Source organism: Malaclemys terrapin, chromosome 15 (genome assembly GCF_027887155.1).
Source record: "Malaclemys terrapin pileata isolate rMalTer1 chromosome 15, rMalTer1.hap1, whole genome shotgun sequence".
Taxonomy (NCBI): Eukaryota; Metazoa; Chordata; order Testudines; family Emydidae; genus Malaclemys; species Malaclemys terrapin.
In genome coordinates this window covers 6,577,949-6,852,165 of record NC_071519.1, presented here as the reverse complement: position 1 = coordinate 6,852,165, position 274,217 = coordinate 6,577,949, and the positions used below count along the sequence as shown (strand labels likewise).

At 47.4% G+C, this 274,217-nt stretch overlaps 5 protein-coding genes and 8 non-coding genes across 20 annotated transcripts; 9 read left to right on the top strand and 4 right to left on the bottom strand.

Annotated features, from left to right (window-relative positions):
* The first annotated feature begins 23,610 nt into the window (after nt 1–23,610).
* LOC128823016 (zinc finger protein 3-like) lies at nt 23,611–45,806 on the top strand. Its single transcript, XM_054005019.1, has 10 exons — nt 23,611–23,688; nt 24,530–24,616; nt 26,185–26,406; nt 27,045–27,067; nt 28,636–28,751; nt 29,039–29,071; nt 30,166–30,237; nt 32,874–32,962; nt 33,693–33,819; nt 40,300–45,806. Exons 1-10 carry the CDS (start codon nt 23,626–23,628, stop codon nt 41,175–41,177), a joined length of 1,710 nt encoding a protein of 569 aa, XP_053860994.1. The 5' UTR covers nt 23,611–23,625; the 3' UTR covers nt 41,178–45,806.
* A 12,176-nt stretch (nt 45,807–57,982) lies between these two features.
* On the top strand, nt 57,983–60,452 carry LOC128823055 (uncharacterized). The gene is made up of 2 exons (XM_054005108.1): nt 57,983–58,926; nt 59,920–60,452. The coding sequence occupies exons 1-2, from the start codon at nt 58,140–58,142 to the stop codon at nt 60,387–60,389; spliced, it is 1,257 nt and encodes a 418-aa protein (XP_053861083.1). The 5' UTR covers nt 57,983–58,139; the 3' UTR covers nt 60,390–60,452.
* Nucleotides 60,453–84,053: 23,601 nt separating this feature from the next.
* On the top strand, nt 84,054–84,125 carry TRNAE-UUC (transfer RNA glutamic acid (anticodon UUC)). The gene has a single exon. It is a non-coding gene; the product is annotated as a tRNA-Glu (tRNA).
* Nucleotides 84,126–85,970: 1,845 nt separating this feature from the next.
* Nucleotides 85,971–86,042, top strand: TRNAC-GCA (transfer RNA cysteine (anticodon GCA)). The gene has a single exon. It is a non-coding gene; the product is annotated as a tRNA-Cys (tRNA).
* Nucleotides 86,043–137,743: 51,701 nt separating this feature from the next.
* Nucleotides 137,744–168,009, top strand: LOC128822988 (zinc finger protein 436-like). The gene is made up of 8 exons (XM_054004950.1): nt 137,744–138,084; nt 148,215–148,303; nt 148,989–149,115; nt 156,294–156,374; nt 157,012–157,100; nt 157,794–157,917; nt 163,425–163,538; nt 163,898–168,009. The coding sequence occupies exons 2-8, from the start codon at nt 148,223–148,225 to the stop codon at nt 165,277–165,279; spliced, it is 1,998 nt and encodes a 665-aa protein (XP_053860925.1). The 5' UTR covers nt 137,744–138,084; nt 148,215–148,222; the 3' UTR covers nt 165,280–168,009.
* A 7,766-nt stretch (nt 168,010–175,775) lies between these two features.
* TRNAG-UCC (transfer RNA glycine (anticodon UCC)) lies at nt 175,776–175,847 on the top strand. The gene has a single exon. It is a non-coding gene; the product is annotated as a tRNA-Gly (tRNA).
* Nucleotides 175,848–177,520: 1,673 nt separating this feature from the next.
* LOC128823104 (zinc finger protein 891-like) lies at nt 177,521–214,769 on the bottom strand. 8 transcript variants are annotated; one of them, XR_008441661.1, is made up of 5 exons: nt 214,264–214,437; nt 205,317–205,405; nt 204,552–204,678; nt 200,547–200,660; nt 197,859–200,186 (listed from the first exon to the last, which is right to left on the bottom strand). XR_008441661.1 is itself a non-coding variant. In XM_054005208.1 (3 exons), exons 1-3 carry the CDS (start codon nt 214,767–214,769, stop codon nt 178,293–178,295), a joined length of 447 nt encoding a protein of 148 aa, XP_053861183.1. In that variant the 3' UTR covers nt 177,521–178,292. The 8 variants fall into 8 exon arrangements, 3 of the variants coding, with proteins under 3 accessions (XP_053861183.1, XP_053861182.1, XP_053861184.1); XR_008441663.1 differs by having other exon boundaries at nt 197,859–200,183; XR_008441665.1 differs by lacking the exons at nt 197,859–200,186; nt 200,547–200,660 and adding an exon at nt 187,615–187,875.
* Nucleotides 186,043–186,115, bottom strand: TRNAF-GAA (transfer RNA phenylalanine (anticodon GAA)). The gene has a single exon. It is a non-coding gene; the product is annotated as a tRNA-Phe (tRNA).
* LOC128823049 (zinc finger protein 135-like) lies at nt 214,715–233,292 on the top strand. Its single transcript, XM_054005092.1, has 5 exons — nt 214,715–214,797; nt 222,854–222,936; nt 225,573–225,699; nt 229,520–229,633; nt 230,043–233,292. Exons 2-5 carry the CDS (start codon nt 222,913–222,915, stop codon nt 231,122–231,124), a joined length of 1,347 nt encoding a protein of 448 aa, XP_053861067.1. The 5' UTR covers nt 214,715–214,797; nt 222,854–222,912; the 3' UTR covers nt 231,125–233,292.
* Nucleotides 233,293–233,935: 643 nt separating this feature from the next.
* Nucleotides 233,936–234,007, bottom strand: TRNAC-ACA (transfer RNA cysteine (anticodon ACA)). The gene has a single exon. It is a non-coding gene; the product is annotated as a tRNA-Cys (tRNA).
* Nucleotides 234,008–246,376: 12,369 nt separating this feature from the next.
* Nucleotides 246,377–246,449, bottom strand: TRNAK-UUU (transfer RNA lysine (anticodon UUU)). Its single transcript has one exon. It is a non-coding gene; the product is annotated as a tRNA-Lys (tRNA).
* Nucleotides 246,450–257,550: 11,101 nt separating this feature from the next.
* On the top strand, nt 257,551–257,623 carry TRNAV-AAC (transfer RNA valine (anticodon AAC)). Its single transcript has one exon. It is a non-coding gene; the product is annotated as a tRNA-Val (tRNA).
* An 8,836-nt stretch (nt 257,624–266,459) lies between these two features.
* TRNAK-UUU (transfer RNA lysine (anticodon UUU)) lies at nt 266,460–266,532 on the top strand. The gene has a single exon. It is a non-coding gene; the product is annotated as a tRNA-Lys (tRNA).
* Nucleotides 266,533–274,217: the final 7,685 nt, after the last annotated feature.

Sequence of the window (274,217 nt, the reverse complement as noted above, 5' to 3'; positions counted from 1 at the left end):
GGGAGAGGGGGTAAGTGGCATGCTAAGGGGCCGGGGCCGGGCACCCCCCCAACCCCGTCCCAACCATCACCATCACCTAGCAACAGCCCATTATGTAATTGCAAATGTATACATACCATTAAAGCATTTAATGTTTTTAAATAAGATATTTTGTGTATTTTCAAATTATTACAAATTAATTTTTGAATATATTTCACTAGTTATTTTTTACATTTCCAAATACATGTTACTATAGTATTGCAACTTTTTTTATGGAAGGGGACCCCGAAATTGCTTTGCCCCAGGCCCACTGAATCCTCTGGGCGGCCCTGTGCAGGGCTACATTACTGCTCCAGCCAGGAGACTGAATGCGGTGAAATATTGTACAGACACTCCCTCCCTCAAACTCTGCCTCTCACATTTTGAATATGTAGAAGTGTCTTCTATCAGTTTTTATGTCTATATGAAATCACTCAGTGCAGCTCATTTCTCTTCTATAACGTGCTGAGTTGCTAACTCCCTCCCAGAGCCCACATGTCTGCACCCCCTCCTGTACCCCAATCCCATGCCCCAGGTCAGAGCCTGCACCCCTCACTCAAACTACCCATAGCCTGCAACCCTCCTGCACCCGGACTCCATCCCAGAGCCTGCACCCCAAAAAGGGCTGGATTAACCTTTTGTGGGCCTGGTGCTAAACATATTTGTGGGCCCCCGTGGTGGAAATGGGGACATGGGGCAGGGGGGCAGAGTCCTCAGAGCGACGGGCTGGCCAGGGGCAATGGGAGGTGGGTCATGGCACAGCAGGGACAACCCCACTCCACCCAGCGCAGTACAAGGGCACTGTTTACAAACTGGGAGCTGCCAGACGCACACTGGCCAGCCCGGCCCTGCACTCCCATTGTGCTTCTTCCCCTTCGGGGCAGGCCCATGCTGCACCATGCTACCCCCGTGCCCAGCACCCCTCTGACTCCCTACGCCCAGTGCCACACCACCAGAGACCCCCCACAAACCCCCATGCCCAGTGCCCTCCCACAGACCACTCCCCCACCCATTCAGAACCCCCCCACAGATCCTCTCACTGCCCAGTGCCCCCTAGTTGGAGACCCCCCACAGCCCTCCCACAACTGCACAGTGCCCTGCACCTCCCTGCCCAGAGCCCCCCCACAGATTCCCTCACTGCCCAGTGCCCCCACCACCCAACTGCCACAACTGCACAGTGCCCCGCACAGACCCCTCCACACTTCCCAGCGCCCCGATACACACAGATCTCCCCACCCCTCAATGCACAGCCCCCCCGACGCACTAGAGACCTACTCTCCCACACCCTAAGCCCCAGCCACAATAGCCAGCCCTGATGGGAGGTGACTGTGTCTGCCAGGCTGAGCAGGGAATGCAGCCAGAGCTGGTCCTGGGGCAGGACAACTCCGGCCCCTTGGGGGTGCAATCAGCCAGGCTGGAGCAGGAGCAGAGCCTACCTGGGCCAGGCTCCCTCAGGACCCACATGCCTGGCAGGACCCAGCTGAGCCTTCTCCCCCGCCATCCCCTGTGACTGGCCCAGCCTCTGCACCAGTCCCAGGTGGCTCTTTCCCTTGGGAGGCAGGTGGGGCCCCACAGGTCCCAGGCAGTGGAGACAGCTCAGAGCTGGAGCAGTGCTGGGGAGTGGGGTAGATTCCCTGGGACGTGACTCCCGAGATCCCACCCACACCCATTGGCCCCGTGGCCAGCAACCCTGCCGAGCCCACATGGTGGCCCCCAGCTGCTGGGTGATGAGCCCCCTACAACAGCGGCATAGCCACGTTCTCACATCAGGGATTTCTTGTATTTTGTATAGTAAGTGTTTAATATAAAAATCAGGTAGTAGGGTTTACAATGTTATAACAAGAGATTATGCTATTACCATTATCCAGTCAACTTGCACAGCACTATTTTGAATTAGTGATAATTCACAGAGAGAGAAAGAAGAAAGCTGAATTTAGAGAACAATTATTAACCAGATTCTTGGTTATTCTCCAGCCACTTTGCTCCAGTCCATACCATAAACCCAGTAGAATCTGGCCAAGAGAATATTCACCTCAAATTGGCATCTGCTACACTCCCCCCCCCCCCCCAATTCCCAGTCACCACTATTCAGCAGGGCCGCCCGGGGGGGCAAGGGGAGAAATTTTCCCCAGGCCCTGGGGGCCCCACAGGCCCTGAGTATGTTGGAGGCTCCCCCCGCCTCTGTCTTCCCCCATCCCATCCCCCGGCGTCCTGGATGCGGCGTGGTGAGGCTCCGGGAGAGGGGGTAAGCGGCATGATAAGGGAGGGGCTGGGGACTCCCCCCGACCCCATCCCCCACTGCCCTGACCCCCAGCTCTGAGCCCAGCCTCTCTGAGCCGAGCACCCCCCCGACCCCGTTCCCCCCACAGCCCATCCCCCCAGCTCATCCCCTCTGAACAGGACACCTCCCTACCCATCCCCCCCACAGCCCTGACCCCCAGCTCTGAGCTCAGCCCCTCTGAGCCGGGCACCCCCCAACCCAGAGCCCAGCTCCCCCCGCAGCCCTGGGCAACAGCAGCACCACCCTCAGGCAGCAACAACCCATTGGCACCAACCATCACCATCACCCAGCAACAGCCCATTATGTAATTGCATATGTATACATACCATTAAAACATTTAATGTTTTTAAATAATGTATTTTGCGTATTTTCAAATTATTACAAATTAATTTTTGAATGTATTTCACTTTTTTTTTTTACATTTCCAAATACGTTACTATAGTATTGCAACTTTTTTTTATGGAAGGGGCCCCCGAAATTGCTTTGCTTTGTAATAATTTGAAAATACACTAAATACATTATTTTAAAACGTTAAATGCTTTAATGGTATGTATACCAGCTGTTTAGCTGCAGTGCGCCAGGGCCGCTCCCAGACGCGGCGCGCTGAGACGCCAGGGGATGGGGGAAGACGGAGGCAGGGGGAGCCTCCGACATACTCATGGGGGCCTGGGGCAAATTGCCCCACTTGCCTCCCCCCGGGCGGCCCTGAGACATTCTCTCGCCTAGACCTAGACCAGTTTCATAATTCTCTATAGATTTGTCACCAAGATCAAGGGCTGCAGTGAAAAGACAGCAAGGCCTGTGTGCTGGACTGCCCCAGGTGAGGGGCCAGACCCAGCTATGTGGATGAGTTAAAGGGGTCTGTAATGGGCCCCTTCCCAGGGTGGGCCTGGTGCCATTAGCACCATTGTAAACCCGGTATTGACCCCCAAACCCCCTCCCACAGCAAAACTGCCTTGGACCTTTTCTGGATGCCACCCAAAAATATAAAAACCTGCTGCCCCGGTGCTACTTTACTGCTACAGGAGACTTGATGTAGTGAAATAATTTCCCTAAAGTCCATCAAACTCTGCATCACACATTTTGAGTATTTAAGAGTCTCTCATAACTATTGGTCTATGTGAAGTCTCATAACAGTTCACAAATTTTAGGATTGCCTTTTGCTGCATTTATCTTGCCTGTGATTCCAGCCCTTAAGAGTCCCATGTTCACATGTCATTGCTTGTGTGTAGAAGCTGATTCACAAATATTCAGTAAGTGTATTATATGGTGTCATCTTACATCCTTCTCAAGGGCAAAAATCTTCCGCAACAATGAAGGCTTGGGCTCATGACCAGTGGCTGCAGAACTTTTGGATGCACAAGTCCACATTTCTGCATCTGTGTGCAAAACTCACCAAAATAAAAGCTGCACTGACAATGGAGAAGAAAAAATAATTGCACTAATGGGACCTGCAACACCAGATTCTTGTTGGTCAATCAGTGGTCTCTCTCCTAAACCAAGGTGGAATGTATTTCTTTAATGTAAGTAGTCACAACATATTGTTAAAGCTCATTTTATGCTCAGTTATCAGGGGGTAGCCGTGTTAGTCTGTATCTACAAAAACAACAAGGAGTCTGGTGGCACCTTAAAGACTAACAGATTTATTTGGGCATAAGCTTTCATGAGTAAAAACCTCACTTCTTCGGATGCATAGAGTGAAAGTTACTGATGCAGGCATTATATACTGACACATGGAGAGCAGGGAGTTACTTCGCAAGTGGAGAATCAGTGTTGACAGGGCCAATTCAATCAGGGTGGATGTAGTCCACTCCCAATAATAGATGAGGAGGTGTCAATTCCAGGACAGGAAAAGCTGCTTCTGTAATGAGCCAGCCACTCCCAGTTCCTATTCAAGCCCAGATTAATGGTGTTGAATTTGCAAATGAATTTCATCTACTCCAAGACTCTGAGCTACGATCATCAGCTGGGAAGCCTCACGAGTTCAAGCTTCCTGGAGTGATGAGATCCCTCATTTTCCCTCTCTGTTTCCTTTTCTACCTCAGGTATTAACCTTTAATAATGTAACTTATTTTGTTTAGGCTCTCCTTTGAGTAGTTATCACTATTAGTCCATAAATAACTTTACTCTTGTGTTTGTATCTTCCACATTTATTCTGCAGCAACGCTTCTTTTTCCTAAGCTACAGACCCCTGTAGCGCCCAAAAATACTCTGGGGTTTGCTCATCAAGTGGGTTACTACCAGTACAATTGTGATATAAGAGTGGGGATAGGGACATGCTAAATCTGGGAAAAATAAGGGTGTCAGCTTGAAAGTGCTGTTTGACTCATTCCATTGGGAACAATAGCAGTACATTGATAGAATTACATAACCACCCTCCCTCCAGGAGAGTAACCCTAATAAATGAGTGTACTCCAAAGTATTGTGCAAAGTTGGTCACAAATTGTTGAACAAACGCAGGCAACATGTGACCCTAATCACATGTTAATTGTTGAGTAGTTGCTGTGGCGTAGGGAAACTGAGGCACAGACCTGAGCAAGCTCTCTTTTTCAGACCAAGCTCCTTTAGCAAGGTCTCTCTCTCTCTCTGTCTCTCATAGAATATTTGTTAACTTTCTGCTAAGAATCTTGCTTAGAATACCTGTAGAACGGTGCAATAAGGAGTTAAGAGTTGTGCCTTAAAAATAAAGGTTTTACAGCAATACTGTTAGTAGTGAAAGAGGGGTGCTTTACAACAGCTTTATACACAAGCAGTACATTAGTAGAATTATCGGGGGGGGGGGGGGAACCCAAACTAGTAACCCCAATAACTGAGCATACCCCAAGTAATGGTCAAATCTGGTAAAAGTACACAAATAGTAATGGTCTTCCTGGCTAACTGCATGTTTAATCAAGAATCTTTAAAATAACTGTATAGTCATTTCTTAAATGGTTTGCATGCCTTTAATCATGGTGATTTCTTTATTTATTGCTCCCCATTTCTCTATTGTTTATCTGTGTGGTCTGTGTCTGTTTTTTTTTATTTTCTTTGGTGAATGTATAAGTAATTTTGCCAGGTGTAAAACAATTAAGGCGGTGGGATCTAATTTGTTAGATAATGGATTAACATTATGTTAGGATTGATTAGTTAAATTACAGTAAAATGATTGATTAAAGGCATAGCTGAGAATGAGGTGATACTGATATGTGTATGTTATAGGTGTTTCTCTATTTCAGATTCTTCAGAGTTTCAGAAAAGTATTTTCTCCCAAAAAGTTGCACCAACCAAAAAATTACCTCTACAACACACATAATGGCAAGTAAATAGAATGTTTCCATGTGTTCCCATGGGGGAGGGATAGCTCAGTGGTTTGAGCATTGGTCTGCTAAACTCAGGGTTGTGAGCACAATCCTTAAGGGGGCCATTTAGGGATCAGAGCAAAAAAAAAAAGCAAGGGGGGAAAAAAAAACTGTCAGGGACAGTACTTGGTCCTGCTAGTGAAGGCAGGGGACAGTACTCAATGACCTCTCAAGGTCCCTTCCAGTTTTATGAGATAGGTATGTCCCCATATATTATTAATTATTCATTTGTTTTCAGAACCCATTATTTTCAAGCAACTGTGCTTGTGTTTTCTTTTTTGATTGACATTTTTGTGCTGTTACATTTACTGTCCTGAGTCACTATGTCTATACATGGTTACAATCTTGTAGGTGATATCCTTATCTCTAATAACATTCAATCTGCATTGAGCGAATACAGCCGTAATTTGCAAGCCACAAATACTTCAAAATTATGCACATTCCTGCAATTTATTTATGTCTGTCTTGTGACTGGCCTATGAATGATGCATTGTTGATTTAGGTTTACCCTGCTTATAGGTCTGCAATGTACATCTCATAGCTTCTAACTCAACTTTGAGTCTTATATGGATTGATATGCCATGTTTGCACTTAAGTAACTGTTTTCTCTTGTAAACAATTCTCAGGGAAATCTTTTGACGAAAAAATTGCAAATGTTTTGGCATACCTAAGGAGTGGCACATATCCTGAAGGAATGAATAAAGCAGGCAGACAGAACCTGCATCGATATGCTGTCAACTTTTCTTTGGAAGGCAAGGAATACTTTTCTTAAGATAATACTGACACATTACACAGGAAACTTCAGCCTGTAAATGATGGTCCTGATGTCCCAACACTGGGATTATTTGGAGTGTTAACCTTACCTTCAATGGGACCGGGATTGGGATCTCTAGTTTTATTAAAATTTTCCAGAAAATCTCCTTTGCTATCTATGCCAGTGGTGCAACAAACGCAGTGTGCTTTGCAGTTATATGAGAAATGAGTATAAATTTTACAAAAAAAACCCATGACTTTGCTTCATTTCTTAAGTATGTTATCGTCTGCTGCAAGCACCACCAACAATCACTATATGTTCAATAAGCAAAAATTTCTAACTATACACTGAAATGTCCCCCATGTACTCAAGGCATTATGAACCATACTGTATATAGATGTCTTTGATAGGCATATGCCTTATAATTAATGAATGGCTTTGCAAATAACCAGCTATAGCTTAAGTGCAACACGTTGCCCCCACCCCAGCCCTGGCAAAAGCCATGGGGCAGCAGGGGAAGCCCCTATGCCCGAACCCTGTAGAGATGCATAGCTCCCGAATCGCCAGTCCACAGGCGCGGCAAACTGCTCCCATGGCTACGAGGCAGGAGTGACCTTCAATCCAGCGTTTGTGTTTGGGAAACTTATTTGGCTGATTTGATTGTACCCTCGCAGCTGGTGTTCACGCGCTCAAGAGATGGGTTCGTTATCTTATGTGCATGTATACTGCCTAGCTCTTCTATGCGCAAGAATGTAACCACTAAGAAGAGTTGTAAACAAAGTAAGGAGAGAAATAAAAACCCCAGGAAAAGTTTTCCTGGGAGGCTTTTTGCAAGAGGCTTGTAAAGCTCTCTAGCTACCACAGACCTGGCGTTCTGTTTCCTTTCCTGCGTCGTCACCACAGCTGGTGACCCCGACGTGATACCCCTCTACTCACCGGCTGGATACGCCGAGCGCGCCCGCGGCTGTTTGCCGCCCCTTATTCGTGAGTATGGGGGGGAAACTTTCCAGTGCCCAGAAGGAGCACGCAAGAGAGTTACAAGAGATTATACGACAGCGATCATGTGTCGCTGTCCCGGTCGCTCATATTGAGGACCTCCTAAGGGAAATAGATCGCCAGTGCCCCTGGTATCCAGACTGCGGGTCATTGCAGCTTTTTGATTGGATACAGATTGGGATCACCTTGTATAGTAAACCCCGTGCCCCAGTTCAGTGCCTGCTGCTCTGGCAGCGTTGTAAGGAGGCACTGGAGGGGATCGGCCCCAACAGCCCCAAGCCGGTCCCCCTTTTGCCCCCAGGTGATGGGCCACCCCCCTCCTGCCCACAGCTGACCCTCCCTGCGCCGCCGCCCGTGGCGGCGCCCCCCTGCCTACCGGTCGGGCAGGGGGGCGCTGTCGCCGCGGCGGTGCGGCAAGCGCGTGAGGCCGGTCTCTTGACCGATGAGGAATCCAAATGTGGGTTCGAGGCGTTTCCCGTCTCTTGGCGGGATAATGGAAATGGGGGGCAGATAGTGGACTGGGAGGCTCTCCCCTACTCAGTTCTGCGCGAGCTCCGCAAGGCAGTTCGTGAGACCGGGGTGCGGTCCACTTTCACCCTGGGGATCTTGGAAGGTGTGTCAAACGGTTACTTCTTGCTCCCCCAAGATTGGAAAGACATGTGTCGCATGGTGCTGTCTCCCGCGCAATACGTTGTGTGGGATAGCGAGTACCAGCGAGAGGCGCTTGCAGCAGCAGCGCAAGGTGGGGGGGCTTATCTTGCTGAGCAGTTATATGGCACAGGGCAGTTTTCGAGCATCCCCGAGCAGGCGGCGGGCACGCCCCGGGTAGCTTTTCCCATCATTGGCCAGTGTGTCCGTCGCGCGTTCCGCAGGGTCCCCGCTGCAGGCGAGTCCTCTAAGTCCTTTGCGGTTACTCGGCAGGGTGCCACCGAACCATTCCACCAGTTTATTGACCGCCTCCAAGAGGCAGTCCAGAGGCAGATTGATAACCCGCAAGCCCAGACTGAACTAATGATAAAATTGGCTTACGAAAATGCCAATGCAGACTGCCGCCGTGCCATGCAGGCAGTGGTCGGGCGCCCCGGGTATACCCTGGCAGAATTGCTGCAGGCGTGTGCTGACGTAGGCACTCAGACCCATCAGATGGCCCTGCTGGCAGCTGCCCTGCACAAGGGGCAGAAGCCTCAGGGGAACTGCTTTAACTGCCAGAAGCCCGGACATTTTTGGCGGGAGTGTCGGGCCCCTGCGGGGGGCATGTGTAAAAACAAACCCAAGCCCCGGACAGACCAGAGGCCCCGCACGCTGTGTCCGAAATGCAAAAAGGGCTACCATTGGGCTGCGCAGTGTCGCTTGGCCGGGGGTGACAGCCGGGTCTTGGCTGCTAACCGAGACAACCCCCCGGGAAACTAGTAGGCGGGCCTGCGACCAGCCCGAGACCCAAGGCCGCGCCCCTCTCCGTGCACGACGCCCCCGCCGCCACAAGGGGCAGTGCGGGGATTGACCTTGTTAATCAGGAAAATATGGATATCACTCTCCCCGGGGAGGTCCTCCTCATGCCGTCCCAGATTCAGGGCCCACTGCCGGAGGGCATGGTGGGCCTTGTCCTACCCCGCTCGTCCGCCAGCAAGCAGGGCCTGTTTGTGGTGCCTGGGGTGGTGGATTCGGACTATGGTGGAATTATCCATGTTCAACTGTGGAGTCATCTCCCGAAACGGCTGTTTCAGGGAGATGCCTGGGCGCAACTCATACTTGTGCCCTACTCCCTTCCGGCAGGGGGAAGAAACGTTCCCCGAACCGGAGGCTTCGGGTCCACCGACCAGCGCACTATTCACCCACAAGTGGCAGCAGTTGTTAAAGACATTGGAGCACCCCAACCCAAACGCATTTACTGCCTCAACGATCAGCCGTTAGAGGGTGTTATCGACTCTGGGGCAGACATTACCGTCATTGCCGCTGCGCAGTGGCCCGCCCATTGGCCCACAGAGCAGGCTCCGGCAGTTTGGGGTGTGGGCGGGGCACAGGACTCACAACGAAGTGCCCGATGGTTGGAGGTTAGGGCGCCCCAAGGCATCCGCCGCGCCCGTATCCGGCCTATCATTCTCCCCGTCCACCTCAACCTGTGGGGCCGTGATTTATTGACACAGTTCACTGCCACCATCCATATCAATGATTAGGCATACGGCCCTCCCCCTCCGTTGGCTCACTGACGAACCCGTATGGGTTGCGCAGTGGCCGCTTCCTTTAGAAAAGCTGGAGGCCCTCCAGCACTTGGTTAATGACCAGCTGAAGGCAGGACGTTTGGAGGAGTCCACTAGCCCCTTTAATACCCCCGTGTTTGTGATTAAAAAGAAATCTGGCAAGTGGCGCCTCCTGCAGGACCTTCGCGCCATTAACAAAATTATACAGCCTATGGGTCCCCTGCAGTGTGGTACCCCTAATCCCAACCTTATTCCCTGTGATTACCGGTTATTTGTAATAGATTTAAAGGATTGTTTTTTTACCATCCCCTTGCACCCTGAGGACCGGGTGCACTTTGCCTTCACTGTTCCGGTTTTGAATCACTCCCAGCCCACTCCACGCTATCAGTGGAATGTGCTCCCTCAAGGCATGTTGAATAGCCCCACCTTGTGTCAGCATTTTGTTGCGCAGGCCCTACGGCCCTTCCGCGCAGCACACCCAGATGCCTTAATTTACCACTACATGGATGACATCCTGGTGGCTCACCCCGTCCTCCCTGATGACTGGCTGGACGAACTGCGCCACCAGCTTGCGGCGTGTGGCCTGGTTGTGGCACCGGACAAGATCCAGCGTCAGCCACCCTTTTTGTATCTTGGTCACCGCATGCTCCAGTCATATGCCCGTCCAGTTTGTCCCGAGTTGGTATTGCCCAACCCTCTTACGTTTGTACAGCTTCAACAGTTATTGGGGTCCCTTAATTGGATTCGTCCTTTTTGCCCTCTGACTACCTCCATGCTGTCCCCTCTTTTTTCTGGCCTTCGGCAGGGCCGTCTCCCCGGAGATATCATTCCCGTTTCCCAGGAACAGCGCCAAGCGGTCACCCTCATTAACCAGACCCTGGCCCAGGTGTGGGTCGACCGCCGAGAAAGGGAACAGCCCCTTTTTGCCATTTTGCTTCCCACACTCTCACAACCGACAGCTGTCCTCGCCCAGGAGGGGGCGGCAGCGCGTCTTCGTTTAATTGAATGGATTTATTTGACCCACTCCCCTCCGCATACTATTCAGACACTCCCTCAACAGGCCGCAGAGCTGATTTTTAAAGTGCGAGAACGGTCCCGTACCCTCTTGGGTTGGGACCCTGTTGCCATTATTGTCCCCATCCCGGCTAAAGACTGGGAACGCACTGTCTCTTGCAGTGCCACCCTCCAATTGTCTCTTGCTGACTATGTTGGGGAAGTTAAATATCACATTCCCCCTGACCCCCGTCTTTCATTCCTACAACAACGTTGCCTTCACCTCCGGCCGTCTTTGTCAACCATCCCCATTAAGGATGCACTTACCCTTTTTACGGACGGCGGCCCAACACGAGGTGCGGTCAGCTGGCAGGTGCAAGGCACTTGGCAAGTCCGCTTTACCCTGCCTCAGCGCTCCCCACAGCGCGCAGAGTTGGCTGCTGTCATCCTGGCCTGCCGATGCTTCCAGGATGACCCTTTTAATTTGATTACTGACAGTCTTTATGTTACTAATGTTCTTAAGTCTCTTCCAGGTTCCTAGGTGTCGCCCTCCTGTGATGACAATTTGTTGGCCCTTTTTCTTACCCTGCAACAGCTCCTTTCCTCCCGCTCTAGCCCACTGTTTGTGGCACACATTCGCAGTCACACCACACTACCGGGCCTATTAACAGAAGGCAACACGGTGGCCGACCAGGCGGTCAAATCGGTGGCCTCAATTTTTTCCTCCCCAATCGAAAGCCACGCCTTTTTTCATCAATCCGCCAAGGCCCTTGCCAAGCAGTTCACTCTCCCATTGTATCAGGCGCAGGCCATTGTTCGCCAGTGTGACCTTTGCGCTTCTCTCTCCAATAGCCCGGAGGTAGGGGTTAACCCTCGTGGAACCTCGGCCAACCAGCTCTGGCAAATGGATGTTACACATTTCCCTCCCTTTGCCCCCTGGCAGTATCTTCACGTGTGTGTAGATACCTTTTCCCATTATGTGTGGGTCACCCCCCAGAAGGGTGAGGCCTCTCGTCATGTTATTAATCACATGATTCGCGCTATGGCAATCATGGGTCACCCATCCCATCTTAAGACCGACAACGGCCCCGCCTACTGTAGCTCGGCCTTTGCCTCCTTCTGTACCACGTGGGACATTGTCCACACGTTTGGTATCCCGTATAACCCCACAGGCCAGGCCATTGTGGAACGAGCCAATCGTGCGCTCAAACAAGCCCTGGTCCGCCAAAAACAGAAAGGGGGGATTCCCGTAGGCCTTCCTCCCCGCCAGGAATGGCTGGCTGCAGTGCTTTTTACCCTGAATCATTTGAATTTGACTGACAACTACTCTGCAGCAGAATGTCATTTTCGCAGCTACCAGGCCTTGCCCCGCCCCTTTGTTAAATATCGCAAGGCCCCAGACCCTCAGTGGCATGGCCCAGTGCCCCTTATAACGTGGGGACGAGGGCATGCTGCCGTTTCTCTTCCTACAGGTCCGTTGTGGGTCCCGGCGCGTAACGTCCGCCCGTGGCACGGCGATGGCCTGGCACCAGGGACTATCGAACCCCATTCCACAGTTCAACCTACATCTGCAGGATCCCGAGCGTCCTCGCCAGCGCCCCCCGCGGGGGCCCCCGCAGCGCATAACCTGGGGACAGGTTAAAGCCCTTTCATTGCAGGCCGAGCAGCTGCGAGTGCAGCAGCAGCTAGAACCTACCGCAGAAAATTACCTTGTGACATTGTTAGCTTGCCTTAATGCTAATTCACTCCTTATTTTGTGTGTATTGGGGAGTTTCCTGTTGGCCCCTAGCTGCCAAGGCGAACCCCAGATGGAGCAGCGGCTGCAGTTTAACACCTGGGTCCACCTGGCAGAAGTATTAAATCAATCTGATTTCTGCCTGGCCGTTGCCCCGGAAATGCAAGGTCTGTTAAGTACCTGCCTTGTTCCTGTCTGTAAACCACCCAGCAACATCTGGGGTGTGAGACAGTGAAAGAAATGTGCTGTTTTAAGCTTGCTGATAATAGTTTTGTATGCAATAGCAAATTGATATGCTGAAATGCTATGCTTAAGTCATCCGCCAAGACGTTTTTCTTCCTTGGTAGGATTATATTTAGTTATAGCCACCCTTAGAGTGGATGAAGACCCTTTTATAGTATGGGGTCCTAGTTTTGATGTTTGACGTTTTACTTTGCTGCTTTGTTTAATGTATACCCAATCTAGTGGCATTGTGTATGCTACCCTGCGAGAGTGTTTTGTTTAAACACCGCATTTATAAAATAAAACAGGGGGAGATGTAGAGATGCATAGCTCCCGAATCGCCAGTCCACAGGCGCGGCAAACTGCTCCCATGGCTACGAGGCAGGAGTGACCTTCAATCCAGCGTTTGTGTTTGGGAAACTTATTTGGCTGATTTGATTGTACCCTCGCAGCTGGTGTTCACGCGCTCAAGAGATGGGTTCGTTATCTTATGTGCATGTATACTGCCTAGCTCTTCTATGCGCAAGAATGTAACCACTAAGAAGAGTTGTAAACAAAGTAAGGAGAGAAATAAAAACCCCAGGAAAAGTTTTCCTGGGAGGCTTTTTGCAAGAGGCTTGTAAAGCTCTCTAGCTACCACAGACCTGGCGTTCTGTTTCCTTTCCTGCGTCGTCACCACAGAACCCGTCTCCAGCAGAAGTGCCTGGTGGGGCAGGAGAATCCACAGCACCCCGCTCCTGGTCCCCTAAAGAACCGCAGCATCCAAACAGCCGCTGCAGCCCTGGGACTGGAGGAGCTGTCACTCCCTGGTACAGCCCTGGGGCTGTGACACAGGGACAGAGCTTCTCCAGTCCTGGTGCTGTGTGGAAGAGCAGGGTGGGTGGGAAATGAGCAAAGGAGTTGTGGGGCAGACAAAATAGTGGGGAGCCTAGGTGGAACATGGCTGAGATCCTGGGGAAGAGGAAGAAAGGGATAGGACCATATGTGGTGCAGCCGGCGGACAGGGTAAGTCGGGGCCCAACAATTGCTCTGGCCCAGGGCCCCGATAAACCTTAATCATCCTCCATGCATTTTCTACGATCATCAGAGGGGACATTGTTCCATTCAGCAAAAGGAAGAAAGGTTGTCGTTGTGCATACCATGAAAGAAGCCCTGCAACTCTTTGAAAGGGATCATGACAGTCTATTGGGTGGACACCTAGGAATATTCAAAACTAGGAATATGCTGACATCAAAATGCTATTGGCCAGGGATGACAAAAGACATTGCCAATTGGGTATGTAAAGTAATGAAACTAAATCCTGAAGAATGCTATTTACAATTGAAATAGAAGTTCAAAATGTATAAAAGAAATATAAAAGTATATTTGGTTTGCAAATGTGAACTCTGTTCCCTTGCAATACTATTTCCATAACTAAATGTTCATGTCATCATATTGTTCCATCAAAAACAGGTTGCATGATGTCTGACTTGCCAAAAAGAGGGAAAGGAATTAAATATGGATACCACCTTGAGAAGCATAGAGGTGAATTTTGGCATCAGACACATTATTGTTTATCATTATCCACTGTTATTTCTGCAATACAATGAGGCTTTGATTTTTAAACGAGTCCAATGCATACAAGTGGCACAGCATAGTGCAGCAATGACCTCTAATGTGCCTTTGCACTGGCTGGGGATATGTCTTCAGCTTTACTCTTGTATTGTTTTCCATAATCCATTCCTGTACTTCTTTTTGTTTGTTTTTTCTTTCTTTCTTTCTCTTCTGTATTTAAGAGTGGGCTTTCATTCTGATTCTATGGCTGTTGTAACCATATTACATTGTGTACTCTGTTTATGACATATGGGTTTATTGAGAACATTTAGTAATAAACATATGTAATATGACTGTAACTGGTACCCTTGTATGTAGGTCACTCGGATCTGGGAATTGTTGGGAATGGATTTAATAGGACCATTACCAGTAAAAAAGGATGGATACCAGTATATACTGACAGTCATAGATTATCCTTCAAGATGGGTGGAAGCCTTTCCACTTAGAAGTAAGTCAGCATCTGAGGTGGTAGAGAACATGTGCACAATGATTGTTAGACATGGATGCCCAGAGCGGATACTGACAGATCTTGGTCCGGAATTCAATAATAAGGTAATGACTGTGGTTTTTTTTGGTTATTTGTACTATGTAGTCAAACTCACTATCAGGTCACTCATTGATCTAAACAATCACCATCCTTTTTTTTATATAAACTGCTGTTGGTCAACGTCAGTGTTGCTATAAAATTATTTTTTGGTGTCTTCATATCTAACAAAGAAACGCACAACTACTTGTTTCCAAAACAAATATGAAAAGATGAGCTATTCCTGTTGCTAATTACACATAAAAGTAGTGGCAAATACAAAAGGAACATTCCTTAACACAAGTCTATATGTAAGTTTATGGTGTAATTTATTTTCTTTCAGTTTAACCTGTATGTTTGTGAAAGATTGAGAATAGAACATAGCTTCACCAGCCCATACCACCCACAAACTAATGGCTTGGCTGAAAATGCTAATAAATCCATAAAAAGGTAAGTGAATGGGTGGGAATATTACAGTACTAATGGCAAGTAGCGTGTGCAATGCTAGAAGATGCAATTCACAAAAAAATCTTCAAAAGCAATGTGTTACATGGAAAGTCTTTTTCATTATATATTACACCTTTTGGATTATGTATGATCTGTTTCACTTGTTACTTTATTTTTTTAAAAAATCAGATCAATTTGCATTTGTTACAGAGCATTGCAGAAGGTGGTTGATGACAACGGGAGTAATTGGGATGAATTACTTGACCCCATTTTGTTTTCTTTGTGGACTAAAGTACACGCAACAACAAAAATTTCACCCTTTCGACTAATGTTTTGTGCTGACCCACTGTTTCCAGAAGAGGTCTCAGAGAATTACATGGTAAGTGTATGTTATTACCAGCACCTTTCATGTACACATGCCATTCAATGTGTCTTCATTTTACAAATATAATCCCTTCTCCATTTGTTTACAAAGATCCCAGATCTGAATACATTCAGGGAAGATTTCTGCAAAGAGTACAGCATCAATATGAAATCGAGACATGACGCTGACATTGCACTGACCCTAAGTAACATTTCTAAAGCACAAGAAAAACAACAAAAACATTATGCTAAAAGAAAGAATTCTAAATATGGGGAAATAACATTTGATGTTGGGGACTCTGTTCTGTTACTGAATGCTAGAAAGAGAACAAGAAAAGGAGGAGTACTGGAACCATACAGTACTGGACCATACAAAATTACAACCGTTGAGGGTAAGAGAGTGAAATTAGAAACCATCTCAGGGAAACAGTTAGGAACCATGTACAGTATCGCACACTTAAAACCATTCAAAGAGCCACCAACATTAGCTGCTGAAAGCACATCAGAGGGAAAAATCGGAACTGAAATTGCAGTTGGTGACACTGAACCAGAAACACCCACAGAAGAGATTAGAAAAGTGGATGGTACTGTATCTCACGACAGCACATTAAAAAACATAGAGGTCACAGCAATGGAAGAAGAGGAGGATATAGGGCAAGATGTTTCGAAGAATGATACAAGTGATGCTGATGACTTTTTTGATGACATGCTTATGGAGGAGGTGGAAAACAAGCAATGGATTCTGAAAGGTAATTGGTTACCACACCTTTCTTAAACAGATTAACATAGTTCCATTTATGAAGTATGTTAAAGGTTTTCATGTACAAAGTGGCGGCATTCACAGTAGTAAAACCGAGAAAAAGGAAACTGTATTACCATGCATGTAATATGTGTTAATATTTTTTTCCTAGTCAAATTTGTAATGCCTGACAAACACACAGAGAGACTGGAGGCCAAAGTGAGAAACATAAAATTGTATGGCTCCTCATTTCATTGCCTGAAACCGAGAAGCTGGATAAGTGATGATACATGTTTAGTGTTACTTAAACGTACATTTGTTAATGGGATTGATTCATCAAATATTATTGAAATTGTGCCTTTTCTTTCATCATGTGTTGTAGGTTATTGATGTATATTTGAGCTGTGTGAGTCGAGAAAGCAGATGGAAAAGTAGACTACTTACTGTGATGGTACATGAAAGTATACATTGATTCAATAAGTAAACAATCATGTGAATATGTGGCACAACATATTGAAGTCCAAATATCCTTGAAATATCAACATAAACCTGAAATTGCAACATTTCTGTATATTTACTGCTGCCAAACATTTACTGAAATTTATTTGGAGGTGCATATCGGACATACAATACAGGGCCACATTAGTTTTGCTGTACAGTTCAGTGGGTCCATTAATTGAACACAAGTATGCGAACAGCTTAGTCGGTTTTTACATTAAGTAAGACAGAGTAAATTGATTACAAATCATTTTGTTTTTATAGAACTCTCTTACACATACATATCTGATTTGTAACACTAAGGATCCCTTGCATGTCTGTCTATATTAAATTCATTATGTTCTTGACATGCCAGAATTATTAATGCATTAATAACTTTGTTGATTGTCAACAGGTACAAGCCATCTCATCAGTAGTTTCTACTGTCATTCTGTCAGGCAGAGCTCCACAAATGAAAGTGAAGGTAAATGCTAACACACTTTCATACATAGCATGAGCAAAGCACAATTTCATTCTGTGAGTTAAACACAGTGTGAAACAGCAAATACAATGGTGTGTTTGATGTGGAGGAGTAGTCTAATAGTAATACATGTAATGAAACTGGGAAATACAGTATAATGTACATTTCATTGTTTGCTTCACTGGAAACTATAATTGCATTTCTAATTTTTTTTTTAAATAAATAAAGAATGAATTACTTCAAAATGATATATTATTGCTTCCTTACCACACACCAGGTCATTGGGTTCTTGCAGTAAGATGTTTTGTATTGTACTTCTGGATTATGGGCAATAAATGTGATAATAAATAAGAGATTTGTAACACAACTATGGTAGCAGTGATATAATTTCCCGTGTTGCGGGTTTTCAGTGAGTTCAGTGCATGCAAAGGAAAGTGGAATGTGAATGTTAAAAAATAAAATGCTACTGTCAAGTTATGTTGTGAGTGTAACTTGGAAGAATACATTCTGTAATGAATTAATGATTTCACAATATGCTTTTCTCTTGTGTGTTACTGAGACATTACAAATGAGAATATGTTAATTGCATAATGATTTTTGATAAATCATTATAAAATGTTTGAAATAATCACATTACCAATATAATTTGTGAATATATTTAAACTTACAGATAGCCTCGATGGGGAAAAAAAAAGAATTGTTAATAATTGACCCCTTGTGTGATGAGATGAGATATGAAAGAACATGCCTGAGGAATTGGAGGTGATTTATTAGATACTTACTTTTACAGTGGACATTAACTGTTCCATTGAAATTTTTTTTAAAGGGAATGTAACAATAGTGAGACTAATATCTTCCTGTTAGCTACAAATAAAAATTGAAACAGCATGTACTTGTACTGAATATGCCTAGTAATGGACTTCGCGTGAACTTGTGTGATTTGATTCTGAGGAACGACTTCACAGAATGTGGACATGAAACAGTAGCATGTTATATGATTGAGAATGTGTTATTATCAACATGGGGCACAGCAAATCAGGTGATACATTGTGTACGAGTGAGACAATAATATGAAAGCAAGTGTGTATATATGTGAGCAATAAGTCATTTCGATCATTAATTAAAAAGAGAGAGAATGGATTTTTATCTATGTCCAGAAACTGGAGGGAGAAAAAACGGAAAACAAAGCTCATTTATGCAGTCTGCTAATGTACTCTCTAAAAATTTCAGAAACTTCATCGAACGATTAACTAGCAAATCCTCATCTGATTGGAAGAGTAAAATTGTTCAGCATCTCAGACAAAGTGATGGCCACAATTGCAGACCACTCATGTTAAAGGTATTGAATACCAAATTGCCATTATTATTTGTTATATATGAGTAATTATCCAGGGTGAAAATAAATGCCAGAGATTACCAGTGGGCACTGCACTGGCATCCTTACCAAGGTGTGTGGGGTGGGCTCTGGGCCTTCAGAAGGGATGGGGTCTCCAGCGGAAGGTGCGGTGCTGGGGGGCCAGATTCCACCAGCCAGCCCTTCCTCACAGCTGCTGCTGCAGTGACCAGGAGAACCAGGCCCTTGTAAATCGCTGGAACCCAGGGCCCCTTTTGCTCCCCCACTGTCGGCAGCCCTGCCAGGAGCATCTAACAGCATTGCCGGACCCTATGGCAGGGCCGCTGACGGGGGGGAGGGAGAGGAGGGTGCTAAAGGGGGCAGCAACGTTAAAGCATAAAGCACTGCCACAGCGGAAGTGTAACGTCAGCCATGTACGGGCCGGTACCAGTAGACGGTTCTTACCAGTATGCTGAACCGGCCCACTTTCACCTCTGGTAATTATGATGTTTATTCTAAATAACAGTGTTGTTAGTTTGCAGAAATGTATTTGCAGCACAAAGACATCAGTATGGTAGAAACAACACAAGAGGCTAATACTGCGTTTAGAAGACATATAGCAATTCTTCTAATGAAGGAGTCAGGTAATTACTTTCTACCATGTACTGTTATCTCATTAGGCACATGTGAACGTAACATGAAGAGTGGAATTATGTCACATAGCAGACAGTTATCTTAATACCCCTAAAATGGGATATCTCACAGATTTGGTTCTGTAATGGTGACTATAAATCAATAATATCTTTAAGTACACAAACATTTGAATCGGGTGAATGATTGCTATTGATCGACCAGTTAAATGAAATTGGCATTTTTAGATACAGGTGCAGTAAAGTAAAAATTTGAGAAAATAGGACTCACAAAAAAGAAAAAGATATGTTCAAACCATTGACTGGATTAAAATACTGACATTAATTAATAAATCAAGATTTGCATTTTCAGCGTTGGTCGTAACGTATTTATCATTTCATAACGCTTTATATTTATTTTTAAGAAAACGTGGAGGACTACTTAATATACTGCAACCTTGTCAACTGTGAAAAGGAAAGTGAGGATTGCACGATGGTAAGAAACATAGAATTATATGAGAAATAAATGCCATAAACTGCCTAAGGATCATGATTCTTGTAAAAATTCCACATCAGTAAACATTTTCTTCATGCTGATAGGCATACATATGTTAGGTAATGCTGACATGTGGAAGGAATAGCATGAGTGAATGCAAAGTATCTGTAACATTATAACCTCTGTGATTTCATTTCTTAATTGTTACTTAACAAAGGTCCAGTGTGATACTTGCAAGAGGTGGGCACATATGCCATACATTACAGAAGGAACCAATCAAGACTACCTAACTGATGAGAAGAAAGAGTACAACTGCAAAAAATGTGCATAGTTCACTTCATTACCAAAAAAAAAAAAATGTTTAAATGCCTCTTGTTCAAAACATAATGCAACCAAAAGACATTTTAATGTATATACCAGATTATAATAATAAATGTTTTTTATTTTAAAAAATTATTCTCTGTATTTGTGTCCATGTGTATAATGCAAATTATAAAAGTAAATTAAAAAAATGAAAGTGTTATCACCTTGGGCTCAGGGCTATGCTCCGTACCCCCAAACCTTACTTCCCTTTTCACGGATTCACACACAAAAAAGTGAAACAGCGCGCCTCAATCGTCCAATAGATCAATTTGGCACATTAGCCAGGAGGAAGCAGATCGTGAGTGTTTTTGACCACAAACCCCATACCTCCTGATTCACAACCCCATGGACCAGGCGGTAGCAAGTAGCCCAGATGATCGAGTTGTATTGACACAAACTGCCCCTGCTCCCAATTCCCTACTTTGGGTGCACTGAGCATGCTCATCCGAACTGAGCATGCCCGGTAACCTTCGCTGTTGCCACTGCCCTCTCTCTGCCCTCACTTCTACTTACAATTTGCTGCCCAGATGGTCACGTTGCGTGGCAGAAACTGCACCCAGTTGCAAAATGGGAGGGTTACTATCCTGGGCGATTTCTAGCCGGAGAAGCCCCCCCCCTCCCAGCCGGGCACGGAGGGGTTAATGCCGGACTCCACCCAGCAAACACCCCGCTGGGGAAGCAGCAGCTGCTCAGCTCCCAGGTCACAATAGAGGCGGCAGAGTCTGGTCTCTCAGGAGCTGCCCGGGGTCTGCTGCTCTCGGTTCTTTGTTCTCCCAGCTCCTGCCTCCTTCCTCCCGGCACCCACCGCTCCCAGCTGCTCCAGCCCCTTCCTGTGCCCTGCAAACCCCACCCGGGCTGCAGCGCTCGCCGGGGCTGTCTGCGGTGGCTGGGGCTCGCCCCCCAGGACAGCCCCGGGCTCTGCTGAGCCGGGCCCCCAGGGGAGGGAGAGAAAGCGGGATGGGAGCGCTGGGGGCGGGCAGCGAAGTGACTCTGCACAAGCGGCTCCTCCTCAGCCCATCTCTGCTCCCCTGCATCTGTGGCTTCCAGCGCTGCTGGCCTCACTGACACCCCCCCCACCGCTCTGGCTTCCCTCAGGAGGGGCCGATCCAGCTCCAGGAGAGCACGTGCCCCCCCGAAACGGGACAGGGATCAAGTGTCCCAGCCAGAGGGGGAAGGGGGCAGACCAGGAGTTCTCAGACTGGGGGTTACAGCCCCTGGGGGGGGAGGTTATTATGTGGGGGTCACAAACCGCCCAGCTCTGCAGATAGCAGCAGTGCTAGGGTTACCATACGTCCTTTTTTTCCCCAGACATGTCCGGCTTTTCGGCAGTCAAACCCCCGTCCGGGGGGAATTGCCAAAAAGCCGAACACGTCTGGGAAAATGGCAGCTCTGCTCCTCCCTGACTCTTCGGCTCTGTTTAAGAGCCGGGCTGCCCGAGCGCTACCGGCTTCGGGCAGCCCCCGTGCCTCCAGACCCTGCGCCCCCAGCCGGGCACTTCCTCTCCGGTGGCGCAGGGTCCGGAGGCACGGGGGCTGCCCAAAGCCGGTAGCTCTTGGGCAGCCCAGCTCTTAAACAGAGCCGAAAAGTCGGGGAGGAGCAGAGCCGCCGTGGCTGGAGGCTCTGCTCCTCTTTGGCTCTGTTTAAGAGCCGGGCTGCCCGAGAGCTACCGGCTTCGGGCAGCCCCTGTGCCTCCGGACCCTGCGCCGCCAGAGCCCGGGAGGGGAAGTGCCCGGCTGGGGGCGCAGGGTCCGAAGGCATAGGGGCTGCCCAAAGCCCAAGCGCTACCGGCTTCACGGTTTGCCGGGCAGCCTCCAGACCCTGCGCCCCCGGCTGGGCGCTTCCCCTCCCGGGCTCCAGCTGCGCTGGGGAAGCGCCGGCTGGGGGCGCAGGGTCTGGGGGCTGCCTGGCAAACCCTGAAGCCGGTAGCGCTGGGGCAGCCCTTTCCCCCTGGCTGGGAGTGGGAGGGAGGAGGGGGCGGAGTTAGGGTGGGGAAGGGGCGGAGTTGGAGTGGGGCTAGGGGTGGGAAAATGGGCGGGGCCAGGGCCCGTGGAGGGTCCTCTTTTTTTATTTATGAGATATGGTAATCCTAAGCGGTGCAGAAGTGAGGGTGGCAATGGAGCACAAAGTCTGCTGTGAAAAGTGATATTGACAAAAGTGATGTCTTCCATCCCCACTATTAAACAGTAACTAGTTTAAAAACCCTTTTCTGCTTATAACAATAATTCAATCAAAGTGTGTTTTCGGCTTAATTTAAAAGTGGTGAGAAATGGTAAATTCACTTTAAAGAATCAGGTTATAAATTAAGCATTTAAAATAATGTTAAATATTAAAAAAATTGTTTTGAATTGACAATGGGGGTCACACTCGGATGTTTGCTTTGTACAAGGGGTCACCAATTCAAAAGATTGAGAACCACTGGGTTAGACAGGGAAAGAGGAGAGAGAGACACTGAAAAAGATCTGCAGGGGAAATACCTGGGGAGAGGGGTTCCCAACTCCTAAATTTGCCCCGCTCCATTTACTGCCCCATTCCTGGCCTGTATCTCCAGTGCAGAGGTGATCACAGATCCCCCTCTTTGCCAAGGGGGCTTGCACAGGTATTTCCTTCCTGCCAGGCCCCTGCCTCACTGAATAGTTGCATACATTCACTGGTGCTCCTCCCCTTTCCCTACTTCTCTCTGGTTTCAGAGTAGCAGCCATGTTAGTCTGTATCTGCAAAAAGAACAGGAGTACTTGTGGCACCTTAGAGACTAACAAATTTATTAGAGCATAAGCTTTCGTGGACTACAGTTGCATCCGAAGACGTGGGCTGTAGTCCACGAAAGCTTATGCTCTCCCTCCGAGAGCCTGCCACTGCCCCTCCACACCCCAACCCCCTGCCCAGCCCAGAGCCTGCACCTCATGTACCCAAACTCCCTCCCAGAGCCTTAGGCAGAGAGATGCGGTAGAGGGGCAGGACTTGGACCCGTTCTGGACCTCACCAAAAGTTATATAAACCTGGCGACCCTGAGATGGAGCCCTAGTCATTGCACATCTCTCTCCTTACAGGAGGGGACTCTGTGGGATAGGCTGCTGCCGTGGCTCTATTCCTTCCTTTAATTGCTGTGGAAGGGTAAACAGGGAAAGAATTTGCTCCTGTTTTCTATGTGGAAGAAATAAAGGCAGGCTGAATTATTTCAGGGCTGTAAGTAATAAAACCCAACCTAGCAAAGGATGGTTTTGACCCAGCGACTTCTGGGTTATGGGCCCAGCAGGCGTCCGCTGCGTGGATGTTTTTTTGCAGGAGCTATTCACAGTGCAGCTCACAAGCTGTGCACTGGAGAGTTGTGCCCATGGGATTTAGACGCTTTAGAGGAAGGTGATTGTACATGTGTTGTGTCACATCTCCAACACTGAACTGAAATGTGGTCGCTGCATTCTCAGCCGGGGTCTCCTTAGTCTAATGATTCAGCAAAACCAGCCCCTCCCCCTGCTTTTCTCCTGGTAAGATCCAGCCAGTCTCCTGCCCCCCTCCAGGCTGAGGAGGATTCCCCGAGTGTCACAAACCCCCTACGAGGTGGCCCGGCGGGGCAGGGCCAGGCCCGGGTAAGAGCCGCCCCCTCCTGCCCCCGCTCAGCCCGGGAAACCTTTGTTTTTGCAGCGGGGCCATGGCCGGGGCCGGGAGCGCAGCGCTGAGGCTGCTCCAGTCCTGCAGCCCGCAGGGCAGCGCGGTAGGTCCGGGGGCAGCGCGGAGCGGGCAGGGCCCGGGGCGGGGGCGGAGACACGCGGGGGGCGGACACGCTCCTGCCGGGAGGGTCCGGGCCCGGCTGCCTGGTTCGCCCCCTGCCCGGGTGGGTCCCCGAGCTCCCCGCGACCGGAGTGGGGCTGCCCGGGGCTGCGGGGGGCAAGTGTCCCCGCCGGGAGCAGCAGGAGGAGCCCAGCTCGGCTGCAGAGCTCGGAGCCCAGGAGCGAGGGAATGGGGGAGGACGGGGGAGATCGGGGGTTGTCAGAGCCGGGCTGTGGGGTGGGAAGAGCGGCTGGTGCTGGGGATGGTGGAGTTGCTTGGAGGTGGGAGTTTAGGGCGAGTCGATTTAGGGGGGTCTCAGAGCTGGGGATTGGGGGGATATTTGGGGGGCTCTATGTTCAGATCTGGCCCTGCGGAAACTTTGGGGGTTGGAGCTGGGGAAAGTGGGGGACTGTCTGAAGTTGGCTGCTTGGGATGTGGGTGAGGTCCCTGGGAGCTGGGGATTGGGCTGCACCCTGTCACTGCAGCCTGGGGTCCTGCGTTTTCTCTGGAAAAGCTACTCCCTGTTTCACCATCTTCTCTCAGTCTGAGTCCCAGCGACTCTGCACTGTAGGGTGACCAGAGAGCAAATGTGAAAAATCGGGACAAGGGTGGGGGGTAATAGGAGCCTATATAAGAAAAAGACCCAAAAATCGGGACTGTCCCTATAAAATCGGGACATCTGGTCACCCTACTGCACTGGAGTCTGCAGGGCAGGATGGGCCCTGAAATTTGACAGCTGGGAGGCCATTTGTAGCAGTTTCTAATCCTCTCTCCCCATCTTCCAGAAGGTACCACAAAAGCATCTGGCCCCTCTGGGAAAAGAGAGAGAAGCAGCCAAAGCCGAGGAGGAGTGGCAAAGTGAGAAGCTGCTGGTAGGTGCCCAGAGCCCCCTGCCCTGCCCCTCAGGTTTGCCTGACATAAGAATGACATGGTGAATGCAGAGCCCACCCTGCCAGCCTCAGCCAGGGAGCCATCCGCACTGGAGCCCAGGGAGAGGCAGGGTCAGACACATGGGTGACATGATTCCCTTAGGATGCAGGAAGCTCCTGGGCAGGAGAGGGTCAGTGTGTGTTAGCCCAGAGACCCTGCCCACAAGCTGTTTGGATCTCACAGTGACCAGGGATCTTTTCTAGCTCCTAGGGGGGATGGGGAGGGAAGGAGATGAAATGTGGGCTGCAGATATGGAGGATTTCGCTCAGTGCAAGTTGATGAGGTTTTGGGGAGAGAGTCTCTCCTGTTGGTGATGTACAGCTCACCCCTGCCCTGATCCCTCTTCCCTTCCTGGGATAAATGAACTTTCCATCACTCACCGCAAGAGATCTTGTGTTCTGGTAAATAACTCTGCCACCCGCCCCAAGGCACATTTATCATTTTCCCCAGTTAACAAGCAGATGAATTTCAATGTTGATAAATGCAAAGTAATGCACATTGGAAAAGATAGTATCAAATACACATAAAATGATGGGGTCTAAATTAGCAGTTAACACTCAAGAAAGAGATCTTGGAGTCATTGTGGATAGGTCTCTGGAAACATCCACTCAATCTGCAACAGCGGTCAAAAAGCGAACAGAATATCGGGAATCATTAGGAAAGGGATAGAAAATAAAACAGAAAATATCATATTCCCTCTATATAAATCCCTGGTACGTCCACATCTTGAATACTGCATGCAGATCTGCTCGCCCCATCTCAAAAAAATACATTGGAATTGGAAAAGGTACAGAGAAGGCCAACAAAAATGATGAAGGGTACTGAACAGCTTCCGTATGAGGAGAGATTAATAAGACTGAGGCTATGGCTACACTCCGCAGCTTTTAGCGACACGGCTGTGCCACTACAGCCGTGCTGCTAACAGGCACACAGTGTAGCTGCTGTTTGTCGGCAGGAGAGAAGTGCCAGTGTAGACAAAGCCTGAGACTGTTCAGCTTGGAAAAGAGACGACTAAGGGGGAATATGGTAGAAGTCTATAAAATCATGATTTGTGTGTCGAAAGTAATTAAGGAAGTGTTATTTACTCCTTCTCATAACACAAGAACTAGGTGTCACCCAGTGAAATGAATAGGCAGCAGGATTAAAACAAATAAAAGGAAGTAGTTCTTCACACAACACACAGTCAACCTGTGGAACCCCTTGCCAGAGGATGTTGTGAAGGCCAAGACATTAAGTCAAAAAAGAACTAGAGAAGTGCATGGAGGACAGGTACATCAGTAGCTCTTAGCCAGGATGGGCAGGGATGGTATCCCTAGCCTCTGTTTGCCAGAAGCTGGGAATGGGTGACAGGGGATGAATTACCTGTTCTGTTCATTCCCTCTGGGTCACCTGGCATTGGCCACTGTCAGAAGACAGGATACTGGGCTAGATGGACCTTTGGTCTGACCCAGTATGGCTGTCCTTATGTTCTATGCTCCCTAATTACTGAGCCACCCTCTCCCTGTTGCAGAAACAGACGGAAGCCGAGAGGCAGAAGATCGTCTGGGAGTGGAAGGAGCTGCGAGGGTTTCTGGAGGAGCAGGAGCAGCGGCTGCTGTCCTGGCTGGAAGAGCTAGAGAGAGCCATTGTCCAGAGAAGGGATGAGGGCATCTGCAGCCTGTCCTGGGATATTTCCCTGCTCAGTGAGAGGGGAGGAGAGAAGGGGCAGCAGCCGCTGAGCCAACCCCTGCAGGTCAGGCTGTCATTGCAATGATCATACGCAGTGTTTCTATAGGCGCTTCTGAGCCCTAGATCCCAAAGCACTTTACAAAGTGGGGTTAGGGGCATTATCTCTATGGGACAAATGGGGAAAGTGAGGCAGAGGGAGGGGCACAGCCCTGGCCAAGGTCACACAGTGAGTCTGGCAACGGCGCCAGGGATGGGTCCTGGGAGTTCTGAATGCTGAAGCCCCAAGACCTTCTCTCCTGGAAATGTCTGTCTGCATTTGCACTTGGAGGGTGAAATCTCCTCCCCCACCATGCTGGTCCCGAGCCAGGCCTAAGGCCCCTCTCACTGCAGGTTAATGGGTTTAGTGGAGCCAGGGGCCTTCTGGGTCTCTCAGCACTGGGGGGAATTTGATTCTCAATGCAGAGAAATATCTTCTGCCTGTAAAGTGCCTGGGGAAAGATTTCTACAGTGGCAACCTGCCAGCAGGGATTGCTGGGGCTGGTTAGGGGAAAGTCCCGGGTAGGAGGTGGTAGCTGCTCTGGGAATGCAAACCTGAAATTCCCCTATTACCTGAGGCATTAATGGTGACTCCCCTGCAGAGCATGAGGCCTCCCCACCCAGGGACACTCCCACTGATGGCCTCCTCTTTCTCTCCCTCTTTAGGGTGCTGGGAGCACTGGGGGCAGGTAAGTCCTGGGCTCCATTTCCCTCCCCCTCATGCAGGGCCGGCTCCAGGCACCAACCTGGCAAGCAGGTGCTTGGGGCAGCCACTCCGGAGGGGGGCGGCACGTCCAGCTATTCGGTGGCAATTCGGCGGATGGTCCCTCACTCCCACTCGGAGGGAAGGACCTCCCACCGAATTGCCGCTGCAGATCGCGATCGTGGCTTTTTTTTTTTTTGGCTGATTGGGGCGGCCAAAACCCTGGAGCCGGCCCTGCCCTCATGGGCCGTTAGGTTTGATAACTGCACTGAATAGGAAGCTGCCCCCTGCCCTTGAAGCATGTGATTCTGTCTCCCCTAGTGGCTGACTCGGGTAGGAGAAGAGCCGTTTACTGTCTGATCGCTAATGAGGTCACAGCAGGGCTGCTAGACACAGGGCTGATGGGACAGACCAGGCCTGTCTCTTGGACTGATGTGGCCGCGTCATGTATTCAGAGGCTGCAGAATCTCAGCTTTCACGTTTTTTAAAGTGAGTTGCTGGCCCTCAGCCCCTTCCAAGTGTCAATAGAGACAGTGTTGCCTTGCTGGGGCTGGTAGCAGCCTGAAGCCGTAACTCTGAGAGCGTGAACTCTCCTGTCCCCTGTTAATGTCATCAGAGTGTCAACTGAAATGATGACACTTCGATGTCAACATTCAACGTTCTGTGGCTGATCACTTGAGCAGGTGGATTAGGGAGAGGGTGGGAGTGAAAGCTTTGCAGGGTGGGAATAGAGGGTTGCTGTAGGGAGGGAAGAAGAGGAGAGACACAAGGACAAGGAAGCAAGAGAGAAATGGAGAAAGCAGGGTGTGAAAGGAAGGGAAACATAGGGAAGAACTAGCAGGGACCCTACAGGGGTGTCCGGAAGGGGGCTGTTTTCCTCTTGAGTGACACTGAGTGTGACAGACAAAGACTTGGCAAAATAATAAGAATTAAATTTTATTTCTGATATGAAGGGCAGATTCTCCCCTTGTTTTTTGTATGTGGGTGTCCCATCGAGAACAGTGGGTGTTTGCTGTGAATGGAGCAGGGCACAAAGTCCTAAACTGATGTCCTGGCCCACTGACCATAACGGACGGTGCAATATGGCCCTCTCTGCCAAATGAGCTGGATGCCCCAGGGTTACTGCTTCAGCTGAAGGGCTCAAGGGTTTTGGCGTTTAAGGGCCCACGTTCATTCCCTGCCTGAAGACCTGGGCTCTGTCTGTGGCCACTGTCAGCATGTAGGACCTGCCCACTCTTTGGTCTGTGTCTCCTCCCTTTCCACATAATCCCAGTGCTGGTGCCCCTTGTTACTGCAATAAACCAGTGTGGGAGGTGGCTCAGCACCCCACAGAACCAGAGCGTCCTTGAGAAAGCTCCTGAACAATATCTCCATTCCTTGCTCTAGTGTCTCCCCACTTCCCATCTTTCTGGGTAGCACAGGGCTAAGATGACTCACCATGACATTGACCATCTCAGGCCACAAAGCTCAGTTCCAGGTTTCCTGAAGTTTGGGGGTTGCTGGGCTCACAAATTGGGGATCAGGCCTATTTCTCACCCCTCCTCCTTTCCCCAGCAGGGAGGACAGGATGTTTCAGAAGCCGGAGCTGGAGTTTGCAGAGCTGGAGAAGAGACTCAGCGATTTCTCTCTGAAAAGTGCCATGCTGCAGGAGGTGCTGCTGGGATTCAAAGGTGAATTGGAGTCTGGGGATGGCATCTCCTCTGGTTAGAGTGACCCTTGCCCTAGAGAGGAGTCGGGGACTCTAGTGACCTCACAGGTCCTTGGCTCCATCTGACAGCCCAGCTCAGCAAGTCGTCCTTCCCCATGGAGTAGCCCTGGGGGGCTAGCTCTGTCTACAGCGGCCTCTGATCTCTGTCACCATCTCATAGTTAACAGCAGTTACATTCATAACCAATGGGAACCTCCCCTGAATGCAAGGGCCTGAATTCTCACCTCTCCCATCCTCTATTTCCCCTAGAGACGCTGCGACTGGAGCTGTGGAGCAACACAGGTATGTGTCTGTCTCTGAGGGGTCATGGGGAGATTTCAGAACAATAACCCTGTTAAGGGCAGGGGATTATTTTTTTTATTATTATTATAAATGGAGATATCCCATCTCCTAGAACTGGAAGGGACCTTGAAAGGTCATCGAGTCCAGCCCCCTGCCTTCACTAGCAGGACCAAGTACTGATTTTGCCCCAGATCCCTAAGTGGCCCCCTCAAGGATTGAACTCACAACCCTTAGCAGGCCAATGCTCAAACCACTGAGCTATCCCTCCCCCCTGCAGCCTTCAGCACTTGGAAGCTGTGGAACAATGTGAAGCGATGTTACTTTGTTCTTGCACCATTATATTTTCAACTGACTTGTCTCTTAAATGTTTTAGCTCATCAATGTCACTTAAGCATTTAAAGTTTTTTGCAGGTTTTTTTTGTAGTCCATTTTTTTTGCTTTAACTTTTTTTATTGCATTTTTTACTGACTAAATTAATGTTAGTAATTTTATTTTGGCATTTTTAATTGCAGTAATATTAATAGTGTTTAGTAATTAAGCTTACATAGTCTGATTTTAAAGCTTTTTTTTTTAACTGATAAGATTTTGACAACTTTTCCTGTTTTTGAATGTCTGCTTGATACTTTAAAAAAAATACAAAGGCTGAGCTTTCTTTAAACATGTATTTGAAAGTTGTTAGTATAGTTCGAGTTTTTTAGCTTTTTTGTGCTTTAAAAAAATATAGACTTTTTGTATTTGTTGTGCCTTTTTAAAATTGGTACTGTATTTACATTTGTAACTTATTATTTTAGTGCACTTTTCACTCTTGTGATGGGTTGTAGCTAATTTTTACACTTTACTTTAATAAAACAGCTATTAGAAGATAATTTTGTTAAAACAGCAATTCAATCTCCTTTTTGCATAACTTGTTCTTCAAGTATGAATAAGTTTTTCTAATAAATGTTTGCTCTAAGCTTTTTTTATGCTTAAATTTATGCCTTAAAATAATGTATATTTCTTGGAATGATTTTATACATTTAAGATAGAATCTTAATTTTTCCCCAATACATTCCTGTTCATCCCTGGGATAATTAATTTCTGGGGAACATCTTCAGCAGAGCTAGAATTATTGAAAGGCGTTGCACCGGAGAGTAAAGGCACAGAGGCAGTGGCTTGTGGGGAACAGGGTAAGTTTCATTACTAATCCTGCTCTTTTGAGTGGTCCTTTTAGAAAATAATTTAACTTACAAGCACTTAGAGACTTTAAGAAAGTCACTGGAGCAGATGCAGCGGGTCTCTTTGGAACATATTTTAACTGACAAGCCCTTAAAGCCTTTAAGAGAAAAGAACAGGATATAACTATGCTCAAAATTTAAAAAGTGCAAATTAAGGATCATGGATCATCAGAGGAAAAAGAGGACATACAAGTTAAAACATAATCAAAACAAAGCTTCTCAGTTTAGTTCACTTCTTCTGACTTGGGTTGAGGAACATTTAAAAAAAATCCAAAAAGAAGTAAACTTGGATGACACAATTTATTTTTAATATTTTGTTTACTAATTATATCCATGTCCATAAGACCAAATTTGGCATAGGTAACTTTGTTCCCACGTTTTCTTGTTCACCAGGTATAGATCTTAGTACTGGCCCTCAACGACATTAGCCCCCTTTTGTTTGGACTAATTTAATTTTCTATAGTTGGTCTTGCACCTGTGCATGGCATTCATGGCTGAAATTAATTTAACCTACTTTTCATCAACTTGTTGCTATAGATCAGGGGTAGGCAACCTAAGGCAACACACGAGTTGATTTTCACTGGCACTCACACTGCCCGGGTCCTGGCCACCAGTCTGGGGGGCTCTGCATTTTAATTTAATTTAATTTTAAATGAAGCTTCTTAAACATAAAAACCTTATTTACTTTACATACAACAATAGTTTAGTTATATATTATAGACTTATAGAAAGGGACCTTCTAAAAACATTAAAATGTATTACTGGCACCCGAAACCTTAAATTAGAGTGAATTAGAGTCTTAAATGAAGACTCGGCACACCACTTCTGAAAGGTTGCTGACCCCTGCTATAGATTATTATAAGATCTTATGAACTTTCATCTTCTTTTTACAGTGAAGTAAGGCAGAGAGTTCAAAATGTGGGTGTTATTGGAATTAACAGTTCCCAGGGTTGGTCCATACATGCCATTGCACTTGGCTCATTCATGCTTTGTCCGGATACAATGTAGCACTCTCTTCCCATGTGTAGTCAATGATGATACAAAATAATCATCTAGGCTGGTGTTTCTCAGCTGGTGGTTTGCGACCCCCAGGGGCTCAGGAACGGCAGTCAGGAGCTTGTGAAATGTTGAGTGTTTTATTATGATCTAAAGCAAAGAAAATCTCACTCTCCCACTCCTGCACTCCCCTGTTCATTGTGGTCAAGTATTCTCCGTCAGCCTCTTGAAATATACAAGTTATATATAGACTCAGCACGGATACATGTTTTATTCTTACTTTTTTAGTGAATGTTCCAATAAGTGGTACTTGCTTACTTGTTTCAGCTGTGAAATTAGGCAGTTTGCAGCTGTGCACAGTAACCCTTTCATTGCCTGTATCACAGCCAGCGAGACTGAAACCCCTGCAGTGGTTAGTAGAGATGGGGACGAGGCAGAAAGTTTGGATCCAAACCGGCATTCAGTGCTGTCAGCAATCGCAGGAGAGCAAAGGAACCTAGGGATTGTTGGTTACTAAGTCTCCCAGGCAGAGGGAGGGGAGAGGGTAAAAGAGAAGACAGAAAATGAAGGAGAAATAAGTGTGTGCATGGGTCGGGGGAAGGTCACAAGCTCCCAAACCTGCCCATATCCAGTCATAGAGTCACAAAGTCTAAGGCCAGAAGGGACCACTGGATCATCTGGTCTGACTTCTGTCTAGCACTGGCTGCCAACACCACCCAGAACCCACCCACTAAACCCAACAGCTGGAGTGAGACCAAAGTCTTGCAGCCCCCAGGAGACTAGACTTTTACATGCCCTAGGCAGAGAATAGGAGGGAATGGGGTGCACCACTGCTCCAGGCCCCTGCAGTGGCAGGGAAATCATTAAGTGAGATATTTCCCGGTAATCCTAGTGAGTGCCCTGCACGCCACGCTGCAGAGGAAGATGAACCCCCCCCAGGTCACTGACAGCCTGACTCGCGTGGGGAATATTCCTTCCCCATCCCACCTAGTTAGACCCTGAGCATGGCAGCAAGAACCAGCCAGCCAAGCCCTGAGAGAGAGAGTGATTGATGTCACCTCACAGCCCTAGTCCACCCCGCCCGATATCTTGTCTTCTTCTCCAGCCATTCCTGAAGCTTCAGAGGAAGGAGATTAAAAAACCCTCTCAAAATACATTGGAGGGAAAAAATCCCTTCCTGACCCCTGTGAGTTGTGGGCCTGAAGTATGAGGCTGGGGAACATAATACATAAAATGAAAGTAAGCCCCACTTAATATTCCACTATTTGTCTCTATTGACAATGGCTTCCATCTTACTATCACCAGCAAACTTCATTTTAATTTACCACACCAGCACTAGGGAGTCTTTGTCCTGTCCCTGCCTCTGCCTGGCCCCACAGTTGGGGGTGTTGCCCCCAGGGTTTTAAAACTAGCACAGTGGGTTTAGTGCTGGTGGGAGGGGTTGGGTCTGCGCTGTGATAAAGCGATGGAATGTTTTCCCAGCATGCGAGTCAGAAACATCTTGTGAAGGGAAAGGGCCGGGGAAGATCATGATGTGACAGGAACTAAAGGCCCTTCTGAAATCTTCCCTGTCACCTTTCTCACCCTGACAGGTGGCAGAGTAACACCCACCTTTGGCTCCAGATTGTCCCAGCCTCCCACAGGACAGGGAAGGGAACTGGCTGTAGTGGAGCCAGTCCAGGTAGGGATTATTGTGAGGTTGCTAGTGGGTTCCTGCTGGAGGGAGAGGGGCAGGAAATACTGAGGGCCTGGGATCCTTGGGGGAGTTTAGTCTGGAGGTGGGAGGGGGGCAGGAAATATCCAGGGTGGAGAAAGGGAGGGGGGGACAAGGCATGTGACAAACTTGCTGGGAATTGTTTAATTGAAGTCCTGGATTCCGGGAACAGACCCATGGGGTTTGGGGGAGGAAATTACCCTATTTGTGGACTGGGGGTTGGGGAACCCTGGACAGCGTGGGGAAAACCTATCAGCTTCCCAGTGCAAGAACATAAACCTACTCACCAGAGGCTGCTATGAGATATGAAGCGGTGGAAGGGTTACTCACCAGTGGGGCGTAGAGTAGATAACCCCTCCCCTACCTACCTGCTGGCAATGGGAAGCGTGTTGGGATTCCTACTGGGGAGCCAATCTTGGCACCTGCTGAGGGCCCCAACCCCCCATATCAGCCTCTGGCTTGTAGGTGTGTGATGAATGAGAAGACCCTTCCCACTCTGTCTGCTGGAGGCGGCGGGGGGGGGGGACTAGGGGATCTCTATCTCCCCTCCTGTTTTGCTTGCTGGCTGCTCTGAGGGTGGGACTGTGCTGACTGTGGGCCTGCCAGAGCTTCCATTTGATTGACTCCTCTCCCTCCATTAATAGTGGGGCTGTGAGTGGGGCAGCAGGTAATGAGCGTTGGGCACTTCCTCTTTCAGGGGCCGGTGACCTTCGAGGAGGTGGCTGTGTATTTCACCAGGGATGAGTGGGCTCTGCTGGACCCCCGTCAAAGAGCCCTCTGCAGAGATGTCATACAGGAGAACTATGAGAATGTGACCTCGCTGGGTAAGGATTCCTGTCCCCTCCGTTCTTAGAAGGGGGAATGAAGAGTTAAGGTTCACCCCACCCCCACAATGCCACCTCTGCTCTGCCCTGTCTCAGCAACAGTCCACTGAGTGCATTGAAATGGGGCAGACTAGGTCCCTCAGGGTTCACATATATCTCCCTTCATATCATAGTCACAGCTCTGCCAAGCTGCTCCAACTACTCCCTTCACCATCCAGTTACAGCTACAGCTGACCCAGTGCAAACAGCTGGAGGGCATGTGGATAAATGCTGGTATTCCCACCTGTGAACAGAACACAAACAATGGCACGTTCTTAGTCCTTCATATCTATTGTGGAATCATAGATTTTATGGCTAGAAAGAGTTATTGGGTCATCTAGTCTGACCTCCTGTATAACTCAGGTCATAGAATTTCATCCAGTTACTGCTGTACTGAGCTGAATACCTTGTTTTCGACTAAATCCTCCCCCAGAAAGGCATCCACTCTGACTTGAAGACTTCAAGAAATGGAGAAACCTCCACTTCCTTTGTTAGTTTGTTAACCTTTGCACCAGCCTTACTGAGCCATTCCCAGTGGCTAGTGCCAGCTGCAGGCTACGGACAGAGTTAAGGTTGCATTTTAGGGATAGTGTGTATATTAACTCTTCCTTTTCTGGTTTTCAGAGGTTTAAGTTTAGCCACCACCCACCTAGTGGAAAGGCATGCAGCAGAACTGGGCAACCTGTACTCAGTATTTATGTAGATTATGGGCATTTGATTTTCTCATTTTTTTAATAGACTTTTTCATCACGCTTTCTGCGTGAGAGATTTTGCCAGCATAATTCTGTCAATTAAGGATGTGGTTTTTCGCATCCCTAACAAACAGAGCTCTGCTGACAAAACTTTGCAGCTCAGAAGAGGCCAGAGTCTGCAAGTGGATTTTAAAACATTTTAAAATATTGCTCTCAGCCCTGAAATTTTGGAATCGGGGGAAACATCTAAGAAGAACTCCTTCAGAATACAACCAAAACACACAATACACATAGTCTGAAAGTTAACAGTGGTACGGCTCCGACTCCGATGAATGAGTGTAGCTCAGAGGCAGTGGCCGCAGCATGTCCTCTTGACCCTACCAACCAATGACTGTGAGAGCAGTGTGATGTTCCTATTCAGGAGTTCTTTGGGGGGTAGAGGGAAGGAGAGCAGGGAGCATGGGAGGGGAGAAGATGATGGGGGAGCTAGTGCTTGTGGGGTGCCACAAGATAGGGAAGGCTGAGTGTAGTGGGAGGAAAGGGATAGGTATGTGGAAGACTAGAGGGAATCAGGGAGGGATGGGTACCATGGAAGTAGTGGGAGGAAAGGGATAGGTATGTGGAAGACTAGAGGGAATCAGGGAGGGATGGGTACCATGGAAGTAAGAGGAGTTGAGGAATCAGAGACAGAATCTCCTGGGAACAGGGAGTGTGGTGGTTTGGGGGAGTGGGAGCCTGGGAATGGAGAAAAGGGGGTGGAGGTTCCAGCAGTGGTGCTGTTGGAGAGGGAGGATTGGGTAGGAGATCTGGGATACTTGGAAGTGGAAAAGACTGAAGATAGTGGGAATGGGATGGGGAGTGGTTGTTCTAAGGAGCAGGAAGGATCTGGTGGCAGTGGGAATGGAAGGTTTCAGGGAGGCAGATATTTGTGGCCCTCCACTGAGAATGCTTTTGCCATAGTCTCTAATGACCTCTCCCTAAGCAAAGCTCAGAACCAGTACTCCATCCTTATTCTTCTTGATCCGTCAGCCACCTTTAATACCACTGAACATGGTTGTCGACTTGACATCTTGTCTTCTTCCTAGCTCTCCTACCTCTGTAACCACTTCTTCAGCATGTCCTTAGGAAGATCGTCCTCATCCCCACTCTGGTTTTCTGTGGGCTCAGTCCTTGGTCACTTCCTCTTCCTTTGCACTTTATCTCTGGGAAATCTTACCCCCAAACACAAATTCAGCTACTGTCCCTATGCTGCTGAATCACAGATCTACCGCTCTACTCCAGTCCTGTTTCCTTCTGTCCAAACTGAAATCTCAGCCTCCCTCTGATGCCTCCTTGTGGATGGCTAGCCATCAACTCAAGCTCAACAGCTGAAAAGTTGATAACAGAGCTCTTAATCCCCCAAATGAGCTCCCCACCTCCTTTCTTGCTGTTCACTCCAGAATTAGCTGATGGAATCTCAGAGACTCTGGCAATATTTGCAAACTCAAATGATAGGAGAGGTCCCAGAAGATTGCAGAAGGGTTAACATAGTGCCCATCTTTACAAAGGGGAAAAAGGAGGCGCTGGGGAACTATAGAGTAGTCAGCCTGACCTCAATACCAGGTAAGCTACTAGAGCAATGTATAAAACATTCAATATGTGAATATCCGGAGGGTGAAGGGGTAATCAAGAGCAGCCAGCATGGATTTACTAAGAAATAGCATGACAAACCAGCTTGATATTGTTCTTTGATAGGGTAACTGGTTTGGTGGATAAAATAGACCTGGACATCAAAAAGGCTTTTGACACAGTCCCATGAGTAAGCTGGAGAAATGTGGGTTCAATGGAACTCTCATTAAGTGGATATATAATTGGTTACACATCCTCAAGCAAAGAGTAACTATTAATGGAATGTTGTCAGATTGGAGAGATTTCTCAAATGGGGTTTCACAGGGAACTCTTATGGGTCCGGTGTTACAGTGGAGTCGCATCTTATGCTGGGGTTAGGTTCTAAAGTCCACGCCAAAGGCAAAAATCGCATATAGTCAAAATTACCATTGAGTGTAATGGTGGGTGGAATTGCCCGCACTACAGGTACAGTATTTAAATTGTTGTTTTTCTCTTTTTTTTATTTTTTTGCCAAGTGCGTATAGTTAAAATCGTGTAAGTTGAATCCGCATAGGATGCGACTCCCCTGTATTTAACATCTTCATTAATGACCCGGATATAAGAATAGAGAGCATACTGATCACATTTGCAGATGACACAAAGCTGGGGGGGGTGTCAACACTTTGGAGGATAGAGCAAAACTTCAAAGGGATCACGATAAATTGGTGAACTGGGCTATAGACAACAATGAAATTGAACAAAGACAAGGGTAAGGTGCTACACTTCGGGAAGAAAAACCCAATGCACAAATATGGAATGGGGGATAACTGGCATGGCAGCAGCACTGCTGAGAAGGATCTGGGAGTTGTGGTGGATCACAACCTCAACATGAAGTCAACAGTGTGATGGTAATGCAAAAAGAAACAAATGCATTAAGAGAAGCATAGCATGGAAATCACAGGTGGTGATAGCACTGCTCTACTCAGCACTGGTTAGGCCTCAGGGTGACTCCTGGGTCCAGCTTTGGTCACCTGTGACTAGACAGGATGTAGAGAAATTGGAAAGAATCCAGAGGCAAGTGGCAAAGATGATCAAAGGGATGGAACGCAAACCAGTGAGCAAAGGCTGATGGAACTGGGTGTGTTTAGTTTGGAAAAAAGAGTTAATGGGGGGGATATGACAGCGATCTTCAAATACCCAAAAGGCTGTGTAAGCGTGTGTGGCCATCCTTCCTGGTCTGTCTCTGAGGGAGGCCATGCCTCCTCGCTTTCGTGCTCTTAGTACTGCAATCAATTAAAGGGGAATTAGGAGTCTTCAAAGCTCAGGCCACTTGATCCAGGCTGAGCAATAGTTAGTCTATGGTGCCCAGCCCTCAGGCAGGACTGGGCACCGACAGTCAGCGCTCTGGCCTGCAATCAGGGCAGAGCTGTAAAGTCTCCAAGCCTAGGTCCTCAGGCAGGGTGGGGCAGCAAACAATTAGGGGCTTTGGTCAGGGTGAGCACCAAACAGTCTAGGGCTCAGGCAGGGGCAAGCACCAAACAGTCTAGTGTCCTAGCTCGGCGGACGGTTGACCAACACCTCCTGGCCGAAGGTGGGGTGGCAGGAGGTAGGGGGACCCTGGCCCAACTGACTCCACTGGGTCCCAGCCCCGGGCCCAAACAGTGGCAGTGTAATCCGCCACTGGATCAGTGGGTATCTGCCCACAACACCCTTACTTAGTGTCAGGCCAACACTCAGCCAGACGATGGTCTAGTTTCCCTGGATTTGGTACCTCTGGCGTCTGTTTCCCCAGGGTCGGTGGTCTGTGGCAGCCCCATCAGCTGGTTGGCACCTCGACTGGCTGGTGACCCTGGGAGCTTTGGCCAGTCCTCTGGCGGGCACCCCAGCAGGTCTTCGGTGTCCCACTCTGGCAGCGGCTGATAAGCGTCTGTCACCCTCGGCAGCTCCAGCCCAACTGAGCTGCAGAGCCCTCCTTTTGTACTTCTGTTTCCTGTCCCGCCCCTCAGCTTCCAGAGGGGTGGAGGTGGCTTTCCTGGCTCTGTTGCCCAAAGGGCGGGTTGTGGTCCCTGCTGGTCTTCCTCACTACTGGCTGCCATAAAAAGGATGGAGAACAGTTCTTCTCTCTTGCCACAGAGGGCAGGACAAGAAGGAGTGGGTTCAAACTACAGCACAGCAGATTTAGATTAAATCTCAGGAAAAACTTCCTAACTGGAAGAAAAGTAGGAGAATGGAACAGACGCCTAGGGCAATGATGGAAGGTTATTCAAAGGAGGTTTTCAAAGGAAGCTGGAGCCATCTGTCTTGGGTGGTTTAGTTGCAGCAAATCCTGCACCTTGGCAGGGGGTTAGACTAGATGACCTTTGTGGTCCCTTTTAACTCTATGATTCTAAGGGGAACTGGGGGTCACCCTTGGAAAAAGCTAAAGCTAGCTTGTTGCCCATTACGGGTATGTCTGCACTGCATCTGGAAGCTGCCTCCCAGCCAGAGTCCAGGCTGACTCACTATAAATAATGGTGTTGGTGCTGTAGATTGGGCTGTAGCTTGGGTTCTAAAGCCAGGAGTTGAGTGTGTGTGGGGGGGAGTGGCTGGATGGTCTGAGCTCCAATGTCTCCACAGCCATTTTTAATGCACTAGCGTGAGACTTAGCCTGAAAGGTGGCCAACTCCCTGATGCACTGTAGACATACCCTAAAAAGGGCGGTCCCAAGGGAGAATGTATGACGGTTGGTCACCTAACTCCCTGTAAATCCATGACCCAACCCCCTCCCTCTTGCACCCTGTCACCATGCCTTAGTGAGTCACAACTGAGGATGCCAAATTCAGGACAAACTGCTGAGAAATAGGGCAAACACAACCCAAAACCGGTGGTTATTCTTTTATAAGATAGACCAAACTACCCACAAAAGTAAACTCCTGTTTCACCACATTAGCTAACAAGAAAACATAAAGGCAATTTTCTCTGGCATTCCGATTCTTATAACACCACCAAAAACACTGGATTCAGAGATGAGTGGTTCTTTACAACCAGTGTCATTAAATAATAGTTTCTTCTGATCCCAAAGGGTCAGCCACTCCCAGGTCAATATACAACTTAGATCTTACCCAAAAATCACACTGGTGCCAATCCTTTAGTATCTAAAATCTAAAGGTTTATTAGCATATGCATTCAATCACACACCACACACACACACTGTCCCACCAGTCAATATTATAGTTACAAGTCCAGAGTCCGGATCAACCTAGAGGCCAGCTAGGTTGATCATGGGTAGGAGGAGCTGGGTTCCATTGGTCATGACACAATGCTCTGCGGAAGTCTTGGCAGGGTGAACTCAAAGTTTCATGGCAAGGCACCCTGTTTATGTAGTGATTTTCCTTCATTGGGACCAATGAGTTTTGCACCATCATGCTTTAATCAATTGTTTGACGAGTGCTTGTTTTCTTAAATTGCCCTTCTCATCCTTTTTCTTGATCTTTCATCAAGTTCCTCAGGGAGTTATCCCATGTTGGTTTTGATCACAGCTATCTTGTCCGCACTGATAGGTGCCTGTCTCATCTTTAGAGTCGTCAGTCTGCCCTCCTCTCATATTTCACTAGGGGTGTTGCAGCCTCCTGGCACCCTTATGTCTTTCTCCAGTTCCTCCCTTGTACATCTGGTTCAGCGATGGCCTGCACACTTACCTCTTAACATGTACATTCCTTATTCACACACAAACCAGAATTAATTTACACAGAACATTTTGAACTGGAACATCAAATTGCAATGCAAAAGAAAACAATCATGTCATTCTTTTACTTATTTTAAAATGCTAAACCTACAACAAATTGGTTATCCTCGAAGGTCTGTTACTGCCTTGAAATCAGTCCAGACACAGCTTCTGGCTGATGTATCTCTACTCATTCGCCCATTAGGACATTCCTTTCTGTTATTCAGAAAGGGTGGCTGGCAGGATATGATCAGATCATACACTAATACATTTAATTCATGCTACATTATTATCCTTCATTCTAAATTATATAAAATACAAACATAAAATCCTACTACTACATGTGGGGAAGAGTTTGGGGGAGTTCAGTTCCTGATTTTTCTTTGACCTCCATCCAGCACTTGTTTTGTTTGGCCTTCCCCTTTCCATTCCTGTTTGAGGTTTCTGTCTCTATCACAGCAGGTGATGCAATGGTATGTGACAAAGAGGAGCAGAATTCTCAGAAGGAAAACGTTGAGCAAGTGGATAAACACAGAGCATCATCGCATAGATCAAAAAGGAATGTGTCCAGGAATCATGAGCAGGAAAACTCCTGTGAGATTCAGCACAGTCCAGAAAGAGAGCTGGGAAACCATCCAGGGGAGAAAGTGGGTAAATGTATTTCCTGTCGGGGAACTCAGAAGGACCTCAAGGAAACCACAACACAGCAGGAAATCCTCATGGGAAAGAGAAAAAATACATGCACTGAGGGTGGAAAAAATTTATGTGACTCCTCAGTCCTTATAAAGCATCAGAGAATCCCCACAGGTGAGAGGCCCTTTGAATGCAGTGAGTGTGGGAAAAGCTTCAGTTGCAGCTCGCACCTTATTAGGCATCAGAGAATCCACACAGGAGAGCGGCCCTATGCATGCAGTGAGTGTGGGAAATGCTTTGCTAAGAACTCAGCCCTTTCTGAACATCAGAGAATCCACACAGGGGAGAGACCCTATGAATGCAGTGAGTGTGGGAAAAACTTCACTCACAGTTCAGGCTTTTTTCACCATCAGAGAATCCACACAGGGGAGAGGCCCTATGAATGCAGTAATTGTGGGAAAAGCTTCAATCGCAGTTCGAACCTTATCAGGCATCAGAGAATACACACAGGAGAGAGGCCCTACAAATGCAATGAGTGTAGGAAAAGCTTCACTAGCAGCTCAGCCCTTTCTGAACATCAGAGAATCCACACAGGGGAGAGGCCCTATGAATGCAGTAAGTGTGGGAAAACCTTCTCTTGGCACTCAACCCATCTTAGCCATCAGAGAATCTGCAAGGGAGATCAACTCCATAAAAACCTCTAGGGCAGTAGTCCCCAACCTTTTTCATCTGGCAGGTGCCAGACAATGAGCCACAGAGGGCTGTGATGGCGGACGAGCATCCGCCGAAATTCTGCCGACAAGCGGCAATGTCAATAGGTGTCACCCCTGACAAGCAGCGTCATCCAGAGGTGCCGCCGCCGAAATACCGTCGAAAATTGGTGGCATTTCGGCAGCGATGCCTCTGTATGACATGGCTTGTTGGCGGCATTTCGGCAGATGCTTGTCTGCCGGCCAGTACGCGGGCACTATGGCTCCCGTAGGCACCGTGTGGGGACCCCTGCTCTATGGCTATCAATACTTTTTCTCTTTAATAATTTTCCTGATTCCCACATAGTAACTTTTAAAGCTTTTTGAACTGTTTGCTGCACCATTATTCCTCAGTTTGTCCAGATGAGTGGCCCATTTTTGTCTTTTTGCAGTTTGCCCTGTTTTGAGGTGGACCCATTTGTCCTGTCTATCAATTCAATTGTCTCGTGAGTAATTCTAGTGTGCCCTTCCTATCAGGAAACAGGGAGCATCACATTTATACCATTCCTCCTATTGCCAAGTTATTGTTAGAATCACCAATGATTCAGATTGTATCATTGCCAGTTCTCACGTTGCTCTGGGTTGTGCCAAAGAGCAGTTATATTGGGAACTTTTCAAATTATATGTAAATGAAGAGGAGCAGAGGGAGGAAAAAAGTGTTATTTCAGCCTCTGTGATACTGGAAGAGTACGGGGTGACTCAGAGATTCCCTCCTTCCCCATCACTGCAGAATTGTTACCTTTTGTCTGACCCATGTAGAGTTTATCTTCATCACATTCTATCCATCCACTTCTCAAAGTGTCATGTGATGAAGCTTTCTCCATTGTCTGCACTTGGAGATGATGCTTTGACTTCTTTAATCCTACATCAGAGTCGCTATGACTGGAGATGAAACTGTCAAAGACCTGGAAGGGGAATTCAAATCGATCCCAAACACAGTGTGATCATTTGGAGTTTAAATCCCAGGTTCCATCTATTGATAAAGCCACTTCAGGCAAGGTGGCTGTTTTGTCCTCCATTAGGATACTAAACATGTTGTAAATAACATAACTGACTATTGAGACAGTGCTGAATGAAGCAGGTTTGAATGGATCAGAGGATAATGTGATGGGAGAATCTCTTATCCTGATTCTGAATAATCAGATGTAACCTGCTCTGGAATTTCACTTGACACTTCCATTGTCATGTATTCTGTCTCTCTGTGATGTGGGTTTCTATCTTTTCTGAAGGCTGTTTGGTCACCCAGTTGGATATTAGTTCAGTTTGATAGGATGTAGCTCAGATTTATTGGAGACTTAAGACAAATGGCCATTTGCTAAAGTCGTCATTTCTCACTTCAGTTTTGCTTTTCCCCCCATCCCTCTATTATGACATAGAGAAAGTTCAAGTGCAGTTCTGTCAACAGGAGAGAACTCTCCAATTTACTTGACATGCTAACAAAGAAACAGCAGTGATTTAAAATCTCCATTCAGAAATGGTTAACAACAGCAGAACCCCAACTAACTGAAGGAAGTGCATATGATCACAGTATCAGAGGGGTAGCCGTGTTAGTCTGAATCTGTAAAAAGCAACAGAGGGTCCTGTGGCACCTTTGAGACTAACAGAAGTACTGGGAGCATAAGCTTTCGTGGGTAAGAACCTCACTTCTTCAGATGATCACAGTGTAGTTCAATTGTTGAAGTCAATGTTGTCTCAGATGATCTGGGGACAGAATTCCATATTAGGTGATTTTGAACTAGGCAAAATGCCCATGTATTTGGTTCGCAAATGATGTGTAGCCCAGGCCCTACAAAAGATCTCTCCTAGCTAATCCTATGTTATGGGGAATGCTGCCCTTCATGACACAGATGTTTAGGAAATAGAAGTGGGATTTTTGTTAAATTTATCCTTTGTAGGTGTTAAAAATTTGTATAAAATCAGTGTTAGAAATTTAATAGCTGCAGAAAAATAATTATTTTTGAATAGAATCTCCAGCTCTGGTAACAAACGAAGATTCTGATCCAGCCCTGTATCCTGTCCCTTGCCTGGAACTGTGCCACCCAGTTAAAGACAAGCTGGGTATGTTTTGGGAAGCCATTCTTCACTAATACTGCTGAGATTTTGAGTGGTTTTTTAAAGGTTTCTATTTCATAGAATTGTAAATTTACCCTAACCAAAGCCAAGGATTTTGAAAGAACTGGGGTGGAAAGAGTACACACCCAGTTCTTGGTTTCTACCCCAGTAAAGGAAGCTCTGGTGACCAATGGCCCGAGGAAAATTGTTGTACAACTCCACTTCTTAGTTCAGTGTCACTGATTACAGTTCCAAAGAATACCAAAGTTAGACTGAGAACAGTAACTCTGAGTCTGGACTCAAAAATCCAGAGGGCAGCTTAGAAAAAAGATGTTTAAAAATGCTACTTTTGGGGGGTAATGTTATTACTTTCTTGGTTTTTCTGAGACTCTTGGGACATGTTTTCTGCCTGAACTTGAAGGCTAAAAATGGACTTTTTAAAATAAATAAATGGGGAGATTTTTGTATCCTCATTGGGCTTCGAGATTGGGGCCCCGTTGTGTTGGGCACTGCAGAGACCCTGTACAACTCATAGTGAGAGAGAGAGTCCTTGCTGCCAACAGCTCACAGGTGAAATAGACAAAGTGTTGGAGAGCCGTTCCCATTTTACAGATGGGGAAACTGAGTTCCAAAGATGTGATGTAATTTGTCCATGTTTGCACAGAGAATAATGGGGCCAGATTGGGAACCGAGTCCAAATTTTCTGAGTCACAGCCTGGCCCTTAATCACAAGCCAAGTGTTGTTGATTGCATGGTAGAGGCCCCAGTGGGAAGTTGCAGAATTGCCTTCATTGGAGGATTTTAAGAAGGGGTTATACAAACACCTGTCAGGGATGGTCTAGGGATACTTTTCCTGACTCTCAGGGTCCCTCCCTGACCCACCTTTCTATATGATTAAATGGATCATCCTATTTATAATGACCAAACTTTTATCTCTGGAATTATCTGTTAAATGGTTATTATCCCCCTCTTGCCTGGGGTAGAATGGAAGAAGAGAAAATCCTCTCTCAACAGAGGATGCAAATGTTGGTTTGTTCTCTCTTCATGTTTTACTGAAGCTCAGAGAGACAGGAAGAACCATTACCTACCTAAGATGGTAGAGAGGACAGGGAGTTTATTTCATTTTGGGCTGTGAATATAAGCAGAAGAGTGGCTGTCACTACCATCCAATGTGGGGTTTTAATGCAAGACCATGGGATTTGAAGTGTTATGTGCTACCAACTGAGCTAGCCAGGTTTGAGTCTGTTCAGCTGCCCAGTCTCCATGTAGAAGGAGCCCTGAGAGCATTTATTTGCAAGCTGAGGTTCCTTTTCTGACATTTGCCTTCTTTCCTGGTTTGTTATGTGTCCAGCGAGCAAACCGGAGCTGTTACAAGCCTAGTTAGATGCTGCTTTCTAGACCAGAGATCTGGGGTTGATTTAGCATGCTGTCACCATCAGCTGGTCAGAGTAACCAGTGTGGGAGGGTGGAATTTGGATTCTCCCACCGGTGGAGGTGTTGTTAGACTCATCTAGTGGGGGAGAATCTGAAAAAGCTTCTCAGCTCCCAGAAATGGGGTAGAGAAGATGGTTCCCTGCACACCACGCACACATTTTCACAGGAACTCAGGACCCCTGGTTAAAAACTCAAAAGAAGCCCGGGTCCAGGAATGTCAGAGAAGGGAATCACTGTTTGCCTTAAGAGGTGGGTGAGGGAAACCTGCAGGTACTTAGATCCCTCCAACATCTGATATAACCATTTGTGGGGAAGGTCTGGAGAAGCTGAGGAAGACAAGGAGAGGGGAAAAGAGCTTGTAGCTGTTATGCAATCACCATGCTCCCAGCAGAGGGGTCCTGGGGGTTCAGCACTTTGGCTGCTTGTTGAGGACACAGAACTCACAAGATGGCAAAGCTCAGAGCCCCATTACATGGAGTAAGAATGCAATCAGCTCACACCAAGGGTGAGCAACACCCCTCCTTTGGTCTCTATGCCAGAGCTCCTATCAACTCAGCTTCCTTCCTGGAAAAGCATCCAGGTAGGCTGCCGAGAGGGTTATGATGGGGTAAATTAAGACAGAGGAGGATTGTTCCTCATGGCTTTCCTTTGTGTTGCTCTGTGATCCTGCTGGAGTTTGTTTTAGTACCTTGGGTTGGGCTCACATTGTAACCCCGAGCACAGCAGTTCCTGCACTCTCTGCTCTTAGACCCTCAGGGAATGGACAAAAGAGCAGCTTCAGAAATTGGACAGAAAGTAGCCTAAGAAAGTGTAGTATAAGTGAGAAGAAAATAAACATTATCAACTCCCTGGTGGTCTAATGGTTAGGCTTTGGCACTTTTATTGCCACAGCCTAGGTTCAATTCCCCATCAGGGAAAAGTGACTTTATATCAAAGTTAATTGACAGTTATTCTTCAGAGTAGCAGCCATGTTAGTCTGTATCCGCAAAAAGAACAGGAGTACTTGTGGCACCTTAGAGACTAACAAACTTATTTGAGCATAAGCTTTCATGGGCTACAGTCAACTTCTTCCGATGCATAGAATGGAACATATATTGAGGAGATATATATACACATAGAGCATGAACAGGTGGGAGCACGAACAGGTGGGAGTTGTCTTACCAACTCTGAGAGGCCAATTAAGTAAGAGAAAAAAACTTTTGAAGTGATAATCAAGATAGCCCCGTACAGACAGTGTGATAAGAAATGTGAGAATACTTACAGGGGGAGATAGATTCAATGTTTGTATGGCTCAGCTATTCCCAGTCTCTATTCAAGCCTAAGTTGATTGTATCTAGTTTGCATATCAATTCAAGCTCAGCAGTTTCTCGTTGGAGTCTGTTTTTGAAGCTTTTCTGTTGCAAAATTGCCACCCATAGGTCTGTCATTGAGTGACCAGACAGGTTAAAGTGTTCGCCTACTGGTTTTTGAATGTTATGATTCCTGATGTCAGATTTGTGTCCATTAATTCTTTTGCATAGACTGTCTGGTTTGGCCAATGTACATGGCAGAGGGCCATTGCTTCACTTACAATTTAAACAAATCCATGTTTTTTCCTGATTCTTTCATTTTCTACATGATGTTGGGAAGGGCTTTGGAGACCATATAAAAACCAAAGCTTCCCACTGACTAATAGCAGAATGTGGACATGTTTCCACTGTGCACCCCAAAGTCCACGCTGCATGCTCTTTTACATGAATAGACATGTGCAAATTAGCCTAACCAAGATTATAATAATAGACATTCAGGTTGACCGAAGATGAATATTTTTTCCAATTTTCTTGTTGAAACAAAATCAAAAATCATTTTGGGTCAACTAAAATATTTCAGCAAATAAAATATTCATCCAAAAAACTTTCATCCCACTCTATATACCAGTCTTTGGAAATAACCATCCTGGAGAAAGTGATCATTAGCCTCTTCCATTCCTGAGGTCTAGCTGCTGAAGTGTTCTAAGCATAGATGATGGGCCTTTCACCTGTTGGCCACTGGTTACTACCTGAGGCTACGTCTTCACTACGCGGGGGGGGGGTCGATTTAAGATACGCAAATTCAGCTACGTGAATAGCGTAGCTGAATTCGACGTATCCGATCCGACTTACCCCGCTGTGAGGACGGCGGCAAATCGACCTCCACGGCTCCCCCATCGACGGCGCTTACTCCTACCTGCACTGGTGGAGTACAAGCTTCGATTCGGGGATCGATTGTCGCATCCTGACAAGACACGATAATTTGATCCCCGAGAGATCGATTTCTACCTGCCGATTCAGGCAGGTAGTGAAGACGTAGCCTTACTCAGGTAGCTACTGATGAAAGGCAATGTGCTTTTGTGGCAGACCTACTTCTATCCCTCTGCCCAACTAGGGGTGTTTGTTTCACATTGCATGTAAAAATACAATAAATGCATTTTGTTGGTACCTAAACCTGGGATCAAGATGAAACATTGTGATTGCAAGTGAATGAGAAAATCTCTGCTGAGTTTACAGAAGGAAGGTTTTCTCATCAGGTTCTAGCACAGGATAAAAGTTCTGAAGGTTCTTAGAGCTTCCGGACACATAGGCCAGAACTTTCAGAAGGTCTCACACCCACGCTAGAGCCAGATTTTCAGAAGAACTCCGCTCCCGTTTAGGCCACAAAAATTTTGGCCAGGTTTTCAGAAAGGCTGAACACACTGAGGGCTGAGCTATTTTGAAAACAAAAGGTGGTAGAAGTTGTGGGTGCTGGTTGCTTGGCCGTCTGGCCCACGATGCAGGAGTTTGAGGTTCAACATTGCTTTCTCAGAATGGTAGCAACCATCTCTTATTCTCTTAAAAAGTGAGCAGGGAGACTACATATAAAAATCAGCTGTGCTGCAGAAGGTCTCTAGAAGTTGAAAGAGATGTGTCATCTCTGCCTCCCTGAAGAGTTCATAACAAGTTAAAGAAAACTAAGATTGGTAAATCACTGAACTAACCACGTCAGGCTGGCTGCGTGATCTAACGCGTTAGATGCAAGGTTGTGTCTTTCTGTCATTTGTTGTTCTGGGCTCCATATGGAGGCATGCATTCAAATTCCCCTCCTGACACAATGATTGTCTTCTACCTTTAGAAATAGCCTAATTTCAACCTCTCTTGTAACATTACAACACCAACTACTTAGCATTTGTATGAGAGAAGTTGGAGGGAATTCAAACATCTTCAAAAGCAGTGCATTTAGAGCACCTAGTTGGGTAAATTCCAAGCTCCTTATCCAGAAGAGTCTTGGCATGGCTTGAGGGGAGGCAGGCTTGGCTGTTCAATATGCAAGTGGAGGGAGAAGGGTGCAGTACATTGACAATGTAGAATGTGAGAGTCATAAGCTGTGGTTATGTGCTCTGAAAGTTATCTCCTTGCTTTCCATTTAAGGTCAGGGAGGGATATTATAACCAAGTGTTCTGGCAAAACTTTCCTCCTGGCCTGGTGAGTGAATCCTATGGTGAGAAACTTTCCATGTATTTCACTGCATTTTGGTTTCTTGTATTGTTGGATAGGGCCTGAGGCACTGGAACGATAATGTCCATGGAAAACTTGGACATTGCTGTTCTCCGAAAAAAGGCAGGTACTATTTAGACACTATTGCTTCTAGTATTTCTGTGGAATCAGAGTCTAGCTGAAGCATTCCTGTCTATCCTAGAGAGAATCATTCCATTGTAAATACAAATGAAATGACATCTGCCGGTCAACTCAGCGCCTTTTTAAAATATTTAGAGAAAAAAGCCATTCTTTGCCTTGTTGATAAGGACAAGCCGACAAAGTGCTGAACCCTGCTTCTCTCGGGCCACCGGGAGCATGGGGATTGCACACCAGCTGCAAGCCCTTCTGTCCTCTCCTTGTCCTCCTCGGCTACCCTGGATCCTTTCCCACAAATGGTTTAATCAGATGCTAGAGGGAACTAAGGACCAGCAGGTTTCCCTCACCCACCTCTTAAAGCAAACAGTGTTTCCCTTCTCTGACACTCCTGGGGCCACATTTCCTTTGAGGAGCTTCTACCCAGGGGGTCTGATATGCTGCAAAAATGTGTGTGTGGCTTGGGGGGGGACTGGCTTATCTGTCCCATCTCTAAAAACTGAGAAGCTTTTTTTGACTCTTCCCCACTATGTGAGTCAAACAGCATCTCCCCCTGGTGGGAGAACACTAAATTCCACCCTCCCATGCTAGTTTCCTCTAACAAACTGGTAAATCAACCCCAGCTCTCAGGTCTAGAAATCAGCTTCTAACGAGCCTTGTAATAGCCCCTGTTTGCTAGCTGGAGAGCAAAGGAACAAAGACAGAAGGCAAATGTCAGAAAAGGAATCTCAACTTGCAGAGAAGTAGCCTTAGGGCACTGTCTACACTGTGACTGTGCCTTTGAAAAGACATTATATACAGCCTGGTTAGCTCAGTTGGTGAAGTATGAGACTCTTAATCTCAGGGTCATAGGTTCGAGCCCCGTGGGGGGTGCTTGATCTTGCTGCCTTAAGTGTGCTTTTTTGTGTATATGACGAGCCCAAAATGAAATGCACTCTCTTGCCCCTCAACAATCTTACGCAGAAAAAGTCTCTTCCTGTTAGCTTAGATTGAACAGGAAGAGAGAACAAACTAACATTTCCCTCTATTCAAGGGACACCATCATAGGACCTAACCACATCAGCCACACCATCAGAGGCTCGTTCATCTGCACATCTAACAATGTGATATATGCCATCATGTGCCAGCAATGCCCCTCTGCCATATACATTGGACAAACCAGTCTCTATGCAAAAGAATAAATGGACACAAATCAGACATGGAGAATTGTAACATTCAAAAACCAGTAGGAGAGCACTTCAATCTCCATGGACACTCAATAACAGACTTAAAAGTGGCCATTCTTCAACAAAAAAAACTTCAAAAACAGACTTCAACAAGAAGCTGCAGAACTGGAATTAATTTGCAAACTGGACACCATCAATTTAGGCCTGAATAAAGACTGGGAGTGGCAGGTTCACTACAAAAAATAATTTTCTCTTTGTCAACTGTTGGGAATGGGTCACATCCACCATGACTGAACTGGCCTCGTTAGCACTATAAAAAGTAATTTCCCCTCTTTTGCTATTTATCCCTTCTTGTCAACTTTTGGAAATGGGCCACATCCACTCTAATTGAATTGGCCTCATTAGCACTGACCCCCCACTCTGTAAGGCAACTTCCATCTTTTCATGTGCTGTGTATTTTTACCTGCCTACTGTATTTTCCACTCCATGCATCTGATAAAGTGGGTTTTAGTCCACAAAAGCTTATGCCCAAATAAATTTGATAGTCTCTAAGGTGCCACACATAGTCCTCATTTTTTAAAGGATATAATGTTATTTCAAAAAGGAAAAGTGGTGCTGTGTGTTGAAAGGCTGGCTTAGACATTTCTTATTGTTATTTTCTGATTCCTCATTATTGTGATTTTCTGATTCCTCATACTCAGACCCTGCCTAGACAGGAAAGGAGGGGAAATGTGATCATCAGTCCATACTAGATTTATCTGACATGAAAATTGGACCTGGGCCTGTTTGTAGTTAGATCAAAAAAAGGGGGGGGGGGAGGAAAACTGCTGGCTAGGAGCTAAATATGCAGGAGAATAGGTTGGGATTCTTCTATGCTCAGATTTGTTAAGTAGCTGGTAATCTCCCAAATGATGGTCTGTTCCTTCCATCAAAATGCAGGCTAACCCCCTCCTTCAGACTTTAAAGTTTCATGAAAGGAAAAATAATGAGGAAGAAATCATAAAATTTAAGGATGTATTTGAGAAAGGAAAGCAGATGGACTGAAAGAAGACAAAAGGACTCAGAAGGGAGTGAAAGCTTATTGGTCCTGCCTGGTTTCAAAAACCAGTGTCCTCTTACAGGTGAGGCAAACATGAGAACCACCACACTACAGAAATCTAATACCGTTGGTCCTATTTAATAGAGCTTTCTTAGTAGCCAGTGCATCAGCTCAATCAGTTTTCCTTTGAAAAACAGGAAAACAAAGTACACCACAAACTTCTTTTTTAACTCAATAATCAGAAATGCTGCAAGAGCTCCTCCAATTTCCCCATCTCACAAGGAGACAAAACTCAGCCAAATTTCCCAACCAACAAAGCTCACATCTGCTCCCCTTTTCCATGGACATTTCCCTGACAGCTCCCAGGGACCCATTCAACAAGACAGGAAATCCAAATGCAGTAAAGTCAAGGGAAAGTTTTTCACTGACTGGGAAGGTCATTTCAGACAGAAAAGTTTGGTCATTTAATGCCAGAATACTAGGTTATAATATCCTTCCCTCACCTTATGTGGAAAGCAAAGAGATAGGTGTGAGAACAACCACTCCTAACTAAAGAAACAGTGAACCCAACACAGAGTTTTTGAACCCAAAAGCAGGGGGAAAGGCTTTTCAAAGGCAACCTACCCCAGGAGTGTCAGAGAAGGGAATGACTGTTTGCCTTAGGAAGTGTCTGTGGGGGCGGGGGGAACCTGCAGGTACTTAGGTCACTCCAGTCCAGCTTCTGACAAAAGCTTTTGTGGGAAAGGGCCTGGGATAGCCGAGGAGAACAAGGAGAGGAAATAAGGTGGCCTGTGAGAAGGGGGATACAGCAGTTTAGCTGCTTCCTAAGCACACAGAGTTGATAAACGAGGAGCAGCACTAGGGGGCAGGCAAGGCTAAAGGGCCTGTCATTGTGAAACATACCAGCTCAAATGAAGTGGTGTCAAAACCCCTGGCTTGGGTTCTAGGACAGAATTGCTCTCTGCTCAGTGGACTCTCCTGTAGGAGACACTAGATAGGCAGAAGAAGCAGAGATAGTTGTGCTGCGGTAAATGAAGGCATAGGAGGATTGTTCCTCTTGGAATTTGTGTTGCTCTTGTGATCCCGTTGGAGGAAGCTCAAGTGTCATTTGAATTTGTGTCATTGCATGGGCCTGGGCTCTGGTTGTGACAGTGAGCCTCTTTCAGCCTCTGTTTGCAAGCTGTAATAATTAGTGATTTCTGTGGTGTAGCAGTTATTCTGTTGTCTGACATGCAAAAAGTATTGGGTTCAAAACCACCCAGGAGCATTAGTGCTTCTGGTTCTTTTTGTCCAAGTCCTTTCTTAAATACATCCATAACTTCTATGCTTTCTTCTTCATAGGTTTTCCTTCCATGAAACCTTTAAGGTCAAAAGGAGGGGATTAGCCTGCATGTTGAGGGAAGGAATAGATCATTATTTGGGAGATTACCAGCTACTTAAAACATCTGAGCATAGAAACAATAGGATCTTAATTCAATTTAATTTAATAAATCTAAATACATTTAAATGTAATCAATAAAAATGAATGAATAAATTTATTTACTAAATACATTAATAAATAAACTAATTAATAATGTAATACATTTGTACTGTACTGCTCCCTTCTTCCTCCACCTGTATGTTTAACACCCAATCCTGCACACCCTCAAGCAATGCTAACTTTCTCCTGGGAATAAACTGGAATTTACCCAACTAGGTGCCCTCGATATGCAGCTTCTGAAGGTATTTGAATTCCTTCCACCTTCTCTTGCCACTACTCCAACAGAAATCCAAAGCAAGCACTCTTCTCATGTTAAAAGAGAGATTGTAATGAGGACATTTCTCCAGGTAGAATAAAATGATTGTTTCAGGAGTGGGCTATTACCCCAGGCTTCCAAGGGAGACCAGAACACCCCTTTGAGAGAAAAATAGCACCTTGAAGCTGGAATTTTAGAGCACTCAACCATCCTGACACCATAGAAGCAGCTGATTTATCAACCCTAGTTTTCTTAAATGTTTTATGAGTTGCTCTGGGAGGCCCAGGGGCACATCTCTTTCAACACCTACAGGCCCTCTACAGCACAGCTGGATTTTAGACACAATCACCCTCACCCAAAGCTGCAGGTTTCTTAGAGCCATGTGACTTCTGAGGTGTGGTAGTCTCCCTGCTCACTTAATAGGGGAATAAAAGACATGCACTAGCAGAAACCTCCTCTGCTTTCTCCAGATTTCATGATCTCATAGGTGGGATCAGCAGCCTGGATTCAATTCTTGCTCAGAGAAAGTAACTTTACAACAAAAAACCTTAGTTCATTCCTCACTTGCAATTCAAACAAAAGTGTGATTTTCTTTCTGACTCCCCCTTCTAAACGATGTTGGTAAGGACTTTGAAGACCATATGAAAATCAAAGCTTCCTACCACCTAATAGCAGAATGTGGGTATGTTTCCACTGTGCACCTCAAAGTCCAGGCTGCATGCCCTTTTACACAAATAGACGTGCAAATTATTTCCCCCCTTGCTAGCTAGCCTAACCAACATTATAATAACAATAATAGACATTCAGGCTGACCCAAGATGAAAAACTGGGTAAAAATTAAGGGGCCTAACTGGGAGCTGAGTACTTCTGAAAATCTGGCTCTAGTGGTGGATACGAGATCTTCTGAAAATTCTGGCTGATTATGTGTCTGGAACCTCTAAGAACCATCTCAACTTTTAGCATTTGAAAGGACCTGATTAAAAAGCTTTCCTTCTGTTCAACTCAGTAGAGATTTTGTTCTTGATTTAAAATTGCCATGTTTCACCTTGATCCCAGGTTTAGGTTTCAACACAATTTATTTTATTTTTATATACAATGCGAAATAAATACTACTCTGTAGACATTTGAACAGAGGGCTATACATAGATCTGCCACTAAACCACGTTGCCTTTCACCTTGAGCAAGATGGCAACCGGTGGTATAAAGATGGAAGGCTATGAAATATGGTTCATTCTCAGAACCCTTCAGCAGCTAGACTTCAGGAATGGAAGAGGCTAATGATCCTTCTCTCCAGATGGTTAATTCCGAAGACTAGTCTATAGAACTGGGTGAACATTTTTAGGATGAATATTTTATTTACTGAAATATTTTGGTGGGCCAAAAATGATTATTTTTTTTAATTTTGTTTCAACAAGAAAACTGAAAAAAAATCATCTTGGAGCAACCTGAACTATTAATTATTATTATTATATAAGTTAGGCTAGCTAGCAAGCAAGGAAATAAATGATTTGACCAGCTCTACTTGTATGAAAGGTCCATAATGGGAACATATCTATGCTCTGTTCTGAGGCTGTTTGATTTTCACATGGTCTCCAAAACCCATCTGAGCATGATGAAGCATCAATTGAGGAGACAACAAGTGAAGACAGGTGTTGAAAATCTTCATTCCCTGACTGGAAATCAAATCCGGGTCACGGTGGTGAAAGCACTGAAACGTAATGAATAGACTAGACCACCAGAGAGGTAACAGTGGGTGTTTTTTAGTCACCTGTACTAGGCTTTCTCTGGCTCCTCTATCTAATTTTAGAACCTGGTCCTTTCTCCATTGCCCTGAGGGGACAAGAATGGAGGGTGAAGGATCCCCTGTGCTCATGATCACAAACTGAGCCCAACCGAAGGCTTTGACACAAACTCAAATGATGCCTCAGCTTCCTCCACAAGGATCACAAGAGTAACACAAACAAACCCCAAGAAGAACAATCCTCTTCTGCTTTCATTTAGGCCCATCACAACCCTCTCTTCTTCTTCTTCCCCTACCTAGGGGCTCTTCCAGGAAAACATATGGAGCCAATACTAACTCTTTCCTAGAAGCCCAGGGAGGGGGTTTGATACTACCTCAGATGAGGTGACATTAGCTTTGCCTGCTCCCTAACCTTGCTCTCTTGAGGCTCTTAGGCAGAAAATGTCTCTTCCTGTCTGAGCTTTAGTAGAAGAGGAAGAGAGGTCAAATTGACATTTCCATTATCCTCTGAGAGTGAGAGAGAATTTTCTCCTCTTCTATTCTAGCCTAGCTAAGAGAGGGGAAAATAACCCTTCAGGAGCTGACTGTCCCTCTTCAGCGATCTGTAGCTTCTCTACTTCTTCTTACATTGGCTCCAGCTCTGCATTGGGCATATAGGTACTTCTGTGTCATATCCTTTCCAGACCTCTTTATTGTGATGGAGATTGTTTCAGGCTGCGGACGGAGTCAGCTCTCTGCCTATCGACTGGATCACATGATATTCATTTCTTATATATTTCTCTAACTCCTCGTTACTGCATTTGTGATGATTTATAAAAACCAGCCTGAGAGTAAAACGAGATGGCAATAAAAATCAATATACTGTGCTAAAAATACCAATGGAACAGTAAGGAAATTTGTAGCTCAGAGCTTGTGTTAACATTGTTTGAAGACATGCAAGATGATGAGAGTTCAAAAATATTATGGGAAAAATGTTATTTAAAAAGGGGAATGTGATGTTGTATGTTAAAAGGAGGGTTTAGAGAGTTCCAATTATTATGTTCTGATTCCTCACACCCCCAACTGTGCCTAGCCAGGAAAGTAGTAGAAATGTGATCATCAGTCAATAGATTTCTCGGACATGAAAAGGATAAACGAGGCTGTTTGTAGTTAGCTCAGCGTAAAGAAAAGGGAGGGGGAAACTGCTGGCTGGTAGCTAAATACGCAGAACAAAGGGTTGGGATTCTTTTACACTCAGATTTGTAGCGGGCAGTCTCCCAAATGATGGTCTGTTCCTTCCCTCAAAATGCAAGCTAACCCTCTCCTTTTGAATTTAAAGTTCCATGAAAGGAAAAAAATAACAAAGAAGAAAGCATAGAAGCTATGGATGTAGTTGAGAAAGGACTTGGAGTGATAAAAGACCAAAGGAGAGAAAGCAGCAAAAAACCTTTTGTGTGTTAGGCAAATTTGATAAGCACTACACTACAGAAGCCAGCTACTATCACTTTTGGGGCCCTTTTCTACGACTCTCTCAGGAGCCACTACACTAGCTGATTCCCTTTGAAGAACAGGGAAACAAAGGGCATCAAGAACTTATGGTTTTTCGGGTGAGTCAAGAAAAGGGAGTAGCATTTTCCCCCTGAGGTAGCCCCTGTTCAATTCCAGGTCAGAAAGCAAAACTCTTCTGCAAAAATAGCAAAAAAAAATGTTGTATTTCACTTTACTTCATAAGTACAGTTGTGTGGCAATTAAATGATGACCCTAAAGTTTCATAAAAGCAAAGAAACTAAACAAAAAAGGGTGGGAAATATGGATGTATTTGAGAAAATGGCTTGGAATGCAGGAAGACAAAAATTTATCGGTAGAGAGAAAAGGCAGTGTTTTCCCCTGGTTTGGAACTTCTCCTACAACTACTGTAATAGAAAAGCTAAGCAAATGGAGTTCTATTGTTCCAAAGGAGATTGAAGTAAGGCCATTTTCTCCAGATAGAAGAAAATGGTCATGTCAGGAGTGGGATTTGAAACCACATCTCTAAGCAAAGATCAGAACAGAACACCCAAGAGATAAGAAAAAAGAGTTTTAAAACTCGTGCTTTAGACCAGTCCACCATCCTAATAATGCAGAGAAGATGATCTAACAACCCTAGTTTTCAATTAATATTTGATTAACTCTTTAGGGAGGTCGAGATGGTGCATCTCTTTCAACTCCTAAAGACCTTCTACAACACAGCTGATTTTCAGACACACTCACCCAGACCTAAAGTTACAGGTTTCCTGGAGCGCCATGAGTTCTGAGATGTTGTAATCTCCCTGCTCACGTTTTAAGTGAACAAAGGATGGTTGCTAGCATTCTGAGAAAGTAATGGTGAACCTCAAAATCCTGCCCTGTGGGCCAGACAGTTAAGCAACCAGCACCCACAACCTCTACTATTATAGCATCCTGTCTGGCAACAACTCACTTATTAATAGCTGGGGTGTGAAATCCTCATTTCTTTGTTGTTCTATCACTGTAGTCCCTACTTTCCTATTGCTTGTCTGTATAATCTCTGTCTGGTTTTGTGATTGTTTCAGTCTGCTGTATAATTAATTTGTTGGGTGTAAACCAATTAAGGTGGTGGGATATAATTGGTTAGATAAGCATGTTACAATATGTTAGGATTGGTTAGTTAAATTTTAGTAAAATGATTGGTTAAGGTATAGCTAAGCAGAACTCAAGTTTTATTAGTGGGAGGAATAGCTCAGTGGTTTGAGCATTGGCCTACTAAACCCAGGCTTGTAAGATCAATCCTTGAAGGGACCACTTAGGGATCTGGGGCAAAAAATCAGTACTTGGTCCTGCTAATGAAGGCAGGGGACTGGACTCAATGACCTTTTGGGGTCCCTTCCAGTTCTGTGAGATAGGTATATCTCCATATATTTTATATAGCCTGCAGTCAATCAGGAAGTGGGAGGGGGGACTTGGAATGATGTTTTGCTAAGTGGGGGGGAATGGGAAGAGGGACACAGGCAAGGCTCTGTGGTGTCAGAGCTGGGAAGGGGGATACTGAAGAAGCAAATTGGAATCATTGCTTGCTGGAAGTTTACCCCAATAAACATCGAATTGTTTGCACCTTTGAACTTCGGGTATTGCTGCTTTCTGTTCATGCGAGAAGGACCAGGGAATGGGAGGCTGAAGGGATAAACCCTCTAACAAATACGTCTTTCAGGGTGTGAAAAATCCACACATCCCAAACCAGTATAGTTAAGCTGACCTAAACCCCTTGTTAGATATTGCTAAATGAAAAGAAAGATTGTTCTGTCAATGTAGCTATTACAGGGATGGAAAACCCCTCCACTCACTGTAGCAACTGTCTAGTCTAAAGTCCTATAGGAGTATCACAACAGTATTTAAAGTGTAGCCAGCTCTTGCTCCAATTTGGCACTGTTGATCCCCAGCACTAAGACAACACACTAATATTTCTGTAGTTAGGAGGATTCAAACCTGTATGGGGAGACCCCAATGGATTTCTAGTCTAGTGCCTTAACCACTCAGCCACAACTACTTGATGTAGAGTTACTTCACACCACATGATTCTGTTCTCACTGAATTGTCACTTCAAATTGTTTGCTCAGACCAGCTCCCCCAGCACACTCACAGCTGTGCATTAGTGTATGTGTGTACATGGCCGAACAGCAAGAATTCCTGCCCATTTCCCTTCCAGCTGGAGCATGATTACAGTGTGTTTGTGGGTAACGACATTGCTATAGATTATTATTCACTCCCCACTTTGATAATGCAGACAGTCCCTTTCTAATTCAAATCTCTAGCATATCATTCCAATAGCAGGGGTCAGGATTTCTCTGGGGCACTGAAATTTTTCAGGGGGTTGGTGCGAGAATTCAGCCCTGCATTCAATCCTTGATGTTTCATGGACTATAACAGCAGCATAAAGAAAGAGCTGAGCCAATATCTCACTGTCAGGCCTGGTCTACACTAGCAGGTTATGTCGAATTTAGCAGCGCTAAATTGAATTAACTCTGCACCCGTCCACACAACAAAGCTATTTAGTTCGACATAGAGGTCTCCTAAATTCGACTTCTGTACTCCTCCCCAACGAGGGGAGTAGCGCTAAATTCGACATGGCCATGTCGAATTAGGGTAGGTGTGGATGAAAATCGATGCTTATAGCTCCTGGAGCTATCCCACAGTGCACCACTCTGTTGACGCTCTGGACAGCAGTTCGAGCTCGGATGCTCTGACCAGACTCACAGGAAAAGCCCCGGGAAAATTTGAAAATTTGAATTCCTTTTCCTGTCTGGACAGTTTGAATCTCATTTCCTGTTTGGACATCGTGGCGAGCTCCGCAGCACTGGCAACGATGCAGAGCTCTCCAGCAGAGATGGCCATGCAATCTCAGAATAGAAAGAGGGCCCCGGCATGGACTGATCGGGAAGTCTTGGATCTGATCGCTGTGTGGGGCGATGAGTCCGTGCTTTCGGAGCTGCGATCGAAAAGACGGAATGCAAAGATCTACGAGAAGATCTCCAAAGCCATGACAGAGAGAGGATACAGCCAGGATGCAACGCAGTGCCGCGTGAAAATCAAGGAGCTGAGACAAGGCTACCAGAAGACCAAAGAGGCAAACGGGCGCTCCGGATCCCAGCCGCAGACATGCCGTTTCTACGAGGCACTGCATTCCATCCTAGGTGCGGCCGCCACCACTACCCCACCACTGACCGTGGACTCTGAGGATGGGATATTGTCCACGCCCGCTTCCTCTGAGATGGTAGTGGACGGGGAAGAAGAGGAAGGAGATGAGGAGGACGAGGCAGTCGACAGCGCTTACAACGCTGATTTCCCAGACAGCCAGGATCTCTTCATCACCCTCACAGGGATCCCGTACCAACCATCCCCAGGCGTTAACCCGGACCCAGAATCAGGGGAAGGATCAGCCGGTAAGTGGATTAAACATGTAAACATTTATTTTGAAAAGAATATTAATATTAACTGTGGCTTTTTCATGATTAGATTGTCCTAGGCACTTAAAGTTCTAGTCTTTGGTAGTGCAACTGCTGCAAAAAAATCTAACAATGTCCGGTATATCTTGATTGGTTTGCCCTAGGCGCTCTACTGTTTAGCCCTTGCCAGTGCAGCTACAGTAAAATTTGGTCAATATGTCCGGGGATAGAGCAGAAATCCTCAGGGGACATCTCCATGAAGCTCTCCTGGAGGTAATTGGAAAGCCTTTGCATGAGGTTCCTTGGCAGAGCGGCCATGTTGTGTCCTCCGTAGTATGAAACGTTTCCGCGCCAGGCTACCATCAAGTACTCCGGTATCATTGCCTTGCAAAGCATGGCGGCATACGGCCCTGGTCTTTGCAGGCTTTCCCGAAGCATGCGTTCTTTGTCGCTGTCTGAAATACGCATCAGAGTGATGTCGCTCATGGTGACCTGCTTTGAATTAGGGGAATGTTAGTATTGGGACTGCTTCCCTGTTCCTTTACAGAACTGTAACCGCCGGTTTACAGCCATGCGGTGGAGGCGGGAGAGGGGCAGCATAGAGGGATCTTTCCCGGGGACAGCCGCGAGGGGGTGGGACAGGGGCAGAGTTCATGCTTGCCGGATTGCTGGCAGCAGGAACTGGCCAACGCTAGGAGCATTGCTTTGAACGTGAAAGTAGGGCAGTGCTATTATTAAAGTTTTAAGCTGCCACAAGTCTACGGCTTACCATGTCAGCCCGCTACCCAAATTCCGCTGTGCTGTTCCGATTCTGTGATCTGCACTGCAAGACCCCAGGGACTGAATGTGAAGGCCGAAAATTCGACCTTGTCCTGAGTGCGCATGTGATAGGTGCTGTGAATGGTCTTTTTCACAGAGAAAGACTATTTTCTTTGTTCACCCAAAAATTTATCTTTCTGAGGAATTCACTCCCTTTTTCCCATCCCACAGCTGTGGCTGTCTCCCGACCTACCCTGTCATCCCCCTCCCAGAGGCTGTCGCAGATTAGGCGTAGAAAGAAAAGGACACGGGATGACATGTTCTCAGAACTTATGGGCTGCTCCCGAGCCGAGGCAACCCTGCAGAGTCAGTGGAGGGAGAACATGTCCCAATACCAGAGAGCACACAGTGAACGGGAGGAGAGGTGGCGGCAGGAAGACCAGCAGGCGACTCAAACACTGCTTGGACTAATGAGGGAGCAAACGGACACGCTCCGGCGCCTTGTGGATGTTCTGCAGGACCGGAGGCAGGAGGACAGAGCCCCGCTGCAGTCTATCTGTAACCACCGTCCCCCGCCACAAAGTCCCATACCCCCCTCACCGAAAGTACCAAGAAGGAGGGGCTGCAGAGCCCGTGAAAACTGTCATTCAACCCCTGCAGACTGCTCAAGTGGCAGAAGGCTGTCATTCCCCAAAATTTGATAAGTCCTTTCCTTCCCGCCTCACCCAAGCCCCCATCCCAGTTTCATCCCCTAACTGTCCATTTGCTAATAAAAAAATACATTTCTGTTAATTGCTGTTTCCATCATGTTTTTTTAGAGGACAGTCTGTTTTAAGGGGGGGAAAGGTGGTTGGTACAGACACGGGGGCAGGTTCAGCAGCAGGTCACACACACAGTGCAGTCACTAGGCACCCTGGTCAGTCTGGGAGGTGGTTTTCATTGTCTGTGGGGGGGGGGGCGGCTATGTGACTTTGTGGAGGGGGAGGGCGGTTAGAGATCTTATGCAGCGGTCCTTATCCTGGATCACAGAGCCACGCAGCAGGGAATCTGTAACCATCCTCCCCCTGCCACAAAGTCACATAGCCCCCACACACAGAGTCCCGAACAGGAGGGGTGGCAGGCTCCATTCAAACAATCAGTCCGCCAGTGCGGACCACTGTAGAAGCAGGAGCCTGGCATTCCTCGAGTTTAGAAGCGTCCTTTGCATCAGTACACTACACCCGCTCCCCACCACAGTCTGCGTCCCAGTTTCAACACTTTGCCGCGAAAACAGTAATAAAGAAAACGTTGTTCATTAACAAATTTTCAGTGATTTTATTTTTAAACATGGGCTGGAAGGGGGTGAACGGGGTGAACAGGGTATGAAACTGGAGAGGATAGTGAACAGTCACTGGGTAAAGAAACGGGGGCAGGTTCAGCTTCTCTGTAAACCAACAAAATTGTCACAGGTTACCCTGCTCACTCAGGAACCTAGCTTTCAAAGCCTCCCGGATGCACAGCGCGTCCCGCTGGGCTCTTCTAATCACATGGCTGTCTGGCTGGGCATAATCAGCAGCCAGGCTATTTGCCTTAACCTCCCACCCCGCCATAAAGGTCTCCCCCTTGCTCTCACACAGATTGTGGAGCACACAGCAAGCTGCAATAACAATGGGGATATTGGTTTCGCTGAGATCAGAGCGAGTCAATAAGCTTCTCCATCTCCCCTTGAGACGTCCAAAAGCACACTCCAGCACTTGCTCAGACGGTAGTTGAAGAGTTCCTTTTCACTGTCCAGGGTGCCTGTATAGGGCTTCATGAGCCATGGCATTAGCGGGTAGGCTGGGTCCCCGAGGATCACTATAGGCATCTCCACATCCCCAAAAGTTATTTTGTGGTCGGGGAAGTAAGTACCTTCCTGCAGCCGTCTAAACAGACCAGAGTTCCTGAAAACATGAGCGTCATGAACCTTGCCCGGCCATCCGATGTAGATGTTGGTAAAACGTCCCCTGTGGTCCACCAGTGCTTGCAGCACCATGGAAAAGTAGCCCTTTTGATTAATGTACTGGCTGGCCTGGTGGTCCAGTACAAGATAGGGATGTGAGTTCCATCTATAGCCCCACCGCAGTTTGGGAATCCCATCGCTGCGAAGCCATCTATGATCACCTCCACGTTTCCCAGGGTCACTACCTTTGACAGCAGTACATCAACGATTGCCTTGGCTACTTGCATCACAACAACCCCCACGGTAGATTTGCCCACGCCAAAGTGGTTCGTGACTGACTGGTAGCTGTCTGGCGTGGCAAGTTTTCAGAGGGCTATGGCCACTCGCTTCTGGACAGTCAGGGCTGCTCGCATCCGGGTGTCCTTGCACTTCAGGGCAGAGGACAGCAACTCACAAAGTTCAAGGAAAGTTCCCTTCCGCATGCGAAAGTTTCTCAGCCACTGGGATTCATCCCAGACCTGCAGCACTATGCGGTCCCACCAGTCAGTGCTTGTTTTACGTGCCCAGAATCACCGTTCCACGGCATCAACATGACCCATTGCCACCATGATGTCCACGGCGCGGGGTCCCGTGCTTTGTGACAGGTCTGTGCCACTCTCAGACTTCATGTCCTCATCGCGCTGCCGTAGCCTCCTCGCCCGATTTCTCACCATCTGCCTCTGGAAAAGGTGGCTGATAAGGTGCGAGGTGTTGACAACGGCCATAACTGCAGCGATGGTCGCAGCGGGCTCCATGCTCGCAGTGCTATGGCGTCCGCACTGTCAATCACCAGAAAAGTGCGCAAACTGATTGCCCGCCGGCGCTTTCAGGGAGGGAGGGCGGGAGTGACAGTTGGATGACAACAGTTACCCAAAACCACCCTCAACACATTTTTTCCCCCAGCAGGCATTAGGGGCTCGACCCAGAATTCCAATGGGCAGCGGGGACTGCGGAAACTGTGGGATAGCTGCCCACAGTACACCGCTTCCAATGTCGATGCTTGCCCCGTTAGTGTGGACTCACACAGTCGAATTACTGTCCTTAGTGTGGAAACACACGTTTGACTTTGTAATATCGATTCCACGTATTCGATTTAAGTTACATCGAAGTACTCTCGTAGTGCAGACATACCCTCAGAGGTGAAGGAGGCCATGCCCCCTCTGTCTGACTATTGCCATTGCAGGAGAGAAGGTTTCAATAGAATTGAATGCCCTGGCTCAGACAAGAGACACAGGGAGGTTTTGCAGTTTATGGATCTGTGCAAATGAAATTGTGTCTGTCTGTGAAATTGAGGAGGGAAATGAAACGTCCACATGGTGGCCCAGTGCCTTAACGAATGTGGGTGAAGGACTCGGGCTGGGAAATGATTTTACAGGAGTTCATATCCATTTATTGCCCTGATTAAAAGCTATGGCTAAAAGGCAGCCACTGTTGTTAGTACTTGAACCTGCATGGGGACACCCAAGTGGGTGTCAAGTCCATTGCCTTAACCAGGGGTAGTCAATTATATTTTCAAGATCCAAATTTCTTGTTCAAGGTATAGTCAATGTCTAGACTCCAGAGAAAATAATACACTGATGATAATAAGAATATAGAAAGATTTTGCAGTCACTATGGGCATAACTATGATGATTGTTTCGTGTTTCTCTCTTTATATCTGGCACCACCATCTTGCCCTTTAGTCTTGTAGTTTACCAAGGGTAAAACTAAACATCTCTTCAGCTACAAGGGAGTGTTTGTGTTCATTCCTGCTAGCTACACAGGGGTTTGATGTAGCTGCTTTCAATCCTCCGGCTCTGCTGGGATAAGGAACATTTCAGGCTGTCACTGAACTGAAGAAGGGAGATCATTTTTTGACAGGTTACACCTCCTCTTAAAGGTGTTTGTCTGGCTGGCAGCCCTGGTTCCCAAGTGTCTCCTGAGGGAAGAAAGTTTCTGTGCAAAACTTTTAACAGAGAGGAGGGAAAGGCGATGGCCACATAATGGGGTCAGTATGTACCAGAACATGGTTCTTTTATGTGGGATGGTTCTGAACACTAACTGATCTCCATTCCCTTGTATTTGAAGAGATGTTTAGTTTTGCACTTGGGAACCTATAAGGCTGAAGCAATTTTATGGATGGTGACACTACGATCGAAGGGTTATTTAATGTGGTAAAAATATGTTAAAAACACTTAGCTTAAACTTGAACTGCCTTTTATTAAAGACTTGTTTCCCCAGATCAGTTCCATAAGCTCTTCTAGAAATACCCTGGTTCTCTCATGCCTCGGTGAGAACTAAAGGGAATCGTCCCTTGCTGCCCTTGGCTCCAGGCTGATTTTTCTGGGGAGGGGATGAGGAATTGATTTGTTTGCTGTTGAGAAAGGAGCCAGACCTGTTCTCATGGAATAAGAATTCCCAGCATCTTCCCAGCACAACCCAGGCTGCTGCCCTGTCACAGCCTCTGTTCCCCTGGGGGCCCTGCATGTTGGACTCTAGAGCATGCAGGAGAGCAGCAGCTGAGGCAGAGGACAGCCTGGGCTGGGCAGATGCTAGAAGCACAGCACCAGAGGCCTCTACTGGCTCCCTCCTCAGCAGAAATCAATCAGTCCCCACCAGCAGCCTGGAACTAAGGGAAGTGCCAAGGCAGGGTTTCTTTTTTCTCTTACTGGGGTGAGCAGGGACCTGGGGGTATTTCTAGCAGAGCAGTTGGAACTGAATTGGGGAACCAGCTTTTAATAACAGGCAGCTCAAATTCAGACTGATTTTGTTACAATTTTCTTTATAATATAAAAGAATTCAAAAGTAAATGGGCAGGAATTATTGGAACTCTTTTCTCCTAATGTTCCCGGCCGTAGAAAGAAATGGCTTTTTGGCTTTTCATGATATGGGAGTGTAGTGGGGTGGCTGCCCCACACCCTGAGAGTATGGACTGCAGCAGGCCAGTGGGCCTGCGCAGACACACAGCCAATGGGAGAAGGGCATAGTGGGAGCCAATCAGAGCCCAGATTGGAGGCAGCAATCAGGGCCCAGTTCAGCCCTATAAGAAGGCTGCTCAGGGAGTGGAGAGTCAGTCTGTCCCAGGCCTTTGACAGGAGAAGGTCTATCTCCAGGGTGGGAGACTAGCACCTGGGACAGCACAGTGTTGGCCAGGCCTGGGGGAGCAGAAGGTAACTCTAGCCTGGTGTCTGCCAGGCTGCAGGCCCTGAGGGGAAGGGCCTAGCCGGTGCGAGGGGCCGAAGGGGAAGCAGCCCAAGGACCTGATTCATAACAGAATCCAGAGAATTTTCTACAGTGACTCCTACATCTACCCAAGATCTTCTGGTTGATTGACGATGTTTCATTCAGAAAGTCATCATGTTTGGCTGTAAAGGTGTGAAATGATGGGAAAATCAGCCCTTCATTCAAGTTCAAATTCTGTAACTTCTACATCTAGACAATAATACTCAGCTCTTCACTGGCTATGAATGAAAACCAGGTTTGTCATATGAAAGACAATAATTCTACCAGAGAATCACAGATGTTCAAATTACAAAAAAGTGACCTCTGCATTATAGGCTACGTTCACTGCTGGGAAGCTGCACCGGGATAGGGCTGACGCTCAGAGGAGCTCTGCGTTTGTGGTCTAAATGGAATTATTTGGGCACTAATTCTATCGGGATTAAGGGGTTCTAGTTACCTGTGCCCAGTCCCTTTAAGGGATTGGAGCAGTGCTGGAGAGATTGAAGGGCACGAAGCTGAGGAGCAGCGTGTGCTCAAAGGAAAGTTGGTGTGCTCTGGTGACATAGAGCAGGTGTGGGGATTTTGTAAGCTGTGGTATCAATACTGGATTTACAATGGTGCTACTAGTGCCACTGGTGCTGGGCCCATGGTCGAAAGGGGCCCCGGCCCGCTCTTCTCCACCAACACCCCGCTCTCTCCCATGGGGTCAGAGAAGCTTGATGCTGCTGGCTGCTGTGGCTCTGTGGCAGCCTCTGCTGGCAGCAGCCTGGCTGCTCCCCCTCCTCTTTCCCCAGTGTGCTACGTTCCGTCCCCCCCCCCCGATCAGCTGGATCAGCTGCTCCCCGGCAGGAGGCGGGGGAGGAGGAGGAAGCCTCAGCACACTGCTCCGGGGAGAGGGAGGAGAAGAGGCAGGATGAGGCCTTGGGGCAGGGGCTGGAATTGGGGCATACTCCCTCCAGCCCCCTGTGTGAGCACCCCTATGACTCCAGCCCGCTGCCCACCCTAACCGCTGCACCCCTCACACACCCACAGCCCCCTGTACCCCCACACACATCCAGCCCCCGTCCTGACCCCTGCACTCCCCTCACACCTCCCCAGCCCCTGCCCTGAAACCTGCACCCACTCACACATGCCCTGACTCCTGGACCCCCCCCCACATCCCCACCCTCAGCCTGAGAACCAAACAGGAGCTGCCCTAGGTAAGCGCTCCACACCCCAACCTCCTGCCCCAACCCTGCGCCCCCTCCCTCACCCTAGCTCCTGGCCAGACCCTGCACCTGAACAATTTTTTACAATATTTGGAAAGATCATTAAGTGGTCTGTTGAGACCCTACGTGATTTTCAAGTGGTCTGTGGAAAAATAAGTTAGACTACAAGAACACTCAAGTACCTCACTTTATTTTCATTTACTTGCTATTACGTATAGGAGGAGGATGAAGCAAAAAAGGATGAAAAACGGGAGGAGGGGGGATAAGAGAGAATGGTATTTTTCTTGACTGGGTCCCAAGGAGGAGCCCCGAAAATGAAGCTAAGCACAGGGCTCGAGGGGGGGGGGCACTAACTCTAAATTCACCACTGGCTGTCACGTCACCTGGGCTGGGGATACTGTCAGGGCTGGTGTAACCACTAGGCAAACTAGGCAACCACCTAAGGTGCCAAGATTTGGGGGTGCCAAAAAGCAGTGCCCCCCAATCTTTTTACACTACAGTGGAGTCACATCTTACATGGGGGTTAGGTTCTAAAGTCAGCGCATAAGAGGAAAATTGCATATAGTGAAAATTACCATAAAGCACAGTATACACTAGAACAGGGGTCCTCAACCTACGGCACGTGTGCCAAAGGTGGCACGCGAGCTGTTTTTTTTTTTTTTTTTTTTTAATGGCAGGCTGCAGGTCCCGGCTGCCGCTGAGCTTGCTGCTGAGCTGGGGTTCTGTTCACACAGCCGGCAGCGGGCTGAACAGGGCCGTCAGTAGGCCGGCTCCTGCCAGCCGGGGTCCCGGCCGCCGGCCTTGCTCAGCCCACTGATGATCTGGGGTTCCGGCTGCCAGCCCCTTGCCAGCCAGGGTCTCGGCCACCGGCCCCACTCAGCCTCCTGCCAGCCTGGGTGAATGGCAGGAGGCTGAGCAGAGTCACCAGCTGGGACCCCGGCTGGCAGTTGAGTGAACAGAACCCCAGGCTGGCAGCAGGCTCAGCGGTGGCCAGGACCCTCAGCCTGCCATTAAAAAAAAAAAAAATCAGCTCGCATGCCACCTTTGACACATGTGCCGTAGGTTGAGGACCCCTGTTTTAGTGTATACTATGTATGCTGTAGTTTATGGTAATTTTCACTATACGTGATTTTCCTCTTATGCGCTGACCTTAGAACCTAACCCCTGCGTAAGATCTGACGCCACTATATTCATTTTTGAAAATTTATAATAAGCAATGCTCCCGGGTGGGGTGCAAGGTGGAAGTTTCACCTAGGGTGCAAAATATCCTTGCACCAGCCCTGGATACTGTGTCAGCTGATCCCCACAGTCTCCAACCTACCTGGGCAGTACAGCAGACAGTGGGCAGGGCCATAGCTCCTCTCCACTCCCTAGCCCACTCACTACTTGCCCCCCCCATTAAGGCTTAGCCCTCTTACTTTTAAAAATGATTGATTGCCTCTTCCTCCCTCCCTCAGGCTTTTCTGGCAGCCCTGTTGCCAGATTACGGTATCCAGTTTTAGACTGGAAACTACAGTAGAAAACAGGACCTGAGTGTCTGGTTAGCAGTGCTGACCGGAAACTAAATGTCCGGTTATAAGAGTAACCACATTAGCCCCCACTCCCAACACCCACCCCAGAGGGCTGGAAGAGAACCTGTCCTGCTGCTGTGGGAGGAGGGGCAGCTCAGTGCAGAGAGAGAGGAGGAAAATGGGCTAGGACCAGGTAGGTACCAGCTCTATGTGGGCAGGGGTTGGGGGGATCCTGTTTACCCCCTCCCCAGCTCTGCTGCACTTGCAGTTTACCCCAACCCCTCCCTTGCTCCAGAGACCAACCCTAGCTCCTGCCCCACTGTGCTTTTACCCCTGACCCCTTTTACAATCATTCCCCAGATAGGCCCAGAAATATGTTTGGTGCCAGGCCCACAAAAAGTTAAGCCGACCTTGGTTTGTCTATATATAAAGTTTACTAAATCTCCAGGTTCAAGCCTATCCCTGGTCTGGGCTATATGAGGTGCTCTTTGTTGAGAGTATACCTCAGTTATAACCCTACTTGGCAATGGGTTCCTACTTCAAATCCCAGTACTTCTGTTTATAAACTTTTATTGAATGAAAATCAATTTCCTTACCTTTCTCCAGTATGATCAGAAATGGGGATGCTTGAAATGAATTTAAACACTGAGTACTTTACTATGCAAATGTATAAAAACCTAGCAAACCTGTCCATCAGCTGAAATCATTTCCAGTCCTCAACATCTCTAAGAGGGACACGCTGTATTTGAGGCATGTGGGACACCTCTGTGAGGATGATAGGTTAAACAATGCTGGATTCAATGAAAGATGAGACCATAGAAGGGGAAGGGGAATGGCAGTGCCACACAGGGTCATAACACTCAGACACAGGGCTTCACTGTCACTACCCATTTATATCCTAGAGAAACACACCATCCCCCAAACACTGTCCCACACAACCTTTTCCTCTTGAGTGAAATCCAACCCCTACCCCTCTCCCACACACACTCCATTGGAAACAGCCTCTCAGGGCAGGTCTTCACTACCCGCTGGATCGGCAGGTAGTGATTGATCTATCGGAGGTCAATTGATCGCATCTAGTGTAGATGTGATAAAATCGATCCCCGATCGCACTCCTCATCGACTCCAGAACTCCAGCTCGTGAGAGGCAGAAGCAGAGTCGACGGGGGAGCGGCAGCAGTTGACTCACTGCCGTCCTCATGGCCAGGTAAGTCGACCTAAGATACACTGACTTCGGCTACGCTATTCGCATAGCTGAAGTTGCGTATCTTAGGTTGCCCCCCCCCACTAGTGTAGACCTGGGCTCAGTGACTCGCCCAGATACAGGCTTGCCTCCTCATCTCCCCAACAGGGGAGCAGAGATCCTAAAGGGCCACAGGAGACAAATGAAGCTAGACAGGAATAGAAAAGACTTCTCTTCTTAAGAGTCTTGTTAATCTCACCCATGAGATGTTCTAGCACCAAGTGGGCTCAAACCACCAACCTTCCCCTGAGGAAAATAGAATAATAGAAAAATAGAAAATGTGGCAAAAGACCACCTTGGCTTAATCATGAGATCTTGCATGATCTAAAAAATAAAAAGGAGTCATATAAAAAATGGAAACTAGGACAGATTACAAATGATGAATATAGGCAAACAACACAGGAATGCAGGGGCAAGATTAGAAAGGCAAAGGCACAAAATGAGCTCAAACTAGCTACAGGAATAAAGGGAAACAAGAAGACTTTTTATCAATACATTAGAAGCAAGAGGAAGACCAAAGACAGGGTAGGCCCACTGCTCAGTGATGAGGGAGAAACAGTAACAGGAAACTTGGAAATGGCAGAGATGCTTAATGACTTCTTTGTTTCGGTCTTCACCGAGAAGTCTGAAGGAATGTCTAACCTAGTGAATGCTAATGGGAAGGGGGTAGGTTTAGAAGAGAGAATAAAAAAAGAACACATTCAAAATCTCTTAGAAAAGTTAGATGCCTGCAAGTCACCAGGGCCTGATGAAATGCATCCTAGAATACTCAAGGAGCTAATAGAGGAGGTATCTGAGCCTCTAACTATTATCTTTGGAAAATCATAGGAGACGGGAGAGATTCCAGAAGACTGGAAAAGGGCAAACATAGTGCCCATCTATAAAAAGGGAAATAAAAATGACCCAGGAAACTACAGACCAGTTAGTTTAACTTCTGTACCAGGGAAGATAATGGAGCAAGTAATTTAAGGAAATCATCTGCAAACACTTGGAAGGTAGTAAGGTGATAGGGAATAGCCAGCATAGATTTGTAAAGAACAAATCATGTCAAACCAATCTGATAGCTTTCTTTGATAGGATAACGAGTCTTGTGGATAAGGGAGAAGCTGTGGATGTGGTATACCTAGACTTTAGTAAGGCATTTGATACGGTCTCGGATGATATTCTGATCGATAAACTAGGCAAATACAACTTAGATGGGGCTACTATAAGGTGGGTGCATAACTGGATAACCATACTCAGAGAGTAGTTATTAATGGTTCCCAATCCTGCTGGAAAGGTATAACAAGAGGGGTTCTGCAGGGGTCTGGTTTGGGACCGGCTCTGTTCAATAACTTCAACAACGACTTAGATATTGGCATAGAAAGCACGCTTATTAAGTTTGCAGATGATAGCAAACTGGGAGGGATTGCAACTGCTTTGGAGGACAGGGACATAATTCAAAATGATCTGGACAAGTTGGAGAAATGGTCTGAGGTAAACAGGATGAAGTTTAATAAAGACAAATGCAAAGTGCTCCACTTAGGAAGGAACAATCAGTTTCACACATAAAGAATGGGAAAAGACTGTCTAGGAAGGAGTACGGCAGAAAGGGATCTAGGGGTTATAGTGGACCACAAGCTAAATGAGTCAACAGTGTGATGCTATTGCAAAAAAAAGCAAACATGATTCTGGGATGCATTAACAGGTGTGTTGTGAGCAAGACATGAGAAGTCATTCTTCCACTCTACTCTGTGCTGGTTAGGCCTCAACTGGAGTATTGTGTCCAGTTCTGGGCACTGCATTTCAAGAAAGATGTGGAGAAATTGGAGAGGGTCCAGAGGAGAGCAACAAGAATGATTAAAGGTCTTGAACATGACCTATGGAGGAAGGCTGAAAGAATTGGGTTTGTTTAGTTTGGAAAAGAGAAGACTGAGAGGGGACATGATAGCAGTTTTCAGGTATCTAAAAGGGTGTCATAAGGAGGAGGGAGAAAACTTGTTCACCTTAAATCTGTTAGTCTTTAAGCTGCCACCAGACTCCTTGTTGTTCTTGTTCATCTTAGCCTCTAAGGATAGAACAAGAAGCAATGGGCTTAAATGCAGCAAGGGAGGTTTAGGTTGGACATTAGGAAAAAGTTCCTAACTGTCAGGGTGGTTAAACACTGGAATAAATTGCCTAGGGAGCTTGTGGAATCTCCATCTCTGGAGATATTTAAGAGTAGGTTAGATAAATGTCTGTCAGGGATGGTCTAGACAGTATTTGGTCCTTCCATGAGGGCAGGGGACTGGACTTGATGACTGCTCAAGGTCCCTTCCAGTCCTAGAATCTATGAATCCAGGAGCTGAAGGTGGGAACCAGCTCTATCACACAGGAGGATGGCTACTGGCCTCTGTTGCTGCCATCCTACAGCCTTTAATGTGGATTTGTTTTAGCTAATGCAACCCACCCCAAATACATTCATGAAACAAGGAGACCAGGTCCTAAATGTGGCTTCCAGTGATGTAATGGGTTAGCACACAGTACTTATAGCAGAGTGATGCTGAGGTTGTGAGTTCAAACCTCACCTGCTGTATCATATTTCTTTAACCAAATGGCTTCTGCCAATCTTTTTGCTCTGCAGAAAATACAATTCTAGTTCAGAAGACACCGAGGTCCCCTTTCTTTACAGAGTGCAGAGCATATTCCGCAGATTTACAAGGTTCCATTCTCCACCAGCACCCTGTGTTAGGAGGGGTCAAGCAAAGCCCAGAGCACTGCCCATCCTGTGATTCTTCACCCCCTGACTCCTCCTCAAACTTTGCTCCCCAAACCACCCTCCTGCACTCCCTCTTGGCTGTGAGACTCAAACCCTGCCTGGCTTTCTGTATGTTGATGTGTTTTTTGTCTGTCGTGTTGATGTTCATGTGGATCCTGTGTGATTTTTGCAGATGTCTTCCATAGTTTTGTTTACGTGTGTGTACAATTTTTGCAGGCATATTGTTTTTTCTTAGTATTCTTTTGGTCTGTGGCTTTTGTGGTTTCTTGTGTGCTTTTGGTGTGGATTTATTCTTTGTATGCTTTGTGTGGCTTTCCCTTATGTGTACATTGCTCTGTGTGAGTTTGGTTTTCGTTTGTCTTTGGGGCCTGTGCAATGTTTGATTTTCTCTTTCTTTCTGTGTGTTTGTCTGTGTATCTTCATGTGTAAATTCACTGTAACATTTCAAAATATCCACAGCTTTGTCAATTTTCACCAGGAATTTTTCTCAGTCAACAAATTTTCATGTGTTCCCTACCTAAGTATTCACTCTTAGAGGACATCAAATTAACCTATGAAATTCTGAGGTTAAACCTCACCTGCTTTTCAGGGATTCTGCACTATATGATCACAGTGGATGGTGGGAGAAGTGCATGTTAGAAGCCCTCTGTCAACTCAGCTATGGTTTTCTGTGCACAGAGAGCCAGACACCTCAAGGTCTGCATGTCTTGGGGGAATTGGGGAACATCTGTTCTTTGGAAAGTGAAGATCTTGTTGTGGATCATCAAGTGGAACACTTGAGAGTAGCATTTTGAGGCAGGTACCATGGCTTAACTGGTTAAAGCACTTGTCTAATGAACAGAAGATCATGGGTTCAACTCCCAGTGGTGCCTTGTTGTATGGCTTCTGTCTCCTCTGCTCACATTTTCCTGTGCCTTTCTAGGAAACAGAAGAGACCTCCCTGGGTAATCCAAGTAACTGCTTGCTAAGGAAAAGGCTTCTTTGGAGAGAAGCATTGGAAAGAATCAAATCACAAGCCTGGAACTGATGAAAAGGCTGCTGTGACTGGCATTGGCAAGGCGGTTGCTTCAACTGCAATTGTTGCAACACAAGAGCCTGTGCCACACTTCTTTGTGATTCCTTGGGGACGTCTCTGCACAGAGACCTTGATAGTGCAATCTCTGCAGATCTTGCAGGAAATGGAGAGTTACTCTCCTCTCACCTTCCTTTTGATTGTCATTGATGAAAAATGGAGCACTTAGGAGAAAAGTCCCAGAAAGTGGCACTGTGGCTAAGCTGACCAAGGCACCTGCCAGTGGTGTCTTACCAAATGTGTCTGCTCTTCCCACCTTTTGGTCAATCTTTTGAGGAAACAGAGAAGACTGCCTTTGCCTAACAATGCAAATGCTTACAAAAGAAACCTGTCTTTTTTTTTTTTTTTTTTTTTGACAAGCGTTGGAAGGAGGCACCTAAGAAATGTGGAGATAAGCAAAAGGTCACTGTAACTCAACTTGCATCCATGGCTCTTGAAGCCACAACACAGAGTACTAAGCACTATACGACTACAGATGCTGACAGAAGGGTCTTTTCTAAAGGCATTTTTCACTAGCAGGGTCCTCTCTGTGCACAGAATTCCTGATAGCTTGATGTCTGCAGGCACTGGATATCAGTATTTTGGCATCTCTCTACCTCTGTCCCAGGGAACATCTGCCGTGGTTGTTGAAAGTCTGTGATGGGATCTCCAGGATGCAACCAGAACAGTGAGACCCCTGTGCCCTGTCCCACTGCCTGGACTCCCTCTCATACTGTGATGAGCTCAGAATCTCTGGCACATATTGCACTTACACAGACATCCACAGGTAGGGACACATCCAACTGAGTTACATGAATGCCTCTCCCAGCCACTCATAAAACTAATGATAGAAAGCCTCCCACCAATTCCCACCGGCCCCTGGATTATACCATCTTGTCCTAGTCAGAACCTGCCCAGTGTGAGTTTATTACACAGAGTCCACCCCTCCTTCATTTTGAATAGTACATGAACCACCCTTGTAATGGAGCTGAGATTTACCAAGAACTTGAAGCAAAGTACACTATTTTAAGTACAGCATAAAAATCCATTTTCTGTAGTTAATAAATCTATTTTAAGGCTTGTAAGTGGTAGGCATAAAAGATCAGAGTAAGTTACCAAAGAAAATAAAAGATAAATGCACAATCTAAACTTTACATCTTATTACACTAGGCAGCAGTTAGGTCAAGCAATTTTCTCACCCCACTGGATGTTATCCTCCTTAATACATAGAAACCTGTACCACTATCCTCAAATGACCTTCATTTTCTCAGGATTCCTACTGCTTCCAGGGTAGGTGGTGGAGGAAAAAGGCAAAAACATAGTCTCCTATTTTATATTCTTAGCTCAAGTGTCCTTCATACACCCTAATGCTGTACATATTTGGACAGAAGGACGGATTTCAGCAGATCATGACTTTTCTATGGAATGCTTTGTATGAAATATCACAACCATATATGAATGATGAATATGTGGGCTACAGGGGTTATTCTGAGGTACATCATGTCACAAAAGCCTCTGGAGACTGGCCTTTGGGAAGAGCTGGCTGAAGAGCCTTCCTAGTAACTGAGATCCTGGCTTGGCCTGCCAGTTTGTCCTTGCAAATGAAACTTGTCTGTGGGGCTCCCTTCTTTGTATTTCTTTCCTGTAAACAGAACCAAAGTTCTTGGCCAATCCTTGTAAGTGCTTGTTGAAGACACAGAGCCTCTGCAGTGGGGCAGGGGGTTGGGGTGTGGGAGGAGGTCAGGGAGGTGGCACTTACCTAGGGCGGCTTGGCTCCCAAAGTGACTGGCACAAGCTCTGCTCCAGCAGTGGCTACTAGGTGGAGGGTTCGGGGGGGCCAGCTACAAAGTTTCAACTTGGGGCAGGGGCAGCGCATGGCGATAGTCTTCCCCCCGCCAGGGGCCACAGGGATATGCCAGTCACTTCCAGGAGCAGAGCAACATGGAGGGAGGGGGACAGAGGGGGCAGGGAGCCCCCTTAGCTTGGCTGGCACATCTCCATGCTTTGTTTGGGGAGGCAGCGGGTCTCCGTGGGCTGCCTGGGGTAGGGGCAGTGCCAGAGAGTGCTCGGGCCACCCCTTTGCCTCCTCTTTCCAGGCTCCCAGCTCATCTTGCTGGCCAACAGGGATTTTAGGGTGCAGCAGCGCAGGGAGCGGGAAGGGTGAAACTCGACAGCCAACTCCCCCACATGCGGGAAAATGGCTTTACCTGCTGGCCCCGCAGACTAAGTCACCAGGCCTCCAGCTTGCCCCATTTGACCCAAAGGGTTGATCTTCTGGCTAGAATTATTTGTGGTGGGATTTCCCCCCCAAAAGTACCCCACAGGAGTTCAGGGTCCTCTCCAGTACAGGCCACACAGGAAGGCTTAATGCTTGAGCTGCAGCACATGCTGGGCAGGCTTAAGGCTGGGCTCCCCAAGGCAGGAAAGAAGAGAAAGACTCAGCCCCTGGAGGGGCAGGCTGGGGCTTCCTACATTCGATTCGCTCACAGTCAGACCCCTGCCCCCACTCCCAAGTCATCAATGGCACCCCCAGGTCAGCCAGAAAGAAGCAGCAGTAATCACTGGAAATGGCTTGCAGGCAACTTCCAAGCCCACCACAGCAGACCATCTCGGCCAGAAAGGAACCCACTCGAACTAACCATTGCTTCTTTTCCTTCCACCCAGAACCCCGCTTCTCCTGGGCTGCAAGGAGCCATCCCTGGGAAACCAAGAGGCAGGCACAGGATTCTACCCCCCAGCAGCCAACCACACCTCCCCAGGCTTTGGCAGAATGAATTGTGGCACTTTACTATCCCCACTTCGCTGCACATCTTCTTCCCTGCCTTCCTCAGCTTGACTTTCCTTTTTTGGCCCATTCCTGTCTTTATTCCTCCTTTTGCAAGTCATGCAAAGGAGGCCAGCAGGCAGTGACAGCCTCTATAGGCCAACCTCCAAGGGCAGAAGAGGCCAATCCACAAGCCTCCAAAAGAAGACATGGCTAACTCCTCTAGGTTCTCCAGACTGATGTCAAGGCGCTTTCTCTGCTGATTTCACCACCTTCTGTCTTGCGGGGGTTGGAGTTATCCCAGGGATGGGCCAATAGCAGGAGGAGGAGCACCTTCCTGAACAGCAAGGGGATCTACGAAAAGGAGGCCAGAATACTTTTCCCTGGTTTTGAACCAGGAGCCTTTTGCGTGTTAGGCAAACATGATAATGACTACACTACAGAAACTCTGTCATAGTTCTCTTCCCCTCCCTTCAAATTCCATCCACTTGCCTGGCACTCACCCTGACACACACTGACGGGCAAACCTAGTGAAAGTGGTGGCAGCCCCTTGATAGGTCAGCTGGTAGAGCAGAGGACTGGAGCTGGTGCTCAGGAAGTCATTCTTATGTCACCCTTGTTACTCCAGCTTGAAGGAGAGCTTCTTTTTCTTCCCCTTGCTGAGAAAGAGAAAGAGAAGAATGAAAGGTCAGGTGGGCCAACTCCATGCAGAAGCCCATGCTGTCTTTTCCTGATGCATAACCTGAAATAAGGGACTAGTGGCAGTTTCAGAAAACAGCCACCTCTGCAGAAAGACAGATGGAAGAGCATGTCAAAGCTTGGGATTGAACCAGGGACCTTTAGATTTTCAGTGTAGCACTCCCCAAGCTGAGCTATTTCAGGAGCTGCTAGGCTACATTTTGGCCTACTGCTTTTCTGGCTGGGATGTTTTTGTCAGCTGTGGCACAGAAAAAGAATGTTATTGCGAGTGGCCCATGACAGCAAGATTAACTTTTGCCTTCCTTGCTCAGATTTACTCACTTCCTCACCCCATTCCTGCCTTAGTTCCTGAGTTACCAGAAAGCGACTGAGGCCCAGCGGTATGAGGAGGAAGTTGGGCAGCTAGACCCTGATGACAAGAGGTCTGCCGCCACTTGCCACCTCACTCTCTTCTCCCAGCTTCACATATTGGCCGCCAGGGACTTGGTGCCCTGTAGCACAACGGAAGGCGGTGGACAGAGCCAACCTCACCTTGAAACTCCGGCTAATTAAACCATATAATCAATCGATGATGGCCAATGAGAGACTGACATTGCTTGCTATTTTAGCACATGAAAATGCCATTGGCCAATCTTTGGAACTCTCTAATGCTGCGCTTCAGTTCATGAGAGCAAAGGCGAGAAAAGTGACCTTTGAACTAAAGGACTAGGGTTAACATTCTAATGCTGTCTCTTACTGTAACACTATTTAATACTGATCTACCCTGTGTTGGTGACAGTTCGATTTCTAGATATTAGTACACTTCAGTTACTGTTAAAATTAAAAAGTTTCTATATGCTTAGAGGAAATGAATTTGTTTTATTTGCTTATATATGGCATGAATAAATACAGGTTTACAGATCCTAGCATGAACATTTATCATCTTATATGACAGACAAAATCATGCATCCAAATTGTGCATCAAAATCATGAAATGAGCTAAAATGCAATAAAAAATAAGATATTCTAAAATTTAACATATGGGGGTGGGCACCTAAGACACTTCTTGCCTGGGGTGCCATTTGGTCTAGGGAAAGCAGGAGTCAGTTTCACCTGCCTATTTTCAGGCTGTAATCTGTGGACACCCTGCTCTGTGGGAGGGATCCTGGTAGCCCAGACTCAGGGTTGGAACAGGCCCCTGATTTAGGGGGTGGCTGCATGGTTTACAGCACTCTGAAGTCTCAGAGTCTCCCAAAGCCTCAAATCTGTGTCCCCAGGAGGCTCAGCTCCTTTCACATTCTATAGAAAGAAATAGCATCAAGGGTTAGGGGTGAACCATAGGGCACTAGGTGGGTGAGCTCTTTGAAATGTCTCCCCTCCGATAACCTAGGAAAGGATTCTCAGGTTCTAGCTTGATTTCAATGAGGATCACTGGACCTTAACCATTCACTGCCCTTTCCTAGAGAAACCTGTGATACACAGAATGGGGCTGAGATAAATGCTTACAGGAGTGAAGAATTGCTCCCCTGGAATAGCAGCAGTATTGGGCAGCTGGAAATCTCACAAAAGGAGCTGAAGCCTTGGTGGTTCAGTAATAGATGTCCTAGGTTCTGCCTGGGAGGTTTAGGTTTGTTTCCTGGACAATAGCAGTGTGAGTTTTATTGTCTCAAAATTTCAGTAGAAAAATTCTTACCCTCTTACCCCTGTCTGAGTCCCTTCACCCATAGCCATGGCCCCATTCCCAGCTGTGGTTTCTGGGGGGCATGGACAAGGGTAAGGGGGAGCATGACCCTCAGAAGTTTTGGGACCACTGATCTAGGTGATGGGACAAGGGTGTTTAATCTTTGCAGAGATCCCTAAAGGATGGTGTGACTGCTGTCTAGCTGCCTGGGCCCAAACAATAGCCAGAAATTCTGTATCCTAATAACTGATGGCTGGGGCATACCTGCTGGAAGAAGCCAGCTGGCTGGGATGAGTTGGAGAACAAAGAAAGAGGTGGACGCCCGGTGACCAGTTTGCCTGGGAAAGAGAATGAAGGACAGAAGAGGGGTAAAAGGGCATGGCTGAGGTTGGGCTGTTGGAAGCAAGGAGTTTGCTGTTTTGGGGACTCGGGGGGGAGCCCAGGCAGCGAGTTCTGGGTATCACCAAGATGGACTTTGCTGAATCTTCCTACATCCTGCGCTAAGAAAGAACTTTCCCACTCTGTATTCCAGACCACTAATAAACCTTCTGTTTTACAATGCTGACTGAGAGTCACTGATGATTGTGGAAGTTGGGGGTGCATGACTCCCCTTCAGGGAGTGTAAGGCTTTCCCAGGTGTCCTACTAAGATGACTCACTACAGGAAGCTCCTGATATGGAACAGGGGTACTGAAAGGTCCAAGGTCAGTCTCAGGAGGTTCTGAAGCCAAGGGAGCTTCCCCCAGTGACAGTGTGCCATGAGGGGTGTCACACTGACAAGGACTCGGCCTGAGTTTGATTCAGAGCTGTTCCAGAGCACAGCCTGTGTGCCCGTGACAGCCCCCCAGCATGTGACCTACAGGCTCCACTCTGGCAAAGCTCCCAGTAAATGAGAGACAAACTCCCCACTTCTCCCAGTTAATCTCCTCCTGCATAGAACCCAGAGCAACTCCTGCCTAGCTGGGTCTCCTGACAGCCACATTAGGAGCTGACCAAGTTCTTCCCCTAGGTCCTTGTGCAGGGGCAGTTGTCAGTTCCAACCTCATGAGTATAGTGGTGACTATCCCGACCTCTCATGTGGGGGACTAGGACTTGATTCCCTCATGAGAAAGCTGCGATTTTGACACCAAGGGTATGTCTACAGTACAATTAAAAACCCACAATTGTCCCAGACCAGCTGACTCAGGCTTGCCAGGCTCAGGATCCAGGGGCTTGCTCAGGCTGGAGCCCGACCATTGGGATCCTCCCCCCTTGCTCGGTTCAGTGGCCTATATACTGAAGATGAGTTTGTAAATGGGGAATGTACAGGGTTCTGCCCCTGGACAGACACTTCCTCGCAGGAGACCCACCCAGTTAATGTGATATACTCTAAAAAATATTTGATGAAAGAAAGTCATCCTGGGGCTCTGTATTTATCATCTTGCAATGACTTGATTCAACTTGCTCAGGTTAGAAAGAAAGATTTTTTCTTTTTCTTGTGAGCCTGGAAATTGCCCACGGTGAGAAAGTCAGAGCTGGATTATTTCTAGCTCATGCACCCTTATCACTAATGAAGGAGTAAAGGAATGTACAAACCAATGAAGCCTTAACATATTATTTGCATTCTCAAGGCTTGTTCCTGTGACAGGATCTCAAGGACAGACAGAAATGTTACCCAGTGTCAGGAGGAGAGAGGAAAGCACTTTCCCTCGTGTATTTCCCCAGTTTGTCGTGCAAGGCAGCAGAGGTGTTTCAGGGCATTTTCTGTCACTGATTTTTTTCATGTTGGTGTAGGAGGAAAGGTCCAACTTGTTGAACCTGCGAATGTAAAGTGACCAAATGATGAGTTAACAATAATGTTGTTGCACAGGATTTGATTTAACTAGAAAACAAAATGCCCTTAAAGTTGAACTCTTGGGTGAATAGAATGATCTGATTTATAGTCAACCTTGGAAGGCAATAGATGGTTACATCAGTCAGAACAGCCTGGTTTGGTTTGTTTGTTTGGTTCATTGGTTGGTTGTTTTCCCTGATAAATTACAGAGGGTTCAGAGAAGAGCCACAGGAATGATTAAAGGCTTGAGCAGGGAGAGAAGTTTAAAACAAACCGACCCTTTCCTGCTCCTGCCAGCTGAGGACATTTTCCTTCAATACTCCCAGGTCTCCCTTCTGCCAGATTCTCAGCAAATCAGTCCGCCCTGCAGACTATGGCAGAGCAATTTGGTAATAGGTTGTAGGACTCACCATATAAGAGTGCAGCAGCTGTAGCATCTTGACTGACTTTGGGCCAAATCCTGCAGCCCTGGCAGCCCAGGATAACCTCCCACTGTTGGCAATGGGAATTGAGCATTTGTAACTAGCTGCTGGTACCTGATGTCTCAGCTATAGAATAAACTGATGGCAAACACAGCTTTATCCAAAGAAGTGAAGGATATAAGTGAAGGAGCAAAGCTGGCCATCTGGGGAGCTGCTGCAGTCCCATAACCACAGCTGGAAGGGAGAAGAGGAAAAACTCCCTAAAGTGCTGGGAGCAGCACCGAGAAAAGGAAGTTTGTCAGTGAGATCAGTAGCAATAAATATGAAATGAAGGAGTGCTTTCTCCTCCGTGATGACATGTTTGAATTGTGTTACTTTACTACAAGATAAAGCTTTAAAATATCCTGGTCTAATTTCAGAATGGGTCTGTAACCATAAGTGGTCTTTATGGGAAGTGGCCTCTAGATAGTGGTCTTTGGGAAGAGCTGGATGAAGAGCCTTCCTACTAACCAGGAGATCCTGGCTTGGCCTTCCAGTTCTTCCCTTGCTGAACCTAGCTTGTCTGTCAGGTTCCTTTTTTGTATCTCTTCTCATGAAAAGAAAAGACCTCACTGCACAATCCTTGTAAGTGCTTGTTCAAGACAGAGAGAGTCTTCTTTGTGGCTAAGTCTTGGAAAGTGTTAAATGGTAAGTTTGGAGCTGATGGAAAGGTTACCATGACTTAGAGTTGAGCTGAAGTTGCTGTGACTGAAACACTAATCAGTATATGATCACAGCAGCTTGTGGGAGAAGCGCATGTTAGAAGCCCTCTGTCAACTCCGCTGTGGCTTTCTGTGCACAGAGCCAGACAGCAAAAAGTCTGCAAGTCTTGAGGGAAATGGGCAATGTCCATACTTTAGAATGTGAAGGTGTTGTCTTGGACTGTCAAGTAGAACCATTGCAAAAAGGCTCTTGAGGAAGGCACCATGGCTTAGTAGGCTAAAGCACCTGTCTTGTAAACAAGACATCCAGGGTTCAACTCCCAGTAGTGGCTCATTCTATGGTTTTTGTCTCCTCTCCTCACATTTTCCTGTGTCTTCCTAGGAAACAGAAGAGACCTCCCTTCACAATTCCAAGTAATTGCTTGTTAAGGAAAAGGCTTCTTTCCAGAGGAGCATTGGAGAGAATCAAATCCTCAATCTGGAGTTGATGAAAAGGCTACAGGCATTGGCATTGGCAAGGAGGTTGCTCCGGCTGCAATTTGCTGTGAGAGAACAGCCTGTGTTGTGCACCCATGCAATTCGCTGGGGATATCTATGAACAGACACCCTTCTAGAGGGTTCTCTGCAGGCCTTGCAGGAAATGGAGAATTACTGTCCTTTCACCTTTCATGTTATTGTTGTTGACAAGAAATGGAGCAGTTAGGGAAGAAGTCCCAGAGAGTGGCACCGTGGCAGAGCTTGCCAAGAGACCTTCTGGATAAAGAGCAGATCCAGCATCCAGTGCTGCCTTGCTGAACATGCATCCTCTTGTCATCTTTTGGTCAATCTTTTTTGTTAATGGAGAAGTCCGACTCTGGATAGCCATACAAATGCTTGCAAAAGAAACGGGTCTTTTTGCTGACAAGTGTCGAAAGGAGGCATTGGATAAACATGGAAAGAAGGTCAAGGTCACTGTAACTCATCTTGCATCTGCAGCTGTTGAAGCTACAAGGCAGAGTACTAAGCACAATATTACCACAGCTGGTCACAGGAGGGTCTCTGTGTGGTGGGATCCGCGGGGTACAATCCCAAACTGTGGGACCGTTCTGTCCTCTTCTCTCTCTAGCCTGGGCTGTGTCTTACAATGCTGCACTAGTGACAAGCAGCAAACCCCCTCCTGGTGCTCTGATCACTCAGCTAACAACATGCAGCAATGCACCTAACTAAGTGGCATGAATGCTGTATAAGCCATTCCTCAATTACCCAGGGTTGTAAGTTCAATTCTTAAGGGGGCCATTAAAGGATCTGGGGCAAAAATCTGCCTGGGGATTAGTCCTGCTTTGAGCAGGGGGTTGGACTAGATGATCTCCTGAGGTCCCTTCCAACCCTGAACCTCAGAAATGTACCATCTGACACTGCTCAAAACCTCTTGAAAAGTGCAAGCTCATTAATTAATTCACCACTTCCTCAAAAAGAAAGTGAATATGCACCAGCCTTTTTAATCTGAGCAGCTTTCCCAAGCACTTTGGACAATTTCACAAGTGTAAAACATTAAAATAAGTTTATTACCTACAGAAAGATAGATTTTCAGTGATTATAAGTGTTAAGCACAGAGGTCAAAGTTAGTTACATAACAAATGAAAATCGAATCTCAGTGTGACAGTCTATACCTTTGGGGGAGCATGCTGAAACCCCATATTCCTCATTTTCATATAATCGTGATCTTACATATAAAGCATGACTTGTAAGGTATCAGGGGAAAGGATATGATCTGCTGAAAGTCATTTCTCTATCCATATATGTATATCATTAATGAATATGAAGTTATGAGAATTGTGTAGTATGGTTGTCACTATGCTGTAAATTGGGGGAATCAGCCAAATATTAGCTCCCCAGTAGCAACAGCAAGGAAAGTAACCAATACCTGGAGTGTCAAACAGCCATTGTCCAGCAAGGGGGCTACAATGTAATGATTCACCTGCATGAGGCCACACAAGGGGAATTGCTCAATCTTGCTTGGAGAGACTCATTAATGCTCACCTGACTCTGAAGGGGAGGAGCAAAGCCCAGAGGGAAGAAAGGACATGATAAAAGGGAGAGACATTTGCCATGCTTTCTCTCTCTCTTCCACCTACATCTACAGACAGCACCACACCAAGCAACGGAAGTGCTAATCAAAGGGGAGAGCCTGTTTGAAAAGCAACCAGCCTAAGTGAGAAGCATCTAAGTGATTGGCTACACTTGTGAGTTAGAGTGCATTATAGCAGCCCTGGGCACCCTAGTTCACACCCCATCCACACTGGCAAGGCATGTAGAGCACTCTGACTCCACAGCTAGAGCACTCCTGGTACTCCACCTCGGCAAGAAGATTAACACGTGTTGTGTAGTGGCTGAAATGCCCAGCGTCAATGTGAATGAGGTGTTGCATTACAGCGATCTGATCAGCCTCTGGAAATGTCCCATAATCCCCTTAAGTCAAGTGGCCGCTATTCTCATTGTTTTGAACTCTCCTAGGAATGCGGATATGCCCTTTGAAAGCTCCATTTCTGACAGTCGGCTCCGAGACAAAGCAAGCCATTACTGTGGAATGCTGTGTGTGAGAGAGAGAGGCGTGGAGGAGGGGGAGGTCTGCTGCTGTCTTAAAAGACAGCTCGCTGACATGCTTTCAGCCCCCCCCAAACGCACTCTCTCTCCCCCCCATACACACAACACACACCCTGTCACACTCCACCCCACCCCACCCCACCCATTTGAAAAGCACGTTGCAGTCAATTGCATGCTGGGATAGCTGCCCATAATGCACCGCTCCCAATGTTGCTGCAGCTGTGGCCATGCCAGTGCGCTTGAAGCTGTCAGTGTGGACAGATTGCAGCACTTTCCCTACTGCACTCTACAAAGATTGGTTTAGCTCAAAGAACTCTACATCTGCACGTGTAGCCATACCCTAAGTTTGTAAGGGCATTGAAAGTGTTAAGATCAGCTTAGAATACACAAAATACACAAAAACAATGAACAGTCTGAAGGCACCTTAAGGACTAATAGATTTATTTGGGCATAAACTTTCATGGGTAAAAAGCCACTTCTTCAGATGCATGGAGTGAAAATTGCAGATACGGACATAAATATGTATTGGAACATGAAGTGAAGGGAGTTACCTTACAAGGGGAGAACCAGTGCTGAAGGTCAATTCAGTCAGGGTGGATGTGGTCCATCCCAATAATTGATGAGGAGGTGTCAATACCAAGAGAGGGAAAATTGCTTTTGTAGTGAGCCAGCCACTCCCAGTCTCTATTCAAGCTCAAATTAATGGTGTTAAGTTTGCAAATAAATTGTAACTCTGCAGTTGCTCTTTGAAGTCTGTTTTTGAAGTTTTTTTGGTGAAGAATGGCTACTTTTAAATAGTATTGAATATACCAGTCCCATATGGTCTAGTGGTTAGGATTCCTGGTTTTCACCCAGGCGGCCTGGGTTCAATTCCCAGTGTGGGAGAAATGCAGAGTTTTTGCTCGGAGGGGAGAAAGGAATGGGAGGGGATCCTGCCACCAGGGGAGTTGTTCAGTGCTGGGAGGGGATCCCAGAAGTGGGTGTGGGGGGCAGAGGTCTGAGGGGAGATCAGGGAAGGATCCCAGCAGTGTGGGAAGTTAACAACCTGGAGAGCACAGGTCTGGCATGGGGAGTGGGAAGAGTGAGTGTGTCCCTCTAAACTCACCAACTGCAGACTAGGCAGGATTGGAAGAATTACGCATTTGTTGGTAAATCTCAATTTCTGTGTAAACACACAACCCAATGGCAAAATATTTCCATCAATAATAATCAAAACTGACAGATGGGCAAAGTAAGAAACATGCTGCTTGAGACCTTATCCTATTCTAATCCTATAGGGTTCTCTTTTGGCTTAGGCACCACCATCTGGATATTTCATTTCCTTCCTCATTTTCACACAGAGAAACAAATTCCTTTGCATGTATCCATGAATAGCAAAATCTCCCTGTGTCTCTTGTCTGAGCCAGGGCATTCAATTCCATTGAAACATTCTCTCCTGCAATGGCAATGGTCAGACAGAGGGGACGTGGCCACCTTCCCCCCTGGCAGTGAGATATTCCCTCTCTATTTCATGCTGCTATTCTTATTCCATGAGTCATCAAGGATGGAATAAAAAGCTGAGTTTACTCCACAGTGAGGAAAGAAAGGAGCCACCAACTTCCCAAAAAATCTCAGTGCCCCAGAGAAAACCTGCCCCTGCTATTGGAATCACTGATGTGCTGATGATATGATGGGAAAAGGGGCTGTCCGAATTGTCAAAGCAGGAAATGAACAATCTACAGCAACATCATTAACCACAAACATACTCTAACCATGCTCCAGCCAGTAGGGAAATGGGCAGGAATTCTTGCTGTTCAGCCATGGCCACGCTTACAGAACTGCACAGCAGTGAGTGTGCTGGGTAAGCCAGTCTGAGCAAACAATTGGAAATGACACTTCAGTGAGAACCGAACCATAAGGTAAAAAAGCTCATGTGTTAAGTGGTTGTGGCTGAGTGCTTAGGGAGCTGGGCTGGGAAACCATGGGGGTCTTTCTCTGGTGGTTTGATTCTTACCAACTAGGGAAGGCTGGTGTGTGGTGCTTTCATGGCTGTAATTTCAATGCCTGAGCACTCATGGTACCATAGGGAAACAAGTCTAGTCTTACTCATAGGCTAAGGACAAGTCTACATTTCAAACTTTGAGTCTACAGTGTTGCAGCTCATTAATGAAGATGCTCTATGCCAGGGTTTCTCAAACTTCATTTCACTGCATGTGAAATGAAGTTCTGCCAAAAAAACTTACTACATGATGCTAGGAAAGGGGGACCAAACACCAAGCCCCCTCCACACCAGGCAGAGGTAGGGGAGCCAAAGCTGAATCCTGAGCCCTGCCCCCCAGGGGGAGGGCAAAACTGAAGCTTGAGGGATTCAGCCCTGGGTGGTGGGGTTCAGACTTTTGGCTTCAGCCCCAGGCCCCAACAAGTCTAATGCTAGCCCTGGTGACCCCATTAAAACAGGGTCACAACCCACTTTGGGGTCCTGATTCACAGTTTCAGAACCACTGCTCTATGCTGATGGGAGGGAGTTTTCCTGTCGGTGTAGTTAATCCACTTCACCAGGAGGTGGCAGCTATGTCAGTGGGAGAAGCTATATCAGTGGGTGTGCAAGCTGTGGTGTTTACCACATTTATGAAGTTTAATCAAACCCCATTTTTAAAACCACCTGTGGTCCGAGAATAGAAAAGGAACTTGCTGAAGCAGGGTCTGTCTTTGAAAGTCCTGGAGATCATAACTCCAACCCACTATTGCCATGGGGGTATAGCTCAGTGGTAGAGTGTTTAATGGCAGATCAAGTGGTCCTTGGTTCAAATCCAAGTGCCCTCTGATAACACCTTTTTTTAAAAAAAGGGAAAACAATTTCATTTATATTCTCCATTATGCTCACGAATTCCACTCTTGAAATGAATGTAAACACTCAATGTTTCACTATGCAAATGCATAAAAACATAGCAAACCTCTCCATCAGTTGAAATGATTCCAGTCTTCTGTATCTAATTTATATTTTCATAAATTAAACAAAGGTATCATATGAATGCACATTTGCAGATCCCTGTTCTCCATGGGATATGTTGTGCAGAAGAACAAGAACCACATGCAGTTGGGGTTCAGGAGTCTGATGAGCAAAGGCAACTTGGTGCAGGCTAAAGTCACCAGCACCTTGGCTCCTTCCCATTCAACCAGCAGCTGGGCCCCCAGGACAAGGCATGAGAAGAAGACAGTGGCTGTGAGCAGGAAAATAGCCACCAAGAAGCTGGCTAAAGCCACCAAGATCCCCAGGAAGGCCACCATGGCCATGTCTAGGAACAATCATCAGAATGTGGTGACTGCAGTGGGAACCAAAAAGGCAGAGAAAAGCCCCCAAAAGTTCTAAGCTGCCAAGCCCCAGAAGGTGATGAAGATTCCACCTACAACTAAGACCAGAAAGCCAACTTTAAATCACCCAAAGCCAGGGCTAAGAAGGTGGCACTGAGAAAGATTTCCATTGGGATAAGCAGCAAAGAGTCCTGTGGCACTTTATCCCAGTTATATGTTTTATTAACATGAACAAATAAAGCCAAGAGCACACATCACTAAGGCTAAATAACTATAAACACCACTCAGCTAAGGGTTAAACAATGCAGCGATAAAGTTCAGGTCAAATCAGTAAATCAATGAGTTAACAAGGATATTGTATTGGAATCAAGTCATCAATTCAGTCAAACCATCAGATTAACACAGCAGAAAATCAACCCTTAAAAATCCTAAAAGAGCAACCGAAGAAGGCAGGTGCATATTTAGTGATGCCGAAACCACAATCAGTTTTTTACCCAGGCAGTGCATCCCAGATTTAGCCAGCTGAATATTTAAATACTGAAACCAAATTATTGCTTACATTTAGCCCACAGCCTCAAAACTAATTACAGTTTTCTCCTTAGATTTCACTATTGTGTAGCTAATACTTCTCCTCACCCTCTTGCCCCAAAACACGTACAGACCTTAGAGAGATATTAGTATGTCTCTCTAAGTATAGTATAGTAGAGGCTGAAGTAAAAGAAGTTCAAAGAGCTCTTACTGAACAAAATATATCTGACAGCTCAATTCCTTGCAATGCTTCAACAGGTGAGGAGCATGCATTCAGTCATTTCATAGGGCAGAGTTTTAAGGCAATTAAGATTTGGGGAACTAGTCTTTCTAGCATCTTTCCTTTGTAGATTTCAGAGGCGTGCACACACACACCCCGCACCACCTCGCCCCCTCCAATCTAATAGAAAGGCTGGGAGATCTCCAGGTTCATAAAAAGAAACAGACAAAAACATAGAAAAAGGAACAAAAGGTTTCTAAGATTATAAGAGGTTGGATCTCTGTACCTCTCGGGCTTTGGACTCACCTGGAGTAGGAACTGTAGCTGCAGTTTAGGAACCAGGTAATGGCATAGATGGTCCAGCACGTTGGGCTAGCAGGGTTTTCAGGTACAGGGAGACTAGTGCAGTCTGCATAGCCTGTCGCCATTGTGCTTCATTCCCCAGAGGAGATTAGTCCTGGGATCCTGCCAGTCTCTCTGAGGCTATTGTCTACACTGGCAGAGTTACTGCACCGGGAGTTACAGTACTACTCAGAGCGCGCTGAAGGGGAACCGCTATTGTGTGTTCACACTGTCAGCTGCCTGCACAATACCGTGTTCACACTTGAGGCACTTACAGCAGTGTTCGGAGCGGTGCACTCTGGACAGCTATCCCACTGAGCATCTTTTCCTCTTCTGCTGCTAAGAGTTGTGGGAAGGTGGATGGAGATGTTTCCTAAGCCCAAAAGCGGCATTCCACAGTGGTCAGCACCTCCGTGAATGCCCTGTTATGCATTACTTCGCATCTCAGCAATCCCTTTGCTTCCATCTGCATTTGGCGCTATCTTTCAATGATTTGTGTACTGCGCGCTCTGCCTATTCGATCTGTAGAAATAGATCCTGCACTTGCTAACACCTCACGAGTGGCAGTGGAGTTATTCCTTAAACTACAAAGGCAAAAGGAGTTCGACATTGATTTTGCCATGTGTAGTAGCTGTGACAAGGGATTGCTTGTGGCATTCACGGAGGTGCTGACCACAGTGAAATGCCACTTTTGGGCTCAGGAAACAAGCACTGAGTGGTGGGATCACATCGTGATGCACGTCTTGGATGACGAGCAGTGGCAGCAGAGCTTTCGGATGAGGAAAGCCACATTCATGGGACTGTGTGATGAGCTCGCCCCAGTCCTGTGGTGCAAGGACATGAGAATGAGAGCTGCGATGGAGAAGCACTTGGCAATTGCACTGTGGAAGCTGGCTACTCCAGACTGCTACCAATCGGTTGCTAACCAGTTCGGAGTGGGAAAGTTGACCGTTGGACATGTGTTGACAAGTGTGCAGGGCCATTAATCGCATCCTGCTCTGAAAGACTGAGACTCTGGGCAATGTGTGTGACATTGTGGATGGCTTTGCACAAATGGGCTTCCCTAACTGTGGAGGGGGATAGAAGGCAAGCATATTCCAATTCTGGCACCTGACTATCTAGCCACCAAGTACATTAATCACAAAGGGTATTTTTCACACGCATCTGGAATAAACTACAGAGGGACAGGTTTTGAGTGCACTGGGTACTGGGTGTCTGCAGGGCTAGACTGTGATGGGGGCAGGAGTGGAATGCAGTGGGTACACATTGGAGCCAGGAGGTTGCTAAGAGTGTGTTGGCACTGTCTGGGGAGGTGAACGGGAAGGAGTTTTGCGACAACAGATGCAGGGGAGGGTGGTCACAGAGCTGCTTGGTTTGCAGTGCTAATAGCACCTGCAGCGTGTCTCTTGGCACTCCATAATATTTAAGAGCCACTCCATGGCTTCATTCTGGCACACCACGTTCTCCTTTTGGTCCCTCTTCTCACTGTCTGGTTACTCCGTCAGTTCTTGTTTTTCAGCTGCAGAGTGCATAATGACCTCATGCAGAAAGTTCTCTTTAGTTCTTCATGGCTGATTTCTAATTCTGCGCAGCTGTTCAGCCGCCAATAACAAAGAGGGAGGCTGGGATCCCAAGGGCATATCTGTGAAGCCAAAATGCAACATTTTACAGAAGCAGTATTGTTTGAGTAGTATATGGGTCCTACCGTCAATCAAACCCTAACCCCGCCCCTTGACCCTTTAAGTCCCGCCTCTTAACCCCCTTGGTCCCTCCCACCTGTCACCGGAAGTCCCACCCCATGGGGGTATTCCTTCCGGGGTTAAGGTGCCACCTGACCGGAAGCAAGGTGTGTCATGTGACCCCTCTAAGAACTCCCCCCCACCGCCCTCTACCAATCAGGAGGGGTTTTGTCCCAATAGGACCTCCCCGAGAGGAGATTTTGACCAATTAGGGTGATTTCCGGGGCGGGGGTGACCCGCCCGGAAGTGGGTCGTGTGACCCCTCTAAGAACTCCCCCACCACCCTCTACCGATCAGGAGGGGTTTCGTGCCAACAGGACTGCCCCAAGAGGAGATGTTGACCAACCAGGGTGACTTCTGGGTTGGGGTGACCCCCCCGGAAGGGAGTCGTGTGACCCCACTAAGAACGCCTCCCAAGGCCCTCTGCCAATCAGAGTGCAGCACCATTACCCCCATAAAGCCAAGCGCCAGACAGAGGAGGTGGCCATCTCTTACCAAGGACACGTGTTTTCGAAAGCGCGGAAAGGCTGCTGAGAGGAAACATGGACTCCTTCACCACCCCCGTGAGAATGTCGGACTTTGTTTTAGCCCCAAGGGTCTTTGACCATCCACGGAGAAAGCGCTACAGCAGCGGCAGTTCCGAGGAGGAGGAGGGAGCGACCGCGGGGAGCCCTTTGGCCCAGCCGTTGCTGGATACGCCGGAACCCGACCCCGAAACCCTCGTGAGACACTCCGATGAGCGTGACGGCCTCTCTTTGTCCAACCCTCAGAGGTGGAAGGCGATCTCGGCTCGGGGGTGTCACCGGCGGACAAGGTGAACAGAAAAGACGGCGCTCAGGTAAATGAATGCTTAAGAAGCGATGGTCGAGGAGGGGTTGGTAACTCTGAGGATGATGGCTATGAAGAGTTTAAGAGGCTTTGCATAGAAAGTGTGGAAAGGCTGCTGAGAGGAAACAGGACAAGGCGAACGGAAGAGACGGCACTCAGGTAAAATGAATGATTAAGAAGCGGCAGTCAAGGAGTGGGGGTTGGTAATGGGGTAGGAACCGGGGGTTGCGTAAATTAAAAAACAAGCAGTGAGGGGTGCTTACACGTTTTCTTTTCTGAAAATTTCTCAACAGCTCGACAATGCCTTTCTAGAGGACCTGGACAGCGATGCATGAAGCAGCGAAGATGAACTGGCCCCACCATGTTTTTGCTCAAAGCCAATACGAGTTGTTGAAGAGGACTCTGAGGATGATGACTATGAGGAGTTTAGGAGGCGTCTTGGCATAGAACTAACTGAGCCAGTGCCACGTCATGAGCGTAAAAAAGTCATGCGGACTATTGTACGCGTTGCTGTTTATGCTATCCTTAAACACTGCCTTAGGGAAAAGCTTTTTGAAGATTGTGAGGGCTGTGTCATAGATGCACCAGGACAAAGGCACCATGATTGTGTGACTTGGACTTCAGTGGATATAAACTGCAAGCTCTGGGGCCTGTGTGCTGAGCTGTGTTTGGAAAGCTTATTAAACACTGTTGTTGCCATAGGTTATGGTACGCAATGTTTGTGCCTAACCCAACAACATTTAGCGCAAGGGGTAACCTTGATAAATGCTGTGCAATTCAGTGCAGACCCTGACCGTGTTCTAAGGAAAATGACCAAACCGGAAGATGCCTGCTTAGAGCATTATCTTGACCATTTAGTCTGCACAAAGAGTTACAGAACCATGCTTAAGAAAAAAACTATTTGTAAGAAATCTAAAAGGATTAAGTTAGAGAATGGTGAGGGGACAAACATGTGATATAAAACTGGGTAGCTGTAAAATTTTTAAAAATGGGGGTTTGTGACTATTGTGTTTTGTTAGAAGGCCTTTGACCTTTAAGTGAGCTAAAAAGTTTTAATGAAGCATCTTGGTTTTGTTTTCAAGAAGCTGTATGTTTTTAAATAAAAAAAATAAATTGTTTGTGAGAATTAGCTTTTGTGTTTGTGTGTGTGTGTTTGTGTGTGGCAAAAAACTGAAATGTACGTTGTGGTGGGGAAGGGGAAAAAATCCTAAAAATGTGCTTACAATAAAACAGCCAAGGCTAGTTCAGACATGTGTCTGAGTACAATAGAGTTAATATGGAGATATACTTATCTCATAGAACTGCCTTTACTAGCAGGGCCAAATATTGATTTTGCCCCAGAGCCCTAAGTGGCCCTCTCAAGGATTGAACTCATAACCCTGGGCTTAACAGGCCAATGCTTAAACCACTGAGCTATCCTTAGGCTGTTGGACTGAGTGGGGTTTTAACCACACACACCCAGACAAAATGGCTTCACTACCCCCAGATCACAAAAGGGAATGCTATGGGAGGGGTGATTAAATTAACCTGTTAGCAACTATGTTTGAAACAATGGGCTAAGAGGGTATAAATACCTTAGGTATTCTGCAGTTTATCCTTTTAACAGAAAACTTTCTTGGATAGCTGCTGGACTGCAAAAAGAGGTAAGACTTACTGTCTTTAACTCTGAAACTATGTATTATATAAGGCCACTCTTTGCCCATGCTGTCTTAGTAAATAATGGTGCCTATGTTTATTGCAGTGTGATCTGTTTAGCATGGAACCAGTAACTTTAAACTGCATTTTACCACCAGGCCAAGGTAAAAACCATTTTAACTATAGTTGTGCTTAATACTGTTGAATTAAAAAAAAAGTATTACACAGGCTGTATAGGGCTTTGGTGGTAATACTAACATTTTTGCTTGTTCTTGAACCTGAAGGCCCAAGCACACATGAGGGGGAACAGAACAAGCATGTGCCTGCAACACTTTATCCCATAGTGAAAGGTAACTTTATTTTTTTTTAAAGTACTTGGCACAGGGTTTTTGGTTTTTTACTCTGCATTATGTGATGGGTTTTTAAAATGGGGTGGATGTTACTAACTAAACCCAAAGGCACATGGCTGTGGGTTTAAACAAGCATGTGGCTTTTAAAATGCATGTAGGGTTTTTGAAAAGTATATGGCAGCAAACTGTGGGTTTTAAACTGGTGGTATGTGTATTTTAAACTAACAAGGGCTTCTCTGCAAAATGGATTTTAAAAGCAGTTTTTGGTTTTACATCTCATTTTTGCAGTATAATTTAAAAACCTGTTTGTTGTACAGCCTGAAATGGATTATTTTGTTGTAAAGCTATGACTTTTTAAATAGAAAAACACCCTAATGAAGTGTGTGAGATGTATGTTTACAAGACGGTTTCATGTGTTTTATAATAATGTTGTTTGCTCCACAGTCAAAACATGAGAGATCCTTAGACCAGAAGGAAAACAAGCTGAAAAGAAAAAGGAAAGAAACCGCTGAAAAGGAAAATACACCAGCATCAGTGACTGATGGATGGATGAAGCCCTGTAAATATATTTTGCTTATTGGTTTGGTTGTTCTATGAGGTTTTGTATTTTAAGTAAATACATAGGTGTGGGTGAGAGAGGGTGGTAAAGTTCAGTTTTTGTAAAATGTTGTTTTTTCCCCTGTCATAGGCCTGGGCAACTCTTCTGACAATGCGGTAGTCAGAGATACAAGGACATCTCCTCCTTAACTGCCAACGAACCAGGAATCTGCTTTGAGACCTTTAACAACGCAAAACAGCACAAGAGTGCAGCTGAAACATCCAGGCAGTCCAAACCTCATATACGTCAAACCCAAGGACAAAACAAAAGACTCTGGTAAAAAACAACCATGCCACCACAACTCCAGTTCCTCAGTGGCCACCACCACACCAAGCCCTGAGGAAACTGTGAGCAAAAACACCCACATTCACAAACCCAGAGCACGCACTCTAGGGGTTCTGAATGTGCACAAACGCGGAGCATGTGCTCTAGGGGCTGCATTTAAAAAAAGTGGCTTAAAAGCTTCTGCGATGCTGAGGTATTGCAATCACACAACCAGCACTCTAGTTCCTCAGCAGCCACCACCACACCAAGCCCTGAGGAAACTGTGAGTGAAAACACCCACATTCACAAACCCGGAGCATGCTCTCTAGGGGTTGTGAATAAAAAACCAAGAACTGACAAACCATTCTCCCCAAACCATAAGCTTGTCCCAGCTCCCCCATATTCTAGTAGTTGGGAAGGGGTTGAGACTTCCCTCAAAGTGGTGGAGGATGTATCCTCGGGTAGTCTAAAAGAACGGGATTCTAGAAAGAAATGGGAAAAATATGATGCTTGGTTCAGAGCCATGATGAAAAACATAAGGGCTGGAAAGGGTGGCTCTGAGCAGGCAAGACTAGTCGTGAAAAGGGGCCTGGGTAAAAGGGGCACCCTCCAAGGTACACATCAGCTCATGTGTAAACAAAAGGGGGGACCGCGCTTGGGGGATAAACAGATGGCTGCCAAAAAGTTCCAGGCCCAGGTTGTTGTAAGAATTTTAAAAAGGGCTAAAGAGGTAATGAGGAAAAAACAAAAACAAAAAGATGCCCCCTACTGGAGGCTCTCAAACTGGCTTGTCTAAAAATGGGGAGGTGGAATCAGACTCTGGTTTAGCAAATTCCCAAGAGGGCTCTCTAGACGGGTCCCGTTCTACTCCCAATGACCCTCATGGAGGCGCCTCAGAGTCTGACTCTCAAATAGCATCTGATGTAGAAGATGCCGCTAATGATCCTGTAGAAGAACCCCCAAGTAACCCCGAAAATGCCGAGGTGTATATGGAGAGAGTGAGAAGTTGGCAACGTGAAGTATCCAGATTTGGGGGGGTCGGTGTATTGTGAGGAATTTTGTTTTGTTAATCTTGAGCAAATAAATTCAGCTCAGCAGGTTGTTGAAGCCATACACTGTGGAATACAGTTAGTGCTCGATGACATTAAAAGTCGGGTAGGCCCTGATGATTATGTTCAGTTACGTTTAGAGAGCCGTAATTTAACTAACTCTTTGTTTTCGGTCAAAAGAACTAGGGATGAGCTGTCTGCTGAGGATTTCTTAAATCTGACCTCAAAACTGCTACAGAGCAATAGAGAGTTGCATCTCGATGGGAAGTTGCGCCTTGTTGTGATGGTTGTAAAAAATAGGGGTGGGGGCGCTCGTAGAGTTTTAAATACTATCCTTAATAGTCAAATTATTCATAAAAAGAGACAGTGTTTAGTAGACCTGACTTACACCGGTACCAATTTGTGTTTTGCGGGTGGGCTCTTGGCCGTCATGTCCGATCGTAAACCTACGGACGTGGAATTGTTACCAGAGGCGAGAAAGTTACATGAGAAACTGGGGTGGTCAGATCAAAAAAAGGTTATGCTCAGCGACGTAGCAAAGTTTGAACAGCATTTAGGAGTTAACATACAGGTGGTGCTGTATACGGCGAAAGGCGGCTGGGGCTTTTTTAAAACGGGGGGTACAGTGTACCCCAAGACTTATTTTATCCTGTTGCACGATGAGCATTACTATGGGGTTTTGGATGTAAAAAAGTTGTTCGGTGCGAAAAATTATTGTGAGTTTTGCCACATGGTGTACAGCCACGACCACTCTTGCAGGTATCGTTGCCGCCTCTGCCTGAACGTAACATGCTCAGACAGCGTGGGCGTGCAGCAGCGGTGTCCTAGCTGTAGACTGTATTGTCAGTCCAAAGAGTGTTTAGACAGACACATTGACTGGGCATCAAAAAACCAAGTTGAATGCCTGTCTAAAACTTTGTGTGAGAAGTATCAGTCTTACGTGAACAAGCGGCATAGGTGTAAAAGGAGACGGTGTAAGCAGTGTCAGGGTTTGATCGTTGGTGATGTAGACGGTCACCTCTGTTTTATGGACAGCCTTAGAAAGCCCGAATCTTCAGAAAAGTAGATTTTTTTATGATTTCGAATGCACGCAGGAGACCGGGGTGCACACTCCCAATTACATTTTTGCTATGTCCCTAAAGCCAGAAAAATCCTGGGAATTTAAGGGTGATGAGTGTCTTTCTGTGTTTGTGAAGACCTTTATTGGCAAAGAGTTTCAGGACTACACGTTCCTAGCACATAATTCTAAAGGTTATGATGCATACTTTATTGTTAGACAGTTAATCAAGGAAAAGATGGGCCTAGAACTGATCACTCAGGATAGTAAACTAATGTGCGTGGAAGTTAAGGCCCTGGGCATTCGTTTTATAGACTCTTTAAACTTCTTGCCCATGAAGCTTAGCAAGCTACCGCAGGCGATGGGGTTTGAAGGGTGCAAAGGGTATTTTCCACACTTTTTTAACACGTTAGAAAATCAAAATTATGTGGGGCCTATGCCTGGTATGGAGCACTATGGTGTAGAAAGCATGATGCCCAGAGAAAAAGCAGAGTTTCTTGACTGGTATCGGGACCACAGCTCTGAGGCATTTGACTTGCAGAAAGAGCTCGCGTATTACTGTCAGCAGGATGTAAAAATTTTGAGACAGGCCTGTATCCTATACAGAAAAGAGATTATGAAAATGACGGAGAAGGGAGATGCAGTAGAGAGAACCTGGTAAATTCACTGAGATAAAACTGTGTATAGATCCATTCCAGTACATAGCATTGGCATCTGTCTGCATGGCTATGTACAGGTTTGTTTTTGGAGCCTAACACGGTAGCTCTTCTCCCTCCAGACAACTATCACAGGCAGACAAAGAGATATTCGACCCCATCTATTCAGTGGCTGTTGTATATCTCTCACAAAGAAAATATACAAATATGGCACACTTTACAGGGTGGGGAACTACAGGTAGGCCCCTACTTTTTAGACGGTTATGCCGATGTTGATGGGGTATGCACAGCCTTTGAGTTTAACGGGTGTTTTTTCCACGGCTGTGTCACCTGTTATTGTGAAAAAGCACAAAATCCTATGACGGGGACATCTTTTGGGTTTCTTTATTACAAGACTCAGCTCAAGACCGACTATCTGAAACGACTTGGTTTTGTAGTGAGGACTCTTTGGGAGCACGAGTGGGAGGTGATGAAAGAAACAGGGAGCTTGCAGACTTTTTAAACCGAGCCCAGTTACCCCAGCCTCTCGTGCCTAGGGATGCTCTTTTTGGGGGGAGGACAAACGCTATCAGCCTATATTACAAGCCTAACCCCGGGGAAGAAATCCACTATTATGATTTTACCAGCCTGTACCCTTTCGTAAACAAAACCAAAGAATACCCTATCGGACACCCCGATATAGTCTATGATAAATTTGGGCCCCTTGCAAATTATTTTGGAATTGCAAAAGTTAAAGTGTACCCCCCACAAGGCCTCTTTTTCCCATTGTTACCTGTCAGTGGGTGGCAAGCTTATGTTCCCGCTATGCCGAACCTGTGCGGAAACCGAGCAGCGGGAGACATGCACCCATACTGACAAGGAGCGGGCCATCCTGGGGACTTGGTGCACGGTGGAATTGAACGCTGCCATAGTGAAGGGGTACGCGGTGGCTAAGATCTATGAAATCTGGCATTTTAATGAAAAATCTGATAAACTCTTTTCAGAGTACATAAAATTACACCTCCGTCAGAAACAAGAGGCTTCAGGGTATCCCAGTTGGTGCACAGACGAGGAAAAACAAAATAAGTATGTTAGCGATTTCTACCAGAAAGAAGGCGTGCATTTATGCCAACACGAGATCAGATCAAACCCTGCTAAACGCCAAATCGCTAAACTGTTTTTAAATTCTCTGTGGGGTAAATTCGGCCAAAGATCCAACCTACCCAACACCAGCATCGTGAGAGACCCTGACGAACTCTTGCAGTACCTGTTCTCCCCCAATTATGAGGTTTCATCCTGCGAGTTTATCGATGATGAAACAGCGTGCGTGTCGTGGAAGCACGCAAAAGAACGGTACTCTGTCTCTGACAATACCAATGTTTTCATAGCCTGTTTCACCACCGCTTATGCCTGCTTAGAATTATACAGCCTCCTAGACGGTTTGCAAGAGCGGTGCCTGTACCACGACACTGACTCAGTGATATTTGTGAAAAGGGAGGGTGACTGGAATCCCCCTCTGGGGGATTACTTAGGGGACCTCACGAGTGAGATCCCGCCAGATCAACACATCACAGAGTTTGTGTTGGCAGGCCTAAAAACCTATGGGTATAAGCTGTCGGGTGGAAAGGCCTGTATGAAAGTCAAAGTAAACGTAGCAAACTGCGAAAAGATGAACTTCGACAGTTTGAAAGATCTAGTCTTGGACTATTGCACGGGTCTGCAAGAAATCACCTCAAAAAAGATAGAGGTGCAGCAGCCCTCTATCGTAAGAAACAAAAACCAGTGGCAAATAGAGACAAAAACCCTTAAAAAGACACACAAAGTGGTTTACAACAAGAGGGTCCTAGGAGAAGGTTTTAAAACCCTGCCCTACAGTTTTTGAAAAATGGATACGAGGTGGAAACATCCCTGCAATTCTTGCGGGGCCTAGCAACTGCGGGAAAAGTTACTTTATAAAAAACGTGTTGGATAATGCCAAACACACACTGTCTGTTATGCCTGAGAATATCGTGATGTTACAGTTGTTGGCAACCTCTGTATAAAGAACTGCTTTGTAAATATCCCTTTATCAAATTTGTGGAGGGTCTGCCTGACGCTTTTGACGATGACAGTTTGTTTCCCACTAATAAAGTAAATATGATTATCATAGATTATCTGAACTCGGCTTGTGAAAGCGATGAAATCGAGAAAGCCTTTACCAAGTACGTGCATCACAGAAACCTGAGCATTATGTATATTGTTCAAAACTTATTTTGTCAGGGAAAAAGGAGTCGCACAATTAACCTAAACACAAAGTACATGGTTCTGTTCAAAAACCCAGGGATAAATTACAAATTGCTACTCTCGCTCGGCAAATGTACCCCGGCAAAGCTCAATTCTTTCTAGAAGCTTTTGAGGATGCTACCAAAAGACCTTATGGCTACCTGGTGGTGGATTTAAATGCTTCCACACCAGAAGCTTATAGACTAAGAACTGGTCTTTTCCCTCCAGACTGGCCGGCGGTTTATACTTTGAAAAGAACAGCCGGGTATAAAAAGAGATGACTTATCGGCAGGCCCCTTTTTAACAGCCGGGGCTGCTGACCGAAAACATGTCGAGCTGCAAAAAGAAGAACAGGAGTACTTGTGGCACCTTATGCTCTAATAAATTTGTTAGTCTCTAAGGTGCCACAAGTACTCCTGTTCTTCTTTTTGCGGATACAGACTAACACAGCTGTTACTCTGAAACATGTCTAGCTGCGTGAAAAGAAACCTGGGCCTTTTAAAATTACTTAGCAAATCATCCCCACAGCAAAGGAGGGCTATACTGTGTTCGGCCTCTGACGATCTAGTAGCGGCCATCTCAGAAACAGCACTCAATACTTTAAAAGGAAACGTATCTTTAACACAGAATCAAGTGCGTGTGCTGAAACAGAAATGCACGCTTATAAAAACTTTGTGTAATAAAAGGGTTTCACCTAAAAGAAAAAAGCATCTGGTGAAGCAGTCTGGGGGGTTTATCGGACCTCTGTTAAGTTTTGCTATCCCTCTGATAATGGGGCTTTTAACTAATCGATAATGGAGTATGCAGAAAAAATGTTCCTGGTGCCCAGCCACCAGTTGGAGCAATTAAGGGCTCCCCCTCTGGCAGAGGAAAATATCAGAACAACCGCAACTCGCTTACTGGATGCTGAAATGAAATCTGTTCTTCAAAGAACTGACTTGGCCGAATACGAAAAGGCTAAACTTTACAGCGCCGTGCTTCAAAGGTACCTAATGTACGTGAAGCAGAGCGATGTGGATAAAGGAAAAATAAGTCTGTTTCTACCGGAACAGGAACAAAGTGTGACTGCCAAACCCCCAGAAACACCAAAGAACTCAGACTCTGTTGCTCAGGAGGTGTTGGATAACGTAAATAAGCGTTGTAAGAAAAATGCAATAGTATTGATAAATAAGCTGGGCCAGGATAAAAATCTCTCTTCATGGAATGATAAAGGGTCTTTTGTGTACAAAGGCTCTGTGGTTAATGGTTCTAACATGCTCGACTTAGTCAGGGCCGTCACCCAGACTCGCTCTGTTCCTAGCAGACATGTACCTAAAGGATGGGATGTGTTTATGAATGCCAGGGCAGAACTGAACGTACCATCTTCCATCATGGGCAATGCGGCCAACAGAGATCTTTTGGAACGCCTCAAGGCCTCGACTGCTGACACCGGGGTAAATCGAGAAACTGTGACCCCTTTTTTGCCGTCTAAAAAACGAAAATTGGCCAAAAGAGCCGAATGGCTCAGTGTGTAACATTTTTCATTCTAAATTAAAAAAAAAAAAAAACACACCAAACATCATTTGTCTTTAAACCCCACACCTGGGGTGCTTTATTGGGTAACACGGCTATGAAAATCATTGCAAGATACACATGTCTGGGCTTGTTGAAACATGGTTTGAGCAAGACTAGGCATGCCCAAGAATTTAAATTTTCTTTTTACAAACATCATCACCATCCGGTCGTTTTGCACTAAGTTGTTAGAATACAAATCTAAAATCCGATCAAAAGATAAACCCTTGCTACGATGATGTAAGAAAAACACGCAATGATAGCCGCAGGCGACGGAGCGGGGCTCTTGTAATTGTCTATTGTGAAACACCATGTCTGTGGCATTTTTGTTTAAAAATTTCATAATGCTTTTAGGAAACAACACACTGTTCGGGGGGTGCCCATATGAGTCAAAAAACTCTCCACGGTTACGCTCCGCCAGATACAAGGCGAGCCAGTGTTCACCGGGTTGGCTGTGTGGATGCGTGTTCACCACCAAGCCTAGGGGCCTCTGAGACTGGCTCCCAGGAGGCAAGCTATCGCAAGGGAACACATCTAAGAAATTCTTTTTCATGTAAGGGTCCGTTGATAAGACACGTGAGAGCTGCACGGTGTCCATGTTCACATGTAGTCAAACAGAATGTTTCTCCTCTGATTTATTTCTATGACATTGTCAAAAACCCCATACACAATCATATTGACGGTAACCGTTAAAGCCTTCCCAAAACCTATTTCTGCTCTCAGGTTTCCGGTTTTAATCAGGGAATAGTGATCAGCGCATTCCTGGTCAGGAGATAGATCAAAGGCAAACAAGGTGTAACCCTGTGCAAACTCCTCACGGTCGATTAACAGAGACGATCTTTCATGTGTTTACCAGCTGTCTGTACCAAATTCATGTATTCTCTCACACAGCGTCCTGCCTCGAAGTCCGGTTGCAGAGGCTTGGTCAGTATCTGTTCACCATCCACATTCAAGGCCACAAAATTAATATTGTAATGTTTAAAATGAAAGGGATTTTTAGCGTAATTTCCGCTAAAGGCGTCGTTATCCACAAACCCTAGGACAAGCATTTTGGGTAACTGTCCCAAGAACAGGTTCTCCTGGTTACTGACCCTGCTGCCCGCGGGGATGCCAAACACTTTCATTCCCACACGGTCCACGGGGTATTTAGCATTAGCGGTAAGCAGGGCCTCCGCGTGCCCCAGACGGACTCCCGGGGCCACCCGTACTTCCTTCACAAAAAGGGACGCTGATACAATGCGCAGTTTAAAGCCTTCAGCCGCACTGCCCATTAAACAGAAAGCGTCTTTACTACGCGTCAGTTTAATTTTCACATCCACTCCATTTAACAAAAGTTTTTCTTGAAAAAACAGGTCGCTGTGTAAATGGCCCAGCAGCTCCACCATTCTGCTCGCGGCCGTCAGCTTTGCATGCCTCACAAACCCTAGATTCCCTCCATCCAACTCTGTTTCTTCATGTTGTCCAGCAGTGTCTTTGTAAAACAGGCCGGCGGAAAATTGCGTGGCGAGGGTGTCATCGCTGTAATTGAGCACCGATTCTATAAAGGCCCTGTAAGGGTAGCAGTTGTTGCTTTGGCTTATGAGGCGGTCTCTCAGCATGACATCCAACTGACTGAAAATAGAGGCCACGGGGTAATTCACCAGACCCACTTCGGCGTCCACGGCGAGTTCAGTTCCGTCTCCTTTTACAATCTTGCAACACAGGTACAGCAGCATGTTGTTTAAACCCATATAATCTATGCCATTCCCTGCTATAAAAAAGTCAATGGGGGCAGACTCCGTAATGGCCGATAGAGGCGGCACCTCGATGTAGATGCTTTTCTCGATGCTGGTCTGCGTAGGGGCTATTTGAAACAAGTCTAGTTTGGATTTGGTGCACTCTTCAGACCCGCAGTGAACAAAAGCCATGTTGATTAAAATATGTCTCTTTTAACAGGCAGAGCGCGTCTCCTCTTTCGCCCAGGCTTCCTCTTGGACTTTCGCTTATGGCTGGCCCTGCGTGTCAAAGCCCTTCTTTTAAAGGGTTTCGGGGGACCTGTGCGTCGCGGGTATGACATATTTCTCTTTCTCTTCCTCCTTTTAATGTACATCAGCCCCGATCCTTCCTGTGAAGCTGTATTCCCCACCTTCTCCAGAACAGCCCGGGAGACGTGACCTACCACATCTTTAGCTATGTTTTGAGCGGCGGTTTTTACATGGGGTTTAATAATCTCTAGCCCCCTCCTCAAAAGCGGTACGGCTTTTTGAAAGAGGCTATGAAATATACCACCCACACCCGCTCCGTACATCACGGGGGCCCCATGATATCCAGGAAGGGCGTATCCAGCCTGGGCTTTGTAATAGTTCCTGTAGATGGTGGGGTCGCCATAATTTTTTGGGATCGCCATAATAGGGTTTTGCTTTTTTTTTTTTTAGGAACCTCGCTCTCTCCGCGGCTGCAGATGCAGCTTGACAATCACCTTGCCGAAGCAAAATGAGACATGTCTGTTCTGATCTGTCTTTATTTCAATGGTGATGGTGTCGATGTGGTGTTTACTGAAAGGGACGTAATAAGGTTTGTCGTAGGGAATGGTAACAAACTCATTGTTCCTTCCTCGGACAGGGACTCAGCGTAACAGGGGAACAGAAAAGTCCCCCACAAACTGGTGTTCTACGATATCCATGTATACATACAAGGAGTTAAAACCTCCTGTGATGTCTGCCGAGAAGGGGAATTTTTGGACGTTGCGTTTGTGGCCCAAACCCAGAATGTTAGCTAGCTCCCCATCAGTAGAAAACACGTACATAAAATTGGTAGATTTAAGTCTCACTTTTCTACCCACAGGGTCGTAGTTCATGACCACCTCAGGCGGTCTGGGATGACGAGCCACGTTGCTGTTGATATGCTCCAGTAATTCGGGTATGGTCGAGTAATAATCTCGTCGTAGGATGAAATTCCACGTTGTAGCTCCAAAGGTGATTTCAAAAGGGGTGTCTTCGTTGATAGTATTCCAGCTGTGCGGGTATTGTATTTCCACTAACCCCACCTCCCAGGCACCCGGGAGATCCAAGGGCTTAATTAGCCGTATTGTAAAGTTCGAGATGGTGTTTTGAGGAAAAACTGCAGAGCTGGCATTGCTGGGCAAAGTAATGTAAAACCCGCCGTCACTCATTTTTCTCTCTCTTTCTCTGTCCTTGCAGAAGGAATCTTTTTTGTTTGTTTGTTCGTGTCTAGATGTCACAGAGTTGAGAAGCTTCCACCCAGCTGTTAAACTTATCAGGCCACCCCAACCATTTCACCAGTAGCTGCTTTTTTCTCCCTTTTCCTTTCTCTGCTAGAACTTTTTCAATCCTGTAAATCCTGTCTCGTTTGGGGTTTACTTTTTGTAATTCTTCAGGGTAAAAAGATCCAGTAACTGCCTCACCCTCGTAATCTTTTAAGCGGTATACAGGTCTCTGGCCCCTGGTTAAGGCTTCATCCACTGTGAATATCTCATCGGTAAACGTCTGTTCATAACCTTTTTCAAAAGCGCCTTTAGTTTTAGATAGTCTCACGTGGTCACCTTTTCTAAAAGGGGCAACAACCGGTTTTATTTTAAAACCATCTCCGTAAACCGTTTTCCATACCTTCAAAGAATTTGAAGGGTTAACATCAACGGGTCTGGTACGTATAGTTCTGTGAAAGTTCTGGTTGTAACTCTTTATAAAGTCAGGTAAGACGTCAATGTAGCGAAAGGTGTTATGGGCTGTAAAATACCTCCACATCCTAGTTTTTAAAGTTCTGTTAAATCGCTCCACAACCCCTGCTTTGACTTCATTATTGGTAACAAAATGGTAAACTCCATGCCGCTTTAACAATCCACTTAAAGGTTTGTTTAAAAATTCTTTCCCCCGATTGGTTTGTAATTTTTGAGGCACGTGACCTTCACTGAAAATAGCTTTAAAGGCCTTGGATACCTCACCACTCGTCTTGTCTTTTAGGCCTAAGGCCCAGGCATATTTGGATAGAATGTCTATCACTGTTAAGATGTACTTAAAACCACTGTTGTGTTTGGAGAACCGGTGCATATCCACCAAATCTGCCTGCCACTGCGCATCCACCTCTGAAACAATGGTCTTGTTTCTTTTAAAACATATTCGAGACGGTTTGTGTAAAGTGTAAGCACCCTGGTCTGAAAGCCATGCTGTTACCTGTCTTCTGTTTAAAGTTTTACTATGCTTTCTGGCCGCTTGAAAAAGAGGGTTGACCCCGCCGAAGCTCCCAACTTCCCCGGGGGCATAATATATTTTCTTTAACAGAGCCGTCTGTGTAGATATGACTGTTACCGGTACCGTCTTTTACTACCACAAGTATGAAAGGGAACACATTCATATTGACACATTTAAATAAGTTTTATTAATAGCCTGGTTTAACACGGCCATTTTTACAGCCACCTGTAAAAAATCGATGCCATGACCCCCTACCATAAGAGAGTCTCAGATGGTTCATTCTTCCATTTTGTCCTCTTCGGTTTGAGATCTGTGTCTCAGACATGAGCAAAAGCAGCTGACGCACGATATGTTTACTCCCACAGGGCTTCCAATGTGTAAGTTCTTAAAGGCCTCTAAAAAGGCATCGTCGACCTGTTGAGAGATTTTCAGAAAAGAAACCGTGTAAGCACCCCCACTGCTTGTTTTTTTTTTTAAATTTACACAACCCCCAGTTCTTAACCCATTACCCACCCCCCCTCCTTGACCGCCGCTTCTTAATCATTCATTTTACCTGAGCGCCGTCTTTTCTGTTCACCTTGTCCGCCGGTGCCTCCCCCGAGCCGCGATCGCCTTCCACCTCTGAGGTGGTGGACAAAGAGAGGCCGTCACGCTCATCAGGGTGTCTCACAAGGGTTTCAGGGTCAGGTTCCGGCGTATCCAGCAACGGCTGGGCCAAAGGGCTCCCCGCGGTCACTCCCTCCTCCTCCTCGAAACTGTCGCTGATGCAACGCCTGCTCCACACAAGGTCAAAGGTGGTTGGGGCTAAAACAATGTCCGACGTTCTCATGGGGGTGGTGAAGGAGTCCATGTTTCCTCTCAGCAGCCTTTCCGCGCTTTCGAAAACACGTGTCCTTGGTAAGAGATGGCTGCCTCCTCTGTCTGGCACTGGGCTTTATGGGGGTAATGGTGCTGCACTCTGATTGGCGGAGGGCCTTGGGAGGCATTCTTAGTGGGGTCACACGACTCCCTTCCGGAGGGGTCACCCCAACCCAGAAGTCACCCTGCTTGGTCAACATCTCCTCTCGGGGCGGTCCTGTCGGCACAAAACCCCTCCTGAGTGGTAGAGGGTGGTGGGGGGAGTTCTTAGAGGGGTCACATGACACACCTTGCTTCCGGTCAGGTGGCACCTTAACCCCGGAAGGAATACCCCCTCCTGGTGACAGGTGGGAGGGACCAAGAGAGTCAAGGGGCGGGGTTAGGATTTGATTGACGGTAGGGCCCTTATACTACTTGTTTGCAAAACACAGACCATTGATGCACTGATTTAGAAAAACTGCCACTATTCACATACCTATCACTAACTGGCTGATGCCAAGCAAGCACAAGACCCCCAAAATGGTAACAGCAGGGGAAGGGGAAATCACTGTTCCAGGACTGCACTGTACACTGGGCATGTGGCTCTTGGGGAGAGACAGCGCTGTGTGTGGGGGGAGCTTATAATCATTTCTGTGCCCACATTTTCCACAGGCTGTGTTCATTCTGGAAGATATCTCGCTGCTGAGGGTGAGCAGGGAATCAAGGGAGGGTCTTCTCCAAGACTCCGGCGTCTGCCCTGGCCCTTATATGGCTCGCTTGTGTACAGCAATGGTCCCCCCCACCCCTCCCGTGATGGCAGAGTAGTGCAGGAAAGTTACCCTTAATGGGGCAAGAAATACAGCAGCTCTGCCAAAGAACCTGCAGCAGCAGATTGCCCTGTGTCTCCATGAGAGTTTTATGGAGATCTCTGGCACAGATTCCCGTGAAGTGAGGGAGTCAATCATCACCCTGTTCTGCCGTTCAGACTAGGCATGTGGTGGTACGCACATGATACAGACACAAGCCTGCTTTCTGCAACCCTCCTGCCCCCAAGAACTCACTTCAGTGATTCCCAAAATCAAAGCCACTTACCAGGGCCTCCTCTCCTGTTTGCGCTTTGTCAAGCTCCGACAGCTGTGACTGGCTAGCCTCCTCTGGGGTAGAGAAGAACTCCTGGCTGCATGCATCTCTGACCTCTGATTCATCCTCTCCCTCTGCCTCCACATCCTCATCCAATATTTCCTCCTCCTGGCTCAGTCCACTCTCGACTGGCACGTAAGCCACTGAAGTATCCACAGTGGCCTTCACAGTGGAGGTGGGGTCACCACTGAGTATCACATCCAGCTCTTTGTATAACCGGGAGCTTGTGGGTGCAGCACCAGAATGGCAGTTTGCCTCCCATGCCATGGAGTAGGCATTCCACAGCTCCTTCACTTTGACCCTGCATTGCAGTGTGTCCCGGTCATGGCCCCTTTCCTTCATGCATTGTGAAATCTGTCCATACGTATCATAATTTCTATGGCTGATGAATAGCTCGGACTGGACAGCCTCCTCTCCCCAAATGCTGATGAGGTCCAGCAGCTCAACATTGCTCCAAGCGGGGGATCGCCTGGTGCATGGAGCAGGCATGATCAGCTGGAAAGATGCACTGAGAACGCTGCATGAATCACTGAGCAAACAGGAAGGGGACTTTCAAAATTCCCAAGGAATTTAAGTGGTGGGGTTCACGGTTGGTCACTTGAGGGCAGGGCAGTAGAGTTCAAACCGGTGACCAGAGAGGTGAGAACAGGGATTGTGGGACACCTCCCGGAGACCAATCGCAGTGCTGTAACTGACCAGGGTGTCTATACTGACACTGCGGCGCTGTAGCCCCAGAACAGAAAGCTGTACATCTGTCATGGGGGGTTTTTTTTTACAGCACTGCAACTGCTCAGTTTCTGCACAGGAAGTGGCTTGGCAGTGTGTACAACTTGGGAGTTACACTGAGAAAGCTGCTTTACTGTGCAGAAACTTGCCAGTGTAGACAAGGCCCTAGATGGCTTACAGACAAACGCAAGACTGGTCATACGGGGTCAGACCAATGGTTCATCTAGCCCAGCGTGCTGCCTGAGAGTGACCAGTGCCAGAGGCATCAGAGGGAATGAACAGAACAGGCTTGTTGACCTGCAAGGTGAAGATCTGTCACCCTTACATTTAATTTTATTATTGTATATTCCTAGGCCTGGTCTACACTACGACTTTAATTCAGATTTAGTAGTGTTAAATCGAATTAACCCTGCACCCGTCCACACAACGAAGCCATTTAATTCGAAATAAAGGGCTCTTTAAATCGATTTCTGTACTCCACCCCGACGAGTGGAGTAGCGCCAAAATCGATTTTATCATTTCGAATTAGGGTTAGTGTGGCTGCAATTCGATGGTATTGGCCTCCGGGAGCTATCCCACAGTGCACCATTGTGACCGCTCTGGACAGCAATCTGAACTCGGATGCACTGGCCAGATAGACAGGAAAAGCCTCGCGAACATTTGAATTTCATTTCCTGTTTGCCCAGCGTGGAGAGCACAGGTGACCACAGATAGCTCATCAACACAGTTAACCATGCAGGCCGATAATCGAAAAAGAGCACCAGCATGGACCGTATGGAAGTACTGGAGCTGATCACTATATGGGGAGAGGATTCAGTGCTAGCAGAACTTCCTTCAAAAAGACAAAATGCAAAAACTTTTGAAAAAATCTACAAGGGCATGATGGAGAGGGGCCACAATAGGGACTCAGATCAGTGCTGCGTGAAAGTCAAGGAGCTCAGACAAGCCTATCAAAAAACAAAGGAGGCAAACGGTCGCTCCGGGTCAGAGCCGCAGACATGCCGATTCTACGCCGAGCTGCATGCAGTTCTAGGGGGGGCCGCCACCACTACCCCACCTCTGACCATGGATTCTGAGGTGGGAATAATCTCATCAGCTACACCTGAGGATTCTGCGGACAGGGAAGAGGAGGAGGAAGAGGAGGAGGAGGAAGATGAGCTTGCAGAAAGCACCCAGCACTCTGTTCTCCCCAACAGCCAGGATCTTTTTCTCAGCCTGACTGAAGTACCCTCCCAACCCAGTATCCAAGACCACGACCCCATGGAAGGGACCTCAGGTGAGTTTACCTTTTAAAATATAAAACTTGTTTTAAAAGCAAGGGCTTTTAATGATTACTTTGCCCTGAGGACTTGGGATGCATTCGCAGCCAGTACAACTACTGGAAAAGTCTGTTAACGTGTCTGGCAATGGAGCGGAAATCCTCCAGGGACATCTCCATGAAGCTCTCCTGGAGATACTCCAAAAGCCTTGCCACAAGGTTTCTGGGCAGTGCATCCTTATTCCGTCCTCCATGGTAGGACACTTGACTGCGCCATGCTTGCAGCAAGTAATCTGGTATCATTGCATGACAAAGCCTGGCAGCGTATGGTCCCGGTGTTTGCTGGCATTCAAGCAACATCCGTTCTTTATCTTGCTGTGTAATCCTCAGGAGAGTGATATCGCTCATGGTAACCTGGTTGAAATACGGGAATTTAATTAAGGGGACAGAGGTGGCAGTTCCTATTGGGCTGTTTGCCTGTAGCTGAAAAGAAATCCTTCCCTGCAGTTAGCCAAGCACAGGAGAGGGGGGGAATTGGCCCAGAGCTTTTCGTGTTTGGCTAGCAGGGATCTTCCCTGATACTAGCCACGCGTTGGGGGGAGGGGTAAAGCGATCATCCAGAGAATTCATGGCAGGGTGGTGGGTGTTAGTTTGGTTCCTGCAGGGATCTTCCCTGATACCAGCCATGCGGTGGAAGGAGGGATAAAGCGATCATCCAGAGAATTGGATGGGGGGGTGGTTAGTTTGTTTTCTGCTGCTGAATGTTAACAGGAAAACCGCAGCACTGAATGGGCTTTGCTTGGTATGTGGGAAAGGAGGGCGCAGAAGCCAAAAGACAATGGCTTACCATGGCCGCATGCAAGCTGAATTCTGTTGCCCAGACCTGCGTCTGTGATCTCTAGCAGCAAAGCCACAGGCACTCAATATTAAGAGGCAAAATGTGACCTTGCACAGAAAACACATGTGCTATGTAATGTGAATAGTGTTGGTCACCGTGAAAGAGTATAAGCATTGTTCTGTAAAATGTATCTTTTTAAAAAATTCTCTCCCTCCAGCAGCTGCAAATTCTTCAAGCCTCCCTCCTCCGTCCCGAAGGCTATCACAGATAAGGCGTCAGAAAAAGAAGACGCGAGATGAGATGTTCGCAGAAATCATGGAATCCACCCGCAGTGACAGAGCTCATCTGAATGAATGGAAGGACATGGTTACAAAGTATAGGAAAGAAGACAGTGAACGTGAGGACAGGAGGGGCCAACGTGAGGAGAGGAGAGACACTCGAGATGAGAGGTGGCGGCAGGAAGATCAGAGGAGACAGGATGCAATGCTGGGGCTGCTGCGTGATCAAACAGACATGCTCCAGTGACTGGTGGAGCTTCAGGAACGGCAGCAGGATGACAGAGTGCCGCTACAGCCCCTGTATAACCCCCCTCCCCCCTCACCATGTTCCATAGCCTCCTCACCCAGACGTGTAAGAATGCGGGGGGGGGGGAGGCTCCGTACACCTTCCCATTCCACCCCAGTGGACAGCCCAAGCAAAAGGCTGTCATGTTTTTAACCTTTTTTTAGTGGCCTTTTCCTTCCCGCCGATCCTCCTCCCAAACCCCACCCGGGTTCCCTCTCTCTTTTTATAATCTATTAATAAAGAATAAATGATTTTTAAATTATAGTGACTTTATTTGGTTTCAAAGCAAGCTGGGGGAAGGGGGAGGGTGGGTTCCTTACAGAGAATGAGTCAATAAAGGGGGCGGGTTTTCATGAAGGAGAAACAAACAGATATTTCACACTGTAGCCTGGCCAGTCATGAAACTGGTTTTCAAAGCTTCTCTGATGCACGGCGCTTCCTGGTGTGCTCTTCTAATCACCCTGGTGTCCGGCTGCGCGTAATCAGCAGCCAGGCGATTTGCCTCAGCCTCCCACCCCGCCATAAAGGTCTCGCCCTTACTTTCACAGAGATTGTGGAGCACACAGCAAGCAGAAATAACAATGGGGAGATTGGTTTGGCTGAGGTCTGAGCGAGTCAGTAACGATCGCCAGCGACCTTTTAAACAGCCAAATGCACATTCTACCACCATTCTGCACTTGCTCAGCCTGTAGTTGAACAGCTCCTGACTCCTGTCCAGGCTGCCTGTGTATGGCTTCATGAGCCATGGCATTAAGGGGTAGGCTGGGTCCCCAAGAATAACTATTGGCATTTCAACATCCCCAACGGTTATTTTCTGGTCCGGAAAGTAAGTCCCTTGCTGCAGCCCTTTAAACAGAGTAGTGTTCCTGAAGACGCGAGCGTCATGAACCCTTCCCGGCCAGCCCACGTTGATGTTGGTGAAACGTCCCTTGTGATCCACAAGTGCTTGCAGCACCATTGAAAAGTACCCCTTGTGGTTTATGTACTGGGTACCCTGGTGCTCCGGTGCCAAGATAGGGATATGGGTTCCATTTATCGCCTCACCACAGTTAGGGAATCCCATTGCAGCAAAGCCATCCACTATGACCTGCACATTTCCCAGAGTCACTACCTTTCGTAGCAGCACCTGAGTGATTGCTTTGACTACTTGCATCACAGCAGCCCCCACCATAGATTTGCCCAGTCCAAATTGATTCCCGACTGACCGGTAGCTGTCTGGCGTTGCAAGCTTCCACAGGGCTATCGCCACTCGCTTCTCAACTGTGAGGGCTGCTCTCATCTTGGTATTCTGGTGCTTCAGGGCAGGGGACAGCAAGTCACAAAGTTCCATGAAAGTGTCCTTACGCATGCGAAAGTTCTGTAGCCACTGGGAATCATCCCACACCTGCAACACTATGCGGTCCCACCAGTCTGTGCTTGTTTCCCTTGCCCAGAATTGGCATTCCATGGATAGAACCTGCCCCATTAACAACATGATCTCCAAAGCACTGGAGCCCGCGGTTTGACAGAATTCTGTTTCCGTGTCCATGTCCTCATCACGCTTGTCGCTGCGCTGCCGCCGCCGCTGCCTCCTCGCCTCGTTTTCTGGTCCTGGCTCAGCATAAACTGCACGAGAACGCGCGAGGTGTTTACAATGTTCATGACTGCTGTCTTGAGCTGAGCGGGCTCCATGCTTGCCGTGGTATGGAGTCTGCAGTGTTCACCCAGGAAAAAAGGCGCGAAATGGTTGTCTGCCATCCATTGCTTTCATGCAGGGAGAGAGGGAGAGGTGAGGCTGTACCCAGAACCACCTGCGACAATGTTTTTTGTCCCATCAGGCACTGGGATCTCAACCCAGAATTCCAATGGGCGGGGGAGACTGTGGGAACTATGGGATAGCTATGGGATAGCTACCCACAGTGCAACGCTCCAGAAATCGATGCTAGCCCTGGAACATGGACGCACACCGCCGAATTAATGTGCTTAGTGTGGCCGCATACATTCGACTTTATACAATCTGTTTCCCAAATTCGAATTATATGAATTCGGATTAATCCCGTAGTGTAGACATACCCCTACTTATCCTATCTTACCACACCTCCCCCAAGGTCTCTGGACAAATCAGGTGTGAACTACTCCTATGATACAGACGTGTCCCAATCCAGGTGAATTGAGCTAGATTTTGGGCCAATGTCAGTTTGGAAAAGGCCTGCTTAATCCAGCAGGTTTCTTAAAGTATCTGTTGCTGTGAACCGCATGCAATCTAGATGTGTACCCCAAAGATATCAAACATGAAAGAAACACAAAGCAAGTTTTGGGGAGGTTTCCAGAGCCAGGCCTGAGAGTTAAACAGCTGTGCTAAAAAGGAAAAGGAGCCTCAGCACCTATCAGAATAACTGGTTGCAAAATTTAAATTAAATTAAAAAAACAAAACAAAACAAAACACAACCCAGAAAAGCTATCATCACACATCCATCACTATTTTAGATTTTGACATCTCCTGCCTTATGTGACATCTTTGCTTTGCAAAAAAGAGACCTGGAGAACTCTGTGGCTGTTACCCTCTAACTGGGTAAAAGGCTATACATCTTGTCTCAAGTAATTTTCCTCTTAAGGGAAGATTTATTTTAAAATTTATCAAAATAAATTCCATTTTAAATAGAAATAATTACAGTCTCTACTGGGTCTCTATTCTCGTACATGCTATTTCTCTCACATATTCCCTCACTCTAATTCCTTCGGAGTGAGGGTGGCTAATCCTGAAATTAAAATATTTCCTATGTAGTAGGAGGGGGCATGGAGAGAACTAAAAGAAAACCTGAATTATATTGTAACATTGAAAGTTATCACATAATCAGCATTTTCCATGACACTAATTAACTTCATGTTTAATTTCATTGTCACTAGTAACAACTTATTCAATGATATATAAACCGATAGGGCAATTGTCAGGGTTCCCTCCCAACTCTGAACTCTAGGGTACAGATGTGAGGACCCGCATGAAAGACCCCCTAAGCTTATTTTTACCAGCTTAGGTTAAAAAACTCCCCAAGGCACACATTCTACCTTGTACCTTAGATTAGGTAATGCTGCCACCACCAAGTGATTAGAGAAAACTCAGGGAAAGGACCACTTGGAGTTCCTGCTCCCCGCTAATATCCCTCCAAACCCTACACCCCCTTTGCTGGGGAGGCTTGAGAATAAACAAGATAACTACAGACCAACCTTGGGTTTTTTTAGGACACTAAAAAAACCAATCAGATTCTTAAAAAAACAGAACTTTATCAGAAAGAAAAAAGGTAAAAGAAGCACCTCTATAAAATTAGAATGCAAGATAATCTCACAGGGCAATCAGATTCAAAACACAGAGGATTTCCCTCTGGGCAAAACTTTTAAATTACAAAAAGAAAACCAGGAATACACCTCCCTCTTAGCACAGAGAAAATCACAACCCAAAATAAAAGTAAGCTAAGGCATTCCCTTGCTATTACTTACTAATTCTAATGGATTTGGATTGCTTGCTTTCTTGTTCTGTCTCCGGCAAACACCCAGAACAGACAGACGAAGAACAGACAAAACAAAGCCTTCCTCCTCCCTGCCCCCACAGATTTGAAAGTATCTTGTCCCCTTATTGGTCCTTTTGGTCAGGTGCCAGCTAGGTTACCTGAGTATCTTAACCCTTTACAGGTAAAAGGATTTTGTGCCTCTGGCCAGGAAGGATTTTATAGTACTGTATACAAGAAGGTTGTTACCCTTCCCTTTATATTTATGACAGAAGTTTTCTCCTAATTCCCATTTCCACCCAGTTAGCTTTATGTGAAGTCACATTCTACAATAACCTAGGAGCCTTCCTTTTCTGTGATTTCATTTCTCCCTGGGTCTTTTCCCAGAAGTCTGGGTGGAAGGGGTCTCACACTATGTGGGAAGGCTGCATCACGAGAAAAACCACCTGTGTCCTATTTTCACACTTCCTAATCCTTCAAAGTAGTAGCAGGAGGAGAAGTGATACAAATGCATTAGACTTAATAGCAAGTCTAAGAGACCAAACCACAGACTCTGGACTTAGCATTCTTGTATCCTGCAGTCTGAACTTGGAATGTGATACATTCCCTCATTGGCTACCATCATTTGCCCAAAATGGAATTGCTTCTTGTCCAACAAGGCATTGGGACCCATAGGCATGGAATGGCTCTGAAGGAATCAGCTGTTTCGCTCTGTGCTTCATGAAACTTTGGATCCAAATGGTAAAAGACAGTTGTGCCCAATTGAATCATAGCATCCTTTAGAAGCATGATCAATGCCACTTAACAAGGGAGCAGGGTTCTAAAAATAGTTTACCTTGGCCACAGGTCACCATAGCTTCCACCTCTGGGGTGAAAATCAACCACTAGTTCCTGCAATTTCTAGCTGAGTTCTTGTCAAATCTTTGACCTTACTTGAAGAAATTTTACACTTCTCTGGCATAGAATTCTTCCCAACCACACAACATATCAGTAGCGATAGTGAGGTATAACTCTCCCAATTATGCCCTTTTATTTCTTTAATCTGGTGGCACAGATTTAAATTAGGGACTAAATTCAGGTGCTGCTTAGAATCCCTGTAAGACACCAAATGTCAGGTATCTATTAAAAATAGGAATCTTTCTGCAGCTATACCACATTCAACACAGATTTCATTTACTACACATTTGCAGCATCTCCCAGGAGTGAGCTGAACAGAAATGTCACTTCCATTTTTCCCATCCCTACCTAGATAGGGATTGCATTTCCCAAATAATAGGTAACATGCAGCTGATTAGGAAGGAAATATCTTCAGGAGCGACCTCCTGCAGGGCCTGGGCCACAACTGCTTTGGGAGCCCAATGCATGGGTATTTTGCTTACCAATTACAAGTCATTTACTAGGGAATACTCTTCCCAGCCCTTTAAAAAAATATTAACCTAAACCAACTGAAGAACAGGGGGATTGGGATGGTGATGGGGAATAAGGGAATCCCTCTGACTTACCCTATCTTCCCCTGCTGTTACAGAGGGTGAAATGACATTTTTCCATATCCCTGCCCTGTTCCTGCTCTTTCTTATAGTTCAATGTATTTTAAGTGAGGAAAATAGTAGTAAAAATATCTGCTCTCCAGCACAAACTGAAGCAACATCAGAGCAACTGGGAATGAAAAAATTTGTTCCCCAAGGGGCCAATTGATGACTAACAATTGCTTTGAAATGGGGGAAACAGTATAACTGTGATGCTCAAGGTTTGTTTAGACAAGGAAAAGTGATGGAGTTTAGGTCAGGTCAAAGGGAAAGTTAATGCCAACCACTGCACCTGGGCTGCATCTGCACTACAACTATAATGGTCTTTTTACACCAAGATCACCAACTTAAGCAGTCAATGCCATGTACAGTCCCAGTGGCTGTAAGGCACAAGTAGTTTTTGCCTCAGTGTAGCTTGTTGGGAATCAAACCTCTCTCTCCCACCTGGAGCAGATGAACATTCCTGGCTGGAGGGACACACGCTCCTATGATTCAAGAGGAAAGGAGTTGATAGAAAAGATCACAGGACTGACCCCAAAGAAGGTGAGCTGCAAAAGGCAGAAGCAGGCAACTCCTCTGGTGGAGCTGAGAGACCATGGTGAAGATGGTGCAAAAATCTTTGGCCAGCCCTAGTAAAGGCATTTATTACAGTTCTCTCTCATGTGGATTTTATGATGTGTAATAAGGCTTGAGCTCTGATTGAAACTTTTCCCACACTCAGAGCACATGTAGGGTGTCTCTCCTGTGTGGATTCTCATATGTCGGATAAGGCGTGAGCTCCGACTGAAGGTTTTCCCACACTCAGAGCATATGTAGGGTTTCTCTCCTCTGTGGATTCTCTTATGTCGGATAAGATGTGAGCTCCAACTGAAAGTTTTCCCACACTCAGAGCATGTGTAGGGCGTCTCTCCTGTGTGGGTTCTCTGATGTCTGATCAGGTTTGAATGCTGACTAAAGCTTTTTCCGCACTCAGAGCACATGTAGGGTTTCTCTCCAGTGTGGGTTCTCCAATGTGTGACAAGGTCTGAGCTCCGATGGAAGCTTTTCCCACACTCCTGCCATTTGTAGCATATTTCTTGCAAGTGGATTCTGTCATGTGTAATAAGGTCTGAGTGGCTACTGAAGTTTTCCTCTGGCCTTTGCTGAGTCTCACAGACTTTTGCTTTTTCGGGGGTGCACAACTCCCTGAAACATTCCCTTTGGATCCTCCTGATAACATTCCATGTGGTTCTACTTGCTCAGCATCTTCCTGCTGGGGTTTCTCCTCCTCATTCTCACTCACCATCCCATCACCTGAATGGGAGACAGAGAGAATCCAGACATAGGTCACTCCCTGAGCCAGAAAAAAAAAGAAATCTCAGAGAGAGGAATGGAAAAAAGGGATGAACAAACCAAAATATGTGTGGGAGAGATCAAACCTATCATAAGCTGCTTTTCCGCAAATCCTTCCCCAGAGGAGAGAGGAAGGGATCAGTTTTGGTCCACATCTCACCAGAACACTCAGGGGAAAGCGAGATCGGGGAGGAAGCTGGTACCAGTTGTCAGTCAGAATAGGAGGGAAGCCATGAGTGACATCTGCCATAATGATTCCACATCTGCAGGGAACAATCCTAACTTGGAGACAACACAGTGTGTTTGTAGGGCATCCTAAATGTTTCCTGCATTCCCAAACAGTTGTTGAGTTGGTTTAATCACTTCCTCACCTGTGCAGGCAGCTCTTTGGAGCACTTCTCTCTCAGAGACCTGGAGGTCTGGGACCCCTGGCTTTTCCCCTCGTTCCAGCTGCGAGATCACATCAGGTTTGGAAATTGGAAACCCTACTCCAGGCAAAGAAAACAAGGAAGATCAGTGGAATTTGTGGGATACTTGTCACAAAGAATATTCCATGGTTTTAATCCCAGCCCCTTTTTAAGCAGTAACATCCCAAAGCCATCTTCCTTGGCTCAAAATGGCAGGAGAGTTATTATTATTATAAAACATATTCATTACCTTAGTGCCTAAGGACCAACTAGCACTGGGTCCCCATTGTGCTAGGCAAAGTACAAACAGAGAATAGTAGATGGCCCATGCCCTGAAGAATTTACAATCTAAATAGACAAGACAGAGACAGAATGGGGGAAGGGGTGGAACCCACTCTTAGAATATAGATATTCAGACCTGCCTGTAAAGCCTATACTTTAAGAACTTAGGTGTATTTTTATCACTTAGCTACTTACAGGGGTATAAAAACAAAGAATCAAAATCACAGTCTGCCTGTGTATGGACCTTCTCTCACTAGGAGAGTCTGACGCCTTGTTCTTAGGCTAAGGCCTTTGGCTAAGCAGCAGGGGCAGCTATAAGCTGGGAAGCGACCGGTCACGTCCTCACATCCCAAACCAGTCACACTGAAATAAGGTGCTATTGGGCTGTTAGGAAGACGATCCTGTCCGGATAGCGCCCATCACCACCAGATAAAGAAACAAATCTTAAGATGGTTAAAGAAAACTTAGGCCTGGTCTACACTACGGGTTTAGGTCGACTTTAGCAGCGTTAAATCGAATTAAGCCTGGACACGTCCACACAACGAAGCCCTTTCTTTTGACTTAAAGGGTCCTTTAAACCGGTTTCTTTACACCACCTCTGACGAGGGGATTAGCGATAAAACCGGCCTTTGCGGGTCGGAATTGGGGTAGTGTGGACGGAATTCGACGTTATTGGCCTCCGGTAGCTATCCCACAGTGCTTCATTGTGACCGCTCTGGACAGCACTCTCAACTCAGATGCACTGACCAGGTAGACAGGAAAAGACCCGCGAATGTTTGAATTTCATTTCCTGTTTGCTCAGCGTGGAGAGCACAGGTGACCACGCAGAGCTCATCAGCACAGGTAACCGTGATGGAGTCCCAGGATCGCAAAAGAGATCCTGAACGGGAGGTACGGGATCTGCTCGCCATATGGGGAGATGAAGCAGTGATAGCTGAACTCCGTACCAGTAAAAGAAATGGCAAAGTATTAGAAAAGATCTCCAAGGCCATGAAGGACCGAGGCCGTAACAGGGACACACAGCAGTGCCACGTGAAAATTAAGGAGCTACGGCAAGCTTACCACAAAGCCAGAGAAGCAAATGGAAGGTCTGGGGCAGAGCCGCAAACTTGCCGCTTCTACGCGGAGCTGTATGCGATCCTAGGGGGTGCAGCCACCACTACCCCAACTGTGTGCTATGACTCTCTCACTGGAGAAACACACAGGGAAGACGGTTCGGGGAACGAGGAAGATGAGGATGGAGGTACTGTAGGTAGCTCACAGCAGCAAGGAAGTGGAGAAACCGGTTTCCCCAACAGCCAGGATATGTTTGTGACCCTGGACCTGGAACCAGTAACCCCCGAACTCACCCAAGCCCCTCAGGGCACACAGGAGACCTCTGGTGAGTGTACCTTTGTAAATATTTGTAAACATTACACATGGTTTAAAAGCAAGCGTGTTTAATTATTAATTTGCCCTGGCAATCGCGGCCAGTACATCTACTGGAAAAGTCTGTTAACGTGTATGGGGATGGAGCGGAAATCCTCCAGGGACATCTCCAGAAAGCTCTCCTTTATGTACTCCCAAAGCGTTTGCAAAAGGTTTCTGGGGAGGGCTGCCTTATCCCGTCCGCCATGGTAGGACACTTTACCACGCCAGGCCAGTAGCACGTAGTCTGGAATCATTGCATAACAAAGCATGGCAGCGTATGGCCCCGGTGTTTGCTGGCATGCAGACAATATCCATTCCTTATCTCTCTTTGTTATCTTCAGGAGAGTGATATCATTCACGGTCACCTGGTTGAAATGGGGTGATTTTATTAAGGGGACATTCAGAGGCCTTCTGAACAGAAATGTTCCCCTGCTCTTCTGAACAGAAATGTTCCCCGCTGTTAACCACGCGGTGGAGGGGAGGGGTGAAGTGATCATCCCAGAGAATCGTGTGTGTGTGTGTGTGGGGGGTGGTTTACTTGTGTTTATGCCGCATGTTAACCGGGAAACCGCAGCCCCTCCTTTTACATTGAAAACCCATTTTAAATGGACAACCCAATTCATCCTTGATATGGGAAATGCGCTGCTGTTTGCAACCTTTCCCGCATGTTAAGAAGGTTAAAAAAGCCAAAACACTGTGGCCTACCATGGCTGCCTGCAAGCCGAAATATGCGACCTTGTAATGAAAGAGTGTACCCATTGTTCTCTAAAATGTGTCTTTTTTAACCACCTCTCCCTTCTCCTCCACCAGCTGCAAATGTTTCTCCTTCGCAGAGGTTAGTGAACATTAGAAAGAGAAAACGTAGGACGAGGGACGATATGTTCACGGAGCTGCAGATGTCCTCCCACGCTGATAGAGCACAGCAGAATGCGTGGAGGCAGTCAATGTCAGACATGAGAAAAGCACAATATGAACGAGAGGAGAGGTGGCAGGCTGAATGGCGGGATGAAAAGAGCAAGTGCCGGGCTGAAGACGATAGGTGGCGTCAGCTTGCAGACAGACGGCAAGAGTCAATGCTCCGTCTGCTGGAGCATCAAACTGATATGCTCGAGCGTATGGTTGAGCTGCAGGAAAGGCAGCAGGAGCAGAGACCGCCGCTACAGCCCCTGTGTAACCAACAGCCCTCCTCCCCAAGTTCCATAGCCTCCTCACCAAGACGCCCAAGAACACGGTGGGGGGGCCTCCGTCCACCCAGTCACTCCACCCCAGATGATCGCCCAAGCATCAGAAGGCTGGCCTTCAATAAGGGTTAAAGTTTTAAAATGCAGTGTGTCCTTTTCCATCCCTCCTCCCCCACCCATCCCAGGCTACCTTGGCAATTATCCCCCTACTTCTGTGAGGAACTAATAAAGAATGCATGAATGTGAAAAAACAATGACTTTATTGCCTCTGCAAGTGGTGCTCGAATTGGGGAGGGGAGGGTGGGGTTCATCAAGGAGAAACAAACAGAAGTTTCACACCGTAGCCTGGCCAGTCACAAAACTCGTTTTCAAAGCTTCTCTGATGCGCACCGCGCCCTGCTGTGCTCCTCTAACCACCCTGGTGTCTGGCTGCGCGTAATCAGTGGCCAGGTGAGTTGCCTCAACCTCCCACCCCGCCATAAAGGTCTCCCCCTTACTCTCACAGATATTGTGGAGCGCACAGCAAGCAGCAATAACAATGGGGATATCCTTTTCGCTGAGGTCTGAGCGAGTCAGTAAGCTGCGCCAGCGCGCTTTTAAACGTCCAAATGCACATTCCACCACCATTCGGCACTTGCTCAGCCTGTAGTTGAACAGGTCCTGACTCCTGTCCAGGCTGCCTGTGTACAGCTTCATGAGCCATGGCATTAAGGGGTAGGCTGGGTCCCCAAGGATCACGATAGGCATTTCAACATCCCCAACGGTTACTTTCTGGTCCGGGAAGAAAGTCCTTTCCTCCAGCTTTCGAAACAGAGCAGAGTTCCTGAAGACGCGAGCATCATGTACCTTTCCCGGCCATCCCACATTGATGTTGGTGAAACGTCCCTTGTGATCCACCAGGGCTTGCAGCAGCATTGAAAAGTACCCCTTGCGGTTTACGTAGTCGGTGGCTTGGTGCTCCGGTGACAAGATAGGGATATGGGTTCCGTCTATGGCCCCGCCACAGTTTGGGAATCCCATTTCAGCAAAACCATCCACTATTGCCTGCACGTTGCCCAGAGTCACTACCCTTGATATCACCAGGTCTTTCATTGCCCTGGCAAATTGGATCACAGCAGCCCCCACAGTAGATTTGCCCACTCCAAATTGATTCCTGACTGACCGGTAGCTGTCTGGCGTTGCAAGCTTCCACAGGGCTATCGCCACTCGCTTCTCAACTGTGAGGGCTGCTCTCATCTTGGTATCCTGGCGTTTCAGGGCAGGGGAAAGCAAGTCACAAAGTTCCATGAAAGTGCCCTTACGCATGCGAAAGTTTCGCAGCCACTGGGAATCGTCCCATACCTGCAGCACGATGCGGTCCCACCAGTCTGTGCTTGTTTCCCGGGCCCAGAATCAGCATTCCACGGCATGAACCTGCCCCAGTGACACCATGATTTCCACATTGCTGGGGCCTGTGCCTTGTGAGAGGTCTATGTCCATGTCAATTTCCTCATCACTCTCTTCGCCGCGCTGCAATCGCCTCCTCGGGTGGTCCGGGTTTCGCCTTGGCATGTCCTGGCTCTGCATATACTCCAGGACAATGCGCATGCTGTTCATAGTGCTCATAATTGCCGCGGTGATCTGAGCGGGCTCCATGATCCCAGTGCTAGCTATGGCACCTGGTCAGAAAAAAGGCGTGAAACTAGTATCTGATGGACCAGGAGAAGGAGGGAGGGCGGGAGGGAGGGAGGGCCGAGTGACGACATGGCGTACAGGTACAGGAACAGGGAATTAAAATCAAGAAAGGTGGCTGTGCATCAGGGAGAAACACGAACAACTGTCACACAGAATGGTCCCCCCAAAGATTAAACTGAAAACCCTGTGCTTAGCAGGCCGTTGATTTCACGGAGGAAGGGGAAGCAAATGAATACAGAACAAATCTATTTTTTACATCTTAAGCTGGCAGCCGACGGTGCAGCATGAGTGATAGCCTCTCCAGTATGATGATGACAGTTACCAATCATAATGTACCATCGTCTGCCAAAAGGCAAGGGGCTGCTGCTGTGTAGCAATGCAGCCCCAAGTCTGCCAGCCCCACGTCCGCCAGCACCCAGCATCGCCCTCGGCCTCTTCTGGGTGCTTAGCAGACAATACTGGGCAATTGGCAGAAAATAGTATACTACGACTGGTAGCCATCATCATCGAAACAGTAGCATGTCTGCCCAGGTGGCCATGATTGACAGCCACTCCAGTACGACGACGATGGGTACCAGTCATAATATACCATCGCCTACCAAAGGGCAAGGGGCTGGTGCAATGCAGCTCTACGGCTGCCAGCCCCACGGCTATCACTCATGCTACACCGTCTACCACCAAAAGGCAGTTAGCAGCTGCTGCTGTGTAGCAATGCAGTCCCACGTCTGCCGGCACCCAGAGGACATATGGTGACGGTGAACTCAGCTGAGCTGAGCGGGCTCCATGCTTGCCGTGGTATGTTGTCTGCACAGGTAACCCAAGTAAAAAGGCGCGAATCTATTGTCTGCCGTTGCTGTGACGGGGGGGAGGGGCCTGACGACATGTACCCAGAACCGCCCGCGACACTGTTTTGCATCATCCGGGCATTGGGATTTCAACCCAGAATTCAAAGAAAAGGCGCGAAAGTAGTATCTGACGGACTAGGGGAAGGAGGGAGGGTGGGCCGAGTGACGACATGGCGTACAGGTGCAGGGAATTAAAATCAAGAACGGTGGCTGTGCATCAGGGAGAAACACAAACAACTGTCACACAGAATGGTCCCCCCAAAGATTAAACTGAAAACCCTGGGTTTAGCAGGCCGTTGATTTGACGGAGGGAGGGGGAAGCAAATGAATACAGAGCAAATCTATTTTTTACATCTTAAGACGATGGTGCAGCGTGACTGATTGCCCTCGGCATCTTTCTGGGTGCTTGGCAACAAATACTGGGCGCTTAGCAGTTAGTGTATGATGATGGTCTTCAGGCCTATTGCACGATCTGCTGCTCGGGGAAGACTCTGCTAATGTGCGATGACCCAACTTGTAATAGGACGGTTAACAGTCGTAATACATCATCTACTGCCAAAAGGCAAGGGGCTGGTGCAATGCAGCCCCACGGCTGCCAGCACCCAGATCGCCGATGAAGGCTACCAGTCTACTGCACCGTCTACCGCCAAAAGGCAGTTAGCAGCTGCTGCTGTGTAGCAATGCAGTCCCACGTCTGCCGGAACCCAGAGGACATATGGTGACGGTGAGCTCAGCTGAGCTGAGCGGGCTCCATGCTTGCCGTGGTATGTTGTCTGCACAGGTAACCCAGGTAAAAAGGCGCGAATCTATTGTCTGCCGCTGCTGTGAGGGGGGGGAGGGGCCTGACGACATGTACCCAGAACCGCCCACGACACTGTTTTGCATCATCCGGGCATTGGGATCTCAACCCAGAATTCCAAGGGGCGGCGGAGACTGCGGGAACTGTGGGATAGCTGTGGGATAGCTACCCATAGTGCAATGCTCCGGAAGTCGACGCTAGCCTCGTACTGTGGACGCGGTCCGCCGACTAGAGCACCTAGAGCATTTTATGTGTGGACACACACAATCGGCTGTATACAACTGATTTCAATAAAACCGGCTTCTATAAATTCGAACTAATTTCGTAGTGTAGACATACCCTTAGTTTGATAGCATCCTATCTGGCAAGAAATCACTTATCAATGGTTGTGGTTGTGAAACCCTCATTTCTGTATTGTTTTATCTTCATGGCCACCACTTTTACATTGTTAATCAGTCTGGTTCTCTAATTGCGTCTGTCTGTTGTATAATTCATTTTGCTAAGTGTAAGTTAATTAGGGTAGCGGGATAAAATTGGTTAGAGAATTATGTTACAATATGTTCAAATTGGTTAAATTTCAGCACAATGATTGGTTAAGGTATAGCTGAGAATATTACTATAGAAATGGAGTCAAACAGGAGAGAGAAGAGATATTGGAATAATAGATTCTATGAATCATAGAATATCAGGGTTGGAAGGAACCTCAGGAGGTATCTAGTCCAATCCCCTGCTCAAAGCAGGACCAAACCCCAACTAAATTATCCCAGCCATGGCTTGGTCAAACCTGACCGTAAAAACCTCTAAGGAAGGAGCTTCCACTATCTCTCTAGGTAACCCATTCCAGTGCTTCACCACCCTCCTAGTGAAAAAATGTTTCCTAATATCCAACCTAAACCTCCCCTACTGCAACTTGAGTCCATTACTCCTTCATCTGTCATCTGCTACCACTAACAATAGTCTAGATCAGGGGTCGGCAACTTTTCAGAAGTGGTGTGCCGAGTCTTCATTTATTCACTCTGATTTAAGGTTTCACATGCCAGAAAAACATTTTAACGTTTTTAGAAGGTCCTGTGGGGGAATAGGCCTGGCTGGCCTCCCTTGCACCGATCAGAACATCAGCGAAGACTCGTCATATAGGCCCACCCTGCAGGTCACAAGCCTGAACTGGGCTAAGTGACACAGCCTCCTGCCAAACTCGGTCAAGGGTCATGACCAGAGGAGGGTGAGGCCAAGGAGGGAAAGAATAAAAAGCCCCAGCAGCAGCACTAATGAAATATGTTCATGGCTGTTGAAATATGATAACCGCTTGTGATGAAATATAATAACTGCTTGTGTGAAGAAATTAGTTCTAGCTAAATATTAACTTCTCCTGTAATTCCAGCTAAATGCAAAACTAGCCAATTAGATACCTTCTTTAGGCGTCCTGTCAACCCCTTCCCGGTACACTGACCATAACGCCCTAGAAGGTACCATGCACTCTTCCGAGAATGTACCCTAGCTGGTGCCAAGTTTTGACCGCATCAGGCTTCTCGAGAAGCCCCCCACCCAATATGCACCCAATTCTCAGAAAAATAATGAGGAAGGTACCGAAAAAAGGGAACAAACCCCAACTCTTTTATTTTCCTATTGACGTATAATTTGTACTATGTTTGCGGTTTGTAAGAATAAAAGCAGCCTACAAGCTGTGATCGTGGGTGTAGTTTCTGACTGCAACCCCCAACACATTGGTATGTATTGCAGTAAACTGGCCTCAGGCTTGAGTCTGTGAACTAAAATCAATGCGTGGGTGACTTTTTCCATGACAGTCTCTTTCTATAAGTCTATAATATATAACTAAACTAGTGTTGTATGTAAAGCAAATACGGTTTTTAAAATGCTTAAGAAGCTTCATTTAAAATTAAATTAAAATGCAGAATCCCCCAGAGCAGTGGCCAGGACCCAGGCAGCATGAGTGCCACCAAAAATCAGCTCGCATGCCACCTTCAGCACGTGTGCCATAGGTTGCCTACCCCTGGTCTAAATCCATCTCTTTGGAACCCCCTTTCAGGTAGTTGAAAGCAGCTATCAAATCCCCCCTCACTCTTCTCTTCTGCAGACTAAATAATCCCAGTTCCCTCAGCCTCTCCTCGTAAGTCATGTGTTCCAGTTCCCTAGTCATTTTTGTTGCCCTCTGCTGGACGCTTTCCAATTTTTCCACATCTTTCTTGTAGTGTGGGGCCCAAAACTGGACACAATACTCCAGATGAGGCCTCACCAATGTTGAATGTTTGTTAAGGGGGGGAACGGGAAAAGGGAACAGGGACACAGACAAGGCTCTGCGGCATCAGAGCTGGGAAGGGGGACACGAGGTAAATGCTTTGTGGTGTCAGAGGTGGGAAAGGAACACAGGGGAACAGACTGTATCGGCGTATAGAGATAAGCCAGACTGCTGTGAAGGGCTTCGGAATACGAAATCTTATAGGAGTAAAAATTGTACAAGCTACACTACCACCCTGTGGGTACGTCTTCACTACCCGCCGGATCGGCGGGTAGCAATCAATCTAGCTGGGATCGATTTATCGCATCTCATCTAGATGCGATAAATCGATCCCTGAATGCTCTCCCCGTCGACTCAGGAACTCCACCAGAGCGAGCGGCGGAAGCGGAGTCAACGGGGGAGCCGCGGCAGTTGATCCCACACCATGAGGACAAGAGGTAAGTTGATCTAAGATACATTGACTTCAGCTATGCTATTGTCGTAGCTGAAGTTTTGTATCTTAGATCGATCTCCCCCCCAGGGTAGACCAGCCCTGTGACATCATCAACAACGTGCCCATTTGTGCCTGGGTAGCAGCCCTGCTATGGGAGGAGGAATGTAGCAAGGACTCAGGATCGGTGGCCAGGGTCGCTGTACATAGAGATGGGGAGGTTATATGGGAAGGGACGTAATGAGTGGGAGAGGGAAGTCAAGAGTTAAAATAACAATATTTGGGGGGGAAATGTATAATTAAGTGAAACTGAACAGAAATAAAACTGGAGTGTAGGCTTTAAAGCAACAAGGCTTGGGTAGGGATTTGGGGTTAAAGGTCTGGGATCCATCACAGCTCTAGATCCCCAAACCTCTTCTTCCTTCCATTAACCCACTCAGCCCACTTTCTGGGTGTCCTTCCTCCACACTCCCCACCCCTTCCTCCCATTACTCTTAGCCAGCACCACCTCCCGGTACCTTGGGGTTTCTTGTGTTCCTTCCTCGTCTCTCACAACCTCCTTACTCCCTGCTGCTTCTTAGCTCTAATCGTGCACACATTTCCCCCATGTCCTGGCACCCCAGAATTAACTCCTCCCCTCCCACGGCTCTGTTCTCCCTTCACCCATAGGGTCCTGAATGACAACATTTTATGCTCTCCTATCAAAAGAAGAGCTCATCTGACTGTCACACAAGCTGTGCATGAGTCATACACCTATTTACTCAATTTAGAATTCTACGGGCAGCATATTTTCCTCTTAAAATGAGGAAAAGGCATGAAAGCTACAGTTATTAATGTAGTTATTAATGTAGCCAATAAGGATACATTCAATGCAATTTTAAAATAACTGACAGCACCAAAAAGGCACTTGTCCAAAAATTATACTAGTGGGTGGGAGATAAGGCTAAAAAAGGGGGGCAAGGAAACTTGTCAAAACTTGTATGATGAATAAAGGTATAAAGTTATTACTACTCAGGTTCTTTAGAGACAGCTTCTAATAATCGAGGGGACAGAACTCCTTACCCAGCAAGACCATCATCTCATAGTTCTCCTGCATGACATCCCTGTAGAGGGCTCTCTGAGTGGGGTCCAGCAGAGCCCCCTCTTCCCTGGTGAAATACACAGCCACCTCCTCAAAGGTCACCGGCTCCTGAAAGAGAAAGAGTCCAAAACTCAGTACCTGCTGCCCCACTCACAACTCCATTATTCATGGAACAGCAGCACCAGGTAAACGGAACTCCGGGAGGCACATGTTAACAGAGTCCCACCCTGTCAAGGCTGGATCCCCACTTTGAACTTTAGGGTACAAATGTAGGGGCCTGCATGAAAACTTCTAAGCTTAACTACCAGCTTAGCTCTGGTTCCGCTGCCACCATTTCAATTTTTCCCTCCCTGGGAAGCCTTGAAAAACCTTCACCAATTCCCTGGTGAATACAGATCCAAACCCCTTGGATTTTAAAACAAGGAGAAATTAACCATTCCCCCTCCTTCCTCCCACCAACTCCTGGTGAATACAGTTCCAACCCCCCTGGGATCTACAACAGGGAGAAATAAACCATCCCCCCTCCTTCCTCCCACCAACTCCTGGTGAATCAAGACCTAAATCCCTTGGATCTTAAAACAAGGAAAAATCAATCAGGTTCTTAAAAAGAAGGCTATTAATTAAAGAAAAAAGTAAAAGTCATCTCTGTAAAATTAGTATGGAAATTAACCTTACAGGGCAATCAAACTTAAAGAGCTCAGAGGACTCCCCTCTAGTCTCAGGTTCAAAGTACAGCAAACAAAGATAGACACTCTAGTAAAAGGTACATTTACAAGTTGAGAAAACAAAGGAAAACTAACATGCCTTGCCTGGCTATTTACTTACAAGTTTGAAATAGGAGAGACTTGTTTAGAAAGATGTGGAGAACCTGGATTGATGTCTGGTCCCTCTCAGTCCCGAGAGCGAACACACTCCCAAACAAAGAACACAAACAAAAACCTCCCCCCCCCCAAGATTTGAAAGTATCTTGTCCCCTTATTGGTCCTTTAGGTCAGATGCCAGCCAGGTTACCTGAGCTTCTTAACCCTTTACAGGGAAAAGGATTTTGAAGTCTCTGGCCAGGAGGGATTTTATAGTACTGTACACAGGACAGCTGTTACCCTTCCCTTTATAGTTATGACACACCCCATCTTGCTTAGAGCAGCCAGGAGACATCAGAGGGTAGAAAGAGAGAACCTTTGTGTCTTCCAGACGGAGGCAGGGTCATCACATACCTACTAGCCAGAGCTTGATATAGAGATGGGGCTGTCTCTGGACCCTGCTGGTGGCTCCCTGGTTGGAATCCCAACACTCTCCAAATAAAATATATGGAAGAAAGGGGAAGTCAATAGTAAAGAAGTTAGAAGGTCAGCATTGTAGAAAATTGGTAAGGAAGCTATCAGAAATCAACCACCAATCAATGAAAATAAGAAGGAAGTTTTTAAAAGTATATTAAGTACAACATTAATCCCTAACAATGGTAGTGGTAAATTACTAGATGGAAATGGCAGAATTATCGAAAATAATGCAGAAGAGGTAAAAGTGTTCAATAAATATTTCTCTTCTGGATTTGGAGAAAAACAGATGATGTAACTCATATCATAAGATGTTGACGCTGACAGTCTTTCCATTCCAACAATAGCTCACGAGGACAGCAGCTGTTAAAGTTAGACATGTTTAAATCAGTGGGTGCAGATAACTAGAGTTTTGAAAGACCAGGTGGAGGAGCGTGGTGGACTGTTAACGTTGATTTAATTATGACTTGGAACACTGGGGAAATTCCACAAGACTGGAATAAAGCTAATGCTGTGCCAATATTTAAAAAGTATAAAAGAGATGAAGCAGCTAATTACAAGAGTGTTAGTCTGAAATTGATACTGGGCAAGAGAATGGAGCAGCCGATACACTATTTCATTAATAAAGAATTAAAGGAGGGTAATATAATTAGTGCCCACTAACAAAGGTTTAGAGAAAATAGATCCTATCAAACTAACTGGATATCCTTATTGGATGAGATCAAAAGTTTGGTTGCAGATAATAGTACTGATATAATATACCTAGACTTCTGTAAGGCATATGAGTTGGTTCAGCACAATATTTTGACTAGAAAGATACAAAATACACACAGCATACATTAAATAGCTTAAAAACTGTGATTGTAAATGGGGAAGCATGGTTGAGTGGATTTCTTTCTAGCGGGTTCCCGCAAGGATTGGTTCTTGGCCCTGTGCTATTTAACATTCTTATCAATGACCTAGAAGAGAATATAAAATAATCACTGATAAAGTTTACAGTTGCCAGAAAGATTGGGGGTGGTAGTAACTAATGAAGTGTCAGTAGATTCAGGCTCCAGCACTGGGAGTCTGGGAAGTTTTCCCAGCCCTGGCTGGAGGGCAATTTCCTGTTCCACAAAGAGGGGAAGTTCCATTCCCAACTCCTGTGCCTTGAAATTAGGCCCTATCCGACACTACAACCCATATTCAGCATAGTGGTATGAGTAGGACATAATTATGATGCATTTTCTGCAAGATGTGTCATGTGCGATGTCATTGGAAAAGTTATGATTTATTGAATATGATTATCCTATTTGTGTGCATGGATCATGTTTTTATCTGAAGTTATGGATATTGACTCTGTATCTATATTTCAAATGTGCTTACTCTGGGTAACACCCACAACTAGCCTTTCAGGTACAACAATGAAGAAGCCAGACAATGCTATGGCTCATCAACAAAGACAAAGGACCATGGAAGAGCTTAGCCCTCCTGTGAAGGTTTCAGGCAGCCTATGAGTCATGGCTACTATGACTTAGCAGAGCATGCTAGGGCATGTGACCAGACCACATACACTGAACTCCATTTTGCTACCTGTATTTTTCCACAAATTGAACTGGGAACTGAGTTTGCAACAAATGGTTCCCATCATATGGAAAAGCTACATAAGGTCGGGTGTGACATCATCTCTTGGCATCATTTCCCAGACAAGAGAACTCCTGGAAGCACCTGAGGAAGAAAGACTGAATTGGGGGATATGCTGGTCCCAGGGTAAAGGGATTTCCAGTTTGTGTATGGAAACTTGGTGGACTGCTTCAATCATCAGTCAGGGTGAGAAATTGCTAATTCAAATTCTATCCATCTAGTACAGGGGCGGGCAAACTTTTTGGCATGAGTGCCGCATCAGGTTTTGGAAATTGTATGGAGGGCCGATTAGGGGAGGGGGGTATGGCCCAGCCCCCACCTGCTATCTGCCTCTCCCGCGTCTCGTCCCCGATGGCCCGTCCCCGGGACTCCTGGCCCATCCAACACCCCCTGTTCCCTGATGGTCCCCCTGGACCCCTGCCCCATCCACCCCCTGCTCCCTGTCCCCTGACTGCCCCCAGAACCCCCACCCCGACTCTCCCCGCTGCCCCATCCAACCCCTCCCACCTTCCTGACTGCCCCCTGGACCTCTACCCCCATTCAACACCCCCTGTTCCCCACCTTCTGACCGCCCTGACCCCATCCACACCCCCAGCCCCTGATCAACACCCCAAACTCCTCTGCCTCTATCCAACCCCCCCCTGCTCCCTGCCCCTTTACCATGTTGTCTGGAGCACTGGTGGGTGGCGGTGATACAGCCACACACCATGCAGCATAGAGCACAAGGTCAGGCCGGGCTCTGCAGCAGCACTGCCCCAGGAGCTCACAGCTCCACCACCCAGAGAATTGCACTGGCAGTGGGGAGAGCTGAGGCTGCGGGGGAGGGGGAACAGGAGGGAAGGGGCCAGGTGCTAACCTCCCGGGCCAGAAGCTCAGGGGCTGGGCAGGAGTGTCCCATGGGCCAAATGTGGCCCACGGACCGTAGTTTGCCCACGTCTGATCTAGTATGTTAGGCTTAGTTTGAGTTTTTGGTTATTTGCTAAGTAATCTGCTTTGATCTATTTGCTATCACTTATCGCTGGGAAATTGGCTGTTGTCTTCTATCTGTCCTTGAGTGGCTTAGGTAAAGCACTCAGGTAGCTTAGTTGAGTGTATGGCACCACCTGCTGTCGTGTTGGGTGATAACAAGGCCTGGAGAGGCTAGCTGAAACTCCAGCAAAACAGTGTGAAAAGGGCCAGCCCTGCTTGAGGGTTAGAGAGCACAGCGCTTCCCAGAAGCCCCCCAGACTGCACTCCAGGGGTGACAACCATTACACCCTAGATTACACAAGTCTCAGCAGATTTGTCACATGCTGTCCCCTCCCTTTCTCCACCCGAGATATTTCCTGCCTCCCACCACCTCTAGCAGCTCCCACCCTCCTATGCCTTTACTGCTCCTCTCCCTCCAAGCAGAACCCACCACCAGCTCCCTGAGAATCCCTTACCTGAGCCAGCTCCATTGTAGCCATTTCCTTCCCCTTGGGAGGATAGGATGATCTGGAGTGAAACGTGGATGTTATTCTGTAGCCTGCCAGTGTGAGAAGGGCAATGTGAGAGCATTCAGATGGGGCTTTTGTCCATTCCACAAGCTGATTCCCCCCGGATTTTTCCCTGCTAATGGACATTCTAGGTTCTGCTACACTGTGAAGCACAGAGTGACCTTATTCCAGTACAGGCCTAGCCCCCTCCCACCAAGGTGAAACCCTCTGAGAAATGGTGAAACCCTCCCAGTAACAGTCTCTCTCTCTTACACTTATCAAGTTTGTGGAGGATATCAAGCTGGGAGGAGCTGCAAGTGCTTTGGAGGATAGGATTAACATTCTAAATGATCTGGACAAACTGGAGAAATGGTCTGAAGTATATAGGATGAAATTCAATAAGGACAAATCCAAAGTACTTCATTTAGGAAGGAACAATCAGTTGCACACATACAAAATGGGAAATGACTGCCGAGAAAGGAGTACTGCGGAAAGGGATCTTGGGGTCATAGTGGATCACAAGCTAAATGAGAGTCAACAGAGTTACACTGTTGCAGAAAAAGCAAGCATCATTTTGGGATGCATTAGCAGGAGTATTGTAAGCAAGACACGAGAAGTAATTATTCAACTCTACTCCGTGCTGATTAGGCCTCAACTGAAGCAGTGTGTCCAGTTATGGGCCCCACATTTCAGGAAAGAGGTGGACAAATTGTAGAAAGTCCAGAGAAGAGCAAGAAAAATGATTAAAGGTCTAGAAAACATGACCTATGAGGGAAGATTGAAAATTTGTTTGTTTAGTCTGGAGAAGAGAAGACTGAGCGGGGACATGAAAACTGTGATCAAGTACATAAAAGGCTGTTAGAAGGAGGAGGGAGAAAAATTGTTCTTCTTAACCTCTGAGGATAGGAGAAGAAGTAATGGGCTTAAATTGCAGCAAGGGCAGTTTAGGTCGGACATTAAGAAAAACTTCCTAACTGTCAGAGTGGTTAACCACTGAAATAAATTGCCTAGGGAGGTTGTGGAATCTCCATCATTGGGTATTTTTAAGAGCAGGCTGGACGAACACCTCTCAAGGGATGGTCTAGAGAACTGGTCCCCAATGCACCCACCAGGGCATCTATGTGCACCCGCATACTGGCCAGTGGATAAGCATCCGCTGAAATGCCGCCGAGAAACAGCGTCATCAAGAGGTGGCTCGTTGTCCGGCGCCCACCAGACGAAAAAGGTTCGGGACCACTGGTCTAGAGAATATTTAGTCCTGCCTTGAGTGCAGGGGATTGGACTAGATGACCTCTCGAGGTCCCTTCCAGTTCTATGATTCTATAAACCAAAGGCCACAGAAGAGGAGAATCAAAGGAGTCACTTTGGGGGATTCTCCCTGTCATTGTCCCCAAGGCAACAGTCTCAGGTTTACTAAGTTGTTTGATGCTCCAGCCTTTAAACAGTCTTTCCTGGGAGTGTCCCCTTTCATGAGCTGGACCTAGTTTTAGCTTTTGGCAAGCATGACCCTGAGGGCTCTGAGACTGGGTCTCCTTGCCTCAGCACACCTTGTTTCTTTCTGTGGCTCCCCAGTGAGTCCAAATGAGTAGATACTCCTCATAGAAACTGTGAACATAAGCACGGCCCACTGCATCAGACCAATGGTCCATCTAGCTCAGTGGCCAATGCCAGGTGCCTCAGAGGGAATGAACAGAACAGGGAATCATCGAGTGATCCATCCCCTGTCACCCATTCCCAGCTTCTGGCAAACAGAGGCTAGAGACAACATCCCTACCCATCCTGCCCGTGACACTGGCAGATGAGGTGTTAGCTCTTGAAAAAGCCCCCATGTCTTAACTGAACATGGACAAATGCATAGCTGGAATCAGTCTGACCCATGTGTGTTAGTATTGTTAAAACAGGTATTAGAATTATAAGAATGTGTTTAAACTTTATTGAATGCTTTATTGAGTTGCTGCCTGGGTTAATATCTAACCAGTTGCATTGTGAGCCTCTGTGGCTATGTAAATCACCAGACAGGGGAAGTGCTGATTGGCAACAGAATGCATTACATCCTGCCTGACAGGAGAGGTTCATCAACACCAGATAGACTATTATGGGATGTTAAAGAAGACAAAAGACTGTTGTTGTGCTCTTGACTTCCCATTAGCGGAGTTTGCAGCTCAGAGCACATGGCAGGAAGGGCATAAAAACCCCATACAGAACGAACTGATTATCTGTATGCTGCTTGGACTGTGGAGGGCAAAGTTTATAGGCATAAGCAAGAGATCCCCAGCTACTTAGCTGGGATTAGTCCTAAAGAATATGCAGGGCTTGCTTATTATAGAAGTTTTTATTACCTTTTGAAATTTAAGACTAACTTGTCTGCATCTATATGATTACCTGCTTTTAACTTTGTAAACAACTCTCGTTTCCTCTTAAATAAATCATAATGCAGGTTATGACAGGACTGGCTACAAGTGTTGTCTTTGTTGTGAGATCTAAGATTCAATTCACCTAAGGAAGTGACTGGTCCTTTGGGACTGGCAGTAACCTGAACATTGCTGAGATTCGTGGTGTAAGGCAGTGGTTCTCAACCAGGAGTCTGGAGCCCCCTGGGGGGCCACGAGAAGTTATCAGGGGGGCTGCCAAGCAAGGCCAGAATTAGCCTCGCTGAGGCCCAGGGCAGAAAACTGAAGTCCCAGCGCATGGGGTGAAGTCCGGGCCCCTGAATCCCATTACCCGGGGCTGAAGCCAAAGTGTAAGCAATGTAGCTTTGTGTGGACCCCTGTGGCATAGGGCCCCAGGCAGTTGCCCTGTTTGCTACCCCCTAATGCCAGCCCTGGCTTTTATATGCAGAAAACCAGTTATTGTGGCCCATGTGGGCCATGGAGTTTTTATAGCATGTTGGGGGGACCACAGAAAGAAAAAGGTTGAGAACCCCTGGTGTAAGGGACTATCTGTCACAAAGGTGAGCTCACCTGTGTGGTGAGATATATGGGATGACCCAAGGGGCCTGTCTGTGATTCCATGTTAATGCTGTTACTGTGCCTGAAGCATTTACACTGGGTACTTGGTTGGTGAAATCTACATAGAGACCTCACAACCAAATTTGGTGTTTGTTCTCTGCTTTTTACCAGTCTGCCTGAGAATGGTGCTCATGCTCTCGAGTCATTGAAGACAGCTGTGACGGGTTAGATCACAGAAACCCCCTTGGAAGCTGCCACTTGACATACCAAGACTACCCCTGCTTCTGTTTTCCCTGCCAGCTCAGGACTGTACTGTCTTACACCTTGTGAAGTCATTTACATCAATGCAAAGTGGGGATAAATTGCTCCTAAACCAGAATGATGGTATTTTAAATCCACTTCGCACAAGTGTAAATGGCTACATGAATCAGATCCTGACAAGTAGTTCAGACCAAGTCAGGAAAGAATTACTGCTTCTGCTGTCTAGATCAGTGGTGGACAACCTGCAGCCCATCAGGGTAATCTGCTGGCAGGTCGCGAGACAGTTTGTTTACATTGACCGTTCGCAGGCACGGCTGCCCACAGCTCCCAGTGGCTGCAGTTCGCCGTTCCCAGCCAATGGGAGCTGCAGGAAGTGGCGCGGGCTGCGGGGGAGAAGGGGCATGGCTGCAGTATGGGCCAGTCCCCATAGGGGGCGGGGAGGGGAGGGAAGGGAGTGTGACCCAGCTCCGCTCCTGGCCCTGGTCCCAGCTGCCGGCCCGGGGTCCCAGCTCCCAGCCCTGCACCCAGGGCTCCACTCCCGCCCCCAGTTGTGGTCCCAGCCTTGGCCTCCTTACCCCTGTCCACGTCCCTCCCCTCCCGGAGCCGTGGCCCCACTCCCTGCCCTGGGTGGGGGAGCATGGACCAGAGTAAGGGGTGGCGTTAGGTAAAAAGTTTGGGGATCACTGTACTATAGTAATGGAAGAACCCCTTTTGTCTCTGCAGCTGTGCCGCCATAGTGTTTCTAGTGTAGACATACCCTAAAACAGAACTCAATAGAGAACCTGGGGTATGGACTTCACAATACCCAGCATTGGAACTTTATTCTTATCAGGCTGTTATACAAGACCTACTCATTGAAACATTACATAGTAAAAATTATTCTTTTCCAGAGTAATTCATAGCCAAAATGTGGGAAAACTCCAGTTCATCTCAGATTTTAGTTGTAGCAGCAAAATAGTAAATTGTCTAATAATAATGAGAAGAAGAAGAAGAAGAATATTCTGTAGTCTGTTTTTTCAGTTGTTCCTCACATTTTCATTTTCATATTCCTTAATGGTTTACTGCAGGAAGTATAGTCTCTTTGGCTGCTGGTCTCTTCTTTGGTTTGATGTCTGGTTATGGAGCGTATTGTGTAACACATGACTCCAAAGATGTGAAGATATCATTTTGTAAGTATTAAAATGTGTACAGTTTAAAATAGACTTTTACATGAATTAAAGACTGTTCAAAATACATATTCTGTTTAATTTTTTGCATCATATGACACCTCAGTCTGCCTGACAATTTAACTAGTTAGACACTTTGCTTCAATTTAGGTTTTTAAAGTTGGAAGCTTTATACATACAAAATACAGGTAATAGGATATGGCAGAGACTAGATGTTTGAGGTAATGCCTTTTATTGGACCAACTGCTGTTGGTGGAAGGTACAAGCTTTCAAGCTTCACAGAGCTCTTCTTCAGGTCTGGGGAAGGTAACCAGAGTGTCTAAGCTAAATACAAGTTGTTCACATATGCTGCAGGAGACCACTTAAAACAGGGGTGGGCAAACTTTTTGGCCTGAGGGCCACATCTGGGTATGGAAATCGTATGGCAGGCCATGAATGCTCACAAAATTGGGGGTTGGGGGGCAGGAGGGCTGTGGCTGGGGGTGCTGGCTCTGGGTTGGGGCTGGGGATGAGGGGTTGGGGGTGCAGGAGGATGCTCCAGGCTGGGACCGAGGGGTTCGGAGGGTGGGAGGGGAATTCAGGGCTGGGGAAGGGGCGCAGGAAGCGGTCAGGTGCAGGCTCTGGGCAGTGCTTACCTCAAGCAGCTCCCAGAGACAGCGGCATGTCCCCCTTCCGGCTCCTGCGTGGAGGTGCAGCCAGGCATGTCCCCCCCTGCGGCTCCTACGCATAGGGGTAGCCCGGGATCTGCCCGCTGCCCTGTCTGCAGGCGCCACCCCTGTAGCTCCCATTGACTGTGGTTCCTGGCCAGTGGGAGCTGGGGGGACAGCGCTTGGGGTGGGGGCAGCGTGCGGAGTCCTCTGGCTGCCCCTACACATGGGAGCCGGGGTGGGGACATGCCGCTGCTTCTGGGAGCCGTGCGGAGTGGCGCAAGAGCCTGATCCCACTCCACAGCTGGAGCGCCAGAGCGGGACAAGCCTCAGACCCCACTTCCCAGCGGTAGCTCAAGGGACGGATTAAAACATCTGGAGGGCTGGATGTGGCCCCCAGTTCATAGTTTGCCCACCTCTGACTTAAAATGAAGTGGGCATTTAAGGGTTAGCTCACCTATCCCGTCTCTCTCATATCCTGGAACTATCAAGGCTACAGCAGTGCTGCAGACCGGTAAATGTTCTCTTTACACAGGGCCGGCTCCAGGCACCAGCTGAGCAAGCTGGTGCTTGGGGCGGCAGATTGTTGGAGGCGGCATTCTGCCCAATCCTAGGGCGGCACGGCCGCTTTTTTGTTGTTGTTGTTGTTCTTGTTCCGCTTTGGCCGCCCTGTAGGGGGCGGCGGCGCAGAGAACCAGAGCGTCCTGCAGGGCAGTCCTCTTCCTTCCCTCCCCGCTGACCGGAGCGGAGCCCTCGCAGCAGGAGGCGGCGCAGCGGGAGGGGCCGCGTGGCAGTGCCCCTGCTGTAGCCCTGGCCGCCCCCTTCTCTCTCTCTCTCTCCTGCCCGCTCTCCTTCCCCCTCTTTTCCCCCCCCAGCCGGTCCCCCTGCACCGACGCTTCGGTCGCGCCGCAGGTTATTTTTTGGGGTTTTTTTTTTTGCTTTGCCGTTCTGGCTGCCCCGTTTTTTTTTTGTTTTTTTTTCTTGGAGTGGCCAAAAAGCCAGAGCCGGCCCTGTCTTTACATATATTTTAAAAACTCTTCTACTATTAGATTGGGGGCAGGGATAGCTCAGTGGTTTGAGCATTGGCCTACTAAACCCAGGTTTGTGAGTTCAATCCTTGAGGGGGCCACTTAAGGATCTGGGGCAAAATTGGTACTTGGTTCTGCTAGTGAAGGCAGGGGGCTAGACTTGATGCCTTTCAAGGTCCCTTCCAGTTCTAGGAGATCTCCATTTTTTTGGTGGGGGGAGGGATAGCTCAGTGGTTTTGAGCATTGGTCTACTAAACCCAGGGTTGTGAGTTCAATCCTTGAGGGGGCCATTTAGGGAACTGGGATAAAAATCTGTCTGGGGATCGGTCCTGCTTTGAGCAGGGGGTTGGACTAGATGATCTCCTAAGGTCCCTTCCAACCCTGATGTTCTATGATTCTATGATCTCCATGGGGGACGCTTGCTCCTTCCTTCCCTTCCTGGGCTTTTCTATGCCCTGTTGCCAGCAGAGAGTGCCCCTCCTCTGCCCCAGTCCAGAGTTATCCGTGTCTCAGGGATCTCCCAACCTCTGGCATTAACCCACTTCCCATTTCAGAAATCACTCAGGGGAACGATTTCCCAACTAAACAAGGACAAATCACTGCAGGTAAAAATGGGGGGGAAACACCCCAAACCTGAGATTTGAACTGGACATTGGTGAAGTGGAGAGAAAATGAGTAACAATCGATGTAGGAGAACAGAGACCTTCTCAGGGATTTGAGGGAAGGGGGTGGGGGAATCACCATGGCTGTTGCTTGTTGCTCTCTAGAGAGAAAGGGGACAGGACGGGAGAGGATGGGGAATCCCCACGGGAAGGGGCAGTGGTAAATCCGAGGGGATTTCAGCCCCCCTTTCTCTCCCCGCTCCTCGGGGTCACCTGCTCTTCTCCTTCCTCTGCCATGTCTGGGCTGCACAGACATTTTCCATCTGCCCCTTTCCCCAGGTCTTCCCCCTCCCCCTCAGCCCAGTCTCACTTCTCCCCCCGCCCGGCAGCCCCGGCACAGCCACACACAGGGACCCCAGTGGGGGCTGGTCCCCTCCCCCTGGGAGCCCTCGTGGTGCCCCAGGGCAGAGCCGGGGTGGGACAGGCGGGCTGTTGGGCTCCTGCTGGGACAGCAGCTCCGAGTCTCCCGCGGGCGCTGCCCCCAGGGAGCAGATCCCGGCGCTGCGAGATACCCGGTCCCCCCGGCACTTGCTCCGGTACCTGGAGGCTGCAGTTCCGCAACAGGGCGGGCAGAGCCCAGGGTGGCTCCAGCGGGAGCCGGGCAGGGCAGAGTAATGAAGGTGTCCCCAGCACAGACCCTCCTGCTCTGCCTGAGCTCCCAGATCACAATGGAGAAGTAGCAGCGGGGCACTCACCCAGCAGCTGATCACACTCCGCCCCCAGCCTAAAGCACGTGCCAGGTGCTCTAGGAAATGCAGCTTCTGTGAGCTCTGCCTCTGCGCATGCGGAGCTCTGGTCCCCCTCCCTCCCGTGCAGTGCCCGGCTAGGCAGATGGTGTCAGTGGAGCAGGGACGAGTCCCAGCCACTGCAGACAGCCCCGGCGAGCGCGGCAGCCCGGGTGGGGTTTGCAGGGCACAGGAAGGGGCTGTAACAGCTGGGAGCGGTGGGTGCCGGGAGGAAGGAGGCAGGAGCCGGGAGAACAAAGAACCGAGAGCATCAGACCCCGCGCAACTCCTGAAAGACCAGACGCTGCTGCCTCCATCGTGACCTGGGAGCTGAGCAGTTGCTGCTTCCCCAGCGGGGTCTGTGCTGGGGAGAGCCCGTCATTAACCCCTCCGTGGCCGGCCGGGGGGGACCTTCTCCGGCTAGAAACCGCCCCGGACTCTGCTGACGGTAACTCCTGAGCTGTGACTCCAGGTGGCTGAGACCTTGGGGCTGGGCAGGTACCTGACTGCACAGTGCCCCCCCCCCCCCAGCTCTGCTTCCCGGGTGTGCGGGGCCCAGAGCTGCTGCCATCGCTAAGATCAGAAGGGATCCTTCTATCAGCGAGTCTGACCTGCTCCCACTGGCTCTCTGTGGTGTCCAGTAACTTGTGTGGATAAAGCAGGTCTTCCTGACTGGTACCGCCTTCCCCGCACGTGCAGAGCGGGGCCAGCCACGGGAGAGAGAAAGCCCTCAAGAATGGGATGGTGACTACGTTTCCCAACCAAGGGGGTAGGGTGTTAGGAAAGAGGAGGATACTTTCAAATCTTGGAGGGGGGGGGAAGGCTTTTGTTTGTGTTCTTTGTTGGTGAGTGTGTTCGTTCTCGGGACTGAGAGGGACCAGACATCAATCCAGGTTCTCCACATCTTTCTAAACAAGTCTCTCCTATTTCAAACTTGTAAGTAAATAGCCAGGCAAGGCGTGTTAGTTTTCCTTTGTTTTCTCAACTTGTAAATGTACCTTTTACTAGAGTGTTTATCTTTGTTTGCTGTACTTTGAACCTAAGACTAGAGGGGAGTCCTCTGAGCTCTTTAAGTTTGATTACCCTGGAAGGTTAATTTCCATACTGATTTTACAGAGATGACTTTTACCTTTTCCTTTAATTAAAAGCCTTCTTTTTAAAAACCTGATTGATTTTTCCTTGTTTTAAGATCCAAGGGGTTTGGATCTTGATTCACCAGGAGTTGGTGAAAGGAAGAGAGTGTCAGGAGAAATTAGAAGGGGTGGGGGCAGGGGCAGATTTCCCCCACCTAGGCACACTCACTGCAGCATCCTTGTACAGAGTCACTTTCCTGTGAACAAGATAAGGAGCAAAGAGAGGAAAAACCAGCCCCTGACTCTCCCTGTTCCCCCTGCTGCAGGAGTGAGCTGCCCTGGGGACAGTGCCAGGGGGAATCCCCCCAAAGGGGCTCCTTTGTTTTTGGTCTTTTCCAGTGTTTGATTCACACCCTGTTGCTTTTGCGAACAGGGGCTGCTAACAGGGAGTTTCACAAGGGAGTTGGGAAGGGAGCAGGGGTTCCTTGCTGGCTCTATCTGTTTCCCTTTATTCCCCTTAAAACCTATAAACCAAACTACATTCAAAACTTCTTGCTTAAATAACCTTTCATTAACTAGGAGACAATGCAGGCAGAAGCCCAGTTGCAGAGTGGGGGCTATCCAGTTTATTGCACTGAGTGCAGCATGTATGATTACCTGCCCCGTGGGTGGGTGGCGTATGTGTGCATTCGGTGCAAGGACCTCAGAGACCATGTACAGACTTCAGAAGCCAGGGTAGTGGAACTGGAGGAGCTAAGAGAGGCAGAGAGGTACATTGATGAGGCTTTCTGGGACACTGTAGAATTGTCCCACCTCCGGTCAGACAGCCCCTGCGCTGTTGAGGAGGATGAAAGGCCCAGGGAAGGAGAGCAGTCAACGGGAGCAGAGGGAAACCTTCCCATAGTTGGGACCCTCCTTCCAGATGGTGCTGGGGTTGCCTCTCGCACTGAGGTTACCTCTCCGGGGGAGGGAACTCCAATCACTAGGAAAAGGTAGGTGTTAGTAATGGGAGATTCGATCATTAGAAACGTAGATAGCTGGGTTTGTGATGACCGGGAGAATCGTATGGTGACTTGTCTGCCTGGTGCGAAGATTGCGGATCTCTTGAGGCATCTCGACAGACTTATGTGTAGTGCTGGGGAGGAGCACATGTAGGTACCAATGACATAGGGAAGGGTAGGAGAGACGTCCTGGAGGCCAAATTTAGGCTGCTAGGGAAGAGACTGAAATCCAGGACCTCTGTGGTGGCATTCTCAGAAATGCTCCCAGTTCCATGCGCAGGGCCAGGTAGGCAAGCAGAGCTTCAGAGTCTCAATGCGTGGATGAGACGATGGTGTAGAGAGGAGGGGTTTTCATTCATTAGGAACTGGGGAAACTTGGGATGTGGGGAGCCTATACTGGAGATATGGGCTCCACCTAAACCAAAGTGGAACCAGACTGCTGTCACTAAACATTAAAAAGGTTGCAGAGCAGTTTTTAAACTAGGAGATGGGAGAAAGCCGACTGCTGCAGAGGAGCATGTGGATTGGATAGAGACTTCTCTTAGGGGAGAGTCTCCAGGTTCTAGTCAGGAGCAGAGGATGGAAGAGGATAATGTAAGGGTCAGATCAGAGGATAAACATTCACATAAAAAAGAATCTGACACATCAGAAAAGGGCAGACAAATAAACAGTGACAAGTTTTTAAAGTGCTTGTACACAAATGCTAGAAGTCTAAATAATGAGATGGGTGAACTAGAGTGCCTTGTGATAAAGGAGGATATTGATACAATCGGCATCACAGAAACCTGCTGGAGTGAGGACAGTCAACGGGACACAGTCATTCCAGGGTACAAAATATATCGGAAGGACAGAATAGGTTGTGCGGGGAAGGGGGGGGAGGGTGAGTGGCACTATATGTGAAAGAAAATGTAGAATCAAATAAGTAAAAATCTTAAGTGAATCCACATGTTCCATAGAATCTCTATGGATAGAAATTTCATGCTCTAAGAATGTAACATTAGGGATCTATTATAGACCACCTGACCAGGACAGTAATACTGATGATGAAATGCTAAGGGAAATTAGAGAGGCTATCAAAATTAAGAACTCCATAATAGTGGGGGATTTCAATTATCCCGATATTGACTGGGAACATTTCACTTCAGGACAAAATGCAGAGATAAAATTTCTCGATACTTTAAATGACTGCTTCATGGAGCAGCTGGTACGGGAACCCGCAAGGGGAGAGGCAACTCTAGATTTAGTCCTGAGTGGAGCACAGGAGCTGGTCCAAGAGGTAACTATAACAGGACCGCTTGGAAATAGTGACCATAATACAATAGCATTCAACATCCCTGTGGTGGGAAGACCATTTAATTTCAAAAGGGGGAACTATGCAAAAATGAGGGGGTTTGTTAAACAGAAGTTAAAAAGTACAGTGACTAAAGTGAAATCCCTGCAAGCTGCATGGGCGCTTTATAAAGACACCATAGTATAGGCCCAACTTAAATGTATACCCCAAATTAAGAAACACAATAAAAGAACTAAAAAAGAGCCACCATTGCTTAACAACCATGTAAAAGAAGCAGTGAGAGATAAAAAGACTTCCTTTAAGAAGTGGAAGTCAAATCCTAGTGAGGCAAATAGAAAGGAGCATAAACGCTGCCAAATTAAGTGCAAGAATGCAATAAGAAAAGCCAAAGAGGAGTTTGAATAATGGCTAGCCAAAAACTCCAAAGGTAATAACAAAATGTTTTTTAAGTACATCAGAAGCAGAAAGCCTGCTAAACAACCAGTGGGACCCCTTGATGATCGAGATACAAAAGGAGCGCTTAAAGACGATAAAGTCATTGCGGAGAAACTAAATGGATTCTTTGCTTCAGTCTTCACGGCTGAGGATGTCAGGGAGATTCCCAAACCTGAGCCGGCTTTTGTAAGTGACAAAACTGATGAACTGTCACAGATTGAAGTGTCACTAGAGGAGGTTTTGGAATTAATTGATAAACTTAACATTAACAAGTCACTGGGATCAGATGGCCTTTACCCAAGGGTTCTGAAAGAACTCAAATGTGAAGTTGCGGAACTATTAACTAAGGTTTGTAACCTGTCCTTTAAATGGACTTCTGTACCCAATGACTGGAAGTTAGCTAATATAACACCAATATTTTAAAAGGGCTCTAGAGGTGATCCTGGCAATTACAGACCGATAAGTCTAACGTCGGTACCAGGCAAATTAGTCGAAACAATAGTTAAGAATAAAATTGTCAGATACATAGAAAAACATAAACTGTTCAGCAATAGTCAACATGGTTTCTGTAAAAGGAAATCGTGTCTTACTAATCTATTAGAGTTCTTTGAAGGGGTCAACAAACATATGGACAAGGGGGATCCAGTGGACATAGTGTACTTAGATTTCCAGAAAGCCTTTGACAAGGTCCCTCACCAATGGCTCTTATGTAAATTAAGTTTTCATGGGATAAGAGGGAAGATCCTTTCATGGATTGAGAAATGGTTAAAAGACAGGGAACAAAGGGTAGGAATTAATGGTAAATTTTCAGAATGGAGAGGGGTAACTAGTGGTGTTCCCCAAGGGTCAGTCCTAGGACCAATCCGATTCAACTTATTCATAAATGATCTGGAGGAAGGGGTAAACAGTGAGGTGGCAAAGTTTGCAGATGATACTAAACTGCTCAAGATAGTTAAGACCAAAGCAGACTGTGAAGAACTTCAAAAAGATCTTACAAAACTAAGTGATTGGGTAACAAAATGGCAAATGAAATTTAATGTGGATAAATGTAAAGTAATGCACATTGGAAAAAATAACCCCAACTATACATAAAATATGACGGGGGCTAATTTAGCTACAACAAGTCAGGAAAAAGATCTTGGAGTCATCATGGATAGTTCTCTAAAGATTCATAGATTCATAGATTCATAGATTCTAGGACTGGAAGGGACCTCGAGAGGTCATCGAGTCCAGTCCCCTGCCCGCATGGCAGGACCAAATACTGCCTAGACCATCCCTAATAGACATTTATCTAACCTACTCTTAAATATCTCCAGAGACGGAGATTCCACAACCTCCCTAGGCAATTTGTTCCAGTGTTTAACCACCCTGACAGTTAGGAACTTTTTCCTAATGTCCAATCTAGACCTCCCTTGCTGCAGTTTAAACCCATTGTTTCTGGTTCTATCCTTAGAGGCTAAGGTGAACAAGTTCTCTCCCTCCTCCTTATGACACCCTTTTATATACCTGAAAACTGCTATCATGTCCCCTCTCAGTCTTCTCTTTTCCAAACTAAACAAACCCAATTCTTTCAGCCTTCCTTCATAGGTCATGTTCTCAAGACCTTTAATCATTCTTGTTGCTCTTCTTTGGACCCTTTCCAGTTTCTCCACATCTTTTTTAAAATGCGGCGCCCAGAACTGGACACAATACTCCAGCTGAGGCCTAACCAGAGCAGAGTAGAGCGGAAGAATGACTTCTCGTGTCTTGCTCACAACACACCTGTTAATGCATCCCAGAATCATGTTTGCTTTTTTTGCAACAGCATCACACTGTTGACTCATATTTAGCTTGTGGTCCACTATAACCCCTAGATCCCTTTCTGCCGTACTCCTTCCTAGACAGTCTTTTCCCATTCTGTATGTGTGAAATTGATTTTTTCTTCCTAAGTGGAGCACTTTGCATTTGTCTTTGTTAAACTTCATCCTGTTTAACTCAGACCATTTCTCCAATTTGTCCAGATCATTTTGAATTATGACCCTGTCCTCCAAAGTAGTTGCAATCCCTCCCAGTTTGGTATCATCCGCAAACTTAATAAGCGTACTTTCTATGCCAATATCTAAGTCGTTGATGAAGATATTGAACAGAGCCGGTCCCAAAAGAGACCCCTGCGGTACCCCACTCGTTACGCCTTTCCAGCAGGATTGGGAACCATTAATAACAACTCTCTGAGTACGATTATCCAGCCAGTTATGCACCCACCTTATAGTAGCCCCATCTAATTTGTATTTGCCTAGTTTATCGATAAGAATATCATGCGAGACCGTATCAAATGCCTTACTAAAGTCTAGGTATACCACATCCACCGCTTCACCCTTATCCACAAGGCTCGTTATCCTATCAAAGAAAGCTATCAGATTGGTTTGACATGATTTGTTCTTCACAAATCCATGCTGGCTATTCCCTATCACCTTACCACCTTCCAAGTGTTGGCAGACGATTTCCTTAATTACTTGCTCCATTATCTTCCCTGGCACAGAAGTTAAACTAACTGGTCTGTAGTTACCTGGGTTGTTTTTATTTCCCTTTTTATAGATGGGCACTATATTTGCCCTTTTCCAGTCTTCTGGAATCTCTCCCGTCTCCCATGACTTTCCAAAGATAATAGCTAGAGGCTCAGATACCTCCTCTATTAGCTCCTTGAGTATTCTAGGATGCATTTCATCAGGCCCGGGTGACTTGCAGGCATCTAACTTTTCTAAGTGATGTTTAACTTGTTCTTTTTTTATTTTATCCGCTAAACCTACCCCCTTCCCATTAGCATTCACTATGTTAGGCATTCCTTCAGACTTCTCGGTGAAGACCGAAACAAAGAAGTCATTAAGCATCTCTGCCATTTCCAAGTTTCCTGTTACTGTTTCTCCCTCTTCACTAAGCAGTGGGCCTACCCTGTCTTTGGTCTTCCTCTTGCTTCTAATGTATTGATAAAAAGTCTTCTTGTTTCCTTTTATTCCCGTAGCTAGTTTGAGCTCATTTTGTGCCTTTGCCTTTCTAATCTTGCCCCTGCATTCCTGTGTTGTTTGCCTATATTCATCCTTTGTAATCTGTCCTAGTTTCCATTTTTTATATGACTCCTTTTTATTTTTTAGATCGTGCAAGATCTCGTGGTTAAGCCAAGGTGGTCTTTTGCCACATTTTCTATCTTTCCTAACCAGCGGAATAGCTTGCTTTTGGGCCCTTAAGAGTGTCCCTTTGAAAAACTGCCAACTCTCCTCAGTTGTTTTTCCCCTCAGTCTTGATTCCCATGGGACCTTACCTATCAGCTCTCTGAGCTTCCCAAAATCTGCCTTCCTGAAATCCATTGTCTCTATTTTGCTGTTCTCCCTTCTACCCTTCCTTAGAATTGCAAAGTCTATGATTTCATGATCACTTTCACCCAGGCTGCCTTCTACTTTCACATTCTCAACGAGTTCCTCCCTATTTGTTAAAATCAAGTCTAGAACAGCTTCCCCCCTAGTAGCTTTTTCAACCTTCTGAAATAAAAAGTTGTCTGCAATGCAGTCCAAGAATTTGTTGGATAGTCTGTTCCCCGCTGTGTTATTTTCCCAACATATATCCGGATAGTTGAAGTCCCCCATCACCACCAAATCTTGGGCTTTGGATGATTTTGTTAGTTGCTTGAAAAAAGCCTCATCCACCTCTTCCATCTGGTTAGGTGGCCTGTAGTAGACGCCTAGCATGACATCTCCCTTGTTTTTTGCCCCTTTAAGCCTAACCCAGAGACTCTCAACACTTCCGTCTCCTATGTCCATCTCTACCTCAGTCCAAGTGTGTACATTTTTAATATATAAGGCAACACCTCCTCCCTTTTTCCCCTGTCTATCCTTCCTGAGCAAGCTGTACCCATCCACACCAACATTCCAATCATGTGTATTATCCCACCAAGTTTCAGTGATGCCAACAATGTCATAGTTGTATTTATTTATTAGCACTTCCAGTTCTTCCTGCTTATTCCCCATACTTCTCGCATTTGTATATAGGCATCTAAGATACTGGTTTGATCTTTCCTCCCAGTTTTTTCCTGACTCTCCTTTCTCTCTGCCAATATAGCCCACACTCCCTCTTGTTTCCGACTCATTTCCCCGGTCTCCATGTTCCCCACTTACCTGTGGGCTTTGCTCACCTGTCCCCGTCGAACCTAGTTTAAAGCCCTCCTCACTAGGTTAGCCAGTCTGTGTCCGAATAGGGTCTTCCCTCTCCTCGAAAGGTGAACGCCATCTCTGCCTAGCAGTCCTTCCTCGAATAGCATCCCGTGGTCTAGGAAGCCAAAGCCCTCCTGGCGACACCATCTTCGCAGCCAGGCATTCACCTCCATGATGCATCTGTCTCTGCCCGGGCCCCTACCTTTAACAGGAAGAATTGAAGAGAATACCACCTGTGCTCCAAACTCCTTCACCCGTGCTCCCAGAGCCCTGTAGTCACTCTTGATCCGCTCAGTGTCACACCGCGCAGTATCATTTGTGCCCACATGGATGAGTAGCATGGGGTAGTAGTCAGAGGGCCGGATAATCCTCGACAATGCCTCCGTAACGTCTCGGATACGGGCCCCCGGCAGGCAGCATACCTCCCGAGATGAAATGTCAGGGCGACAGATGGGCGCCTCCGTCCCCCTCAGCAGAGAGTCTCCGACCACCACTACCCTACGTTTCCTATTCGCAGTGGTGGCAGCAGACTCTCCAGCCTTAGGGGTACGAGGCTTCTCCTCCTTTACTGTAGGGAGTGATTCCTTCTTTCCTGTATCAAGAAGAGCATAACGGTTACCTATAACCACGGCAGGAGGGTTCGGAGCAAGGGTGGAGCACTGCCTGCTGCCAGAAGTAACCAGCTGCCAGCGTCCACCCTGAGCCATCTCCTCCTCCACCAGTGGTGTATCAGCAGTCCTGTGTACTGGGACAGCTACCTCAGCTGTCTCCACATGGACACTGTCGAGGAATTGCTCGTGGATACGGATGCTCCTCAACCTAGCCACCTCCTCCTGTAGCTCTCCCACCTGCTGCCTGAGAGATTCCACCAGCAGGCACCTTTCACATTGGATGGTCCCCCCAGCCTGGATATCAGTAAGTGGAAATTGCAAGTTACAGTCTTTGCAAAACCACACCAGGATCTGGGTAGAGGCATCCATGTTTAGGCACTCTGTCTGGCTACAGGCACAGGTGGAGGAGACAGAAGCAGTGCTGGCACAGGTGTTGCGGGTCTTCCTAACCATCATAAGCCTCCCTCTGTCAAACTCCCGTCTGCAGCCCCCTTCTCAGCTGAAAGGGTTGTTTAAGCAAACAGTTAGAATGTAGTTGCTTTATAGGTATTAAGGGGAATCAAGAGAAAACAGATGGAACTGGCAAGGGACCCTCGCCCCCTTCCTGCTCCCTTCCAAACTCCCTTGCGAAACTCCCTGTTAGCAGCCCCTGTGCGCAAAGCTCCCTGGTCGCTTGTGCGCTGCTTTATAAAGCCCTGGCCTGTATGAATGCCCCGCCCACTGATTAAGGCTCAGCCACTTACCAGAGGCTTCTAGCTTTCAAACCTTCCTTTGAAGCTCACAGCTTCCAACTGCCAGCCACAGCACACGGTCCTTCAAACAACCAAAACAAACAAACAGACTGACAAACACAAGCTCAGCACACAGCAAGTAACCCTCAAACACAAACAAACACACACTACAGACAGTCACTTACCCCAAAAGGTTGCTGTATTGCTCCTCCTTCACCTGGAGAACTCCCTTGCGAAACTCCCTGTTAGCAGCCCCTGTTCGCAAAGCTAGGATGTCCACGCAGTGTGCAGAGGCGGTCGGAAAAGCAAATAGGATGTTAGGAATCGTTAAAAAGGGGATAGAGAATAAGACAGAGAATATATTATTGCCCTTATATAAATCGATGGTACACCCACATCTCGAATACTGCGTACAGATGTGGTCTCCTCATCTCAAAAAAGATATACTGGCACTAGAAAAGTTTCAGAAAAGGGCAACTAAAATGATTAGGGGTTTGGAATGGGGTCCCATATGAGGAGAGATTAAAGAGGCTAGGACTCTTCAACTTGGAAAAGAGGAGACTAAGGGGGCACATGACAGAGGTATATAAAATCATGAGTGATGTGGAGGAAGTGGATAAGGAAAAGTTATTTACGTATTCCGATAATACAAGAACTAGGGTCACCAAATGAAATTAATAGGCAGCAGGTTTAAAACAAATACAAGGAAGTTCTTCTTCATGCAGCGCACAGTCAACTTGTGGAACTCCTTACCTGAGGAGGTTTTGAAGTCTAGGACTATAACAGCATTTAAAAGAGAACTGGATAAATTCATGGTGGTTAAGTCCATTAATGGCTATTAGCCAGGATGGGTAAGGAATGGTGTCCCTAGCCTCTGTTTGTCAGAGGATGGAGATGGATGGCAGGAGAGAGATCACTTGATCATTGCCTGTTAGGTCCACTCCCTCTGGGGCACCTGGCATTGGCCACTGTCGGTAGACAGGATACTGGGCTAGATGGACCTTTAGTCTGACCCAGTACGGCCATTCTTATGTTCTTATGGGAGGGTTTGAAAATGTCTTGATGGGTTTAGAACTGGTTGCGGGGGAGGGTTTGGAGGGGGAGGCTAGAGGACGGGGCAAGGGCTGTGCTGGATTATGGGGACTGAGCATGTTCCCACCATGGCAGAATCTGCAATCTCTGCCTGCAGGGAAAGAGCCTGGGGGAATGAACTAAAGCCAGTTCTTAAACCTCCACAACCTTCTCGCCCTGCCAGGCTGCAGAATGACACCCACATCTCGCTCCAGCTCATCCCAGCCTCCCAAGGAACAGGGGAGAGGAAGGGCTGCAGTGGAGCCAGCTCAGGTAGGGGCTATTGGGGGGTTGCTGGTGGGTTCCTGCTGGAGGGAGAGGGGCAGGAAATACTGAAGAGGTGGCAACTTCTGGGGAATTAGGTTTGGAGGGGGCAGGAAATACTCTGGGTGAGAAAAGGGAGGGGAGCAGAGTATGACAAACCTGCTGGGACTTGTTTAACATGGGCCTAGATCCTCAGAACAAATGCTTGGGTGTTGGGACAGAAAATTCCCTAATTTGTGAAACAGGAAACAGACAAAGCAACCCTCTGGGCAGGGCTGGGAAAACAGACCAGACTTCCAGTGCTGAACCCTCAACCTCCTAGCCAGAGACTGGTGTGACAAGGAAAGATGTAGGAAGGCGTAGGGATGATGTCCCAGCCCCTCACATCCAGCTGCTGGGAGTGGGGAGGGTGTTGGGATTCCTACCATAGGGCTCTGCCTGGACCCTACTGGGGGCTCCATCTCCTGTATCAGCCTCTGCTAGTAGGTGTGAAATGGATCTGCTGGGAGAGACAAGGGTCTCTCTCTTTCTCCCCTCACCCAGATGCCTCCTGGCTGCTCTCAGCAGTATGGGGATAGGACTCTACTGACTGTGTCTATCTCAGAGTATCCATTTGATTGGCTCATTTCCCCCATGAATAGTGGGGTTGTGATTGGAGCAGCAGGTTCTAAGTGGGGGACTCGTGCTCTTTCAGGGGCTGGTGACCTTCGAGGAGGTGGCTGTGTATTTCACCAAGGGGGAATGGGCTCTGCTGGACCCCGCTCAGAGAGTCCTCTACAGAGATGTCATGCAGGAGAACTATGAGAATGTGACCTCGCTGGGTAAGGATTCCCATCTCCTCAGTTCTTAGAAGAGGAAATGCAGAGTTAAGGTTTACGCCACCCCCACAATGCCACCTCTGCTCTGCCCTGTTTCAGCATCATCCTGACATGCCAGTGACACACATACTAGCCCTCTCTCCTCCCCGTTACAGAACGCTCTGGGAACAGAGCAGTACGGTAGAATGTCTAACAATTTCTCTTTGCTAAGATAATATTTGGGTTCATCTCCATCACAGCAAACAGAAGCTTCCTCCCCCCTGCTTGCACTCCAGTACTGAACCTCCTGCACACAGACCATCTGAGACTTGCAGAGTGTTACCACCCCTTTGCCCTCAACCTGAGTTTTCCTTTTCAGTCACTGCCTTCACTTACCCCTCACTAAGCCTCACAGATCACTAGAACATACGCCACCAGAGTGCTGACAATCCCCATGGCAAGAACACACCCTTGGACACCTTTGCTGACAAAGCCTACAACACTCAGCACGGAAATGAGGCAGAATTGCCCCCCCAAGTTTCACATGCACCTCTCTTCATAGCACAGTCACAGCTCTGACCAGCTGCTCCAACCAATCCCTTCATCATCCAGTTACACCTACAACTGACCCAGTGCACACAGCTGGAGGGCATGCGGATACATGCTGGGATTCCCAGCTGTGAACACAACACAGACCGTGGCACGTTCTCTTAATTTTTCCTCATATCGATTATAAGTTCATAGATTTTAAGGCCAGATGTGACTATTAGGTCATCTACTCTGATGTCCTTTATAACACAGACCACAGAATTCATCCCGTTATTACTGCATTGAGCTGAATACCTGAGTTCCTGTGGCAGTTTAACCTTTGCACCGCCCACACAGAACCAATATCAGTGGTTCTTGCCAGCTGGAGGGTTAAGGGTTGCGGGCAAAGTTAAGGCTGCATTGGAAGGGTGGTGTTTACATTAACCTCTTATTTCCTGGTTTGCAGACGTTTAAGTTTAGTCACCGTCCATACGGTGCAAGGCAGGAGACAGCACTGGGCAACCTTAACTCTGCGTTAATGTAGCTTATAAGCATTTAGTTTCCTGTTTTAAAAAATGGATGTTTTTGCCACTATAGCTGTGTTTATAATTGAGTTTTTGCCAGCAGAGCAGTGTTGGATGGTGTGTGTGTGTGTGTGTGTGTGTGTGTGTACTTTTTCACAGCCTTAAACAACAGAGCTGGACTGGCAAAGCTTTTAAGAGCAAACCAGGTCAGAGTCTGCACGTGGATTTTAGAAAATACTCCTCTTAACCCAGAAATGTTGGTATCAGAGGGCAGAACTTCCAAGAGGAACTCCTGCAGGATGCATGAAAAATGCACAAGACACATTGTCTGAAAGGTATCAGTGGTAGGGGTCTCACTCAAACGCATGGGTGGAGCTCAGGTTCAATGGCCGCAGCATGTTCTCTAGAGCCATTGAATTACAGTGAGGTTAGATTGCTGGAAAGCCTCTGGCTGTTAACAAGAGCCTTGGACCTGGTCTACCCTATAGAGTTAGGTCAACATAAGGCAGCTTACGTTGACCGAACTTTGTAAGCGTCTACACTAAAACGTAGTTCCCACCAATGTTACTTGCCCATTGCACCGACTTAATAACTCCACCTCCACTAGACTTAATAACTCCACCTCCACTAGACTTAATAACTCCACCTCCTCTACGTTTATGTAGTTAGTTCGACACAGAGTCAGCATAGACGCTTCATTGCTTACGGTGACTGCTGCTGCCTTTCAGAAACCATCCCACAATGCCCCATGCTTGCAGTTAAATCAGTGCAAGGGCTCCTGGTGAGAATGCGCACCACCAACACGAGGAGCGTAGTGCTCACATGTAAAACCAATTCAATTACTGCGGTGGCTGTTCGTTGACTTAATTCTGTAGGGTAGATTTGCTCTTAGTCTTGCTGCATTTCATGTGCGTTTCAGGCTCTCTGACTCTACCCTTTTCCTTGTGCCAATCGGAAATTCCAACCTCTGCAGTTATTAGTGTTTTCTATACGGCTTCCCCAAGGAGGCACTGGGTGCCATGTACTAGCAGAGATAAATGTCAAGGGACTGAGATCACTTGGTGAATAATTACAACCGTACTTTCAGCCCCAGGTTTGTGCAAGACCGTGTTATAGGAGCCAGTTGATAATGTGAAAAGCTGCTTTGGGGAGGGCTGTATCTCAGGAAACTCTTCATCAAAGCACCCCATATTTGGGCCACTAGCCCTGCTCAGCACCCCCATGATAAGCAACAAATTTCAAGAGATTCTTAGCAAACAAGGGGATGTTAGACCAATTAGAACAGCTGATCTTTATAGAGAACGTAATGTTGAACTTTAGCTATGGTAGAGCTGATGATCTGCTATAATAACTTCCAAAATGCATAAAGGGTGTGACAGTTGGGGGGCTCATTGGATAGGAGACAGTGGGAGGTTCCTTCCTTGGGAGAAGATGATGCGGGGTTGGTGTATGAAAATTACTGGGACAGGAATATGGGTCTGCAGAGTCCCAGATGGATGGCAGTTCTGTGGCAACCTTGGCAGAACTGTTGGCAATGCACATCCTGGGAGACCAGTCACTGCAGGAAGTGCCACCCACAGGAGAGATGACTGGCAGCTCTTCTCTGGACCTCTGATGCAGGCTTCTTGTTTAAACCTGGAAATACTGGGAAGCCCTTTGTGCAGCAAGGCAGATCCCTGACCTATTTCTGAGAGAGACCACGCCTTGTTCCCAGTCCCTGCCTTGTCACCCTGCTCTATGCTTCCTGGTGTTTTGAGCCGGACCCTGGCATCTGATTTTGGCTTGACCACGTAGGCCTGACCACTTATGGTTCTCACCACTGGACCTCATTTTCATGCCCTGGTTCCTGTTAGCAATAGACACGCTCCAACCTCTGAGCTCTCCAAATGTCTCCCTGGACTTTCCAGCCCCCTGGACACTCATAGTGTTGATGGATTCGCTGCTCCCAAAGAAGCAGTGCATCCCAGCTTACCAGTTACCACTCAGATCATGATGCCATTTAACTCACAGCACTCAGATGTGTTTCTAGTGAAAATAAGTTAAAGTTTGTTTAACCAAGGATAGAGATTCAAGTGGTAGCAAGTAGAAGTCTTGGGAACAAATGGTTACACATCAAGTAAAATCATAACATGCTTTCTAGAACCTAGACTTACCTACCTAACTAGATCCTTTCATGTTATAGAGCAAAACCCATGCAAAATCCCTCCGGCATTTTACAGCCAGGCTTGGCAGTGATCTTCCTTTCATGAGACAAGTCACGCTGTCAGCTTGCCTCCACGGGGGAAGATGCAGGGTGTATCTCTGCCCCCCCAAATATCCCCCCACATGCCATTGTCTTCACTTGTAACAGGAACCTGCTCTTTATTTTTTCCCCATAAATTTTCTTCTCTTGAAGATTTCACAAACTCTTCAATTAGCATTCGACTGAGTGTACAAACAGGCTCCTGTTGTGAGATGTGCGATGCCCAGTGCGCACATGACCGGACAGAGAGGGAAAGGTCTGTTACCTCCTGGTTGAAAGGAACCTGTTTCAGTCTTTACAAACATAATTTCCAATATAAATACATAACTTCTTATACATTCTCCTTACACGGAAAGGGGGCAGGACTGGAGAGGATGGGGGTCCCCACGGGAGAGATAAATCCGAAGGGATCTTAGCCCCCCCCCCCCTTTCCCTCCCCACTCCTTGGAGGTCACCTGCTCTTCTCCTCCCCCTGCCATTTGTGGGATGCACAGACATTTTTCCATCTGCCCCTTTTCCCAGGTCTCCCCTCCTCCCTTTTCCCCCCAGCCCGGTCTCACTTCTCCCCCCCGCCTGGCCACACATCACGGACCCCACTAGGGCTGGTCCCCTCCCCCGGGACCCTCCTATGGTGCCCCAGGGCAGAGCCTGGCCAGGCCCGGCAGGGCATTGGGCTCCTGCTGTTACAGCAGTTCCAAGCCCCCCACAAACATGCTACCCAGGGAGCAGATCTGGGCGCTATGAGATGCCGGGTCCCCCCCACGGACACTGGGGCAGAGTCACCGCCCGGCCCCAGCCCCGCCCCCGGGGCTCGCTCCGGTACCTGGAGGCTGCAGCTCCACAGTGGGGCAGGCGGAGCCCGGGGCGGCCCCAGGGCGGCTTCAGCGGGAGCAGGGCCCGGACCGGGCACGGGAGGGTTAATGAAGGTCTCCCCGGCACAGACCCTCCTGCTTAGCCCAGCCCCGCAGCAGCAGGTGAGCGCTGCCTCTGCGCATTCAGGACTCTCCTCCCCCCCCCACCCCCAGTCTGTGCATGCCCAGAGCTGGGAGACGCATAACTCTTCTCCAGCTCCGGGAGAGGCTTCAACGGCCCCACACAATCCAGGCAGAGCCACAGCGCCCTGCACACATTCCCAGCCCAGTTCTTTGTCCTCCCTGCCCAATGTCACTTCCACTCCTGGGAGAGTCAGGAATTACATCTCCCAGCCAGCCCAGGGGCCGCTTCTGCCCTCTTCAGCTAAGGTAAGGGAGGTTTTCAGCAGCTGTTACTGTGCATGCGCTGTGTGAGCCCCAGCAGAGTTTGCCGGGCACAGGCCAGGGCTGGAGCAGCTGGGGGGGCGGGACCAGGAGGCAGGAGCTGGGAGAACAAAGCCCAGAGCCTAGGGCTGGGGCAGGTCCTGGGGGCGGGGTTCTGGCACAGACTGGGGCGGGGCAACTCTTGGGAGTGAGCTCTGGCACAGACTGGGGGTGGGGTAGCTCCTGGGGGCGGGGCTCTGGCACAGGTTGGGGGTGGGGCAGCGACTGGGGATGGGGCGCTGACACAGACCAGACACTGCTGCTGCCTTTGTATTATCTGGGAGCCCAGGCTGAGCAGCTGCTGCTCCCCGGGGTCTGTGCTGGCGGGAGCCCATCATTAACCCCTCTGTGCCTGGCCAGGGTTTTTTCTCCAGCTGGGACCAGTCCCCTGGGCAGCCCCGGGCTCTGCCCACACCTGCCCCCGGGCTGGAGCCCCCTGGTGAGTGAGAGACCCCGAGGAGAAGGGGGGAGTGAACTGTCTCTGTGCAGCCAGGAAATTCCCACGGGAGAAGTGGCAGGCAGGGGGAAGGGACGGATGTGAGTTAATTGGATCCTTTCTCTGTTTGTGCCATTTGTCTCTCACACACTGATACAAATTCTCTCTAGTTCTTCCCCCTTTCTCTCTCATTATCTCACACGTGGCTATAAAATCCGGGGAGATTCCCTCCTTTCCCCTCAAATGATCAGCTCTCTCATCTCTCCTGATTTCCCACTGGTCTCCCCATAATTCTCAAATGTCAATTTAAAATCTCCTCCAAGGTGGGGGATTTTCCCACCCAAAATTGTTGCCCTGGGTCATTCCCCAAAACATGGCTGCCCCTGGAGGGGGGATGGGATGGGATGGGATGCCCGTTCTCTGCCAGGGCGGGGAAGGGAGGGCACGTGTCCCCCATGGGGACTGCCCAGACCCCGGTTTCCCAATCCCAGTTGCTGCCTCCGAACTACCAACACAGTTGCCCCCAGTTACCATCACTTGCCCATCCCCCACTGCTGTCCCCGTCTCTCCTTCAGGGACCTTCCAGCTCCCCCTCCCTTGTCCTCTTAAATCAGCTCCCAAAGGGCTCCCTGCTGCCATGTGAATGGTGATAGTGGAGGGAACCATCACTTTCTGTTTATGTATTGGACAGTCATATAAAATCTAGTCCAACAGTCCCCCTTTTCCACTAGTTATTTAATAGCAATATAAAATCCTCTCAGATCTTAGTATTTTTCTTCCATGTTATCTATTGCATAGTTTGTGACATATTTTCTTTGCAAATCTCAAAGATTGATATAAAATACCCTAAACATTTGCCCCACTTTTTCTCTAGTTGTCTATTTCTAATTGAATATGCCCTGAGATTTTCTTAGTATTTTATAATTAGAGAGACAGGGAAAATCTCAGATTTACATCTTTTCTCAGCTTCTTGAACATGAATATAAAATGTTTGCAAATGTTGCCCATTTCCTCTGTATTCATTTATTGAACATTCATGTGAAACACACTCAGATTTTACCTCATATCAACAACTGATATAAAATCCCTCTGATTTTCCACTTTCCTCTCTATAATTTGCAAAAATGGATCCAAAATCCCTCCAATTTGCACCCTTTCTCTTTCATTTCTGAACATTGGTCTCAAATCTCAGGTTTTGCCTCTTTCTATGATTATCAAATGTCAATTAAAAATCCTCTCGGGTTTGGTGCTGTTCCCCATGTTTCTAAATCCCAGCAACTTCTCCTTCCTTAGGGGGGAACCTGTTGCCATCCATCCTGGAGGTTGCAGGGGGTTAAATTGCCCAGTGATCATCTTTCCCCTCTTCTTTGAGAATCACTTGTTCCCTCCTTTATATCTGCTAAAATGTTTGCCAATGGAAGAGACCAGCCACTTATTTAATACACATCGAAGCTAGGTCTGGTGGGGGTTCTGTGGCCTTTGGAGTTCTGAGAGGTATCTAGGATCCCTGGCTAGGGACAGCTGGGTCCCAGGTAATATTTGACGAGACCGTGACTGGGGGGTCTGGGCACTGGGGTGTGTTTGGGAGCCCCTGGCTGGGGGCTCTGGAGGCTGCTCCTGACCTTGCTCCTTCTCCCTGATCAGCTTGTGCCAGAATCCAGGGGGCATTCCCCGGCCACGCCCAGTCACTGTGATAACTTTCTATCCACTTATCAAACACTGTGAGGTGAAATCACAGATTTTGCTTTTCCCCCTCTTGAAAACTAGATCTGGGGGGTGAGGGAGGTGCAAAGGGGGTTAGCACTGCAACACAATGATCTCTTCAAGAGCATTCTGGACTCATTTTTTTCTGAAATCTGGTTTCTTTGAGACCAATATTAATCCAGAGTCACTGCATGGAAAGACAAGGAGTGACTCCAGATGGACATTGGGGAAAATGAGATTAACAATTCTCCCTGTGAGGAGGGGCTCTCATTAGCTGCTCTCCTCAGAGAGCTAAAGGAGGGAAGCTGCTCAAACGCTCTGTCCCTCTCTGATATTGGGGTTCAGATTCCTGGGTCAGATGCTGCAGCCTCCATTGTGATCCGGGAGACCAGGTTTAGCAGCTGCTGCTCCCCCAGCGCGGGTTCTGTGCTGGGAAGTGACCTTAATTAAAGTTTCTTCTCTGCCTGGCCCAGGTGATGACTTTCTCCAGCTGGTACAGCCCCAAAGGGAGCCCCCGGCCCTGTTAATACTAAATTGTGAGCCACACACTCCAGGTAACTGAAAGACCTCAGGGAAAGTGCTGGGGACTGGCATGAAAGTGACTCTGCACAAACAGCCCCTCCTCATTTCTCTTCCCATTAGCAATTGCCAGGAGAAAATCCAGCCATGGGGGAGCAAAGAACCCAGGAATGGGACTTTCCCAGCCAGAGGGGCAGGGAGAGAGGACAGGGGAAGGAGAGACTGAAAGGGACAGTGGTAGAAATGAGTGGGGAGAGTGCATGTATTGCAGCATCCCTGGGCAGAATCACTTTCCGGTGAACAAGAACAAGAAAAGGATCAGACAGAGGAAAAGTCAGTTCCTGACTCCATGTTCCATATTCCTCCTGCTGGGATGTGGCTGCCCTGGGGTCAGTGTCCATGGGAATCCCCACAGTGAATCCTTTGGTTCTGCTCTTTTCTAGCATTGTGTTCAGAGACTTTGTTATGGGATGGGGGGAGGGAGAAGGGAGGTTAAAAATCTCTCTGTGGCCTTAGCCTGGCAGGAGGGGCCAGGTCTACACTGTAATAAAGAGATCAAGCATTTTTCAGCAGGGATGTCTGTCTGCAGGGAAAGGGCCTGGGAGGATCATGATGTGAAATGAACTGAAGTCTGTTCTGAAACCCTCATAATTACCCTTCTGACCCTCCCAGGCTGCAGAATGACATCCATGTTTTGCTCCAGCTCATCCCATCCTCCCATGGGGTGGGGGAGAAAAATGGCTGCAGTGGAGCCAGCTCAGGTAGGGATTATTTGCACAGGGTGGGGCGGGTTGGTGGGATCCTGCTGGAGGAGAGGGACAGCAAACACACCGGAGATGGAAAGTTTTGCACAGTCCAGTTTGGAGGTTGGAGCAGGGCAGGAAATTCAGAGGGTGGAAAAAGGGAGGAGGACAGGCTGTGGCAAACCTGCTGGGAGTTGTTTAATTTGTGGCCTAGATTCTAGGAAAGACTCATGAGGTTCGGAGGTGGAAATGCCCTAATTTGTGAAACAGAAAATAACCCACCTACATGGGGCTAGGAAAACTGACCAGATGCCCAGTGCTGGAGCCTGATCCGACTAACCAGCGGCTGCTGTGGGATATGAAAGGGGCATCCACCAGTGAGTTTTAGGGGAGCTGCCCCTCCATATCCAGCTCCTCACAATGCGGTGGGTGTTGGGCTTCCTACCAGGCAGCTCTCCCTGGACCCCGCTAGGGGCTCCATCTCCTGTATCACTGTGTGGCTAGTAGGTGTGTAATGGATCTGCTGGGAGAGAGGAGGGGCTCTCTCTTCATCCCCTCAACCTGGTGTTTCCTGGATGCTCTGAGCAGGGTGGAGGTGGGACTCTTTTGACTGCGATCCACCCAGAGCTTCCATTTGGCTCCTCTCCCCTATGAATAGTGGTGCTGTGACTGGGGCAGCAGGTACTGAGTGTTGGACTCTTGCTGTTTCAGGGGCTGACCTTCGAGGAGGTGGCTGTGTATTTCACCAGGGAAGAGGGGGCTCTGCTGGACCCTGCTCAGAGAGCCCTCTACAGAGATGTCATGCAGGAGAACTATAAGAATGTGACCTCGCTGGGTAAGGATCCCCGTCCCCTCGGTTCTTCAAAGCGGAAATGAAGAGAGAAGTTTCATGCCACCCCCACAATGCCATCTCTACTCTGTCCTCTTTCAGCATCACCCCAACATGCCAGTGACACACACCATACCACTCTACCCTCCCCTGCTGCAGAACACTTTGGGAACAGAGCACAGGAGCAGTATTGCACAGTGTCAAATATCTCCGGTTTGCTCAAGTAAAACTGGGGATTAGATCCAGCATAACCAACAGAAGCTTCCTACCCCTGGCCTTCTCTCAAACATTGAACCTACTCCACCCAAACCGGAATGTGGTTGGGGTGTAACAAGTAGGCTGAAGGAGTCAGAGCTTCTGGTCCAGGGTTTCTTACCACACAGACACTCAGTGCATCCTTGAATGCTCGCTGGGAGTACCCAGACAGGGGAGCTCCAGCAGCAGAACATTGAAACTCACCCAGGATTACAGATGACACAACTCCTCACTGATCTGGTTTGCACCCCAGCATGTGAAAATGGCTTAGGTTGGTAGTGACACTTCTTGAGACATAGAGAGTCTTGCTTCCCCATCACCATGTGTAGTAGCTACACTCTCTCTTCTTTGCAGGCCACTTGGATTTTTGAGTCCCTCATTCCCAAAGTCACATGACCTGATTCTTATTTTTCACATTCTGCTTTTCTGGACTAATTAGAGTCTGCTCCTGAATTATAGCTTCTAGTTTCCCAGTGTTCTCCATACCCAGAGATTTTCATACGCCCTCCCATTACACTGGACTCACTAGATTCCCTAGTACATAAGAATGGCCACACTGGGTCAGACCAAAGGTCCATCTAGCCCAGTATCCTGTCTTCTGACAGTGGCCAATGCCAGGTGTCCCAGAAGGAATGAACAGAACAGGGAATCATCAAGTGATAAATCCCCTGTCACCCATTCCCATCTTACAGCAAACAGAGATTAGGAACACCATCCCTGCCCATCCTGGCTGATAGCAATTGATGTACTTATCCTTCATGAGTTTATCATGTTCTTTTTTTGAACCCTGTTATAGTCTTGGCCTTCACAGCATCCTTTGGCAAAGAGTTCCACAGGTTGACTGTGTGTTCTGTGAAGAATTACTTCCTTTTGTCGTTTTAAAGCTGCTGCCTATGAATTTCATTGGGTGATTCCTAGTCCTTGTTGTGGAGATTAATGGAAGGAGGAGGCACACATCAGGGCCCTAGGGGGCGCACATCAGGGCCCTAGTGGGGCTCTGGGTGATCGCTACTTCCCATCACCCAACACAGATGTAATGAGGTTGAGTAGTGTCTGCAAAAGAGAAACTAAACAACTAATTATTCCTCAAGTAAGGTTTTTAATGACTTATGACTACAAAGGAAACACAGACAGAATGTGCCTAGTGACTTCATGTGTACTGTAACCATCCCCAACCAACACAAATTCATATGCAATACTAATACATTGATTAACTATATTTTACTAACCTTAACCTACCTATAACCTTATATAACAACTTATAAACTTTTATTGACTTTATGATAAACTTGATGGTAACTTATACTGAAGACAGGCACAGCGAGTTGTAAAGCTATTATGGTTTATAAACTACTAGCTTCACCAGCGCTGTACCCGCTTCCAGCGAGGCACAAAACATATACAGTTATTATATATTGATTAACTATTGACTACTACTATTTTTAAACAACTTAAACAATTTACTAATATAATTAAACTATAGTATTAATACAGACTTAAGATTAACTAGCTCGAGCACAACCAGACCTCTTCACTCTGAAACCTTACCCTGCGTTCTTCCAAAGATACATTACCTTCAGTCGACCGTTTCCTGCACTGGCCAGGCACAGATATTTGGTGAAGCACAAGTCCCTTTGGTTCAGGGGTGTATGTGAGCCTGACAAAGAGTGATCTCTTTTAGGTCAACACACACACACACAATTGCATCTTTACACCTTATTTATATGGTATTTGCTGGCCTTGTTTCAAAACAGGTCAACCAATGAAGGTGGCCAAATGTTTCAGTGTGGTATTTGCAGTTGTCTTGATCTTATGAACTGTGCACCTGTGCTCAACTCATCTCTTCTCTATGCGGCTAATTGCAGCTAATTTGCTAGACTCAAAAATCCTCGAGTTAGCTTAAAGAGGTATTTGGTTGCAGAGCATAGTAACCACAAGTCTGCATCTATCTTTACAAAGTTTCCTTTTTAGTCTATAAAGCTTCCTAGCTAGATTATGCTTATGCTTGTAGGATTCAACTGTACTCACTTCTTACAACTTCCGGAAGGTTGAGGCCTAATGGCGCTTAGCCTGACACTACTTGACAAGGCTTATGCACATTAATCACACTTTTCTTATAAGAAGGAGTAAATAACACTTCCTTATTTACTTTCTCCACACCAGTCATGATTTTATAGAACTCTCTCATATCCCCCCTTCATCTCTTTTCCAAGCTGAAAAGTCCCAGTCTTTTTTATCTCTCCTCATACAGAAGCTGTTCCATACCCCTAATCACTTCTTTTGCCCTTTCCTGAACCTTTTGCAAGTCCAATATATCTTTTTTGAGATGGGGCAACCACATCTGCACGCAGTATTTGAGATATGGGTATACCGTGATTTATACAGAGGCAATATGATATCTTCTGTCTTATTATCTATTCCTTTCTTAATGATTCTCAACATTCTTTTCGTTTTTTGACTGCTGCTGCACATTGAGTGGATTTTTTCAGAGAACCATCCACAATGACTCCAAGATCTCTCTCTTGAGTGGAAACACCTAATTTAAACCCCATCATTTTATATGTATAGTTGGGATTATGTTTTCCAATGGGCTGCAGTATGTGCTATCCTGACATCCAGCACTGCTGAGATTCTGCATTAAGTGATATCCCTGCCCTTCCTGTTCCCTTTCTCCACTGAACCCCACCAGCCCATGCTTACTGTTCTCAGCTTCCCCAGGACTCTCTTGTTGTCTCTGGACTTCTCTATCCACAAGAAGCAGTGCCTGGGAGACTTGACCTCTCTCTGGAGACTTCGATTTCTGGGACGTGGATTTACTTTCTCTGTGTTTTATGAGACTCTTTGAAATTGAGTATCTGTGACATTAATGACAGTACAGTCTGGACTGTTGAACAGCTGTGTCCCCTCAGTTCCCCAAGCTGGGGTGCCTTTTACACTGCTTTACTGTGAGAACAGCCATTCCTGGGCAGTTAACAAACAGTCTCCAGCTTGTAACTCGCTCCCAGCTACATAGTATTGAGTGCTGCTAGTCAACGACTCATGAATTACATTACACCACAGGAGAACCCTAGAAAATTCTCTGGTCCCAGACTTCCCCCAGAAATGTGCATCTTGCACTGTCCAGCACACTAGTGAACAACGGAAGCTCATTTAAAGTGTCATTTCATCAGTGGAAAATGACATGCGCCCGCTTTGTTATCCCAAATGAAGTTTCCAACACACTTTAATCCAAACACACTGGTTAGATAAAACAATAAAACAAGATAGTCAACTACCAGAAAAAAAAAAAAAAAGATTTTAAGTGACTAAGGGTAATAAGGCATAAAAGTCAGAATTGTTTACAAAAGAAATGCAAGATAAAACACAAACTAACGTCTAACTTAACAAGCTAAAATGGATTCAAAACAAATGTTTCTCTCACCATATGCTGAGAGAGGCCTGCTTTCCTTTCAGCCAGGGACCCCGCTAACCTGCCCCTGCTGCCCAAGTTCAGTTTTTCAGGAGTTGTCATGAGCAGAGGGAAATGGGAGAGAGAGAGAGAGTCTCAAGCATTTTCCTCACCTCTTTTTATATTTCAGTCCTTTGTACTAGAAACAACTTCATTTCTCAGCTGAGTCATGGTGATAAGCTGTCTGTTGTAGATATGAGCTTCAAGTGGTCCAAGTGTAATGGAATATAAATGTCTTCTTCACACATTCCCCCTGCTGGAGAATGGCTATTTGACCAGCTGTTTGCCTTGCTGTCTCTGAGGAACTGGTCTGTGAGTGTTCCCCAGAATTGTAACTTTTTCAGTAATACCATACAGTAAAATCTCATAATTGTACATACAGTGTTGCTACACATATTTTAACAGGGGGATAATATTCAGTAGATTATGTGTTTTCAAATGATACCTCACAAGCCATACTGTGTACAAAATTGATCATAATTTTTTAGAAGAATGAACATAGGGGTACAGACTGACACAGTGTCTGTCTGTGTGTTCCCAGAAGATATGTGCATATTTCAATCCCTCATAAGCAGAGTGTTCAGCATCTTCAGGGACCTGGGGAGCTGGTCCTGGGAATTCACTGGTTTACTAAGTGTGACACTGTTTGGAATTGTGAGACACTTTACATTATTATTTTATTATTAATACCAATATGATACAATTGCAATGAATCATGCTAGATATGCCATGTAAGATGTCAGTGAAAATGTTATGATTTTCCAAGTATGATAATTTTGTTTCTATGTTTGTATCACCTTTGTATTGTAAGTTATAGATACGTAGGGTATATCAGTATTTCCAGACTTGTGCAGTGTTTCTGGGTGACAACCCCAGACATATTAGCATCAGCACTGCCTAGCCTGTTCAATGGCTCATCCAAGGTCATCAGCTGTACAATGAACCCATGGAAAGGACCAAGGGGATACACCTATTGAGTCAGCAAGTCATGCAGGGCTATGCCTGTGTACTGAGAACTCCAAGGCTTTTCCATGCCATGTGCTTTGAAGCTTGTGTTTGGGACACAGGAAGTACAAACCACATGGCAAAAGGAATATAAAGGACAGCTGCATCATCTCCATTTTGTCTTCACTTCCTCTTCCAACCTCTGGAGCAACTTCTCTACAAACTGAAGCCTTGAACAAAGGATTGAATGACGCATCCAAGCTTTGGATGTGTTCCAGATGGACTTTCAAGCCAGCCATTCACCAATACTGCTAAAAACCTGATATATAGATTTCAGAATGTATCTGACTGATTTCCCATTTAACTTCTTTCTGTCTTTCTTTTGCTTAAATGTTTAGTTTAGATGCTAAAGGATTGGCTGGCAGCATGGCACTTTGGGAAAGATCCAAACCTATCGTGACCTGGTACCTTGGTTGACCCTTTGAGGTCAGAAGAACATTTTGTTTGTGAGCAGAGTTTTTAAATAACCTCTCACTATACTGGACCTAGGTGCTGATTGGGAGTCAAAGAACTGGAATGCAATAAAGGGGGCTGTGGGATTTCTTTTTTCAGCTTCTCGATAACTAGTGTGGGAGATCAGAAGCACAGTTTGTGACTGGTCGGTGAGTTTAGCTTCAGTGTTACTCCCAAAACTGGTGGTTGTCTGCTCTCCCTTGTCCAGCCTGCCCTGACCTGGGCAATTTCAGTCAGGACTGCCCCAGGACACCAGGTCACACTAAGCACTGAAGTTAAATTAATAAAATGTTTTTTATGACCAAGTCTTATGAAATCAACTGAACTCCTCTGTTTTCTTTCCTCTGAGCAGGGTTTCAAGTTTCCCAACCTCAAGTGATCTCCCAGCTGGAACAAGGGGAAGAGCCATGGGTCCCAGACCTCCAGGGTTCTGAGAAAGAAGTGCTTCCGAGAGCTGCCTGCACAGGTGAGGAAACATTAAACCAACTCAGAATCTGTAAGTGCCAGAAGGAAACATCTGCTATGCCCTACAAAGCCCTTGGGAGGTCTCTCAGTTCATTATTGTCCCTAGCAGGGGTTATATCCTCAGGGTAAATATCTCATGGCTTCCTGTAGGTCTTAGCAGACAGCAGGTAGTAGCCTCCTCCCTCCCCCCTGCGAATTTGGATGCGATGTGAAGGCTGAATTGATCCTCTCGTCTCTCCTTTTTGGGGGAAGAGTTTGGGGGAGTTCAGTTCCTGATTTGTATTTGACCTCTCTCCAGCACTTGTTTTGGTTTGGTCTTCCCCTTTCCATCCCTGTTTGAGGTTTCTGTCTCTATCACAGCAGGTGATGCAATGGTATGTGAGAAAGAGAAGCAGAATTCTCATCAAGAAAATGTTGAGCAAATGGATAAACACAGAGATTTATCAGAAAGATTGAAAAGGAATGTGTCCAGGAGTCATGATCAGGGAAAATCCTGTGAGATTCAGCACAGACCAGAAAGAGAGCAGGGAAACCAGCTGGGGGAGAAAGTGGGTAAATTTATTTCCTGTCAGGGAACTCACAAGGACCTAAAGGAAACCACAACACAGCAGGAAGTCCTCAGGGGGAAGAGGAAAAATACATGCACTGAGTGTGGGAAAAACTTCACTTTCAGATCAGGCCTTTCTGATCATCAGAGAATCCACACAGGTGAGAGGCCGTATGAATGCAGTGAGTGTGGGAAAAGGTTCACTCAAAGATCAGGCCTTTTTCAACATCAGAGAATCCACACAGGAGAGAGGCCCTTCAAATGCACTGAGTGTGGGAAAAGCTTCACTCAAAGATCAGCCCTTTCTGAACATCAGAGAATCCACAGAGGGGAGAGGCCCTATGAATGCACTGAGTGTGGGAAAAGCTTCACTCAAAGATCAGCCCTTTTTACACATCAGAGAATCCACACAGGTGAGAGGCCCTACGAATGCAGTGAGTGTGGGAAAAGCTTCACTCAAAGATCAGCCCTTTCTGAACATCAGAGAATCCACACAGAGGAGAGGCCCTACGAATGCAGTGAGTGTGGGAAAACCTTCACTCACAGATCAGGCCTTTTTCACCATCAGAGAATCCACACAGGGGAGAGGCCCTACGAATGCAGTGAGTGTGGGAAAAGCTTCACTCAAAGATCAGCCCTTTCTGAACATCAGAGAATCCACACAGAGGAGAGGCCCTACAAATGCAGTGAGTGTGGGAAAAGCTTCACTCAAACATCGTCCCTTTTTCAACATCAGAGAATCCACACAGGGGAGAGGCCCTACAAATGCAGTGAGTGTGGGAAAAGCTTCACTCAAAGATCAGGCCTTTTTGAACATCAGAGAATCCACACAGGGGAGAGGCCCTACGAATGCAGTGAGTGTGGGAAAAGCTTCACTCAAAGATCAGGCCTTTTTGAACATCAGAGAATCCACACAGGGAAGAGACCCTACAAATGCAGTGAGTGTGGGAAAACCTTTACTCACAGATCAGGCCTTTTTCACCATCAGAGGATCCACACAGGGGAGAAGCCCTACGAATGCAGTGAGTGTGGGAAAAGCTTCACTCAAAGATCAACACTTTCTGAACATCAGAGAATCCACACAGGAGAGAGGCCCTACGAATGCAGTGAGTGTGGGAATACCTACTCTTGGCACTCAGCCCATGTTAGGCATCAGAGAATCTGCAAGGGAGATCAACACCATAAAAACCTCTAGGGCTATCGATACTTTTTTCTTTAATAATTTTCCTGATTCCCACATAGTAACTTTTAAAGCTGTTTGAACTGTTTGCAGCACACTTATTCCTCAGCTTGCCAAGATGAGTGGCCCATTTTTGCCTTTTGCAGTTCACCCTCTTTTGAGTTGGACCTATTTGTCTTTTCTCTTGTCCCATGAGTAATTTGTGTGCCCTTCCTAGCAGGAAGCAGGGAGCATCACATTTATACCATTCCTCCTATTGCAAAGTTATTGTTAGTTACCAATGATACAGATTGTATCATTGCCAATTGTTTTCATGTTGCTCTGGGTTTTGCTGAAGAGAAGTTATATTGGGAACTTTTCAAATTATATGTAAATGAAGAGGAGCAGAGGCAGAAAAAAAAGTGTCATTTCAGCATCTGTGACACTGGAAGGAGATGGGGTGACTCAGTTCTGGAGTGATGTGGAAAGAGGGAATCTCTGTTACATTTTGTCTGAACCAGGCAGAGTTTATCTTCATCACATTCCATCCATCCACTTCAGAAAGTGTCATGTGATGAAGCATTCTCCATTGTCTGTGCTTGAAGATGATGCTTTGACTTTTTTAATCCTATATCAGAGTCGCTATGACTGGAGATGAAAGTGTCAAAGACCTGGAAGGGGAATTCAAATGGATCCCAAACACAGTGTGATCATTTGGTGTTTAAATCCCAGGTTCCATTTTTGGTAAAGCCACTTCTGGCAAGGTGGCTGTTTTCCCCCTCATGCAGATGCTAGGATTCTAAACATTTTGTAAATAACATCACTCAGCACTGTCTCAATAGTCAGTGATGAGTGAAGTATGTTTGAATGGATCAGAGGAAAATGTGATGGGAGAATCTCTTGTTCTGATTCTGAATAATCAGATGTAACCTGCTCTTGAATTTCACTTGACACTTTCATTGTCATGTATTCTGTCTCTCTGTGATGTGGGTTTCTATCTTTTCTGAAGGCTGTTTGGTCACCCAATTGGATATTAGTTCAGTGTGACAGGATGTAGCTCGGATTTATTGGAGAATTTAAGAGAAATGACTATTTGCTAAAGTCATCATTTCTCACTTCAGCTTTGCTTTATCCCCATCCCTCCACGATGACATGGAGAAAGTTCAAGTGCACTTCTGTAAACAGGAGAGAAATCTCCAATTTATTGGACATGCTAACAAAGAAACAGCAGTGATTTAAAATCTCCACTTGGAAATGGTGAACAACAACAGAGCCCAACTAACTAAAGGAAGTGCATATGATCACAGTGTTGAAGTCGATATTGTCTCAGATGATCTAGGGAGAGAATTCCACGGTAAGTGGATTTGAACTAGGCAAAATGCCCATGTATTTCATTCCCAATGCATTTGTAACCCAGGCCCCACAGAAGATCTCTCCTAGCTAATCCTATGCTATGGGAGATGCTGCCCTTCATGACGCAGATATTGAGGAAATAGAAGTGGGGTTTTTGTTGAAGTTATCCTTTGTAGGTGCTAAAAATGTGTATAAAATGAAATTAGTGTTGGAAATCTAAAATAGCTGCAAAAAATAGCTATTTTTGAATAGAAACTCCAGCTCTGTTAACTAACAGAGACTCTGATCCATACCTGTATCCAGGCCCTTGCCTGGAACTGTGCCACCAAATTAAATTAAAACTCGGCATGTTTTTGGAAGCCATTCCTTACCAACACTGCTGAGATTTGGAGTGGTTTTGTAAAGGATTCTACTTCAGAGAAGTGTAAATTTACCCTAACCAAGACCAAGGATTTGGAAAGAACTGGGGTTGAAAGAGTCCACACCCAGTTCTTGGTTTCCACCTCAGTAAAGGAAGCTATGGTGACCAATGACCCAAAGAAAATTGTTTGTACAACTCCACTTACTAGTGTCACTGATTACAGTTCCAAAATTTGCCAGGGTTAGACTGAGAACAATCATCCTTCACCGTTTGGATGAAAAGAGAGAGTGCTTCATAGGACATTCCTTCCCCGTGGATCCCAACCTTGCTGCCTGATTGGGTAATAAGGACTTTTAGCCTGTAGAAATGATGGTAATCAATGAGGCAATGGATGTGTCAGGCTTCAATTTCAGACTTCCGGATATATGCATGTTGAATCCTGATTCTATGTTTTTGTGTCTGACGCTCTGGCTACACAATAAAGCTGACGTTGGCGCAGCTGCACCAATGTAGCTGTGCTGCTGTAGCACTGCTATTACAGATGCTCTCAGCCAATGGGAGAGATCTCTTCCATCGGACTTTATTAGTCCAGCCCCCACAAGCGGTGGTGGCTATGTTGGCAGGAGACGCTCTCCTGCTGATGTAACACTATCTACACAGGGAGTTAGGGCTGTGTAACTATTTTGCTAAACTGTGTGGATTTTTCACACCCCCGAGCAATATAGTTATACTGATCAATGTCTTTAGTTTTCTCTTGTGTTTTATGCATTTACATCACTTCTCCTCTACCTCCTCCTACTTTGAAAGATTAAAAAGTGTGAAAAGAGAGGTATTTTTCCTCATGATGCAAACATTCCCACATAGGAGACCCCTTCCACCAACACACATGGCAGAAGAACTAAAAATATATGAACCCACAGAAGTGGTTGGGACCTACGTTGGGACAAACCACAACTTGAGCCAAGGTTCAGTTGTTGGCAAAGGGGATTAAAAGAAAACTAATATATATGACAAGAATTTGAGATCTTTGAATATGTTAGTGTTACTGGTGAAAAGGATCCCCTGGGAGAATAACATGAAGGGCAAAGGGGTCCAGGAGAGCTGGCTGTATTTTAAAGAATCCTTATTGAGGTTGCAGGAACAAACCATCCCGATGTGTAGAAAGAATAGTAAATATGGCAGGCGACCAGCTTGGCTAAACAGTGAAATCCTTGCTGATCTTAAACGCAAAAAAGAGGCTTATAAGGAGTGGAAGATTGGACAAATGACCAGGGAGGAGTATAAAAATATTGCTCAGGCGTGCAGGAGTGAAATCAGGAAGGCCAAATCACACTTGGAGTTGCAGTTAGCAAGAGATGTTAAGAGTAACAAGAAGGGTTTCTTCAGGTATGTTAGCAACAAGAAGAAAATCAAGGAAAGTGTGGGCCCCTTACTGAATGAGGGAGGCAACCTAGTGACCGAGGATGTGGAAAAAGCTAATGTACTCAATGATTTTTTTGCCTCTGTCTTCACGCACAAGGTCAGCTCCCAGATTGCTGCACTGGGCAGTACAGCATGGGGAGAAGGTGGCCAACCCTCTGTGGAGAAAGAAGTGGTTCGGGACTATTTAGAAAAACTGGACGTGCACAAGTCCATGGGGCCGGATGCGCTGCATCCGAGGGTGCTAAAGAAGTTGGCGGGTGAGATTGCAGAGCCATTAGCCATTATTTTTGAAAACTCATGGCGATCGGGGGAGGTCCCAGATGACTGGAAAAAGGCTAATGTAGTGCCCATCTTTAAAAAAGGGAAGAAGGAGGATCCGGGGAACTACAGGCCAGTCAGCCTCACCTCAGTCCCTGGAAAAATCATGGAGCAGGTCCTCAAGGAATCAATTATGAAACATTTAGAGGAGAGGAAAGTGATCAGGAACAGTCAGCATGGATTCACGAAGGGGAAGTCGTGCCTGACTAACCTAATTGCCTTCTATGATGAGATAACTGGCTCTGTGGATGAGGGGAAAGCAGTGGATGTGTTATTTCTTGACTTTAGCAAAGCTTTTGATACTGTCTCCCACAGTATTCTTGCCACCAAGTTAAAGAAGTATGGGCTGGATGAATGGACTGTAAGGTGGATAGAAAGCTGGCTAGATCGTCGGGCTCAACGGGTAGTGATCAATGGCTCCATGTCTAGTTGGCAGCCGGTTTCAAGTGGAGTGCCCCAAGGGTCGGTCCTGGGGCCGGTTTTGTTTAATATCTTTATTAATGATCTGGAGGATGGTGTGGACTGCACTCTCAGCAAGTTTGCAGATGACACTAAACTAGGAGGCGTGGTAGATACACTAGAGGGTAGGGATCGGATACAGAGGGACCTAGACAAATTAGAGGATTGGGCAGAAAAAAACCTGATGAGGTTCAACAAGGACAAGTGCAGAGTCCTGCACTTAGGACGGAAGAATCCCATGCACTGCTACAGACTAGGGACCGAATGGCTAGGTAGCAGTTCTGCTGAAAAGGACCTAGGGGTCACAGTGGACGAGAAGCTGGATATGAGTCAACAGTGTGCTCTTGTTGCCAAGAAGGCTAATGGCATTTTGGGCTGTATAAGTAGGGGCATTGCCAGCAGATCGAGGAACGTGATCGTTCCCCTTTATTCGACATTGGTGAGGCCTCATCTGGAATACTGTGTCCAGTTTTGGTCCCCACACTACAAGAAGGATGTGGAAAAATTGGAAAGAGTCCAGCGGAGGGCAACAAAAATGATTAGGGGTCTGGAGCACATGACTTATGAGGAGAGGCTGAGAGAACTGGGATTGTTTAGTCTCCAGAAGAGAAGAATGAGGGGGGATTTGATAGCAGCCTTCAACTACCTGAAGGGGGGTTCCAAAGAGGATGGAGCTCGGCTGTTCTCAGTGGTGGCAGATGACAGAACAAGGAGCAATGGTCTCAAGTTGCAGTGGGGGAGGTCCAGGTTGGATATCAGGAAAAACTATTTCACTAGGAGGGTGGTGAAACACTGGAATGCGTTACCTAGGGAGGTGGTGGAGTCTCCTTCCTTGGAGGTTTTTAAGGCCCGGCTTGACAAAGCCCTGGCTGGGATGATTTAGCTGGGAATTGGTCCTGCTTTGAGCAGGGGGTTGGACTAGATGACCTCTTGAGGTCCCTTCCAACTCTGATATTCTATGATTCTATGATTCTATGAAATTATAGGTGAAAGTTATTGGTTAAAGAATAAGACACTCATTGTGTGATAACTTTCAGTTTTCCAGAATAATTCAGATTATCTTGTTTTTTGTTTTGTTAGTCATAGAGGACATGATGGCTAATCTTGAAAAGATAATTTGATTTAATTTACCCCCTGTAGTATAAGGTGTTCTGGTAGAAAACCTCACTCCAAAGGTTGGGGTGGGAGAAATATGTGTGAGAAAGTGTATAAGAGAATATTGGCCCAGTGAAAACTACTCAAGGAGACAAGTTGTATAACTTTTTACCCACTTAGACTGTAAGAGTCACTGACTTCCCCACTTCTCTAATTTGCAAAGGAAAGGCATGACATCTGTCATAGCATGTGTCCAGAAAGTATGAAAGCTGCAGTCGTCAACCATCAATATCAAGGAAAAGGCTGAAGTCCATTGCTTTTCACATCAAAAAGCCATCTAAAGGCTGGTCTACGCTGAAAAGCTATGTTGACATAGCTACATTTCTCAGAGGTGTGAAAAATCCATTCCACTGAGAGAAGTAGTTCATGTGACCTGAGCCCCAGTGTAGACAGTGTTAGGTTGTCAGAAGAATACTTCCAGTGTTTGAAGTGTAGACATAGCCTTAGGCGATTGATCCCTTATGGGAAGCAAGTCATGACATCAATTCCAATTTTGACTCATCTCCCTGCATGTGAGAAAGCTACTAGTACAGAGGGCTGAGCCAGCTATCTGATCGCCTGGTTCCTCAACTGTAGCTACAGCTCTTAGTACCCATCAAATCAAAGACTGAGAGAAATGGAGAGTTTGAACCATTGTCATTTTAGTATCTTATTGTTCCTCTCTCTATTTTTGTGCTGCCTTTCTATTATATCAGGGTGTGACTGTATAGCTCAGTGCATGTGTGACAAAAACTCATTGGTGCCAATTGGCAAAGGGGTCACTGTTATTCACAAGCAACTTCTTTATCAGACCTGACAAACTCGCCACACCTAATACACAGATTTTATTATATTTATCCAGGAAGCATAGTAGTGAGATCTCTAATGAAAACTTGTAAATTATTGATACTCCTAATCACTGCGAAAGGTCTGTATGAGTCATACTGAAGGAGTAATGTAAGTACATGGAAAATTATGCCCATATGGTATTGTCATGAAAGTGAGTCGCTCCAATCATGGGTCTTGGTGAGGATGGCCCATTCCAGTGGGAGGGAATTGCCATTCCTCCCTTGCTAGCTAGTTATGTGATGTATTGCTCCATTGTCAACCTTTGCACCAAACCAGAAAAGCCAACAGAAAACTATCAAAGACAAACTATAGATAGAAACCGTGTGATGCGAAAAGGATGATATGACAATGAGGAGATGGTCCTTTCTGTGAATAAAGACAAAAGACTGATTCAGTTTAAAACAGGGTGGAGAAAAACACTCTGGGTCCATTTACCAAAGAGATCTCTAATGACCAGTGGTACTTCATGAAAGGCAGGGCCATGGCTCTTAGGACTAGCAATCACTGCAATAGACTGAAATGTGAGGTGAGAATCTATTTAGATAGGGAAAGGTAACTATTAAATAGTGTAGGTTGCATTTTGTTTATTTTGTTCTGTTGGTAACAGTTGGTTTCCATCACTCACATTTGTTTCTGTTTAAATCTCTCTCCCTTGTGAAATACATTTCCATTTGTTCAATAGCTGTACTCAAGTGCTGTGTGTGATACAGGAGCAGTGGTCTATAGTAAAACTGGTAACCTGGGATATACCATTGCTTCAGGAAGGGAGGATCTGGGATTTCTCTGAGTATCTGGTGATTGGGGCTGGACCCCAGAAGGGGACACATAGGAGGAACTCAGGGGTTAGGGTGTCTCTATTGGCAACTGGCAGGGCTGCTTTAGCTCAGAGGCGGGTGCTTGAGTGCCTGACAGGCTGGTGAGTTTGGTCGCTAACATCCAGCTGCCAAATGCAAAAGTCCCTCTTCCTGGCAGGTGGCAACAAGAAGACTCACAGCCCTCAGCACCCTCAGAAGGGTCACAATGTGCATCTATGTTGATCCACCTGTCAAATCCACACAGGGAAAGCACCCGATAGCATAGTTCCCTGACTCAAAATAGCTGTAAAACTCTCCTATGAAATCGTGGAACATGTGCTCTTCCCTCTGTGAAAGCATGTAAAGAATCCAAGTGCTGGAGCATAGGGATTGGATCCAGAGTGACCTAGACAAATTGGAGGATTGGGCCAAAAGAAATCTGATTAGGTTCAACAAGGACAAGTGCGGAGTCCTGCACTTAGGATGGAAGAATCCCATGCATTGCTACAGGCTGGGAACTGAGTGGCTAGGCAGCAGTTCTGCAGAAAATGACCTGGGGATTACAGTGGATGAGAAGCTGGATATGAGTCAACAGTGTGCCTTTGTTGCCAGGAAGATTAATCCCATATTGGGCTGCATTAGTAGGAGTGTTGCCAGCAGATCAAGGGAAATGATTATTCCCCTCTATTTGGCAGTGGTGAGGCCACATCTGGAGTACTGTGTCCAGTTTTGGACCCCCCACTACAGAAAAGATGTGGACAAATTGGAGAGAGTTCAGCGGAGGGCAATGAAAATTATTAGGGGGCTGGGGCACATGATTTATGAGGAGAGGCTGAGGGAACTGGGGTTATTTAGTCTGCAGAAAAGAAGAATGAGAGGGGATTTGATAGCTGCCTTCAAATACCTGAAGGGGGCTTCCAAAGAGGATGGAGCTAGACTGTTCTCAGTGGTGGCAGATGACAGAACAAGGAGCAATGGTCTCACGTTGCAGTGGGGGAGGTCTAGGTTGGATATTAGGAAAAACTGGTTCCCTAGGAGGGTGGTGAAGCACTGGAATGGGTTCCCTAGGAGGTAATAGAATCTCCATCCTTAGAGGTTTTTAAGGCCCAGCTTGACAGAGCCCTGGCTGGGACGATTTAGTTGGGGTTAGTCCTGCTTTGAGCAGGGGGTTAGACTAGATGACCTCATGAGGTCTCTTCCAACCCTAATCTTCTATGATTCTAAGTAGCTGCAAGTGGTCCCCAAATGTTTCTTTGTGTTCACATATGTAAAGATGCTTGGAATGGGCAATGGGATGGATCACTTGATGATTACCTGTTCTGTTCATTCCCTCTGAAGCACCTGGCTTTGACCACTCTTGGAAGACAGGACAGTGGGCTGGATAGACCATTGGTATGACTCAGTATGGCTGTTCTTATGTTTCATGTACAGGAATGAGGCACTTACAAATTAGAAATGGTGGGAGGGGCTCTAAATTTAAATCAATTTTAGAGAGAAATGTGTTCAAACTCAGTGACACGTGACGTATGGAAGAAATAAGTGATCCCCAGCTCCTTCCCCCGAGCCTTAGGTGGGGATTAGCTGCCAACAGCTGCTCTGAGGGGAGCGGTATAAGCTAGCTGCCTGTGGATGCATCCCACCAGCTGGGGCAGATGGTGAATTGCTGGGCAGGGATGCTGCAGCAGCTGGGGTCTGAAATATGAACAGGGATCTAAGGACTCTACACCGGTCTCCAGTGGGGGTCGAGGATGCTGAGGCAGTGGAATCTCAGCATCACAATTGTCAAGCTTCTGCTTAGGGGTGGAGAGGAGGGGAATGACTGTGCTAGACTTTTAGTGCATCCCTTTAAATACTCGCCCAGGACAACCTGACAGCCCCGAGCTTTCTCACAGCACTGTGGCTGTGTTCTCTGTGGAAAGGGATTTCTAGGAACTGGTATTCCCAGCTGCATTAAAGAATCATAAAGGAGAAGGAAGAGTCAATGTCTTAGAATTCTAAGTCTGTGTGTGTTAGATGGGTGGGAGGGTGTCCAGAAACCAGTTTGCTACAGTTTCTTTTCTCTGGGATTTCCTTTAGAAAAGTTGAAGCAGGGAGGAAAACCTCTCTGAGGCTTCAGATTACGAGACTGACATCCTGCCAACTGCACTAAGAAGGCTTTAAAAGGCTTTTGGCTAAGTGCATGTAGGATCCTCCTACAGCAGTGACTGGGGCAGGGAAGGAGCCAGGGGTGTGCTGGAAGACGCAGAGAGATCTGGTGCCCAGAGACCTGTCCTGGCAGCTTTCTCAGCACCAAACAAATCAACTCCCTCTGCCACTTAACAATCCACCTGGCACTAACAGCAGTACTAGGGGACTTTCTCCTTGCCACTTCTGCTGGCATGGGCATGCATCTTGGAGGCATTTCTGGAAGAGAGTTGGGAAAACCAGTTTCAATACAGGAAGCTCATGTTTAGATTCCTTTATTTATAATATTAAATAATCCTTCCATCCTAGTATCACAATCAATATAAGTGCTTCTGTGTTATGGTTTTCCATACAGAAAACTTAACTTCTACCCAAAGGGGGTTGTGGGAAAACATTTTTCAGGGTCCAAGAGAGAGACAAGGTGGGTGAGGGTCAGAGCTTGTAGAGGACCGGCTTCTGTTGGTGAAGGCAAGCTTTGGAGCTAACCAAGAACACTTCTTCAGCTCCGTGTAGCCCCAAAGTTTGTCTCATCCACAAACAGAAGTTAGAACATAAGAACAGCCATACTAGGTCAAAGTAAGGGTTCATCTAGCCCACTCTTCTGTCTTCTGACAGTGGCCAAGGCCAGGTCCAAAGGGAATGAACAGAACAGGTAATCATCAAGTGATCCATCCCCTGTTGCCCATTCCCAGCTTCTGGCAAAGAGAGGATAGGGACACCATCCCTACCCATGCTGGATAATAGCCTATCCTCCATGAACTTATTTAGTCCAGTTTTGAACCCTGTTCTAGTCTTGGCCTTTACAACGTCCTCTGGCAAAGAGTTCCACAGGTTGACTGTGTGTTGTGTGAAGAAATACTTCATTTTCTTCTTTTCAAATCTGCAGCCTATTTCATTTGGTGATCCCTAGTTCTTGTGTTATGAGGAGTAAGTAACACTCCCAACCTTGGTCCTTTAAAAGATATTACGTGACCCTCCCACTCCTTGTCTCTCATGTCCTACGACCACCATGGATACACCAACACTGGAAACAAGAAGATTCAAAGTCAATGCACGTGGAAGAAGCATCTTGTGTTCCATTCCTTATGTCCTGGTCCCATCCTATGGCCATTTCCTTTTCCTTCTTTCTGTTACAAGCTTTGGTGTTTTGCACAGAAACATTTCCACAGGAGAGACCCTAGGAGAGACCCAGGAGTGAGGGCTACATTCCTGTACCGAACAGTCACTAGAAGGGGCAGACAAACACCTTTAAGATGAGGCGTCCGTCACTGACAAAAAATCATCTCCCTCCTGTAGGTCATTGGCAGCCTGAATTTATTCCTTATCGTCCTGGAGTCTGGGGGCTAGAATCAGCATTATCCAGCAGGAACAAATACAAACTTTGTCTTTAAAACAAGCGGTCCCTTTCCTTCTCAGGGAAGATTTTTCTATGATTGAATTTTACCTTCAGTTCCCCTCTCCTAGGGGCGGGTTGGGTGTGGGGTCATCTCCCAAGGAGATCTGTTTTCACCTTTTCCCCCTTTTAGTCAATCTGGGATCCTAACTCTGCTCGCAGCTGTTGGGCAGCTTCCAGTCCATCCACCCTCCTTACTAGTTCCATGATAATGTGTCACATTTGTTAGCACATATAGCATGCAGGAAAGCTGTTTATACCAGATGCATTGGTGATATAGTGGTGAGCATAGCTGCCTTCCAAGCAGTTGTCCTGGGTTTGATTCCCAGCCAAGACAATAATGGGTTTCCTTGTCTGGAAGTGGTTTAATTTTAGTCACATTGTGTTATAATCACATTATCAATAGAATCAGACAATAAATTTCTCAAAGCCCAGCAGCTCATAGAGGATGGAGGTATTCAAGGGGCTGGAATATATAGGGAGCTTCAGAACTCATCCTTGTGTCATCTGAGAAAGACAGAACGCTTGGAAAACAGCTTCTCCCATCCCCTTGCCTTTACTGTTATGATTCCAGCTGCATGAGATGTTTGTGTGATGTTCCTGCATGATGGGGAAATAAAGTTTTGAGTCAGTTTTTGCTCCTGCAGAATTCTTTGCTGTTCCAATTATAATGATGTGAACAAAAGGGAGGGAAAATAAAAATAAACCCAAAATTGCAATACAGTTAGGGAAAGAGAAGATCACAGTTAAGCCAAACACTTCAAAATAAAAATTAATACTAAAGAGGGGGAGGGGTGAAGAGCTCAGGTATGTGGAGATCCCCTTGATATTTGAACTCACATTGCTAGAATAAAAGTTCAGACTTGACACTGTGGAAAACCTACAACTACCTGTCTCTCTGAATGCCTGTGATGAGCAAGATTGAGTTGGGACACCTGTTCTGCTTCAATCATTTATTCTCTCTGTGTTCTCTGTCTCTTTCTTTCCCCCCATTTCTCTTCTCCAATGTCTCTGCCTTTCTCCACTTGCTCCCTCTCCCTCTCCCCCTGCCCTTTCCCAGGAACTCACACTCTACAGCATTTTGGAAAAGCCAGAGCTTCCATGTTCTGCACATGATCCTGTGTCACCAGTAACCAGAACAATATGACACTTTATGGGAGACTTCTCTGCCTACGCCGCAATTTTACACCCCCACACATACACTAAAGGGTGTGCGGTACAGCTCTGACTGAGATACCCCACAGGAGAAATTTCAGCCCAAAGACCAATTTGTGTGAAATGTTGAGAAGTGAAGAGCCCCCTTCCCACCGCAAATAAGCAGAACTCTAGTGTCACCCCCTTGGCACCAGCACAGGGAGCACAGTGAGATGGGACTACAGAATACAAGGGGGAAGGGAGCAGGAGAGAGAGGTGACAGGGAGTCTCGCTTTTTCCTTCTCTCTTCATTTTCTGTTCCTCTCTTCTATTCCAGGAACTGCAGTCGCAGCAGGGAGGGGTTTGTTTCATTATTAGGGATCCGTTTCTCTCACGGAGGTGGTGGAAGTGATGGATTCTGTGACTTCCTGTGACCTCCGTGACTTCTGCAGTGGCTACTGTGGCTGACTCCAAGGCCAGCCAAGCAGCTGGCTCCGGGGCCCGCCCAAGCAGCAGCCAGTGTGGCTGGCCCTGGGGACCACTTGACCAGCGGTTCCAAGGGTGGCAGGAGCAGCCGCAGCTCAGTAGCCCCTGGCAGCACTCCTGGGGAGGCCGGAGCAGCAGCTGTCCCCCTGGGGCTCCCCCCTCCCCAGCAGCAGTTGGAGTGGCAGCGGGCCCCCAGGGCTTCTCCCCTGGTAGCTGGTGTTGTCAGATGCTACCGGTGTGGTGCTTCTGCTTTCTCCTGTTGATATCACTTGGCTGCGTGCGTGTGTTCTTTCTGTGTACTGCCCCAGCTCTGCGCAGATAGCTGACACAGCAAACCCGACGAGAACCCCCAATAACCACAGAGTCTAGTAAGGTATGAAGGCACCTTGGCACATTTCAGAGTTTAGAATTTACTCTCATCACCCTCGTCCGGCACTTTCCATGTGAATTAGACAAAGTAAGTGTGTGTGTGGGGGAGATAAATGGCTTATGAAAACCAATGCTCTGGGTGAGGCCTGAATTCTCATCCACAGCTGTATTTCCCCCTGCATGAGCCACTGTACGTGCTTCTTAGACGAACTTGGGGTGTAGGCAGTTACCTCTGTCTGTGGTTAACATCTTTGGCTGCTAAGTGAAAGGTGATGGTTCAAACCCAGCAGAAAATGGTGGGGTTTTGGTTTTTTTAGCAATGAGAATTCAGTACATTTTAACAGGCAGAAAATCTCCTCTATTCTGGTCTACTAGCCCCATTTGACTCCTTCTGCCCATCTTCTTCCTTCCCCCTCAGTGTCTTTCCTTCCCCTTTGGGGACATGCAGAGATGAACCCCAGTCAGTCTGTGTCACAGAGAGTCTGTATCTCCTAAGGAATGTGGGTGAAGGATTCCAGCTGAGAACTGATTAACTCCGCTCACCTGGGTTAGAAACATTTGTTTCTTTCGAGCAGATAGTGGGAAATCGAACATTAATTCAGACCCAGGAGGCAAGGCTGAGGCTTCATGACCTTGATCTCCAGGAAGGGAGAGAGGATCCCAAGGAAGGAGGAGAGCTTCCTTTAGTCTCAAGCTGGGGTCTCCTGGAAGTTGGAAAAGACCTTTGGTCACTGAGGATCTCATGGGATAATGCTGCTCCAGAGGCTCCAGAGTCCTGGGTGCGGGGAGGGTGTCACTGCACAATCTGGAATGGAAGGGAGGACCCTGGAAGGGAAGGGAGGAACAGAAAATGGAGAGGAATGAAACAGAGAGCAAACCCCTCTTCTCTCTCCCCTCCCCACCCAGCAAGAAATGTTATCAATGGGGAAACTCCCCACCATGAACAGCAAAGAACACAGAGACATTCGCCTTAAACTGAGCAGTAGGGTGACCAGATAGCAAGTGTGAAAAATCAGGACGGGGGTGGGGGGTAATTGGTGCCTATATAACACAGATCCCCAAATATCAGGACTGTCCCTACAAAATCAGGATATCTGGTCACTCTACTGAGCAGTGATAGACTTGTAGCCTCCTATCCCAGTGAGAGCAAAGAGCTGCCAGAACTGGGCTGTGGGCTGCTGTGCTTTCCTTCCCAGATGCTGGAATAATTTGCAACACGGACACCTGGCTTGGGGCTGATTGGGTGGAAGATCTGCTTGCCCCTGTGGCTGGGAGGGTCCTCAGGGGAAGAGTCTGAGCAGGGGCAGGGCATGGGGGCAGAGCACAGGCGGGGACATGGGCTGAGTACTGGTGGCTCCCCCACTCCTTGGGAGGTTCTGTCAGTGGCACTCTAAAGGCAGAGCCCAGCCCCATTCCAAAGGGAGGTGCGTCACATCCAGCATTTCTTGCCCCATTTGGGGAGGCTCAGCCTCCCGGAGCCTCTTATACCCACCGCCCACGTGCAGTGTCACTGGTAAATACAGTCAGTGGAGACTTTGGGGGCCTGGGGTGTGAAATAACTGGATGAAACTGGCTGCCTGAGCCCAGCCCTCAGTGAGTAAATCCTCAGAAATCTCGCCCCTGGGTTTGTAATGTCAGGCTCCAGCAAACAAGTCCCTCTATGTGTGAAGGGAGGGGGAGGGCTATGGAGTGTCTCTGTGAGATGGGCTGTAAGGGGGAGGGTCCATGGAAGTCTCAGTTTGAGAGGCAGGGGCTGTAAGGGGGAGAGTTTATGGGGGTGTCAGTATGAGGTGGAGGGGCTGTGAGAATATGGTCACCTCCAGGCAGCAGGAGCCCCCTTACATGGGAGTTGAACTGCCCCCTCCCCCAAGGTGCTTTGCGGGGCCCTAGAGCCCAGCATTGAGCTGCTGTCCCTGCAGGGTCCCTGGGAGTCACAAAGGGGTGATGTGAGGTTACTGCCCCGTCTGTCCTGGGGTAGGGGACTGGAGCCCCTGGAACAGCCCTGTGGGGACTCAGCCTTGTGGGGAATTCACTGTCTGTGGAAAAGCACGTCTAGGAATGGGGATTCCCAGCTGCATTAAAGCAGCATGAAGGAGAAGAAAGAGTTAAAGCTTTAGAAAATTCTGGGTGCGCTGGATGTGAAGGAGGGTGCCCAGCTCTGCAGAACGGCCAACCCCGAACATTCAAAAATCTTGAGTCAGGATCACCAAAAATCATGAGATTGGCTTTCAAATCATGAGGTTGTGTAAAAATAATAAATTTGGGAATCTTTTTATTTGCCTTCTGCTTGATGAGCCTTTAGGACGCACTGGGGTCACATTTTGAATTTTTCTCCACAGCCACAAAGGCTAGAAAGGTACTGTTTCCTTAAGAGCAAAGGCTGAAATCATCACATCTCCATTTGACTCCAGGAGCTGGGACTTTAAGGAAAACAATAATTCTCATGAGACTCAAGGCAAAATCATTGGAGTTGGCAGCACTGAGTTGGATTGAGTCTTTATTCTCCGGGATTTCCTGGAGCAGGGGGTTCCCAACCTTTTTCTTTCTGTGACCCCCCCCCCCAACATGATATAAAACCTCCACAGCCCACCTATGTGACAAAAACTGTTTTTCTGCATGTCCAGTAGATTAAAAGCCAGGGCTGTCGTTAGGAAGTAGCCAGCAGAGCAATTGTGCAGGGCCCCACAACACAGGGGCCCCCATGAAGTTAAGTTGCTTTGGCTTCAGTCCCAGGTGGTAGGACTCAGATTTCTGCCCAGTGAGTCTAACACCAGCCCTGCTTTCTGGTATATTTTGGCAGACCCCCACCCCCTGAAACCTGAATGGTGGAGGGTGCAGGAGCTCCCATTTGGTGCTCTGGATTGGGGTCGGGATGTGGGGGTGGCAGGAGTCAGGGCATGGGGTGTGGGGGGATGTGGGAGGGTGCAGCGGTCCGGGCAGAGGGCTGGGGAGGTGTGAGGGGGTGCAGGGGTCAGGGTGGGCACAGGGCTGGGGGTGTGGGCTGGGGTCACGGGGGTTCTCATGGCAGAGGGCTGGAGGGGGTATGCCCTGATTCCAGCCCTTTCCTGAAGGCCCCGCCCCCACATCATCTCCTCCTCCTCCCCAAAGGGGGAGCATGCTGAGGCTCCACTCTTCCCGCTCCCTCCTGCCAGCAAACAGTTGATTGGTGGCAGGGAGTGGGGGAGGGGCATGAATGGAGCACATTGGGGGAAGAGACGGGGAAGGAGCCTCACTGCTGGTGGAGGCCGCCCTGCTGCAACAGGAGCCGGAAGCATCAAGCTTCTGCCCCCACAGGAGAGAGCTGCGGATAGAGAAAAGCGGGCTGGGCCCCCTCTACCATTTGCGCCATGGTAAATCCGGTACTGGTGGGAGGCAGCTCTGTGCACTACCCCTACCCAAGGCAGTGCATGGAGGCCCTCTGTTCCCCTCCCCCAATGGGTGTGCAGAGATGTGCCAGCAGCACTAAGGTGGCTCTCTGCCCACTCTGCCTCTGACCCTCTGTGCCTCTCTCAAAAGTGGCCAGTATGTCCTGGCATCCCCTGGGGCAGGGGGAGTGTCTCCATGCACTGCCCCTGCCCCAAGTACCAATTCCGCAGCACCCATTTGCCAGGAACTGCAGCCAATGGGAGCTCTGGGGGAAGCGCCTGCAGGTAGCTGCAAAAGGAGAGCCCCCTGGCCCTGCCCACCTAGATGCTGCTGCTGTAGTGTTGTGTTTACCGGTCATGTTGGGAGCTGCACTGCCCGGGGTAAGTTCCACCCCTCCTGCACCCCAACCCTCTCCCCCCAGAGCAAAGCCCGCACCCAAATTTCCTCCCATAGCTTTGCTTGTCTTCCTTTCACCCAGAACCGTCCTCCTTCTCCTGGGCTGCAAGTTGCCATCCCTGGGAAGCCAAGAGGCAGGCACAGGATTCTACCTCCCAGCAGCCAACCACACCTCCCCAGGCTTTGCAGAACGAATGGTGGCGCTCTACTAACCCCACTTAGCTGCACTGAGGTGCTAATCTTCTGCTCTGCCTTCCTCAGCATGACTTTCCTCTTTTGCCCCATTCCTGCCTCACTTCCTCCTTTGGCAAGTCACGCAAAGGAGCCCAGCAGGAAGAGCTGGCCTCCATAGGCCAACCTCCAAGGGCAGAGGAGACCAAGCCGCAAGGCTCCAAAAGGTGACTAGCTTAGATCCTCTAGCTTTCCCCTGCTGATGCTAAGGCTTTTTTTCAGCTCATTTCACCACCCTCTACCACGCAGGAGTTGGGGTTATTGCAGCAACAGGCCAGTGGCAGCAGTAGGAGCGCTTTGCTGGACAACCAGGGGAGCTGGGAAAAGTAAGCCATGATGTTTCTGCGTAGCTTTGAACCGGGGACCTTTTGTATGTTAGGCAAATGTGATAACCACTACACTACAGAAACTCTGTCACAGAACTTTGCCCCTCCCTTCCTAAGAACATAAGAATGGCCCTACTGGGTCAGACCAAAGGTCCATCCAGCCCAGTATCCTATCTGCCAACAGTGGCCAATGCCAGGTGCCCCAGAGGGAGTGAACCTAACAGGTAATGATCAAATGATCTCTCTCCTGCCATCCATCTCCACCCTCTGACAAATAGAGGCTAGAGATATCATTCCTTACCCATCCTGGCTAATAGCCATTAATTGACTTAACCTCCATTAATTTATCTGCAAAAAGATGAGGAGTACTTGTGGCACCTTAGAGACTAACAAATTTATTTGAGCATAAGCTTTCTTGAGCTAAAATCCACTTCATCAGATGCATGCAGTGGAAAATACAGTAGGAAGATACATATATACACAGAGAACATGAACAAATGGGTGTTGCCATACACACTATAACAGGGGTTCTTAAAACTGGGGGTCAGGACCCCTCAGAGGGTCATGATGTTATTACATGGGGGGTCGCGAGCTGTCAGCCTCCACCCCAAACCCTGCCTTGCCTCCAGCATTTATAATGGTGTTAAATATATAAACAAGTGTTTTTAATTTATAAGGGGGGGGGGTCACACTCAGAGGCTTGCTATGTGAAAGGGGTCACCAGTAAAAAAGTTTGAGAACCACTGCACTATAACGAGAGTGATCAGTTAAGGTGAGCTATTATCAGCAGGAGAGAAAAAACCTTTTGTAGTGATAATCAGGATGGCCCATTTCCAACAGTTGACAAGAAGGTGTGAGTAACAGTAGGGGGAAAAATAAACATGGGGAAATAGTTCTACTTTGTGTAATGACCCATCCACTCCCAGTCTTTATTCAAGCCTAATTTAATGGTGTCCAGCTTGCAAATTAATTCCAATTCAGCAGTCTCTCACTGGAGTCTGGTTTTGAAGGTATTTTTTTGTAATATTGCGACTTTTAGGTTTGTAATCGAGTGACCAAGGAGGTTGAAGTGTTCTCCGACTGGTTTATGCATGTTATAATTCTTGATGTCTGATTTGTGTCCATTTATTCTTTTATGTAGAGACTGTCTGATTTGGCCAATGTACAAGCAGAGGGGCATTGCTGGCACATGATGGCATATATCACATCGGTAGATGTGCACGTGACTGAGCCTCTGATAATATGGCTGATGTGATTAGGTCCTATGATGGTGTCCCCTGAATAGATATGTGGACAGAGTTGGCAATGGGCTTTGTTGCAAGGATAGGTTCCTAGGTTAGTGTTTTTGTTATGTGGTTGCTAGTAAGTATTTGCTTCAGGTTGGGGGGGGCTGTCTGTAAGTGAGGACTGGCCTGTCTCACAAGATCTGTGAGAGTGAGAGGTCATCCTTCAGGATAGGTTGTAGATCCTTGATGATGCTGGAGAGATTTTAGTTGTGGGCTGAAGGTGACAGCCAGTGGGGTTCTGTTACTTTCTTTGTTGGGCCTGTCCTGCCGTAGGTGACTTTTGGGTACTCTTCTGGCTCTGTCAATCCATTTCTTCACTTCAGCAGGTGGGTAGTGTAGTTGTAAGAATGCTTGATCGAGACCGTGTAGGTGTTTGTCTCTGTCTGAGGGGTTGTAGCAAATGTGTTTGTATCTTAGAGCTTGGCTGTAGATAATGGATCGTATGGTGGGGTCTGGGTGAAAGCTGGAGGCATGTAGGTAAGGGTACATCTGCTTACTGCTGAACGTGGAGGTAAGTATAATTGATCTTCTGGGATCGATTTATCACGTCTTGTCTAGACGCGATAAATCAATCCCAGAAGTGCTCACTGTCAATGCCAGTACTCCTGCTCTGCGAGAGGAGTACACAGAGTCGATGGGGGAGCCTGCCTGCCATGTGTGGACCCGTGGTAAGTTCGTCGTAGTTCGAACTAAGGTACTTTGACTTCAGCTATGTTATTCATGTAGCTGAAGTTGCGTATCTTAGTTCGAACTGGGGGGTTAGTGTGGACCAGCCCCAAGTATAGTGGTCAGTAGGTTTCTGGTATAGGGTGGTGTTTATGTGACCATCGCTTATTAGCACTGTAGTGTCCAGGAAGTGGATCTCTTGTGTGGACTGGTCCAGGCTGAGGTTGATGGTGGGATGGAAATTGTTGAAATCATGGTGGAATTCCTCAAGGGCTTCTTTTCCATGGGTCCTAGTTGATGAAGATGTCATCAGTGTAGCGCAAGTAGAGTAGGGATGTTAGGGGATGAGAGCTGAGGAAGTGTTGTTCTAAGTCAGCCATAAAAATGTTGGTATACTATGGGGCCATGCGAGTACCCATAGCAGTGCCGCTGACTTGAATGTATACATTGTCCCCAAATGTGAAATAGTTATGGGTGAGGACAAAGTCACAAAGATCAGCCACCAGGTTTGCCGAGACATTATCGGGGATACTTTTCCTGACGGCTTGTAGCCCATCTTTGTGTGGAATGTTGGTGTAGAGGGCTTCTACATCCATAGTAGTCAGGATGGTGTTTTCTGGAAGATCACCAATGGATTGTAGTTTCCTAAGGAAGTCAGTGGTGTCTCGAAGATAGCTAGGAGTGCTGGCAGCATAGGGCCTGAGGAAGGAGTCTACATAGCCAGACAATCCTGCTGTCAGGGTGCCAATGCCTGAGATGATGGGGCATCCAGGATTTCCAGGTTTATGGATCTTGGGTAGCAGATAGAATACCCCTGGTCAGGATTCTAGGGGTGTGTCTGTGCAGATTTCTTCTTGTGCTTTTTCAGGGAGTTTCTTGAGCAGATGGTGTAGTTTCTTTTGGTAACCCTCAGTGGGATCGGAGGGTAATGGCTTGTAGAATGTGGTGTTACAGAGCTGCCTAGCCGCCCCTCGTTCATATTCCAACCTATTCTTGATGATGACAGCACCTCCTTTGTCAGCCTTTTTGATTATGATGTCAGAGTTGTTTCTCAAATAAATTTGTTAGTCTCTAAGGTGCCACGAGTACTCCTCATTCTTTTTGCTTATACAGACTAACATGGCTACCACTCTGAAACCTATTAATTTATCTAGTTCTCTTTTAAACCCTGTTATAGTCCTAGCCTTCAAAACTTCCTCAGGCAAGGAGTTCGACATGTTGACTGTGTGCTGTGTGAAGAACTACCTCCTTTTATTTGTTTTCAACCTGCTGCCCATTAATTTCATTTGGTGGCCCCTAGGTCTTATATTATGGGAACAAGTAAATAACTTTTCCTTATTCACTTTCTCCACACCACTAATTATTTTATATACCTTTATCATATCCCCCTTGTCTCCTCTTTTCCAAGCTGAAAAGTCCTAGCCTCTTTAATCTCTCCTCATATGGGACCCCATTCCAAACCCCTAATCATTTTAGTTGCCCTTCTCTGAACCTTTTCTAGTGCCAGTATATCTTTTTTGAGATGAGGAGACCACATCTGTACGCAGTATTCAAGATGTGGGCATATCATTGATTTATGTAAGGGCAATAATATATTCTCTGTTTTATTCTCTATCCTTTTTAAGTGATTCCTAACATCCTGTTTGCTTTTTTTGACTGCTGCTGCACACTGCGTGGTCGTCTTCAGAGAATTATCCATGACGACTCCAAGATCACTTTCCTGATTAGTTGTAGCTAAATTAGCCACCATCATATTGTATGTGTAGTTGGGGTTATTTTTTTCCAATGTGCGTTACTTTACATTTATCCAAATTAAATTTCATTTGCCATTTTGTTGCTCAATCACTTAGTTTTTTGAGATCTCTGAAGTTCTTCACAGTCTGCATTGGTCTTAACTATCTTGAGCAGTTTAGTATCTTCTGCAAACTTTGCCACCTCACTGTTTACCCCTTTCTCCAGATCATTTATCAAACCTGGAGAAAGTGGTGGCAGCCCTTGGATAGGTCAGCTGGTAGAGCAAAGGCTTGAGCCGGCACTCAGGAAGTCATCCTTACATCACCCTTCTGACTCCAGCTTGAAGGAGAGCTTCTTTTTCTTCCCTTGCTGATAAAGAGCAAAAGAAGAAAGAAAGTTCAGGTGGGCCAACACGGTGCACAAGTCCACTCTGTCTTTTCTTGCTTGGGAGCCTGAAATGAGGGACTCGTGGCAGGTAAAGGGACTGCTGCGCTTCCAGAAAACAGCCCACTGCTACACAATGAGGAACCAAAGAGCATGCCAAAGCCTGGGATTGAACCAGGGACCTCTAGATTTTCAGTCTAATGCTCTCCCGACTGAGTTACTTCAACACCAGAAGGGCACTTTTTTGGCCTGTTGATTCTCTGTCTGGGATGTGTTTGTCAGCCATGGCACACAAAAAGGGCATCATTGCAAGTGGCCCATGAAGGCAAGGTGAATTTTTGCCTGCCTTGCTCAGCTTGACTTGCTTCCTCACCCCATTCCTGCCTTAGATCCTGGGTTACCTGGTGGCTGAAGGTGGTCCATTGTCTCAAGCGGTGCCAGAGCCTGACACAGTGCCCCTGGGCAGCCTTTGCTCTGCACATGCCGGCTGTGCACATCTGCAAATACTTTAAAGCTCCTGTCAGTAAGTTCTGGGGACAGTTGCTAACCTTCAGAGGAAGCTCCCTAAAATTGGCCTGTCTCACCCAGTGGTACATTGACCTCTGTTCAGACTGAGCCAAAGGGGGGGGGCTTGCTTCTGTGGTCACCCCTGCTGTGGGGGCGGCCACTGTTGCAGATGAAGCCATCCTGCAAGCACCTTCCACCTAGCCACCCACTGAAAATCCTGTAGGATGTAAGGTGGGAGTAGAAGAATGCCAGGGGGGGCTTCCTAATCTCCTTCCCCTTCTGCCACCATCGGCCATCCCATACCCAGTGCTGCATCCAGTGGGGTAAAAAAAAAATACGGCCATATCCGGAGAGTCGGTTGCGTTCTTTGTGGTTGCCCCACCATTCCCCTCGGTCCTGAGCTGCTCTCCAGCTCAGCCACCCACTGAAAATTGAACAAAAATGTAGAGCCATAAAAGACTTCAAAGCCCACCAGGCCCAACCCCTCTTCTAATACGGCAAAAAAGCCACACGTCTCCTAACTAGGTAGGGACATACTATTGCCCCACAAGAAGTGGAAGGCCATCATGTTTGGTCTCAGCAGCAGTCATGGAGCAGGGCGAAATACATAGCTGAGGAAATTTCCCATGGCCAAAATATAGGTCTTGAGCATCACAACTTTGTAGGCTAATGACAAGGTCCACTTATGCCACCGGGCGAACCGTTCTTCACAAGCCAGCAACTGCTTCTCCCAGTTCTCTTTACCCACCCCATCCCCGACCAAACGCTAGAAGGCCCAGTTCATCAACCTGCCCACTCTTGCAGCCCTTCTCTTCTGCCCTGAATGATAGGGAGGAGTATTAAGCCTCCCTCCCTTAGGTCCACCCTTCAGCATTCCTGTGAAACACCAATGCTGCCCTAGTGACTTTGGGCCAGTAGGTCAACCAATAGGGCTGCCTCCTAGGCCAGGCTGCAGCCCAGCTTCAGGACTGAGAGGAAATGCAGCTCGCGTCCCTATCTACAGGACTCTAGGCACGGCCAGCTTTCTGGATCAAAAGTTCCCTCTTGCGCTCAAGTCACAACAGCTAGCGGGAAAAGACAGGATCCCAAGTCATTTGAGAGAGCAAGATGAAGCTTTGGAAATCCCAATAGGGTTAGCTGGCAACCAAAGGATCCCAAAGTCCCACTGAGACGTGAACTTAGATTGCAGGATTCAAAGCCCTGAGTGATGGCCCTTACCCTATAGGGCAGGCAGGAAACAGCTTGTGTTTCTGCTGACTTCCGGTGTGGAAGAGCCTGGGTGGACAATTTTTCCCTCCCTTGCTCAAGGCCTCTATGGCCTCTCTGGCCAGCCCTGTATTTGCTCAACAACTCGGCATGCAGAGGTTTGCTGTAGACCCAGAGGCCTTTCTTCCTCCAGACTGTGAGGCAAGTGAGCATGCGAGGAAGTTGCCCCTTTGGTCCCTGGAAGTAAATGGCCCTTCCTAGGAAATCCCAAGTCCTGAAAAGAAAAAAAGTAATGTCAGGGAGGGTACTGCATAGATGCCTCTTGAGAGAAAGCACAGGAGGAAAGGATCCCTTCTCCACCAGACCAGGGACTTGAACCCTGGGCCCTCAGATTAAAAAAGTCTGATGTGCTACCAACTGAGCTAGCCAGGTTCACATAGGAAAGGGGCAAGTTTGGTGCAGAAGAGAAACTAGTCAAGAAAAAGAAGGCAGGAAACAATACAGAAAACTTGCTACTCTCACTGTCTTATCAGCCCTAGTCCCAGCCTGCCCCTCCATCCGCTTCCCTAAGACCTTCTTCTTCTTTCAGTTAAATATCGGATCCAGGAGAAAACATGGTTATATAAAGCAAAATGAAAAAGGTTATCGCATGGAGGGACACTGGAGCACCAGTGTCAGCTATCCACCAATCCTTAGTGGACCCCAAATTTATCAACCCAGAGGCCCCAGTGACAATTCAACCCTTCATGTCAAACTCTTTAAACTTGCCTACAGCCAAGTTGCCTGTCCAATACAAGGACTGGTTAGGAATGTGGACTTTTGCAGTCTATGATAATTATCCCATCCCCATTCTGCTGGGGGAAGACTTGGCCAATCATGTGAGGCTAGCCAAGAGGGTGGGAATGGTCACCCGCAGCCAGGCAAAGCAAGGTTTCACACTTATCCCTGTTCCTGAGCTTTTCACCAGCACCCCGTCTGTGTTACCAGAGTCCCAGACAGAGATGGTGGAACCGGATTCCCTGCCAATGACGGCAACAGCCGTAGTGGATCCAGTCCCAGAGACCCAGTCAAAGCCAGTCCCAGAACCGGCAAAGCACCCAGCACCAGAACCGTTGCCAGCACTGAGTCCAGTGCTAGCAACCCCATCTACAACTCCAATGCCAGAGGGCCCCAGCGAGCCTGCACTGGCAGAAACAGCAGATAACCCTACCCAAGAGGCTCAGCCAGAGCCTGAAATACCACATAGTGCACCAGTGGAGAGCGGTTCACAGTTAACGGAAACAGCCCCATCACCTGCATCGCTTCCAGAGGGACCAAGCCCAAGTCCACAATCCAAGGAGGAACTGATGTCTCCAGTATCAAGGGAACAGTTCCAAGCCAAGCAGGAAACAGATGACAGCCTCCAGAAAGCTTGGGCGGCGGCATGGAGCACCCCACCGCCTCTCAGCTCAACTAACCAATATCAGTTTGTTGTAGAACAAGGACTTTTATACAAGGAGACTCTGAGGATACCAGTCTTCCTGGTGTCCACCAGAAAGACTGGCATCCTGAAAGACAGTTAGTAGTTCCAACTAAGTATTAGGTAAAGCTCTTGAGCTTAGCCCACGATCATCCTAGTGGCCATTCTGGAGTGAACAGAACCAAAGACCGTTTGGTGAAGTCCTTCCACTGGGAGGGAATGGGCAAGGACGTTGCTAATTATGTCCGGTCTTGTGAGGTGTGCCAACGAGTGGGAAAAACCCCAAGACCAGGTCAAAGCACCTCTCCAGCCACTCCCCATAATTGAGGTTCCATTTCAGCGAGTAGCTGTGAATATTCTGGGTCCTTTTCCAAAAAAAAGACACCCAGAGGAAAACAGTACATACTAACTTTCATGGATTTTGCCATCCGATGGCCAGAAGCACTACCTTTAAGCAACACCAGGGCTAAAAGTGTGTGCCAGGCATTAGCAGACATTTTTGCCAGGGTAGGTTGGCCCTCCGACATCCTTACAGATTCAGGAACTAATTTCCTGGCAGGGAACATGAAAAACCTGTGGGAAGCTCATGGGGTGAATCACTTGGTTGCCACCCCTTACCACCATCAAACCAATGGCCTGGTGGAGAGGTTTCATGGAACTTTGGGGGCCGTGATACATAAATTCGTAAATGATCACTCCAGTTATTGGAACCTAGTGTTGCAGTAGTTGCTTTTTCCCTACAGGGCTGTACCACATCCCAGTTTAGGGTTTGCACCCTTTGAACTTGTGTATGTCCGCGAGGTTAAGGGGCCATTATTTGGTGAAGCAGCAATGGGAGGGGTTTACGCCTTCTCCAGGAACTAACATTCTAGACTTTGTAAGCAACCTACAAAGCACCCTCCGAAACTCTTTAGCCCTTGCTAAAGAAAACCTAAAGGATGCTCAGGAAGAGCAAAAGGCCTGGTATGATAAACATTCCAGAGAGCGGTCCTTCAAAGTAGGAGACCACGTCATGATCTTAAAGGAGCTCCAGGCCCATAAAATGGAAGTGTCGTGTTAAGGGCCATTCACGGTCCAAGAGCGCCTGGGAGCTGTTAATTATCTCATTGCATCCCCCACCTCAAAAATAAAGCCTAAGGTATACCATGTTAATTCTCTAAAGCCCTTTTATTCCAGAGAATTAAAGCTTTTCCAGTTTACAGCCCAGGGAACAGATGACGCAGAGTGGCCTGAAGGTATCTACTATGAAGGGAAAAGTGACGGTGGCGTGGAAGAGGTGAACTTCTCCACGACCCTTGGATGTCTGCAGCGACAGCAGATCAAGAAGCTGTGCACTAGCTTTGCGCCAATGTTCTCAGCCACTCCAGGGCGGACCGAACTGGCATACCACTCCATTGACACAGGTAATGCTTGCCCAATTAGAGCCCAACTCTACCGGGTGGCTCCTCAGGCCAAAACTGCTATAGAACAGGAGATCCAGGACATGCTACAGATGGGTGTAATCCGCCCCTCTAACAGTGCATGGGCATCTCCAGTGGTTCTAGTTCCCAAACCAGATGGGGAGATGCGTGGACTACCGTAAGCTAAATGCTGAAGCTCATCCCGACAACTATCCAATGCCACGCACAGATGAACTATTGAAGAAACTGGGACATGCCCAGTTCATCTCTACCTTAGACTTAACCAAGGGGTACTGGCAAGTACCGCTAGATGAACCTGCCAAGGAAAGGTCAGCCTTCATCACCCATGCAGGGAGATATGAATTTAATGTGCTCCCTTTCGGGCTGCGAAATGCACCCGCCACCTTCCAGAGACTTGTAGATGGTCTCCTAGCGGGATTGGAAGAATCTGCAGTTACCTACCTCGATGATGCGGCCATTTTTTCTGATTCATGGGCAGAACACCCAGAGCACCAGAAAAAAGTCTTTGAGTGCATAAGGCAGGCAGGACTAACTGTTAAGGCTAAAAAGTATCAAATAGGCCTAAACAGAATTACTTACCTTGGACACCAGGTGGATCAAGGAACTATAAACCCCCTACAGGCCAAAGTTGATGCTATCCAAAAGTGGCCTGTCCCAAAGTCAAAGAAACAGGTCCAATCCTTCTTAGGCTTGGCCGGATATTACAGGCCATTTGTACCACACTACACCTACATCGCACCCCACTGACAGACCTAACCAAAAAGAAACAGCCAAATGCAGTTCAGTGGACTGATGAGTGTCAGAAGGCCTTTAACCAGCTTAAGGCAACACTCATGTCGGACCCTGTGCTAAGGGACCCAGACTTTGACAAACCATTCCTAGTAACCACAGATGCATCCGAGTGTGGTGTGTGAGCAGTTTTAATGCAGGAAGGACCGGATCAAGAATTCCATCCTGTCGTGTTTCTCAGCAAGAAACTATCTGAGAGGGAAAGCCACTGGTCAATCAGCAAAAGGGAATGCTACGCCATTGTGTACGCGCTGGAAAAGCTACGCCCATATGTTTGGGGATGGCGTTTTCAACTACAAACCGACCACGTTGCACTGAAGTGGCTTCACACCATCAAGGACAATAACAAAAAACTTCTTCGCTGGAGTTTAGCTCTCCAAGATTTTTAAATACAACACGTTTCAGGAGCTTCTAACCAAGTGGCTGATGCACTCTCCCGTGAAAGTTTCCCAGAATCAACTGGCTAGAATCGTCCTTGAAATGTGAAAAAGTTAGTTTTTGCATAATCAGTAGTATATGTAAAGGTGCATTTGTCTTATTAATTCTGTTTCCTCCTAAAGTTCTAGGAAGAAATCACAGCCAGTGTGGTCTAGCACTATCTATGATTTGGGGGGCGTGTCATAAACATACAGTTAAGGGTTAATTCCTCTTTGACCTGTAAAGGGTTAAGAAGCTCACATAACCTAGCTGACACCTGACCAGAAGGACCAATAAGGAGACAAGATAATTTAAAATCTGGAAGGGGGAAAAAGTCTTTTGTCTGTGCTGGGTATGTGCTTTTGCCAGACAGAGAGAAAGAAGGAACCATCCCACTCTTATAGGGTAGTGAGTATTTAGAGAAGGAATGTATTAGATTATTTTGCAAAAGAAATCACAAAAAGAAAATAAAAGTAGAGGGAGAATAAATTTGGGTTCTTTGTGTAACTTTAAAGTTTTGCCCAGAGGGAAACCCTCTGTGTTTTGAATTTGATTAGAATGAAAGATCATCTCAGACAATCTTACAAAGGTACTCCTTTCACCTTTTTTCTTTAATTAAAATTCTTCTTTTAAGAACCTGATTGATTGTTCATTGTTTTAAGATCCAAGGGTTTGGATCTGTGTTCACCAGAACTAATTGGTGAGGGTATACTCTCAAGCCTATCCAGGAAAAGGGGTGTAGGGAATTGGGGGGGAGGGAATTAGTCTCAAGTCTGCCCAGGAAAGGGGGGGGGCCTAGGGACTTGCGAGATATTTGGGGAAAGGCAGAGTTCCAAGTGGCTCTTCCCTAAGATTTGGAACACTCTTAGTGGTGGCAGCTTACTGTTAACCTAAGCTGGTAAATAAGCTTAGGGGGTCTTTCATACAGGTCCCCACATCTGTACCCTAAAGTTAAGAGTGGGGAGGGAAAACAGATTCCCCACTTGTCGCTTGTGCACTGTCCTCCTTCTCCTCTTCATCCTCCAAAAAGTCATCCTCCTTGCTCAGTGCAACTTCCAACTTGCAGGTGTCCATGGACAGTGATGGGGTAGTGGTGGCATCACCCCACATAATTGCATGCAGTTCACAGTAGAAGCAGCATGTATGGGGCTGTGACCCAGAGAGCCCGTTTGCCTCCCTGGCTTTTTGGTACGTTTGCTTGAGCTCCTTGATTTTTACACAACACTGCTCTGTGTCCCTGGAGTAGCCTCTTTCCGTCATGGCCCTGGAGACTTTAGCGTACGTACACCTCTACCCCGATATAACACAACCCAATATAACACGAATTCGGATATAACGCGGTAAAGCAGCACTCCAGGAGGGTGGGGCTGTGCACTCCGGTGCATCAAAGCAAGTTTGATATAACATGGTTTCACTTATAACGTGGTAAGATTGTTTGGCTCCCAAGGACAGCATTATATCGGGGTAGAAGTGTATTTGCATTTCTTTTTTTGGAACGTAGTTCTCCCATAACAGATTCATCTCCCCAACATGCGATGAGATCCAGTACCTCCAGTTCAGACCATGCTGGAGCTCGTCTACGTATCCAGGACTGCGTGGTCTCTCATGATGATGGACTCTGCATGGTCGCCTGTGATAGTGGACTGTCCTGATGGTCACCTGTGCTGATGAGCTCACCACAGTGGCCAAACAGGAAATTAAATTCAAAAGTTCCCGGGGCTTTTACTGACTACCTGGCAAGTGCATCAGAGTTGAGAGTGTTGTCCAGAGCGGTCACAAGGAAGCATTCTGGGATAGCTCCTGGAGGCCAATAATGTTGAATTGCATCCACAGTACCTCTAATCTGGAACTGCGATATCAATTTTAGCACTACTCCACTTGCCGAGGTGGAGTACAGAAACCGTATTTAAGAGCCCGTTAAATCGAAAAACATGATTTGGGCATGTGGACGGAATTAGTTTTATTTCAAATTAACTCGGCTAATTCCGAAATAACCACGTACTGTAGACCAGCCCTAAGACTATGTCTACACTTCAAACACTGGAAGTATTCTTCTGACAACCTAACCCTGTCTACACTTGGGCTCACATTAACTACTTCTCTGTGGAGTAGATTTTTCACACCCCTGAGAGATGTGGCTATGTCAACATAGCTTTCCATTGTAGATTAGCCTCTAGATGGCTTTTAGATATGAAAGGCAGTGGAGTTCAGCCTTTTCCTTGATATTGATGGTTGACGATTGCAGCTTTCCTACCTGCTGGACACATCCTATGACAGATGTCATGCCTTTCCTTTGCAAATTAGAGAAAATCTCATTGATCCTTACAGGCTAAGTGGGTAAAAAGTTATACAACTTGTCTCCTCGATTAGTTTTTCTTTTAATAGACATTAACTTTGAAGCTAAGCAAAATAAGTTCTATTTGAAATACAAAAAATTTAAATCTATACTGGGCCAATATTCTCTTATACACTCTCTCTCACACATTCTCCCATTCCAGCCTTTGGAGGGAGGTTTTCTATCAGAACTCCTTACACTACATGGGGTAAATTAAATCAAATTAAGTTTAAGATTAGCCATCATTTCCTGTATGACTAACAAAAAACAAGACAACTTTCCGTTTTCCAAAATAATTCAGATTATCAATTAGTCTCTTATTCTTTAACCAATAACTTCACCTATAATTTCATTTTCATTGGTACCAATAACATATTTAAAAATCACAAATTCTTCTCTTTTATGTTAGTTTTATTGTAATCCCCATTGCCAACAACTGATCCTTAGCTCAAGTTCTGGTTTGTCCCAACCACTTCTATGAACTCACAGATCTCTGACTCTTTTGCCATGTGTGTTGGTGGAAGGGGTCTCCTATATGGGAATGTTTGCATCATGACGAAAAATACCTCTCTTTTCACATTTTTTAATCTTTCAAAGTAGGAGGAGGTAGAGGAGAAGTGATGTAAATACATAAAACACAAGAGAAAACTAAGGTCTGGTCTACACTAAAGACATTTATCGGTATAACTATATTGCTCAGGGGTGTGAAAAATACACACTGGTGAGCAATGTAGTTACACAGCCCTACTCCCCTGTGAGATAACACTACATCAGCAGGAGAGCTTCTCCTGCCAACATAGCCACCGCCGCTTGTGGGGGCTGGACTAATAAAGTCCTAGGGGAGAGATTTCTTCCATTGGCGGACAGCATCTGTAATAGCAGTGCTACAGCTGCACCAACATCAGCTTTATTGTGTAGCCATAGCGTCAGACACAAAACCTTAGAATCAGGACTCAACATGCGAGTATCCAGAAGTCTGAAATTGGAGTTTGACACATTTGCTGCCTTGTTGGTTACCATCATTTCTACAGCCTGAAAGTCCTTGTTACCCAACCAGGCAGCCAGTTTGGGATCCACAGGGAAGAAATATCCTATGAAACACTCTCTCTTTGTATCCAAGCAGTGAAAGATGATTGTTCTCAATCTAACCCTGGCATCCACTGGAACAGTAATGAGACACACTGAACTAGGAAGTGGAGTTGTACAAACAATTCTTTGGACCCTAAGGTCTAGTTACACTATGACTTTAATTCGGATTTAGCAGCGTTAAATCGAATTAACCCTGCACCCGTCCACACAACGAAGCCATTTAATTCGAAATAAAGGGCTCTTTAAATCGATTTCTGTACTCCACCCCAACGAGCGGAGTAGCGCCAAAATCGATTTTGTCATTTCGAATTAGGGTTAGTGTGGCCACAATTCGATGGTATTGGCCTCTGGGAGCTATCCCACAGTGCACCATTGTGACCGCTCTGGACAGAGATCTGAACTCGGATGCACTGGCCAGGTAGACAGGAAAAGCCCCACGAACATTTGAATTTCATTTCCTGTTTGCCCAGCGTGGAGAGCACAGGTGACCACAGATAGCTCAGATAGATGCATCCGAAGAAGTGAGGTTTTTACTCACGAAAGCTTATGCCCTAATAAATCTGTTAGTCTTTAAGGTGCCACCAGACTCCTTGTTGTTTTTGTAGATACAGACTAACACGGCTACCCCCTGATACTTGACAGATAGCTCATCAGCACAGGTAACCATGCAGGCCAATAATCGAAAAAGAGCACCAGCATGGACCGTACGGGAGGTACTGGATCTGATCGCTATATGGGGAGAGGATTCAGTGCTAGCAGAACTTCGTTCAAAAAGACGAAATGCCAAAACTTTTGAAAAAAATCTCCAAGGGCATGATGGAGAGAGGCCACAATAGGGACTCAGATCAGTGCCACATGAAAGTCAAGGAGCTCAGACAAGCCTATCAAAAAACAAAGGAGGCAAACGGTCGCTCCGGGTCAGAGCCGCAGACATGCCGATTCTACGCCGAGCTGCATGCAGTTCTAGGGGGGGCCGCCACCACTACCCCACCTCTGACCATGGATTCTGAGGCGGGGATCATCTCATCAGATACACCTGAGGGTTCTGCGGACGGGGAAGAGGAGGAGGAGGAGGAGGAGGACGAGCTTGCATAGAGCACCCAGCACTCCATTCTCCCCAACAGCCAGGATCTTTTTCTCAGCCTGACTGAAGTACCCTCCCAACCCAGTATCCAAGACCACGACCCCATGGAAGGGACCTCAGGTGAGTTTACCTTTTAAAATATAAAACTTGTTTTAAAAGCAAGGGCTTTTAATGATTACTTTGCCCTGAGGACTTGGGATGCATTCGCGGCCAGTACAGCTACTGGAAAAGTCTGTTAACGTGTCTGGCAATGGAGTGGAAATCCTCCAGGGACATCTCCATGAAGCTCTCCTGGAGGTACTCCAAAAGCCTTGCCACAAGGTTTCTGGGCAGTGCAGCCTTATTCCGTCCTCCATGGTAGGACACGTGACCGCGCCATGCTTGCAGCAAGTAATCTGGTATCATTGCATGACAAAGCCTGGCAGCGTATGGTCCCGGTGTTTGCTGGCATTCAAGCAACATCTGTTCTTTATCTCGCTATGTTATCCTCAGCAGAGTGATATCACTCATGGTAACCTGGTTGAAATATGGGAATTTAATTAAAGGGACAGAGGTGGCCGTTCCTACTGGGCTGTTTGCCTGTGGCTGAAAAGAAATCCTTCCCTGCAGTTAGCCAAGCGCAGGTGGTGGGGAGGAATTGGCCATGAGCTTTTTGCGTTTGGCTAGCAGGGATCTTCCCTGATACCAGCCACGCGGTGGGGGGAGGGATAAAACAATCATCCCAGAGAATTGGATGGGGGTGGTTAGTTTGTTTTCTGCTGCTGAATGTTAACAGGAAAACCGCAGCACTCAACGGGCTTTGCTTGGTATGTGGGAAAGGAGGGCGCAGAAGCCGAAAGACAATGGCTTACCATGGCCGCATGCAAGCCGAATTCTGTTGCCCGGACCTGCGTCTGTGATCTCTAGCAGCAAAGCCACAGGCACTCAATATTAAGAGGCAAAATACGACCTAACACAGAAATCACATGTGCTATGTAATGTGAATAGTGTTGGTCACCGTGAAAGAGTATAAGCATTGTTCTGCAAAATGTATCTTTTAAAAAAATTCTCTCCTTTTTTCCCTCCCTCCAGCAGCTGCAAATTCTTCAAGCCTCCCTCCTCCGTCCCGAAGGCTATCACAGATAAGGTATCGGAAAAAGAAGACGCGAGACGAGATGTTCGCAGAAATCATGGAATCCACCCGCAGTGACAGAGCTCATCTGAATGAGTAGAAGGACACGGTTTCAAAGTATAGGAAAGAAGACAGTGAACGTGAGGACAGGAGGGACCAACATGAGGACAGGAGGGACGCTCGAGATGAGAGGTAGCGGCAGGAAGATCAGAGGAGGCAGGATGCAACGCTGGGGCTGCTGCGTGAGCAAACAGACGTGCTCCGGCGTCTGGTGGAGCTTCAGGAACGGTAGCAGGATAACAGAGTGCCGCTACAGCCCCTGTATAACCCCCCTCCCCATGTTCCATAGCCTCCTCACCCAGATGTGTAAGAACGCGGGGGGGGGGGGGGGGAGGCTCCGTACACCTTCCCATTCCACCCCAGTGGACAGCCCAAGCAAAAGGCTTTCTTTTTTTAACCTTTTTTTAGTGGCCTTTTCCTTCCCGCCGATCCTCCTCCCAAACCCCACCCGGGTTCCCTCTCTCTTTTTATAATCTATTAATAAAGAATAAATTATTTTTAAACGATAGTGACTTTATTTGGTTTGAAAGCAAGCTGGGGGCAGGGGGAGGGTGGGTTCCTTACAGAGAATGAGTCAATAAAGGGGGCGAGTTTTCATGAAGGAGAAACAAACAGATATTTCACACTGTAGCCTGGCCAGTCATGAAACTGGTTTTCAAAGCTTCTCTGATGCACGGCGCATCCTGGTGTGCTCTTCTAATCGCCCTGGTGTCTGGCTGCGCGTAATCAGCAGCCAGGCAATTTGCCTCAGCCTCCCACCCCGCCATAAAGGTCTCGCCCTTACTTTCACAGAGATTGTGGAGCATACAGCAAGCAGAAATAACAATGGGGAGATTGGTTTGGCTGAGGTCTGAGCGAGTCAGTAACGATCGCCAGCGACCTTTTAAACGGCCAAATACACATTCTACCACCATTCTGCACTTGCTCAGCCTGTAGTTGAACAGCTCCTGACTCCTGTCCAGGCTGCCTGTGTATGGCTTCATGAGCCATGGCATTAAGGGGTAGGCTGGGTCCCCAAGAATAACTATTGGCATTTCAACATCCCCAATGGTTATTTTCTGGTCCGGAAAGTAAGTCTCTTGCTGCAGCCCTTTAAACAGAGTAGTGTTCCTGAAGACGCGAGCGTCATGAACCCTTCCCGGCCAGCCCACGTTGATGTTGGTGAAACGTCCCTTCTGATCCACAAGTGCTTGCAGCATCATTGAAAATTACCCCTTGTGGTTTATGTACTGGGTACCCTGGTGCTCCGGTGCCAAGATAGGGATATGGGTTCCATCTATCGCCCTACCACAGTTAGGGAATTCCATTGCAGCAAAGCCATCCACTATGACCTGCACATTTCTCAGAGTCACTACCTTTCGTAGCAGCAACTGAGTGATTGCTTTGTCTACTTGCATCACAGCAGCCCCCACAGTAGATTTGCCCGCTCCAAATTGATTCCCGACTGACCGGTAGCTGTCTGGCGTTGCAAGCTTCCACAGGGCTATCGCCACTCACTTCTCAACTGTGAAGGCTTCTCTCATCTTGATATTCTGGCATTTCAGGGCAGGGGACAGCGAGTCACAAAGTTCCATGAAAGTACCCTTACCTATGCGAAAGTTCCGCAGCCACTGGGAATCATCCCATATCTGCAACACTATGCAGTCCCACCAGTCTGTGCTTGTTACTCGGGCCCAGAATCGGCATTCCACGGATAGAACCTGTCCCATTAACAACATGATCTCCAAAGCACCGGGGCCCGCAGTTTGAGAGAATTCTGTGTCCGTGTCCATGTCCTCATCACGCTTGTTGCTGCGCTGCCGCTGCCTTCTCGCCTCGTTTTTCTGGTCCTGGCTCAGCATAAACTCCACGAGAACGTGCGAGGTGTTTACAATGTTCATGACTGCTGTCTTGAGCTGAGCGGGCTCCATGCTTGCGGTGGTATGGAGTCTGCAGTGTTTACCCAGGAAAAAAGGTGCGAAATGGTTGTCTGCCGTCCGTTGGTTTCATGCAGGGAGGGAGGGAGGGGTGAGGCTCTACCCAGAACCACCTGCGACAATGTTTTTTGTCCCATCAGTCACTGGGATCTCAACCCAGAATTCCAACGGGTGGGGGAGACTGCGGGAACTATGGGATAGCTACCCACAGTGCAACACTCCAGAAATCGATGCTAGCCCCGGTACATGGACGCACACCGCCGAATTAATGTGCTTAGTGTGGCTGCATACATTCGACTTTATACAATCTGTTTCCCAAATTCGAATTATATGAATTCGGATTAATCCCGCAGTGTAGACATACCCTAAGAGAAGGTATTCCCACACACATTGCTTTCATAGGGCCTCTCCCCTGTGTGGATTCTCTGATGAACAGAAAGGGCTGAGCTGGTAGCGAAGTTTTTCCCACACTCACAGCATTCATAGGGCCTCTCTCCTGTGTGGATTGTTTGATGACTAATAAGGTGCGAGCTGTGACTGAATGTTTTTCGACCCTCACGGCATTCATAGGGCCTTTCCCCTATGTGGATTCTCTGATGATTAGAAAGGGCTAATCTTCGAGTAAAGTTTTTCCCACACTCACTGCATGTATTTTTCCTCTTTCCCATGAGGATTTCCTGCTGTGTTGTCATTTCCTTGATGCTCTTCTGAGTTTCCCAACAGGAAATAAATTTATCCATTTTCTCCCCTGGTCTGTGCTGATTCTCTCATGATTTTCCCTGTTCATGACTCCTGAATGCATTTCTTTTCAATCTTTGTGATAATTCTCTGTGTTTATCCACTTGCTCAACATTTTCCGGCTGAGAATTCTGCTCCTCTTTCTCACATACCATTGCATCACCTGCTGTAATAGAGACAGAAACCTCAAACAGGGATGGAAAGGGGAAGGCCAAACCAAAACAAGTGCTGGAGGGTGGTCAAATAAAAATCAAGAAATGAACTCCCCCAAACTCTTCCCCCAAAATAAGAGAGATGGGGATCAATTCAGCCTCCACATCCCATCCAAATTTGCAGGGTGAGAGGAGAAAGCTACTGCCTGGTGTCTGCTAGGATCTATAGGAAGCCATGAGCTATATTCACCCTGAGGACATGACTCCTGCTAGGGACAATAATAAAACAGAGACCTCCTAAGGGCTTCTTTAGTGCATCCCAGCTGTTTCCTTCAGGCACTTACAGATTCTGAGTTAGTTTAATGTTTCCTCACCTGTGCAGGGAGCTCTCAGGATCGCTCTTTCCTCTGAAACCTAGAAATCTAGGACCCATGTCTCTTTCCCTTGTTCCAGCCAGGAGATCACATCAGGCTGGGTAACAGGAAACCCTGCTCAGATGAAAGAAAACAAAGGAGTTCAGTTGATTTCATAAGACTTGGTCATAAAAAATATTTTATTAATTTAACTTCAGTGCTTAGTGAGACCTGGTGTGCCTGGGTTAGTCTTCACTGAAAATGCAAGGTCAGGGCAGGCTGAAAAAGGGAGAGCGGATGCTCCCAAAACTGGCAGTTAAGACTGAAGTTAAACTCACTGACAAGTCAGAAACTGTGCTTCTGATCACCCACACTGGTTATCATGAAGCTGAAAAAAGAAATCACACTGCCCCCTTTATTGCACTCCAGTTCTCTGACTCCCAATCAGCACCTAGGTTCAGTACAGTGAGAGGTTATTTAAAAAGTCAGATACATTCAAATTTCTATACATCAGGTAAATTGCTGGCTTGAAAGTCTGTTTGGAACAAAGCCACAGCTTGGATGAGTCATTCAGTCCTATGTTCAAGGCTTCAGTTTGGAGAGAAGTTGCTCCAGAGGTAGGAAGAGGGATTGAAGACAAAATGGAGATGATGCAGCTGCCCTTTATATTCCTTTTGCCATGTGGCTTGTACTTCCTGTGTCCCAAACACAAGCTTCACAGCACAGGGCATGGAAAAACCTTGGAGTTCTCAGTACACAGACATACCCCTGCATGTCTTGCTGCCTCAATAGGTGTATCCCCTTGATCCTTTCCATGGATTCATTGTACAGCTGATGACCCTGGATGGGCCATCAAACAGGGTAGGCAGTGCTGGTGCCAATATATCTGGGGGTGTCACCCAGAAACACTGCACAAGTCTGGAATACAGATATACCCTACATATCTATATCTCACAGTACAAAGGTGATAAAAACAGAAACAAAATTATCATACTTGGAAAATCATAACATTTTCCTTGACACCTTACATGACATATCTAGCACAATTCACTGCAATTTTTATCATATTGGTATTAATAATAATATAAAGTGTCTCAATTCCAGACAGTGTCACACTTAGTAAACGAGTGAATTCCCAGGAACAGCTGCCCAGGTCCTTGAAGATGCAGAACATTCTGCTTAGGAGGGATTGAAATACCCACATATCTGCTGAGAACACACACAGACAGACACGGTGTCCATCTGTACACCTATGTTCACTCTTCTAGAAAATTATGATCAATTTTGTACACAGTATTGCTTCTGAGGTATCGTTTGAAAACACAATCTACTGAATATTATCCTCCTTTTAAAATGTGTAGCAACACTGTACGTAAAGTTATGAAATTTTACTTTATGATATTACTGAAAAAGTTACAATTCTGGGGAATGCCCACAGACCAGTTATAGACTTTAAGGTCAGAAGGGACCATAATGATCTCCTAGTCTGACCTCCTGCACGATGCAGGCCACAGAATCTCATCCACCCACTTCCTCAGAGACAGCAAGACAAATAGCTGAAAGGAAAGCCAGCCTGTCTCAGCATATGGTCCGAGAAACATTTGCTTTGAATCTGTTTTAGCTTGTTAGACGTTAGTTTGTGTTTTATCTTGCATTTCTTTTGTAAACAATTTTGACTTTTATGCCTCATTACCCATAGTCACTTAAAATCTTTTTTTCCGGTAATTGGCAATCTTGTTTTATTGTTTTATCTATCCAGTGTGTTTGGATTAAAGTGTGTTGGAAACTTCATTTTGGATAACAAGGTTGGCGCATGTCATTTTCCACTGATGAAATGACACTTCAAATGAGCTTCCGTTGTTCAGTAGTGTGCTGGACAGTGCAAGTGCACATTTCTGGGGGAAAGTCTGGGAGCAGAGAATTTTCTGGGGTTCTCCTGTGGGTTACTGTAATTTGTGAGTCACTGACTAGCAGCACTCACTACTGTGTAGCTAGGACCGAGTTACATGCTGGAGACTGTGTGTTAACTGCCCAGGAGTGGCTTTTCTCACAGTAAAGCAGTGTAAAAGGCATCCCAGCTTGGGGAACTGAGGGGACACAGCTGTTCAAGAGTCCAGATTGTACTGTCATTAATGTCACAGACACTCAATTTCAAAGAGTCTCCTAAAACACAGAGAAAATAAATCCACGTCCCAGAAATTGAAGTCTCCAGAGAGAGGGCAAGTCTCCCAGGCACTGCTTCTTGCGGATAGAGAAGTCCAGAGACAACAAGAGAGTCCTGGGGAAGCTGGGAACAGTAAGCATGGGCTGGTGGGGTTCAGTGGAGAAAGGGAACAGGAAGAGCAGGGATATCACTGAATGCAGGATCTCAGCAGTACTAGATGTCAGGATAGCATATATTGCAGCACCTTGGAAAACATAATCCCAACTATACATATAAAATGATGAGGTCTAAATTAGCTTTTTCACTCAAGAGAGGAATCTTGGAGTCATTATGGAGAGTTCTCTGAAAACATTCACTCAATGTGCAGCAGCAGTCAAAAAGCTAAAAGAATGTTGGTAATCATTAAGGGATACATAATAAGACAGAAAATATCATATTGCCTCTATATAAATCCATGGTACACCCACATCTTGAATACTGCGTGCAGATGTGGTAGCACCATCTCCAAAAAGATATATTGGAATTCGAAAAGGTTCAGAAAAGGGGAAAAAAATGATTAGGAGTATGAAACAACTTCTGTAGGAGGAGAGATTGAAAAGAGACTTTTCAGCTTGGAAAAGAGACGACTAAGGGGAATATGATAGAGGTCTATAAAATCATGACTGGTGTGGAGAAAGTAAATAAGGAAGTGTAATTTACTCCTTCTTATAACACATGGACTAGGAATCACCCAATGAAATGAATAGGCAGCAGGTTTAAAACAAACAAAAGGAAGTATTTCTTCACACAACACAATGTCAACCCGTGGAACTCTTTGCTAACGGATGTTGAAGGCCAAGACTATAACAAGGTTCAAAAAAAGAACATAATAAATTCATGCACATCAATGGCTATTAGCCAGAATGGGCACAGAAGGTGTCCCTAAACTCTGTTTGCCATAAGCTATGAATGAGTGACAGGAGATGAATCACTTGATGATTCCCTGTTCTGTTCATTCCATCTGGGACACCTGGCGCTGGTCACTCTTGAAAGACAGGATACTGGGCTAGATGGACCTATGCTCTGACCCAGTGTGGCCATTCTTATGTACTAGGGAATCTAGTGAGTCCACTGTCATGGGAGGGAGTAGGAAAATCCCTGGCTGTGGAGAACACTGGGAAATTAGAAGCTATAATTCAGGAGCAACAGGTCTAATTAGTCTGGAAAAGCAGATTGTGAAAAATAAGAATCGGAGTCATGTGAGTTTGGGAATGAGGGACTCAAAAATCCAAGGAACCTGCAGAGAAGAGGGATTGTGGCTATTACACATGGTGATGGGGGAGCAAGACTCTCCATGTCTCAAGAAGTTTCACTACCAACCTAAACCATTTTCACATGGTGGGGTGCAATCCAGACCAGTGAGGAGTTGTGTCATCTGTAATGCTGTGTGAGATGCAATGTTCTGCTTATGGAGCTCCCTTGTCTGAATACTTCCAGCGAGCACTCAAGGACGCACAGAGCGTCTATGTGATAAGTAACGCTGGACCAGCAGCTCTGACTCCAGCAGCCTGCTTGTTACACCCCAAGCACATTCTGGTCTAGGTGGAGAAGGCTCAGGGTTTGAAGCTTCTGTTCATTATGCTGGACCTAACCCCCAGTTTTACTTGAGCAAACAGGAGATATTTGACACTGTGCGATACTGCTCCTGTGCTCGGTTCTAGAGACCCTCCCCTGCTGCAGAACACTTTGGATAGTGTGTGTGTGTCTCACTGGCATATTGGGGTGAAGCTGAAACAGGACAGAGTAGAGGTGGCATTGGGGGCTGGTGTGAACTATCTCTCTTCATTTCCCATTCCAAGAACCAAGGAGACAGTAACCCTTACCCAGTAAGGTCACATTCTCACAGCTCTCCTGCATGACATCTCTGTAGAGAGCTCTCTGCGTGGGGTCCAGCAGAGCCCACTGTTCCCTGGTGAAATACACAGCCACCTCCTCGAAGATCACTGGCCCCTGAAAGAGCAAGAGTCAGTACCTGCTGCCCCATTCACAGCCCCTCATACGTGGGGGACAGGAGCCAAACAAAAGCTCTGGGTGGCTCGCAGTCAGAGTCCCACCCCCACCCCACTCAGAGCATAAAGAAAACACCAGGGAGAGGGGATGAAGAGAAAGCTCCTCCTCTCTCCCAGCAGATCCATCACACACCTACTAGCCACAGACTGATACAGGAGATGGAGCCACTAGCAGAGTCCAGGAAGAGCTCCCTGGTAGGAAGCCCAACACCCTCCTCATTGTGAGGAGCTGGATATGAAGAGAGAGGGGAATCTCCCCTAAGCCTGACTAGTGGGTGCCCCCTTCATATCTGAGTCTGGTCATTTTTGCTAGCTCCATGTAGGTGGGTTATTTTCTGTTCAACAAATTAGAGCATTTCCAACTCCAAACCTCATGGGTCTGTTCCTAGAATCTAGGCCACTTATTAAACAACTCCCAGCTTGTTTGCCACACTCTGTCCTCCTCCCTTTCTCCACCCTGTGAATTTCCTGCCCTGCTCCAACCTCCAAACCAGACTGTGCAAACCTTCCCATCTCCAGTGTATTTGCTCTCCCTCTCCTCCAGCAGAAACCCACCAGCAACCCCCCAGTAATCCCTACCTGAACTGGCTCCTTTGCAGCCATTTCTCTCCCCTGTCCCATGGGAGGACGGGATGAGCTGGAGCGAAACATGGACGTCATTCTGCAGCCTTGCAGGGCAAGAAGGGCAGTTGTGGAGGTTTCAGAACAGGCTTCAGTTCATTTCACATTATGATTCCCCCAGGCCCTTTCCCTGCAGACAGACACCCTAGATTCTGCCATGCTGGGAAAACACTTGATCTCTTTATTCCAGTGTAGACCTGGTCCCTCCTGCCAGGCTAAGCCCATAGACACATTTTTAACCTCCCTTCTCCTTCCCCCCATCCCATAACAAAGTCTCTGAACACAAGGCTAGAAAAAAGCAGAACCAAAGGAGTCACTTTCAACAATTCCCTCTAACACTGACCCCATGGGAGCTACACTCCAGCAGGAGAGATATGGAGTCAGAAAATGGGTTTTCCTCTGTCTGATCCTCATCTTGTCCACAGGGAAGCGAGTCTAACCAGGGTGCAATAATACATCTGGCTGGGCAGATAAGAGATCTGGAAATCTCTCTCAAAACTCTTCTCTCCCACGGCCCCTTTCAGTCTCTCTTTCTCCTTCTCTCTCTTTCCCTGTCCTCTCTCCCTGCCCACCTGGTAGGAAAGTCCCATTCCTGGGTTGTTTGCTCCCCCATGGCTGGATTTGCTCCTGAAATTGCTAATGGGAGGAGAAATGAGGGGAGGGGCTGTTAGTGTAGAGTGATTTTAATGCTAGACCCCAGCATTTTCCCTTGGTTTCTTCCAGTTACCTGGAGTCTGTGGCTCAGAATTTAGTATTAACAAGGCTGCAATTTTCAAGAGAGGAAAAAAGCAAAATCTGTGATTTCACCTCACAGTGTTTGCTAATTGGCTAGAAAGTTATCACGATGACTGGGCATGGCCGGGGAATGCCGGGTAGTGCTTGAAGCCAGGATTCTAGCACAAGCCAATCCGGGAGAAGATTAGTAGCAGCCCCCAGAACCTGCAGCCAGGGTCCCCAAGTACCCAGAGCCCAGACCGTCAAGCCAGGGCCCCACCAGATATTCCCTGGCACCCCGCCCCCAGAATGACTGGCCAGGGACCCCAGATACCCCTCAGAGCCCCACCACTGGTCAGAGATCCCCCACCAGACTTTCTTGCCAGGTTGGGAATCCCAAAGGGTTCCCCCCACCAAGAGCCCCCAGAAGCTAGGGACCTCCCAAAAGGACCCCCCACTGGGAACTCAGTCCCTCACTGCCTGTCTAGGACCCCTGCTTGCCCTCCACCAGGATCTGCCCTACCCTTCACCTGGGACCCACTCCTCCCCCTTGCGGGACTCCCTGACCTACTGCTGGGGATGCCCCCCACAGCTCTGTGCATTGGGCATGGCAACGATCCCAGGAGTCTGCGGGGGAAGCCCATACAGAGAGACTGTGGCACAGCACCAGGCTCCCTCTAACCCCCCACCCCGCCTCCCCAAGAGACGCCCATCTATGCTGTTCTGCACCCAAGGGGCCCCCAGTGATACCCACCTCCAGGACCCATAGCCTCAGGGCTGGGCACATCAGAACCACCCCCCGAAATCCCAAACCTCCAGAACCCACCAACCTGACTAGGGTACCCCCTGCCCAGTCACCAGAGGCCTCCCCCTACCACAATGCCCCTTCAGCTCCAGCTGTAATCTCCCCACACAGATACCGCACCCCTTAGCAGCAGTGTTATCTCACAGTGTTTGATAAGTGGATAGAAAGTTATCACCACCCCCTGCTGGCCAGTCACACAGGCAGAGGGAGCCATGGGGGATGCTTCTTTAACAGGAAAAGGGAAGGCCTGGATGGCAAAAATAGGTAAGAAATGTCCATGGCCTGTCACTAATACAGGGGTCGGCAACCTTCAGCATGCGTGCCAAAGTTGGCACGTGAGCCGAATTTTCCTGGCTGAGCCGCTCAGCCCCGCCGCCACTCTGGAGTTCCTGCTGCCAGCTGCCGGCTCCTGCGGGACCCGCCGTGGGTCCAACTCAGCACCTGCTGCTGGCCTGGGGGGAAGGAACCCCAGGCTGGCAGCAGGCTGAGACACCGGCTGGCAGGAGCTGGCGGTGAAAACCCCAGAGCTGCGGCGGGCTGAGCGGCTCAGCCCGCCCCGCTCTGGAGTTCCTGCTGCTGGCACCTGCCAGCCGGGGTCCCCGCGGGTCCAACTCAGCACCCACTGCTGGCCTGGGGAGGAAGGAACCCCAGGCTGACAGCGGGCTGAGACCCTGGCTGGCAGGAGCCTGCAGCCGAAACCCCAGAGCGAGGGTCGGGCTAAGCCGCTCAGCCTGCCCCACTCTGGAGTTCCTGCTGCCGGCTCCTGCCAGCCTGCAGCCGAAACCCCAGAGCGAGGGTCAGGCCGAGCCGCTCAGCCCGCCCCACTCTGGAGTTCCCGCTGCCGGCTCCTGCCAGCCGGGTCCCCACAGGTCCCACTCAGCACCCACTGCCGGCCTGGGTGAAGGAACCACAGGCTGGCAGCAGGCTGAGACCTCAGCTGGCAGGAGCTGGGGGCAGAAACCCCAGAGTGGCGGCAGGCCGAGCCAGTCGCTACTATGGGGTTCTGGCTGCTGGCCCCTCGCCAGCAGGGGTCTCTACCGCACAGCTCCACTCACCTTGCTTCCGGTTGGAGGCTCTCTTGCAGACAGGGTCCAGGCCTCCAGCCCTGCTCAGGCCTACCAGCCACCTACTCCACTCACCTCAGCTGCCAATCTTGGTTTCCAGCCCTTGCTCAGCCTGCTTTCGGGCCTGGAGTCCCAGCAGGCCACCCTGGACTCTGCTCCTGGCCTTGGATCAGCCTCCCTGCTGTGGCCCACTGTCCCCAGCCTGGGACAGTGAGGGTTGCACGCCAGGCAAGAGGGGGCGCAGCTCAGCACCCCATCTTAAAATTACTTATCTTAGACCACACTGCCTTGGACCTTGTGCCTGCCTTCTATTGCCATTTTTTTCCCCACTGAGAGTTGAAGGGAACATTTGACAAAATGGCAGCTCCTAAGAAAGCGAAGCTAGATGTCCGATCATTTCAGCCTGCTTGGACAGATGCATTTGGATTTATTGAAAAGAAGGACCGTGCTATTTCTGCTTTCTGTTATGAAGGTGTTGTTTGTCGCACATCAAGTGTTTGACAACATTTTGAAACGAAGCACGAGAAAACCTTTCTTGATGAAGCAGCCAAGACTGAATCAATCAAAAAGGCAGTAGCAGCCTATGAGAAGCAAAGCAGTGTTTTTAAAAGCTTAAGTGTAAGTAAAAATCAAGCTACAGAAGGAAGTTACAAGATTGCACAGTGCATTGCAAAAAACGGAAAGCCATTTACAGATGGGGAAATATATAAAAGAAGTTTTTCTCAGCAGTTCAGAGATTTTGTTCAATGATTTGCCAAATAAAGATACAATCATATCTAGAATAAAAGAACTGCCCATCTCTGCCAGAACAGTTGAGAGACGCATAAGTGAAATGGCAGAAAACATTAAGGAAAAGCAGACAACTGCATTGAAAGACACAGCAGTGTTTAGTGTTGCAGTTGATGAGAGCGTGGATATAAACGACGTTCCATGTTTGGCAATTGTTGCAAGATACTGTGCTTCCGATGAAATCCAAGAGGAACTTTGTTGCCTAAAACCCCTGCATGGCACAACAAAGGGGGAAGATATACTGGAAAGTTTTGTAAACCATTTTGAAGAATCCGAACTGGATGATGACAAATGCCTGTGTAAGCTCTTGTTCCTAACTGATATCACTGCTCACCTGAACAAATCAACCTCTGTCTCCAGGGTGCAGGGCAAACAGTTCTGAATCTTTATGAAGCCTGGAAAGCATTTGTTGTGAAACTAGCAGTTTTTTCTAGGGATATTCAAACTTCTACTTTCCGCTAGTTCCAACACATAAAAGCGCTATCGACATGTTGCACTGTCAGTGTCAATCAGATTGGAAAGTACATGCAAGAACTGGAATCAGAATTTTCTGACAGATTTCAAGATTTCCAGCGATTTGGCCCAATGCTTTCTTTTCTAATTAAACCTGAAAAGTTCAACGAAAGTGACTTGGATTTGTCTGTATTTCAGTGGATGGGTGTTGAAGATTTCGAAATGCAACTCATTCGGTTAAAAAGCTCAGAATTGTGGATATCAAAGTTTGTGGATCCGCGGAGCGCACTTGAAGCTATTGAGAGAGATCATGGGGCCTCTATTCTGACCTGCTGGACGTCCCTGCCAGTGAAATTTAAGTGTTTGAAGAAAATTGCATTTGCAATGCTTTCAGCATTTGGATCCACATACCTGTGTGAACAGGTATTTTCACACATGAAATCTGTCCTCTGTCCCTCTCGGAGACGGTTAACAACTGATCACTCAGAAGCCTGTGTGCAGCTTAAAGTATCCAAATACGTGCCAGACATTGGAAAACTCAGCAAGGAAAAGCAAGGGCAAGAATCACACTAAACTCATAAGATCTGCATTTTAATTTAATTTTAAATAAAGCTTCTCAAACATTTTGAAAACCTTGTTTACTTTACATATAACAGTAGTTTGGTGATATATTATAGACTTATAGAGAGACCTTCTAAAAAGCATTAAAATGTATTACCGGCACGCGAAGCCTTAAATTAGAGTGTATAAATGAAGATTCGGCACACCACTGCTGAAAGGTTGCCAACCCCTGCACTAACAAATAATGGCCACCATGGATCCACCCCAGAGGTGGCTACATCTTAGCACTGTGGGAAGCAACCCCTCAGGGAGACCATTTGTCATACGGTTTGGGATACTTCTGGACCTATGCTGCACTCAGAGTGAACTCCTCATCCCGTGCCAGTTGGAGAAAAGAAAAGGGCCCGGCCAACTTTCCTGTTGTCAGCTGTGAACCACTGATCCCCCAAACAGGGGGATGCCTCTGGCTTTGATGTGTATTAAATATATGGCTGATCTCTTTCATCGGCAAACATTTCTAACAGAGATAAAGGAGGGAACAAATTATTCTCAAAGGAGAGGGGGTAGATGATCACTGGGCAATTGAACCCTCTGCAACAACTAGAATGGATAATGACTCAGCACTGCAAATAAAATGAGTGGGAAAATCCCCCACATCGGAGGAGATTTTAAATGGACATTTGAGAATTATGGAGAGAACAGGGATAAATCAGGGGACACAAGAGAGCTGATCATTTGTGGGGGAAGCAAAAGTGGATGGGAACCTGGGAGGCAGTGACCATGAGATAGTCGAGTTCAGGATCCTGACACAAGGAAGAAAGGAGAGCAGCAGAATTCGGACCCTGGACTTCAGAAAAGCAGACTTTGACTCCCTCAGGGAACAGATGGGCAGGATCCCCTGGGAGAATAACATGAAGGGCAAAGGGGTCCAGGAGAGCTAGCTGTATTTTAAAGAATCCTTATTGCGGTTGCAGGAACAAACCATCCCAATGTGTAGAAAGAATAGGAAATATGGCAGGCGACCAGCTTGGCTAAACAGTGAAATCCTTGCTGATCTTAAACGCAAAAAAGAAGCTTACAAGAAGTGGAAGATTGGACAAATGACCAGGGAGGAGTATAAAAGTATTGCTCAGGGATGCAGGAGTGAAATCAGGAAGGCCAAATCACACTTGGAGTTGCAGTTAGCAAGAGATGTTAAGAGGAACAAGAAGGGTTTCTTCAGGTATGTTAGCAACAAGAAGAAAATCAAGGGAAGTGTGGGCCCCTTACTGAATGAGGGAGGCAACCTAGTGACCGAGGATGTGGAAAAAGCTAATGTACTCAATGATTTTTTTGCCTCTGTCTTCACGAACAAGGTCAGCTCCCAGATTGCTGCACTTGGCAGTACAGTATGGGGAGAAGGTGACCAGCCCTCTGTGGAGAAAGAAGTGGTACGGGACTATTTAAAAAAACTGGACGTGCACAAGTCCATGGGGCCGGATGCGCTGCATCAGAGGGTGCTAAAGGAGTTGGCGGGTGAGATTGCAGAGCCATTAGCCATTATTTTTGAAAACTCATGGTGATCGGGGGAGGTCCCAGATGACTGGAAAAAAGGCTAATGTAGTGCCCATCTTTAAAAAAGGGAAGAAGGAGGATCCGGGGAACTACAGGCCAGTCGGCCTTACCTCAGTCCCTGGAAAAATCATGGAGCAGGTCCTCAAGGAATCAATTGTGAAACATTTAGAGGCGAGGAAAGTGATCAGGAACAGTCAGCATGGATTCACCAAGGGGAAGTCGTGCCTGACTAACCTAATTGCCTTCTATGATGAGATAACTGGCTCTGTGGATAAGGGGAAAGCAGTGGATGTGTTATTCCTTGACTTTAGCAAAGCTTTTGATATGGTCTCCCACAGTATTCTTGCCGCCAAGTTAAAGAAGTATGGGCTGGATGAATGGACTGTAAGGTGGATAGAAAGCTGGCTAGATCGTTGGGCTCAACAGGTAGTGATCAGTGGCTCCATGTCTAGTTGGCAGCCAGTTTCAAGCGGAGTGCCCCAGGGGTCGGTCCTGGGGCCGGTTTTGTTTAATATCTTTATTAATGATCTGGAGGATGGTGTGGACTGCACTCTCAGCAAGTTTGCAGATGACACTAAACTAGGAGGTGTGGTAGATACACTAGAGGGTAGGGATCGGATACAGAAGGACCTAGACAAATTAGAGGATTGGGCCAAAAAAAACCCTGATGAGGTCCAACAAGGACAAGTGCAGAGTCCTGCACTTAGGACGGAAGACTCCCATGCACTGCTACAGACTAGGGACCGAATGGCTAGGTAGCAGTTCTGCAGAAAAGGACCTAGGGGTCACAGTGAACAAGAAGCTGGATATGAGTCAACAGTGTGCTCTTGTTGCCAAGAAGGCTAACGGCATTTTGGGTTGTATAAGTAGGGGCACTGCCAGCAGATTGAGGAACGTGATCGTTCCCCTTTATTCGACATTGGTGAGGCCTCATCTAGAAGACTGTGTCCAGTTTTGGGCCCCACACTAGAAGAAGGATGTGGAAAAATTAGAAAGAGTCCAGCAGAGGGCAACAAAAATGATTAGGAGTCTGGAGCACATGACTTATGAGGAGAGGCTGAGGGAACTGGGATTGTTTAGTCTCCAGAAGAGAAGAATGAGGGGGGATTTGATAGCAGCCTTCAACTACCTGAAGGGGGGTTCCAAAGAGGATGGAGCTCGGCTGTTCTCAGTGGTGGCAGATGACAGAACAAGGAACAATGGTCTCAAGTTGCAGTGGGGGAGGTCCAGGTTGGATATTAGGAAAAACTATTTCACTAGGAGGGTGGTGAATAGGGTGACCAGACGTCCCGATTTTATCGGGACCGTCCCGATATTTCCTTGTTTGTCCCGCATCCCGACCGACATGCGGTCGGGACACTGGACAAACAAGGAAATGCCCCGGAGCCTAGAGCCCGGAAGTGCTCGCAGCCCCCCCCCGCCCCGAACTCCCCCGATTGGCTCCCTCCCCAAATCTCCGCCTGTTCCCCCTTCCTCCGCAAGCGCTGGAGGGAGGCCCGGGAGACGCAGGGGAAGCGCGGGGCCGGGGTGAGTAACAGTCTGGCCTGGTCCCTTGCGGGCAGGACTCAGTTGGGTGGTAGGGAGAGAAGGAGGGCGGCCCGCGGGGCCAGGCGGCGGCTGTTCTCCCCCCTGGGCAGCGGGACTCGGGAGCAGCCGCTGCTGCAGATCCCACTGCCGCGTGGGAGGAAGTGGCCATGGCGCTCCGCAGCTGCGGCGCCTCCGAACCGGGGCCTGCTGCAGGGACCCAGCAGCGTGTACGCTGGGCCCAGCCCCTGGCCGGTCGCGTCTGGGCTGCTGCCCAGCTGGTGCTATCCCGCGGCGGCCCCGGGGCGGAGGCATCGGCCGCCCAGCCCCGTTCGTTCCCCTGCGGGACCCGAGCGGGACGGGGGGGCTGGGGCCTGCTGCCCCACTCCGGGGCTGCCGCGGGATTGCACCAGCTGGGCAGCAGCCCAGACGCAACTGGCCAGGGGCTGGGCGCAGCGTGCGCACTGCTGGGTCCCCGCAGCAGGCCCCGGCTCGGGGGGTTCAGGGGCGCCAGAGCCGCAGCACGCCATGGCCACTTCCTCCCCCGCGGCAGTGGGAGCTGCAGCAGCGGCTGCTCCCGAGTCCCACTGGCCGGGGGGGAGAACAGCCGCCGCCTGGCCCCGCGGGCCGCCCCCTCCTCGCCCTACCACCCAACTGAGTCCTGCCTGCAAGGGACCAGGCCGGAAAGTTACTCACCCTGGCCCCGCGCTTCCCCTGAGTCTCCCGGGCCTCCCTCCAGCGCTTGCGGAGGAAGGTTTTTTTTTTTTTGGCCCCGCCCCCCGCCACGTCACCCCCCCTCCCCCCCCACGTCCCGGTATTTGTCTTGGGTGATCTGGTCACCCTAGTGGTGAAACACTGGAAAGCGTTACCTAGGGAGGTGGTGGAGTCTCCTTCCTTGGAGGTTTTTAAGGCCCGGCTTGACAAAGCCCTTGCTGGGATGATTTAGTTGGGAATTGGTCCTGCTTTGAGCAGGGGGTTGGACTAGATGACCTCCTGAGGTCCCTTCCAACCCTGATATTCTATGAAAGGGGGGAATCTCCCCAGATTTTATAGCCACATGTGAGATACTGAGAGAGAAATGTGGAAGAACTAGAGAGAATTTATATCGGGGGTGAGAGGAAAGTGGCACAAACAGGGACAGGATCCAATTAACTCCCCTCCCCCCTTCCCCCCTGGGGATTTCCTGGCTACACAGAGACAGTTCAAACCCCACGCAACTCCAGCTTCTCCCCTCCCTGCCCGACACCCCCACACCACAGGGGACGCCCCGCTGGGCCCCAGTCTCTGCCCCCCCAATCCCAGCGGGGAAGAGGACAGATCCTGCTGCAGCTCCACTGGGGCCGAGGCAGCTCCGAGGCTTCGCCCAGGTTCCCCGGGGCAGAGAGTCACTTTCCTGCCCGGCCCCAGCGCCAGCGCCCCCGCCCCGGGGTCTCTCACTCACCGGGGGGCTCCGGCCCGGGGCTGCCCAGGGGGCGGGTCCCAACTGGAGAAAGCCCCCCCGGCCGGGCACGGGGGGGGGGGTTAATGCCGAAGTCCCCCCGCACAGACCCCGGGAAGCAGCAGCTGCTCAGCCCGGGCCCGCGGATCACACAGAGAAGGCCACTGCAGCAGCTTTATCCTCACGGGCACTCGTATAGAGCATGCGCAATTTCAGCTTACCTGGGCTAGAGAGGGCGGAAGCACCCCCCGCGCCCCCGGTGCAGTCTGGGAGATGTAGTTCCTAAGTCTGCAGGGAGCGGAAGTGACGTTAGACAGGGAGGCGGAGGAGGACAGCTGCTGAAACCCTCCCTTACTTCTGCTGAAGAGGGCGGAAGCGATCTCCTGGGCAGGCTGGGAGATGTTGTTCCTGCCTCTCCGGGGAACGGAAGTGACGTTGAGTGGGAAGGACAAGCCGGGCTGTGAACGCGCGCGGGGCGCTGCGGCTCTGCCTGGCTCGTGCAGGGCCATTGCAGCCTCTCCCGGGGCTGGAGAAGAGGTTTGTGTCTCCCGGCTCTGGGCATGCGCGCAGATCGGGAGGGGGAGTCCCGCATGCGCAGAGGCAGCGCTCACCCGCTGCTGCTTCCTGGCGCTGCGGGGCCGGGCTGAGCAGGAAGGTCTCTGCTGGGGAGACCCATTAACCCCCCCGTGCCCGGCCCGCGCCCTGCTCCCGCTGGGCCGCCCCGGGCTCTGCCCGCCCCGCTGCGGAGCTGCAGCCTCCAGATACCGGAGCGAGCCCCGGGGATCTGCTCCCTGGGGGCAGCGCCCGCCGGGGGCTCGGAACTAGGGTTACCGTATTTTGAGTGTCCAAAAAGAGGACACTCCATGGGGCCCCGCCCACGCCCCAACTCCACCCCTTTCCCCAAAGTCCCCGCCCTAACTCCGCCCCCTCCCCTGCTTCCCATGAACATTTGATTCGCGGGAAGCCTGAAGCAGGTAAGGGGTGGGGGAGGACGTGCGGCCCAGTCTGGCCCTCCCAGCATCTCCAGCCAGGGTCGGCTCGGGCCCTGGGCCAGCCCCTGGCCCAGCACCGCCGGCCCAGCACCGCCAGCCCAGCGCCCCCGGCCCGGCCCCGGCCCAGCACCGCTGGCCCCGCATGTCCCGATTTTCCCGGACATGTCTGGCTTTTTGGGATTTCCCCCCGCACGGGGATTTGAGGCCCAAAAAGCCGGACATGTCCGGGAAAATCCGGACATATGGTAACCCTACTCGGAGCTGCTGTCCCAGCGGGAGCCCAACGCCCCTGGGCCCGGCCAGGCTCTGCCCTGGGGCCCCACGGGGGGTGGGGAACAACCCCCACTGGGGTCTCTGCGTGGGGTTGGGCGGGGGGGACACCTGGGAAAAGGGGCGGATGGAAAATGTCTGTGCAGTCCAGACATGGCCCGGGGAGGAGAAGAACAGGTGACCCCCGGGGAGAGAAGGGGGGGCTGAGATCCCCTCGGCTTTACCGCTGCCCCCTCCCGTGGGGACCCTCCCATCCTCTCCAGCCCTGCCCCCCTTCTCTCCTGCGTGTGCGGGTCTGGTCCATCTAGAGAGCAATTAATGAGGCTGTTCTACAGCTCCAGAGGACCCCGGGTCAATCCTTTCAAAATCCATGGTGACCCCCCCCCCTTTCTCAAATTCCTTAGACGGTCTCCACTTATTGTACCCCATTTTCTCCCCACTTCTCTAATGCGCAGTTCAAATCTCTTCTGATTGGGGTGTTTTCCCCTCCTCCCAAAGGTGATCAGGTTTCTCTGGCACTTTTGTAACACCATGTTTTATTTATTTATAGTGCTGAAGGCTGGCAGGAACTGTTAGCAATAGGCTGAGAATGGCCATGTGGAGTTGGGGGAGGGGATGGCAGACAGTGTAGAGGTGGGATGTTGGAGGTGTATCTGGGATTTTGTTTTGTAGGAGTCCATGTCTTTGCTCCCTGTGACCGTTTTGCATTCTGTATCAAAGCAGCATGTCAGTGGAGCAGACACACACACCATAGCTCCATCTGGAACACGCAGCATTCACTGCCAGACGGGATGGGCGATTTTTCAGGGGCCCAGCTTGATATGCCTGGCTGGGGTGGATTCACTTGGATGGGGGTCTGGGGCTCTGATAGTTTGGGATGTTACTTTTTTTTGCAGTCAGTTCTTTCCCTCTATTGTTTTACCCCCACCTGTGCCCGATGTCACTCTCTTCTTAACTTGACTTTGGTTATTTCACTTCCAGCTTTTAAATGGGATTTAAGAATTGCAAAGCTGAATGAAAAATGAAACAGAGAACCATTTGAATTTTGGCACATAGCTGGTAGAACTATACCTAGTGAAGTTATGCTGTAATTACCTGGTTACCTATAGCATTTTCTGGTGGGGCGGATAAAGCAATGTCAAAGAGCCAAAAGCACTTTTTAGGGCGAAAGGGCTCGTCAGGTGTTTGCTCTCTAGGGAGCATGTCACCGGCCAGCGCTTACAGTGTTTCAGGAGTGTTACGCTGGATTGTATTTATTAATCTCAAAATAAAAGGTTAAGATTGCTGGTTCACAATATCCAATGAGATCTTGCAAACAATTATACAAATAGACCCTAATGCTATTAAAACAACATGGTATTAATACTGATTCAAAACTGAAATTAAAATTATGAGATAAACGCATGAGAAAGGAACTGACACCTAATTTCCATTTCTTAATTCCTGAACTTTTGACACTCGCTCACACCATCTTTTTTTTAAAAGCAATGCACAGCACACAGTCAAGTTAATGAATGAAAGGAGACCAAATATTGACTGCTTTGTGTTGAATTTGCATCTGATTAAGCACCTAATTAAAACTGTACCAATGTAAGTGGAAATGCCTCAACATAGCTTAGCTCCAATGTGTTTAAATGTGAATGAAAAGTTTCTAAATTAAATACATGGCAGGATGGTAAACGGGAAAATACACAGAAGTGCCTCTACCCAGTCCTGTTCACTTCTTGTCCCAACCCCGCATGAGTTCTGGCCTCTTGGTCAACTCCGCTCCCAGTCCCACATCAGCTGTGCCCTCTCCCAGCCTAACCTGTTTCTACTGCAGTTCTTCATCCCCGTCATCCAGGCAGGGGGTTGGCGCTGCAACACCCATGGTACCTGCATTAATTACTGTCCCACATACTGGGGCTATTTAGATTTCAGGGAAAGATTTATCAGAGTCACTCACTCTGGGAGGTAGGAAAGAGGAGAGGCTGAGAGGGAGTTGGCTCCACACACTCTGTAGGGCCATATTCAACCCTGCTAGCCTCCATGTTACCTCATTCTCCACCCTCCCCCATGTGTCTCTGCTCATGTGTCAGAGTGTCACCTTCTGATCATAATGCCACTGGCCTCAGCAGAACTCCCAAACAGGAGCTACATCACAATGGAGTTACGGTACTGAGAGTAAAATACATCACAGGGAGGGTGTAATTATCCTCAAAGTAAGTATTGCAGTCTAGGAAGTGAAAGAATTAAAGTACTTCATTACTTAAAAGTACGCTTGAAAGGATTGGGTTTTTATTAATAAATTGCAGTAATTATCCTCACACCTCTTGTCAACTGTCTGAAATGGGCCATCTTGATTATCACTACAAAATTTTTTTTTTCCTGCTGATAATAACTCATCTTAATTAATTAACCTCTTAAAGTTGGAATGGCAACTTCCACCTTTTCTTTTTCTGTATGTATATATGTATCTTCTTACTATATGTTCCATTCTATGCATCTGATGAAGTGGGCTGTAGCCCACAAAAGCTTATGCTCAAATAAATTTGTTAGTCTCTAAGGTGCCACAAGTACTTACCGTACACCCACAGATGAAAAAATATGTATATAAGTATAATACAGAAATGCTTCTGGAGAAAGTCGAGTTTGATTTAAGGATATTTACACTATATTTTGCAGGTGACATTGACAATTTGTGTTTGAACAGTTATATGATTTGGCTTTTCGAATCTCAACATTTGCTGTAATTAAATAATTGTTGTCTGACGATCCCCATAACTTCCCACAGCTCTGAACATTGAAATTCTAAACATTAAAAAAGGGCTTTAAAATAACTATCGATATCATCAATTGAAATTTAAAAAAAGAAATAGACAAAATTATTTTTGCCAAACCACTTAACAGCAATCGCAATACACTAGGGGATGGAAATTCACAGCTAAGGCACCAATCTTAATTCTTCCATGTAGGTCCCATGGCAGATGGCTCTGGTGGCATAAAGTGGGTCCATTACTGCAGGGGAAGGTTGGGATAGTGTCTGAGATCGGGGTGAGGATTGGGGGTGGGTGTCCATGCCCACGAATGGAATTCACCTCCCCACCCCACTGCAGAGCCCAGCAACTAGGGATTTATCCAGTGAAGTGGGTGACTTTGAGCCAGACACTGAAAGATCCTTCTTCAGACTTGCATCTGAAGAAGTGAGGTTCTAACCCACGAAAGCTTATGCTCCCAGTACTTCTGTTAGTCTCAAAGGTGCCACAGGACCCTCTGTTGCTTTTTGAAAGATCCTTGTGCCTTCGGTTCCACACTGGCCACAGGAGTTTACTAGTACTCCCTCCCCAGGCTCCCGGGGGCAGCCAGGGATAATTAGTGGGTTATGGGAATTAGAAGATGAAAATACATTAAGAATGATGATATGTGTGTTTATTATTTATTCTTGTCCATACCCTGCACCCCTCTCTTAGCACATTAATCCTCAGTCATTATGAGTCTTGACCAGTTATGAGCTTTTGGTAGACACCTCACAGGATCATCCTCCAAGAGATGTTTGGTGTGATGGGTTTGTCAGGTCTCAGGTGAGAGCTGCTGGCCTGTAGCTGAGTAGTGAGCACACCCAGCACATTGGAAAGTTGGTGCCTGTAGCTCCAGCCCCGGAGTTGGTACCGATACAAGGAGCCACATATTAAATTCTAAAAAGCCACATGTTGGCCACCCCGATCTAGACCATGCCTGAGAGGTGTTGGTCCAGCCTTCTCTTAAAAATCCCCAATGATGGAGATTCCACAATCTCCCTAAGCAATTTATTCCACTGCTTAATCATAGAATATCAGGGTTGGAAGGGACCTCAAGAGGTCATCTAGTCCAACCCCCTGCTCAAAGCAGGACCAATTCCCAACTAAATCATCCCAGCCAGGGCTTTGTCAAGCCGGGCCTTAAAAATCTCCAAGGAAGGAGACTCCACCATCTCCCTAGGTAATGCATTCCAGTGCTTCACCACCCTCCTAGTGAAATAGTGTTTCCTAATATCCAACCTAGACCTCCCCCACTGCAACTTGAGACCATTGCTCCTTGTTCTGTCATCTGCCACCACTGAGAACAGCCGAGCTCCATCCTCTTTGGAACCCCCCTTCAGGTAGTTGAAGACTGCTATTAAATCTCCCCTCATTCTTCTCTTCTCTTCTGGAGACTAAACAATCCCAGTTCCCTCAGCCTCTCCTCATAAGTCATGTGCTCCAGACTCCTAATCATTTTTGTTGCCCTCTGCTGGACTCTTTCTAATTTTTCCACATCCTTCTTCTAGTGTGGGGCCCAAAACTGGACACAGTCTTCTAGATGAGGCTTCACCAATGTCGAATAAAGGGGAACGATCACGTTCCTCAATCTGCTGGCAGTGCCCCTACTTATACAACCCAAAATGCCGTTAGCCTTCTTGGCAACAAGAGCACACTGTTGACTCATATCCAGCTTGTCCACTGTCACCCCTAGGTCCTTTTCTGCAGAACTGCTACCTAGCCATTTGGTCCCTAGTCTGTAGCAGTGCATGGGATTCTTCCGTCCTAAGTGCAGGACTCTGCACTTGTCCTTGTTGAACCTCATCAGGGTTTTTTTTTGGCCCAATCCTCTAATTTGTCTAGGTCCCTCTGTATTCAATCCCTACCCTCTAGTGTATCTACCACGCCTCCTAGTTTAGTGTCATCTGCAAACTTGCTGAAAGTGCAGTCCACACCATCCTCCAGATCATTAATAAAGATATTAAACAAAACCGGCCCCAGGACTGACCCTTGGGGCACTGCACTTGAAACCGGCTGCCAACTAGACATGGAGCCATTGATCACTACCCGTTGAGCCCGACGATCTACCCAGCTTTCTATCCACCTTACAGTCCATTCATCCAGCCCATACTTCTTTAACTTGACGGCAAGAATACTGTGGGAGACCATATCAAAAGCTTTGCTAAAGTCAAGGAATAACACATCCACTGCTTTCCTCTCATCCACACAGCCAGTTATCTCATCATAGAAGGCAATTAGGTTAGTCAGGCATGACTTCCCCTTGGTGAATCCATGCTGACTGTTCCTGATCACTTTTCTCTCCTCTAAGTGTTTCACAATTGATTCCTTGAGGACCTGCTCCATGATTTTTCCAGGGACTGAGGTGAGGCCGACTGGCCTGTAGTTCCCCGGATCCTCCTTCTTCCCTTTTTTAAAGATGAGCACTACATTAGCCTTTTTCCAGTCATCCGGGACCTCCCCCGATCGTCATGAGTTTTCAAAAATAATGGGTAATGGCTCTGCAATCTCACCCGCCAACTCCTTTAGCACCCTCGGATGCAGCGCATCCGGCCCCATGGACTTGTGCACGTCCAGTTTTTCTAAATAGTCCCGAACCACTTCTTTCTCCACAGAGGGCTGGTCACCTTCTCCCCATATTGTGCTGCCCAGTGCAGCAGTCTGGGAGCTGACCTTGTTCGTTAAGACAGAGGCAAAAAAATCATTGAGTACATTAGCTTTTTCCACATCCTCGGTCACTAGGTTGCCTCCCTCATTCAGTAAGGGGCCCACACTTTCCTTGACTTTCTTCTTGTTGCTAACATTCCTGAAGAAACCCTTCTTGTTACTCTTAACATCTCTTGCTAGCTGCAACTCCAAGTGTGATTTGGCCTTCCTGATTTCACTCCTGCATGCCTGAGCAATATTTTTATACTCCTCCCTGGTCATTTGTCCAATCTTCCACTTCTTGTAAGCTTCTTTTTTGCGTTTAAGATCAGCAAGGATTTCACTGTTTAGCCAAGCTGGTCACCTGCCATATTTACTATTCTTTCTACACATCGGGATGGTTTGTTCCTGCAACTGCAATAAGGATTCTTTAAAATACAGCCAGCTCTCCTGGACCCCTTTGCCCTTCATGTTATTCTCCCAGGGGATCCTGCCCATCTGTTCCCTGAGGGAGTCAAAGTCTGCTTTTCTGAAGTCCACGGTCCGTATTCTGCTGCTCTCCTTTCTTCCTTGTGTCAGCATCCTGAACTCGACCATCTCATGGTCACTGCCTCCCAGGTTCCCATCCACTTTTGCTTCCCCTACTAATTCTTCCCTGTTTGTGAGCAGCAGGTCAAGAAAAGCTCTGCCCCTAGTTGGTTCCTCCAGCACTTGCACCAGGAAATTGTCCCCTACACTATCCAAAAACTTCCTGGATTGTCTGTGTCGCTGTATTGCTCTCCCAGCAGATATCAGGGTGATTAAAGTCTCCAATGAGAACCAGGGCCTGCGATCTAGCAACTTCTGCTAGTTTCCAGAAGAAAGCCTCGTCCACCTCATCCCCCTAGTCTGGTGGTCTATAGCAGACTCCAACCACGACATCACCCTTGTTGCTCACACTTCTCAACTTTATCCAGAGACTCTCAGGTTTTTCTGCAGTTTCATACCGGAGCTCTGAGCAGTCATACTCCTCTCTTACAACTCCTCTCTTAACCACTCTGAAAGTTAGGAAGTTTTTCTAATGTCCAACCTAAATCTTCCGTCCTGCAATTTAAGCCCATTGCTTCTTGTACTATCCTCAGAGGTTAAGAAGAACAATGTTTCTCCCTCCTCCTTGAAACGAACTTTTATGTACTTGAAAACTGATCATATCTTCTCCGGACTAAACAAACACAATTTTTTCAGTCTTCCCTCATAGGTCATGTTTTCTAGACCTTTAATCATTTTTGTTGCTGTTCTCTGGACTTTCTCCAATTTGTCCACATCTTTCCTTAAATGTGGGGCCCAGAACTGGACACACTACTCCAGCTGAGGCCTAATCAGTGCGGAGTAGAGCGGAAGAATTACTTCTCATGTCTTGCTTACAATACTGCTGCTAATACATCTCAGAATTATACTTGCTTTTTTTTAACAATGTAACACTGTTGACTCATATTTAGCTTGTGATCCACTGTGACTCCCAGATCCATTTCTGCAGTACTCCTTCCTAGGCAATCATTTCCCATTTTCTATGTGTGCAACTGATTGTTCCTTCCCAAGTGGAGTACTTTGAATTTGTCCCTATTAAATTTCATCCTCTATACTTCAGACCATTTCTCCAGTTTGTCCAGATCATTTTGAATTTTAATTCTATCCTTCAAAGCACTTGCAACCCATCCCAGCTTGGTATCGTCCGCAAACTTTTTAAGTGTAACGAGAGTCTCTGCTACTGGCAGGGGCTAGGCCTGTACTTGAATAAGGTCACTCTGTGCTTCACAGTCTGGCAGAACCTAGAATGTCCATTACCAGGGAAAAATCCTGGAGGGAATCGACATGTGGAAAGGACAGAAACCCTGTCTGAATTCTCTCACATTGCCCTTCTCTCCTTGGCAGGCTACAGAATAACGTCCACGTTTCACTCCAAATTATCCCCTCCTCCCAGCAGGAAGGAAATGGCTGCAATGGAGCTGGCTCAGGTAAGGGATTCTCAGGGAGCTGGTGGTGGGTTCTGCTTGGAGGGAGAGGAGCAGGAAAGGCATAGGAGGGTGGGAGCTGCTACAGGCGGTGGGAGGCAGGAACTATCTCGGGTTTGGAATGGGAGGGGACAGGATGTGACAAAACTGCTGAGACTTGTATAATCGTGGGTGTGAGGGGTTGTCACCCTGGGGTGCAGTCTAGGGGGCTTCTGGGAACCACTGTGCCCTCTAACCCTGAAGCTGGGCTGGTCCTTCTCACACTGCTTTGCTGGAGATTCAGCCAGCCTCTCCAGGTCCTGTTATCACCCACACGACAGTAGGTGGTGCCATATACCCAACTAAGCTACCTGAGTGCTTTACCTAAGCCACTCAAGGACAGATAGAAGACAAAAGCCAATTTCCCAGCAATAAGTGATAGCAAACAGATCAAAGCAGATTACTTAGCAAATAACCAAAAACTCAAACTAAGCCTAACATACTAGATGGATAGAATTTGAATTAGCAATTTCTCACCCTGACTGATGACACAAGCAGTCCACTAAGTTTCCATACACAAGCTAGAAATCCCTTTACCCTGGGACCAACACTTTCCCCTAGTTCAGTCTTTGTTTCTGAGGTGTTTCCAGGAGTTTTCTTGTGTGCGGAATGAGGCCAAGAGATGATGTCACACCCCACCTTATGTAGCTTTTCCATATGGCGGAACCCCCTTTTTCCAAACTGAGTTTGCAGTCCAGTTTGTGGAAAAATACAGGTACCAAAATGGAGTTTAGTGTCATGTGGTCTGGTCACATGTCCTAGCATGCCCTGCTGAGTCATAGTAGCCGTGACTCATAGGCTGGCTGAAACATTCACAGGAAGGCTAAGCTCTTCCACGGTCCATTGTCTTTGTTGATGAGCCATCAGCACTGTCTGGCTTCTTTGTTGTACCTGAAAGGCTCATTGTGGGTGTTACCCAGAGTAAGCACATTTTAAATACAGATACACAGTCAATATCCATAACTTCAGATACGAACATGATACATGCACATAAATAGAACAATCATATTCAGCAAATCATAACTTTTCCAATGACACTGAACATGACGCATCTTGCACAAAATGCATCATGATTATGACCTAATCCTATTATAATCATACCACTATGCTGAATATGGGGTGTAGTATCAGGGCCTAATTTCAAGGCACAGGAGTTGGGAATGGAACTTCTCTTCTTTGTGGAACAGGAAATAACCCTCCAGCCAGGGCTGGGAAAACTTCTCAGACACCCAGTGCTGGAGCCTGAATCTGACACTTGATTAGTTACCACCACCCCCAATCTTTCTGACAACTGCAAACTTGATCAGTGATGATTTTATATTCTCTTTTAGGTCATTGATAAGAATGTTAAATAGCACAGGGCCAAGATCCAATCCTTGCGGAACCCGCTAGAAATAAATCCACTCGACCATGGTTCCCCATTTACAATCCTAGTTTTTAATCTATTTAATGTATGCCGTGTTTATTTTGTATCATTCTAGTTTTTTAGTCAAAATATTGTGCTGAACCAAGTCATATGCGTTATAGAAGTCTAGGTATATTACATCAATACTATTAGCTGCAACCAAACTTTTGATCTTATCCAATAAGGATATCCAGTTAGTTGGATAGGATCTATTTTCTCTAAACTTTTGTTAATTGGTACTAATTATATTACCCTCCTTTAATTCTTTATTAATGAAATCCAGTATTGGCTGCTCCATTATCTTGTCCAGTATCGATATCAGACTGACACGCTAGTAATTAGCTGGGTCATCTCTTTTACACTTTTTAAATATTGGCACAGCATTAGCTTTATTCCAGTCTTCTGGAATTTCCCCAGTGTTCCAAGTCGTAATTAAGATCAACATTAATAGTCCACCATGCTTCTCCATCAGGTCTTTTAAAACTCTTGGATACAAGTTATCGACCTGCTGATTTAAACACGTCTAGCTTTCATAGCTGCTGTTTAACGTCCTTCTGAGTTCTTTTTGGAATGGAAAGAGTGTCATCTTCAACATCTTATGATATAAGTACATCATCCGTTTTTCTCCAAATCCAGGAGAAAAATATTTATTGAACACTTTTACCTTTTCTGCATTATTTTTGATAATTCTGCCATTTCCGTCTAGTAATTTACCACTACCATTGTTAGGATTAATTTTGTACTTAATATACTTTTAAAAGCTTCCTTCTTATTTTCATTGATTGGTGGTTGATTTCTGATAGCTTCTCTTACCAATTTTCTGCAATTCTGACCTTCTCACTTATATTCTTTATTATTGACTTCTCCTTTCTTCCATATATTTTATTTGGAGAGTGTTGGGATTCCAACCAGGGAGCCACCAGCAGGGTCCAGAGACAGCCCCATCCCCTATATCAAGCTCTGGCTAGTAGGTATGTGATAAATGTGAAGATCCTGCCTCCGTCTATAAGCTGGGAGACACAAAGGTTCTCTCTTTCTCCCCTCTGATGCCTCCTGGCTGCTCTAAGGAAGGTGGAGTGGGACTCTGTTAACATGTGCCTCCCTGAGCTTCCATTTACCTGGTGCTGCTGTTCTGTGAATAGTGGGGCTGTGAGTGGAGCAGCAGGTACTGAGTGTTGGACTCTCACTCTTTCAGGGGCCGGTGACTTTTGACGAAGTGGTTGTGTATTTCACCAGGGAAGAGGGGGCTCTGCTGGACCCCACTCAGAGAGCCCTCTACAAGGATGTCATGCAGGAGAACTATGAGACGGTGGTCTTTCTGGGTAAGGAGTCATGTCCCCTCGGTTATTAGAAGCTTTCTCTAAAGACTCTGAGTAGTAATGACTTTATACCTTTATTTATCATACAAGTTTCTCCCACCCGCTAGTATAATTTTTGGACATATGCTTTTCTGGTGCCGTCAGTCATTTTAAAATTGCATTTAATGTATCCTTATTGGCTACATTAATAACTACATTAATAACTGTAGCTTTCATGCCTTTTGCTCATTTTAAGAGGAAAATATGCCGTCTGTAGAATTCTAAATTGAGTTAATAGCTGTATGACTCATGCATGGCTTGTGTGACAGTCAGATGAGCCCTTCTTTTGATAGGAGGGCGTATAATGTTGCCATTCAGGACCCCACGGATGAAGGGATAAGAGAGCCGTGGGAGGGGAGGAGAAGCAGGGGCATAGATAATTCTGGTGTGTCAGGACATGGGGAGGGTGTGTCCAGGATTAGAACTAAGAACCATCAGGGAGGGATGAGGTAGTGAGAGACGAGGAGAGAATACAAGAAGCTGCCAAGGTACCGGGAGGTGGTGATGGCTGAGAGTAATGGGTAGAAGGGGAGGGGAGTGTGGAGGAAGGACACCCAGAAAGTGGGCTGGGTGGATCAGTGGGAGGGAGAGGAGGTTTGGGGATCTAGAGCTGTGGGGGATCCCAGACCTTTAACCCCGAATCCCTACCGAAGCCTTGTTGCTTTAGAGCCTACACTCCAGTTTTATTTCTGTTCAGTTTCACTTCATTATACATTTTCCCCCAAATATTATTATTTTAACTCTTGACCTCCCTCTCCCACTCATTACCCCCCTCCCCATATAACCTCCCCATCTCTATGCACAGCGACCCTGGCCACCAATCCTGAGTCCTTGCTGCATTCCTCTCTCCCATAGCAGGGCCCCTACCCAGGCACAAATGGCCACTTTGTTGATGATGTCACAGTGTGGTAGTGTAGCCTGTACAATTTTTACCCCTATAAAATTACATATTCCGAAGCCCTTCACACCGGTTGGGCTTATCTCTATACCCCAATACAGTCTGTTCCCCAGTGTTCCTTTCCCAACTCTGATGCCGCAGAGCCTTCCCGTTTCCCATTCTCTCCCCCCCCCCTTAACAAACATTCAACATTGGTGCGACCTCATCTGGAGTATTGTGTCCAGTTTTGGGCCCCACACTACGATAAGATTATGGAAAAATTGGAAAGCGTCCAGCGGAGGGCAACAAAAATTACTAGGGAACTGGAACACATGACTTATGAGGAGAGGTTGAGGGAACTGGGATTATTTAGTCTGCAGAAGAGAACAATGAGGCGGGATTTGATAGCTGTTTTTAACTACCTGAAGGGGGTTTCCAAAGAGAGGGGATGGATCTAGACTGTTCTCAGTGGTAACAGATGACAGAAGAAGGAGTAATGGACTCAAGTTGCAGTGGGGGAGGTTTAGGTTGGATATTAGGAAAAACTTTTTCACTAGGAGGGTGGTGAAGCACTGGAATGGGTTACCTTGGGAGGTGGTGGAATCTCCTTCCTTAGAAGTTTTTAAGGTCAGGCTTTACAAAGCCCTGGCTGGAATGATTTAGTTGGGAATTGGTACTGCTTCGAACGGGGGTTGGAGTAGATGACCTCTTCAGGTCCCTTCCAACCCTGATTTTCTATGATTCATAGAATCTGATATTCTATGATTCCAATTTCTCTTTCCTCTCCTGTTTGGCTCCATTTATATAGTAATATTCTCAGCTATACCTTAGCCAATCATTGTGCTGAAATTTAACTAACCAATTCTAACATATTGTAACATAATTCTCTAACCAATTATATCCCACTATCCTATTAACTTACACCTAGCAAAATTAATTATACAACAGACAAAAACAATTAGAGAACCAGACTGATTAACAATGTAGAAGTGATGGCCGTAAAGATAAAACAATACAGAAATGAGTGTTTCATAACCACAACCATTGATAAGTGATTTTTTGCCAGACAGTGTAGCCTGATTTGGGGTGTGTTAGTAATGTTTATTTAATTTATCCACTTAATATATTTTATTTAATTAATTTTAATTAATTGATAATTATTATGGATATTAATTAGTATGGCTTTAGGCTCGCCAATTTGTTTGATCAGAAGATAAATGTTCGTCCTGAATCAGACTTCACAGATGTTATAAAAAGACTTTCGGGGGTATGACAGGAAGCTCACACTGAGACAGATATAGTCATAAAGACCTTTTCTTAAAATCAATGAAATAGTAAGCAGATGGTAAAAAAGAATTATAGAGTTGCAATTGTACTATTGGTATTCAAGAGATCCATATGATAATACAATATTATGTGCTGCAAACTTTGGTTGATACTCACACTCTATTTTAATAACCTGGTGTCGGAAGATACAGGACCCCACCTCTGGCGGTTCCGGCTTCACACCTCTAGCTGAGGAAACTAATGCAAAGAGCTGTTAAAGCTGTTTACTCTCTAACTTAACTTAATAAACCTTAAACTGAAACAAAGCGTAGGGAAACCAAGCTTAGCCTAGTCCCCTTAAAACTTAAAATTTGAAAAGAAACTAAGTACGGCCTATTAATAGTTAATAGCCGTCGTAGATCGGTAGTATTGATACATTGTTGAAGATGGAGACAATGAAGAGTAGATTGCCTCTAAAATGGCAAGATGAATCACCTTTTTATAGGGCATTGGTCAGAAATCCTTCCTCTTATGCCCAAATTTCATCCTTCCCCCACAGAAATGTTAGGGTACACTTACCCCATAGGCTAGTATGTATGTGCGTATGGATGACAGGTATGTACGCACTTGTGGTGTACTTGTTACGTCTGTGGGTACAACTTTGAAAAATCCCCTTTGCCATCCTGCATTGTCTATTGAGTTAGGTAAAGGTCTCTAGACATCTGCGTGGGTGTTTTATCTATTTGGGTCATCTTTACCTTTTTGGGTAAAGGGTACCAATATAGATATTCTAACTTTGCCTTAGCTTAAGATACAGGGTTTTAGCCTGTAGGTCTCTTGCATTACAGCCAAACTTATTTTTAATATAAATCTATAAACCTATTACATCAAATACTCAAATTTATAAGAAAAGATATATCTATGCAAACAAGCAGATTAAACCTTAGGACTACAACAGGATGCTATCAAACTAAGTTTTCTTTAACCATCTTAAGATCTGTTTCTTTATCTGGTGGTGATGGGCACTATCCGGACAGGATTCTCTTCCCATCAGCCCAATAGCACCTTATTTCAGTGTGACTGGTTTGGGATGTGAGGATGTGACCCTACGTTTCCCAGCTTATGGCTGCCCCTGCTGCTTAGCCAAAGGCCTTAGCCTGAGAACAAGGCCTCAGACTCTCCTAGTGAGACAAGGCCCAGACACAGGCAGACTGTGATTTTGATTCTAAGCTAGTTACAGGGGTATAAAGACAAAGTGATAAAAATACACCTAAGTTCTTAAAGTATAGGCTTTATAGACAGGCCTGAATATCTCTATTCTAACAGTGGGTTCTACCCCTTCCCCCATTCTGTCTCTGTCTTGTCTATTTAGATTGTAAATTCTTCAGGGCATTGGCCATCTACTATTCTGTGTTTGTACGGTGCTAACACAATGGGGACCCACTGTTAGTTGGTCCTTAGGCACTAAGGTAATGCATATGATTTATAATAATAATAACTCTCCTGCCACTTTGAGCCAAGGAAGCTGGCCTTGGAATGTTACTGCTTAAAAATGATCTGGGGTTAAAACCATGGAATATTCCTTCTGACAAGTATCCCACAAATTCCACTGACTTCCCCTGTTTTCTTTGCCTGGAGTAGGGTTTCCAGTTTCCAAACCTGATGTGATCTTGCAACTGGAACGAGGGGAAGAGCCATGGGTCCCGGACCTCCAGGGCTCTGAGAAAGAAGTGTGCCCGAGAGCTGCCTTCACAGGTGAGGAATTGGTTAAACCAACTCAAAAACTGTTTGGGAACGCAGGAAACATTTGGGAAGCCCTATTAAGACCCTATGAGCTCTCCAAGTTCAGGATTGTTCCCTGCAGATGTGGAATCATGATGGTAGATGCCACTCATGACTTCCCTCCTATTCTGAATGATAACTGGCAGGAGGTCCCTCCCCGATCTCGCTTTCCCCTGAGTGTTCTGGTGAGATGTGGACCAAAACTGATCCCTCCCTCTCTCCTCTGGGGAAGGGTTTGCGGAAAAGCAGCTCCTGATAGGTTTGATCTCTCCCACACATATTTTGGTTTGTTCATCCCTTTTTCCATTCCTCTCTCTGAGATTTCTTTTCTTTCTGGCGCAGGGAGTGACCTATGTCTGGATTCTCTCTGTCTCCCATTCAGGTGATGGGATGGTGAGTGAGAATGAGGAGCAGAAACCCCAGCAGGAAGATGCTGAGCAAGTAGAACCACATGGGACGTTATCAGGAAGATCCAAAGGGAATGTTTCCGGGTGTTGTGCACTCCCAGAAAAAGCAAAAGCCTGTGAGACTCAGCAGAGGCAAGTGGAAAACTTTAGTAGCCACTCAGACCTTATAACATGCGATAGAATCAACTTGGAAGGGAGACGCTTCACATGCCATGAGTGCGGGAAAAGTTTCAGTAGGAGCTCTGCCCTTATCAGACATCAGAGAATCCACACTGGAGAGAAGCCCTACACGTGCTCTGAGTGCGGGAAAAGCTTCGGTGATCATTCAGCCCTCATCTTACATCAGAGAATGCACACAGGAGAGAAGCCCTACACTTGCTTTGAGTGCAGGAAAAGCTTCATTGATAGTTCAAGCCTCATCTCACATCAGCGAATCCACACAGGAGAGACACCCTACACATGCTCTGAGTGCGGGAAAAGCTTTAATCACAGCTCTACCCTGAGCAAACATAGGAGAAGCCACATGGGTGAGAAACCTTATGGATGCTCTGAGTGTGGGAAAAGCTTCGGTCAGCACTCAACCCTTATCACACATCAGAGAATCCACACAGGAGAGAAGCCGTACATGTGTTCTGAGTGCGGGAAAAGCTTTGGTCAGCACTCAACCCTTATCACACATCAGAGAATCCACACAGGAGAGAAGCCGTACATGTGCTCTGAGTGCGGGAAAAGCTTCGGTCAGTACTCAAGCCTTACCACACATCAGAGAATCCACACAGGAGAGAAGCCGTACACGTGCTCTGAGTGCAGGCAAAGCTTTGGGCAGCACTCAACTCTTATCAAGCATCAGAGAATCCACACAGGAGAGAAGCCCTACACGTGCTCTGAGTGTGGGAAAAGCTTTAGTCGGCACTCAGCCCTTACCACACATCAGAGAACCCACACAGGAGAGAAGCCGTACTTGTGCTCTGAGTGCGGGAAAAGCTTCATTGATAGTTCAAGCCTCATCTCACATCAGCGAATCCACACAGGAGAGACGCCCTACACATGCTCTTAGTGCGGGAAAAACTTCAATGATCGCTCAAACCTTATCACACATGAGAGAATCCACACAGGAGAGACACCCTACACATGCTCTTAGTGCGAGTAAAGCTTCAATCAGAGCTCAAACCTTATCATGCATCAGAGAATCCACACAGGAGAGAAGCCTTACACATGCTCTGAGTGTGGGAAAAGCTTCAATCGGAGCTCTGACCTGATTATACATCGGAGAATCCACACGAGTGAGAAACCTTATGATTGCTCTGAGTGTGGGAAAAGCTTCAAAAAGAGCTCACACCTGATTAGACATGAGAAAATCCACATGAGAGAAATGTAACACATGCCTTGATTAGGGCTGGGCAAAGATTTTTTTTTTTTTTTTAATCACATTTGCTAATTCCCACATAGTGATTTTTGCACCATCTTCACTGTGGTCTCTCAGGTCCACCAGATGAGTTGCCTGCTTCTGCCTTTTGCATCTCACCTTCTTTGGGGTCAGTCCTGTGATCTTTTCTATCACCTCCTTTCCTTTTGAGTCATAGGAGTCTGTGTCCCTCCAGCCAGGAATGTTCATCAGCTCCAGGTGGGAGAGAGAGGTTTGATTCCCAACAAGATACACTGAGGCAAAAACTACCTGTGCTTTACATCCACTAGGACTGTACATGGCATTGGCTGCTCAAGTTAGTGATCTTGGTGTAAAAAAACCATTATAGTTGTAGTGCAGATGCAGCCCACGTGCAGTGGTTGGCATTAGCTTTCCCCTTGACCTGATCTAAACTTCATCACTTTTCCTTGTCTAAACTGTGATTAATGTGCATAAGTGTTGTCAAGTAGCGTCAGGCTAAGCACCGTTAGGCCTCAACCTTCTGGAAGTTGTAAGAAGTGAATACAGTTGAATCCTGCAAGCATAAGCAAAATCTAGCTAGGAAGTTTTATAGACTAAAAAGGAAACTCTGTAAAGATAGATACAGACTTGTGGTTACTATGCTCTGCAACCAAATACCTCTTTAAGCTAACTCAAGGATTTTTGATTCTAGCAAATTGACCACAATTAGCTGCATAGAGAAGAGATGAGCTAAGCACAGGTGCACAGTTCATAAGTTCAAAACAACCTCAAATACCACACTGAAACATTTGGCTACCTTCATTGGTTGACCTGTTTTAAAACACAGCCAGCAAATACTGTATAAAAAGGGTTAAAAGACGCAAGTGTGTGTGTGTGTTGAACTGAAAGAGAGATCACTCTTTGTCAGGATCACATACACCCCCTGAAACAAAGGGACTTGCGCTTCACCGGCTATCTGTGCCTGACCAGTGCAGGAAACGGTCAACTGAAGGTAATGTATCTTTGGAAGAACGCAAGGCAAGGTTTTGGAGCAGAAAGGTCTGGTTGTGCTCGAGCTAGTTAATCTTAAGTCTGTATTAATATAATTATATTAGTAAGTTGTTTAAAAATAGTACACCGCTACCTCGATATAATGCCACCCGATATAACACGAATTCGGATATAATGCAGTAAAGCAGTGCTCCGGGGGGTGGGGGGGGGGCAGGGCTGTGCACTCCGGTGGATCAAAGCAAGTTCAATATAACACGGTTTCACCTATAACACGGTAAGATTTTTTGGCTCCCGAGGACAGCGTTATATCGAGGTTGAAGTGTATTAGTCAATAGTTAATCAATATATAATAACTGTATATGTCTGGTGCCTTGCTGAAAGTGGGTACAGTGCTGGTGAAGCTAGTAGTTTATAAACCATAATAGCTTTACAACTCGCTGTGCCTGTCTTCAGTATAAGTTACCATCAAGTTTATCATAAAAGTCAATAAAAGTTTATAAATTGTTATATAAGGTTATAGGTAGGTTAAGGTTAGTAAAATATAGTTAATCAATGTATTAGTATTGCATATAGAATTGTATTTAAGGGTGGTTACAGTACATGTGAAGTTGCTAGGCAATCAGTAATAGTAGCGTTGCATGTGCTTGTAACTATTTTCAATATTATTTACCTTTTATATGTGCACTTAAAGGAATAGGTAGTTAATGCATATTACTTGTACTTGTCTCCAGTATAACTTGCCATTTGTATTAATCCTCACTCAGTGCTGGTCTTTAATTCTGTTTTTCTTATTCTGTCTGTGTTGCCTTTATAGTCGTAAGTCATTAAAAACCTTTCTTGAGGAATAATTAGTTGTTTAGTTTCTCTTTTGCGGACATTACTCAACCTCATTACATCTGTGTTGGGTGGTGGGAAGTAGCGATCACCCAGAGCCCCATTAGGGCCCTGACGTGAGCCCCCCTAGGGCTCTGACATGTGCCTCCTCCTTCCATTAATCTCCACAACCACATTCTAGACATGGTGACCTTCCTGGGGATCTTGACAGCTTTAGCCAGCTTCTTGGTGGCTATTTTCCTGCTCACAGCCACTGTCGTCTTCTCATTCCTTGTCCTGGAGGCCCAGCTGCTGGTTGAATGTGAAGGAGCCAAGGTGCTGGTGACTTGCACCAAGTTGCCTTTGCTCATCAGACTCCTGAACTGCAACTGGATGTGGTTCTTGTTCTTCTGCAGAACATAGCCCATGGAGAAGAGGGATCTGCAAATGTACATTCATATTATACCTTTGTTTAATTGATGAAAACATAAACTAGACACTTGGAGGATTGGAACTGATTTCAGCTAATGGACAGGTTTGCTAGGTTTTTATGCATTTGGACAGCAAAATGTTGAGTGTTTACATTCATTTCAAGCATCCCCGTATAGTGGAGCTCCTGAACATAATGGAGAATGGAAATGAAAATGTTTTCCTTTAAAAAAAAAAAAAAAGCTTATAAGAGGGCACATGGGTTTGAACCAAGGACCACTTGATCTGTAGTTAAACACTCTACCACTGAGCTATACCCTCATGACAGCAGTAACATGGAATTGTGATCTCCAGGACTTTGAAGTACAGACCCTGCTTCATCGAGCTCCTTTGCCATTCCCAGACCACAGGTGGTTTTAAAAATGGGTTTGATTAAACTTCTTAAATGTGGTAAAAACCACAGCTTGCACTCCCATTGATATAGCTTCTCCCACTGACATAGCTGCCACCTTTTGGGGAAGTGGATTAACTACAATGACAGGAAAACTCTCTCCCATCAGCCTAGAGCAGTGGTTCTCAAACTGTGAGTCAGGACCCCGAAGTGGGTCATGACCTTGTTTTAATGGGGTCTCTAGGGCTGGTGTTAGAGTTGTTGGGGCCTGGGGCTGAAGCCAAAATTCTGAGCCCCACCACCCAGGGCTGAATCCCTCAAGCTTTGGTTTTGCCCTCCTCCCACTGGGGTGGGGCTCAGGCTTTGACCTCCTCCTCTGCCCAGTGTGGAGGGGCTTGGTGCTTGGTCCTTCTTTCCAGGGCCATGTAGTAAGGTTTTTTTGGCAGAAGGGGTTGCAGTGAAATGAAGTTTGAGAAACCCTGGTATAGAGCATTTCCATTGCTGAACTGCAGCAATGTAGACTCAATGTTTCAAATGTTGACTTGTCCTTAGCCTCTGAATAAGTCTAGACTTGGCACCCTGTGGCACTGATCAGACACTGATCAGCCATGAAGACACCACACACCAGCCTTGCCTAGCTGGCAAGAATCAAACCTTCACAGAAAGACACCCATGGTTTTCTAGCCCAGGGGTTGGCAACCTACGGCACACGTGCCAAACATGGCAAACAAGCCGATTTTGAGTGGCACACTGCTGATGTCCCAGCCCCACTGAGCCCCCCCCGCCCACTGCTCTCCCCTGCAGGGGCAGGAGGCAGAAGCTTGGTCCTGCAGCAGCCAAGCTTCCCCCTCCCCCGCTTCTTCCTCCAGCGTGGTGCTTTCCTGCCCCCCTCCTCCCTCTCCCTCTCCCTGCGCCAATCAGCTGATCACCCTTGCGAGGGGGATGGGGGATGAGTGGCAGCATGCTCGCTGCTCTGTAGAGGAGGCAGAGAAGAGGTAGGGACGGAACGTTGGGGAAGGGGGTGGAACAGGGCATATCCCTTCCAGCCCCCTGCCGTGAGCCGCTCAGGGAAGGGGTCTGGGAGCACCCCCACAAGCCAAGCACCCCAGCCCTCTGCCCTGACCCCTGAACCCCCCCACACATACTGAGCCTTCGGCCCTGACTTCTGAACTCCCCACACACATCCAGCCTTCTGCCCTGCACCTCCACACCCCTGAACTCCCCCCACACACCCAGCCTTCTGCCCTGCACACCCCACACACCCCAGTCCTCTGCCCTGACCCCTGAACCCCCCCACACCCAGCCTTCTGCCCTACACTCCCACACACCCCAGCCCTCTGCCCTGACCCCTGAACTCCCACACTCCCACTGCCCTAAGCCCTGACCCCCCTCACACCCAGCCTTCTGCCCTGCATATCCACACCCCCCAGCCTTCTGCCCTGACCTATGAACCCCCAACACACACCCAGCCTTCTGTCCTGCACCCCCCACACACCTCAGCCCTCTGCCCTGACCCCTGAACCCCCCCACACCCCCAGTCTTCTGCCCTGCACCCCACACCCCTTAGCCCTCTGCCCTGACCTCTGAACCCCCCCACACACTCAGCTTTCTGCCCTGCACCCCCACACACTCCCAGCCCTCTGCCCTGATCCCTGAACCCCCCACACATACCCAGCCCTCTGCCCTGCACCCCCATTCCCCCAGCCCTCTGCCCTGACCCCTGAACCCCCACATCCCCACTGCCCTCTGCCTTGACCCCTGAACCCCCCCACACACCCAGCCTTCTGCCCTGCACCCCCACACACCCCCAGCCCTCTTCCCTGACCCCTGAACCCCCCACATCCCCACTGCCCTCTGCCTTGACCCCTGAACCTCCCACACCCCCAGCCTTCTGCCCTGCACCCCCACAGCCCCCATCCCTCTGCCCTGACCCCTGAACCTCCCCACACACACCCAGCCCTCTGCCCTGACCCCTGAACCCCCCCAGGTCTGGGGTCCTGGCTGCCAGCCCCTTGCCAGCCGGCGTCCCGGCTGCATGCCCCGCTCAGCCCACTGCCAGCCTAGGTGAACAGAACCCCAGGCTGGCAGCAGGCTGGCAGCATAAAATCAGCATTTTAATTTAATTTTAAATGAAGCTTCTTAAACATTTTGAAAACCTTGTTTACTTTACATACAACAATAGTTTAGTTATATAATATAGACTTATAGAGAGAGACTTTCTAAAAAATGTTAAAATGTATCACCGGCATCCGAAACCTTAAATTAAAGTGAATAAATGAAGACTTGGCACACCACTTCTGAAAGGTTGCCTACCCCTGTTCTAGCCCATCTCCCTAAGCAGTCAGCCATAACCACTTAACACAGGGGCTTTTCTACACTATGGTTCTGTTCTCACTGAATGGTCATTTCCAATTGTTTTCTCAGACCAGCTTCCACAGCACACTCACTGCTGTGCAGCTCTGTAAGTGTGGCCATGGCTGAACAGCAAGAATTCCTGACCATTTCCCTACAGGCTGGAGCATGATTAGAGTGTGTTTGTGATTAATGATGTTGTTGTAGATCAGGGGTTCTCAAACTGGGGGTCAGGACACCTTGGGGGGTGCGAGGTTATTACATGGGGGGTTGCGAACTGTCAACCTCCACCCCAAACCCCCCTTTGCATCCAGAATTTATAATGGTGTTAAATATATAAAAAAGTGTTTTTAATTTATAAGGGGGGTTGCACTGAAAGGCTTGCTATGTGAAAGGGGTCACCAGTACAAAAGTTTGAGAGCCACTGTTATAGATTGTTCATTCCCTGCCTTGGCAATTCAGACAGTCCCTTTCCCCAAAATATCTCCAGCACATCAGTGATTCCAATAACAGGGGCAACTTTTCTCTGGGGCACTGAGATTTTTTGGGGAGGTGGTGGCTCCTTTCTTTCCTCACCCTGGAGTAAACTCAGCTTTTTATTCCATGATTCATGTTTTATGGAATAACAACTGCAGCTTGAAGAAAGAGGAGAGTGAATATCTCACTGTCAGGGCTGAAGGTAGCCACGTCCCCTCTGTCTGACCATTGCCATTGCACGAGAGAAGGTTTCAATATAATTGAATGCCCTGGCTCAGACAAGAGACACAGGGAGGTTTTGCTGATCATGGATCTGTGCAAAGGAAATTGTGTCTCTGTATGTGAAGGGAAACGAAATGCCCACACAGTGTTGCAATGCCGTAAGGCATGAGGGTGAAAGAATCAGGCTGAGGAATGACTGAAGTGGACTCACCTGGGATTGAAATGACATTTGTTTCTGTCAAGTAGTGGGAAATGTGATATTAATTCAGATGCAGCATTGAGGCTTCTTTAGCTCCCTGTAAAAACTTGAACTTGATTTCCCAAAAGGGAGAAAGGGAAAGTCTGGAGCTGCCTTTTATCCCAGTCTGAAATACAAGGGAGGATTCTGGAATTGAAGGAATGGGGAAAAATGGAGAGGAAAAAAACAGACAGAAAACACCTTTTTTCTCTTCCTTCCCTCCCAGCAAGAAATGTTATCAATGGGGAAACACCCCACCAGGACCGGCCTTAGGGAAAATGGCGCCCTGGGCAAAACTTGCAGTTTGGCACATCCCCATTGCCCCTGGCCCCTGTGGGCTCCCCAATCCCCCTTTTCCCCTAGTTCCTGCACTCCCAACCCTTGTGCCTCCTTCACCCCTAACCCCTGCCCATTCCTGTGCCCTAACCCCTACAGTGTCCGCTTTGCCCTTAACTCCTGCACTCCCCTCCTGTGCCCCCAGCCACTGCCCTCCTCCTGCACCTCCTTCACCCCTAGCCCCTGCACCCCTCCTGCACTCACGTGGGGACACTGACTTGTGTGCATGGAGCAGCTGGCATTGCTGCCTGCTCCCTGGAAAGCTGCTCCTCCATGCACCCCTTGAGAGCTCTGGGAGGGCAGGGAGGAGCGACATCAGAGATCCCTGCATCCAGGTCACTTTCCTCACCCGGGCTGCATAAGGGCAGGGCAGAGAGCAGCAGCAGCACAGCCCAGGTGGGGAAAGTGACCAGAACACATGGAGCACTTAGTGTTGCTCCTTGCTCCCCCCGAATCCTCTATGGGTCCATGGAGGAATGTTGCGGGGGAAGCTGTATCTGTGTGTCACCACTTCCCCCTCCCCACGATGTTCCTCCGCTGGGAAGAAGCAGGGAGAAATCTGGGAGCCACCCCAGGCAGCAGTTTCTGACTCTACACTGGCAGTGTGCACCTTTGCACTGCCACATGGTGCCTCTTTGAGAACTGGGTGCCCTGGGCGGCTGCCAGGGTGGCCCACCCCTAAGACCAGCTCAGCTCTCCACCATGAACAGCAGAGAACACAGAGATACTGGCCACACACTGAGCAATGATAGCATGGATGGCACGTAATGGAAGCTCAGGGAGGCTAAGCTACCCCAAACCTTGTGTCATCAAGAGGGCAGTGGCGAGTTGTCACATGGGCAGTGAGGCCCATGACTGGGGCCCCGGCCAATTTAGGCCCCCTGGAAAAGTCTCCCCTATGTTGGTCCCAGGGCTGGAGGAGCTCTCACTCCCCGCTACAGCGTGGGGGATGGAGCAGGGGCACAGAGCTCCTCTGGTCTCAGGGCCACAGTGGGGAGGGGGGCCAGTGGGTGAAGGGGTGAAACAGAGGTGACTAGTGGATGGGGCCGTGGGTGGAAGGTGTGGAAAGGTTGAAAGAGGGCAGGGCCGCAGGCAGAAGGGGATTCAGGACCATGATTCCGGTGCCAGGGCCACTGCCCTTGTTCTCCTTTCCCCTGGGCTTTGGCATCACTAGCCCCTGCTTAGCGAGTAGGGGTCAGTTTAGGGCACTGGTCCCCAAAATGTGGGGCATGCCTCCTAGGAGGAACAGAGGAAGGTTCACTGGGGCACCTCAGGGCCTAAGCCAGCCCCCATTGAGGGCAGGGAGGGAGCAGCCCTCAGCCCCACTCTTCCCCAGCTCTTCCCCAACCCCACCCTCAGCCTGGACCAGCCTTATCTCCCTTACCCCTGTCCACACCCCTCTCACCAGGAATCAACTGCCCCACTTCAAGCCCCGGTCCTTGACTGTGGCTTCCAAGGGGCCACAGACATGGATAAGAGGGCACAATGTGAAAAGTTTGGGGACCACTGGTTTAGAGTGACGTCCTCAATTGTTTCTATGCAGTCCAATAAAAGGTATTCCTCACCCACCTAGCGCTCCATCAGGATGGACTAGGTATGTTCTGCTGCCCTTCACTCATTCAGGCAGGATAATAACATTTCATTCCACTCAATGGTAAAGTGATTTGTAACCCAACACCATCCAAAACTGGTCATTTTGGCAAAGCTACACTGGTCCCATCATGCTGCATACCTAGGCGGATTAGGCATGTCTATGCGAACACGGTCTGTTCCTGAAGTCTTTCCCCCAGCTCATCACTAGATGTGATGGGAGAGCTCATTCAGACCCTGCTTACGCTTAAAGAAGAACAGGAGTACTTGTGGCACCTTAGAGCCACAATTTATTAGAGCATTAATTTGTTAGTCTCTAAGGTGCCACAAGTACTCCTGTTCTTCTTTTTGCAGATACAGACTAACACGGCTGTTACTCTGAAACTTGCTTACGCTTAGTATTTAAAAGCTCCATATTGTCCCTATCTCTGCTGGCCTTAGATTTCACCTCCTGTCCCTTTCCTGATGACTCAGATGAGGTGGCTGTGTGGTTAAGGTGATGGATGTGATGATCCATTGTGCTCTGCATGCCTGTGTTTGAACCCTCATCAGGCACATTTAGTCTTTCCCCCTCCTTGAAAACAACTCTTTCCCCTTTAGTACAATAACAAACCAAACCAGGTTGCTTCCTGCAAACAAAAACCTTCTTAGGAACTCAGACCTCCTCTGCTTTAAATAAAATGTCTAAACCCCAGATTTCTAAAAGAGTTCTGTGTTTCTTAGTTTTTATCTCAAAAGGTAACATCCTCATAATCTCCTCAAACACCCTGAGACCTTTCCAAATTATTAAAATGCCCCCACCTCAGCAAGGCCACAACAGTGAACCACAGCTAGAGTGTCTAGGCCAAGCTGTTCTGAAGGAAGTAATTCAAACATTTTCTCTCTGCTTCGCTTGGCAAGGTCTAACTGGGAAAACAAAATCCCTCACATTGAAAATTTTCTGCTGAAAAGCCAATACTAGTTTGTTTGGGGACTTTGATTTGAATGTATTATTATTATTCTCTTCAGATATCTGCATTATTTCAGTTCAGTCTTTGTCCTCCAGGTGTGTTTCCAGGTATTGAGTTGTCGGGGAGAGAGGCCAAGTCATGATGTCTCTCCCGTCTTTCATAGTTTCTTCCAACTTGCTAGAAAGCTCCTTTGCTATGATGTGAGTCAAGCAGTGTCCATCCTCACAAGGCAGGCTTTGTACAAACCATATCATCATTATATGAGAGTGAATATGGGGCTTCCAGGGTGCTGCTTTGAGCACAGCGTGCCACACCTGGGCTGACATTGCAATGGAGACGTACCCTTAGAGTCCATCTCTCCTGGGATAAAGATTGCAGAATGGCTGGCCTGGGTCATCTGACGTGGGTTCATGGAGCTAAAACTGTGGGGCTCAAAACCGTGGTGCAGATATTTGTGTTCGCGCTGAAGCCTCGTGGGGTCTCAGAGGTTGGGCTCAAGCCCATATGTCTGCACTGTAATCTTATAGTCCTGCAGCCCAAGCCCCATAAGCATGAGTCAGCTGACCTGGGCTTTGAGACAGGTGCCCTGGGTGTTTTAATCGCTGTGTAAACATAATGTTAGGATACGTCTACAGTGGAATAAAACACCTATGGCTGGCCTGTGTTGGATTAATCCAGGACAGCGGCTTGGGCTGTAAAGTTGCAGTGTACGTGTCTCAGCTCAGGCTCAGTACCCTGCTCTAGGAGCCCAGAAGGTTGGGAGGGAGTTTAGCAAGTGGAAATGGTAAAACCACAGTGAAGTATTTCACTGGCATTTCTCCACTGGTCTGTCTGCTTTGGGGCAGTGACAAAACACATCCTGCTGCATTCATTATTTCAAAGGGTGGTTTAGGATTCACACGGTGCACTAAGCAGGACTCAACCCTCGGCGTAAACTAAATGAGCTGCCCATATATTCTGGCAGCCACAATGAGCATTTGGTGTGAGAGCTTAGACTGTCCCTGTCCCAGAAGGAGGGGGTCATCTGTGAGGGGACTGGACCACTGACCTATCAGCTCTTAATACCCAAACTTTCAGTAACTCTGTTATCAGTGCCTGTGAGTGTCATTTAAACCATAAGAAAAACTACACTGGGCTAGACTAAAGGTCCAGCTAGCTTTCAATCTTGTTTTCTGACAGTAGCCAATAGCAGCCCCAAAAGCCACCCAACAAGGAATTACTGGGAGTTGAACCCAGGATCATTTGTTTATAAAACAGGTGCTTTAGCCAGCTAAGCCATGGCGCCTGCCTCAGCCTAAAGCCTTCTGTCTGCCCACACCTGACTCCCTGTCAACCCCCCACAGGACCCTGACAAGCATTGCTTGTGTTTGGATTCTGTAAAGCAGAGGAGCAGGTGAAGTTTTACTTCCAAGGTGTGTGTGTGTGATTCTTTGCACAGGTCTACACTACAAAATTAGGTTGGTGTACCTACAATACTTAGGGGTGTAAAAAATTTACAGCCCCGCCCCGAGCAATGCAGTTATATTAAACTAACCCTGGCACTGTGTCAACAGGAGGGCTTCTCCCATCAACATAGCTTGGGAGGGGCTTGGTAAGTGAAGACCCAGAGAATAGGTGGCCCATGACTCTTGCATTTGGGGAGGCTGGGCATGAGCTCTGGAAGCTCCCTAAAAGTGTGTGTGGGGCAGCCATCGGTAGCTGGACTATAGCACTGCTCCCTACTCCACCCTGCTCTTTCTCTTCCCTCTGAGGCCCCACCTATGCTCCACCCTCGCTCCTGTTTGGCCACTTCCCTCCCCCGCTCTGCCTCTTTGACTGAGGCCTGCTGGACCACCTTTGGCTCACTCCTCTCCTCCCTCGAGGCCTCCTCACCTGCTGCTCATGCCTCTCCACTCTCTACCCCAAGGTCTGCCCGCCACCCACACTTCTCTCTCCCTCCCCTGAGACCCACCCTACCCACCTCTTTCTTCATGCTGCTATTGTTATTCCATGAAGCATCAAGGATGGAATAAAAAGCTGAGTTTACTCCAAGGTGAAGAAAGAAAGGAGCCACCAACCCCCTGGCAAAACTCAGTGCCCCAGAGAAAACCTGCCCCCTGCTATTGCAATCACTGAATAGGGTTACCATACGTCCGGATTTTCCCGGACATGTCCGGATTTTGGGGGCTCAAATCCCCGTCCGGGGGGAAATCCCCAAAAGCCGGGCATGTCCGGGAAAATCGGGAGGGAGGGAGGGCTCGGCCGGGGCCTCTTTGGCCGGGGCCGGTGCGGGGCCGGGCCGGGGGTCGCAGAGCCGGGGGCATGGTGCCGGGCCGGGAGCCGGCTGGGCGCGCGGTGCCGGGCCGGGGTCGCAGTGCCGGGCCGGGCTGGGCGCGGGGCCGGGCGGGGAGCAGGAGGCGCGGTGCCGGGAGCCGGTCCGGGCCCGCGGGGCCGGGCCGCCGGAGGGTGCGCTGGGCCGCGGAGCCGGTCCGGGGTCGCGCCGGGCCGCGGGGCCGGGCCGCTGGGGGGTGCGCCGGGCCGGGAGCCGTGGGGTGCACTGAGCCGGGGGGCCGGTCCGGGAGCCGGTCCGGGGTCGCGGGGCCGGGGGGTGCGCCAGGCCGCCGGGGGCCGGCCGGCAGTGCTGGGCGGGCCGGGGGTGGTCGGCCGGGGCCGGCACCCCAGGGCCCGAGCCGACCCAGGCTGGAGCCGCGGGGGGGCCAACCTGGGCCGCACCTCCTCCCCCCCCCCTTTACCTGCTTCAGGCTTCCCGCGAATTAAATGTTCGCAGGAAGCAGGGGAGGGGGCGGAGACTTTGGGGAGGGGGCGGAGTTGGGGTGGGGGCGTGGGCGGGGCTGGGGGCGGGGCCGGGGTCTCGTGGAGTGTCCTCCATTTGGAGGCACAAAATATGGTAACCCTATCACTGAAGTACTGGGGATACGACGGGAAAGGGACTGTCTGAATTATCAAGGCAGGAAATAGACAACAATCTACAGCAACATCATTAATCACAAACACACTCTCATCATTCTCCAGCCAGAAAGGAAATGAGCAGGAATTCTTGCTGTTCAGCCACAGACACACACACACAATGGCACAGCAGTGAGTGTGCTGTGGAAGCTGGTCTGAAGAAATAATTGGAAATGATCACTCAGTGAGAACAGAACTAGAGTGTAGTTAGAAAACTACATAAACCAAGTAGCTGTGGCTGAGTGATTAAGATGATGATTAACTCCAATGGGGTCTTCCTGTGAAGGTTTGAATCTTGCCAGCTATGGAGGAAGTTGTGGCTCTTTAGCTTCAGTGCCTGAGCATCTTTGGTGCTAACGGCATCTGGGTCTTGTCTCACTCTCAGGCTATGTCTACACTACAGAGCTATGCTGCTTTTGTTAAAGCATTTTAATTAAAACGCTGTTGCATGTCTACACTAGACTGCTTGTGTCACCAGAGCACATCCATGCTAGCAGCTCTTGGATCGCCACAGAGAGCAGTGCACTTTGGGTAGCTATCCCACTGTGCAACTGGCCACAGAGTGCTTTGGGAAGGGTTTGCAATGCCTCATGGGCCGGTACAGCATCACATGATGCAGGTTTCTCTATCCCATTGTTCCATGGGCATCCTATTAGATTGCCAGCTGCTTTTCAACTGCAGTGTGCATGGCGGGCAGAAAGTGTGTGACAAAGAGCGTGGTGGAGGGGAGAGACAGTGTGTGTGTTGGGGGAGTGTGTGTGTTGCGGAAGAGTGAGTGTGTGGGCACGCTGTATTTAAGTTCAGACAGCTGTGGGAAGCAACCAGTCCTGAGTCAGGGGAAGGGGAACAGTCCTGACATCCACCCCAACGTCAGCCCTCACTTCCCTCACTGGCACAACACAGCAGTCTCTCTCTCTCTCTCTCACAAACACACACACACATACTGCTGCCTGCCTAGCTCCATCAGTGGTGCCAGAATAAGGGGGTTTAGAGGGCCAAGGCCCCACCACTTTTTACCTGCCATAAGGACAAACAATGGAGGGGGGGGACAAGGCCAAGTCTTGGGGGGAAGAGGCATTCTGTGGGTGTGGCCTTGGCGGGAGGGTGGGGTGGGGTCTCAGGGAGAAGGGGCAGTGTGGGGTTGGTGCCTCAGGGAGAAGGGGCAGAGTGAGTGAGGGGCCCTGGGGAAGGGGCATCACGGGGGCACCACAGTTCAGACACCAATGGTCCGGCACTATGAGGAAGCTCCTGCCACTTGTTCTGCGTTGGTAGTGCGGGAGAGAGCAGCATTCCACGGCAGTGATTTGCTCCTTGCTGCCGGAGCAGAGCAGCAGGCTCAGCTGTCAGAGCTTCCCGGAGCGATGAAAGGGGAGGGGCCCAGCCTCTGTAGCAGGAATGCAGGGCCGCCAGTTCACGGCGGGCATGTGGGATATTGGTGGAGGCCAGTTATGGTGATATAATGACCAGCAGTGTTTACACTGACACTTTGTCAATTTAAGTTTGCAGCAAAAAGCTCTCGGCCTCTCATCGAGGTGGTTTTATTTTGTCACCAAAACAGGGTAGTTTTGTCTCTAGACGTGGCATTGCAGTGTGTACACCCGCCAATAGCTGCCGACCGAGGGAGTATAGTGTGTTTTTCACATGCCTGAGCAATATAATTCTGCTGAAATAACTTTGTAGTGCAGCCCTGGCCAAAGATTCACACACACATAGCTTGCAAGGAAAACTTCACCTGCTCTTCTGCTTTGCAGAATCCAAACACGAGCAAACTTGTCAGGCCTGGGTGGGGTCTGGCAAGAAGTCAAGTGAGGGCAGACACCATGTTTTGACCACTAGCAGGCACCATGGCTTAGTTGGCTAAAGCACCTATTTAGTAAACAGGGGATCTTGGGTTCAAATCCTAGTGGTGTCTTTGTGGTTACTGTATTGGTATTGGCTACTGTCAAAGAACAAAATACAGAGTTACATGGGCCTTTAGTCTAGTCCAGGGTCACCAATTTATGGTTTAAATTACACTCACGGGCACTGATAATAGAGTTACTGAAAGTTTGGGAGTTAAGAGCTGATAGGTCAGTGTTCCAACCTCCTCACAGATGACCCCCTCCCTCTGGGACAGGGTCAGGTCTGAGTTCTCATACCAAATGGCTCATTGTGGCTACCAGAATCTGTGGGCGGTTCATTTAGTTTACACCCTGGGTTGAGTCCTGCTTTGTGCACTGTGTGTGAGAATGAAAATCCTAAACCACCCTTTGAAATAACAAATGCATCAGGACATGTTATTGTCCCTGCCCCAAAGCAGACAAATCAATGGAGAAATGCCATTGAGTCCACGGTAATACTCCACTGCCATTTTACCTTTTTCGCTTGCTAAACTCCCTCCAAACCTTGTGGGATCCCAGAGCCTGCTATTGAGCATGAGCCGAAATTTACCACCCCACGGCCCAAGCCCCGGCAGCCTGAGCTGGCATGGGGCAGCCCTGGGTATTTCATTGCAGTGTGGACATAGTGTAGACATAATGTTAGGCTGTCATAAACACACCCAAGTCACTATTCTCAAACCCTGGGTCAGTTGATTCAGGCTTGTGGGGCTTGTGCTACAGGGTTGTAAAATTACAGTGTAGACACTTGGGCTTGAGCCCAGCCTCTGAGACCCCACGAGGGGTGAGGGTCTCCAAGCCTGGGATCCAGTATGAGCCCAAATGTCTACACTGCAGTTTTTAGCCTCACAACCTGAGCCCCAGGAGCCCAAGTCAGAAGATCCAGGCCAGCCGGGCCACAGAGCTTTTATCACAGTATAGATGCACTCTCAGGGTATGTCTACATTGCAATGTAAGCCCAGGGGTAGTAGAAGTCATGTCAGCAGCCCCAACACAGGGGCACTGGGAATAGAGGGGACATGGGTTCGGGGTGAAGAGCATTTGGGGATCCAGCAGGACAGGGGAAGGCAGTAGGTGATTTTAGTTCCTTAGGGATATTCAGTGTGTGTGTGTGCAGGGGAGGAAGAAGCTATATGCCCAGAGGCCTTTATTCCTCCAGCTTGCAAGGACATAGGGGATGTTAGGAAGTTGCCCCTTCAATCCCACACACACAAAGGCCCTTCTTAGGAAAGGAAAAATCCTGAAGAGAAAAAGTAACATCTATGAGGACTCCAGAAAGACAGATTATTAAAATCTTGGGCAGTAGTTTATCACCTGACCAGGGACTTGAACCCTGGACCCTCAGATTAAAAGTCTGATGCTCTACCAACTGAGCTAGCCAGGTTTACTGAAAAAAAAGAGCAAGTTGGTGCAGAGGAGAAACTAGTCAAGAAAAAGAGAGCAGGAAACAATAGGAGAAACCTGCTGCTCTCTCTCTCTCTCTCTTCCCAGCCCTAGCCTGGCTTCCTATTAGTGCTGGTTAAAAAGAGGGGGAAATATCAGCATCTATCAGCCTTTTATAGCTGTACAAGGATCAGGCACAATACAGAGGTACCCATCTGAAAGTGCCAAATGGTTGGATTGGTGAATGCAACCTGTAGAAGTCCAGGGCACACTGGGATATAGAGCCAAGTGTACATCATCATCATTATTTCAAAGTGATAATGATAATGATAGGCAGGTTCACAATTGTCTCAGTAGTTGCATACAAAGGTGTACATTTGGCAGTGTACATTGGTAAATTCTGGCTCCTTCTCAGGCTCAGGTTGGCCACCCTGGTCTAGAGGTAGAAGTTAAAACATTTAAACTTGAAAGAGGGGCAATTTTCCCATTTCACACCTTTACATCCAAACATGATGACTTTCTAAAAAAAAACCCAAAGCTGTGGGAGGGATAGCTCAGTGGTTTGAGCAATGGCCTATTAAACCCAGCATTTGGAGCTCTATCCTTGAGAGGACAACTTAAGGATTTGGGGCAAAAATCAGTACTTGATCCTCCTAGTGAAAGCAGGGGGTGGACTCAAAGGCCTTTCTAGGTCCCTTGCAGCTCTATGGGATAGGTATATCTCCATATATATTATATAACCCTCCTCCTTCAGCAGAAGATTTTGGGGTGGATGTAGGAGTCACTGGGTAAAATTCTCTGGACTCTGTTATGAATCAGGTCAGAGCAGAGGTACATAGTGATCTAGCCTGGCTGTAAAATCTATATATCAACACCAAATATGCTGTAAAATTAATCCTCAGAAAGGGCTGTTCCCCACCCAGATCCCAGCAAGGGGCTCTCTAAGGAAAGGGGCTGTTTAGGAAGGAAAGAAGAAAGATGTCCTTCTCTCCCTGGAGGAATTGGACTCTGCGCTTTGGACAGAAAGGAGGGGAAGGAAATGGTCACACGATGGCAGCAGAACCTAAGAAATGAAACCCAACAGGCTTCTGTGCACATTAATTCTGAACAGTGAACGAACCTGACTCCCGTTTTATGAAAAGCCAAAAAGCCATGTCTCTCTATGGCCGGGAACACTAGGAGAAAAGAGTTACAATAATTCCTGCCCATTTACTTTTGAATTATTTTATATTATAAAGAAAATTGTAACAAAATTAGTCTGAACTTGAGCTGCCTGTTATTAAAAGCTGGTTCCCAATTCAGTTCCAACGGCTCTGCTAGAAACAGCCCCAGGTGTCTGCTCACCCCAGGAAGAGGAAAAAGAGAAACCCCCACTCGGCACTGCCCTCGGCTGCAGGCTGCTGTCCCGAGGTGCAGGTGGGGACTGATTGATTTCTGCTGAGGAGGGAGCCTGTAGAGGCCTCTGATGCTATGCTTCTAGCATCTGTCCAGCCCAGGCTGTCCTCTGCCTCAGCTGCTGCCTTCTCTATGCTCTACAGTCAAACATGCAGGGCCCCCCCGTGAACAGAGGCTGGGACAGGGCAGCAGCCTGGGTTTGGCTGGGAAGTTGCTGGGAGTTCTCGTTCCCTGAGAAATGGCCTGGCTCCCTTCTCAACAGCAAACAAATCAATTACAGTCCCCTCCCCAGAAAAATCAGCCTGGAGCCAAGGGCAGCATGGGACGATTCCCCTTAGTTTCCACTGAGGCAGGAGAGAACCCAGGGCGTTACTACCAGAGCTTATAGACTCATAGACTTCAAGGTCAGAAGGGACCATTATGATCATCTAGTCTGACCCTCCGCATGATGCAGACCACAAAAGCTGACCCAACCCCTTTCCCTTGACTCTGCTGTTGAAGTCCCCAAATTCTGTGATTTAAAGACTTCAAGTTTCAGAGAATCCTCCAGCTAGCAACCCCTGCCCCATGTTGCAGAGGAAGGCGAAAAACCTCCAGGGCCTCTGCCAATCTACCCTGGAGGAAAATTCCTTCCCAACCCCAAATATGGCGATCAGTAGAACCCTGAGCATGTAGGCAAGACTCTCCAGCCAGACCCTCATTGGCCATTGATACTATTTACCAGCGATGGCACGCTGTTGATTTGACTAAAATCACGTTATCCCATTAAACCATTCCCTCCATAAACTTATCTAGCTTAATCTTAAAGCCCGACAGGTCCTCCGCCCCCACTGTTTCCCTCGGAAGGCTGTTCCAATATTTCACCCCCCTGATGGTTAGAAACCTTCGTCTAATTTCAAGCCTAAACTTCCCCATGGCCAGTTTATATCTGTTCGTTCTCGTGTCCAGATTAGTACTGAGCTGAAATAATTCTTCTCCCTCCCTGGTATTTAACCCTCTGATATATTTAAAGAGAGCAATCATATCCCCCCTCAGCCTTCTTTTGGTTAGGCTAAACAAACCGAGCTCCTCGATTCTCCTTTCATATGACAGGTTTTCCATTCCTCTGATCATCCTAGTGGCCCTTCTCTGTACCTGTTCCAGTTTGAGTTCATCCTTTTTAAACATGGGAGACCAGAACTGCACACAGTACTCCAAATGTGGTCTCACCAGTGCATTGTACAATGGAAGCAGCACCTCCTTATCCCTACTAGATATACCTCGCCTAATGCATCCCAAGACGGCATTGGCTTTTTTCACTGCTACGTCACATTGCCGACTCATAGTCATCCTGCAGTCTACCAGGACTCCGAGGTCTTTCTCCTCCTCCGTTACTTCCAACCGATGCGTCCCTAGCTTGTAACTTATGGAACTGATGTGGGGAAACAAACCTTTAATAACAGGCAGTTCAAGTTTAAGCTAAGTGTTTTTAACAATTTTTACAGCATTAAATAACCCTTCAATCGTAGTGTCACCATCCATAAAATTGCTTCAGCCTTATAGGTTCCCAAGTGCAAATCTAAACATCTCTTCAAATCCAAGGGAGTGGAGATCAGTCAGTGTTCAGAGTCATCCCACATAAAAGAACCATGTTGCGGTACATACTGGCCCCATCATGTGGCCATTGCCTTTCGCTCCTCTCTGTTAAAAGTTTTGGTATTTTGCACAGAAGCTTTCTTCCCTCAGGAGAGACCTGGGAACCAGGGCTGCCAGCCAGACAAACACCTTTAATAGGAGGCGTAACCTGTCAAAAAATTATCTCCCTTCATCAGTTCAGTGACAGACTGAAATGTTACTTATCCCGGCAGAGCCGGAGGATTGAAAGCAGCTACATCAAATCCCTGTGTAGCTAACAGGAATGAACACAAACAGTCCCTTGTAGCTGAAGAGATGTTTAGTTTTACCCTTGGTAATCTACAAGACTAAAGGGCAAGATGGTGGTGCCAGATATAAAGAGCGAAACACGAAACAATCATCGTAGTTATGCCCATAGTGACTGCAGAATCTTTCTATATTCTTATTATTATCAGTGTATTATTGGCTCTGGAGTCTAGACATTGACTATACCTTGAGCAAGAAATTTGGATCTTGAGAAAATAATTGACTGGCCCTGGTTAAGGCAATGGACTTGACACCCACTCGGGTGTCCCCAAGCAGATTCAAGTAGTAACAACAGTGGCTGCCTTTTAGCCATAGCTTTTAATCAGGGCAATAAATTGATACAAACTCCTGTAAAATCATTTCTCAGCCCGAGTCCTTCACCCACATTCATTAAGGCACTGGGCCACCATGTGGACGTTCCATTTCCCTCCTCAATTTCACACACAGACACAACTTCATTTGCACAGATCCGTGAATAGCAAAACCTCCCTGTGTCTCTTGTCTGAGCCAGGGCATTCAATTCTATTGAAACCTTCTCTCCTGCAATGGCAATGGTCAGACAGAGGGGACGTGGCCACCTTCACCTCTGACAGTGAGAAATTGGCACGGCTCTTTCTTTATGCTGCTGTTATAGTCCATGAAACATCAAGGATGGAATGCAAGGCTGAGTTCATGCACCAACCCCCTGAAAAATTTCAGTGCCCCAGAGAAATCCTGACTCCTGCTATTGGAATGATATGCTAGAGATTTGAATTGGAAAGGGACTGTCTGCATTGTCAAAGTGGGGCGTGAACAACAATCTATAGCAATGTCGTTAACCACAAACACACTCTAATCATGCTCCAGCTGGAAGGGAAATGGGCAGGAATTCTTGCTGTTCAGCCATGTACACACATACACTAATGCACAGCTATGAGTGTGCTGGGGGAGCGGGTCTGAGCAAACAATTTGAAGTGACAATTCAGTGAGAACAGAATTGTTGTGTAGTGAAGCATGTGTATATGAAGTAGCTGTGGCTGAGTGGTTAAGGTGCTGACCTAGGAAATCCATCGGGGTCTCTGAACACAGGTTTGAATCCTGCTAACTCTAGAGGCATTGGTGTATTGTCATTGCTGTCATCTTAGTGCCTGGACTTCCCCACTGCAAAACTGGAGCCACATCTGGTCTCATGCTTGGGCTAGCTACACTTAAAATGCTGTTGTAACACTGCTATAGCAGTTTGGAGTAGACAGTTGCTACAGTAAGGGTATGTCTACACTACGAAATTAGTTCGAATCTATAGAGGCCGGTTTTATTGAAATCGGTTGTATACAGCCGATTGTGTGTGTCCACACATAAAATGCTCTAGGTGCTTTAGTCGGCGGACTGCGTCCACAGTACAAGGCTAGCGTCGACTTCCGGAGCATTGCACTATGGGTAGCTATCCCACAGCTATCCCGCAGTCTCCGCCGCCCCTTGGAATTCTGGGTTGAGATCCCAATGCCCGGATGATGCAAAACAGTGTCGCGGGCGGTTCTGGGTACATGTCGTCAGGCCCCTCCGTCCCCCGTCACAGCAACGGCAGACAATAGATTCGCGCCTTTTTACCTGGGTTACCTGGATTACCTGTGCAGACAACATGGAGCCCGCTCAGCTCAGCTGAGCTCACCGTCACCATATGTCCTCTGGGTGCCGGCAGACGTGGGACTGCATTGCTACACAGCAGCAGCTGCTAACTGCCTTTTGGCGGTAGACGGTATAGCATGAGTGATAGTCGTGGGGCTGGCAGCCGTAGGGCTGCATTGCACCAGCCCCTTGCCAGGCGATGGTATATTATGACTGGTACCCATCGTCGTCGTACTGGAGTGGCTGTCAATCATGGCCACCTGGGCAGACATGCTACTGTTTCAATGATGATGGCTACCAGTCGTAATATACTATTTTCTGCCAATTGCCCAGTATTGTCTGCTAAGCACCCAGAAGAGGCCGAGGGCGATGCTGGGTGCTGGCGGACGTAGGGCTGGCAGACATGGGGCTGCATTGCTACACAGCAGCAGCCCCTTGCCTTTTAGCAGATGATGGTATTATATGATTGGTAACCGTCATCATCGTACTGGAGAGGCTATCACTCATGCTGCACCGTCGGCTGCCAGCTTAAGATGTAAAAAATAGATTTCTTCTGTATTCATTTGCTTCCCCTTCCTCCGTGAAATCAATGGCCTGCTAAGCCCAGGGTTTTCAGTTTAATCTTTGGGGGGACCATTCTGTGTGACAGTTGTTTGTGTTTCTCCCTGTTCCTGTACCTGTACGCCATGTCGTCACTTGGCCCTCCCTCCCTCCCGCCCTCCCTCCTTCTCCTGGTCCATCAGATACTACTTTCGCGCCTTTTTTCTGACCAGGCGCCATAGCTAGCACTGGGATCATGGAGCCCGCTCAGATCACCGCGGCAATTATGAGCACTATGAACACCATGCGCATTGTCCTGGAGTATATGCAGAGCCAGGACATGCCAAGGCGAAACCCGGACCAGGCGAGGAGGCGATTGCAGCGCGGCGACGAGAGTGATGAGGAAATTGACATGGACATAGACCTCTCACAAGGCACAGGCCCCAGCAATGTGGAAATCATGGTGTCACTGGGGCAGGTTCATGCCGTGGAACGCCGATTCTGGGCCCGGGAAACAAGCACAGACTGGTGGGACCGCATCGTGTTGCAGGTGTGGGACGATTCCCAGTGGCTGCGGAACTTTCGCATGTGTAAGGGCACTTTCATGGAACTTTGTGACTTGCTTTCCCCTGCCCTGAAACGCCAGAATAGCAGGATGAGAGCAGCCCTCACAGTTGAGAAGCGAGTGGCGATAGCCCTGTGGAAGCTTGCAACGCCAGACAGCTACCGGTCAGTCGGGAATCAATTTGGAGTGGGCAAATCTATGGTGGGGGCTGCTGTGATCCAATTTCCCAGGGCAATGAAAGACCTGGTGATAGCAAGGGTAGTGACTCTGGGCAACGTGCAGTCAATAGTGGATGGTTTTGCTGAAACGGGATTCCCAAACTGTGGTGGGGCCATAGACGGAACGCATATCCCTATCTTGTCACCGGAGCACCAAGCCACCGACTACGTAAACCGCAAGGGGTACTTTTCAATGCTGCTGCAAGCCCTGGTGGATCACAAGGGACGTTTCACCAACATCAACGTGGGGTGGCCGGGAAAGGTACATGATGCTCGCGTCTTCAGGAACTCTGCTCTGTTTCGAAAGCTGGAGGAAGGGACTTTCTTCCCGGACCAGAAAGTGACCATTGGGGATGTTGAAATGCCTATCGTGATCCTTGGGGACCCAGCCTACCCCTTAATGCCATGGCTCATGAAGCCGTACACAGGCAGCCTGGACAGTAGTCAGGACCTGTTCAACTACAGGCAGAGCAAGTGCCGAATGGTGGTAGAATGTGCATTTGGACGTTTAAAAGCGCGCTGGCGCAGCTTACTGACTCGCTCAGACCTCAGCGAAAAGAATATCCCCATTGTTATTGCTGCTTGCTGTGCGCTCCACAATATCTGTGAGAGTAAGGGGGAGACATTTATGGCGGGGTGGGAGGTTGAGGTAACTCGCCTGGCCACTGATTATGCGCAGCCAGACACCAGGGCGGTTAGAGGAGCACAGCAGGGCGCGGTGCACATCAGAGAAGCTTTGAAAATGAGTTTTGTGACTGGCCAGGCTACTGTGTGAAACTTCTGTTTGTTTCTCCTTGATGAACCCTCCAAACCGCCCCCCTGACCCAGTTCACTCTACTTCCCTGTAAACAAACCACCCCACCCCACCCTCCCCTCCCGCTTGCAGAGGCAATAAAGTCATTGTTTTTTCACATTCATGCATTCTTTATTAGTTCCTCACAGAAGTAGGGGGATAATTGCCAAGGTAGCCTGGGATGGGTGGGGGAGGAGGGATGGAAAAGGACACACTGCATTTTAAAACTTTAACTCTTATTGAAGGCCAGCCTTCTGATGCTTGGGCGATCATCTGGGGTGGAGTGACTGGGTGGACGGAGGCCCCCCCACCGTGTTCTTGGGCGTCTTGGTGAGGAGGCTATGGAACTTGGGGAGGAGGGCTGTTGGTTACACAGGGGCTGTAGCGGCGGTCTCTGCTCCTGCTGCCTTTCCTGCAACTCAACCATACGCTCGAGCATATCAGTTTGATGCTCCAGCAGACGGAGCATTGCCTCTTGCCGTCTGTCTGCAAGCTGACGCCACCTATCGTCTTCAGCCCGCCACTTGCTCTGTTCATCCCGCGATTCAGCCTGCCACCTCTCCTCTCGTTCATATTGGGCTTTTCTCATCTCCGACATTGACTGCCTCCACGCATTCTGCTGTGCTCTATCAGCGTGGGAGGACATCTGCAGCTCCGTGAACATATCGTCCCTCGTCCTACGTTTTCTCTTTCTAATGTTCACAAGCCTCTGCGAAGGAGAAACATTTGCAGCTGGTGGAGGAGAAGGGAGAGTTGGTTAAACAAGACACAATGGGTACACTCTTTCATTACAAGGTCGCATATTTTGGCTTGCAGGCAGCCATGGTAGGCCACAGTGTTTTGGCTTTTTTAACCTTCTTAACATGCGGGAAAGGTTGCAAACAGCAGCGCATTTCCCATATCAAGGATGAATTGGGTTGTCCATTTAAAATGGGGTTTCAATGTAAAAGGAGGGGCTGCGGTTTCCCGGTTAACATGCGGCACAAACACAAGTAACCCCCCCCCCCCCCCCCCGCACACACGATTCTCTGGGATGATCACTTCACCCCTCCCCCCACCGCGTGGTTAACAGCGGGGAACATTTCTGGTCAGAAGAGCAGGAACGGGCACCTCTGAATGTCCCCTTAATAAAATCACCCCATTTCAACCAGGAGAGCTTTCTGGAGATGTCCCTGGAGGATTTCCGCTCCATCCCCATACAAGTTAACAGACTTTTCCAGTAGATGTACTGGCCGCGATTGCCAGGGCAAATTAATCATTAAACACGCTTGCTTTTTTTTTTGTAATGTTTACAAATATTTACAAAGTTACACTCACCAGAGGTCTCCTGTGTGCCCTGAGGGTCTTGGGTGAGTTCGGGGGTTACTGGTTCCAGGTCCAGGGTCACAAACATATCCTGGCTGTTGGGGAAACCGGTTTCTCCGCTTCCTTGCTGCTGTGAGCTACCTACAGTACCTCCATCGTCATCTTCCTCGTTCCCCGAACCGTCTTCCCTGTGTGTTTCTCCAGTGAGAGAGTCATAGCACACGGTTGGGGTAGTGGTGGCTGCACCCCCTAGGATCGCATGCAGCTCCGCGTAGTAGCGGCAAGTTTGCGGCTCTGCCCCGGACCTTCCGTTTGCTTCTCTGGCTTTGTGGTAAGCTTGCCGTAGCTCCTTAATTTTCACGCGGCACTGCTGTGGGTCCCTGTTATGGCCTCGGTCCTTCATGGCCTTGGAGATCTTTTCTAATACTTTTCCATTTCTTTTACTGCTACGGAGTTCAGCTATCACTGCTTCATCTCCCCATATGGCGAGCAAATCCCGTACCTCCCGTTCGGTCCATGCTGGAGCTCTTTTGCGATCCTGGGACTCCATCACGGTTACCTGTGCTGATGAGCTCTGAGTGGTCACCTGTGCTCTCCACGCTGGGCAAACAGGAAATGAAATTCAAACATTCGCGGGTCTTTTCCTGTCTACCTGGTCAGTGCATCTGAGTTGAGAGTGCTGTCCAGAGCGGTCACAATGAAGCACTGTGGGATAGCTCCCGGAGGCCAATAACGTCGAATTCCGTCCACACTACCCTAATTCCGACCCGCAAAGGCCGGTTTTATCGCTAATCCCCTCATCGGAGGTGGTGTAAAGAAACCGGTTTAAAGGACCCTTTAAGTCGAAAGAGAGGGCTTCGTTGTGTGGACGTGTCCAGGCTTAATTCGGTTTAACGCTGCTAAAGTCGACCTAAACCCGTAGTGTAGACCAGGCCAAAGTGGAGGAGTTTTCCATCCCTCTAATAGCTACATTGACAAAACCATCTTTCTTTTCATTTAGCACTATCTAACCAGGGTTTAGGTCAGCTTAACTATACTGGTTCGGGGTGTGTGGATTTTTCACACCCTGAAAGATGTACTTGTACTTGTTAAAGGGTTTATCTCTTCACCCTTCCATACCCTGGTCCTTGTCGCATGAACAGAGAGCAGCAGTACCCAAAGTTCAAAGGTGCAAACAATTTGATGTTTATTGGCATAAACTTCCAGCAAGCAATGATTCCAATTTCCTTCCTCAGTATCCCTCTTCCCAGGCCTGACACCACAGAGCCTTGCCTGTGTCTCTGTTCCTGTTCCCGCCCTGAGCAAAACAATTCCAATTCCGCTCTCACACTTCCTGATTGACTGCAGACTATATAGTAAAACTTGAGTTCTGCTTAGCTACACCTTAACCAATCATTTTACTAAAATGTAACTAACCAATCATAATATATTGTAACATGATTATCTAATAATATAATATATGGAGATATCCTATCTCTGGAAGAGACTCTGAAAGGTCATTGAGTCCAGCCCCCTGCCTTCACTAGCATGACCAAGTACTGATTTTGCCCCAGATCTCTAAGTGTCCCCTTCAAGGAGTGAACTCATAACTCTGGGTTTAGTAGGCCAATGCTCAAACCACTGAACTATCCCTCCCCCCAATTATAGCCTCCCACCTTAATTGGTTTACACCCAACAAATTAATTATACAGCAGACAGAAACAATCACAAAACCAGACAGAGATTATAATGACAAACAATAGGGAAGTGGGGACTACAGTGAGGGAACAAGAAATGAGGATTTCACATCCCAGCTATTGATAAGTGAGTTTTTGTCAGACAGGATGCTATCATGGTACAGATTGTGGGTGCTGGTTGCTTAACTATCTGGCCCACAGGGCAGGATTTTGAGGTTCACCATTACTTTCTCAGAATGCTAGCAACCATCTTTTGTTCACTTAAAAGGTGAGCAGGGAGATTACACCACTTCAGAACTCATGGAGCTCCAAGAAATGTGTAACTTTAGGTCCAGGTGAGTGTGTCTAAAGATCAGCTGTGCTGTAGAAGGTCTCTAGGAGTTGAAAGAGATGTGCCATCTTGAACTCCCTAAATTGTTAATCAAATATTAATTGAAAATTAGGGTTGGTAACTTAAACTTTTTGTAGCATTAGGATGGTGGACTGGTCTAAAGCACCAATTTTAAAACTCCTTTTTCCTATCTCTTGGGTGCTCTGGTCTCTGCATAGAGACGTGGTTTCAAATCCCACTCCTGACATGACCATTTTCTTCTATCTGGAGAAAATGGCCTCACTTCAATCTCCTTTGGAACAATAGAAAACCATTTGCTTAGCTTTCCTATTACAGTAGTTGTGAGAGAAGTTCCAAACCAGGGGAAAACACTGCCTTTACTCTCTAACAATCAATTTTTGTCTTCCTTCATTCTAAGCCATTTTCTCAAATACATCCATATTTCCCACCCTTTTTTGTTTAGTTTCTTTGCTTTTATGAAACTTTAGGGTCATCATTTAATTGCCACACAACTGTACTTATGAAGAAAAGTGAAACACAACATTTTTTTATATATTTTTGCAGAAGAGTTTTGCTTTCTGACCTGGAATTGAACAGGGGCTACCCGAGGGGGACAATGCTACTCCATTTTCTTGAATCATCTGAAAACCATAAGTTCTTGATGCCCTTTGTTTCCCTGTTCTTCAAAGGGAATCAGCTAGTGTAGCAGCTCCTGAGAGAGTCTTTGAAAAGGGCCCAAACATGCTAGAAGTTGGTTTCTGTAGTGTAGTGGTTATCACATTTGCCTAACACACAAAAGGTCCCTGGTTCAAAACCAGGCAGAAACATTGCTGCCTCTGGTCTTTTATCACTCCAAGTCCTTTCTCAACTACATCCATAGCTTCTATGCTTTCTTCCTTGTTATTTTTTTCCTTTCGTGGAACTTTAAGCTCAAAAGGAGAGGGTTAGCCTGCATTTTGAGGGAAGGAATAGACCATCATTTGGGAGACTGCCAGCTACATAACAAATCTGAGTGTAGAAGAATCCCAACCCTTTGTTCTGCGTATTTAGCTACCAGCCAGCAGTTTCCCCGTCCCTTTTTTTTATGCTGAGCTAACTACAAACAGCCTCGTGTATCCTTTTCATGTCAGAGAAATCTATTGACTGATGATCACATTTCCACTACTTTCCTGGCTAGGCAAGGCTGGGGTGTGAGGAATCAGAATATAATAATTGGAACTCTCTAACCCATTCTTTTAACATACAACATCACATTCCGCTTTTTAAATAATGTTTTCCCCATAATATTTTTGAACACTCATCATCTTGCATGTCTTCAAACAATGTTAACGCAAGCTCTGAGCTACAAATTTCCTTACTGTTCCATTGGTATTTTTAGCAAGGAATATTTATTTTTATTGCCATCTTGTTTTACTCTCAGGCTGGTTTTTATAAATCATCACAAATGCAGTAACGAGGAGTTCGAGAAATATATAAGAAATGAATACAGTGTGATCCAGTCGATAGGTAGAGAGCTGACTCTGTCTGCAGCCTGAAACAAACTCCATGACAATAAAAAGGGCTGGGAAGGATATGACACAGAAGTACTTATATGCCCAATACAGAGCTGGAGCCAATGTAAGAAGAAGTAGAGAAGCTAAAGATTACTGAAGGGGGACACTCAGCTCCTGAAGGGTTATTTTTCCCTCTCTTAGCTAGGCTAGAATAGAAGAGGAGAAAATTCTCTCTCACTCTCAGAGGATGATGGAAATGTCAATTTGACCTCTCTTCCTACTCTACTAAAGCTCAGAGACAGGAAGAAACATTTCCTGCCTAAGAGCCTCAAGAGAGCAAGGCTAGGGAGCAGGCAAAGCTAAGGGCCCCGTTACATGGAATTTAACTCCTGTCAGCTCATGTGAGGTGGTATCAAAACTCCTCCCTGGGCTTCTAGGAAAGAGTTAGTATTGGCTCCATGTGTTTTCCTGGTAGAGCCCCTAGGTAGGAGGAAGAAGAAGTAGAGAAGGTTGTGATGGACCTAAATGAAAGCAGAAGAGGATTGTTCTTCTTGGGGTTTGTTTGTGTTACTCTTGTGATCCTTGTGGAGGAAGCTGAGGCATCATTTGAGTTTGTGTCAAAGCCTTCGGTTGGGCTCAGTTTGTGATCCTGAGCACAGGGGATCCTTCACCCTCCATTCTTGTCCCCTCAGGGCAATGGAGAAAGGACCAGGTTCTAAAATTAGATAGAGGAGCCAGAGAAAGCCTAGTACAGGTGATAAAAAACACCCACTGTTATCTCTCTGGTGGTCTAGTCTATTCATTACTTTCACCACCACAACCCGGATTTGATTTCCAGTCAGGGAAAGAAGCTTTTCAACACGTCTTCACTTGTTGTCTCCTCAACTGATACTTCATCATGCTCAGATGGGTTTTGGAGACCATGTGAAAACCAAACAGCCTCAGAACAGAGCATAGATATGTTCCCATTGTGGACCTTTCATACAAGTAGAGCTGGTCAAATCATTTATTTCTTTGCTTGCTAGGTAGCCTAACCTATATAATAATAATAATTAATAGTTCAGGTTGCTCCAAGATGATTTTTTTTCAGAGTTCTTGTTGAAACAAAACTGAAAAAAAAATCATTTTTGGCCACCAAACTATTTCAGAAAATAAAATATTCATCGAAAAAATGTTCACCCAGGTCTATAGGCTAGTCTTCAGAATTAACCATCTGGAGAGAAGGATCATTAGCCTCTTCCATTCCTGAAGTCTAGCTGCTGAAGGGTTCTGAGGATGAACCGTATTTCATAGCCTTCCACCTGTATACCGCTGGTTGCCATCTTGCTCAAGGTGAAAGGCAATGTGGTTTAGTGGCAGATCTATGTATAGCCCTCTGTTCAAATGTCAACAGAGGAGTATTTATTTTGCATTGCATATAAAAATAAAATAAATTGTGGTGAAACCTAAACCTGAGATCAATGTGAAACATGGCAATTTTAAATCAAGGACAAAATCTCTACTGAGTTGAACAGAAGGAAGTCTTTTTCATCAGGTCCTTTCAAAGGCTAAAAGTTGAGATGGTTCTTAGAGGTTCCAGGCACATAACTGGCCAGAATTTTCAGATCTCACACCCACCACTAGAGCCAGATTTTCAGAAGAACTCAGCTCCCAGTTAGGCACCTACATTTTTGCCCAGTTTTTCATCTTGGGTCAACCTTAATGTCTATTATCGTTATGATAATATTGGTTAGACTTGCTATCAAAGGGGGGGGGGAATGATTTGCACATGTCTATTTGTGTAAAAGGGCATGCAGCCAGGACTTTGAGGTGCACAGTGGAAACATGCCCACATTTTGCTATTCGTCAGTGGGAAGCTTTGATTTTCATATTGTCTTCACAGCCCTTCCCAGCATTATTTAGAAGAAGGGGGAGTCAGGAAAAAAATCACACTTTTGTTTGAATTGCAAGTGAGGAAGGAACTAAGGTTTTTTATTGTAAAGTTACTTTCTCTGAGCAAGAATTGAGCCCAGGCTGCTGATCCCACCTACAGGATCATGAAATTTAGAGAAAGCAGAGGAGGTTTGTGCTAGGCACATCTTGTATTCCCCTAATAAGTGAGCAGGGAGACTACCACACTTCAGAAGTCACAGGGCTCTAGGAAACATGTAACTTTAGGTGAGGGTGATTGTGTCCAAAAACCAGCTGTGCTGTAGAAGGCCTATAGGTGTTGAAAGAGATGTGCCACCTGGGCCTCCCTAAGCAGCTCATAAAACGTTTAAGAAAACTAGGGTTGATAGATCAGTTGTTTCCATGGTGTCAGGATGGTTGAGTGCTCTAAAATTGTAGAGTCAAGGTACTATCTTTCTCTCAATTGGGTGTTCTGGTCTCCATTGATAAACCTTGCTTAATATCCCACTCGTGAAACAATCTTTTTATTCTACCTGGAGAAATGGCTTCATTTCAATCTCTCTTTTAACATGAGAAGAGCGCTTGCTATGGATTTCTGTTAGAGTAGTGGCAAGAGAAGTTGGAAGGAATTCAAATACCTTTGGAAGCTGTGTATTGAGGGCCCCCAGTTGGGTAAATTCCAGTTTATTCCCTAGGAGAAAGTTGGCATTGCTTGAGGGTATGCAGATTTGGATGTTAAACATACAGGTGGAGGAAGAAGGGAGCAGTATAGTAAACATTGATAATATGGAATGTAAGACTCTTAGTCTCATGGTTTGGGCTTGAGTCCCAAGTTGGGTGCCCTATCTACCCTGGTTTGGCTGCTTCCTGAGGGCACAGAATTGACTACATAGGAGCAAAGATAGGAAGCAACTAAAACCAAGAGCGCTGTTATAGTGTGCCAACATTCTATGAGGCTGTATCAAAACCCTTCTCTTTGAAATACTATCAGCTCAATGAGTTGTTGTTTTTTCCTGGAAGAGCCTCTAGGTAGGCAGAAAAAGCAGGTGAGAGGATTGCGATGGGATAAATGAAAGCTGAGGAGGGTTGTTCCTCTTGAAATTTGTTTGTGTTTCTCTTGTCATCCTGATGGAGGAATCGGATGCATAATTCAATTTTTTTTCAATGCCTTTGATTGGGTTCAGTTTGTGACATTGAGCACAGGGGGTCCTTCATGTTTTGTTCTTGTTCCCACAGGAGAATGGAAACTGGGCCAGTTTTCCAATTCAGACAGAAAGTAGCCTGAGGCAGCCTAGAAGAGCTAGTGCCTTGGTGACAGGGCCTCTTTAACCCACATTCAATTCCAGGTCATGGAACAGAACTTTTCTGCAAAAATATCCAAAAAATGTTGTTTCACTTTAATTTATGGGCACAATTGTGTGGCAATTAAATTAAATAAAATTACATTTATTTAAATTTATTAAATTTAAAGTTATTACATTATTAATTAGTTTATTTATTAATGTATTTATTAATTTAATTTGTTCTTTCATTTTTATTTATTACATTTTAATTTATTTAGATTTATTAAATTAAATTAAGATCCTAAAGTTTCTATGCTCAGATTTTTTAAGTAGCTGGTAATCTCTGAAATAATGTTCTATTCCTTCCCTCAACATGCAGGCTAACCAGGGCAGGACATTGATGACACGAAACACAATGCCTCAAGCAAAAAAATTTTTTGCTGCCCCCACCCCAGCCCTGGGCTCCCCCCCGCACCCTCCTGCTGCCCCAGCCCTGGGTTCTCCCCGCAACCCACACCCCTGCCACCCCAGCCCTGGGCTCTGTCCCCTCCACCCACATCCCCTGCTGCCCCAGCCCTGGGCTCTCCCCATCCCCACCTACACCCTTCTTCCGGCCTAGGCCTGGATCACTGGTAACTCGCTCCCATGGCAGGTCATTCAGCAGGAATTTTAGATGTGCACAGAACACAGACAGGTTTGGTTCCCATATGGTTACAGAACTGCAGCAAAGTGGAACAATTTTCAGCTTGTGTGATTGGAGGATATCTGGATGTATATTATAAGACTGTCCTACATAAATGTGGAAAAGTTGAGGTGCCTTTATTATTCTTTTGTTCCATTCTTTGTTTCTATGGGGAATTTGCCAATGCAATATCACTGTCTAAAACTAAAAAAAAAAAGGGGGACAATGGCTGTTGAAAATAGCAATTCCAGTCCTAAAAACCACTGGGAAGCATTTCTTGCTCAATTTTATTGTACTTTTTCTACAGCAAGTTACAGTGGATCAGTATATTTGATTTGGGAGAAATGAAGTAACAGCTGCCCAAATTAAGCTTGAGCACTCCTGAATTTTGAGGGTATTCAAATCTGGAAGGCAGGTGCTAGATTCCCTTTCTGAATCTTAGCTAAATCTGGAAAGGAAAAGTCAATTTCTGCTTCCATGGCTCAGAAGTGTAAATCCTCCTATGTGCCTGGTACTGTATCTAAAGCTGCCCAAGTCCCGTAGAGCCCCCCCCTTACTTTTCATTTTAAATTCTAGTGGGATCTCCCTTGCTAGTCTTCAGATAGAGAGATGCACTGTCCATTTAGTCCACCCAATTCCTTCTCTGGGGGCTGCCAGGTGAGGTCACACCAGTATCCCTAATTTGGTCTGGGGATGTCTTCTGAATGGGATATCTCGGCCAAAGCCTATTTCTTGGGCACACTTGTTCCCCGTTCACAGTACCACCACTTCTAGCAGCCAGCTCTCCATTCACAGCTAGCTGCAGCATGAGGTTTCAGCTACCATACTCCCTCCCCCACCCTTTCCTGTTGCTAGCAGCCAAGGTAATGCTGGGAAATGTAGTTCTTTCCCTGCTCCAGGGTTGGCTCTATAGGCAGGGAGCTAATCAGGAACTACACCTCCCAGGGCCCCCTGTTGGTTCTCAGCTCCCAGGCTGGATCCCTGCCGGCTGCTGCCCCTGCAAATGGGCTGCCCCAAGCACCTGCTTGCTTTGCTGGTGCCTAGAGCCATCCCTGAGGCTAACCCACTCCTTTTGACCTTAAAAGTTTCATGGAAGGAAAAACTAATGAAGAAGAAAGCATAGAAGTTATGGATGTATTTGAGAAAGGACTTGGACAAAAAGAACCAGAAGCCCCAATTCTCCTGGCTGGTTTTGAACCTGGTTCCCAACGACGTTTCTATAGATTGTTGTTCACTCCCCACTTTGATAATGCAGACAGTCCCTTTCCAGTACAAATCTCTAGCATATCATTCCAATAGCAGGAGTCAGGATTTCTCTGGGGCACTGAAATTTTTCAGGGGGTTGGTGCATGAACTCAGCCTTACATTCCACCTTTGAAGTTTCATAGACTATAACAGCAGCATAAAGAAAGAGCCGTGCCAATTTCTCACTGTCAGAGGTGAAGGTGGCCACGTCCCCTCTGTCTGACCATTGCCATTGCAGGAGAGAAGGTTTCAATAGAATTGAATGCCCTGGCTCAGACAAGAGACACAGGGAGGTTTTGCTATTCATGGATCTGTGCAAATGAAGTTGTGTCTGTGTGTGAAATTGAGGAGGGAAATGAAACGTCCACATGGTGGCCCAGTGCCCTAATGAATGTGTGTGAAGGACTCGGGCTGAGAAATGATTTTACAGGAGTTTGTATCAATTTATTGCCCTGATTAAAAGCTATGGCTAAAAGGCAGCCACTGTTGTTACTACTTGAATCTGCTTGGGGACACCCGAGTGGATGTCAATTCCATTGCCTTACCCAGGGCCAGTCAATTATTTTCTCAAGATCCAAATATCTTGCTCAAGGTATAGTCAATGTCTAGACTCCAGAGCAAACAATAAACTGATGATAATAAGAATATAGAAAGATTCTGCAGTCACTATGGGCATAACTATGATGATTGTTTCGTGTTTCGCTCTTTATATCTGGCACCACCATCTTGCCCTTTAGTCTTGTAATTTACCAAGGGTAAAACTAAACATCTCTTCAGCTACAAGGGAGTGTTTCTGTTCATTCCTGTTAGCTACACAGGGATTTGATGTAGCTGCTTTCAATCCTCCGGCTCTGCCGGGATAAGTAACATTTCAGGCTGTCACTGAACTGAAGAAAGGAGATAATTTTTTGACAGGTTACGCCTCCTATTAAAGGTGTTTGTCTGGCTGGCAGCCCTGGTTCCCAGGTCTCTCCTGAGGGAAGAAAGCTTCTGTGCAAAATACCAAAACTTTTAACAGAGAGGAGGGAAAGGCGATGGCCACATGATGGGGCCAGTATGTACCACAACATGGTTCTTTTATGTGGGATGACTCTGAACACTGACTGATCTCCATTCCCTTGTATTTGAAGAGATGTTTAGATTTGCACTTGGGAACCTATAAGGCTGAAGCAATTTTATGGATGGTGACACTACGATTGAAGGGTTATTTAATGTTGTAAAAATTGTTCAAAACACATAGCTTAAACTTGAACTGCCTGTTATTAAAGGTTTGTTTCCCCACGTCAGTTCCATAAGCTCTGGTAGTAACGCCCTGGGTTCTCTCATGCCTCGGTGGGAACTAAGGGGAATCGTCCCATGCTGCCCTTGGCTCCAGGCTGATTTTTCTGGGGAGGGGACTGTAATTGATTTGTTTGCTGTTGAGAAGGGAGCCAGGCCATTTCTCAGGGAACGAGAACTCCCAGCAACTTCCCAGCCAAACCCAGGCTGCTGCCCTGTCCCAGCCTCTGTTCTCCTCGGGGCCCTGCATGTTTGACTGTAGAGCATGCAGGGAGCAGCAGCTGAGGCAGAGGACAGCCTGGGCTGGACAGATGTTAGGAGCACAGCACCAGAGGCCTCTACAGGCTCCCTCCTCAGCAGAAAACAATCAGTCCCCACCTGCACCTTGGGACAGCAGCCTGCAGCCGAGGGCAGTGCCGAGTGGGGGTTTCTTTTTTTCCTCTTCCTGGGGTGAGCAGACACCTGGGGCTGTTTCTAGCAGAGCCGTTGGAACTGAATTGGGGAACCAGCTTTTAATAACAGGCAGCTCAAGTTCAGACTGATTTTGTTACAATTTTCTTTATAATGTAAAATAATTCAAAAGTAAATGGGCAGGAATTATTGTAACTCTTTTCTCCTAGTGTTCCCGGCCATAGAGAGACATGTCTTTTTGGCTTTTCATGATACGGGAGTCAGGTTCATTCACTGTTCAGAATTAATGTGTACAGAAACCTATTGGGTTTCATTTCTTAAGTTCTGTTGCCATCGTGTGACCATTTCTTTCCCCTCCTTTCTGTCCAAAGCGCAGAGTCCAATTCCTCCAGGGAGAGAAGGACATCTTTCTTCTTTCCTTCCTAAACAGCCCCTTTCCTTAGAGAGCCCCTTGCTGGGATCTGGGTGGGGAACAGCCCTTTCTGAGGATTAATTTTACAACATATTTGGTGTTGATATATAGATTTTACAGCCAGGCTAGATCACTATGTACCTCTGCTCTGACCTGATTCATAACAGAGTCCAGAGAATTTTACCCAGTGACTCCTACATCCACCCCAAAATCTTCTGCTGAAGGAGGAGGGTTATATAATATATATGGAGATATACCTATCCCATAGAGCTGCAAAGGACCTAGAAAGGCCTTTGAGTCCACCCCCTGCTTTCACTAGGAGGATCAAGTACTGATTTTTACCCCAGATCCTTAAGTGGTCCCCTCAAGGATAGAGCTCCAAACGCTGTGTTTAATAGGCCATTGCTCAAACCACTGAGCTATCCCTCCCGCAGCTTTGGGTTTTTTTTTAGAAAGTCATCATGTTTGGATGTAAAGGTGTGAAATGGGAAAATTGCCCCTCTTTCAAGTTTAAATGTTTTAACTTCTACCTCTAGACCGGGGTGGCCAACCTGAGCCTGAGAAGGAGCCAGAATTTACCAATGTACACTGCCAAATGTACACCTTTGTATGCAACTACTGAGACAATTGTGAACCTGCCTATCATTATCATTATCACTTTGAAATAATGATGATGATGTACACTTGGCTCTATATCCCAGTGTGTCCTGGACTTCTACAGGTTGCATTCACCAATCCAACCATTTGGCACTTTCAGATGGGTACCTCTGTATTGTGCCTGATCCTTGTACAGCTATAAAAGGCTGATAGATGCTGATATTTCCCCCTCTTTTTAACCAGCACTAATAGGAAGCCAGGCTAGGGCTGGGAAGAGAGAGAGAGAGAGCAGCAGGTTTCTCCTATTGTTTCCTGCTCTCTTTTTCTTGACTAGTTTCTCCTCTGCACCAACTTGCTCTTTTTTTTCAGTAAATCTGGCTAGCTCAGTTGGTAGAGCATCAGACTTTTAATCTGAGGGTCCAGGGTTCAAGTCCCTGGTCAGGTGATAAACTACTGCCCAAGATTTTAATAATCTGTCTTTCTGGAGTCCTCATAGATGTTACTTTTTCTCTTCAGGATTTTTCCTTTCCTAAGAAGGGCCTTTGTGTGTGTGGGATTGAAGGGGCAACTTCCTAACATCCCCTATGTCCTTGCAAGCTGGAGGAATAAAGGCCTCTGGGCATATAGCTTCTTCCTCCCCTGCACACACACACACTGAATATCCCTAAGGAACTAAAATCACCTACTGCCTTCCCCTGTCCTGCTGGATCCCCAAATGCTCTTCACCCCGAACCCATGTCCCCTCTATTCCCAGTGCCCCTGTGTTGGGGCTGCTGACATGACTTCTACTACCCCTGGGCTTACATTGCAATGTAGACATACCCTGAGAGTGCATCTATACTGTGATAAAAGCTCTGTGGCCTGGCTGGCCTGGATCTTCTGACTTGGGCTCCTGGGGCTCAGGTTGTGAGGCTAAAAACTGCAGTGTAGACATTTGGGCTCATACTGGATCCCAGGCTTGGAGACCCTCACCCCTCGTGGGGTCTCAGAGGCTGGGCTCAAGCCCAAGTGTCTACACTGTAATTTTACAACCCTGTAGCACAAGCCCCACAAGCCTGAATCAACTGACCCAGGGTTTGAGAATAGTGACTTGGGTGTGTTTATGACAGCCTAACATTATGTCTACACTATGTTCACACTGCAATGAAATACCCAGGGCTGCCCCATGCCAGCTCAGGCTGCCGGGGCTTGGGCCGTGGGGTGGTAAATTTCGGCTCATGCTCAATAGCAGGCTCTGGGATCCCACAAGGTTTGGAGGGAGTTTAGCAAGCAAAAAAGGTAAAATGGCAGTGGAGTATTACCGTGGACTCAATGGCATTTCTCCATTGATTTGTCTGCTTTGGGGCAGGGACAATAACATGTCCTGATGCATTTGTTATTTCAAAGGGTGGTTTAGGATTTTCATTCTCACACACAGTGCACAAAGCAGGACTCAACCCAGGGTGTAAACTAAATGAACCGCCCACAGATTCTGGTAGCCACAATGAGCCATTTGGTATGAGAACTCAGACCTGACCCTGTCCCAGAGGGAGGGGGTCATCCGTGAAGGGTTTGGAACACTGACCGATCAGCTCTTAACTCCCAAACTTTCAGTAACTCTATTATCAGTGCCCGTGAGTGTAATTTGAACTATAAATTGGTGACCCTGGACTAGACTAAAGTCCCATGTAACTCTGTATTTTGTTCTCTGACAGTAGCCAATACCAATACAGTAACCACAAAGACACCACTAGGATTTGAACCCAAGATCCCCTATTTTCTAAATAGGTGCTTTAGCCAACTAAGCCATGGTGCCTGATAGTGATCAAAGCATGGTGTCTGCCCACACTTGACTTCTTGCCAGACCCCACCCAGGCCTGACAAGTTTGCTCGTGTTTGGATTCTGCAAAGCAGAAGAGCAGGTGAAGTTTTCCTTGCAAGCTGTGTGTGTGTGAATCTTTGGCCAGGGCTGCACTACAAAGTTATTTCAGCAGAATTATATTGCTCAGGCATGTGAAAAACACACTATACTCCCTCGGTCGGCAGCTATTGGCGGGTGTACACACTGCAATGCCACGTCTGGAGACAAAACTACCCTGTTTTGGTGACAAAATAAAACCACCTCGATGAGAGGCCGAGAGCTTTTTGCTGCAAACTTAAATCGACAAAGTGTCAGTGTAAACACTGCTGGTCATTATATCACCATAACTGGCCTCCACCAGTATCCCACAATGCCCGCCATGAACTCGCCTGCCCTGCATTCCTGCTACAGAGGTTGGGCCCCTCCCCTTTTATAGTTCTGGGAAGCTCTGACAGCTGAGCCTGCTGCTCTGCTCCAGCAGCAAGGAGGAAATCACTGCCGTGGAATGCTGCTCTCTCCCGCACTACCAACGCAGAACAGGTGGCGGGAGCTTCCTCATAGTGCCGGACCATTGGTGTCTGAACTGTGGTGCCCCCGTGATGCCCCTTCCCCAGGGCCCCTCACTCACTCCGCCCCTTCTCCCTGAGGCCCCAACCCCACACTGCCCCTTCTCCCTGAGACCCCACCCCACCCTCCCACCAAGGCCACACCCACAAAACGCCTCTTCCCCCCAAGACTCGGCCTTGTGTTCCCCTCTCCGTTGTTTGTCCTTATGGCAGGTAAAAAGTGGTGGGGCCATGGCCTTCTAAACCCCCTTATTCTGGCACCACTGATACAGAGCTAGGCAGGCAGCAGTGTGTGTGTGTGTGTGTGTGGGTGAGTGGCTGTGTGTGTGTGTGAGAGAGAGAGAGAGAGACTGCTGTGCTGTGCCACTGAGGGAAGTGGAGGCTTATGTCGGGGCTGTCCCTCTCCCCTTGACTCAGGACTGGTTGCTTTCCGCAGCTGTCTGAACTTGGAGACAGTGTGCCCATGCATTCACTCTTCCCCAACACACACACTCCCCCAACACACACACTGTCTCTGCCCCCGACACACATTCTCTGTCACACACTCTGCCCGCCACACGCACTGCAGTTGAAAAGCAGCTGGCACTCTAGTAGGATGCCCAAGGAACAATGGGATACAGAAACCTGCATCACGTGATGCAGTACTGGCCCATGAGTCATTGGAAACCCTTCCCAAAGCACCCTGCGGCCAGTTGCACAGTTAGCTACTGTGGAGGAATAGGCCTGGCTGGCCTCCCTTGCACCGATCAAAACATCGGTGAAGACTCGTCATATAGGCCCGCACTGCAGGCCACAAGCCTGAACCAAACTAAGTATCATGTTCTCTGCCAGTCTCGGTCAAGGGTCATGACCAGAGGAGGGAGGTGGGACCAAGGAGGGAAAGAATAAAAAGCCCCAGCAGCAGCACTAATGAAATATGTTCATGGCTGGTGAAATAGAATAACCGCTTGTGTGAAGCAATAGGTAACTTTAGCTGGATGGAAACTGACTAAATGCAGCCTCTCCTTTGGGTGATCTGTGACACCCCCCTCCCCCCCTCCCCCCCGTGATTCCAGCTAAATGCAAGGTGGCCAATCATGGTTCTCTTCTGGGTGCTCTGTGACCTCCCTGAATTTCTAGCTAAATGCAAACTGACTAATCATGCTCCTTCTTTGGGTGCTTTGTAACCCTCCCCGGTGCACTGTCGGTAACACCCCGGAAAAGTAACGTACACCCTGCCGAGAATATACCCTAACTGGTGCCAAATACTGCCCATATCGGAAACCACCAAGAAGCCCTCCACCCTATATGCACCCAATTCTCGAAAAATAATAAGGAAGGTACCGGGAAAGGGAGCAGACCCCAACTCTTTTATTTTCATAAATGATGTATAACTTGTACTATGTTTACGGTTTGTAAGAATAAAAGGAGCCTGCGAGCTCTGATCGGGGGTGTAGTTTCTGACTGCAACCCCCAACGCATTGGTATGTATTGCAATAAACTGGCCTCAGGCTTGAGTCTGTGAACTAAAATCAATGCGTGGGTGACTTTTTCCACGACACTACCCACAGTGCACTGCTCTCTGTGGTGATCCAAGAGCTGCTAGCGTGGATGTGCTCTGGTGACACAAGCAGCCTAGTGTAGACACGCAACAGCAGTTTAATTAAAATGCTTTAACAAAAGCAGCATAACTCATAGTGTAGATATAGCCTGAGAGTGAGACAAGACCCAGCTCCTATTGGCACCAAAGATGCTCAGGCACTGAAACTAAAGAACCACAACTACCTCCATAGCTGGCAGGATTCAAACCTGCCAACGGAGACCCCAATGGAGTTAGTCTATCACCTTAACCACTCAGCCACAACTACTTACTTTACATGGCTTTCTAACTACACTCTAGTTCTGTTCTCACTGAGTGATCATTTCCAATTGTTTCCTCAGACCAGCTTCCACAGCACACTCACTGCTGTGCAAGTGTGTCTGTGACTGAACAGCAAGAATTCCTGCTCATTTACCTACCGGCTGGAGAATGATGAGAGTGTGTTTGCGGTTAATGATGTTGCTGTAGATTGTTGTCCATTTCCTGCCTTGATAATTCAGACAGTCCCTTTCCCATCATATCCCCAGTACCTCAGTGATTGCAATAGCAGGCGGCAGGTTTTCTCTGGGGCACAGAGCTTTGCCAGGGGGTTGGTGGCTCCTTTCTTTCCTCACCTTGGAATAAACTCAGCTTTTTATTCCACCCTTGATGTTTCATGGAATAACAATGGCAGCATGAAGAAAGAGGTGGGCAGGGCAGGTGCCTCGGGGGAGGGGCAGAGAAGTGAGAGCAGTGGGCAGGGTGGGTCTCAGGGAAGGGGGCAGAAAGGTGTGAGTGGTGGGCATGGAGGATCTCAGGATAGGGGCAGAGAGGTGTGAGTGGTGGGCAGGGCGGGTCTCAGGGGAGGGACAGAGAGATACAAGTGTTGGGCAGGGCCGGTCTCATGGGAGGGGGCAGTGGGCAGGGCAGTTCTCAGGGGAGGGGGCAGAGAGGTGTGAGTGGTGGGCAGGGCAGGTCTCAGGGGAGGGGGCAGAGAGGTGGGGGCGGTGGGCAGGGCAGGTCTCAGGGGAGGGGGCAGAGAGGTGGGGGCGGTGGGCAGGGAGGGTCTCAGGGGAGGGGGCAGAGAGGTGGGGGCGGTGGGCAGGGCAGGTCTCAGGGGAGGGGGCAGAGAGGTGGGGGCGGTGGGCAGGGCAGGTCTCAGGGGAGGGGGCAGAGAGGTGGGGGCGGTGGGCAGGGAGGGTCTCAGGGGAGAGGGCAGGAGGTGTGGGCAGCAGGCGAGGAGGCCTCAGGGGAGGAGAGGAGTGAGCCAAAGGCAGACCAGCAGGCCTCAGCAAAAGAGGCAGAGCGGAGGTGGGAAGTGGCCAAACGGGAGCGAGGGTGGAGCACAGGTGGGCCTCAGAGTGAGGAGAATGAGTAACGTGGGGTGGAGTTGGGGAGCAGTGCCAGGGTTTGGGCACCGATGCCCCCCCCTACTTCTAGGGACCTTCCAGTGCTTGTGCTCAGCCTCCCCTAATGCAAGAGTCATGGGCCACCTATTCTCTGGGTCTTCACTTACCAAGTCCCTCCCCAAGCTATACTGATGGGAGAAGCCCTCCTGTCGACACAGCACTATCTACACCGGGGTAACTTTAATATAACTGTATTGCTTGGGGTGGGGTAAATTTTTTACACCCTTAAGTAATGTAGTTACACCGACCTAATTTTGTAGCGTAGACCTGTAGAATCACACACACACCTTGGGAACTTCACCTGTTTCCCTGCTTTACGGAATCCAAACACAAACGATGCTTGTCAAGCTCCCGTGGGGGTTGGCAGGGAGTCAGGTGTGGATAGACACCATCAATTAATCACAGGCATACACCCTGGCTTTGCTGGCTAAAACATCTGTTTTGTAACAACGAGGTCCTGAGTTCAACTCCCTGTGGTGCCTTGTTGTGTGTTTCTTGGGGCACCTGATATTGGCTACTGTCAGAAGACAAGATACAGAGCAAGATGGACCTTTGGTCTAGACTAGTATGGCTGTCCTTATAGTTTAAATTAAACTCACAGGCCCTGATAATAGAGTTACTGAAAGTTTGAGAGTTAAGAGCTTATAGGTCAGTGTTCCAAGCCGCTCACGGATGACCCCCTCCTTCTGGGACAGGGTCAGGTCTGAGCTCTCACACCAAATGGCTCATGGCTACCAGAATCTGTGGGCGGCTCATTTTGTTTACGTCGAGGGTTGAGTCCCACCCCACGTTACTCCACCCCACGTTACTCATTCTCCTCATTCTGAGGCCCCACCTGTGCTCCACCCTCGCTCCCATTTGGCCACTTCCCACCTCCGCTCTGCCTCTTTTGCTGAGGCCTGCTGGTCTGCCTTTGGCTCACTCCTCTCCTCCCCTGAGGCCTCCTCGCCTGCTGCCCACACCTCTCTGCCCTCTCCCCTGAGACCTGCCCTGCCCACTGCCCCCTCCCATGAGACCGGCCCTGCCCAACACTGTGTCTAAGAATGAAAATCCTAAACCACCCTTTGAAATAACAAATACATCAGGACATGTTATTGTCCCTGCCCCAAAGCAGACAGATCAATGGAGAAATGCCATTGAGTCTAGGGTAATACTTCACTGTGGTTTTACCACTTCCACTTGCTAAACTCCCTCCCAACCTCTGTGCTCCTAGAGCAGGGTAATGAGCCTGAGCTGAGACACGTACACTGCAACTTTACAGCCCAAATCACATGACCCTGATTAATCCGACATGGGCCAGCTGTGGGTGTTTCATTGCACTGTAGATGTATCCTAACATTATGTCTACACATGATTAAAACACCCAGGGTACCTGTCTCAAAGCCCGGGTCAGCTGACTCATGTTTATGGGGCTTGGGCTGCAAGACTATAACATTACGGTGCAGACATATGGACTTGAGCCCAACCTCTGAGACCCCATGATGGGTGAGAGTTTCTGAACCCAGGCTTCAGTGTGTGAACACAAATATCTGCACCAGTTTTTAGCCCCACAGCTTTAGCTCCATGAGCCCATGTCAGATGACCCAGGCCAGCCGTGCTGCAATCTTGATCCCAGGAGAGATGTACTCTAAGGGTACGTCTCCATTGCAGTGTAAGCCCAGGTGTGGCACGCTGTGCTCAAAGCAGCACCTTGGATGCCCCATATTCACCACTGTCATATAGTGATGATATGGTTTGTACAAAGTCTGCTTTGTGAGGTATCATTTCAAAAGACTTGAGCAGTTGAACATTAATGTCTTCTTGCATTTTATGTACTAGCATTGTCTGGGAAGTTATGAAGTTTGCTCTGTGTGCGTTACTGAAATATGTTATGAGGTTGGGAAATGCCCACCACCAGCCTTTCGGGTGCAACAATGGAGGAGCCAGACTCGCTGCTGGCCCATTAAAGGTATCCACACTCCCAAGGACTATCCCAGGAGCCGTGTACAATGCAGACGTCTCCGAGATAGCACAGAGACAATGGACACTGCTTGACTCACATCGTAGCAAAGCAGCTTCCTAGCAAGTTGGAAGAAACTATGAAAGAGGGGAAGAGACATCATGACTTGGCCTCTCATCCCCACAACTCAATACCTGGAAACACACCTGGAGGATAAAGACTGAATTGAAATAATTCAGAGATCAGAAGAGAATAATAATAATACATTCAAATGAAAGTTCCCAAACAGACTAGTATTGGTTTTTCAGCAGAAAAAATTCAATTTGGGGGATTTTGTTTTCCCAGGCAGACCTTGCCAAGGGACACAGAAAGAAAATGTTTGAGTTTCTCCTTCAGAACAGCTTGGCCTTGACACTCTAGCTGTGGGTCACTGTTGGGCCTTGCTGAGGTGGGGACATTTTAATAATTTGGGGAAATCCCAGGGTGTTTGGGGGAGATTGTGAGGATGTTACCTTTTGAGATAAAAACCAAGAAATAAAGAACTCTTTGAGAAATCTGGGATTTAGACATACTTTATTTAAAGCAAGGGAGCTCTGAGATCCTAAGAAGGTTTCTAACATCCGAAGAAGTGGGCTGTAGTCCACGAAAGCTTATGCTCTAATAAATTTGTTAGTCTCTAAGGTGCCACAAGTACTCCTGTTCTTCTTTTTGCGGATACAGACTAACACGGCTGTTACTCTGAAAGAAGGTTTCTGTTTGCAGGAAGCAACATGGTTTGGTCTTTCATTGTACCAAAAGGGGAGATGGTTGTTTGTAAA

What these genes read in the sequence shown, in the direction of transcription:
- LOC128823016 (XM_054005019.1), top strand. Translation starts at nt 23,626, where the DNA reads ATGGCCGGGGCCGGGAGCGCAGCGCTGAGGCTGCTCCAGTCCTGCAGC. An exon ending in AGTGGCTTGTGGGGAACAGG is followed by an intron (nt 30,238 to 32,873) that starts GTAAGTTTCATT and finishes TCACCCTGACAG; the next exon opens with GTGGCAGAGTAACACCCACC. An exon ending in CTGTAGTGGAGCCAGTCCAG is followed by an intron (nt 32,963 to 33,692) that starts GTAGGGATTATT and finishes TTCCTCTTTCAG; the next exon opens with GGGCCGGTGACCTTCGAGGA.
- LOC128823055 (XM_054005108.1), top strand. Translation starts at nt 58,140, where the DNA reads ATGAAAATCGATGCTTATAGCTCCTGGAGCTATCCCACAGTGCACCAC. An exon ending in ATCAGGGGAAGGATCAGCCG is followed by an intron (nt 58,927 to 59,919) that starts GTAAGTGGATTA and finishes CCCATCCCACAG; the next exon opens with CTGTGGCTGTCTCCCGACCT.
- LOC128822988 (XM_054004950.1), top strand. Translation starts at nt 148,223, where the DNA reads ATGACACCCACATCTCGCTCCAGCTCATCCCAGCCTCCCAAGGAACAG. An exon ending in TGAGAATGTGACCTCGCTGG is followed by an intron (nt 149,116 to 156,293) that starts GTAAGGATTCCC and finishes TGCCTGGCCCAG; the next exon opens with GTGATGACTTTCTCCAGCTG. An exon ending in CTGCAGTGGAGCCAGCTCAG is followed by an intron (nt 157,101 to 157,793) that starts GTAGGGATTATT and finishes TTGCTGTTTCAG; the next exon opens with GGGCTGACCTTCGAGGAGGT.
- LOC128823104 (XM_054005207.1), bottom strand. Translation starts at nt 214,769, where the DNA reads ATGGCCCTGCACGAGCCAGGCAGAGCCGCAGCGCCCCGCGCGCGTTCA. An exon ending in TTCCGCCCTCTCTAGCCCAG is followed by an intron (nt 204,679 to 214,481) that starts GTAAGCTGAAAT and finishes TTGCTCTTTCAG; the next exon opens with GGGCCAGTGATCTTCGAGGA. An exon ending in TGAGAATGTGACCTTACTGG is followed by an intron (nt 185,874 to 204,551) that starts GTAAGGGTTACT and finishes GCTCTTTATCAG; the next exon opens with CAAGGGAAGAAAAAGAAGCT.
- LOC128823049 (XM_054005092.1), top strand. Translation starts at nt 222,913, where the DNA reads ATGGCTGCAATGGAGCTGGCTCAG. An exon ending in CTGCAATGGAGCTGGCTCAG is followed by an intron (nt 222,937 to 225,572) that starts GTAAGGGATTCT and finishes TCACTCTTTCAG; the next exon opens with GGGCCGGTGACTTTTGACGA. An exon ending in CCCGAGAGCTGCCTTCACAG is followed by an intron (nt 229,634 to 230,042) that starts GTGAGGAATTGG and finishes TCTCCCATTCAG; the next exon opens with GTGATGGGATGGTGAGTGAG.